At 46.9% G+C, this 287,617-nt stretch overlaps 3 protein-coding genes across 6 annotated transcripts in view; 2 read left to right on the top strand and 1 right to left on the bottom strand.

Annotated features, from left to right (window-relative positions):
• Positions 1 to 84,916, top strand: part of MYOCD (myocardin) — an 88,858-nt gene extending 3,942 nt beyond the window's left edge. Inside the window, exons 1-13 of one of the 2 annotated variants that reach the window (XM_057715453.1) lie at positions 34,529 to 34,539; positions 39,091 to 39,146; positions 40,590 to 40,665; positions 43,141 to 43,302; positions 55,125 to 55,300; positions 58,242 to 58,367; positions 63,276 to 63,520; positions 65,986 to 66,139; positions 73,039 to 73,974; positions 76,080 to 76,223; positions 77,240 to 77,368; positions 80,221 to 80,278; positions 82,561 to 84,916. In XM_057715453.1, coding sequence (XP_057571436.1) covers positions 40,650 to 40,665; positions 43,141 to 43,302; positions 55,125 to 55,300; positions 58,242 to 58,367; positions 63,276 to 63,520; positions 65,986 to 66,139; positions 73,039 to 73,974; positions 76,080 to 76,223; positions 77,240 to 77,368; positions 80,221 to 80,278; positions 82,561 to 83,132 — 2,718 coding nt within the window. In that variant the 5' untranslated portion in view covers positions 34,529 to 34,539; positions 39,091 to 39,146; positions 40,590 to 40,649 and the 3' untranslated portion in view covers positions 83,133 to 84,916. Of the gene's footprint in view, positions 1 to 29,625; positions 29,692 to 34,528; positions 34,540 to 39,090; positions 39,147 to 40,589; positions 40,666 to 43,140; positions 43,303 to 55,124; positions 55,301 to 58,241; positions 58,368 to 63,275; positions 63,521 to 65,985; positions 66,140 to 73,038; positions 73,975 to 76,079; positions 76,224 to 77,239; positions 77,369 to 80,220; positions 80,279 to 82,560 lie in introns of those variants that run through there. The other variant, XM_057715452.1, reaches the window with a different exon arrangement.
• A 16,761-nt stretch (positions 84,917 to 101,677) lies between these two features.
• On the top strand, positions 101,678 to 251,144 carry ARHGAP44 (Rho GTPase activating protein 44). Of its 2 annotated transcripts, XM_057717207.1 has the most exons (21): positions 101,678 to 101,944; positions 184,600 to 184,639; positions 185,009 to 185,113; positions 194,989 to 195,065; positions 201,662 to 201,773; positions 204,429 to 204,505; positions 211,112 to 211,229; positions 220,127 to 220,195; positions 222,096 to 222,177; positions 222,605 to 222,732; positions 227,262 to 227,373; positions 227,756 to 227,837; positions 228,118 to 228,198; positions 230,849 to 230,962; positions 231,589 to 231,680; positions 233,564 to 233,744; positions 240,939 to 241,160; positions 242,747 to 242,904; positions 245,673 to 246,056; positions 248,607 to 248,655; positions 250,749 to 251,144. In XM_057717207.1, the coding sequence occupies exons 1-20, from the start codon at positions 101,892 to 101,894 to the stop codon at positions 248,612 to 248,614; spliced, it is 2,295 nt and encodes a 764-aa protein (XP_057573190.1). In that variant the 5' UTR covers positions 101,678 to 101,891; the 3' UTR covers positions 248,615 to 248,655; positions 250,749 to 251,144. The 2 variants fall into 2 exon arrangements, with proteins under 2 accessions (XP_057573190.1, XP_057573191.1); XM_057717208.1 differs by lacking the exon at positions 248,607 to 248,655.
• Positions 251,145 to 251,694: 550 nt separating this feature from the next.
• Positions 251,695 to 276,016, bottom strand: ELAC2 (elaC ribonuclease Z 2). Of its 2 annotated transcripts, XM_057716037.1 has the most exons (24): positions 275,601 to 276,014; positions 275,010 to 275,060; positions 274,191 to 274,261; positions 273,360 to 273,424; positions 272,387 to 272,444; positions 271,565 to 271,633; positions 270,034 to 270,171; positions 268,843 to 268,901; positions 260,250 to 260,308; positions 260,094 to 260,166; positions 259,474 to 259,586; positions 259,247 to 259,342; positions 258,349 to 258,487; positions 258,167 to 258,252; positions 257,079 to 257,194; positions 256,226 to 256,322; positions 255,008 to 255,146; positions 254,788 to 254,826; positions 254,573 to 254,682; positions 254,179 to 254,278; positions 253,956 to 254,076; positions 253,771 to 253,849; positions 253,192 to 253,336; positions 251,695 to 252,924 (listed from the first exon to the last, which is right to left on the bottom strand). In XM_057716037.1, the coding sequence occupies exons 1-24, from the start codon at positions 275,831 to 275,833 to the stop codon at positions 252,706 to 252,708; spliced, it is 2,475 nt and encodes an 824-aa protein (XP_057572020.1). In that variant the 5' UTR covers positions 275,834 to 276,014; the 3' UTR covers positions 251,695 to 252,705. The 2 variants fall into 2 exon arrangements, with proteins under 2 accessions (XP_057572020.1, XP_057572019.1); XM_057716036.1 differs by having other exon boundaries at positions 258,167 to 258,487; positions 275,601 to 276,016.
• Between the last annotated feature and the right edge of the window lie 11,601 nt (positions 276,017 to 287,617).

Here is a 287,617-nt window from a genome sequence, read left to right as displayed (position 1 = left end):
AGTAGAATATTTTAAACGTTTGGGAAACTTGTTCCAGCCCAGTCTTTCAGGAATTTCTACCAGGTGTAGTCAGAATAAGAGGATGCTGAGGGCTGGATCCCATTTTGGGCATCTGTGCCAACTGCTCGTGGCTGAACCTATTCTTCCTTCCTTTGCTGACAGCCACCCATCGCTTCCTCAGCAACAGTGTCAATTTCCTGTGGCTGCTCTAGCAAATGACCACAGACTTAGTGTGTTAAATAAAACAACGCTGATTTATTGTCTTAGGGTTATAGAGGTCAGAAGGCTGCAAGCGTTCCCACTGGGCTAAAACCAAGGTGTTGGCAGGACTGCGGTCCTTCTGGAGCCTCTGTAGGGGAATCTGTCCCTTTGTCCTTTCTAGATTCTAGAGGCTGCTGTCTTTCCTTGGCTTCTGGCCCCATCTTCAAAGGCAGCCGTGTAGCATCTTCCAGTCTCTCTCTGACTTCTGCTCTTCAGCGTCTGTCTTCCACGTTCAAGGAATCTTGTGATTCCACAGGGCTCATCCAGGATAATCCCCCTATTTTATTAAAAAAAAATTTTTTGTGGTTGTAAAAATTTTATTATCATTATAAAGTGAAAGTACTGGTTTATAGAGTATTGGATATATATATTCTAATGTTAAAACAAAGATGAATGTTGAAGTAAAATTATTTCAGTGATATAAAAATTTACTACCTGTTTACTAAATATGCTATCAAAAGATCTCTCATGTGCCCATGGTGACAACATTTTTCTGTAACCACAAAGGTAGAGCCTACTATATGCCAGGTACTAGATAGATACTGGGAATTAAAAAATAAATGAGATTTTACCCCTGTACTCAAAGCTAACTATAAGCTAATAAACATAAAATATAGGGGACAATCCCCCTATTTTAAAAAGTCAGTTGATTGGCAACCTTAATTCCCCTGTGCCATGCATCTTTAGTCAGCATGGACTGCTACAACAAAATACCATAGACTGGGTAGCAGAACAACAGAAATTTACCTTCTCACAGCTCTGGGGGTGGAAGTCCAAGTTCAGGGTGCCACCATGGGAAGGCTCTGATGACAGCTCTCTTCCTGGCTTGCAGACGGCCGCCTTCTTGCTGTGTCCTCACGTGGCACAGCGAGCTCTCTGATCTCTTCTCACAAGGACACTAATCTCATTGTGAAGGCCCCACCCTCACGATCTCATCTGAACCTAATTATTTCCAAAGACCCCATCTCCAGATGCTATCACATTGGGGGTTAGGGCTTCAACATGTGAATTTGGTGTGTGGGGGACACAGGACATAGGACCACGTAAGGTGGATGCTGGCTCCCCCTTTCACTGCTCAGACCTCTATTACTTATTGGCACCAGTGCCCCACCCCAGAAATATCCATCAGAAGAGTGTAATGCCTGTCCTCAGGGACTCACAGGCAACCTGAAAGGTGCTGAAAAAGTGCTATATGAGAGTTACGTATTTATTCATTCAACAAACATGCATGAATATTTCTTCCATGTTTCCCTCGTAATGGAGACTGTGTTAGGAGTTGGGGGTCTGATCGGGGAGCAGAAAAGACCCACCCCATGTCCTCACGTGGAATATTAGAGCTGACCCTCTACTACCCTGTGTGTGGTTCCTGCAAGCCTTCTAGAAGTCCACATGAGAACACAGTTAGCGGGGTCTTAAAAGATGAGTGTGTTTTAAGTCCTAAAAGGGAATTAAAATTTTTTTTTAAAGCTAGGGGAGCATTCAGGGTCAGGCCACCTGCTTGAGACCGTTGCCTTCACCTCACATGCCAGGTGGGCTTTCCTAACATCGTAATTACTATGGCCACACCCCCCAGACTCCCCCCAGCCCCACACCTAACCTGCCTTATTATTTTCCATAGCTCTTGCCACTATGGGAAACACTGAACATTTTCCTTGGTTTACTTGTTTATTCGCCCATGAAGGCAGGAGTTTTTGTCTGCTTGTTCATTTTCACGGCTTTATTCCCCAGCACCTAGCACAGTGCTGGCATAGATCAGGCACCATGAGCAATGCCTTGAATAAATACATTTTATTTTCCCCCCAAAGACTATTCAGAAACAAAGATAGACAGTGTATGTTTTTATATATATTTTAGTGTATGTTTTTATATATTTTATTTTAAATATATAAATATATTTATATATTTTATATATTGGCGGGGCGGTGCTTAAGACTAGAACAAAAAAGAATGAGTGAATATAAATACAAAATTCAGAAAAGTAGTTACCTCTGGAGTGGGGGAGGCAAAGGGAGGAGTTAGGGATGCAACCCGAGTAGGAGAGAGGTTAGTGGCGGTGGTCTTAGGTTGGGCAGTGGTGACGTGCATGTTGATTATTAAGCAGATTAGCGAAATAATGTTCATTCATGGGCCGGTGAAGACACTGTGACCTGGACCAGAATCCAGTTTTGTGTATCTGGGGTCTTTGAAAAAATGAAAACATAAGCTTTTTTTTTTTTAAGACTAGAAAGAGTGGCATTTATCTTTTATCTACTGCAGTGCATGACAGACACGGTAAGATTTTGTCAAATTGGACTGAACCAAATTGGATGGATTCTGATCTAATTGGGTTGAATTGGAGAATAAGAGAAGCCGAAGTCTTAACCCCAGAGGCACGACTTTACATACCTCAGAAAAGCCGACCTGAATAGGAGATGCTGGAGTGTGAAGTGGTCTCTCGTCTCCTCTATTTCCATCTTACTAGCACGAACTCACTGGTCCTTTTGCAGATGGTGACCAGCTATCTTGCATCTCTGCCCAGATCAGGAAGGAAAAGCTGGCAGGTATATTTCCCAGGTATCAGTCTTTCTAGTCTTGTGCCCAATCTCCCATGGGCAGAACTGTGCCGGGAGCCCGTCATACCCACTTTCTGACTCCATGACCTTGGGAAAGTCAGTGAAGCTCACTGGGCATCCCTTTCCATACTGATAAAATGATCCCTACCATTTGTGAGGGAAAGACCTTTATGGAATTATTGAGGCTTTCTTCTGCAGAAAGATGTCCCCATTCCCCATGTGGGAAGGGATTACTTGACCTGGTGGCCTGTGAACTACACAAGAGAGAAGCATGCAGTAGTGGTTTTGACAGACACAAATAGGATTTAAAAAAAAAAAAAAACAATAACAAGGCTGTTTTTTGCAGCCTTATGATGTTAGTATTTGTTTTTTCAACTTTGTTAAGCAGACAGTGTTTAAGTCAGTAATTTGCACTAATTTCTATTCTGATATCACCCAGAATAGCTAAGTCAAGCTTTACTTTACTATATTTGAATTATCATTCTTAGATAAAAATACAAGGGTCTCTAGATTTTTTTAGTAATAAGACATGTCATTCATTCCCAGAAATTTAGAATAAATAAGCCTGATTCTTGACTTTTATTTTTACAGAGCACAGCAAAGTGCCCTCTGGAACCATTGAAGGAAAAATAATTTCTTTCTTTTCTTCTGTCGGTAGAAGGAAGATAAATTCTTCTGTTTCCCTAGAGATACTACTAGAGTGCTTCTCTTACATTTCAGTCATTCCAGTTGATGTTTGCAGTATTCGGCCACCTTAGATCATTAGAGAAAGTAGGCGAGTTCTAGCAGTAGAAGCAGTGGATTAAGCCACTGTAATATTGTAAACTGTATTTATTGGGTTCGCCGTATAGGATCTTAGCCATCATTTGGTATAAGTAGCAACTATCAGTAAATACACAGCCTCGCAATTTCCTAGTATGTCTTGCCTAACATCTCAATTTGAACTACTGCTTAAGTAAGTTATCCACCCTTCAATCTGTATCTCTTTCCCCTTGAACTCTTAAGTGGTGCAAAGTCATCAGTTCTTTCTCATAAAATGTAGTCCAGTAGCCCCCAGGAATATCCCTATTTCACAGATAATGACTGGAAAATACCCCTTAAGCTGTTTTGACTTTCCCATTTCCAGGGAACACTCTCCTTTCTTGAAGTCATTCAATTTTGTTGTCCCAACACTGGTTGGGCTGGTTTCTTGGTCTGAGGTCCGCATGGAACTTTTTGATACTCAAGCTCCACACAGGGCATTGAGGCTCCAAAACAGGCTAAATCTAAGAAAATGGTATTTAGTATTCATTGAAGAATAGTTTCCTCAATACTTTAAATGTCTTTACTAGTTTGTGTTCCCTTCCTGCCCTTGTTCAGACGTGTAAAGAGCTTTACAAAGCTATCAGAGCACGTGCCTAAGTTAAGCTCAGCCTTTTTATCAGTCAGCACGACATCATAAGTAGTTTTTTAAGCTGCTCCATAGCCGCATAAATTCTTGTTGTAAAGACAGTGTCCTATTCCACCAAGTGAGTACATAATAATTTACTAAACTCTTCCCACTTGTATTGGAAAATTAAGCCAGTTATAATTTTCTATATTATAGATAACACTACTGTGAAAATCTTCATGCACATAGATTTTTTCTTTCTCTGGATTGTTGTATAGGATAGTCATCCCTTAGAATAAATATTGAAGTGTGAGTATTGTGGTTAGGAATCTTTATGATCCATTATGGTAGCTTGTATTTCTGGACTGAGCTTAACCTTAGTCCTTTTTCCACGTGGCAGTGAATACTTGCCCCTGTGATAGAACTAACTCAGAGTCATCTTGGATGCTTATCCAGTGGGGACTGGCATTCAGTGAGCTTTTCATACCTTTTCAGTCAAGAATGAAAAGGAAAAGGAGCCACAGGTGCCTGATACCTTTGGAAACCTTTGGCTACCTCTGTATGATCTGCTGTTTGGGGACCAAATGTGACCATGTTACCAAATATGATCGATGCCTCATTGAAAGAGATGAGGAGAGGACTAGAAGTTACTGAGAACCTGTGATCTGTGACATTTTCAGTATCTCATTTAATCCTTACAAAAATGCTGAGACAGGTATGATTATTCCCATTTTATAGATGAGGAAACTGAGGCTCAAGATGTTAAACAACTTGAAGTAACATAAATGGCGGAGACCAGGTCTGATCCCGTCTGGCCATGATGACTGTCTCTGTCACAACCTAACCCTTGCTCCTCCCACCCCCTCCCCCCATCCCACACACACACACCTGGCCCAGTGGATTTAATTCTGAATTCCATTGGGGTTCTGGACTGCAACTCCAGGCGTATACCCAATTGCCATTATTGTCCTTGATTTCCTAAATAGTGATTTACTAAGCTACTTGTTTCTAATACTAATTAACATATAAATTACACCTGCCATCTCTCCCAAATCCCAGGACTTTTAATGAAACTGTTTCATAAATTTAAATCTCAGTTTATCTGATAAAAAAATTTCAAGAGATTTTTGAAAACCAACAACAAGAATAGACTTGCCGTAAGACACTAAATGTATAAGAAATATCTAGTAACAGAGAGTAGAGCGCTGGTTGCCAGGGGCTGGCTGGTGGGGAAATAGGGACAGGTTGGTAAAAGGGCACAAACTTTCAGTTATACAATGAATAAGTGACAAGGCATAAAATATTAGAAGACAGCTTTAAATTTAGCATCCTCCCCAAACACACACACACACACACACACACACACACACACACGTGCAGAAATGTCAATAAATTCTAGGTATTATCTCATTTTTTGATCAAATGGCAGTAAAAAAAGAGAAAATACTTTTTTTGATATTTTTAAAATTTTTATGCAATTTTTAAAAGCTACTTTCCATTTACAGTTATTACAAAATATTGGCTGTATTCCTCATGTTGCACAATACATCCTTGGGCCTATTTTATACCCAGTAGTTTGTACCTCTTCCGCCCCTATTCCTATAGTGCTCCTCCCCTCCTTTCCACTGGTAACCACTAGTTTGTTCTCTATATTTGTGTCTGTTTTTTTTTCTTATAGTCACTAGTTTGTTGTATTTTTTCAATCCCACATACAAGTGATATCATACAGTATTTGTCTTTCTCTGTCTGACTTATTTCACTTAGCTTAATGCCCTCCAAGTCCATCCATGTTGCTGCAAATGGCAAGATTTCATTCTTTTTTATGGCTAATATTCCACCATGTGTATACACCACATCTTCTTTATCTATTTGTCTTTATTCATTTGTTGATGGACACTTTGGTTGCTTCCATATCTTGGCAATTGTAAGTAATGTTGCTGTGAACATTGGGGTGCATGCATCTTTTCAAATTAGCATTTTTGTTTTTTTCAGATATATGCCCAGGAGTGGAATTGTTGGATCATATGATAGTTCTATTTTTAGTTGCTTGAGGAACCTCCATACTGTTTTCCATAGGGCCTGCAGCAATTTACATTCTCACCAACAGTGCATGAGGGTTCCCTTTAAAAAGAAAATACTTTGAAAGTTGAAATATTTGAAGCTCAAGAAGTTAGGGATCAAAACACACCACAAACATACCAGAAGCATTCAAGCATAGACAAAACCCTAGAAAGACCTGTTCTCAGGGATGACCTCTGGGTGACGAGAGAATGAGTACTTTTTCATTTTTCTTACATTCTTATTTCCTATATTTCTTACTTTGATGATCTATTCAGTGTATCCTGTATCTTCTCTAATAAACAGGAATAACTTTGGCATTACATGAATCAGCAGTGGGCATTGCTTGCGTGTTTACTTTCAAGCCATGGAGTCATGGGAGGTTACAGAGTCCTGATCGGAGGAGCAGCTGAATCTGGTTGGCCGAACACCTAGGAGGTTTAAGTTGTTATAACTTCCCACCAATCCAGAGCACACTCACATCCAGACTACAACTGAGGAGCTTGGTACCCAGCTGAGACTGAACACTGGCCACCCCTCCGATGAATTTCTGTTGGAGAATTCTAATGTGCTATTGTGACACAGGCCCGGCGATCTCGCTGACCTGGGCTCAAATTCTGGCTTCCCTTTACTGGTCGTATGAACTTGAGCATGTCCTTCAAGCTCTCCACTTCTGCATCTGTGAACGTAGGAACAAAAATGCCTGCCCCATGGAAATTTTGTGAGGCTTTAGTGAAGGCACATAAAAAGTCCTTGGCCTTGTACAAAGATGGGCTTCTGTACTCCATCAATGGTAGCAGTTTTATTCACAGACTAATGTTCATTATTATATCATCATTTATATCCACATGCTATAGGGTGTTATTTTACAATATTTTAAAATAACTTCATTATTAGTGTAAAATATCAATTGTTTTTAAATTTACAACCACCAGCCTCATGATTGTCTCACAGGATTTGCTGCTAGCTGTTCTCGTTTCTCTTACCCCAGGCGGTGTTTGAGAGCAGGGAGGACAGTCATTACAGAAGTCACCCTGCGTCCTGAAGGTGGTTTATATACATGTTATCAGTGATTTTCTCCCCTTTTTGAGGGAGATATTGTTATCACTTTCATTCTGCAGGCCGGGGTGGCTGTTGTGCAGCTCAGGTCTTCACGTGTTTCCAGCCGGAGCCTTGGGCCTCTTCTGGAACCTTGCAGGGGTACCATGGATGAGCGTGGCTCACAGCTGGTCTTTAGGCTCCATCCACCAGAGCCCAAATCCTATACCCTTAGAATAGAAAATACTGCTCCATCTAAAACTAAAACCAAGGCGAAGAGCTCTCTCCAGAGGGAACAATGTTTGAGGATCAGACAGCAGCCTGCTGAATTATTATACAGTACCTTTTATTTTTATGGTACGTTAAACTCTCAAGTTGATATGCTTATATTTTCATAACAGCTCTGTGAGATTACACAGTTGGTCGTGCAGGTGAGGAGACGGAGAGTCGGGGACATTCAGAAATTTGCCCAAGGTCACTCACTAGATTTAGAACCACAGCTCTGGGCTTTGGGCTCCCGGAACCAAGTTCTCCATGTGGTCCTCTGAGGAACATGCAGCCAGGGAGACACCGATGGTGCAAAGATGGGCAGACGCCTGGCTTTTTCAAGGCCAGTGGCTCTCAGCAAAATAAATGGTCCCTCTGCTTAGAGCGTTATTCACACACAGCAGCTGTCTGCACTGGCTTCAGCCTGAAACTGACACAACATTGTAAATCAGCTCTGCTTCAATAAAAAATAAATTTCAAAAGACGATTGGAAGAACTAGATTAGAAGGAGAGGTGAAATTCAGCATGTTTTACATGGTACTTTCCGCAGAGTATCAGCAGATATTGGTCATTCTTACAGACTTGAATTACTGTCTGTTTCACTTCCATCCTGAAATTTTGTACCTTTTTTCCAAATTTTCTATAGTGACCATGCATTTGTTTTATAATCAGAAGAGGCAATATGTGCCTTAAATGCTAGCACAGTAGATAGACCACAGGCTTCCCTTAGGATCTCAAAAGAACTTCAGTCTCTATTCCAGAACAACAACAATGTAGAATGAAAAATGTCCCCTTAATTTGGAGAGAACTCCTTTTCCTTGCCCTTGTAAAGCACACCCTTGGTTCCAAGTTCTAATTCACCTTTCTCACCAATTCTCCTCCAGGTGTTTGCTGGGTACCCACATTAACCTCTTGAATGTTTGTGTAGTAATTTATCCCGGTTCGCAGAGTCGTAGTTTGATCACTGCAGTGACCCTGTAAAATGGGTCTAATGATACCTTCCTTAGAGGGATGGGAAAGTGAGGTTCAGAAAGGGTTTGTGACCCACTGCAATTCACATGCAGAAACATGGTGGAGCAGGACTGAACCTGGATCTCATGACCCCTCCCAGTGAACAGTGGACACTTGGAGGCAGAAATCACAGTCCCTTTCCTCCAGGACCCCCCCCCACCCCACCACCAAGTACCAGCTTTCAAGGAAAGCAGGTCTAATAGCAGGTTCTGGTCCTGCAGGCCCCTCCTGCCTCCCCGGCGTGAGCGCGCTGTCTGCCTAATTCACTCGTGGCCCTAGGCCACGGAACACATAAACAAGCAGGGAAAGCCTCTGGGAAGAATCTTGATGCCCAAGTGGAGCCATTTGTCTTCTGAAATGATTGTTTGAAATTGTTTATGTCAGTTGCTGAGTTTCTGTTCTGCGCTTCAGCAACCTGTTTGTGATGGAAGAAAAAGTTTCCCTGCAGCCAAGCAGGCAGAGCTCAGCGGGCAGGGCTCAGCGGGCAGTTCTGGTGACAGCGTGGCCTGAGGCCGGCTGGTCCTCCCGACATGGATGGTTCTGGGGCGAAGCACAGTAGTCGCAGTGGAGCACCCCAAAGAATGGTCTGGTGCTCACTGTTTGCTGAGCACTGCTCTTAGTGCGTCACAGGTGCCAACTGAATCCTCACAGCAGTCCTGTGAGGGTGGTACTTTGGGTCCCCCTCCATCCCCCCACATTCACACATGGAGAAATTGGAGAACACAGCCCCAAAGGACACTTCATAAGACTCCACGACTAGTAAATGGAAAAGCTGGGACTTGAACCCGTGCACCCCTGGCTTCAATCCCTGTCTTCAGCTCCCACCCTGTACTGGCCGGAGCTGGCTCTCTCATGCTGTCCTCCCAGAGAGCAGGTGAATTGTGCCTTCTGTCCCCTTAGGGACATCACCAGCCCAGGGCACGTCCACTCGAGGACTGCATTCCTCCGGCCTCCAGTGTCTTGAGATGTTGTAACATAAAAGCCTTTAGCTCACAAACCTGGCAGCTGGCTTCGTGAGAGAGAATTCCTTTTGAGGCATGAATTAGTCTTCTTCAAATGTTTTGACAAACTGAGAGCATGGTGCTTAGGAAAAGGATCGCTTCGCAGTGTTTGTGTGAACAGATATCTTTCTCAAACAACTTGAGGCTGTGCGTGAAGCTGGATCATTGAAATAAGCACATGGTCATTCTGAGCTGGGGCTCCTGGGATGTGAATATTCCCCTGGTTTTTACCCAGCACGTGCCCAGCACTGGAAGCTGGCCTGAATCCATATGTCTCCATCTCCTCGAAGGAAGCAAGAGTCAGGACATCTCGTGAGATCAAGAGAGAGCAGTGGTGCCTGGCCCCAGCCTCTTCCCTGGGTGTCTGCTCGTTTGTGAGGACCACTAAGGCCAGTCCAGCAGCCCCCCGGCTCCCCTTCTGCATCCAACCACAGAGCTACACCAGTCACCTGATTCTCATCGTCTCTGCCTCTTCTCTGGATGCCCCCAGCGGTGGATGGGGAGACAGTCAGCTTCTGTCCTTCTTTGTGACCACTTGGCTGCACACAGGGCAACGCTTGGCCAAGGGAACAGTTATTGGTACCTGGGCTCCAAAGGCGAGGAGCAGGGTGTGCTCACATGTCAACATGACACACAAAAATGACCCCTGGCTTTCAGCCTTGTTTGGGAAACATGGCCAGGATTGGGGCAGGAACAGTGTAGACAACCTGGCCTAAAAGGCCACGTTCTCTCAGCTCTCATCACCCTGTCTCCTCTGTACCCGGCGGGTTGATGTCCGTGTACTCCAAGGAAGGAAACATCAGACCCATGAGTGATGCAGGCTGTTGCCGGGAAGGGGGTTTGTCCCGGAGTCAGAAAATGCCAGGGAAAGGAAAGAATTCTGTGAGTGGGCCACCCGTTGGGCAAGAAGAGGGCAGTTGTATCTACAGCCTGTGTCCAACAACGTCGACCTCCAGCTCTGAGCATCCCTGAAACCTCCAATGGTGGTCCTGCTGGTTGCTTTCCAGGAACTCCTCCACTGCTCTGTGCCTGACAGTATCCTTGAAGGGGGTCGTACGTGAAGGTTGATCCAGCTAAACTCAGGGTAGAGATCAACAAAAAGAAGTTCAAGGCCAAAATTATGGCCAGATACGACTGCCCCATCTGAGGGGAGAGCTCTCAGATGGCTGTTGCTCTGTCGTGTCCAGGGCTGGTGGTCTTTACCTGGCATTGGCTAGAGGACACACCATTAACAACCATCCGAGATGCTTCCCATGACATACTTAGCTCGGCTTCCTGGGTCTGCCAGTGTCATGCTCTGGGGTGTATGTTTTGGCCACCTTTACACACCCTAGGTCTGCCCCACTAAGAGTTTTGACTAGTGGACCAGGGTTTAAAGTTAGATCTCAAACCTTTGCTTGCCTGTGCTGGTAGCTTCCCACCACCACCAGCTGCCCCTCTTCAACACGAATCAGTAGGGAGTCGCTTGGTTTGCAAACAGTGGAGAATTAAATCTTTTTAGAACACTTATTGTAAGCATCCTGGGGTGTCTCATGGAACTCGGCAGCAGGAATGTGGCTGATCCTTGAAGAAGAATGAGCTGCAACTGGGGACTGGAAACACCTTCAGGCCACACTCTCTATGGCTCCCCCATCCCTATCGGCCAGCTTCACCATTGTCCCAGTTCACATGGCTGAAAGCGGCCACTCCCGACAGGCCCCAAGTAGACAGCTCTCTCCCAGTCCAATTTCCAAAATTCCTAGGGAAAAGCCCCATCCGTCTGGCAGGGTGGGTAGCTGTCCTTGGGGGAAGACTGAGATCAGGAGGAGAGGCCATCCGGTGGGAACATCTTAGCTACACAGAAACCACCGCCAGAGCAGATCAAAAAGGCATCTCCTTGTAAGCGCCGTGGAAAACCATCGAGAACTGAATAAAAGGCAAATATCACTTGCTTCTCATTTCCTCTCTTATTCCTCACTCTGCCAGGAACTTTGTCAACATCTCCCCCTTTCTCATCAGGGAAGCCACGTCTTTCGGGAATGGAAACTACCCCTGCACACGCGCAGACACACACACACGAAAACGGCTGTAGTTCAGCGGAACTGAAAGGAAGCAAATTAAGTATCAAGGGCTTAGCAACTCCATTTATTTATTTGCTTCAGTTTCCTGGGAGAAAAGGCCAGAAAAGCCTCTCTAATTCCCCAACGACGTGCAGCTCCCTTTTACAGCGTACCCACAGCTGTGATTATTTGTTAATGTCTTTTCCCTTCTAGCCTGTAAAATTCTCGTAGGCAGAGCCCGTGACCACTTTCTTTGCAGCTGGACCTTTAATGTCTGAAACGGTATCTAGACGTCTAGGAGGAGATCAGTAAATGTTGAATGAGTGAAACGAAGGATGGATGATGTTGACACACTCACCTTACTGCCAGGTTCCCAGATGAAAGCGTGGCCTCAGAGGCTCAGACGGCCCTGCCAGTGTTGCTACCAGTAATTATAGTGACAGTGCTTTAGTTTTGTGATTTTCTTTTTTTCACAAAAGTCTGATGAAAAACATTGTCCTGTAAATTTGACTCACCTGTCTCTGACTCTCTCTTTCTCTCTCTCTCTCCGTCTTTAATTTATCGTCAAGACATAGTGATTCTTCTTTTCCACTGGTTTCTCAAATCCTCCCTCTCCTCTCCATTCTCACCACGTCCAAGTGACCTCTCTTACTTTACCCATGGAGCCTGATAACAGTCTTCACACCAGTGCTGTCTCCCCCATTCGTGTTAGCCCAAGATTGGTTATCCTGAAATCTCAATGTTACCATATAACTCTGCTCAAAAAGTGCGAGTGCTGCCCTCTTTCTGCAGGATAAAGTCTGAAGACTTCAGCATAGCATTCAAGGCCCTCTGTCCATGAATACGCCCTTCCTTTTCCAGGATTCTCTCTTACCGCCCCACGATAGGATCCCTCTCCTTGAAAAGTTGGTATTCTGGGGTATGCTGCATATTTGGTGGGGCCCAATGCAAAATTGTAATGTGGGGCCGTTTGCTCAAAATGATTACAGTTTCAGGTGGTGACAGCACAGCATTAAACTACGCGCCGGGAGGGCCCTTCTGAGCGTAGGATGCTGATGGCACAGGTCATACGCTCATGAGGCTGGCTCTGGCCAGGAGGTAGCGTGTTGATCCACATTCCAGCTTTTATGTCTGCTCTGCCCATGATCAAGAATGTCCTTCCTCAGCCATCTGTCCTATAAGATGCTCCCTTGTAGGTGCAGAGGTTCTGTTCTTTTATTCCCGGCAGCCTTCTGTGAATGTGTTGCCTGACACTTTATTTCTCTGACTCATGTGTGGGCATCTTCTCTTCTTCATTAGATTTCTCCTGCCTTAAATTACTGTGTATCATGTTGGGTGTCTGGAGAGACCTCAGCCAATAGCACGGGACAGATAAATACTTCTTGAGAGACTGAATTGGTAGATTCATGTATGAGTGCATCATCACCACATTGGCCTGGGGGGTCCTAAAGATTTCTGGGGCCTTTGTAAAAACCATAGCTATTGGGGGTCACATTGCCCTCTAAATGGTCACTTTAAGACCCTGCATTTCACACCTGACTCCTTGGAACCCTTGGTGGGGAGGTAATGGTCTGCTATCTTGCAGCCTTTCTCCTGAGCTTCGAACATCATGCTAAGAACTATTACAAGACGTGTCATCCTCTCATGGGGAAAACTCTTGAGACGAAGAAATATCTCAGAGGCTTGAATTTGGAGACGTGCAAGGAAAGACAGAAAGACTCTGGTCAAAGGTGAAACCAAGGGTCATGAAATGTTAACACTCCAAGGGACCTCCGGGGTCACCCGCTCATCCTTCTTGTTTTAGTCAGAGGAAGCCAAGGCCTGGAGAGGCGATGGATCTTTGACCAAGGTCACACAGCTATTTCGTGGGAGGAGCAGGGCCCGGTCCCCTGCACTCTCGTGTGATTTGCAGGGGACGTCCGCTTATGTATTTCAGCAGACGGAGCTCCGGGTCATCCAACCACTACTCATAAGTATTTTGCCTGTTTGTGAAGCAGACATTCAGTCTAGATACAGGTTTGTGTTTTTTGTTGTTGTTTTTTTAATACAATTCGCTTGGGTTTTCTGTGAGATTCTGGACTTTGGCCATCTCTCATCCAATAGTCAAACGATAGAAAGGTTTCGCGTTTAGACAGAGGGCATATTGTATGTGCAGGACATGAGAAAAGTATAGAGTAATGAGAGCACAAACAGTGTTAGGGGTCTGATGCAGTGAGTGCTCTTGTGGTTGCCAAGGGATGCTGGTTGCTAGGCAGGGCACAGAGGATTCTACCAGGAGCCAAGAGGGTCTGTTCATTGTAAGAAGGTGCTGCAGAAGCTGTGAGAACCCACCACCAGCTGCTGACGGGAGAGGCTTCCCTCTGCCGCGGTTGCTAAGGTACCTGGGCGGATCCTCTGAATGGGAAGCTTTCCCGCATCTTGTGAGGCTTTACTCCTCCGAAGGGCGAGCTCAAAGGACCGAGATGGACTGCAGGAACTGGGTTCTGCTGGTGCAACAGTGGCGCTGTAATCCACCCCTCAGCCCTCGTTCCTGGATATAATCACTCTTTGTGTTCCTAAGCAATGTCTCCTTGGAGGTTTGAGGTTTTTTAGATCGAAATCACAAAAATAACGTATTTACGTTGGAAGGGACTTAGAGACGATCCAACACAATAATTGTTCAAACTCCGTTCCACGGAGCCCTGACATTTCACGAGAGGTTCTGCGTTTATTGTGCTGTTTTTTGAGTGTTTGTTTGTTTGTTTCCCCTTCCGTGTAGGATTTGAGCTGGAAAAAAATATTTCCAGTGGTTTGTTTTGTTGTTGTTGTTTTGTTTTATTTTTTTTGTTTGTTTGTTTTTAAGTTTGAAAGCACCCAATTCTAACTTAGTCTACCCTGTCCTTCATGGGTAAGGAGGCTGGAGCGCAGAGAGATGACCTTTTTGTGTTATTTTGAAATGTTGTTGGAAGAAGACCTTTGGGTTTGCTCAGCAAAATTGGGGGAGTTATTTTCACCTCCCCTCGTAGTCAAAGCTGAGCCAGTGTTGGACTGGAATTTGTGGAACGTTAGAGGAAAGAGGATGCTCTAGATGATGAATATGTCGTTAGTTTAGTGAGTACACGTCTTCTATTTATCAGTCACCTTCTTTGAGGTGTTTTTTCATTTATGCCCCCACACAAAAGATGACTTACTAAATGTAAAACAAACACAAATTAGGTTATGACTTTGGTTACGTTTAAATACAAATTAATTTATAATTCAGAGACAGTATCTTGTTAGACCACACATTCTGAGGCTCCTCTGGAAAATATGACCACTCTTAGAGGCTGTCGTGGTGATGGCAGCTGAGCTATACAGGGACCACAGGCAAAGTGAAGCTGAGAGAACTTTAAGAAAAATGGAGGACTTGGTAGGAAAAAAAACAGTTGAGTGGAGGGAGGGTAGAACAGAAAACCAATCAAATATGAATAATATGATGGTCTTAGGAAGGCAGTGTCTCCATGGCAACATGGGAGGAGTGATGGGTAAGGATGATGCTCTTCGCAATGATGATTTATGTAGATGGACCAAATAGAAGCTTAACACACAGATCCCAGCAACGTCTTTGTGGTTCTTTGTATGATACGACTTCATGGGCCCATGTCATAGTCTAGATGGAAAGTAATAAACAAGAATTCAAAATCGCCAGAGTTGGGAAACACTAAGACACCTGGTGTCCTCGTTCAGGGGCAATCATACTGCGGGAAGCGTTGAAAAGTCTCCTGTACCCAGTGGAGGAAAAGGCAGCTGTTCCCCAGCACCGGTGGTAGGAGGAGAGACACCTGGGTTGCAGCTGGACCTGCCGGCTTTGTCAGGATAGCCCAGGCTCAAGTGTGAATGGGTGGTAATCCAGCTTATTGGATCAGGATAGATGGCTCCCACGGAGAATTCTGGCCCCCATTTTGCTGCTTCCAAATTCCCTGAGACATTGAGGAAAGAGCCACATTCATTCTGTAATTTTTACAGTATTTAAGTGTAAAGGTAGGTTTCTCTTCTTTTCTCTTTTTTCTTTCTTTCCCCTTCATCTTTCCTTCCTCCTGGCTGTCCTCCGCTCTCCCTCCCCCTCATTCAGAGTTAGAATCATCTCCATGTTGGGAGACAGCTCATGATCCGGGCGGAAGCATAGCCTCACAGATCCATAATGGTGCCAAGACACTTGGCGCATCTCTTTTTCCCTTCCTGGAGCACAACCTCACATGCCCTTGATTTAACCTGTCTTTTATTTTCTAGTCAATACATATGAACTAATAGCCATCACTGGAATATTCATACACACACAAATATTCTTCTTACAATGAAAAAAAACCTTTTTCCTACTCTCTTTCTTCCTTTTTTTAACTTCCTCTTTCTCCCTTTATCCCATCCTTGCTTTCTCTTCTTTTGTCTGCTCCCTTTTCCCCTAAAATTCTCAGTACATTCAGAACTGATTCAGACTCAGATGTTATCAGAGTAAACTTTCCCTACCTGTCATGTGTAAACGTTTCCATGAATACATGGCACTGTCTTAACCTGATATGTCACCTCTGTTGCTGGTGTGAATAGAAGCTACTTTCTACTGTTTGGTCCCTTGAAACCTTGTAATTACTTGGAAATCATTCTGAGGGCTTGGTTTTGAAAATGTAAACAAGGATCATGTAACTAGAGGGCTGAGGGTATTTCAAATTAGACTCCCACACCATACGAAATGTTGAAGGATAAACTCAGTCTGCCAACAAACAAAGCAAAATACCGAGGACAGAATATAAAGAAAGAGTATAAATGGAGTCAAGGGTATATAAGCTTATATCTAAGTGTTGTATGACAAATCTATATCTAAAATCCATTTAATTAGAAATTATGTTAGAATAATTAGTTGACATTTGAAAAATTAATGAAAACCTTTTTAATACTGTATGCTAAAATTAATTCCAAGTGCATTGCAAAGTCAGATATAAAAACTAAAACCATAAAAATATAAGAATATTTGAGTGAATGTATAATCTGGAGATGAAGAAGATTTTTCTGAGTATACCCCAAAGATACAAGTCACAGAAGAGTTTTTAAAAGGATTGCGTATAGAAATGTTAAATGCCAAAAATCATTGCAAACAAAATTGAATGGAAACTAAAAACCAGGGGAAATTTACATGTACGACTATGTTTAATGTGCTTCAGATATAAATAGCTCTCCCAATCCTATAAGAAAATATAATCCCAATGGAAAACTTTGCAAAGAATATTATCAGGCCGTTCCCAAAAGAAAAGATACTAATAATCAACAAATCTATGAAAATCTGTGTGACTAATTAGAAAGAATAATGGATACCATCATCACATCAAGTTAGCAAAGCTTTTTTCTTCTGTAATAACATTGTTGATAAGGGTGTAGTGAAATGGGAACCCTCCAAAAGTCCCAGTAGAAGTACAAAGTGATACATCATTTCTGGAAAAAAAAAAATTACCTGTACAATAAAAGGGGATTTGTTAGACAGATAGTGAAACATGACAAAATACTATGTGGTCATTAAAAGTGAGAGTCTACATATATACACCCACACAGAAAGTGACAATGTATTACCAGTGAAAAAGCAAGGCACAAAGCAGTATAGAACCATGGTCTCATTTTTTCACGTAGTATATTTGCTTATTGCTATTTCTCAAACCTACTTTTTTCCTCATAATTTCCTGGAATGTTTGTTAAAATACATTTCTAATATACACGAAAACTATTGGACTGTTGTCTCCAGGAAAGATCCCAAAGAAATGTTGCTTTTTTCCAGGTCCCAGGTGACTCTTGATATAAGATAAATTGGGGAAATCCTGATCTAAGCTAATGTAATCTCTTCTGTTGCTTTATATTAAACTGAGATCCAGAGATATTCTGGGACCAGTCTAAAGTAACAGCTACGTAGGAACAGAACGGGGCGGTGGGTGGGGAGTCTGGAATTACATGTGCTGTATTCCAGATAAATGATCTGTTTTTAGAGCACCAGGCTTATTCAGACCAATATTATTAAATCAAACTCCCATCAGCCTCCTTCTATTTTGGTCAGACAGGTAACAGAACTTCTCTTCAACTCCTCTGTTTCACATTCAGTAACGATCTTTCTTTGTTGATGGCAAACGGAAAGTTTTCCATTTCCACCGTTCCCTAGCAATGTGACATTTTCAAACAGTAGCACAAAACTCTTTAAATAGAATAGATCCATTTCTACTCTATCGTGACTCAGTAACAGCCCCAGGATTCTTCTCAAACTTTCCTAAAAATGTCATCTTTGGGCTGGACTCAAGAGGAACATTTCAGCCAAGGAGACGCATTTTCCACTCTGTCAGGAATGAGCAAGCATGGGGTTGGAACATGAAGTGTTTTGCAATCCTCAGAAAAGCAATACTTCTCACCAAAACCATGGCAACAGCTCTGTGTGATGCTGTCAGAGCCTGGGATCATTTAGGAGCCTCATCTGAACCAGAGACTCGACTGAGCCCATCACCTGTGTCGGTGAGAACGGTAGGCTACGTGACTGTTGCTATGGAGACACTATGGCCAGTGATGCGGAGCTGAGGATCCCTTAGGCTGAATTACTGAGGAGGCAGGGAGCATGCAACATGCCTCATGTTCTAGTGGCTCCTGAGTCTTCATTTGGAAGGAACGCTTCCAGTGGAAGAAATACATTAAAACATAAGGTTTAACATGGCAGAAGTTACCGATTCATCCTCCAAATGGTTCCATTTGGAATTTGCACCCATGAGGCAAACCTTTAAAGTCCAAAGTTACGGTTTGAAGCTTGCTGTCCTCACTCCATGAGTCTGTGGCCTTGGATGAGCTCTTTACCCTCTCTGGGCCTTAAGAGCTGTAACATAGGGATGAGAATTCATACAACTCCAGGATGAAGGGGAGGTTTCAATGGGATGATTTATATAAAAACTTCTGTCCCAGAGCCTGGCACTTTTTGGTTCTACCAATGCCAGAGAGACAGGGAGACATAGGAAGTGACCAGGAAGCTGGAAGAATTGATCTGTGGTGAGTTACTGGCTCAACTTCTTCTATTCACTCCATTTTCTGTCCTCTGCCTTTCCCATGTCACTCTGTGTCGTGTATAACCTCTGTGTCCCCAGTCCCCTCTTGTACAAGAGTCCTACAAATCCCTCCTTCCCGATTTGCATCACCTCCCCCTAGTAACCGCTAGCCCCGAACTCGGCCAATATGTAAAGGCAGTGATGACTTTTTAAAATTTATATATTAATGCTCCTGCTCCCAGTTAAAGTTTGTTTTCTTCAAATTCTGTAACCAGAACCCAGCAGGTGGGCTTTCTCCTGAAGCAGCTGTTAGCAATATAAAACAGAAAGGTGTTTGACAGCCTTGTATAGTTTAGAAAGTGGTTAACTCATCAACCCCATCCCAATAATCCTGTGAGATGGGTTATTGACATGGTTGCTATGCACAGAGGAGAAGGCTAGGACTCACAGGCAGAGTGGCTTACTCAAGGTCACACGGCTTGGTGGAATCAAAGTTGAGTCTCTGTTTTTCCATTATCACCCTTGCTTCTTCCTGCTGCCTCCCTTCTGCATCAAAGTTCTGTCTGGGCATGTGGCAGAGGTGGTCATCTGTGTGACAAGAGAAATGTCACAATGTTTCCCTCTTTAACCTGAAACTCTGAAGGGACGTGCACAGTTGCACCTGGTCCTTCATCCTGGCTGGCTCTGCTTCCTCTGCTGGGCACAGGCAACTGACATGCTCTGGTTGCAACCCAGTTGTGTGAGAGATATTCTAGCTCCCATTCTTTTTTTTTTTTTTTTTGAATTTATTTTATTGAAGTTCCGTTCCTTTACAAGGTGCTGATTTCTGCTGTACAGGCAAGTGATTCAGTTATACATATATATACACACATTCTTTTTCAGATTCTTTTCCATTATGGTGTATCACAGGATATTGAATATAGTTCCCTGTGCACAGTAGGGCCATCCTATATATAATAGTTTGCATCTGCTAATCCCAAACTCCCCATCCTTCTCTCCCCTACCACCCCTCCCTCTTGGCAACCACAAGTCTGTTCTCTATGTCTGGAAGTCTGTCTCTGTTTTGTAGATATGTTCATTTGTGTCATATTTTACTTTTTTTTTTTTTTTTTTTTTGGCCACCCTGCATGGCTTGTGAGATCTTAGTTCCCTGACCAGGGATTGAACCTGGGCCCCAGCAGTGAAAGCACCAAGTCCTAACCCCTGGACCACCAGGCAATTCCCTGGATTCCATATATAAGTGATATCACGTGGTGTTTGTCTTTCTCTTTCTAACTTACTTCACTCAGTATCATCATCTCCAGGTCCATCCATGTGGCTGCTAATGGCGTTATTTCATTCTTTTTATGGTTGAGTAGTATTCCATGGTATACACGTACCACATCTTCTTTATCCATTCATCCGTCAGTGGACCTTTAGGTCATTTCCATGTCTTGGCTATTGTGCGTAGTGCTTCTAGATCCTATTCTTGAGCTGGGTACCCAGTGTCAGCCCCAGCTGCATGCAGGGAACCTGTTCTTGGTCCTACACGGTACTTGATCCAGAGGTTTCTATATATTCTTTTTTTTTTTTTTTTGGCCGCTCCACGCATCGTGCGGGATCTTAGTTCCCCAGCCAGGGACCGAACCCATGCCCCCCTGAAGTGGAAGCACAGAGTCTTAACCACTGGACCACCAGGGAAGTCCCTATATTCTTTACTAATCATTGAACAGGGTGATGCTTCCCTGGCTGGATAGGGTTCACACTTGTGATCATAGACTATTAAAGGAACATAGCCCCTCTGCTTCTGGGGAGGTAGGTTCTCGGGGTGGTGGCGGAACTTACTACTCACATCCTGAGATTCATTTTGCGGGAAAAGCAGCCTACAGTAGTCAAGACACATTTATTTAAAAAAAAAAAAAAAAAAGGGTGATAGAAGATCCTCCCTCCCAGGCATGAAAATCTATCATAAGTCTAGAATAATTCAAATAGTGTAGCACTGGGAGAAGAAAAGCCAGAGAGATGAGAAAATCAGAGTTGAGAGCCCAGAACTTCTGAATTAAGAAGCAGCTTGATTCGTATAAATATCTCTGTTTGTACCAAGAAAACCAAACTGGGCTAATTGTCAGTCTTGAAGAGAATTTAATAGAGTAGAGCTGGTGTTTTTATGATTAGATAAAAATCACTAACGTAAATATTGTACAGTAAAGAACAGCACATACTGATGACTCCTTTTTGTTTTAACCTTAATATTTTCTCAAATCTTCTTATTGGTTCCTAAGCAAATTATGGAAATTTCTAGAATGATATACATATTGCCTAACTCAAATTTGTCAGAATAGTTGCTGTGTGTTATTTTAACGTTAGGGGGAAATATCACATTTTTGTTTTGTTTTGTTTTGGGGGGACAGTTTCTGGCCACACCACGCAGCATGTGGGATCATAGTTCCTCAACCAGGGATGGAACCTCCACCCCTGCATTGGAAGCACGGGGTCTTAACCACTGGACCTCCAAGGAAGTCCCTATCACATTTTTTGGTCTCTTTTTGTCCTTAAATATCACACTGTAATGATTTTGATTTTTTCAATAAGGAGACAATTTTTTTAAAAAAAGAAGCAACTTGAGCACAAACATGAGTCTCAATTCTGATGACAATGGCCAAAAGAATACAAAAATAGAGAAAAAAAATTGCTTTGTTTCCGAAAGCTAAGACAGACTGACACTCAAATGCCAGAACCATAGGGAACGTATTGGGATAACGTGGCAAAGACACCAGGAACTCACGCCCTCTCACCTTCCAGAGGTAACCACGTGGCCTCAAAGGATGCGAAGAGAAAGCTCCATGGATACCTGTAATTTGTAGGTGGTTGGAACTGGGAGTGGGGGAAAGGCTTGGGCTGAAAAGCCACCCTCTGCTCAGAGTATTTTTAGCTACAGTGGAGTGGTGGAGGTTTGCCAGGAGCTCTGGGGACTCAAACGGCCACAGCAGGCTGAAAGCAGGGAGGGCAGTGCTGGTTAGTAAAGCACAGAGAGGTAGTCAGGGATGGAGGCCAGGCAATAGCTGAGGACAGCTGTGCCCAGAGGGAAAGGCCGGTAGTAGTTCGCTTTCTGCGCCGGTGTCAGGGCTCTCCCACATGCAGCAGGAAGCAGGCACGGAAAGGGATGTGGTCATTCAGTCTCTACCTCTAGCATCAGAGCTTTGCCAAACCTGGAGAAGAAGCCTCCCAGGGACAGATGTCACTGCCAAGATCATCCTGCCCTTGACTGTCTGGCCTCTTCCTGTAGGCTGGGAGTGCTGAACTGGCAGCCAGGCTACCAGTTTCATTGGAGAGAAGGATAGCAGCAGCTTCCGAGTGATAAAAGCAGCAAAGCCAAGGGCACCGGGAAACCCAGCCACACTTTGCTTAGCTAGTGAGAACAGCAGAACAGCCTCTCAGGAGGGTTCTTTTTGCTTTATGGACCAGAAGCCTTCAAACAATTCCACTTCTAAGAGTGTATCCTAAAGTAATATCCTGAGGACATGGCCCCAAATTAACTACGAAGATAATGTCTGCTTCTGTTTTACATGGTAAAATATGGGGAACAAACTAATTGTTCAGCAATAGGGATTTGGTTCAGTCACTTGTGGAGTAACCAAAAAATGAAACACTATGCAGCTTCTAAAACAGTCTCTTTTGAAGGGTATTCAATGGCATCAGAATTTATCTGTGATACATTATTAAAAAGAGCAGCTAATGAAGGAAAACTTACAATGTGATTCCACATAAACATATAGGAAAAAGGACCTCAAGTACATGAATCAAGTATTAATAATAGTTGTCTCTAGTTCAGGGATGAGTTTTTTTTCCTGGAAGCTTTTCTGTGTCCTGCAGTGTTTCCACATTAAGTTCATATTGCTTTTCCTCTCCACCCTTTATCCCTCTAGGTTACATTCTAAGAGAATGGCTCAATCTTGCAGTTTACTGATTTATTTTTAAACTATATTCATTCAGCCACCCCCTTGAGTGTGTTTCTTTTAATGAACTGTTTTACTTTGACCTTTGGTTTATTTTTTACTTTTTGATTGTAGTAAAACAGATAAAATTTACATTTTAATCATTTGTAAGTGTACAGTTGGTGGTATTAAACATACGTATGGATGTACAACCACCACCACCATCCATCTTCAGATCTTTTTCATTTTGCAAAACTGACAGTCATACTCATTAAAACAGTAACTTCCCATGCCCTGGTCCCCTTATCCCCTGGAAATCACCGCTGTTTTCTGTCTCTGTGAACTCAACTACTCTGAGTCCTCAACCTCGTGTAAGTGGCATCGGGCAGCGTTTGTCCCTTAGTGACTAGTTTATTTCACTCAGCATAGTGTCTCCAAGGGTCATCGATGTGGTAGCAGGTGTCAGAACCTCTCTCCTTGTTAAGGCTGAATGATATCCTACTGTGTGTCTCTACAACCTTTTGTTTGTCCATGCATTCATTGATGGACACATGGGTTATTGCCACCTTTTGTTTACGGTGAATAATGCTGCTGTGAATGTGGGTGTATCAGTGTCTCTTCTCGTCTCTGCTTTCACTTCTTTTGGACATATACTCAGAAGTGGGATTGCTGGATCATAGAGTAGTTCTATTTTAATTTTTTGAGGAGCCACCATGCTGGTTTCCATAGCAGCTAAACAATTCTACATTCTCAGTAGCAGTGCACAGGGTTCCAGTTTCTTCACATCCTCATCAACACTTGTTATTTCCCATTTTTTTAACAATAGCCATCCTAATAGGTATGATTGGTTATTATGACTGGTTATTTTATTTTTAACTAATGAAAATTATCTTGCCTGTCTCCGAAAAAGATCTGCTCCATTTGTTCACACTGTTCTGTTGAAGCTTAGAGTCTTCCTTTCATGGTGCTAACCGTCCTCCCAGGTTAGGTGATTCTGGAGTGTGCCCTCACATATGCCCTGTGGATACCTGTTAGACTGTCTGATGTACAGGTGAGCACCATCTATGAGGAGAAGACACACTGCTCCACAGTCTGAAGCCTACCACTGTGTCTCCCAAGATGACGTGTTTACTGCTCCGACCTGGAGACAGTTTCATCCCACATAATCAGTGCCTGGTCCAATGTGTGGAGGGGTACAGGACATAGTAGGGGCAGACCTCTTGCTTTGGTACCCCAATTAACAATCCTGTTACATTGAGCCTCAGACCCCCTTCTGATCCAAGGCTAGGAGGATTCTTGGCATGGCTTTCAGTCACTCACTTATATATGTCTTGGGATGAGTTTTCCAATCCAGTCAATTCCATATTCATTTCCATATTCAGTTCCAGTCCACTGAGGAATCCCCCTTTTCTTTCCCTGTGCAGGTATAGATTTTTTAAACTATAACTTCTCTTATTTATAGGAATCAGTTGTGTACTCCATCTGCCATCTTGCAGCAGGAAACATTTACTACTTTTGCTGCTAAGAAGAGAGAAGAGGATAAGAAGTGTAAATTAGTATAAATTAGAACTTAGCACCTAGAAACAAATCATAGCGTATATTAGAACTTTAATAAATGACGAAGGTGACGTTACAAATCAGTGAGCAAAGGAAAATTCTTTAATAAATGGCAGAGATATATGTAGTTTGCCAACTATTTGGAATAAATTAAAGTTATAGTCTAGCCTCAAACCATATATCAAATTCCACATGTGGGGATATGTATATATATACTTCTCTCTTCCTTCATATCACCAAATTCTTCCAATTTTTTTTTTTGTTCAAAAGTGTTTTCATATTTTTCTCTTTCATTTTCAGTTCTATTACTTTAATCCACTCAATCTAAGTCAAAATAGCTTCATATCTAGAGAACTGAAGCAGACTTCACAGTGGTTGACACTAATAATGGGATATATCTATAAACATTTTCCTTTATTGGATTAAGATCTATGATATTAAAATACAAAAAAATTGAGGATTCTTACTTTTGGCATAGTATGTAGAATATGGAAGTTATTTGATGGAAAACTTGGAAACTAACTTATTCCAATCACAATATTTTGATAGAATTTACTAGTAAAACAATTTTTTGGTAATCAGTGTAACTTATTTATTAAGTATCGCACATTCAGATATATGTTTCTTCTGTATCAATTTTGGTAAGTTGTAGTTTTCAAGAAATTTTATCTAAGTTGTCAAATTTATTGGCACAGATTTGTTAATGATATTTTTCTATTATCCTTTTTAATGTCCAGGGTCTGTAGTAATAACTCATTTTTTAATTCCTGATATTGGTAAAATTTATCTTTTTCTTTTTTTTTTTTTTTCTTGATCAGTCTAGTGAAGGGTTTATCAATTTTGTTGGTCTTTGCAAAGAGCCAGCCTTTGGCTCTGTTAATTTTCTCGGGTACTTGTCTGCTTTCGTTTTGAAATTTGATTTCAGCTTTGATCTTTATCATTCCCTTCTACTTACTTTGGGTATACTTCTTTTTTAGCTCACTAAGGTAGAAACTTAGGTCATTGATTATTTAAATCTTTCTCCTAATCTAACAGAAGCACTTAAGACTCTTAAGTTACCCTCTAACATTGCTTTAGCTGTATCCCATAAATTGAAATAGGTTGTATATTTATCATTCAGTTCAAAATATCTGTAATTTCCCTTGTGATTTCTTTTTTGACCTATGAATTAATTTAGAAGTTATCACATAGTATTTTCCGAAATAGCGTATTGCTTCCAATTTCTAATTAATTCCAATGTGATCAGAGAAATACTTCATATGAGTTCAGGGTTTTTTTCTAGTTTATTGTAACTTGTTTTGTGGTCTAGTATATCTTGGTGGACGCACTACGCACACTTGAGAAGACTGTTTATTATGTAGTTATTTGGTGTAGAGCTCTGTAAGTATAAATTAAATCAAGATAGTTGATATTGTGTTTCAAATCTTCTACGTCATTAGTAGTTTTTTTATCTAGTTCTACCAGATGTTGAGAGGGATCTACGATGATTTTGAAAATGTCTCTCCCTTTAATTCTGTCAATTTTTGCTTCATGTATTTTGTGGCCCTTATTAGATGCCTGCCCATTTATAATTGCGAGGTCTTCCTGATGAATTGTCTTTTTTTAAAAAATTTATTTTATTGGTTGTGTTGGGTCTTTTTTTGCTGTGCGCGGGCTTTCTTTAGTTGCGGCAAGTGGGGGCTACCCTTTGTTGTGGTGCGTGGGCTCCTCATTGCCATGGCTTCTCTTGTTGTGGAGCACGGGCTCTAGGCGCATGGGCTTCAGTAGTTGCAGCACATGGGCTCAGTAGTTGTGGTTCACAGGCTCTAAAGCGCAGGCTCAATAGTTGTGGCGCATGGGCTTAGTTGCTCCACAGCATGTGGGATCTTCCTGGAGCAGGGATCGAACCCGTGTCCCCTGCATTGGAAGGTGGATTCTTAACCACTGTGCCACCTAGGAAGCCCTGAATTGTCTTTTTTATAATTATGAAATGTCCCTTCTTTATCTCTTTGACTTAAAGTTTATTTTAACTGATATAGATATGGCCATTCCACTTTACGATTACCATTTGTATGGTGTATCTTTTTTCCATCTATTTGTTTTTAACCAGCCTGAGTCTCTATGTATAAAGTGTGTCTCTTGTAGACACCTTTCACTGAACATTACTTTTTTTTTAATCCCTTCTGATAATCTGTCTTTTGAGTGCTTAAACCATTAATATTTAATGTAATTATTGATTCTTTGAATTTAGATCTACCACTTTATTACCTTTTGTCTGTCTGTCCCTCTACTTTTTGTTTCCAATTTCCTCATTTCTTGTCTTTTTTTGGATTATTTGAATATTTTTTAACATTCCACTTTAACCTATTGATTTTTTAAAATTATACCTTTTTGCATTTTTATTTATTAGTTGCTCTGGGGATGACAATATACATAATTAATCTTTCACAGTCTACCTGTAGTTACTGTTACACCACTGCATGTAAAGTGTAGAAACCTTGCTGTCACAAAGGGCCCTTTATGTTAAGTTGTTATCTGTATTCCGTCTACGTGCCTTACAAACATCACAAGACAATGATGTGACTTTTCTCTAAACAGTTATATATATACATATGTGTACATGCATATATATTTCTTAAACTTAAGAAGAGGAAAATCTTTAAAATTTGCCCAGCTAGTTACCATTTCTGATATACTTTAGTCATTCTTGAGTATCCGGGTTTCTTTCTGATATCATTTCCCTTCAGCCTGAAGAGTTTTCTTAAGCATTTATTGTAGTAAAGTCTGCTGGCAACAAATTATCTCATTTCCCCTTTACCTGAACATATCTTTATTTTGCCTTCATTCCTAGAGGATATTTTCTATTCTGGGTTGACTGTTTTTTGTTTTGTTTTCATTTCATTTTATTTTCTGGACTCCATGATTTCTGCTGAGAAGTCTGTGGTTATTTAAATCAATGTTTCCCTTTGTGTAATGTGCTGTTTTTCCTGGCTACTTTCAAGATTTTCTCCTTCTCTTTGGTTTTCAGCCATTGGATTATGATGTATCTAAGTGTGGTTTTCTGTAACTATATCTGGTTTAGGGCTTGTTGAACTTTCTGAATCTGTAAGTTTCTGGTTTTCACCAAATTTGGGGAGTTTTGGCAATTATTTATTTTTCTGCTCTCTTTCTGGGACTGTAATTAGCTGATGTTAGACTTTTTAATATTGTGGTACAGGTACGTGAGGCTCTGTCCACTTTTCCCGTCATTTTTCTCTCTTCTTCAGTTTGCTCCATGTTCAAGTGTACTGATTCATTCCTCTGATACTCATTCTTTTTTTTAGGCCTTTCAGTGAATTTTTCATTTCAGATATTCTACTGTTAAGTTTCTTATTTCCGTTTGATTTTATGTGTTCTGTTTTCTTGGTGAGATTTCCTATCTTTACATTCATTTCAAGTATGTTTTCCTTTACTTCATTGAAAATAACTATAGTCCTTGTCTGATAATTCCAACCATCTGGGTCATCTCAAGGTTAACATCTCATTATTGTCTTTTCCATTTAGAATGGGTTACATTTCCCTAATTCTTTGTGTGTAGAGTAATTGTGGATTGCATCCTGGACATTGTGAGTGTTACACATAGACTCCTGTGGTCCTCAAGAGAATGCAGATGCTTTTCTTTTAGCACACAATTAACCCAGTTAGAGTCCCACTCTAAGCTCCCCCTTGCCTGTGTGCACAGAAGTTCAAATTCCAGTTTAATTTTAAGCCTTTGCTGTGCTGCTTTGAATCTGTCCCATGGAAACATCATTAAGGGATCAAGCTGAAACTTGCAGAGACTCACACATGGAGTCAGGGAACCCCAGCTCCTTCTCCAGCTCACTCCCTTGCTGATTTCCCCCTCACTCTCTGCTGGTCGGCCTTGGTTGTCTGGGCACCTTTCCCTGATTCCTCTGGCCAGAAAGGTGAGCAGGTTTTCTATTGGAGTTTTAACTGCCTATGACTTGCCACTTCATAACGATAGGCCACCCTCAAGGCAAAGCCCCCTCCACCCCCCAAGTGGGAAACTCACCCCCACATAAGTCACTTCTCCAAGTTTCAACTCCTCCCTACAATCTGCCTGATGTTGTTACTCTTCAGAATCCGCAGGTAATTATCTTTAACATTTTGTTGAGAGTCTACAGGTTTTATTCGTGAGAGGGTTGGTCTGAAGGAGGGCTTGAATAATAAACTCTCACGTCGTTTTCATTTATCCACAAAGTACAATAACGTAGTCTGCTTTGTTGTCCAGGCCTAAGATGGAGTCCTGCGAGGCTATTCAGTGAACATAGTCTAGCCATCAAGTATAATGAAAAGTGATCCAGCAACATTGGCCTTTCCCAAAGGAGGCTGCTGAGAAGCCAATTCAAAGCCCATAGCAACACTTTTTACACTTGCCTCTCTCTGTTCCTCTCTCAGGATATCTGATGGTGCATTTGCTCTGGAGCATCCCTCTGAAACACTAAATAAACTCGAACACCCGCCGTATATCCTTTTTATTTTCCTTCTCTTCTCCCCATTCTAATTTTATCTTCATAAAAGCAATGCTTGTTCTCTCTTTTCATTACAAGGTGATTGAACCAGTCCCTCTCTTTGAAAATTTCTGCTCTTTCTGTTCTTATCCTGAGCGGCTTAAACCCAGGAACCAAGATGGCAAACTCAGGACCTCCCTGAGAAAATGTAAATGTCAAAAGATGGATTTTTTTAGGGGGAAGGGAGTGAAGAGAAGGAGAAAATCATAAATATTACACTCATAATCTATGTATATATCATATATGTATAACTACGTATGCATATAAATATATATATGTGATGCATATAACCTGTGCTGCAGGTAGCAACATAAAGTCTTATCATTTATAATTTGGACGATTTTCAGCGTTTTAATTTTTCTAATCCAAGTATGACTCAACTAGCCCTTCTCTGAATTTCCAAGTGAATTCTAGACACTTATAATACTACCATTTATTGATGACTTGTGGTGTCAGGCACCCTGCTAAGAAACCTGAATACGCTGTTTAATCAAACTATGTAGCAATCCTGCGAGGTAGGCATTGTTCCCATTTACAGATGAAAAACCTGAGGGTCAGAGAGGTTGAACAAGTTGCCCAGAGTTACCCACCCAGGAAGGGGCTAGAGATGGGATTTGAACCCAGGTGAGGCTCGAAAGACCAAGCTTTCTTTACTCTGTCTCCTCTTTGGAAATCACGGCCAGATTTCCAGCAGCGTTTGATGGTATCCCGCTCCCAGGTGGTGTAGCAGGGGGAGGCAGAGCATGGTGCTGTGAAAGTCACGTTCACTTCACAGAGCAGACGCATCTTCTCGTCTCTGGTTGTTACCCACTTGCTGCAAAACCCTGCAACCCCCTCAGCTTCTCGCATCCTTCCTTCTCCACGTCTACAACGAACACACAAGTGTCCTTCACACAGGCTTTCAGAACTGTTCTAGAAATAACGTGAGACGAGTGGTGCAAAAAAGGTATGAGGCAACTAGAAATGATTGCAATCAGTCTTAGCCCAACTCACAAGATAACACTTCCTTTTCTAAGTTTTACAGTTACGGCTTCAACAGAGAAGGACCCAAGAGCAGCTGGCTAACCAAGGCATCATACCACGTGAGTAGCTTGTGTCTCTTATTGACTGATCTCTACCGTGGGACCGTGCAATTTGGGAGCTGGAAAGCACCTCAGAGGTCATAGTCTAATTCCATGCATCCATCTCCCCAGATCCTCACAGACTCTGTGTCAGCAGGAATCCCTGCTGGTGGCTTTGCCCCAAATACTGCTCGCCCGCAAGGACTTCCCTTTAATCATAGAGGTTGTACCTAAAATTCCAATGTGGTGGGTTTGCTTACAGGACAAACACAATTCCATGGGCATCCCTCACCCTCTCCAACTTTTAGAGTTGGATATAATCACTGTTTTCAATGGAAGCATCAATCACATCACCTTTTTCTCACCTCCTGGGTTTCACTTCTGTTTGGGGACTTGAGTCCACAATTAATTGAATATTGTCAAGTGCTTCCTTTCTGGAACAATGAGCGGCAATACCATCCTAGTGTAAATGGTATAACGGTGAATTACTGGCCATCATTTGCGTCAAAGAAAAAGGATTATCATATCTTTTAGCAGTTATGTTTGAAATTCCCTGCCAGTTTAGCAGTTGAAACTAACTTTTGGTTAGCTCTAGAAACAGGAAAAATTCTGGATAAATGGAATTACTGTGTAAGCTCCTTTAGGTGACACTTTCTAACTTCTTCCCCCAGCAAAACTTGAAAATCAAGACCCATAATGACTCTTGCAGAAATCCAGGTCCTTGACATGACTGTGACTTCAGAGCTGAACATGCAACAAGTAAACATTTGCCCTTGATAGAATGTCCTGCAGGTAGTAACCTTGATGCCCTGTGATCCAAGGCCTAAACATTTTAAATGTAGTCTGTGCCCCAGAACCAGAACCGAGAATATTTCAAGCCCTTTCCTTTGGTAATTCAAATGCAGTTCTTTGTTCACAGATAAGCCCTACAAAGAATAACCAGCAGGCGACCTTATGGCAGAACAACTCTTTTAGAGGTTTGCTAAGCACAAAAGAAAGATCTCACCCTGCATTTGAAAGGCTGCTGCAATAAAATGCACAGTTAGGATGAGAAACCAAAGGTGCAAGTCTGTGTGGCCTGTTTCATCTTAGCCCAGCAGGGCAGGTGCTAAAACACATGAGAGACCATGAGTCTGCAGACTTCACATCAGATAAACATGTTTGCACTCCAAGCTGAGCAGGCCAGTCTTTTTCTGAATCCTGTTGCAGACGTGAAGAAACGAATTTGTTTAATCACTGTCTAGAAGAACAATTCACTAAGTATGGAGTGGAGACAGTGTAGATCCACCAGGATCCTCTCAGCAGACCACAGTCTCTACCCCGTGCCCTCGAAACTAAGATGAGCATGTCAGTTTCAGTGGGATTAAAATAATCTCTTCCTTCATGGGTGTTTCTTTCCCTTAATTCTGGAAAGGCAGTCAGAGTATAGAGACCTGGTACCTTTGCATCCCCTCAAGCCATTCACAGCTGATTTAAAGCTTAACCCACGTGCTTAAATAATCCAAGCCTGGGTGTTGCAGCTGGTGTTTGGATGAGAATAAACTTTTTTTTTTTTTTGAGGTTTCTGGGGTTAAGTTTGAGGAAATCAGTAAAACACCTAATAAAAATAGGAATGAACCCGATGGTACATTTTTACATAACACCCTTATGTAAGTTGTGCAAGCTAAATGTCCATTTGCGGAGTAGAGTCCAATGAAGATACAATATTTTGTTCTCCAGGATTTCCAGAATCAAATAGTGTACATGTTAACCAAATACTGCATGACAGAAATTTTGCATCCATAGCCCATTGTATCATTAAGATAATTGCTAGGAGAAAGTCCTAAGAGTAATGCAATGATAGTTTCTTTTTAATTCAGCAAAATGAGAAAGGTTGATTAAACGTCCTCAACTTTCCATAGTCTTTTTCCATAGTCCTCCATAGTCTTCTCTCCAGACTTCCCAAGGGTGTCATCGATTCTGCTGTGGAAAAAAGTCAAAGCCACAGCAGGTGCACCCTGCAGGCCCAGCCCATAGACCTTGATGAGCTAGTACTTCTGAGGAAGCCAGACCCAGATGAGCCTCTGCACCTGCTGAGAGATTAGGGGCTGAGATGATACCCTCATCAACCCAGAGATGAAGCATGCAGTCTGTTCACTCAGCCCCCCAGGGGTACGTGTGTAAAGGCAGCCACTCCAGAGAAGGAAACAGGAGCCCAAAGTCTCAGGGTCCTTTCAACCCAATCAAATTCAGCATGTTTCACGATGAACCGGCCTCACTGCAGGGTGTTGTGCCGGGGGCTGTGGGGACCACAGTGATGAGCAAGCCCGTCCTTTGGAGAGACTCGAGATTTTAGGGGAAAAGGTGACAAGAAACACACAAAGTATGATTCAAGGTGAAACTAGTTATGTTTTACAAGAGGGCTTTTTATGTCTTCATTCTATCATTTGGATTTCTTGAAGCAGAAGGAAAGAGGAAAGGAGGAAGGAAGGAGATAGAATGGAGGAAAGCAAAGCCAGTAGTCACTGGAGATCATCGAATTGCACGATTTTCAGTGTTTTTCATAGGTTAAAGACACTGTATATGTACAGGCCGGAACAGGGTCGGGGCCTCTTCACCATTCACTCGGCCCCCCTCATCCCTCCTAGACAGCCCTGATTATCCTTGCCAGAGGAATGGTCTTCTTCAAAGAGTCTGAAAATCCCTGCTCTAGTCCAAATCTCACTGTCTTTAACCTTCATGAAACCGAGATTGGAGAGGCCTAAAAGACTTGATTTCAACTACCCAAAGCCAGGGCTCAAAGTGGCCCTATTTACAAACCTGAACTTCAAGAATTTAAATGCATGTGTGATAAAATTATTAACACAGCCTCACGTTATCCATAACATTGGAAATAATTACAGTGCTCCCCCGAATTTTCAAAGTGCTCATAAATTGTGTAAATGGAAAGCTGATGGCCAAGTGAATCTCTATTATGTTCTTATCGGACAGCTCAGCTGTTTTTAGCCGGTGGATGGAAACACCTGCTCTCCTTGGGCAGAACTAGTCTTAAGTTGTACATTAGGTTAAATCCCAAGGGCACTGTCCATTGCAAGAAATGCAGTCCACTCCTAGTGCGGCAGAGCTGAGGCCAGAACCCGTGTCTTCTGATCCTGGTGTAGGGCTCTTGGCTCAAATATTCAAAAGGAATCACTCGGACTTTAAAATCACTTCCTTAAGTTTCTATCATCAAGCACGTTGTGGCCAAAAAAATTCCGTTGGAATTTGGGAAAATAAAAACACGTATATGTGAAAATGCCAAGGAAAAGCCCATGGTTTTAATGAGACAGCTTTGGGTTCTACATCGTAATCTACATCTCACCATGACCAAGAATGAATGGAAAATTCCGCTGAGATTGCTCTATGAGCTGATCTCACTTCAACTGCACCATCAACTGGTGATTAAGTAGGTTTCTCCTCCACTGACTCCAGTGGGACCATGTGTGATTTTCAGTTGACTAGTGAAACTGGTCCGCATGGATTGAGTTTAATTTCTTCCTCCTTCATGGGCTTACATCCTGCAGGTTTTAGAGCTGCTGATGAGTAGCAAACAGGCCACCGCAGTCAGAGAACCAGATTCTCTTTCCTAATCCCCCTTCATCCCCTTTCTTAAGCAGGTGCTCATGTCTTGCTTGTATATATGATAGGTGTAGGATTTTCCCCTTCTGGTGCTTTGAATGCACTTAAAGGCATCGCTCCTTGAAGTCAGTCAAGGAAGGCAGGGTTCTGAGGTAGCACAGAGCCCCTAGAACAACTTCAAACAGTGGGAAAGGGTTCTCAGGCCAGAAGCATGGGCCCAGGCTGGCTTCTAAAATTGCTTTCATATTTATAGTATCAGTGGTGGAATTTGCATTTTCAAAAGGCATGAAATCTGAGTGAAATAGCCTCTCGACACTAACGTAGAGATAGTACTTTAAGATTTTATTATTTGAACTCCCCTCAGAAATGCTGCCTCTGAATCTTAAAATGGAAATTTCGAATTGCCTACTTGTCACCGTCAACTGGAATTCAGAGGGGTGGCTTTACTGTTCTTCCCTGCCAGGCTCAGGGCTGCAAGAGGATAGCAAGCTTCTCTTGTTTTCTCTCGCCTTTGGGACAGAGCCCAGCCTCCTCCCCTGCAGACCTGTGGGCGGGGCTTGGATCTGGTCATCACTTCTCATGCAGATTTTCTCCACTGTCTTCTTTTCTTTGGTCATCACTCTCCAGGGTAAAATCTTAAATATTAACCATTTTATTCCAACCACTTCAGAAGCCTTAGTGCAGAAAGACAATCAGCTTTGAGTTTTTGATTAAAAAAAAAAAAAGATCATAGAGCAATTCATTAAATATTTCGACCATCTGCTGGGAGAACGTCCCTATGGAACCCAGAGGAGTCAGTCATGAATTCTGTTTCAAAGCGCTTAGAGTCTAGATGGTTCCCCAAGTCGCCCCTATTTAGCTACTAACCCCATCAACAATACTGGACAGTGTCTCACCACTACACGGGGTGCGTTTCTGGGAGAATTGAAGGAAAGAAATGACTTTCTCTCCCTAGTACAGTGGGGCTGATCTATATGAACCCAGGGGAGAGAGGCGGGAACATTGAGTTTGTTCTCCTGGAGTACAGAAAACGAGATTAGAGAACTGAAGTGGATTACAGAGGCCCAGGGGCCCAGAGAGGCTGCAGCTTCTCCGCAGAGACCCAGAGAAAGCACCGCTGGCCAGAAAGAAATGTCTGTGCAGCCTGGTTCCATGGTCTGATCGATGTCAGTGATGGAAAGATACAATGAGCTGTCTGTGAATGGTGCTGCCTTTATTTGTTTTGCAGACTAATCCAAGCCTCAGCAACCACATACTTACTGCAGAGCCTTGGTAAATCCCTGAATTCTGTGGTCCTCCTCCTGAATAGCAAGAAGAATGATGGGGCAATTCCTGTACCCACAGCACATGCAGCTTCCTGATAGTTTTGAGAAGTTGACGGGGCAGACTCTTCCTTCCTCTCCTCAGTGCCTTCATCTGACTTGGCTTCTCCCCACAGCACCCTGCCTACCACACACTGTTGGCTGTTTGAGCAGAACACGGCACGAGGGTTTCCTCTGTCCCTCCTCCCTTCCTTCTAACATCTCACATTCAGAGACAGGAAAAGGCACCCCGGATTTTCACGCCAAGCCCATTGGCATCCAAAATCCTCACTTCTTTCTCCCCCCGCCCCTTTGATTTTCTAGTTCCTTGCCCCTCAGAAACCAGTAAACCAGTAAACCAGTGATGAAAGGCACCCTTTGAATTTGTCTTTGGACCCGTCTGAGAAATTCCAAAGTATTCATGTGTGATGCGTTAAGTTCTCCAAGTGTGCACGCCAGGCCTTAAATATTACAGAGCTCCACTGGGAAAATGCACTCTTTTCAGACCCCTAGGACTATCGTTTGGGTGCTGGATAGGCAATCTGTTGCCAGCCTAAAGAGATAAGACAATTTCCAAAACATTATCACACACCCAGAGCTTGGATCCCGTTTGTTTGGAAGAAAAATGCTCACGGTCCAATTTGTCTTTAAAAGCAAAGCCAAGAGGACAAGCATTACTAAACCCATTGTATAAGTGGGAAACTGAGAACACAGGAGAACTATCAGGCTTGTTCAAGGCTGTACCAGAAACAGACGGCAAAGCAAGAACAAAGCCCAGAGGGGTGCCTCCCAAAATTTTAGCCTCCCAAGACTCGCTTAATCATACCCATCACTGCCATGGGTCTCGTGTTTGAATTCGCTTCATCTTCCTCCCAAAGAACCCTACGTATAGGAATTATTAACCCATATATCTCTTTAATTAGTGGTGTATAAACTTACCAGCCAGTGCTTTTTGAGAAGAACAACCAGCTCTAAACCAAGTCGTTCTGATTCTAGGCAGCAAGTAGGAAAAGCGGCAGTTTCATTAAACTAAGCAGCCTTTCTCTGGGCAAACACACCCTTTTTCTTCAGCTTTTTGAAATACTGAGAAATCAGTCCTAGACCTCATTCCCCCGTTTTGAACTCTCAGGTTCCACGGACTCTAGGTCAGGACCCACTGGCCTCGGAAATGCCAGAGCACCAGGATCACCCGGAGGGCTTGTTCAAACGCAGACTCCTCCGTCCCTCTACCTCCCACCCGAGCTTTGGATTCTGTAGGTCTGGGGGGAGCCTTGAGAATTGGTATTGCTGACAAGTTTCCAGCTGGTGCTTGAAGATGCTAGTCCGGGGGCCACACGTGGAGAACCATTGCTCCATCTGCTGCCCAAGACACTGGCTCTTCGACGCTGCCTCTTGGTCCTTGTCCGTATCCCCGGGGAGCTGGGTTCTCCCCGCTCCAAGCCTGGCAGTGAGCGGCCCCAGGAGAGGAGTCAGGCCCTGCCTCTGCCACCAGAGCTGCCAGCAGCCCCAGGACCCCTACCCTGTGAGAGTCCCTCTCCCTAGCAGGTTGTCAGCGGACCTGCAGCCAGTTTTCTCCTTTTTCTGGGCTTCTGTTGGAGGCAAGAGGTTAGAAGCAGGGGACCACAGGAGGCCCGTTCTTATCTTGGGATCTTTTCCCGAGCTCTAAGTAAGCAACTGTTTATACACACAGCTGACCCAAATTAGCTGGAGTTGCGGGGACAGAAATAGGAATAGCCCATAACTAAACTCCGCCGCGAGGACATGAATTCCCCTGTGAGAAGCGATTCATCTTCCTCTGGGCGGAACGAGTTAGATGTGTGGCTGACTGAATTTACAACTGTATTTTAATTTGAAATCACACTGACTTATTTTTTTTTTAATTTAGAAATCCAAATTCGTTTTCAATCCTAAATGTCAACGTCCCTTAAATACAAAATTTTGCCATTGGATACTCGCAGGGTTGGCAGCAAAGGAGGTCCTTTTTTCCAAAGAAGTTAACTGGGGTGGGGGAGGGCATTGTGGCTTTTGCTGGCCCTCAGGGCAGGTGGCTAAAACTCGCATTCTCTGCAGGCACAGAAAAGGCAAATGTCAATCACAGGGCCCATGGCAGGCCAAGTGGTGCCCCTCGTAACTCCCCTTGAGCCCTGAAAAGAAGAGCCTGGGGGGAAATCCAGTAGATGGATTTTTTTTAGCTTCCTTCCCAAGTCCTTGCTAAATGGCCATAGCCTCTCCCACCCTGTGGCAGAAGGTTCCAGAAAACCCTTTTGCTCCTGGCATCAGAGAACTGGACTGTACAGTCCCTTCACAGGGGAGTAGTTAACACCAAGAAGCGATGAATTACAGCTCTGCAAGCTAAGATACAGGAAATGCAGCGTTTCATAGAAGAATCAAAAAGCTCCGCAAATAAGAATTGAAAAGCCTCAGGGATAAGAGAACCAGATAAATTCCCCCTAAATCCTAAACCCAATTAAAACCAATTGAGATTGGAATGTAGGCGCAATCTCAAGACAGACTCATGCTCTTCCCGTAGGGTTGCTTCTCAAGGAAAAGGATGTGTTCCTCTTTTTAACCACTTAATAAGACCACACTAAAATCAACTCCTTTTCTGGATTATGTAAGAGATTAAGCCACACCAATATATAACACCTACTTAGCTGACCACCAGACTGTTAGACAGAGGTCTGAACCTATGGGTTCAGATTGTACAGACTCACCAGGGCCCACTGGACCTCCAGCAGAATCATAGGATCTCATTGCCTGCGGGGAATGAGAGATGGCTTCAGAATTCTATCAAGATACATTGCAGCTGTAGTCAAATGCAAATAAAGGCCAGCCTCCTGACTCAGGATGAGGGCCAGACCCAAATCAGAGAACATGCACGAGCAAGCAGTGCGGCAGGCCTGCTCATTTTCCTGGGTGATTCCTCAGAGCCACTGAGTGGGGAGACGGGGAGTGGGGAAGAGCCCATTGAAAAGGGCAGGGTTGGCAGAGAGGCTTATTTCAAGAGTGAAAGGCAGCAGAGAGAAACCGGGGGCGTTAGATCAATGGGAAATATGATAGTCCAGCAACAATCAATTCTTTTTTTCTTATAAGCAAGGAAGCCTCTTAGTCTCTGGTCAGATTGCGGAGAATAGTGCTTGTCTACTTTCCTTGGCACAAGGCCGCCAGCTGGGACGAATCTGCGTGTTCCTCTGGTCAACATTGCAGATGTCGGGGTGAGACAGAAAGACTTGGAGAGAGATGCCTTAGTAGCTTCCCGAGTGGAGTCTGCCTGGTGTCCAACCAGCCCATCTGACAGCCGAGCTCCAATCTGGCATGGTCTTGAGGCTGCGTGAGGCACAAACAGACTCGCACACACAGCCCCAAGTGCCCATCTGGCTAGAAATCCAATTTTTTTTCTGCCAGCCGAAGTTTGGAAGAATATTTCCTAACCTGTAGCTTGCGAGTTGACATCTGTTGGAGTAATATTAGCATTCTGGGTCACGTGATTCGCCCACTTGTCCAGACCTACAATCCCGGAAAATACTGATGCACTTCTCCAACCTCTCACCCACCTCATCCCTTCTGTTGAAAAGTGCTCCTTTATGGCCCCTGGTTGGGACTGTTCCAGGGGACCAGAAAAACCAAGGAAAAGGTAGAAGTTTTGTGGAATGACACTGTCCTGCTTTGTGAAGTCAGAAGTTTAGTCCCTCGGTCATGAGGAGTTGCTGGGACCTTGGAGGAGGAAGAGCAGTGGGTCATGGAGAGAAGGGCGTCTGGCGTGCGGTCCCGGTTGTGTCCGGCTGCTGTGGGCCGTGAAGGGCCAGGGCCCGTGTCTACTGGTTGTTAGTGCTTTGAGCATCACACCCTGAGAGAAGTTAGGTTGTCAGACGACCTAGGCTCCTAGCCCTACCTGTGTGACCCTGGGCGAGTCAGTCCCGTGCCGTGGGCCTCAGTTTCCCCGTTCCGCTCAGGGTTGGAGCTGTATTTCACCATCTCCAAGGTCCCTTCCAGCCCTCAAAGTCTGATTCTGTGCTTCTCACTCAATGCCCTTTGGTTGCATGTTCCTGCCCGACCAGCCACCCACCTGACCCAGAGAAGAAGTCCCCTCCTGCAACATGGGACTCGGTTCCTGCACAGACTGCAGCCTCCACCCAGACTTTTGCGCTCAAGGGCAGAGCAAAGTCAAAGAGGGTGGTCGTCGCCCCACCCCCCCTAAAACCAGAGCATTGCCTGGTCCCCTCCCCAGGCCTGTCCTTCCTCAGGATCTTGGAATGCCCTGTCTCTGCCACTTCTCTTCCTGTTGCCTATTCTGCCTCTGCTGCTCCTCGCGTTTGAGGCCTGATGCCCACCTTCCTCTGGATCCTCCGGCTTCAGGGAAGCTGGGGGCCTCCGGGCCTTCCCCCCCCCCCCATTGCTTGTGGCCTGACGCAGGCCAGCACGTCTCCACTGTGCACCGCTCGGGCAAGCGCACCGGCAAACACCGCGACGCTGCTGCGGGACCCGAGCCCCCTCTGTTCACGTCTGTGCCTTTCTGTTTCAGCCCTGAAAAGCCCCCCTGAATTCCATGAGCAGAGAAAACATCTGGATAGTGACAAGGTAACTGTTTGCCAAGTTCCCATCTTCCTGAACTCAGACTGCAGGCTGTGGATCTCCGAATGCTAAGCTTGGGCGAAAACAGGTGGAATTTCTCCTACAGACTCAACTGATTTGCTGGTCCCTCCTCCCACACCTCGTGGAATCTTCCTCCTAGAAACTGAAAACTGTGGAAATGGGATCGATGATGTTGGCTTTGAAACTGTTATGTATGAGCTTTAAAGAAAATGTCCCCAATCTTTCTGATGGGGGGGGGGGTGGAATCCCTGGAAGGACGCGCTGGGGGTCAGAGAAACGAGAAACACAGGAGGTAAGGTGGGTTGGCAAGCTGCCCGGTCTTTCCTGACAGGCGATTCTCAGCAACAATCAGATTATTTTAAATCCAGCTCAGTGGCAGGGTAGGGCCTGTGGTTACGGAGCTTATTCACGGGTATTTAAAGGCAAAAGGAATTCTGTTTATTTCTCTTTCTTTTAGCATTTGAGGGGGGAAATTGGCATATAGCCTGTACCTTCCGAGTAAGTCTCTAGAACTTGAATTTATCAATACTCTGAGTGCTAGTGAGCAAGCATCTGCAGTGTATACAGAAGGAAAGGCTAGGGGGAGTCTTTCTCCTGGGATGTCATTGCCAGAGAATTCTAGCCTGGCAGCTGGTGAGGGGAGGGGCTGGAAAAAGGAGCAGAGCTCTGGGACTCTTCAGAGTCACTCCTGAGAGGCTGTGGTTCCTACTGTCTGGAGAAAAACTGTCTTCCATCAGAACTGGAGTGATCCCCAGGTCCCTCTCGGGGGCCAGTTAAGAAATTCAATGTAGTGGGATAAAAACCCAGAACTAGAGATCAGGGCCCTGAGGTCCCTGCCACAGCCACACCGTCCCTACAGTAGGCAACTCCATCATCCAGAAGATGATGAGACTCCGTAAACAACGCATCTCTAAGTGTCCTTCCAGCTTCAGCCTGGGTCTCAGTCTGCAGGATTTACATTTTCATGTCCTGAGAGAGAAATCAAGGGAAAGACAGAAGGAGGGCATGTGTCGTCATGTTACACTGGATGGATTGAAGTTACATTTCCTCTCTGACTGTAGTTAATTTGTGACTCTTTTAAGAGGCAATGGAATAGGATTGGCTCTAGTATCATCACAGTTTTATTAGTATTTTATGAATAGGTACCTGCTTGGCCTTTAAGTTTGGAGCACTGAGGTGGACCCACGCTTTTGACCTCTTTATCTTATTTTTCCATCCCCAAATTATTAGAGGTTTTTGTGAGCCCTCCTTCATCAAAACACAGGAGAACAGAGATATTTGCATGTTGCATTTGTCAAAAAAACAAAACAAAAACAACAAAAAAAGTTTTTTCCTTTGAGAGAAAAAGGGTTTCTTTTCAAGTTAAAACGAGGTGACTCAACTGTATGAGGCTGGTAGTGGAATTCATTCTGTGTTTGTGTCCGACAGGCTGAAGACACCCTGAAGCACAAGGTCAGAAACAGGTCCGACCGTGCAGATGTGGTGAAAATGCACATACTCCAAGGTAAGGCTGCCCCAAGTCGTAAACCCATGCCCATCGGTGGGAACAGAACGTGGGCCATTTCCCAGGGTCCTTGGTCTCTGCACAGCTGTGAACTCCTCCTGGAGAGGGTCCCCTGCCATTCCCAAGCGGTGGTTTTGAGCTGTCATCTGGTCATTCCAGGCCACGTAAACGGCCAAATTGGGAAGCCATAGCGTGGCCAAGAAGGTACCAGACGTGGGGTTCGTTCTGAGCTGTGCCACTTGCCAGCTTTCTCTGAGCACATAGGGAATGTCCAGCATATATCAACATCCTTTAACGTGTCCATCCTTCATACCAGCAATAAATATCTAATGTTGTATCAAAAAGTAGTAATCAGACATACAAAGATTTATGAACAATGACGTTTATCATGGAATTACTTTAGTGTCACACTGAAATCAGTGGAACGTCCAAAAATAGGAGCCAGGCTGAATAAATTGTGCACCATCCGTGTGATTGAATATCTTGCAGCCACCACAAATAAGGCTTTAAAAGTATCATGTTTTAACGAGGAAAAGCTTACAAAATGATGTTTAGTGAGGAGCCCAGAAAACAAAATTATATTTACAGTCAAATTCTAGGAAGCAAAAATATAAATAAATACATGAATATATGTATAAACATAAATTGTATTTACAGTCAGATTCTATGGTGAAAAAATATAGACCTAAAAATAAATACTGGGTAAGTAGTTAAGAAAGACGCCCAATTATTAAAACAGTTGACTCTAAGTGGGGGGTTTCCCAGTGCTTTCATTTTCCTTTGTATACTTTCTTAGCATTTTCCATACTTATAACAACGCACATGTAGAAATGCTATAATCGAAAAAGCTTAAGAAGTGTTATCTGTTGCATCACTATTGTCTTGAATTAGAATATCAGGTTATGAACTACAGCAGCCCCGAGTTCAGTCTCGGGCGGTTCCCATGAAACCCTCCCTTCTCCCCAACGGAAACTGGGAATCCTGGAGCACCAAGGATCTGCTCGACACAAAATGACCCCTGTCCCCCAAGGGTTCATATTCTGCTTTTAGAAGCAGCAATGTGAGATTAAGGACCAATACTTGTAACTGCTGGGGGTAGTCGAAGCAGAAGTAATCTGTAAGAACAGGAGTTAGGAAGACTTTATTAGGGCAGGGAAACAAAGTAAGCAAAGGTACAAAGGTGAACTCAGGAAGATGGGGGCAGGTGGGGGTTGGGGCAGAAGACAAAGGACCAGGCTCGCTGGAGTGGTAGTTTGGGGATCAGCCATCTCAGGTCATGTAGGGGGTGGATTCAATTTGTGGCGAGCTTGCAAAACCGAACCGAGAGGCGGATGGAGAGGACCACCTTGCAGGGGATGCACGAAAGGAGTGTTTTCTGAGAATGAATCCTGTGTGGGTGTGCAGGACGGGTCGGAAAGATCCTTGAGTCAGGGGTTGCAGCAGAAGCCATTGCACTGGCCTGAGGGGTGGTTGGGAGAGGATTTGAGCTTGGGAACTTCCAGTTTTCAGTTTGGAATATTGATGTTTTCTCCATCCCACATCAAGTGCTTTACAGATACAGCTTCCATGAAAGTCTGACCTGTTGCAACAGTGAGACATCCCTATCCCTCTCTTGTGTGGAGATTTCTAGAGCAGCGGCCAGACACTAAGTCTGGGTTAGTAGGTGGATATTAATAGAACAGTGGGGTAGGATGTCGGTAAATATCTCACCTTCTAATGTTGCGGAGTTGAGCGGAAAGCTGCAGACTTGCATGGAACCCAGACTTCCAGTTCCGCATTATAGCGACAACTGGCTCGTGAGGTTCTCTTCCACGTTCTTGCACAGAAATAAGTCAGGGCCTCGCCCAGAGAGGAAGAGCGGTGATTTCGGGCTTGTCAGTGCCCTTTGTCAGCCTTCCAATGGTGAGAAACTGCCTGTTGGATACATTCTGTTCTTTAAATCCCTGTTTAATTAAATAACTGTTTCCCCCAAAAATTGTTTTTCTTTTACAACTGGACCTGGACATTTGAATCAGTTAGTATCACAAATCTCAACAGGTCTAAAACCCTTAAGAAGTCGAGCTACTACAAATTAATTATACGCCTAGATAATATTTACTGCCGGCTCAGCCTGGGCTGGGCAGTGTATAGACAGGATTCGCTTGTAGATGCTGTGGTTTAGGGTCAGCAAGCAGTACAGGCCCCGTGGACTGCTTCCTTAAAGAATCGCCAAACTGCACATTTTTTCCCCCCAGAATCCTCACAAAGCAAGTTTCTCTAACTTCTGTGCTTCTCTATTTGCCTTTATTTGGAAGTGTCTGGTCTTCGCTGCTAATCCATGTGAAATGAGGATGATTGCATTGAAAAGTTATTAGGATGGTGGAGTACAATGTGTCAGTGTTTGGGTTGCAAAAGCAAAAAAAAAAAAAAAAGAAAAAACACCCACAGAAATGACATCAAATTCTAGAGCCGATCCTTTTGATTTTAACCCCTTAGCCTCCACTGCAGAGAGATCCGTTCCAACTGCTCAGATGAAGCTGAAAAGAGCCCGACTCGCAGATGACCTCAATGAAAAGATCGCTCTCCGCCCGGGGCCCCTGGAGCTGGTGGAGAAGAACATACTCCCTGTGGATTCTGCTGTGAAAGAGGCCATAAAAGGTAGTTAGCACAGATGGGATGCTTCCCTCTGTGATGAGGTCTGAGGGCAGCCATGGCTCTGAAACGCTGGGGCCCTGGGGGTGAGGGCCTCTCACTAGACAAGAGTCAACCCATGAGTTGCTGTTCCAGAATGTTCCCCATAACCAGAGGTCCAGGGAATGAGGAAGAAACTCCCAGCCACCCACCCTCCAAGGTCAGGTTAACATAGACCCATTTGGTTCTAGTCAAGCAGGCTGGGAAGCTAACTTGATTGTCAACCTCGAAACATCTCCCCTGCACGGTGCCATCACTTTGGAGTCGTGGCGCTCTTCCGCCTTCCTCTTTTAAAGGGGCGTAGACTGGCAGGGTGGAAAGAGCACTGGATCTGAATGGGAAGAACTGGGCGCTAAGCCCAGTTCGGGTGCTGTGGGTTAGGGCTGCCCCAAGCCCCGTCACTTCTCAAAGATGGATTTAATACCCACCTAGCCCAACTCATCTGCTCTTGGGAGTGAGGTTCAGTTCTCCAAGCATGTGTAAACTCCTTGACGGTACACATGTGTGCTACAGGGTTGACGTGCAGATACTTAAGGAGGAGACACAAACGTTAATTCTCTCATCGACTGTGTGAAATCATTTTGTAGACCTTTGGAACAGTTGAGGCTGCATGCATCCAAACAGCCTTAGGGTCCTGTGAAATCATTTACAGAGGTGTTGAGGTGGAATCTGGGAAAACATGGTAGAAGGAAGGAAGGGGACGCTGACGTTCCCACAGGCAAATTACATCCTTCCAATGAAACCTACAGAAGCTCTAAGAATTATTGATATATAATAAGCAATGCACATTGAAATGTTTTGACACAGTGTCCGAACTATGCCCAAAGATGTTTTATTGAACACTAAGTTCAGTATGAAACTTATCTGCGTTCTAAAATCTTGCTTTCACCCATCCAGTCAGAGGCTGCATGCATTTTGTATTTGGAACCTGTACATATGGAAATATCCACCCCAAGGGAGACAGTATCCTCACCAGTGCCTATTAAATACCATGTCATGGTCGTCCATCTCCTTTACTGTCTCCCTCCACACTGAACATCCTGTGCCTTTGAACCTGGGCTCGCCCACGTTCAGCAATGCACCATCCCGTCTTCAGGACAGGAAAGATCTGTACCGGGCATCTCTGATCATGTATTTTAAAACATATTTATTCCATGCATGCAAATTTATTTTTTATTTGTGTCTGATAGGCAAAAGATCTCATTTTAATTTGCCTTTGGTTTATAGCGAGATTATGTTTTCCCATGTGATTTTGTGTCATTGACAATTTGTGGCTATTCCTCTTTTTTCTACTGGGCATTTTCTTCCCTTACTGTAAAAGATATATATATATATAAAGCTAATCCTCCGTCGGTCACAGGTATTACACATCCCTTTATCAGCACGTCCTTTGACTTTTTTGTTGTTTTTGTGTGTTTGTTTTTGTCCTTTGCCTTTCGATTATGTATGTAGTGTGTTTTACCTATAGCAGTTTTTAATTTCTGTATACTTCAGTCTCTTAATCTTTTTTTTGTGGTTTCTGAACTTATTGTTTATTGAAAACATTTCTTACCTCAAAAATAGAGCTGTTCACCTATACTGTCTTATAACGTGTATATACTTCATTTTTATATTTCAGTCTTTATTGCATATGAAATTATTTCAGGGCAGGGTTTAAGAGACAGGTTTAATTTTATTTTTTCCACAATTTTAGTGGTGTATTTTATATGTGTCTTAATATCTGTTTTCACAAGTTTCTTTACATTGGTCTGATTTTTCTAATGTTTCTTGGCTACTCTGACAAGTATATGGCAGGTGAAATTTAGAATCAGCTTATTACATGCCACCTTCAATCCTCCTAGAATTCTGTTTGGGATTGCAGTGAATTTATAGGTTAATCTACGGTGAATTCATATGTTTAAAATATATTAATTCTTCCGAGGCAGAAAGATAGTATCTTTTTACCTACACAAGTATTTTTTTATTTCCCTTGGTAAGGTTTTTTAAAATAAATTCACATTTCGCTTACATATGCGAAACCTATTAATTTTGCATGTTTATTTTGTAACTGGGCATCTTTGAAGATTTTCTTAGTAGTTTCAGTGGTTTTTCATTTTATCTTAACCTGTTTGGATATGCAGTCACATCGTCTACAACTAGTGAAAATGTGCCTCCTGCTTTTGTTTTTCCTCCCTGCCCTGGAGCACTGTCTGGTTGTTGAAAAGCAACATCATGAAATTATTAATAAACTACACGATGAATAGCATTTTAAAAGTTATATGCAGTATATTCATAACATAAATTATATGTAATTTTACGTGTTTTATTTATGTTACATACTTGTATTTGTAAATGATAAATAAATTAAAATATAGTATATTATACAAATCTAATAATATATATTTTATTACATATAAATTAATTAATAGGATATTTGTATCATACAGATGTATAGCTTACATGTAAAAGTATATGTTTGAGTTATATACTCATATTATGCAGTATTTTAATATATAATTTAATAATTATTGGTATATTACATAGTACAAAATTATTGTTGTTGATACATCACTAGTGCTTCAAAAGCAGTGTTATATAATGTTATATTTATTATGCTGGTGAAAACATTTTCGTTTGTACCTTTAATGGGAATTTCTCTAGTCACTCACCTCTAAATATGACACTAACTCCTGCTATAGGTAGATATTCTAAGGAAGTGTTTCTCGATTCTCCTCCACGAAGAGTAGCTCGCAGGATGGACGCTGAGTGTTTAAAATGCTTTCAGCATGCGTGAAAAGGTGGTCACATGGCTTGCTTTGATCCAGTAATGTGGTATTGCTGTCTTTCCTAATCATCCTTGCGTTTCTGGAAATAAATCCTACATGGATTTTTCCCCTAGAAACGGCTAGCATTTTATTTGAGATCTTACATCTTTTGTTATTAGTTGGGATAACAGGAGTTGCTAAACAAACCACAGTGTTTCAGCTGCGTGACTGGACATTTATTTCCTGTTCATAAACAGTACCGAGAGGGTTTTCCTCAATGCAGACCTTTCAGGCACACAAGCTCCTTTGGTCTTGCTATTCTGCCGTCCTCCAGAGCAGGGGCGGCAAACTTATTCTTAAAGAGCCAGACAGTAAGTAAGCTGAGCTCTCTAACCTGTCACAACGACTCAGCTCAGCCGTTGTTGTGGGAAAGGAGCCACAGGCAGTACGTTGACAAGTGGTCATGGCTGTGTTCCAATCAAACTTTATTGACAAAAACAGACAGCAGGCTCACAGGTTATAATTTGCCAGCCTGTGCCCTGTAGCCTCATCATGCTCTGAATCTAGCCAGTGAAGAGGAAAGAAAGAATGAAAAAGTCCACCCAGATATGTAAAAAGCCTTAACTTGGAAATGAACACATCATTTCCACTCACATCCCATTGTGAAAACCGTACACGTGGCTGGCAGGAGTGGTATTCCCCGGCTGAACAGCGATTTCACAGCAACATCTCTATGCTATGAGAGGGGGGACGTACGTTTTGATGCATAACCTAAACGAGAGTCGTGCATGTGAGAGGGAAGTGATGTTGCAGTATTAGGTGACCAGTACAGTGTATCACTGTGGATAAGAGGAAGAGTCAGAGGTGACACCTAGGTTCCCTCTTGGTCAGCTGAGTACATGGCAGCCGTGTATCCAGATTGGGACCCCGAGAGGAGGAGTAGATCTGGGGAGAGGTCTACAGGAGCTCCAAGGGCAGGGATTCAATAAGCCAAGGGTTCCGTCCAACTAGAATTCAGAAGAGAGTATCGGTCTAGCGCTGTAGACTCAGGAGACTTTAGTGTCTCTGGTAATTTAAACGGATGGACTGGATCAGGTTGCCCTTTCATTTATTCAGTTCTTCGCTTCATACTTTTTTTCTTCATTTAATAATTATGGAGCATCTTCTATGTGTCAGACGCCAGAGAAACCTACAAAAATTTCTGCTCTAACAGATACACAAAACCCATACATAATTATATACCCTAATAGAAGGTGATACATGCTGTAAAAATAGGAGTCGTGCAGGGTACAGAGTCAGGAGTGCCCAGTGGAGGGTGGCTGGGGGTGTGAAGGATGTATAAGAAGCGAAGAGGGCTAGGAGGCTCCCGGTCAGGGATGTGTAAGGTAGGGGCAGGGACCTGCGAAGGCTAAAGAGGAGGAATAGCTATCGGAAGAGGTGGAGGATACAGGCTGACCTCATCCAAGGAACGTCCGTGCCTCGGCCTCGTTAGCAGTAATCTTTCAATGTGCGTGAGTTTCTGCTGGCGGTGCGATGGCGCCCTGTGAAGTGTTGTAAAGACAGAGGGAGTTGCTCTGAGTCCAGCTGCAGAGATGGCGCTCTGAGTGGCCCTCCCGGTGGTGGCAGTGATGATGGCCCTCTCCTGCCTGTCCCTCCGTGGGCTCACATCATGTCCCCGTGCTGAGCAGGGACTCGGGCTGAGGGTTCCTGTGTATCCCTCTCCCGCACCTGTGTGTTTTCCCTTCTCTGCCCACGTGCCTTTCCAGCTGTGTTTACATTTCCAGCTCCCTCTGCAGCTGTGCGTCTGTGTTTCTGCCAAGCCCTGAGCAAAATCCCCACTGTCTTCCTCCCTCCAGGTTTTATTCACGACCAACTCTTCTCCAACCCAAAGACAAAATAATCTAGAGCCTGTCTCAACACAGGGAAGGACGCTGTTGACAGGGAACCAGCCCCCACTCTGGGATTTTTCTTCTCCTTCCCAGATGTCCCCCCTCTTGCACTCAGCTGAATGGCTGTAGCCGACCTTTTCCCCCTAAACTTCCTTCTCTGGGGTGCCAGCTAGCCATCCCTCTTCCAGCCTGCAAGTTTATTTTCCGAGTCGGGTAGAATTTTACCGATTCCAGCTGGAGGAAACATAAGCTTGTGTGACCACAGTGACGCAACGTGGAGGAAGAGGGGGCCTTCTGATTTCACTGACACAAAAGGGGGCTTGGGGCGCCTCATCACATCTCAGAACATACACCTGTTTGTCGTTTCTTCTCCTTAAAAAACCACTAACAGCCACTCTCTCTCAGGCCAGAACTCCTAATACAGCAAATCTGGCATCACATGGGAGCGATTATTTACAGAAATTATACACTGGAGTTGAGCCTGGCTTTGTTCTGCTTACACATGGTCGTTGTCACTTAGCATCCCTCAGTTTTGAAATCCCTGCTCCGAGCTTGTTAATTCGCTCTCTGGTCATCCGGGTATCTTCTTCACTTGCAAGGAGCATGTCCAGAGACCTGGCTTCTGCTTGAGTAAAAGAGAACCCCGGCTGGCCTTCCCGACTCTTCAGACAGTGGAAGGGTGTCCTGCTCCAGTGCACCAGCTCCTCCCCCAGAAGGGTCCTCATCTTTTCCTTGAACTGAGCCAGGCTTCCCACCTGAATGCCTGAATCCACTTTTCAGCTCCTTTTTTTCAAAAAGTTGAGCTTGTGATTCAGAGTATACAGGCCCTTTGTCAAAGATAAAGCAGTTCTTTTTATCACCATAACCCTTCAACACAGGAAAGCTACATTTCTGTCCAGCAGGGATGGCCTGGAAGTTATCCATTTACAAGTGTCATGTACATTTTTCTAAAAGATCCTACACTAGTCTTTGCTCACCTGTAACCCCAAGGCTCAGGCTTTATAACAAAAGAAAACAAAAATTCTTGTTTACTAGGAATCCAGTCATCCTTCAGAGACTCTGGAGGTCTCAACCCTCTCCAATCATCCATTTTTAAGGCAAATAGACAGTCACCATGGCCCTAAGCCAGGTGGTAGGGTCGTTTGCTTTGGCATAACTTTCTGGTGGACAACATCTTCCATCCCATAATGAGGAATGATTTTCCAAAGTGTGAATGACCCCTGGGAAAGAAACACACGAAGGCTTACGTGAGAAATACTTTTCTGAGGGAGGTTCTGGAAAGCAGGTGGGAAAAGAGAACGAGGAAGCCGGTAGCTTTAGGGGCAGGGGTGTCAGGATGCTACTGTATCTTCACCCACCTGACAATCTTCTTTGTCCTGGAGAATTAGCCTCGAGAGCTGATACAGGACACGTGTTCATACAGCTTGATTGTTTCCCCAGCTCAGGTGGTCCTAGCATCAGGGTCTCTCTAGAGACTTCAAGGCAATTTCTAAAGTGCCCAGGATCTGAGGAAAAGGAATGCTTGTTCCTCCAAAATGCCACTTCCATCTGTTTCCATCCTAAAGGCATCTGATCTCCTTCAAGAGCAGTGGGCTCAGGCTTTGTGGGACACCATACTCCACCTCCTCCAGACCACGGCGCCTTCAGTGTATTGAAATCTTTTTAGGCAAGAGCCACCTTTAAACTATAGCTACTGTCACCTGACCGCCTCCTCCCTTAGGCTTCAGTCTCTTCCAGGAGGACGTTAAGAGAAGGTCTGACCAGGAATTAAAATAGCTGTCACACGTGCACCGCTCAGGCTTGCAAACAGATAAGCGAGCGAGGTTGGTTCTCACGTCCCACCCCGTGCTTTCCAGCCCCTGGTGTGGCTGCAGGTGGAAAGGTAACCAGGGCTTGAGCTATCTCACTTTAACCTTGGAATTTTAAATGTTTACGCAAAGTCCGACGGACTCCTTCATCTAATCACTTCCAAGAGATGGGGGGAAAGCACCGAGCTGCCAGGCTGAGATCCCCAAGGGGCCAGTGCCCAGAGACAGCCCCGCGGGCATAGCCGGGGGGTGATGTCAGGGCTTCCCGAAGCAGGTCCTTGTCATCACACCGTCCAACGTGTCTCCAGGGACAATAGCCAGCGCCCTGCACTCCAGCAGCTACCAGGCGGGCCCGCACCGTGGGAGACTGGAGCAGGGGCCCAGGGTCACAGCGCGGAGCCGATAGCCTTTGCTGGTTCCGGGGACAGCCAGATAAGGTGACCTTTTCCCTCTGCACCGAGCCCGGCTTGAACCAGGCGGGAGAGGGGGCTGCGTGCAGCCTCTCCTGTGACGCCCCTTCTGCTCTGGGGAAGGCCTGTCTTTGCTTTCCCCGAATGAACTTCTTAGTGCTTCTGGCTCCAGAGTTATGCTGACCTTTGCAAAGCTGACCACAGGATAAGCTGCCTCTTGGGTGGTCCTTTTTTATTTTTGATCATGGTGAACTTGAGACAAGCAGACACTCCTACCAAAAACAATAATAGCAACAGCAGCTAGAGACACTTGTGTATCAGGGACCATGTGAATAACATATAACATGTAAAGCTCAGTGCTTTTACATATTATCTTAATCCTCAAAACCCCGAGACATGACTGTGATGATAATTCCCATTTGATAGATGGGAAAATTGAGGCTCTAGGAAGTTGAGTCATTCATCAGCAGTCACTCCACCACCGAAGTGGTAGAACCAAGAAACAAACCAACCTGTCTGACCCACACGGACCACAGGGAACACCAGGGACCTCGGCTCCAAGGGAAGCCACTGCCATGCTCTCGGGCGCCTCTTGCTGTCACTGTTCTCCTCACCAGCAGGGACTGAGCCTAGTGTGGGCTCCTTTACCCTGTCACTCATCTTCTGGCCTCGCAGTCAGAAATCCAAGCCCCTTGTGGTGCTGGGGGCCCGGCAGGGGCCCCCACGGCCGGCTCTTTGGGCCTGCACAGCCCCTGAGTGATCCTCAATGTATCTGTTGGCTCATTCTGACCTGGTACAACATGCTTTTTATTTTGTTTGTTTGTTTGTTTTTGGCTGCACCGTGTGGCATTTGGGATCTTAGTTTCCCGACCAGGGATCAAACCCGTGCAACCTTGCAGTGAAAGCACCGAGACTTCACCACTGGACTGCCAGGGAAGTCCCCACAACGCGCTTTTTAGATACCAAACAGGAGTCATATCCGGGACCTTGGCCTTCACCCTGTTTATTGATTCAGGTGTGAACAGCTGCCCTGTATGCGGTTAGGTGTACTCACGGCTTCTTCATTGACTTAAGCAGAGGAACCTCTGTAAATGATTGATGTCACTTGATAAAGTAGACTCCTCAAAGCTGTGTCTCTCCAGGGACTGGATCCTAAAATAATCCACTTGCCTGGCTGAGAGTTTCTTTTTCATCCTTCCCACCCCAAATCTGTTCATGACTACTCTGTAACTTCCCTTCTGCGCCACCCCCAACTCTAGCCAGCTGCCCCCCGCTTTCTGTCGTCCCGTCCAAAGCTATCTGTCATTTCAGGCTCTGCCCTGTCCCACCTCATCCAGGAGTGAGTCTGCTGGGACAGCCCACGTCGCCACCACCTTGGTCCAGCCACCACCAAGACTCACCAAGCCGCGTAGTCCTTGACACGTTCTCTGGTGGCGTGCTGTGCAGATAGGCAGATAACCTCCTTCTTGTGGTTTCCATATCTTCACCGCATTGTATCTAATTACACTTCTGCTTCTCTCTACTCCTCTCTAAGTGGGAAGGCTAGAAGGGAACAAAGTAGTTGAGAAATGTTCCATCCAATAGTGGGGGAAATGGGACTGCTTACCAATTCCTTTATTCCAAACACTCTACTTTTAGACTTTTCCACATCATTCCAGTCCCTCAGACTAAGGTCAGCAAATGCCAGGTGTCAGAGCGAAAAGGACACAGTGATTTATGGCCACAACAGGGCTTCGCAATCCTCTCAACCCCTTTTCTGAGACACAGGCAGTGAGATCAAAGTGATCACCTGCCTTCTTTGTCCTCTCAATCAAGACATCAAATCTCAAACACTCAAGAGAAAGAGGTCGTGGAGGGTGGCACTTGGTACGTGTGCAGAAAAAGGGGAAATGGCCGATGTCTGCGCTACCCGTCCCTCCCCCCCCACCAACCCATCAGGTCTGACGATGTTCCCTAAACAACATACATCTGATGACCTCCAGGAGGGAAACTGATTTTGCCTCCACCTCTGCTGGTGAGTCTGAGCTCCCAAGGCTGGGCCTGTGGTCTTAGCTCCGTCTCTGAAGAACTGGGGGCCTGGACCTTGCGGTGTCCTTGTCTACAAAACAGAGATGAGAGAATGTGGTCCCTAGTCTGACTGCCTGGACCCTTCTAAGGCAGTTGATCTTAGATCAGCTTAACTCAAGTCGATCGTTCCTGTTCTTGCTGCCACTGCTAAGTGAACTGCTGATGCAAACTACTGTTTTCATCATTTGTTATCGTTCCACTTGAAACCATCGAAGGCGGTGGGTAAGAGAAACCATTTTCTCTCTCCCCCGCACCCCTGCCCTTCTTATGACGTTCCTACACGTGCTAGAACACTGGGACAGCTTTGCAGTTTGGTTAGTTCCCTCTCATTTTGTATGCATTTGGGATGTGATACTCCGTGTGGGTGTGGGCGGAGGTGGTGGGTGACAGGGGCTGGGAGGGTGTGTTCTTTGTCACGTGAAGGGTCAGGTCACGCAGAGAAGATTCATATTCACTTAAACTGAGAGACGTCGGGGGGACTGTAAGATGCTGCAGCTCTCCCATGGGGGGTCCTGTCGGCAGAGGAGGCTGGCTGCCCCGGGGCTGGCACAGTCGCACGCAGGGCTCTCTGAGTTGGTGTTGCCTCAGGATGATGTTGTCCCAGGGTCTGTGCCAAGTAAATCCCAATGAAACCCTGTGATTTCTGGGGTGGGGAAGGCTTAACACCCACCCACCTCCAGCTCCCATGCCCACCTGGCCCTGAATACTACATGTCATCTTTTAAACAGGGACAAAGCCTTTAATTCCGCAAATAGAAGTAGGACTCAAAATTGCAATGAAAACGTGGTTTCTAATGTAAAGAAATTAACAGGTTGAGTTCATAAAGGAAGTGTATTCATGGAGGCTCCTGGAAGGACCTTCCTGGGAAGATGGCAGGCACATGATCCCCTGGAGGAAGGGAAAATGGTCTATAAATGCTTTCACATTGCGTGAAAATGACAGAGTCTTTGCAGAGCCCAGGGTTTGCCGTAAGAAAGGAAGGGAAAGGTGTGAGCTAGCTCTGGACCTTAAAATAGAGAGGGAGGGAGGTGGGAGAGAAGAGTGACCCCTGACTGCAAGAAAAAGTTGACATTTGTCAAATGCCCAATGAAACCCCTCTGTTAGAGAATGAATAGGTTTCTGATGCAAATATAAGAAAATACTGGCATGTATTTATTTCAGGTGATATGTAAACAGATGTTTTCTATTATTCTCTGTACTTTTCTGTTATTTCATAATTTTTATAGTTAAAAATAAGGGCTCCTTGGGAAATAAAAGTTGAAAAACGGAAGTTCCCATTCATACAATGAAATATTTAGCTGTTACCAAAAAAAAAAATGAGGAGGATCTCTCTGTGTTCACATGTAAAGATCTCCAAGATACACTGTAGGCTGAAAAACGCAAATTTCAAGACCGTATCTTCTATCCAGTCCTGTCTGCATGAAATGCTTTTTAAATATGTGTGTGTCTTGCTATATGGATAGAATTAAATCTAGAAGCGGAAATAAGTCATTAACAGAAGTGGGATTATTGTGTGCCTTATTGCGTAGATTTCATATGGTATGAATCTTTGTAAGTAAAAATTACTTTTATAACCACAGGAAAGTAATAATGACGTTTATACATAATCCTTGAAGCCAAGGAGCAGCAGTGCTGGCCCCCAAGCCTTTCCAGGTTAGCAGCGGGCCAGCAACTGGAGCTCCCACCTGCCCTGTCCTCGTCCGGCCTCACTCTCGATTTGACACTTGTGTGTCTGAGTGAGGGTCGTGACAGATGCCAGCAGTGGTGGCGATGACAAGCCCCAAACCCCATTTGTTCCATTACTTCCAGCTCCTCGTTGCCTTTCCAATCTCCACGGTGAGAGCGTCTCTCTCTTATCTGCCCGAAGCCCGAGTCAAAACTTCTTGTCAGTGCGATTGCAGAATACCGGGCTGGAAACCTTGCTGATAATACCTAAATTCCTTTACAAGAGCTGTGCCTGCAAGAGGGTCAGAACAGCTATGTGGCCTCAGCACATTTTGTACTGTGCATTTGGATAAATAAGCCAGAGGAGATTTGGCAATTAAAAAGCATAAGGGACACATAAGGCTGTCACAAAAGTGCCACCTGATCTGGAGCCCCACTCCCCAAGCCAGCATCTGAGCTTCCTTCCCAAGACCGCGCAGGCTGCTGGGGAAGAATCTGAGCACATGCGAGTCTCTGGGGATTTCCAAAATAGACACAAAGATAAGAGGGATAACAACAAAACCCAAATAATAAAAAAATAAAGATCGCGCTCCAGTTTCTGAAACACGTTTATGGCTTTTATAAACAGATAATACAGTCGTTGAGTGGGGCTTTGGGACACTCTGGTGACATTAGCTCTTCTGGCATTTAGGAATTTAAACTCAGGAGCTCCCCTGGCTTCTCCTTAATAGCAAAGTTTGTGAAACGTTTTGTGCCGGGTGCCCTGCTTCATATTTGAACACGATGTAAATGGCATGCTGTCATGTCAATTTCACCTCTCATCATAAAGCCCGAGGGAGACGGGGGGCCTTCTCCTCCTGCACCCGCTGGCCCCCATTCTTTCCTTCACCTTCCCTGATTTAGCTTCAGAAAGATAGGGGCTCATATACAAAATGTGCAGGAATGGATCAACCTGAAAATAAAGTTTAATAAATGATGCTAGACCTTTAGTATGTCACCCATCCGTCCCGGCCACACATGTCACTTTTATAAATGCAAGTCCCCTCTGTGGAGTAGATAGAAGAGAAACCAAATCATTTTAAATATGTCTTTACTCTGACCTTGAACCGGAAGCATCTAAGGAGGCAGGGGGCAGGTAAGGGCTCCTAATGGGGATAACACACTGAAGCGTTTCACTGACCCGGCTCTTGGCTTTCACTCCCTCAGGTAACCAGGTGAGTTTCTCCAAATCAGCGGATGCATTTGCCTTTGAGGAGGACAGCAGCAGCGATGGGCTTTCTCCGGATCAGACTCGAGGTGAAGACCTCCAGGGCTCAGCGGGATCCCCCCCAGACACAAAAGCTACGGAGACCCCTTTGGTGGGTCCTCGGGGGACAATACAGGTAAGCCAGCCACATCTCAGCCGGTCACCTCTTCGGTCTTGAAATCAGCACCGTGGCTGGTTTTGCTTAGAGACGCCAGAGACGTCTCTTCACGGCACGTCGTCTTGATGCTTCTTCTCACCATTTGGTCCAGGGTTCTGTGTGTAAGGGCAAAAGTTTCCAGAAAACACCGAAAGAGAGTCCCCAGAAATATGCCCTTGGACCTACATTTTCAGAATCTACTCTGCTGAGTAGATCTCTTTGATCTCCATTTTTACAGACAAGGTAGGAATGAGGCTCCCCAAGATGAGAGGAGCAAGCAGCAGTCTCCTGGAGAAAAAGGAGGACTGGTTTGAAACCACAGCAGGACTGGTTTGAAACCACAGCAGGACTGGTTTCAAAGCCCACGGTCTTTCCAGGCACTGAATTACCACTGTAGGATCCCAGGGAGCAGGCATCAGGAGGCACTGACTGGCTGCAAAGCAGGAGCCCCGAGCTCATCCTACCCTTAGCAGGCATCTACCTGCCGAACCCCAGCCCAAACACAGCACTCCCCTCTTTCTGGACAAATCCACAGAGCGTCAAGATGGGAGAAATGTATATTGCAAATGCTGTTAAAAGCACATTTATAAAGAGCAGTAATGATGGCTAACAACAGCTACTGCCATTAAGGGCTTACTGTGTACCAGGGCCAGTGCTAGGCACCTTGCAAGCATTTTCTACTAGATGTTACAGAGAAGGAAGTGAGGCTAAGTAGCTGTGTGGCCCCAGGAACCTGCAGACACCCCCCCAACCTCTGGAGCACCCCCTCTAGAAGCCCCACCCAGGCTTGATGGGAACTTTGCTCAACCTGGCAGGATGGCATTCCTGGAGCCCCCAGGGGAGATGAGTGTGGGCGTCCACACAGGAGGGAGAGGGGTCGCAGTCGCGTGACAGCAGATGTGTGAACCTCCCGCCTCATCCCGGCTCTGGAGAGAACCCTCCAGCCTCAGCCCCTTCCCCTCAGGAAGAGTTTACTCCTCTTGGCCTCACAGGAATTATTCGATGACTTGAACTCAGATATTTTATATATATGATGTATATTTTACTAAGATATGTTATTTTATATATTGTAATTATATATAGATATCTTATATCTTATTTTTATTGCATATAGATACCTTATATCTTAGTTTATCTTATTTTTATTATAGACAGATATTTTATATCTGTGTATTCTTTTAATTTCTTTATTGAGGCATAATTGACATAACATTATTTCAGGTGTACAGTATAATTGATATTATATACATTGTGAAATACACGATGTATACAATGTATACAATATCAGATATACAACATAATTGATATTGTATCTATGGTATATATTGTGACAAAATGTGTATGTCACAGTATATACCATAGATACAATGTATCATTGTACATATTGGACGTGATCCCCAGGGTAAGTCTAGCTAACACGTGTCTCCACACATAGTTACAAATTTTCTTTCTTGTGATGAGAGTCTTTGAGATCTACTCTCTCTGCAACTTTCAAAACGACAGTCCAGTACTGTTAACTACCATTGCCGTGCTGTACAGAACACCCCCAGGACTTATGTATTGTATAGCCGGATGTTTGTGCTTTTTAAACCCGTATTAGATAGTGTATTTGAAAACATTTTTAAACTGCAAAGCATGCAGGGATCAGGGACAGTTTCAGAAATTATTTACTACGACCCTGTTTGCTGAAACGACTGTTACTGGCCATTGTCAGGCCCTTCTTCACTCCATCAGAGCAAAGCCAAGGCGGCCTTGGAGGAAATGTGGAACAGGAGGGAGATGGGAGACAGAAAAAGCAGAGCCGAAAGAGCCGTATGTTTATTGTGCAAGAGTTTATAACAAAGCATTTTTCCTTCCCCGGCATCACGCAGCTGGTCTTTGCAGCCCAACTTCTTTGATAACATCAAACAGTACCTCAGACTGTTTGTATCTTATTACTCTGACAGTAAATTCCTCAGCTTCTGATTTAAAGATGGTTTGAGAAGAAACAATCTTTTCTTTTTAACACGTAGAGCAGGGAAGATGGGACAGAGCACTGTGCAATGCCAGGCAAAATGCAAAAATCATTCTATGTCAGTTCATCCAGCAACCTCACGAGACAGATGAGGGCACAGGCTCCGAGGAAAGGATGCTACAGACCTCTGACAGGTGCCGGGGCTCAGGGAAGGACTAAGCAGCTCAGGGGGAGATCGTGAGCAGCCCCTGACCCTTCCTTCCAAAGTCACAGCATAGGGACCTAGGAGAGGAAGGGAGGCTGCTCGGTCCTTTTTCAGAGTCCTCTGCATATGGGAACGTGCCTCTCATAAAGGTTTCTCCTGATGCCACACACACACCCCTACATATACATACATGCACATACATGTACACAGACACACACAGACTCACAGACCATAGACACAAGTGTACACATACACACGTGTACACAGGGACACACATACGTAGACACACATACATTTACCTACACACTTTCCCTCCATCTCCTTACCCCCTTTTCATCTAATTTTTTGTTGTCATACTTTCCCCCAATGTTCCTACACCCACTCCTCCCGCTTCCTCTCTTTTTCAATCCCACTGTCAAGTCCAACAGGTAGACCTCGCCGCAGGAAGGTGGAACCCTCACACCGGGTGACCAGATGTCCCAGTTTGCCCAAAACAAGCCAGTTCTACACCGGTCTGCTGGAGTAATTATTAATCATGCCTGCTTTCTCTCTTGAACATGTCCTCAATTGGTTGACAAGTTGTATATGACTCCTCCCCCTGGGGGACAGAGTCAGGTGTTCCTTGGATGAGAAGCCAGGATTCACACAGCAGACCTGGGGGTGGGAGCAGGGGCCGGGGTGGGGGTGGGGGGCTCGACTGCAGCTCTTCTACAGCACAGAGTTTTTACTCCTGAGCCCTAATCTAAAATTTGGATTCTCAGGATCTTACTTCTGGCTCTGAAAATGAGAGGAACGACTTGGCCCCACAGCCCGGCAACCAGTCCGACCTGGGGAAGCAGGGCCTCGGCCCCCTGGGCACCACCGTCCCTGTGCACGCTGCTGTCAAGGTACAAGGGTCCAGCCTCCATACCCGCCTGAGCTCTCGGCTCACAGGGCCAACTCAGGGCAGGGTGTGCTAGGTTAGGTCTGGCCACACGGGCAGAGTCACACGGGCCCCTGGGTGGTTCAGTGCACTGGGAGCATCACCAGGCAGGAGGTGAGAAATGGGCCACCAGTGCATATGGACCGAGGTTCCCTTGCCCGGCGGGGGTCTTCCCCACAGGGGAGAAGCACCTGTGTTGGCCTTTCTTTGGGATGACAGCTCAGCCAGCATGTTCCTGACTTAAAAGGCTTCATTAGCTCAGCTTAGAGATAGACACAGCTGATTGCAGTGCACGCAGGGTTTGTATGTGCCGTAAAACAGGTGTAGCGCAGCGGGCTTTTATGCAAGGGAAGCGAACCTGAAGGCCCTGCCTAAAGGAAAATCTACATCATTCAAGCCAGTCTCCTTATGGAAATAAAAATGAAGCGAGGGGTTACACTCACAGGAGACACACAGCTACAAGCATGATCGCGGTGGTTTTTGTGTAACTTTCTCAGCATTATATCTAATAGTTCTCAGAGTGCTTTCTTTCTCCTCCATCAACTGCCTGGGAGTCATTCGACTTTCTTTGTAACATTTTATCTCACATAACTTCTAATTGATTGGGGGGCATGTTTTCTCAGCTCTAAAGCCACCACTTAATGCTGAGGTGATTCTTAAGAAATATTTTTTTAAAAGGTTGTAAATCGAGTAGAATCAATGTTAAAGTTACGGCTCCACCCCACTCCCCCACCCCCGCCGCCACTGTATATACACAAAAGTGGTTTTCATGTTTTAAATGGGTAGCAGGTATTTCTGATTCCCAGTAAAGCTCCCCAAACTGCAGTGGCTTAAACCCAGCCTGTAATCCACTCAGCTCAACAGTGTGGAAATTATGTGACTATTGGTGAATTTTTTTCATTACAGATAGAGGGAGGAGGGGATGATGCAGTAATTTCTAACGTTGCATGCAAAGAGGCATTGTGTCAGTATTTCTACCAGAGTGTTTCAATTTTGCCTAACGCAAATGAGCAAAGCCTTCAGCCTCTTCGTACTAAGGGAGTATAATAGTTGCCCCAGGCAAGGACAGTGAACTTCAATGAGGAGCAGGGTTGATACTGATACCGGGCTGGTACAGCAGGACTGGTTGTTTATGTGAAAGCCAGCAGCTCTTCTGATTGGCCGATGCCTGTGGGTTCTCCGAGCTAGGGAGAAACATCCCTGCCCTGTCGACTGTATAAGATTCACATGAGGCCATTGAGAGAATGCACAAGAATACTCTTTGAAAACTGTAAAATCCTCTGTAAAAGAACGGTGCTCGCATTGCAGCCTCCAAGGAGGTGCATATCAGGTGGAATAAAACATTATTCCTGCCCTCTGGGCTTCCCTGGTGGTGTAGTGGTTAAGAGTCCACCTGTCAATGCAAGGGACACAGGTCCGAGCCCTGGTCTGGGAAGATCCCACATGCCGCAAAGGAACTAAGCCTGTGTGCCACAACTATTGAGCCTGTGCTCTAGAGCCTGCGAGCCACAACTACTGAGCCCACGTACCACAACTACTGCAGCCCGCACACCTAGAGCCCGTGCTCCACAACAAGAGAAGCCATTGCAATGAGAAGCCTGTGCACCACGATGAAGAGTAGCCCCCGCTCTCCGCAACTAGAGAGAGCCCGTGCGCAGCAACGAAGACCCAACACAGCCAATAAATAAATAATAAAATAAATCTAAAAAACAACATGATTCGTGCCCTCAAGGAGCCTAGAGTCTAATTCGGTGTCACAGCCACCACTAGTCCATATAGTGCTTTGAGCAAATAAGAAAAATGTGCCCCAAAGGACCTGAGTAGACATTCCTCCAAAGATAAACAAACTGCCCAACAAGCACATGAGGAGGGGTTCCGTGTCATTAGTCATCAGGGAAATGCACCTCCAAACCAGGACAAAATGCTGCTTCACACTCACTAGAATGACAGTTTTTTTAAATGGGAAATAACAGGTGCTGATGAGCGTGTGGAGAGACTGGCACCTCGTGCTTTGCTGATGGAGGTGTCAAACGGTGCATCTGTGCGGAATGCAGTTTGGTGATTCCTCAATAAATTAAACATAGAATGATTACATAACCCGGCAATTCCACTCCTAGATACATACCCAGAAGAATTGAAAACAGGTGTTTGAACAAAAACACACGTGGGAGTATCCCCTATGGCTTTATTCTCAAGAGTTGAAAGCTGGAACTATGCCAAATACCCATCACGTGAAGAATGGGTAAACACAGCATGTCCGTACAGTGGAAGATTATGTAGCCAGAAAAGGGAATGAAGCACTGATTCTTGCTACATCATGAATGAACCTTGAGAACATGCTGAGTGAAAGAAGCCAGACACAAAGGGCCGCATGTTGTCTGAGTCCATTTTTATGACGTGTCCAGAATGGGCACACGCAGAGCCGCAGAAAGCACAGTGGTGGTTTCCAGGGGCCGAGGGAGGGGGAAGGATGGGAAGTGACTGCTCAGTGGGGATGGCGTTATCTTTCGAGGTGATGAAAGTGTTCGGGAACATTGGTTGCTCCACACTGTACATGTGCTAAATGCCACTGAATTGTAGACTTGAAAATGGTGACTGCAGGGATTTTTATGTTCCTTGTATTTCACCCGCAGTACAGAAAGAGGGTCCCCTTCCCCAGGCGACCGCAGCCCCCCATCAGGGCCAGTAGACTTGGAAGTAGGATGGGGGCTGGACGTCAGTGTCCCTACCCCCCTCAGCAGGGTCTGCAGCGTTGTGACGTTACAGGGCAGCCTCAAGTGCCATGTGAGACATGCAGATAAGAGACCCCACTGCGTGTTACCAAAGCCTTTGCAGGGGAGCCAGGGTTTGAGCAGCCTCAAAGAATGCACCAGAGTCAGACAGCGGGGGGGGTGGGGGTCACAGATGGCAGGAAGTGACAAGGAAAAGAGGCAGGAGGGGTTAGCCATTGGAGAGGAGCATGTTTAGGCAGCTTGGTGGTGGTCTCCTTTGCAGACTGGAGTTTGGCCTTCAGCGTGCAGGGCAGGATGGACAAACTGAGTGTAGGCTGCTGGGGGTAGGGGGTGTGCTGCGTGGCCAGCCCGGTGTGTGTGCGAATTCGAATCAGAATGCCTTCAGGAAGTCGTGTTCTCTCTAGCCGCAGGCCCCACCTTTCCCTCTTGCCTTACACTACCTTGCTTTACACATCCATGCCCGAGTCTTAAACCACAGGATTTGGGATCCAGGTCTGCTTTAGAAAGATGACCGTGTTCCCCTTCTATTGCCATGCAGTTAGAGATAGAAAACCAAAAAACCCCGCAACCTTAGGATCCCCTGGTGCCAAAAATAGGAAACTCTGCCGTTCCAGGGATTCAGAATTCCATGGGTTCCGCGATCTTTGCCCCTCACTATCCAGAGAAAATGGCCTGATTTCAGTACCTTCTGAAGTGCTCAGGGTGCGTGTATTAAGGCAACAGGTAGAGAAAATGCCTTAGCCCCTGACTTCACGGCTAGGCCCAGGGCCGCAGCCCCCCAGACCAGCGAGTCCTAGGAGGAGGGGGAGCAGGCAGGGCAGAGCTGCTGCAGGAGCCCTGTGGGGACTTTCCCAGACACAGGAGGCTGATTCATCGCCCCGAGTACCAACCCGTGAATGGTGAGCGAGCGCCCCCGGCCCGTGGGAGGACTTGAGCTAAGTGTCCAAGAAGAAGCCTCCCTGGGAAAACACAGAAAAGGCTTCGGTGGAGGGGTGCGCTGAGTCAGAGAAAAGCAAGTCCAGTGGGTCCCATTCAGATGCGTCTTGTGGTTGAAGTGGGGAAGCTGCCTGCCAGCTATTCAGGAGCCCCCTCTTCTGGACACTGCTGGTATCACACCTTCCCTCGGACTTGTCCCCAGATCCTCAAGACTCTTCCATCGTCATTTCCGTATTCGTCTCAATCTTCTGTAATAAAGTCAGGGTTTGGAAATGTGTGTGTGTTTTTTTTTTTAACTGATTACCGTGTGGACCCATTGCTTCCCAGTCTCTGAAGGCCTTTTGATTAGGAGCAGATTATAAATATAGTTACACTGTCCTCTGAAATCTGTTATTATTTCAGCAGTATATTTTATCATCCTTCCACTGATTATTGAGATAAAAAGTAGACACTGTTTTCCCCCACTTGCACGCAAGGTCATTGAGATGTGGTAAAGTTGGACAATTGTACCACGTTCAAAAATGTGTCTTCTCTTCCGAGCCTGTGTCCTTAACTTTTTTCAAGGCTCCAAATCATGCTCCGTGATGGGCAGCTTCTGGAAAGGCCCCGGTGGGTGACTGACCCTTCCCGTAGTCACTAAAGAATCTTCAGTTCAGAGGATGCTACTTCCTGATCTTGTAAGAGTATTTGGTGGGAAGGGGAAGTGATCTTACTTTTGAGGCAACAAAAATCCCCATTCTGGATTTCCAGAGACAAGCTTAATTTCATCTGAGTTCATGTCCTTAATAAGTCAGCTTCCCAAGGGCTTCACTAAAGGTGACTGTGTACAGACGAGAGAACTTTCTTATGAATCCATCCCAAGAGCAGAATGTCTCTTTCGTTAGGCCATCAGTTGGTGCTGCGTTAGGAAGGTGTCCCAGGAAACAGGCTTACCTCTCCCTCTCCTCCGGGAAGGAGGTTCTCCTGGAGCCACTTCTGAGACTCAGGACCCCCTGCCTGAGGATGTGCTTCCTCTGTGAAGCCTTGGCAGTGGGTTCGCTGTGAGGTGCCTAACATCCTGGGTCTCCTCTGCATCCTGCCTCTGCTGTATCGTGTGTCGGGGGTTCGGGAACATCTATCAGGTAAAACCCAGAGATACACCCGCGATGCCCAGACATCGCCACCCAGCCCCTAAAGCACATGCCGTTTCTCCATCCGCTTTGCAGTCCAAGTCCTTGAGCGACAGTAAGAACCGCCACAAAAAGCCCAAGGACCCCAAGCCAAAGGTCAAGAAGCTCAAGTATCACCAGTACATCCCCCCAGACCAGAAGGCAGAGAAGTCCCCTCCGCCCATGGACTCGGCCTACGCCCGGTTGCTCCAGCAGCAGCAGCTGTTCCTGCAGCTGCAGATCCTCAGCCAGCAGCAGCAGCACCGCTTCAGCTACCCCGGGCTCCACCACGCGCAGCTCAAGTAAGTCAGGCAAGCCCAGGGTGGCGGCCCCGGGTAGAGGCTGTGGTGTCTTCCCCGTCTGAGGCCCCCGGGGACCTACAGGGCACCACATCCTCAGCTGATGTGTTTAGAATATGAATGTTTAGATGAACTGATTTGCAGGGCAGAAATAGAGACACGGATGTAGAGCACAAACGTATGGACACCAAGTGGGGGATAGCGACGGGTGGGAGGGGTTGAATTGGGAGATTGGGGTTGACATGTATACGCTAGTACATCTAACATAGATCACTAATAAAAAAAGTAAACGTTAAAATGGGCAAAGAAAAAAAAAAAGAATATGACTGTTTAGAAACCATGCCCACTTTTTCAGAAACAGAAGGCCAGGAGGAAGCAGGTACATCCGTGGCCCTGATAAGAGGTCTCTTTGGGGAAAGTATTAGCATTTCCAGATTTCCAGATTTCATTGTGGAACAAAGGTTGGAATTATGAGCCACTCCAGTCCCAGTTACGTTCAGGAATTGGCTCAGGGCTGAGTAACTGAGTGACGGCCTCCGAGATGACTCCCGAGCCCAGTGTGTGACCTCACATCAGATCACCTTATAAAGGGTCTTTCTCCTCAGCCGTAAAGTTGGGATATGGGCTCCCCCACCTGCCTCGGGTCGTGCCGGCAGTTACGCCACGTGCTGTACACGGTCCTGCTCCTTCCTCCCAGGACAGCGCACCTGCAGAATCACCGCGGACGGGCCTCTCCCGTAGCCGCAGTCTCCACCACTCCCTCTTGTCTCCCCAAAACTAGCTTGAGGGGTGCTCGCCACTTGCCTTCTGGCCCACACGGTGGCGCTTCCTCACCCTGCCACGTCTATTGATTTATGCTATTTATTGTGTCGCATTGATTATTATTATTGCCGCTGTGTTTATTATTACACGCCTGATCCTTCTAGGCAATTGGCTTGTGACCCGATCTAAATGCAGGCCCCCCTCTAAGGGTTCTGGTCACCCAGCTTTCCCCACACTGCCAAGCCCCTCTGGGACGCCAGCCGGGTGTCCTACAATTCAACTCAGTTCTGCTGCTCTCTACCTGGAGATCATGTCCGATCCTGCAGGTTGAGGGCTCAGTCCCACAAGACGGCCCCCTTCACCTTCAGACACCAGTCACAAGTCCAAGTTTTCACCTGTGCTTCTGACCAACTGGCTATAGATGGGAGGTTCCAAAGACCCCCCTCCTTGGGTTCGATTAATTTGCTGAAGTGGGTCACAGAACTCAGAGAAACATTTTACTTACTAGATTGCCAGTTTATTATAAAAGCACATAACTCCCCATGGGGACAGCCAGGTGGGAGAGATGCTTAGGGCAGGGTACGTGGCGGGGCAGGCAGGGCATCTGTTTCCCGCAGGGACACCACTCTCCCCAGATCTCCGCGTGCTGCCCGCCCCGGAAGCTCTCCAGACCCCATCCTTTTGGGTCTTTGTAAAGGCGTCATCGCATAGGCAGGAATGATTAGGTCATTGCCATTGCGGATCCATTCGGCCTCCAGCCCTTTCTCCTCCCCGGAGGTCAGGGCTGGGCTGAAAGTTCCAACCTCTGATCACACGCTAGGCCTTTCTAGCAGCAAAAGTCTCTGGACACCTGCTTTACTATAGTCTCTTGTGGTCCAGGAAAATATTCCCTCTTCTTGCTTCTTCCCATATCTAGAGTTGCACTGTTACAGTCATGGATCGCATATGGAACTACGTATCATCGTTTTATCAGAGGCGCAGTCACACGTTTGGTAATGCAAGAAACAATTTTGTAAAACAGGCAAAATAAAAATAGCATAGCAGTATTAGTTGTTGTGATGTGTAACGTAACTAGACTTATGACTGGTAACACTTTACTAGGACATATTAGATTCTTAGGAATCCCATGTAACTCCTGGAATATCTATATGCGGAACATTTACCACAGAGTATCACCTGAGAAGATTTATTGCTCGTTTGACAACGCATCCCATGTAATTTGACGTGCCAGGTGAGGCTGATTAGCTCACTGTTTCCCTCTGGGATGTTTGAGGCGCTCTTTGAAGCATCCCAAAGTTACTTAGAGGTCAAAAGAACTTCATTAGAATTTGATTTAGGAAGTTCTATCAAAAAAAGAAAAAATCAAAAAGAGTTTAGAACACTCAGTCCGATAGGATGACGGGTCACTGTGAAACAATGGTTATTCACTTAGCCAAAGTAACAATAAAGATTTCAAAGGCGAATATAGAACAGATAACTTGAAAGGTAAGGGCACCAGCCTCCATCCTTAGGTGGCTTCCACCAGTCACCTCATTAGGATAACAAAAGACAGGTCTGTGCTCTCATGACTTGGGAAATCCCAATGGTTTTCCAGGATGAAGACCAAATATATATTTCTTACTCTAAATCGCAGTATCACACCCCCATATGTGTATCTGACAGTATTTGATTGTATTTTAAGTGCCTCTTTTTTGTTTGTTTTTCAGGGAACCAAATGAGCAGATGGTCAGAAATCCAAACCCTTCTTCAGCACCGCTGAGCAATACCCCTTTGTCTCCTGCCAAAAACAGCTTTTCTGGACAAACTGGTGTCTCTTCTCTCAAGCCAGGCCCACTCCCATCCAACCTAGATGATCTGAAGGTATAGGCTTTGGCATGGTTTTCTTTTTCTTTTTCTAACAAATACATTTTTTTTAAACCACTGTGGTTGGACAACCAATAGAATTGAAGACCGTGGGCTCCCAGCTCAGCTCTTCCACTGGCTGTGCAACCTTAAGCTAGTTTCTTAATGTTTCTGCATCTCAGATTCCTCCTTTGTGTGAATGAATTATTGTAAGAATCAAAAAAAAATCGTATACATGATAGCACTTAGCACAGTGAGTGGCTTTGAGATAGATACAAGCTTCCAGTGGCCAATTCCAGGTGCACTTTTACCAGTCTCTTGAAATAAGAAAAATAAGAACCACGTCAAGAGCTTTTCATGAATCTGAGTGTGTTCAACATATCTGACTAATCTTTAGTCAAAGTATTTATTCTCCCCACACACACTGTTTTGAATGTTGAAAGGTCCTTTCCATCAGGAAATGATGACAGCAGTGGACGGAAGTTGAGTGTTTCTGGTGGAGTTTTGTTTCTTTTTCTTCCATCAGGATATTATTAAATAAGGAGAATAGTCCTTACTTATAAAATGTTGGTAACCCTATGTCAGTAATATAATTTAAGACAAGGTACTGTTCTATTATGAAATCCCCACGTCTGAGAACTTCTGCCTGGAAATGTAGCAGCAACTTGTTACATGATATATATGTGCTAGCAATTGTCTCTGGATCACAGACCACATGGATCTCAATTCACTGAAAGGACGCTGGCTTTTGAGTTGAACCTGGCATGTTTCAGAGCAATCCTCAGGATTGGCAGATTCGTCCATCCAGTATTTACAAAAGGACAGAAAAGGATGGAGGTGGGGCCCTTCCATGTCTCCAGTGTGTGGGCACACCTGCCTCCAATACCTGCTCCATCCTCGGGGATGACACCCGCTTGCCTGGTTTCCATCCCACCAAGTACTCTTCTTCCCAAGAGGATCTGATCATTTTTCCCCCAGAAACTAAATTCCTGAAAGCGCCCGTGGTCCTCACTGGGCCAGCCTCATAGCCCTTCCCCAGCCCTCAGTCCTCCTTGGTCACCCTCCTTGCCACGCTCAGCCCTCGGTCATCATCCTCTTTGGGGGAGAGTAGGATTGGGACTCTTTCAAATAAGAGGAAATTCTATGGTTGCTAGGTGCCAACACCAGTAAATAAAATGTATCTTGGGCCCTGATATCAAAGGTTTCTCTATTCCTTACACTTGGAATAAAAATGCTTAGGCTTTGTTGAGTTTGTTTCAGTTTGGCAGCTATAAACCTAGAAGAGGATGCCAGGCCTACGATGATGCTCTCCAGAGCAGTGGTCACTCACCCTCCACCCTGCAGATCATCAATCCACAGAGATAAAAGTAGACTCTCTCACCTTGAAAACTTTGAAATAAACCAGACACAAAGGGACAAATATTGTGTTCATCCACTTGTGTGATGTCCCTGGAGTCCTCAAATTCACAGAGGCGGAAAGTGCAGTGTGGGTTCCTAGGGGAGGGGGACATAAAGGGTGAGTGCTTCCTAAGTACAGAGGTGCAATGTGAGATGATGTAAAAGTTCTGGAGATGGATGGCGGTGATATTTGCACAACATTGTGAATGCGCTTAATACCACTGAATTGTGCACTTAAAAATTATTCAGTGGTAAATTGTATATCATATGTCATATTTTTTTTAAGTACCCTCTGGGTGAGAGCCTGGGTCACACAGGATAGGATATGTCTTGGCCCCAGAGAGAACGTGATCCAGCTGTGGTGTGCCTCCTGGCAGAGCCCCCGGAGGTGGTTTCCTTGACACGCACCTGCTCAGGACCATTGGCTGGAAATAGTGACAGTGATTCCAGCAGAGGTGTGTGGAGATGGTAGTGGTGACAGTGCAACTACCATTTTTTTGAGTATAAACCATCAGTCAGCCATCTTTCAGAGGTTTACTTTAGAATGAGTTCGGGAGTGTTCCTTCCTCTGCTGTTTTGCAGAATAGTTTCAGACAGATAGGTGTTAACTCTTCTCTAAATGTTTGAGGGAATTCGCCTGTGAAGCCACCTGGTCCTGGACTTTTGGTTTGTTGGGAGTTTTTTAATCACAGTTTCAGTACTCATGATTGGTCCATTCATATTTTCTATTTCTTCCTGGTTCAGTCTTGGGAGATTGTACCTTCCTAAGATTTTGTCCATTTCTTCTAGGTTGTCCATTTTATTAGCATATAGCTGCTTATAGTAGTCTCTTACGATCCTTTGTATTTCTGTGGCGTCCACTGTAACTTCTGCTTTTTCATTTCTAATATTGATTTGTGCCCTCTCCCTTTTTGTTTTTCTTGATGAGTCTGGCTAAAGGTTTATCAATTTTGTTTAGCTTGCGATTTGCTTTAATTTTCACTCTGCAAGATACGTTTTAAATGCCAACATAAAAAATCAGGATCTTAAAGAGGTTAAATGATATACAAGTTAACCATCTTCTAAATAACTAACCTGGGGTTTGAACTGAAGTGGCTGATGTCAAAGGTTTTGCTGTTGTTGTTCTTGAGATGAGACTGTAAAGCGGGGTGGGGGTGGAGGGATAGATGGGATAAACCTTAACTGGGTTTGACCACTGGGTATAGGGGGAGAAGTGTCACCTGGGAGAATTATAGCAGTAGCAGAAGTTGGGAGGGTAGAATGTGGAGCTGGTTTAAAGGGATGGCAAGTTCATTCAGTTTTAGGAAAGTCGAGTGCAGGTACCAGCAGAACAACTAAGAGAAAAAAGTCTAGCCAGTTTGCATCAGTTAGAAATATACCAGCCTAGCTCAGCTCACCTGTGCTGTCAGGGATAGAAACAGAAATCTTGGAATCGTTTGCATAGTGGGGAGGGTTGGAACTAGAGGAACAGATGAGACAGAAGGAGAACAAAATGGACAGAGTGGGAGGGAGAGATAGAGGGGGAGGAAAGGAAGGGGAGAGGAGGAATAAAGAAGGTGGATGATGGAACCACGTTTGGGGAAAGGAAGAAATAAGAGGAATTAATGAAGGTGACCTGCAAAATAAGTCATCACAAATGTAAGGTAATGAAGGTGATGTTTTCCAGAAAAATGCTCATGTTTTGCTACATAGAAGGGAAAGGGGGAAAGCACTGAGAAAAAAGTCTGATTTCTCATTAAAAAGTTATAAGTGGTAATTTCACAGTGTATGGATTTTTTTATATCCTGCTTCTAACAAAGTGGAGAGTCAAAGAGCTGGGGGTGGGCAGGGGGAACAAATGGGAAGTTTAAAAATTGGGAAAATGTTTAATGGATATCAGGAAACAATTATTCATGTTTTAGGTATGATAGTGATCTTGTATCTATGTTTTTTTTAAGTAGTTACTTTTTAGAGAAAGAGACCGAAATATTTAGAGATTAAAATATATAATTTGCTTCAACGTAATTCGGGAAATGTAGCGGAAAAAGTAGTTTGAGGTATAAATCAAACAAGATTGGGGTATAAATGAAACAAACCCCAGTTGGTACTTATCCAGACTGGTTAATGGGTTTGTGCTTTCACTGCACTTTTCTATTTACTTTTGTGTATGTTTGAAATTTTTCGTAATGAATGATTTAAAAATTTATCAATGTATCAAATTAAAACACCAGGGAATGTAGGGAAAGGGTGTATACAAATTTTTGTCTCAAGCAAGACTGCACAGCATAATATTCTGAGATTTAAAGTAAACTGGACTGAACAAGTATTCGTTCTATTTTAGAATATGAGCTGCATTATTTAATAATGTAGCTTAAATTATTCAGTACCAGAGCAGATTCTAAAAATAAGTGTAGAACTCATTAATTTTAAGTAACGCTAAATTAAAACAATAGTGAGTTGCCATTTTGCACTTCTTCAAACCAGCAAACCTAAAAGAAAGTGGTGCAGCAATGCTAGCCGGGCAAGGGGGCTGAGAGCATATTTTATTGCTTGTGGTATGGTAGTAATTGCAATCCTTTTTGAGATAACTTTTTAAATAACTTTTAAGGCAATATATATTCACTATTGAAATGTGATAGTGTATAAAAAAGAGGATTTTAAAAGACAGTAGACTCACAGATGCTATCATATTTTCTTCTAGACTTCAAATACGTATGGACCTGTTTGGTTTTAAAATTATTTTAAAATAGTCATGTGAGCATACACTTCAGGCACGCTTTTTTATTTTATTTCTCATGGACTTTTTCGTAACTGAATATTCAATAAGATTTTTCTTTTTAAGACTGCATATCATTTGTCCACCTCCTTGACATCCCTCTATCGAACTTTTAACTTGCTTCCACATTTTTGCTATTAAAAATATAATTCAGGGACTTCCCTGGTGGCGCAATGGTTAAGGATCCACCTGCCAATGCAGGGGATACAGGTTCAAGCCCAGTCTGGGAAGATCCTACATGCTGCAGCAACTAAGCCCGTGCGCCACAACTGCTGAGCCCGAGTGCTGCAACTACTGAAGCCCGCACGCCTAGGGCCTGTGCCCCACAACAAGAGAAGCCACGGCAATAAGAAGCCCGCGCACCACAACAAAGAGCAGCCCCTGCTCGCCGCAACTAGAGAAAGCCCATGAGCAGCAATGAAGACCCAACGCAGCCAATAAATAAATTAATTAAAATTAAAAATATATATATATATAATTCATACACACATTTATTAATTTCTCTAATTATCTCCGTAGGCTGAATACATAGGACTGGAACTCCTGAATCAAAACACATGAATCTTTTTTAATTTATCTTATTTTTTGGCTGCATTGGGTCCACCAGGGGAGTCCCACACGTAAATATTTTTTAAAACTCCGGGTCCATATTGCCACATGCCTGTCCTGAATATCGGTGCCAGTCTATTCCCAGGAGCCGTGTGTTAGGGCAACACTCCTCAAGCCCCGCGAACCAGCTGCGGCTTGCGGTGACACGCAGATTCTAATGTGATAGGTGTGGGAGGGGCCTGGGACTGTGCATTTCTAACATAAGCTCCCAGATGCTATCCATGCTGCTGGTCCAAAGACCACACTTGGAAGAGCAAGGCAGTAGAGAACCGCTCTTTTAAAAACATTTTTATTCACTTATTTTTGCTTCTACTTAACTAGCACAGTGTCATTATTCATTTCTTTGTCGAGTTGATGAATACAAAGCTATATACATATTTATTTTATTTGCATTTCTTGGAATACTAATGATGGTACATGTGTGTTATTGGTCATCTTTCTTTTATCTTTTGTTTGTAAAGTGTTGGATCACGTCCATTACCCAGATTTATATTGGGTATTGATCTTTGTCTTTTGTTACGTTGAACTTACTAACACTTTATTATTTGCCCTGCAATTATTTTTTTAATGAGATGGCTATTTACATTTGCTTTTTCTTCCAGTATTTTTGACTTACAGTTTTCAGTTTTTGTGGTCAGTATTTTTATTATTACTCTCTTTGCTTTGAGACGCAAAGATCTTTCCCTACAAAATATCAGAAGAATATTTCCCTTTAGATTTCTGGCTGTTTAATGGAATTATTGACATTTAGGTATTTAATGTGTTTCACATTTTAATTACAAAAGTAATATGCTGATGTGGGCTCTTTTGGAAATACAGATAAGGAGAACCTTTGTTAATATTTCAGCATATTTTTATTCAGACATTTTTATCTTGCAAGCACAGGTTTAAATATATACACACACACACACACACACACACATGTGTATAATTCTTAAAGGACTAGAATCAAGCAATTCAAACTTTTTTCACTTAATCATAGACCGTAAATAATTACTCATTAATCTATATCAACAAATAGCATCAGTTTTAATGGATCTAAAGTGTTGCATCACGTCTGTCGTATTTTTTTTTTTATTTTATTTTATTTTATTTTATTTTTTTGGGGGGTACACCAGGTTCAATCAACTGTTTTTATACACATATCCCCATATTCCCTCCCTTCCTTGACGCCCCCCCCCCCGATTCCCCCCCACCCTCCCTGCCCCAGTCCTCTAAGGCATCTTCCATGTCGTATTTTTGCACAGCTGTCATTTATAAACACATGTAATCATTATATCTATATATAAAGTGCAGGGTTGAAATAATTACGTGTGAATCAACATAATAATAATAGCAAACACACTGCACTAACAGTTTGTGAGGCACTACTCCAAGCCCTTTGCAAATTTTAAGCCGTTTTAATCCTCACAAAAATGTAGAAGGGAGGTACCGTCATCCCCATTTTACAGAGAGATCACTGAGCCAGGAGGAGGTGGGGCCAGGATTTGAGTTGATGGTCTCATCGCCGCACATACCGTCTCTCGGTGTACGACTTGTTGCCCAGCCAGTCCCTAAAATCGGGACGTCAATAGCAGTGTAGGACTGTGATGCTCAAAACCTGGCACTGGGACCAGCAGCATCTGCATGCTCTGGGAACTCGCTAGAAACCCAGATTCTCAGGCCCCAGCTCAGTCCTGCTGAATCAGGAGCCCCAGGCTGGGGCCCAGCTGTGCTGTAATGCGCTTGCCAGTGGTGGCAAAGAAGCGGGGGGCAGGGCACTCACCTAGTGAGTGAGGTCCTGGGGTGTCAGCCCGCTTCGGTGCTGCTGGTTGAGGTGATGTCTAAACCCAGACGGGTATCAGTTTTCTCACCTGTAACGTGGGGACGAAGACCAGGATGGGGTTGGAAGGCAGGAGACCAGATAACCCCCCGTGGTTGAGTTGAGCTGGACATTCCTGTGATCTGGGACCATGAATACGTGGTGTGTGCCGATTTTTTCAAATGATTAAAATTGTGCAAAACTGGTGGATAGTGGGTGTAGGGGAGGAAATTGGAAATAAGTAAGGGGACATTATAAAATCCTATTTGTGATGTCTTGAAGCTACTGTAACAATAAATATGTTTTTTAAAAGATGGTCATTACACAGCTCTAACGACAGCCTGGTTCCTTCAGGTCTCTGAGTTAAGACAACAGCTTCGAATACGAGGTTTGCCCGTGTCCGGCACCAAGACGGCCCTCATGGACCGGCTCCGGCCCTTCCAGGACTGCTCTGGGAACCCTGTGCCCAACTTCGGTGACATAACGACGGTCACTTTTCCGGTGACGCCCAGCAGCGCGCTGCCCAACTACCAGTCCTCCCCGTCCACTGGCGCCTTGTCCAACGGCTTCTACCACTTCGGCAGCACCAGCTCCAGCCCCCCAATCTCGCCCGCCTCGTCCGACCTGTCGGTGGCGGGGTCCCTGCCGGACACCTTCAACGATGCCTCCCCATCCTTCGGCCTGCATCCGTCCCCGGTCCACGTGTGCCCCGAGGAAAGCCTCATGAGCAGTCTGAACGGGGGCTCCATCCCTCCTGAGCTGGACGGGCTGGACTCTGAGAAGGACAAGATGCTGGTGGAGAAGCAGAAGGTGATCAACGAGCTCACCTGGAAACTCCAGCAAGAACAGAGGCAGGTGGAGGAGCTGAGGCTGCAGCTGCAGAAACAGAAGAGGAGCACCTGTCCCGAGAAGAAGCCGCTGCCCCTCCCAGCTGCTCCCATCAAGCAGGAAGACGCCGTCTCCAGCTGTCCATTTGCATCCCCGCAAATAGCTGTGGAGAGACAGAGCACCGGCCCGGAGGGCCAGCCACCGGCTCGTGAAGATGCCCAGCTCCTGCCCCTCGGGAACACGCACTGCGCGGAGCCCTCAGGTCAAAGCAACGTACTTTCCTCCACATTCCTCAGCCCGCAGTGCTCCCCGCAGCATTCGCCCCTCGGGGCTGTGAAAAGCCCGCAGCACATCAGTTTGCCCCCCTCGCCAAACAACCATTACTTCCTATCCGCATCTTCAGGCGCCCAAGAAGAGCACAGGGTCTCCTCACCTGTCAGCAGCCAGGTGTGCATGGCACAGGTAAGAGCTCCTGGCCCCATGCCCGGGTCACCCCTCCTCCTGGAAGTGGGATACGGATTTGCTCCTGCTAAAGGACGGCCATTGGAACTTTTCATGGGGAGGGTTTGCCACAAGTCCAATAGCGACTCCCAGACACCACGATCCACAAGCCTTTACAGTAGAACAACTTCGCTTCCAAGACTAGGGTGGCAGGCTTGTTCTGTGAAGGGCTAGATCGTAAACGTTTTTGGCTTTGTGGGACCTACAGTCTTTGTCACAACTACTCAACTCCACCCCTGTGTCACAAAAGCAGCCATAGACAACTGGTAAATGAATGGACATGGCTGTGTTCCAATCAAACTTTATTTACAAAAAAAAGCAGGGGGCCGGATTTGGCTCGTGTGACTGTTCCCAGGACCCCTAGGTATCAGGCCTTACCATAGGCCAAACCAGTTCAGCAAGAGGGCCGGAGGGGAAGTTACCAGACCTTACTGTCCCCTCCTCATAATCACCTGCATACCGCAGACGTGTACCTGCGGGGTTCTAGTCTCTGGGGAGTAGTGCTGAGCTGGCCACACAGAAATCCCTATTCTCATGGGGAGACAGCCAGTAAACAAAAGATATGTGAAGTATTTAATATGTTCGAAACTGATTCAACTCACAGAAAAAAAGCAGAGGAGGGAGGTGAAGAGTTGGGAAGTTTAAATAGAAGGGCCAGGGATGTTTGAAGGAGGTGAAGGAGAAAAGCCTTGTGAAGATTTGGGGTGAAGGCACTACAGGCAAAGGAGGAACAGCAAGTGCAAGGGCCCTGTGGTGGGAGCATGCATGGAATGTTCAAGGACCAGAAAGAAGCCAGTGTGGCTGGAGCAGAATGAGAGGAGTCATAGCGGTGGCTTTGAAGAGGAACCAGTTCAAAGACTAGACCAAGGTGATCATCCAAGACTTTCCTCTTGTCCATGAAACTAAAGAATCATGAAGAAAGTCTATTTCAGTCTCTTTGAGAAAGAAAATTACAAACGGTTCTGAAATCTATGTTATTAGAAAGGGAATAGGAAGAAAACGTAAGTTAATTGGATCCCTGCCGTGTGCCAGGTAGTAAGAGGCGCGTACATGAGTCATCTCGTTAATTGTCACGACAGCCTCACGAGGTCCAATTTATCACTCTTCACTGTTGAGGAAAAGAAGGCCCAGGGAGGTGAAGCCAGTTGCCCAGGGTCACAGGAACCTAGGATTGTCTGATTCTGAAGTGTATGCCCTTTGCACACTGAGTAGTCTCTACCCTGGGAGTGTGAGGTGTGGCCACAGGGAATGAGAATACAGTTTTAGGAACCACCAGAACAAGACATGCACGTGAATAATGGTCACTCCCGAGTCAGCGCCTGGGAGGAGCTGAAACTTACGTGGATTGCCATCCTTGTTGACAACAGGTGTCCAGTGCATCGTGTCCTAGGTGACAAAGATAAAAATAGCTCTTGAAACATACAGCTCTGGACCAGAAGATGCTCAATTGAAGGATGTCGATACTATCAAGAAGAACTGCCATTTGTACAGTAACTGATGGCTTACAAAGCACTCTTTGAAGACATGAATGATTCCATGATAAAGAAAATAAAAATGTAAAGAGCAAGAGAGGAGAACGTCGCTGATGGGCACTTTTGACAGTAAATGCTGCACAGAGCACTGGGGCGGGGGAGGGGGCAGGGGGTATTGATCATAAGGGCTGGAAAAGTCCGGAAGGCTTTGCCGAGGGGTTGGACTTGAGAAACAGAGTTGGAAAAGGAAAGTCAGGAAAAGGTCATTTCATGTGAAAAAACACAGAGAACATGTACAAGGCATGGAGGGATTAGTAGAACTTAAGCTCGAAGAGAGAAGCAATCTTGATGGTGGAACATCTTGAAGACGTGCCCTGGTTAGATGTGGAGACCCTACGCTGCGGATGTGTGGAAACCTTGGAAAGTTTGTGAGCAGGAGGTGATACGTCCAAAGCCGGATCTGAGACTTCTGTGATGGGATTTAGGGAGGTTTGGAAAGATAAGACACCAGGGCAAGGACTAGTTGTCTCAGCAAAGGCCTCCCTCAGGTATGCTGCTGGTGGCCGTTTAATCTCTCCTTCTTCCTTTCTACAGAACTCAGGGGCACACGAGGGCCATCCTCCAAGCTTCTCTCCCCAGTCTTCCAGCCTTCACCCCTCTTTCTCTGGAGCCCAGGCAGACAGCAGTCATGGTGCAGGGGGCAACCCTTGTCCCAAAAGCCCAGGTGTACAGCAGAAGGTAGGCACCTGGGAAAAGGTTTAAACTGGGAGTTGACTTTGCTTCTCCTCTCTCTGTGGTCCCTGTCCTCTAAATGTTGAGGTTCAAAGGCAGAAAGAAGTGACGTTCTGGATAGAAAGAAGCCCACTTGAACAGGACAGAAATGGATGTACAGATATAAGTGAGGGTATTCCAAGGCATTGTTTCCTGGGTTCATCCCAGAAATTATGATGACTAAAACGGCCTTGGTGTGTTTGTGAAACATCATGGCAAACAGACCAGGTTCAGTGAAGCTGAAGATTGGGGTCAGGGCGCGTGGGAAAAAAATGTGGAGAAAAAGAGTAGTGGGTCCTCAGAAAGGAGTGGGGAGGTGCAGAAAGTTGGAGTCACAGCACAAAGGGGAAGAGATGACACATGTCAGCAGGTGGGAGAATGGGGACTGTAAAAGATGCAGGATACGGGGAGCTCAGTGGAGAGGTGGCGAGGAGAAGGCAAACGTGAGATGACCAGGACACAGAAGTGCTGCGTGCCACTGGGCAGAGCATCCTGGGGGGTCAGAGACCCTGAAATGTCCCAGGCACCCCACAGAGCTCACAGGGGTGGCTCATGAAGAGGTGCCCCAGCAGCAGCTGCCTCCAACTCTCAGCATATATGCCCCTCCGGAAAGAAGCAAGCTGCGAGATAAATAATCACTCTGGAAATTCCTGGGTTGATGGAGCTGTTTGTGCTGGATTGGACGGACCCTTTGCTTTCTTTTCTTTTCTCATCTCGCTTTCTCCCAACAGACAGGGTGTACCTTAGAGGGGAAGTGAATTTTCGAGGTTCCCGTGCTGAGATGCGCCCCCCGTTGCATCGATAGCGACGTGTACTGTTGTCAGTGTGTATCTGTGATACACATGTAATAGATATTTAAGCCCCAGCTTTTGATTTTCTGTAAATCAATTTTTCCAAGATTTAGCCTGTAGCCCCCTAAAACAGAAGCTGTACCATTTCTGACACAGGAATTGACTATCTTTCTCTGCATTTTACTCACACAGATGGCCGGTTTACACTCTTCTGATAAGGCAGGGCCAAAGTTTTCAATTCCATCCCCAACTTTTTCCAAGTCAACGTCAGCAGTTTCAGAGATAACCCAGCCTCCATCCTATGAAGATGCAGTAAAGCAGGTAAGCACATGATCTCGTCTTTACGGAAGACGAGTCTGACTCGGTGGACGTCATTTTACACGATGCAGCTTCACGCATGTAGATTCTGTTGTCGAGTGTGTCTGTCGCCTCCCTGCTGGAATGAGCAAAATGTCTAGATGCTCATTGTAGAAAGGTGTCGTGTGTGTAGAGATGCTGTTGAGACAGAGAGAAACGTCCAGGTGCCTGGATGTAGTGCCCACTGCCCCTGCCACTAACGCTGGGCAAGTATTCAACTGGTCTTATATAAGATGGGACGATATCTACTGTGTAAGGATTCTGGACGATGTAGCATTTATCACGTTGTCCAGACATAGCATAGGTACTCAAGTATATGAGAGTAATCGCTGGGGTGAGCGTTTCTAAGGTTCCTTGTGGCTTCATAACTCAGTGACCCTAGTAAAATCCGAACGGCTACGGAAGCTGGGTGATCACGGAGGTTCGTTGTAGCCCCGCTTCCATTTATATTTGGAAGTTTTTCAAATAAAAAGTGAAAAAAAAAGCAATGAATGATCTTATATTTCAAATCGTCTGAACTTGGATAAAGGATCAGGTGGTGCTCCAAGTGTGCTCAACCCAGAGAAGACCATCTCCATCCGTCACTGCAGCCTGGCATCCTGCAGAGCAAAACCGCAGTTAGGTTTCATTTGGCTGAGAGAGTGTTTTCAATATCAGGAGATTTTATGCAAAAAGTAGGCTTTCTCATTTCTGGAAAACCGCAGAGAACTGACAACCCTTGAGGCACATGTGTGCCGGACAACCACTGCCTGAAACAAAGTATCCGCCACCTCCTCCAACCAGAGCATGTGTTCTACCCTCTATGCCTCTCTCTGTGGGTCTATGTTTGGCTCATTTACATTACCTGCCAGACCTTGTAGCCATTTAATGTAAACGATTCATTCTCTAAGCAGTGTTCTCACCCACATTGATCGCTGATGCCTGTGTTTATTGGGACCGGGCTCTCAGACGCGTGAGATCAATATATGCCTTTGTTCTCCCCATTCCTGTGCCCTGGTGTCTGTAAATATCAACACATCCTTCTTGGGTTCAAAAGAAAAGACAAGGGCCAGGCAGACTGGACTTCCATAAACGGACTCTACTTTACAGCTCAGCTGAGCCGGACAGGAAGACATTCCCTGCAGATGTCTACAGGTTCCACGAGCTGTTGTGATGAGCAACCAGAGAAACGTGAGCCACGTTCTTGGGCCACATCCTTAGCTCCCAAACAGGCGGCAGATCCAAGTCACCTCATTTCTGATTTTGTTTATTGGGGTCCTCTCTCTCTCTTCTTCTTGGTGAGCCTGGCCAGACGTTTGTCAATGTTGTTTACCCTTTCAAAGAACCAGCCTTTGGTTTTATTGATTTTTTTTTTCTGTTGTTCTTTAATCTCTATTTTATTTATTTCCTCTCTGATCTTTATTATTTCCTCCCTTCTGCTGACTTCAGGTTTTGTTTGTTCTTTTTCCAGTTCTTTTAGGTGGTAGGTTAGGTTGTTGATTTGAGAATTTTCTTGTTTTTCGAGGAAGGCATGTATCGCTTTGAATGACCCTCTAAGAACTGCTTTTGCTGCACCCACGGATTTTGTGTGGCTGTGCTTTCATTGTCATTTGTCTCTAGGTATTTTTTTTTGTTTGTTTGTTTGTGGCACACGGGCTTAGTTGCTCCGCGGCATGTGGGATCTTCCTGGAGCTAGGATCAAACCCGTGACCTCCGCATTGGCAGGTGGATTCTTAACCATTGCGCCACCTAGGAAGCCCCTGTCTCTAGGTATTTTTAAATATCCTCTTTGATTTTATCGTTGACCCATTGGTTTTTAGTAATATGTTGTTTAGTCTCCGTGTAAGCATTTTTTTCTCATTTCTTTTTCTGGGGTTGATGTCTAGTTTCATGCCATTGTGATGGGAAAAGATGCTTGAAATAACTTCTTAAATTTGTTGAGGCTTGTTCTGTGTCGTAGCCACGTCCCTTCAGAGTGATAAAAAGTGACTGTTCTGTGCCCCGTGTGCCCAGCTCCTGGGATGGAAACGTCTCAAACAGCTGAATTCACTCGGAAGAACGCTGGGCTGGGGAGTATTCTGCCTCCTTCTCACCTTTTCTTGTTGTAGCAGATCGCTTTATTCCGTAGTTTTCCTGTCCAAAATGCATACTGTGCTTTGGTCACACGTGGTTCAACAGCCTTTAGCCAGTTGCACCCACGTTCACGGCAGCTTTATTCACGAAGGCCACAAGGTGGAAGCCACCCAAGCTGGTTGGATGGATGAATGGATAAAGCATTGATGGATGTATGGATAAGCCAAATACACACTCTGTCCATATCGATACAGTGACTGTTATTCAGCATTGACAAGGAAGGAGGTTCTGACACAGGCTACCACATGGATGAACCTTGAAGACATTGTGCTCAGTGAAGTCAGCCAGGCGCAAAGGGAAAAATCCTGTAAGAGTCCACTTACGTAACGTACCTAGAGTCATCAGATTCACAGGGACAGAAAATAGAATGGTGGTTGTCAGGGGCTGGGAGGAGGAGGTGATGGGGAGTTGTTGTTTAACGGGGGCCGAGTTTCAGTTCTGCAAGATGGAAAAAGTTCTGGAGCTGGACAGTGGTGACGGTTGTGCAACAACATGGATTCACGTAATGCCCTTGAACTGTACACTCTGAAATGGTTAAGATGGTAAATTTTATGTTGTGTATATTTTACCACAATTTAAAAACAAAACGAAACAACCTTAACCACACCTAGTTCAAAAACTTGTCGTGCTGCTTCTAATGCTTTCCTACAGAAGCGGTCGCCACGTTTTAACTTCTCTGTTCTCCTTTGGTTAATCTGCGACAGCAAATGACCCGGAGTCAGCAGATGGACGAACTCCTGGCTGTACTCATTGAAAGCGGAGGTAAGACATCAGGACGCCCTGCCCCTGCGTGTACTCTGAGGCAGGAACCCTCAGGGCCAAGGTCAGATGCTCGTTGTGAGGTGGACCAGAAAGCCGTCTTGGGGTAGTGTGTCACTCCCTCTGAGCCCGCTGTCCACATTTGGGGCAGGTGAAAGAAGGCATACGTAAGAGGAGCGGTGCTATGAGAGTGATAATAATATATGTTTTTAATAAATCGAATTTTTGAATTGTTAAAAAAAAAAGAAGAAGGCATAGATGATGATTCCTCACTGCCTTTGTCTCGTTGTCCTCGGAAATTTTTTCGCCAAACATTTTAACAGTTTTCATCTTTCAACTCAGTCCCTGTTTCCCTAAATGTTTTCTCTTGCTACACCATTTCTCCCTCCTGTCCTAACCCCAGTGTCCACCTCTTCTTAATTATAAGGAGAAGAAAGCAGAGAAAGCCAGTTTTGTGCTACCTTTTCAAAATGAACTCTAATTAGTCACCTCCCACTGATGGTCCATTCATGTTCACATGGCATTCAAGTGAAAATGATCAATGTGTTCTTTTTGCCTCCTTTTAAGTCATTGACTCATTTCTTTTTAAAAAATTACATAGTATGTGCCTGTAATTTGCAACCACACAAATGAGTAAGATCATGTAAGGAGACTGTGTAGAGAGAAAGAAAAGACTCCAGATCTGAGCCCTTAAGTAACAGCATTTAAAGTTTCGGAGAGAAACTGGCCAAGCGTCACACCAGGTTCAGTGCGGTGCCAGGCAAGGGCCCCACCTTGCTGGGGTTTGCGGCCTGATGAGGCAGACGGACAACATGCAGGTGAACAGGCAATTCCTCCATGGTAACAAGAGGGAAGAAGGAAATGATGGGCACTGGTGTATGTATCATCGTCAGTTTCGTGATGGAAGGATGAGCGAGGTCCTCTAAGACACCCTTATGTTTCAGTGAAGTGTGGGGCAAGGTCTGCAAAGAGAGAGGGCGCAGGAGGGGAGCGTGGGAGATTCCAGGAGCTAAGAACAGTGACAAATCAACCACAAGTGAATTGAGTTTCCTGGAGAAACACAGCAGGATCACTCGGCAGTATTAAGTGCCGATTGCAGGCCTATGTCACGAAGTTAAAAAGAAACCGGGCAGCTTCATTGTGTAATTTTTCTCTTGAAAGCCCAGCTGATGGAGGGCAGGCTCCGAGAAAACAGACGGCAAGACTCGTCCAGGTGGGGGTTTTGCCAAGGGAGTGTGGTGATGGGAGGGAAGGACAAGGGGATTGAGGATATTTATGAGAGAGTAGTTGTAATGGTGGGTCAAGAGTATAGCTGCACAAGGAAAGATGTAAAAACCAGGGACTTTGCTGGCAGTCCAGTGGTTAGACACTGCGCTTCCACTGCAGGGGGGCGTGGGCTCAATCCCTGGTCAGGGAACTAAAATCCCACATGCCACGTGGCACAGCCATTAAAATAAAAAAGTAAAAACCAAACGGGGCTGATGGATGTGATAAAATAGTAGAGTCAGTAGACTGGGGTGAGACGTTGTCGTCATGGGGTCCTTACCAGGTGAGCTAGAGGAATGGAGGGAGATGGACAGAGAGTTGGAAATGTTTGAAATTGAGCTTTCAGGGGGATGCAGTGTTTGGGGACAACAAGGTCCAGGGTGTGTCCAGCAGAGTGGGATGGAGGAATCACTTGGGTTGCGGGGGATGGGGTGTCAAGGAGAGGAGACGCCAGCTGGACAGCGGGTCACTTCTGGGGCTGCTGAAGTCACGGAGGATGGCAAGAGCTGAAGCGGGGGAAAAGCAGTGCACCGGGGAAAAGAGTTTTCAGTGCATGAGGAGGGGGGACCAGGTGACCGGGGGGCACGAGGAGAACAACATGACCCTCAAAACCCCTGAGGAGTTCTAAGAATGAGGGGGAGTGCCCGTCAGAGAGTGGCAGCGGGTAAGGGCCTGACGACCGTCTCCTGGCTCTGCAGCACAGGAGCCCCAGGGAGGGGGTGATGAGGACGCAGTGAGACAGCCAGGTGTCGGCGAAGAAGCAGGTAAAGGACCTGCTCTGAGCGTTCAGGAATCACAGCATAGAATTTCCAGCAGGAGAGGGTTTGGGGAGAGACCCGAGGGAAGAAGAACTGAGAATATACAGAGCCCTTTAGGGAGGAGGCCGGGTGAGGAGCAGTGAGCCTGAGAAGCGCGGCCATCTCCTGTGTCTGCATGTAAGTCATTCATTCCAAAGAGTCATACGCACGCCACGCCCCATCGGAAGTGATTGACCAGTTCCTCTTGTGTTTTCCCAACAGAAATGCCAGCTGACGCCAGAGAGGACCATTCATGTCTTCAGAAAGTCCCGAAGGTCCCCGGGTCCTCTCGCAGCCCCACTGCTGCCCTCCCCAAGCCCCCGGCTTCCTTTGAACCAATGTCTGCAGGAGGCCAGCTCGCCTTCGATCACTACAGCACCGACGGTGACGGGCACCTTGAAGTCTTATTAAATTCCCAGAGCCCCTTGGGGAAGGTGGGCGACGTCGCCCTTCTGAAAATCGGGAGCGAGGAGCCTCCTTTCGATGGGATGATGGATGGATTCTCCGGGAAGGCCTCGGAAGACCTCTTCAACACGCACGAGATCCTGCCGGGCCCCCTCTCCCCCATGCAGACTCAGTTTTCACCCTCGTCCGTGGACAGCAGTGGGCTGCCCTTAAGCTTCACGGAATCTCCTTGGGAGAGCATGGAGTGGCTGGACCTCACGCCGCCCAGCTCCACCCCGAGCTTCAGTGCCCTCTCCACCGGCGGCCCCAGCATCTTCAACATCGATTTCCTGGATGTCACGGATCTCAATTTGAATTCCCCCATGGACCTCCACTTACAGCAGTGGTAGATGCCTGACGCAACGTGCTAAGGAAGACCAGTAGGAATCCCACGGGGGAAAGCACACAACCTTAAAAAAGTACATTATTCAAAAGAAGGAGGAGGAGGAGTAGCTGGAGGAGGAGGAGTAGCTGGAGGAGGAGGAGGGGGAGGAGGAGCTGAAGAGAATTAAAAAGAAGCAATGGAGACTTCTGTGACAACCAACAGAACAAATAGGAGTCTTTTCTATACAGATAGATAATGTAATTTACCAACCTGCAGTGACTGTTGATGATTTCAGCAATGCATTCAAAAATGTGCTTTTTCAAATCAAGAATGCCAAAAAAAACAAAAATTATTCTACTGCCTTTTCAAACACCAGTCTTTTTTTCTAGCCTGTTCTTTTTCTCAGATGTTGTTGGGGCATAATCTCACTTTGTAAGCTTTTCTCATGAATTTATTACACATACTGTGGAAAGAGGTTGTAAGCTGTCTTGGGAGCACCAGGAAGCCAGTCCATCGGAGGGGATGGAAGACGTACCGTGATGCAGGCTGCTTCCTGTCTCTCCATCACCTGGCTTGCAAAATAGAAGTCAGGCCCCGTGTCAGGTTCTTAAGGCAGAACAGAGGGACAAGACCCATCCATTCCCAGGGAAGTGAAACACAGCATCCCTCAGCCCCAAAGCTGCCCCGTTGCAGTGGCCCCAGTCCTGTACCCAGGACTCCGTGTGGTCGTTGATAACAACCGACCCAACTTTGGTCCAAAGAACTCCGCCTAGAATTTCCCTCTTTCTCAGCCAGTAGCTGAATCACTCCCACTGTCTCCGTGGTGATAAGTGTTGTGAAACAGGTGAGAACCCCAAAGCAAGAAGAAAAACAAAACCTCCTGCCAGAAAGTTCTCCAGCACAACCCTCGTAAGTGTCAAAAACTGGAGATGACCAGGTAAGCAGGTCAGAAGGACCTCTCTAGCCTCAGGAAGTCGTATCAGGGGTAATTCAGACAGGACTAGAGAACATCGATTCACGTATCATGGGAATAAATACCGTGCGTTACTGTAACAGGACGTTTATTTATAGGAGTCAGACTTCTTTTTTTGTTTTCTTATTGGTGGGAGGTGGTCTACCTCTGTTTTATCTTTTTCCCACTCTACTTTTCTTTCAAGATATCCATTCTTTCTTGCTCCTCTTTTGGAGATCTTTCTTTTTCTGCCCCACAATTGGGAGAAGAGGACTTAGCTGTCAAATTCCTAATAAAGCCATATGTTCAAAAGCTGAAAATCGAGGTTCTCCTGGAGAACTCATTCTCCATATGCATGATTTGCTGCGAAAGGAAGTCAAAAGAATGTCCTTGGGAAGAAGCCAGTGACTCTGCCCATCAGTCACAAAGCTCTTTCGACCCTCATTTGGTTGACAGCAATCACTGATTTGGGTAGCTCTGGGGAAATCAGAAATCATTATATTGTGAAGATAAATATGCATTACAGTTACAAGGAGAGAGAATTTTAGGTCTGGGTTTCTGAAAGAAAACACAATGGCACGTTGCGAAGAATGGAAGGAGAGAAGATGGTGGGCTCGTGTGCATTCCTCCTCGCCTCTCGTGCTTTTGCTGGGAGGTGAGAACTTACATTGCAGGGTCGTGTCTCTAAGGCTCACTGTGGTTCCAACTCACCGTTTCATAGTGTTGCATGCTGTAGGAAGTAGCTATTGCTGTTTGTATTTTTTATTTAAATCACTAAAGCACTGTTTTCTTCTTTTGTAAAAAAAAAAACAACAAAAAAAAAAACAAAAAAAAACATTGTTCACTGCTCACTTATGGAGAAAATAACCAATCATGTTGTGATTTTAGAAGTTCTCTTTTTGAAAAAAACCAAAGATTTAAAAGTCATTCCGTTGTTAACTTGTAAACGTGTGTGAACACAGAGTGTTTTTGGTGACTGCTGCTCTGAAAGCTGCCAGATCTTATTGTGGGGTGGAGAGGGGGAGGAGGGGTATATAAATATATACACGAACACACACGTGTGCATGTGTCTGTAGACATGTACATATGTATGTGTGTGTCTATAGGTGGGTGTGTATATGTGTGTCCGTATAGACACATGCATATGTACGTACACATACACACGTGTGTGTGTGTGTATCTTCAAGGCAGTGTCACAGAGTGCTACACCAAAAGCCTTAAAGCCTCCTTCTGCTGTGAAATGATCTTGGGCTTTCTCACTACGAGTTCCTGATTAATCACCCAGACTACACGTTGCCTCTCTGTGGATGACTCATGGCTCCAACCCAGTGACTCACAGCCACCTGCCTACCGTGAACAAGCTCGTCTTGACGATACAAGCTCGTCTTGACGATGACTGTGATGGGAAAAGACAGAAGCACGTCACCCGTGGTCGCTGGAAGGGCACACCCGCCTCTCACGGGAGAGCACCCCTGGAAGAGGACAGTCGTTTTACATTCCTTCGCCTGCACTGTGCTTGAACAGAGCCACGCGGTGCATTTTCCACTTTGCTTTGATGTCTGTCATGAGAACCAAAAATCTAGAGGGGAAAACTGCCTGTCTCTTCTCTGACGATGGAGCTATGGGGAAGAAAACCTTCGTGACACATTCCTCACATTTGTGTATTCCTTAGACGTTGACGTGTTGTGTGGATCTTGACAAAGCTCGCTGGTCCGTCCATTTCTCATGTGCCACCTTGTGTGATTTTTTAATGTTATTTTTGTCCCCCTTCCTTTGGAAAACAATCGCACAGGAATCTCTGAGACTCTGGTCTGAGTGTCAGTTATTTTTTCCTTTGGGTATTTCTATCTGACGGGCTAGGCTCTGTTAGGAGGCCTCTGTTTGTAAGACTATGCATTCTCGTTGGGATATTTTTCGGATATTTTCTGGCACTGACATACACGTCTCACAGTTAACAAAAGATATTTGCTACTAGAAACCGACACACAGCCCAGAGCAGACTCCTGGATCATTGGTTTCAACCTACTCCCACAGTCCCCACCCACCACGTTCACTCTGTCTCCTCATAGATCAGATGCGAGATTGGCAAAATAAAACCAAGGATAATTGGGAGGAGGTTGATGACGTTGTTTGTTCCCAGATCAGCTGTGTTAATTCATCCGTCTCCTAGAGGGAGTTTTTATCAACGTTCTTTTAAACTCTTAGTTGTGCCTTCTTTTCTGATGACAAATTGGGCGTGACTAAAAGATGCAAAGAGACTTAGGAAGATGGCCATGGTCAAGGTTAGCCTGAAACTAACCACACGTAGTTCTCTTAAGACCCCTGGGACATCCCTGTGGAAAAAAGCAGACCTGCAGACATTTGCAGCTTTTCTCACTGCTGGTGCAGTACATTCACACTTATCCAACTGAGTCAGGAAATGCCTTTGTGCAAATGCTTTCATTAAGCCACTGCTCACTAGACGCTCAGCTTTTAACAATGTTATTGAGATGGCACACACTCTACTATAAAGGAGAGGGAGAGAGCGGGGGAAAGGAAAAAAGGAAGGAAGGAAGGAGAGGAAGGTCCTCGCCTCTCAGTTCAGCTAAGACACAGCATTATGAAAAGCAAATCACAAAATTTTGAATAAGAAACCATTCTCTCCAATGAAATGATTGCACTGGTAAGTGAGGAAAGCAAGAGGGACTTCATCTGAATAGTCAAGGGTCTGTGAACTGGTGGCCTTTGCCATTCAGAAACATTTATTTCCAATATGAAAGAATCAAAAACCTACCCCAAGCATTCAAGACAGTCCTTTTCCAAAAATATTTAAACTCCATCAGCTCTTCTAGAAACCAATGCTGGCCTGGCCGAAAACTACCACATCCAACTTACTCATCCAGTGGCTGAGTACTTGCTGTCCCACCTGTGCAAAGCACACAAACCCGCAGATGTCCAATACCATGTGAACTCTGCACAGATGGTTCAGATTTTGAGTGATTGGGGACTTGCAAGAACACTGGGAATCTCCCGACCCTCCAACCAGAAACCCTTTACCTATGATGACAAAGGGGTCTTCATTTTCCCTAAAGGGGACAGCCCCTTTTTAGCTAAAAGCTACACCCCTGCTAACATTTTTTTCTCTTCTGTGACCAAACAGCAGCAACATATCACTTAGAGATCTTTCCATACTTCCACCGCTTAAAACATCTGTGAGAGCTTTAGTGTTTGTTTTCATTGGCAGATACAGAAGCCTCTTGAAAATCAGGGAAGGATAAAGGAAACACTTTTTTTTTGCTCCACCTCATAATCTTGATCTTCAGAACAAGCTCTCCAGACCAAAGTGACACGTACAGGGGTAGGGGGTGTCCATGGGGAGCCTCCATCTTGTAGGAGAAAAGCTGCAGGGTTGTGAGGGCAGCTTGGCCGCCTTCAGGGCTTGGCTGTGGTCCCCACAGGGGAGGTCCACAGATGCACACAGTTTGCTATCAGCTATGAGAGAACTCGGAGTAAAAGAGTCTGGAGTCTTTGTTTTCCTGTAAATCCAGTAGAAACCAGCAGGGTGGTTCAGATGCTGAAACTGCTGAGGCTTTGTAAGATGACCTTACTAGACACACAGAGTCCAGGTCCTGGAACAAGACAGTCCTGTAAGTCTGAGAGCTGCTCTGTGGGGTAAGGAGCTGGGTTTGATTCTGGAACCCACATTTTCAGAGGAGCCCTGTCTAGGTTGAGACTACGCATTAAGGGATGATTTTAAGACTGGATAAGATCTGAGAAAAAGTCCTCTATCATCTTCCAGGGAGGTTGTAGTTGGACTCAATTGAGTTTGATAACATGTGAATCATTTCCCTCCTGAGAGTAAGAGTTGGTGGACTCTAGGCTTCTAGAATCCTACGGATTAAGACCAACTCCTGATTGTCTCTTGCGCTTATTTTAATCCCCTTTGGCCTCATGGACACTGGTCATGTGAGTGTCCTGTACGTGCTTGAACAGCTACTGAGGGTTTATGGGAAAAGGGAGTATACCATTGGGGGTCCTGGAGGCTGTTCTAATGTTTTCCAAAGGAAGGGAACCCACACCGCTCCCCAAAGTTCTCTCCAACGTGCCCGCAGTGAGGAAAGAGGGCAGTGTGTGGCTGGGTGCTTGAAATCCTCCCTTGATGAAACACAAAGAGGCACTTTGCCAAGAAATCAAAAGAGCCAACGCATGTCCTCTGCAAGGACACTACGTGGTGGAGTTTTCACGTCGGCCTCCTTTGCTAGATGATACATAACTAGAGAGAAATGTGAGTGACCAGGAAGAGAAAAGAAGCTATGGCTAAATACCAAAGTTGGCATGTGTTCTTTTTTAAAATATATATATATTTTTAAATAAAATGTTTATTTTAGAAAGAGATGGAAGCCTTCTTTCTTGACTATGTGATATCCCAGGCACTGTGCTGTTGTTCCATTGAATTCTCACAAGGGCACCACGAAGCCCTGCTATGATTATCCCCAGTTTACATGAAAGAAGCTGAGTTTGGAAAGGCTAAATTAATCCCTTACAGTTACACAGCTAAAAATTGGCAGTCATCGCACTGTACTTATCTCCAGTGTCCCTGATCTGAAACACTGCACATCTCACCCACATTTACCACTGAAATGCTAATAAAATGAGGACTTTGGTGAAAGGGAACAGTCTGCAGTTACATATGCTATTAAAACACGTGCACGGATAACTTAGCCAACCCAACGTTCTCATCAGTTTAGCAACTGAGCAAACTGAATGGTGATGTAGAGCAAATTGGGCATCAAGGTGATCTATAAAATCTGTAGAGACTCCCCAAGGAAGACTGAGTTTTTAATCTGCTTGCCTCCCCTAAATTGATTCCTGACCGTCATTTTCTCATCAGTGAATATATAAACCACATGGAGGAGCTGAGATTTTGTGAAAGAGCCCTGGAATGGGGGTCCTCAGCTCTCGTTCAGACTAGAGTCGATCTTGCCCCATGCCATGGCTCTGCGTTCCCTGCTCTGGCCTTACTTTCCGGTGGGTTCTCCCCACGTAGAAGCAAGAAGGTCACAGGTTGCCAGAAGCCCCAAGGTGTTCATCCTGCCAGATTAGTAATTCCAGCAAAAAGAAAGTTTCTCATTCCTAAGAGTCGCAGCAGAAATCTGACAGCTGCCTCTCAGTGATCTCATCTGTGAACCCATCTCTGTGGCCATGGGCATGAGATACAGCTTCATCCACAGGGCCTGGACCCCCTGTTTAGCCCTGAGCTGCAGCGTGGGATCCTTTGAATCTTGTGCACTAACAGTAGAGAAGGTGAGATTTTCCAAAGGAAGGTGGAGGTGCTATTACCAAAAGGTGGAAAGGATGCACAAACTATAGATGAGTTTGTACGACCCCTGTTTATGAGAAGTTTGCCCCCTGGTGGAGGAGACAAACAAGGAATGACAACATGTCAAGTGCTTACATGGGAGTAAGTGTATTCTGCTCCCATGTGGTGTGTGCTAGAGAAAGGGCATTGAGGAAAGCCTGGGGTGGAGAGGATAGTCAAGAAGGACTCTCCAGAGGAGAACACCAAGCCAAGATGGTTATGACAGTGGAGTTAGCCAGGCCAAGGCCAAGGCACAAAACATTCCAAGCAGAAGGAACAGCCTGTGTAAAGGCCTGGAGATAAATGAGAATTTGCCGTAAGTGTGAACTTATCTTTAAAACATGAGGGCATCATTGAAGCATTTTCAGCAAGTAAGTGCTACAATAATCTTTATACTTTATTTTTTTTTAATTTTTATTTTTTATTGACGTGTGCTTGATTTACAATGTTTCCGGTGTACAGCAAAGTGATTCAGTTATATATATCTCTATTCTTTTTCAGATGCTTTTCCATTATAGGTTATAACAAGATATTGAATAAAGTTCCCTGTGCCATACAGTAGGTCCTTGTTTATTTTTATATCTAGTAGTCTGTATCTGTTAATCCCAAATTCCAAATTTATCCATCCCCTAAATATTTAAATTTACATTTTAGAAACAGAACTCTGGCTACAGTGTGGAAATGGATTAGAGTAACAAGGGTAAGGGAAGGGCAGCCCAGGAAATTGTGAATTCATTTGAGAAATCATTGGTGCTCTCCTTAGTCTACAGACATGAAAACGTCAAAGGAAACTCAACGTATTGAATTTAGCACACGAGGAATGACGGAGTAAGGGCAGGGGTTAGAGTGAAGGTAGAACCTACGATCCCACAGTAAACCAGCCAACAAGCAGGTGGTGACTCGGCTACGAAAACAGTGGAAGGAACAGAGAGATGAAGGTGGGTTTGAAACGTGATTGGAGTGGAAAGTATGGGACGTGATCATTGGGTGTGGATGGCAAAGGAGAGAGAGGATTCAGATCTGGGAGGGGTAGGTGGATGTCCAGTGTTACCTTAGTTCCGTTCACAGAGGCAAAAGGCCAAAATGAGTGACTTAACAAGAAAAATTGCGAATTTGAGTTTTGAGTGTCTAGTGTCTGTAGGACACCCACGTCAGAAGCATTAATGAGAGAGGTCTGGAACTCAGAGTCCTTTAAGTCGAGATTTAGAGATGAGAGGAGTCAGCACATGGACGATAACTGAAATCCTGGGAATGCCTGCGACCTACACAACGTGTGGAGTGAGGAGAAAAGAGGATGCTGAGGGCCACCCACGTGGTAAGAGATTGGTGGAGAGGAAAGGGTGTGGCTAGAAAAACAGGAAGAAGACCAGAAGGAGGTGGTATCCCAGGCTTGGAGGCAGGAGAAAATGTCAAGAAAAGAGAGTCTTCAATCCTGTCTAGTGCTACTGTTTCAGTAAGGTAAGGAATGAAAAGGGTTGCTTGATTTAATAATGAGGTGGTGGGTAACCAAGGTGAAAGCATTTTGGGTGCAGTGGTAAAGCCAGGCGGGTGTGGACCGAGGAACTGAAAGGCGTTGAGGAAAGAGAGGCAGTGAATTCAGCATAGCCTTTCAAGAAGCATGCCCATGGAGGAAGAAGACACACAGGACCAAAGCAGAGTCAGACATGTAAAGGATTGCTTTCCAAGAGGAGAGATATCTGAGCTAACTTAAACGCGCATGGGGATTAGGTGGTACACACAGGAGAGAAGGCGGTAGAGCTACGCAGCTGTATCACCTTTTATTTCTCCAGTCTGGTGTGGATGGACGTTTCCATTTTTGACGACCGAAAATGTTGCTGATACAAACAGCCTAGCGCATGCCTTTTGGTACTGATATGTACACATTTTTGTTGCACATGTGAAATCGTTGGGTCATGGGGTTTGCATACTTCTAAGCCTTAGCTGATCATGTAAAACAGCTTTCCTGAGGGGCTTGTCCTGATGCACCGCCCATCAAAATATACGAGCTTCAGCTGAGCTACATCCTCGCCAGTGCCTGGTTTTGCCAGTCTTTTTCAGCTTAAGCCATGCCATGGGTGTGTTTTGGTATTCCACTGTAAACTCGATTGGCATGTATTGGGTGACGAATGAGATTCAGCCACTTTTGGATTCGTCTCTGCAGTAAGGTGACCGTTCATGTCCCCCGTCCATTTCTCGTGTAGGTTTTCTGCCTTTTTCCTGTTGTAGAATTCTTTTTCTATTCTGGAGTTGAATCCTTTGACTATTATATGGTTTGCAAGTAACTGCTCCCAATCCGAGGATTTTTTTTTTATTCTTTTAATGGTATTAACTGATAAAGTCTTTTGGTGTTAAGTAATCCCATTTATCAATATTTCCTTTAAGGTGAGAATTTTTGGCATCATGTTTAAGAAATCATTCCCTACCCCAAGGTCCTATAGAAAATGTTCTTTATTTTGATTTTTATTTCTTTTGGGAAGAATAATTTTTTCAGAGAATGGGTGGCTGATAAACCTTTCCAGTCATTGCATGTTTTAAAATGACTTTGTTTTGCCCTTGTTTGTGAATGTCAGACCAGATGTAGAATTTTTGAGTCGCACTTGAGTTACGACCTATTTCCATTGGAGCTCTGTAAACATGGCTCCAAGTTTTATTGCACTGAGTGTTGCCAGTAAGAAGCATGAAGGAATCAGCTTTGCTTTTCTTTGGGGACAAACTTTTCTCTGAACAGTACTTGTATACGTTTGTATCTATCTTTGTTTTTTTGTTGTGGTGGTGATGGTTGTTTTATTTTTTGAAGTATAGTGGATTTACAATGTTGTGTTAATTTCTGCTGTACAGCAAAGTGATTCAGTTATATATATGTGTGTGTGTGTATATATATACACTTTTTTATATTCTTTCCCATTATGGTTTATCCTAGGATACAGAGTATAGTTCCCTGTGCTATACAATAGGACCTTGTTTATCCACTTCATATATAAAAGCTTACCTCTGCTAACCCCAGCCTCCCACTCCATCCATCCCCCAGCCCCCTCCCCATCTTGGCAGAGGTTGTTGTTTTAGATTGAGGTATAATTGACATATAACGTTATGTGAGTTTCAGGTGTACAACATAATGATTCGATATTTGTATATATTGTGAAGTGATTACCATAATAAGTCTAGTTAATATCCACGCCGCATAAATTACAATTATTTTTCTTATGATGAGAACTTTTAAGATCTACTCTCTTAGCAACTTTCAAATATGCAATACAGTATGTGTCTACCTTTGGAATTCAGAAGTTTTACCAAGATACATCTGGGCTCCCACCTCTACCCCGTGCAGTAATGGTTTCTGGCACATTATGAATGATTTCCGTTTTGATTTGGGCCCTTCTCCAGCTGTGCAAAATATCTTTTTAAGAATTTTGATGCTATTTTCTTCGTCTGCCCTGGAAATTCTATTACATATATATATATTTTTAATGTTCTGAAAAAGATTCCGTGTCTCTCTTCCTTTTGCCTTCATTTCATTGAATTACCTACTTTTTTCCTCCGAATTTTGGGAGCTTTATCCCAGCCCATCTTGGAATGCACCAATTCCACTTTGGGCTGTGCCAAATCTGCTGTTTCCTGGCTCTATTGAGTTTCATTAGTTTAGAAGTCATGTGTTTCTTATCCAAGAGCTATTTCTTGTTTAATATGGCTCTTTTTCATGGCAACCAGCTCCTGTCATATTAAAGCAATGTTCTCTCTGTTCTCACCAAGAATACAAATTAGCCTTTAAAAATATATTTCCCTTACTTCCTGCTTAACTTTCTCACTGGAGGACATTTCTCTGAGCTCTCAGATTCGCCTCTCTGTTTTGTGGAGGTAACGACCTGTAATAAAAGCACAGGCACCAGAACTAGCAAAACCTGGGTTTTCACTCCAGTCGTGGCGCGTGAATGACTGTTCACAGAAACTCTCTGAGCTTTGATTTATTCGATGGCTGTAATAAACCCTGGTCCCAGAGTTCTTTTAAGGACTAAATGAGATGATGCCTGTTGAGATGCTTGTGATGGTGCCTAGCTACCTGGTTTATCCACATCTTAGCATCACTAGCCAACATCCCTGTCGTCATCACCATCTTTACTATTAGACTGAGCTGCTGAGTCCTTTTTTTTTCTCTTTGTTCGTTCTCAGGTGGAGAGGTCTGGTTAGTCAGGATCTGGTGGCTGAGATGGTGGGGGAGGTGGTCTGTTAGAGATGGTGTTGGTCTCCATTTAATTTCCCGCCAAAGGTTACCATACATAGTAACATCTTCCTGGCCAGCTTCCCTGACTCAGAATCACTGGTACCATTTTCTGCCAAGATATCAAGTGGGACCTTTCCCGAATTTCCACGAGTGAAATAGAATTTCTCTAATATGTATGTACATATGTATGTATATTTGAATTATTTCAAAATGATATTGGAGGAAGAAATGAGTCAAATCTACTGGCTGTAGTTAACTTTTTGGTCCGCAGAGTTGAAATTTTTTTCAATTAATTAATTTATTGGCTGCGTTGGGTCTTCGTTGCTGTTCGTGGGCTTTCACTAGTTGAGGCAAGCGGGGGCTACTCTTCCTTGCAGTGAGCAGGCTTCTCATTGCAGTGGCTTCTCTTGTTGCGGGGCATGGGCTCTAGGCTCTCAGGCTTCAGTAGTTGTGGCTGGCAGACTCTAGAGCACAGGCTCAGTAGTTGTGGTGCACGGGCTTAGTTGCTTCGAGGCATGTGGGATCCTCCTGGACCAGGATTGAACGCATGTCCCCTGCATTGGCAGGCAGATTCTTAACCACTGCGCCACCAGGGAAGTCCCCCCAGAGTTGAACTTAAACTTTACTCCAAATAAAGAGAATTAACACATGAAAGAGCTTAGATGAAAATACAGTTGACTATTTCTACCCTTTGGGGATAGGGAAGCCTTGCTCAGCATTAAACTAAAGGCATAAAACATAAAGGAAAAGATTGATGGATTTGACCGCATTAAAAATGTAAAATTCCTGGAAGACAAAAATCAACATTAGAGATTTTAAAAAGGGAAGGCCGAGCTAGAGGGAACATTTGCCGTAAGATGCAATAGCATTAGTAAAGTTAATATAACTAAAGAGCTTTTTAAAATCAATGAGAAAATATGCAACCCCCTATGAGAAAACCAGGCTGAGGACATGACGAAGTGAGCGATTAACTGAAGAAGGAATACTCACAGCCATGGAACGTGTGAGAAAAATGTTTAATGTGAAAGAAAAGAAAAACCCTGCAAATTAAAAGAGCACTGAAATACGGTTTCTCGGCTATTCATCTGGCAGGATTATTAAAGGTGGTAATATCCCATGTAGGTCAGGGTGTGGGAAGATAGGACATTTATGCATGGTAGGTGGACCTGCAAAATGTCTCCATTTTTTCATCTAGAGGATAATTTGGCAATATAAGAATAAACTTGAAAACGTGACACTCTGATACAGAAATACTTTTTTTAAATTGAACTATAGTTGATTTACGATGTTGTGTTGGTTTCAGGTGTACAGCAAAGTGATTCAGTTTTTTATATATATATATTTATATATATATACATATATGTATATTTCAGTTTCTTTTCCATTATAGGTTATTACAAGATATTGAATATAGTTCCCTGTGCTATATAGTAGGTCCTTCTTGTTTATCTCTTTTTATACATAGTGGTATGTATCTTGATGCAGAAATTCTACTTCTTTAATTTTGATGTTAAGAAAGTATATGTGCAAAGTTTCAGCCACCAGCATGCTAACCACAGAGCTATTTAGAATAACAGAAGATGGGAACGAACACATTGACCTAACAAGTGTGATCCCACTTGTGAAATATATTTATAAATTCATAATGTTATCTTGGTTGGTAAGAACAGGCACGGCTTTTAGTTTTAAATTTATCTGAGCTATTCATTCCTCAATAAGTACCATGAAAATGTGTGTGCATTTATAGGAAACACCTATACTGTTAGATTTTGTTCGTTAACGTTCTATGAGTGGATTAATTTTATTCATAATTTTTGTATCTGTTCTTGAGATACTGGCTTGTTGTTTTTGTGTTTATTTCATGTGTGGTATCTTCATCAGGTTTGGTTACAGGGTGAGGCCAGTTTCATAAAATGGACTGGGTTGTTTTCAGTTTATTTCTGTGTGCTGGAACACTTCAAATAGCAGAGGAAGGATCTGTTTCTTGAATCTTTGAAATACATTTATAGGTTAAATGAAATAAGTATATTTTAAATAAGTGAAATTATCTGAGCCTGACTACTTTGGGGAGTGTTGTTTTGTAACAACTTCTCCAATTTCTTCAGTGTTCTTGGTCTACTCCTTCTTGCTACCTATTTTATTTTTATTTTTTTTAATTTATGTTATTGAGGTATAGTTGATTTACACTGTCATGTTAGTTTCTGGTGTACAGCAAAGCGATTTAGTTATACATATATATACACATCCTTTTTAATGTTCTTTTCCATTATGTTTTTATCGCAGGATATTGAATGTAGTTCCCTGTGCTACACAGTAGGACCTTGTTGTCCATCCATTCTGTATATAATAGTTTGCATCTGCTAACCCCAAACTCCCAATCCACTCCCCGCCCCCCGCCCTTGGCAACCACACGTCTGTTCCCTGTGTCTGTGAGTCTTTCTCTTTTGTAGGTAAGTTCATTTGGGTCATATTTTAGATCCCACATATGAGTGATATCATATGGTATTTGTCTGTCTGACTTACATCAGTTAGGAAGGTAATTTCTAGGTCCATTCATGTTGCTGCTAATGGCATTACTTCATTCTCTTTAGTGGCGGAGTAACATTCCGTTGTCTGTACACCACAGCTTCTTTATCCATTCCTCTGCCGATGAACATTTAGATTGTTTCCACGTCTTACCATTGTGAATAGTGCTGCTATGAACATAGGGGTCTTGCTACCTATTTTTTTTTTTTGGCTGCGCCACGCGGCATGTGAAATCTTAGTTCCCTGACCAAGGATTGAACCTGTGCCCCCTGCATTGGGAGTGAGGAGTCTTAACCAGTGGACTGCCAGGGAGGTCTCCATTGCTACCTATTTTAAAAACATCTGTAGCAATATATTTTTTCCTAGTGAAAAAAGAGCTTACTTTAAAAGAAGTAGACATAAAATTGCAAAAGTACTCTCACAATTTTTTTTGGCATCCATGATTAAATCCTTTTTCTCATTCTTAAAGTTATGTTTCAGTTTTTCTTTTTTCCCTTTCCTTAGCTCTATTCATTTTATCTATCTTTTAAAGTAGGGAGCCCTAAAATGAATTCATCAGTTACTCCCTTAATTTCAGCTGTGGTCTGTATCCACATGTGCTTGGGAGCCAGGGTGACGGACAGGCAGTCCCCTGGGGGAAGTTTACCTTATGGCACTGACAGATGAAGATGACAAGGGGAAAAGGTACAAAGCCTCTTAATGCATTGGGTGGAGGTGGCACCTGTCACTTCCACCCACATGCCATTGGTCAAAGCAGTCACATAGCCAAGTCCAAAGTTACTAGGTAGGGAAATACACTCTGCCCATCACAGGCTCTGGCAAAGATATAGATCCAAGGAGAGCTGAAAAATTGGAGTTGATCTCCCCAAAGACGGGAACATCTGTCATCCTGCTTAAAAGATACTTTGGACCAACAGATACGTTTTCATGGTGTAAGTTTTATACTTGCTGGTATAAAGGTGATTGGAATCTGAAAAGGTAATAATATCCTTCAGTTATAGCATAGCAGTGAATATAAACTTGGACATATTAAACCTGGAAGGCTTAGGCATATCCAGGCCAACAGCAATTTACTGAGCAAGTAGATTGGTCAATTGGTTGATTTCCCAAAACTTAAGACTTAGAGATCTTGGACTATAAACGCCCATATCATAGATGAGGGAAGAATAGCCTGGAAGGTCAAGTAAAATGACCGGCCATAATTATACTGAATTTGTCACTTTCTGTTTTGTTGTTCTCTCTTCTGGTGGACTGTGTATTCTTTTTTAAGTTTTAAAATTGAACTAGAGTGGATTTACAATGTTGTTGTGTTAGTTTCTGGCATACAGCAAAGTGATTGTGTATATATATATATATATATATACACACACACACACATATATATATATACACACACACTTTTTCATATTTTTCCATTATGGTTTATTATAGAACATTGACTATAGTTCCCTGTGCTATATAGTAGGACCTTGCTGTGACTCTATTTTATATATAGTAGTGTGTATCTGCTAATCCCCAACTCCTAATTTATCCCTCCCCCCACCCCCTTTCCCCTTTGGTAACCATAAATTTGTTTTCTGTGTGTGTCTGTTTCGGTTTTACAAATAAGTTCATTTGTCTCATATTTTAGATTCCACATATAAGTGATATCATATGGTATTGGGACCTTGTATTTTGAATTCTGTTCTAAAGACCAGTGCTGTCGAATATAACTTTCGGTGATGATGTAGATGTTCCATTTTACACTTTCTAATATGGCAGACACTAGCTATGTGTGGTTTTGGGGGATTTGAAATGTAGTTAGTGTCGTTGAGGAACTAAATTTCTAATTTTATTGAACTTAATTTAAACTTAAATTTAAAGAGACCATGTGTCTCTAGTGACCCCTGAGTTGGACAGGGCAGCTCCAGCCAATGCTGAGACTCAGAATGAAGATGTTAAAACCCGCTCTAAGTCAGGGGCTCCCACGTGGAATATCAGATTTCAAAGGAAATGGGTCTCAGATAAATAGTACTACAACATCGTTGAAGCATGTCAGAAGCCCCTATTGTGTTGCTCAAAGCAAGTCATGTGGCCACATTTAAGGTCCAAAGTAGGAAGTGTAACCCTTCCATAGATCAGAGTCAGGTATAAAATAGAATTTTCTTTCTTCTTTCTCTTCCCCCTCCTTCTCCTCCTCCTCCTTGTCTTCCTTTCTTCCCTTCTCCCTCCACCTCCCCCTCCTTTCCTCTCCCCACTCCTCTCTCTTCCTCCTTCTCCTGCTTTTCATCTTCTTCTTTAAATGCACTTCATTGAAACATTCAGTCCCTTCTTCTGGTGGTAGGAATTAAATGTCAGGTACTTTGGGGCTTCTTGATGCCACACCTCAGCCATTGCTGCCTTCTCAGCATCTCTGATGCCAGCAGCATCACATCCAGCTCTTTCTGGTACCTTTGTAAGCCCTCCGGACACACACGGCGCGTGGCTTGGTGCGGGGAAGTCTGGAGCCACCACAGGACTGTGTTTTGGGCACTCCAGGCCCTCTACATGGAGGGTCTCTGTGGCCTTTGCTTATGACCCAAAGCTGTTTGATCTGTCTGCCTCCAACCTGCCTGTACCCAACTCAAATTTTGACCCTGAGAAGGGCAAGGGGCAAGTCGCTGTCTCAGAGATGCCCGCTGTAGTAGTCAGCTTAGCCTCAGCGATGCTGCAGTAACAAGCAATCCCACACCTCGGACTCACAACAACAAAGGTACTGGTTTTCACAGGTGGCGCAACGTGACTCTGATCCACAGCAGCCCCTAACTGGCTCACTGCTGGCCTCACAGCAGAGTGAACAAAGAAGGCCGTAGGATCACAGAATGACTCTCAAAACTTCTGCTCTGAAGTGGCAAGAATCACTTGTGTGCATATTCTATGTCCAAGGAAAATTGCACGATCCATCTTGACCTCAATGAGAAGAGGAAGTTTAATCCCTTCCTATAGGGATAGGCAGTGAAATTTCTGAACAGTAATAAAATCTGCACATTCATCATCTACTTTTCCTCTCCCTCTCTCCCCTCCCGCTCCCCTATCATACTCTTCAACACGCCACAGCCTATGGGTTCTTTATCTAGAATAGGCAGGATAGGATGTTCTTCAAACTCTGCTATTTATGGCATAGACTATTAACATTCCAAAGCCCACAGTCTTGAAACTCAAAACCCCTTTCTTTAAAAACTCTATTCTCTCACATGTGTTTCTGAAGCCCTGCTTTGAAAGATCAGTAGGGTAGGCTTGACACTCCTTGCTCTTTTTTCTGCACTGTCATCCCTTCCCTGGGGTAGGAGGCAGAAAAAGCCCTGGCTGAATGGAGGGAAAGCTCATAGGAGAGCAGAAATTTGTGAAGAAACCATCAGTTAATAAACTATTATTGGGCCACACTCTAGCAGGGTAGGCTGTCTTTTGTGGAGAAGCAGAACTGAACTGAAATATCTCAGGATCGAAGGCAGAGGCTGGCATGATATTGGAGTGGTCTACCAGAGTTCTGGAGGACTAACGCTGCCCAGTAGAACCTTCTGAGATAATAGGAATGGTCTAATTCAGTGCTGTCCAATATGGCAGCCCCTAACTACATGGAGCTATGAAGCCCTTAAAATGTAGCTAGGGTGATTGAGGAACTACATTTTAAATTTTAAATAATTTTAATTTCAATAGCCACGTGTGGTTGGTGGCTACTGTACTGAACAGTGCAGTTCTAGATGTTACCAAAAACAGTGCTACTAAAAGTCCTCCAGTGCCCTTAATGCCTCACTACTATGTATACATATAAAATCATAATATGCCTTGGTTTTTTTTAAAAAATCCCCAAGTGGAAATAACTTCAGTTTGTATAAAAATTAATTGATATTATAGACATAACACAGTTGGTTAAAACCAAATAATGCCTTCACTTATTAATTGGCTAGAGCTTCTGACCTAATAAGCTGAGGCTAAATTCACAATTAATTAAAGATTGCATGTTCATTCAGCCAAGACATGCCTCAAACCATCTTTTGTTCATCTGGCCAGCAAGATACTTAGACCCATATTTAGGACATCATGCAACTATAATCAACGTATGCAAAATATCCCATTTCAAAAATGTTCTTTCATTTATCAGATTAGTGATTCTGTTGTAGGAATAGCATTCTTCTCTTGCACTCACTATAATCATATTTGTAGTAAATGAAGATGATACAATGTACTACGTAGAAATTTAGATGTTATTTGTTGGTAATTTAGCAAATAGTTCTCTAACTTTCTGTCTCTCAGGCAGTATTATTTCTCTATTAGAGATGAGAAAACAGAGGCTTAGAGAGGGTATGCACTTTTCCCCTAAGGTTATATAATTGGTATTTGTAATTCTAATGTAAAGTCCTATGGGTTTGATTCAAAACCGCACTGAACAACACTCTTACTTGGTAGATAATGATAAAACCTAACTGCAGTCACCTTTGTTTTCCTAAGGATAGAGGCTGCAGAAGGTCAGACCCCTTTACAAGAGCCAGCTGATGCCAGTGGGCTGCTGCTGTGTAGGACGCTGCAGGCGGGTCACAGCTGATGGCCCTTCATCTTCAGCGGTGGAAGGAAAATGAGGTTGGCCTCTGAGCCAGACGAGAAGTTGTCCTGGTCAGTTTGGTGACCACGATGCCACTATCATTATATTGGCTTCTGGTTACCTACTAGATTTGGGGAAAATCGAGGATCATGCTTCTGGGATGCAAACGATGCCTGGTCCAAAATCTGCCCACCCACCCGTGCGCCCCAAGCTTAGCCCCGCCCCTCAGTGTTAATCACGTGCAACTTTGGAATGAATCCTCCTCTTGGGAATTCAAAACAGCGGTGCCTCACGTTCACTTAGAATACAAACGGGTGGTGGCCAGAAGGGAGGAGGGTGGGGGGGATTAAGAGGCTGAAACCTACAGTTGCGTAGTAAGTCACGGGGATGTAATATACAGCGTAAGGGATATGGTCAGTAATACCGTGATCCCTCTGTGTGGGGACGTGGGGTTACTAGACTTACGGCGTTCATCACTTCATGACGTATGCAAATGTCATCATTCTGTAGTACACCTGAAACTAACAGGATCCTGTAAGTCACCCTCACCTGTATTTCATTAAAAAAAAAAAAAAAAAAAGAGGCAACGGAAGACCGATGCTCTTTAGGTGCCGTGGTATTCTTGGTCCCACTGTGTGACTAAAGCAGGAACCCCCTTCCCTCCCCAGCACGCGAAGCGCAAAGCCGCCGGCCACGCCGCCCGCGCGCACCTCGGCGCCCCGCGGCACGTGGAGGCCCCGGCCGCAGGCCAGGTGGGCGCCGGGCGCGGAACTACAAGTCCCAGGGTGCGCGGCGCCCTGCGCACAGGCGCAGCGGGGACCCCCGGCCGGCCGGCCCGCCCGCCCGCCAGCTTGCGGAGCCCCGGGTCCCGCGCGGGAGCCGGGCTGGGGGCAGGCAGCCGGGGCGGGCCCGGCGGCGCCCAGGGCGGCCCGGGCGTGGCGATGGAGGCGCCGCGGCGCGCGTGAGGAGGCGGCGGCGGCGGCGGCGGCGGCGGCGGAGGATGCGGCAGCCGGCGCCGCGGCGGCAGCGGGAGTAGGCGGGGGAGCGCCGGGGAGGCAGCCGCGCGCGCGGGCCCGACGGCTCCGGAGGCTCCGCAGTGCCGGCTCCGCGCGGGGGGCCATGTAAGCCGGCGGCGGGCTCCTGGCTGCCCCGTCCTCCCAGCTGCCGGGCCAGCGCGCCAGCGGGGCCACGATGAAGAAGCAGTTCAACCGCATGCGCCAGCTGGCCAACCAGACGGTGGGCAGGTAGGGCACCCGCCGGGCGCGCAGGGCATGGAGCGCGCGCAGGGCATGGAGCGCGCGTGCCTGCGGGCCCGCGCCCCCCTCGGGGCGCCGCTCCCCGGGCGCGACCCCTCCGCCCCGAACTCTCCGGACCCCGGAACCCCTTCTCACGCGCCGCCCGCGCGGCTCGGGGGCTGCGGCGGCCGAGCGCAGAGTGTGACGCATCCTCCACCTGCGTCCCCAGCTGCCCCCTCGTCCCCCGCCTTTCCCCGGGACTCCCTTCGCCCTCTGGCCCCAGAGCTTCCTGGAAACAGGTGTTTGCTCTGATGGTGCCCGAGGCCGCCGAGCCGCGGCCGCTCTGCGAAGATGCTTTCCCCTCCCGCGCCGGGCTCGGGGCTCCTCGGGGCTCCGGGGGGGAAGCGTGGGGCCTGGTCGGCTTGGCAGAGCGGAGCCCGCTCCTCCTGCCGTGTTTGTTTTCTGGGGCTCCGACTGTACGAGATGCTGGAGCGCTTTCCCGGGGCCGGGCTTGGCGAGGCGATAGGTGTTGGAGAGAGGATCTGTAGGGGTGGGGGGAGCGGGGGCAGGGCAGGTGCTGGTGGAATGGCGCTGCTGTTGGCTCGGTCCTGAGACTGATTTCAGCCCAGGGGAGGGAGAGAGGGAGGCCCGGCTCCTCTGGAAGATGAGATAAGCGGAAGGTCACAGCCAGGTAGGGGAGGGGGACCGAGGCCCCCCAGTCAGGAAGAGCCAGGCCCTAGGACGCTGCAAGCCCCAGCCGGCTGTCCTCACCGTGAAAATGGGCTGCATCTGGGCTGGTGCCTGCAGGAGACGCGCCGCGGGGTGCCAGCATCTCTTCATGTTACATAAGGGTTATGGTGGGCCTCTTCCAGAGCTCCACAGGCTCTGCACACAGGGTGGTTAGGTAGAGGGTTTTTTTTGTGGAACTTCTGTCCCTGGGGAGGGATTTCTGTTGCCGCCGTGGCCAAGGAATTCAGGTGTGCCTTACTAAGGCCGATGTTGGAAAAGCAGGGAACCCAGCCTTGGATGCAGGTCAAGTGCGAGCTCAATACGTCGAGGGCCCTCCGCTAGGTTTATCAAGAGACCACATACCTTTCTTGGGTGGGAAGTGGAGCCTGAACTGGCATCTGGTAGGGCGGGGGTGGGGACCTCCCCGGGGGCACTGCACTGCCGGGTAAGCATACTGCCCTAATTGTGGTGGGCATCTGAGGGCAGGAGATGCGGCGGCTTCTTCTGCTTCCAGGGACGCCAGATGGTTTCCAAGTAACCATGTCTAAAATTGACTTGGATGCATTTTCCTTTCGCAAACACATGTGCTTTCATATGGGGGAGACTTTATGAATAGCAGAGTGAGATTAGCCCAGGTTTCTGGCGTGGTATTGCCACGGATAGAGCCTCACGGGGGCTGCCTTTGGATGTGTTGGACGCGGAAACAGTGTTTTCCTGTCTGGGTTGTTTAGCAGATGACTGTCGCGTTGACCTGTCTTTAGTGTCTTCTGCATCCCCCTGTGGGCCGGCATCAGTCATCACATGTGACCAGAAGGCCCCTGACCTTACACTTGGATTTGCCCTTCTCACTTGGTCTTGGGGTGCCACTTTGGTGCTGGGGGCAAAATGTGAGCAAGGTGTTCACGCTTCCTCCCTGGTGCCCCTGAAACACAGCTCTGTCTCTTTTCAGGATTCGTTTTGAAGTGGTAAGTTCTAGCGGCCTTGGGCATAAAACCTCATCCGTGAATGGAATGACCAAGGGAGAAGGGGAGTTGGGTTTAAGACTAGGTACCAGGTGGTCTTACTAATTTGAAAGCACATTCTTGGAAGTCCAAGCAGCTGGTCTCCAAGAGGTGCTTTCCATTTTGTGGAGACGGGTGGATGCTGGCATGCGGATGAATTCTGGCTCTTTATCAAATGGCATCTGTTGTGTCCTGCACCAGGTAGCGTGCGGGCTGGCCCACGGTTGTGCTTCACTAGTTTGTATCCATTTTGGTGACATTCCAGGTGAACCTTTTAGAGCAAAAACCCGTTCGTGTTACTTTGCTGCTTCAAAGCCTGCAGCGGCGTCTCGTTGCACTGAGCACTCCAAGCCCTTCCAGGGTTCTGCAAGACACTGTCTGACTTCATCCCCTCTTGTCTTCCCATTCGCATTCTGTTCCGCCCACCCGCCCCTCCTCCAGTGTGCTCCAACCACAATGGCTTTCCTTGCCCCCAACACACCAAGCTCATTTCCATTCGAGGGCTTTGCTCCGGCTGTTTCCCACTTTCCCTGCCCCCGCTGAGGTTCTGCTCTCCCCATACTGCCTCCTCCTCCCCATCCAGGTCTTAGTTCAAAGGCCCTCGAGAGGCCCCCCTCCCCCCTTCACTCTCCAGCCCATTATCCTGATCGTTTCTGTCTCAGCACTCATCACTCTTTGAAATGCTTATGTTTTTCATTTTTTTTTTTTGACTTTTTACGAGTACAGTACCATAGAATGTACAGCTTGCTACTATATGTTCAGGGTATGTAGCACAGTGCCTTGTAGGCAGTTGGTGCTCAGTTCATGCTTATTGACAAGATAAGAGTTCACTGTAGGGTCCATGCAGGTGAATGAAAGGGGCAGCCTTTACTTTCTCTTACTGAGAATGTTGTGAGACATGACCCTAACTTTGCTTCTTAATGTCTTGAATCAGTAGAAGCAATAGGCCTGGACGCTTGGAATGGAGATGTGGGCGTGGTGGACCACCTAATGGAGTGGCTTTAACATGCCGTGGGATTCCTGTCCTTGCGTGTCTTTGAAGTGATGACATTCCTGTCTTTGAGAGAAGGCTGAGAGGGTTGCCCTCCCTCACAGGCTCCTCACCCAGCTTGCCTTCTGTAAGTTGCAGGTTCTGGAGGTCTTCCGAATATAAAACTTGTCAGGGGTCAGATCCAGCCTCTTTAACAACGTAGGAATTGCCGTGCTTGCACGTACCCTGTGGAGTTAGTAGCATGCTCTCCTGAAGTGCTCACCTCTCCACAGACAGCGTGCCAGCCACTGGGAAAAGAGTTTCAAACCCACTGCACTTAATTGGGAAAAGTGTCATCTCCTCCTTGGTCTGCTTCTCCCATCTTTGCACACATTCCTTCTGCTTTGGACTCCCTCCTCTCTGTCCTTTCAGTTCAGTCCATCCTCTGGGAAGCATCCGTGGCCCTTCAGGACTGGACCACTCTGTGCTTAATGGTTCCAGATAGCACCGGCTTTCGAGTGGGACGGATCTGGTTGGTTGGTTACTGACTATGGGATCTTGAGCTGAGCTCTGCACCTTAGTTTCCTCCTCTCCAAAATGGGCATAACAAGGGTGGCAGGTGCTAATGTAATAGGGAAGAACGTTCCTGTTCTGTAACAAGTTAATCCCTGAAGGGATGTTGCCTAGAAGCTTAAATTACACATAATGGCCTATCTCTGGAAACCCTGCCTCCCAGGTGTTGAGCATTAAGCTAAAATACCCTTGTTTAGCTCCTGGAAAACATCCTGACCAGGCCCACCTGTGAATGCCTGCAGGGAGGAAGAAATCAACACATGCCCTCTGGAGGCTGATGGGAACCAGGAGATGTTTGACTTTACTCCCTCCCCTTTTAGTGTAAAATAAGCCTGAATTCTGACTCAGGCAAGATGGTTCTTTGGGGGCATGAGTCCACCATCTTCTTGGTCTGCTGGCTTTTGGAATAAAGTCGCTTTTCCTTGCCCCAACAACTTGTCTCTCAATTTATTGGCCTGTCGTGCAGTGAGCAGCACAAGTTTGGACTCAGTAATGTGGTAATTGTGGCAAAGAGGACGTGAGAGTCCCCCTGAAAAGCACCCAGCACCGTGCTCCGCACTAGGGCATGCTTCCTAAATAGTAGCGGCAGGTATCTCTTGGCAAATGCTGTTTGCTGGGTTGTATGCACGCAGCGCTCATTCATTGTTTCATTTACTCAGTAGATGCTTATCGATGCCTGCCATCTGCCAGGCTCTGCGCTCATTCAGGGGCTAGTGCCCTGCAGAGTAAACAGACATCCCTGTTTTTCTCTTGGAAGCTGTGTTTGAAAGGCATGCTAGGTTATATAGCGTGTTGTAATTTTTGTCTTGTCTCATTTATCTTTCCCACTAGACTTTAAGCTCCTTGCAGGCAGGGACAACTTTCGTAATGCCTGGTGTACAGCCGGTTCTCTGAAATTCTTTGACAACTGGATGCGTGAGTGAGTGAGAGATCCCTATCCCTGCGTGGTCGTGAACAGACGTGCAGGAGGCGCCTGACGCCACTCCTCTTTCATTTTGTGGTGGAGACGGGTGTACAGAGGCGTGTGCACAGCTGCACTGTGGGCTTTGGAAGGACAGAGCAAGATTTAAGGGAGGAACTAGTTCATGCCTGATGTAGCATGCCCTTTTTTTTTTTTTTTTTTTTTTTAAAACCTTCAGGAGAGTCTGTTGGTTGCTGCGGTGAGAGGCACCCTGAAAGGCGTAGAGAGTGTTTTCCATTGCAGGTGGCATTTGCTTTGTGTTGGGTGGAATACAGCCCTGAGCTGAGATTTAGAGACCTACTACGTGACCCGAGAAAATGGAAGGAAAACTGGCACCTTGACCTGGTGAGGAGGATGTTTTTTCAGTCTGCATAGTGAGGGTCACAGCAGCTCCTGCCTCAGAAGATTGCTAAGAGTTGAAGGGAGCCTGGCTTACACCAAGTGCCACAGAAATGGTTGGGGATGTTCCTTGTCGCTTTCTGCTTCTTGCCCACTCAGTCCTCTGAAAACGCGGCTCTCCCAAGTGTAAAGGGCTTCTTAGATTCCCCCCCACCCCCCTGGCTGCTGCCCAGTGATGGCTGTCAGTGGGCTCTGTGCGCGTGCAAAACAGGTGATGTTCAAGGGGCCAAAGAGGAGGCAAGGAGCTCTGGAAGTGGGGGGGGGGGAGGTGTGGAAGGGCGGGAGCAAGGCCGGTTGGGTTGGATTCTTTGGTTTTCGAGGCTGTGCACTGCAGAGCGGAAGGTCAAGTTTGGTGTGCACAGCCCTGTTTTCCATTCCTACGCTGCTCAGCCTGCCCCCGTGATTGGGTTTGGTTTCTGGTGCAGAGCCGGGCTGAGCATCACTGCTGCTATGCAGCTCTCAGGATGTCACTGCAGCCGCCAGTGGTACCCAGATAGCTGCTGAGGATGCACTGGTGCTGCAGGCACTTTTGCTCAGGCCAAAGCGGCCGAAGCCGGCAAGGATCTTTTCCTTGAGGGTGTCTCTGAGATGCTGCCTTGCCCATCAGCAAGCTTCCTAAGACCCGCGACCCAGTCCATCGGGCGTCACGGAAAAGTCAGAACCAATTCCAAATTAGTCATCGGACTGCTTTGCTCCCCGCTGTATTTTCCTGTGAGTTGGACCACATCTTCCTGTTAGCCCAGCAGGGCTGAGCAGACCCAATCCCGTCCCCCAAGGAGTACTGTGCATGTCTGTGAGGTCTCAGAGCAAAGTTTTTCATTAGTTTTATGGAAGCCCATGTCTGGCCACCTGCAGGGGTGTACCTATGACAGAGAACAGAATGTACTCATGAACTGATGAATGGGCTAGCAAATCTGGAGAGAATATTCCCTGCTCACGTCTCCTAAGCTCCTTACTGTGCAGACCTGCCCGCGTGCAGCCTCAGGCTGGGCTGCTCCCAGCCGTCAGGATTCCTGCAGAATTCTGTTCTCCCAGACCTGCAAGTCATTGCGAGGGAGCCATTCGTTTCAATAGCAGTTAATGACTTCCCTCCCATTGTCTGTCCAGCAGAGACACATATCAATAGTCATTAGTATTTTTCATGATGGGTGATGAGGACTAAATGTTTTTGCTCTAGAAAAGGTGAATCAGTAGCCACGTGAGCAAAACAGTCGTTTAATTTACAGTTGTTCCTTTTAGAGGGGATAAGTAAGGAGCTCTTTCGTTACAAATCAAGAGATTCAAATGCTGTACTGGTAACAGCAGCATATATTTCAAATGCTGTGTTGATAACAGCGGCAGGTGGTACGATCAGGCTTCAGCTCTGCATGAAGTTAGTTGCAGGGTGGAGAGGAGCCTGGACGGGGCAGCTCAGGAGGGTTAGGGCTTGCCCACTGGGTGCAGGGTGTCCCAGCAAGCTGGCACCTGGCACCCCGCTGTCTCTGGGAAGTGTGTGGCTGTCTAGCAATTTAAAACTGTCCTTTCTGTCCAGGAAGCAGATGTTTTTGCTTTCATTTTCCAACTTCAGAGTTTATTTTTAGGATAAATGTTTATTTTCCCACAGAATTCAATTTACTTTTTTTAACTTTCTTTTTGGTTGCATAAGTGATACTTGTTTATCGTAGAAAAGTTATAAACTCATGGGTGGGCAAAAAAGCAAAACAAAAAAGAGTCACCAATAATCTGAATACCTGGAGACCACAGTGAATATTTCGGATGTGGTCTTCCAAGTTGGTTAATAGGTGTGTCTGTTCTTAAAGAGATAGAGACCGGTGTGTACTATTTTGCAACCTGGCTTTTCCCCCTTCATAGTATATCTTGACTATCATCCCACGTCAATAACTGTGTATTCAGCATAATTTTTCAAAGCTGTGTAATATTCCACTGGAGTCCGCTGATTTCCTTTGGTAATCACGTAGCAAATATTTCCTGTGGGTTTACGTTCCTAGGATGAAGTCTTAGAAATGGATTTGCTGGGCCAAAGACTATGTGAGTTTTTAAGACTGTGTGAGTGTATATTTTATACTTATGAACACAACACACATTCTACTTTCATCCTCAGAAGAATTAATTTCTTCTCCCCAACTCTACCAGCAACTAATATAACTTTGTTAATTACCTGAATAAAACCAAAACCTTCTCTTTTCTCCTCTCAAATTTCTAATGAGGTTGAGCATTTTTTATGTCTGTTGGACATTTGTCACCTTTTCTGAGTTGCCTGCAGTGGCCTTTGCCCCGTTTCTTTACAGTCATGTTCCTAACTGTTTTCTTATTGATTTTTACGTAGTTTTTCATATGTTAAGCATATACATGCTTTGTCTTACGCCATGCACGTCTCCCTATAGCTTTTTCTGCCTTTTATACTTTGTTGTATGTCGTTTATAATATTTTGTGATCTCAAGTCCATCAATTTATGGTTTGTGCTTTAAATGTTATGCTGTGGAACACTTTTCCCAGCCTAACACAATATAAATACTTATACATTTTCATCGCTATTTATATAATTTTATTTTGCCATCAAATCTTTAACTCATCAGATTTTCATTTAGGTGTGGGACATCACATAGGTGTCACATTTAGTGTTTTTTTTTTTTTAAATAGTTACTGTGATATCAAATTGAATGATGTAACTCATACCCACTGTATTGAAATGTCCTCATTATTATGTGCTAAAAGATTTCACCTACTTGTACCTGTTTCTAGGATTCTGGTTTGTTCTCTTGACCTGCCAGTTGGCAGGGGTTTGAGGTGGGTTCTGCTGCCCAGGTGAGCAGGGGTGGAGTGGTGCACATGAGGCTGTGGGCAGGAGGTGCAGTGGCGTTGGTTTGGGCCCCTCATCCCAGCTTAACCCGGGGCAGCTCCTTGGCTTGGCAGTTAGGACTCAACAGCTTTGTCTAAAACTCCTGTTGTGCCTTAATCACAGCTAACTTACAAATTGCTTCCTTATTAAAAAAAAAAAATAGTCGATTGTATTCTTTTGGCTTTACTTATTGGTTTATTCTTCCTCGGTATTTTTTAAAATGTATGCATTAAATTGGGGAAAATCGGCAGTGTTGCAATATTTAGTATGATAATTCTTCCCATCCGGGAATAGGGTATATTTATTCAAGTCTGTTTATGATCCTGTATACTAGTTTTTGTCCCCTTGGGTCCTGCATAATTTTGCTTTTGTGTTTAGGTAATTTGGCATTGTCATTAATGTAGACTTAATGATTGGAATCTTCTGTTATGTTTTCTTACTCTTTATTGCTGGAGTGTAGGAAGGTTATCGATTTTTGTATAATTACTGTAAATAATCACCTTCATAAACTTTCTCATTATTTTTAAGTGCTTAAAAAAAATATTGAGTCTATTGAACTTTCCAGGTGGCAATCATATTTTCTACAAATAGTAATTTTGCTTCTTCCTCTTCAGTATTATGCTTATTTTATTTTCTGGTCTAAATACATTGTCTAGCACTTGTAGAACAGTATTAAAATATTGGCGAATATATGGTAGAATGTGAGCTTCCCTGTCTTCTTATCCTCCATGGAAATGTGTGATAATTGGTTTGGGAGATTTTGTTTTTTAATCATGTTACATGTTGCATAAATTTATTTTGAGTTTTTCTTTGGCACTAAAGTTAAATTTGATTATATTATCGTGGTCTTAAGAGATAGTCATATGTTTTTCTCCCTTCATTTATTAATATGTTCACTCAGTAATTCATGCCATAGATATTTACTGAACACTTACTGTGTTGCAGGCATTGTTTTCTGTGGTGGGGATACACCAATGAGAGTTCCCACAGTTCCCAGACATGAAGACCTTGTGTTTTACAGTCTTGAACACCAGTAGATTTTCTCATATTGAGCTCTCCTTGCCTTCCTGCAGTTGATCTTATTTGACTATGGTTTGCTAATTATTCTTATACAATGCTAGAGTTAGTTGTTCTGTTTAGGATTTTGCAATTCGGTATTAACGTACGAGAGCATCTGAATTTTCTTCTTCTGCTAAACTTGTCAAATTTTGATAGCGTCGTAAAGCGAACTGTCCATTTTCTCTGTGCAATGGTGAGGTAAGGAATTACTTGGTTTTTGGAGGTTCGAAACAAATTTTCCAGGACATTTTTTGGAGGTAGTTCTTTGACAGCTTTCCCAATTTCTTCAGTGATCATTGGACTATTTATGTTTTCGATCTTTTCCTGAGTCATTTTTAGTAACCTGTTATATGGAAAAGCATTCATTTTGTGATGATTTTAAAATTTAATGGGGAGATCAACTCGATGATGGGTGATGACATAGAGGGCTGGGATAGGGAAGGTGGGAAGGAGTCGCAGGAGGGAGGGGACATGGGGATATATATATAAATACAACTGATTCACTTTGGTGTGCCTCAAAAACTGGCACAATAGTGTGAAGCAATTATATACCAACAAAGAGCTTAAAAAAATTTAATAGAATCTTTTTCGAGTGTGTACTTGTATTTCCTTTGTCAGCCTAATTTGCATTTCTCTCTTCACACCTGGACTAGCTTTGCCAGAAGATTTCCTTCTCCCCACGCCCTATAGAATCAGCTTTTAGGTGTAATCTGTTCTCTTTTTTTTTTTTTAATTTCTTTCTTGTTAGCTCGTGATTGGTGCATTTCTTTCTATTTGTAGTAAATTCTGCTTCTTTAATATTTAGATTCCTTCCTCCCGATTGCCTTGGGTTTATTTTGTTCTTCTCCTAGTCTGGAGTCTTCATGTTGTATTAGGATGTTAGGCCCTGCCATAGTAACACCTGAGCTTTGGAACCTCGGTGGCTTAACCTAGCAATAGTTTAAGATCATGTGAAATGTGATGGGAGTCAGGAGATTTTCCAGGACAGTCCTCCAGGCATGATTCAGTGATCCAGTCTCTACCCGCCCCCACCCCCCCAAAACCCTGATCTCAGTATGTGGCTTTCAGTCTCCACTAAAGGTGAAAAGATGGCATCCTGGCTCTTGCATACCTTGACCTGGAATTGACAGATGTCACCTTTGTTCACATCTCATTGTTTCAAACTAGTCACAAAGCTCCCCTGCATATGACTGGACACAGGGAGCTTCTGCCACCATTGAGTAGCCAGGAGTATATCCCTGGCCTCTCCCACTGCCTGTCTTTGAAATCCTTCTCTGACCCCTGCTCACTCCGGTCGCCTCTGGCTGCCGTCCTCTCCAGTGTGAAGCTGTGAGAAAGGTCATATTTTGTCTCCATCCTAAGAGGGTGGCTGTAGATTCTCACCATGTCCAGGAATCGGTCAGATCCTTCAGAGAGAAGCATTTGTAGGATAACAAACTTCTCTCTTGCTGATATATACCATCTCTCATGTCAACATTTGTGTGTGTGTGTGTATAAATTTTAAGCCCTTTCTACAGTGGGGAGAGGAATCATGAGAACATAAATTCTCATCCCATCACACTGGAGTGACACCTACTGTATGGGCGGATTGCCAGGATTGAATAAGGTGATAAATAGAATATCCTTAGCCCAACCCCTGGGAAGTAGTAAGTACTCAATACCTTAGAGTTGTTACCACAATCCCCTGCAGTGCTGTAAGTCTCTTTGACATGAGACACTGGTTTGGGCCTTATTTCTGTTCTTAAGTACCTGAAAATTACAAGTTGAAATTGATACCCGTTAGTCTTATTTTCCCAAATCAAACCCAGTTCTTCTGTGTTTTGTGGCAAACATGAAACATCTTGAGATATTAATACTGATGGCCTCACTCATTTAAACTCACTATAACTAATAGTTACTGTATTCCTTGGGATGGTCCAGGTTATGCTGCTGTAGCAGAAACCCTCAAGATCTCAGTGGCTTAGGCTCTGGCCGGTGGGGGCTGGGAGTAGCCCCTCAAGGACCCAGGCTCTGTTCCACGTGCACCTCTGTGATGGTGGAGGATGCGTGAATGAGGATGTGGTGAGTCACACGTGGGCTCCTAAGGTTCCTCCTGGAAGTGACGCATGTCTCTTCTGCTCACATCCATCGGCCAGGGCAAATCACCCACCTCACCCGCCTTGAGCTGGGGCTGAGGAAGGCAGTCCCTCATGGATCCGGAAGAGCAGAACCACGAAAGCCGCAGTCTTGTCCCCTGTCCCAAGGACTGGGCTGTGTCCTTCACAGGCTTTATTTTTATTGGCTCATGGCAGCACGGATAGGAATTGGGTGCTTTTTGTAGCTCCGCTCTGCAGAGGGGGCCGGCTGAGAAAGGGGCAGACCACATCGGAGCTGCGTCCTAAGTAGGTCAAGTCCAGGCAGATGCTTCCCCTGGGCTGCTGTCCTCTGAGGGTGGAGCTCAGCAGTCTCAGGGTCCCTCCAGCGACTGCCGTTTAGGTGGCTCTGCAAATGCTCATGAACCACTCTTGACATGAGTAAAAATAAAACTGTCACATTCATTTCAGGTAATCGAGTGTCTTGTAGGTAGCCAACCACAAAAGAGCACACAGTGAAAATCTGCCAGTAGAAAATTCTTCACTGTTTCCTGACTGCAGTTTCGGCAGGAAGGGTAAGAAGAGTGACCTTTGAAAGTACTTTTTGTTTGTTTGTTTTGTTTAAAGCTCTCTGTTGAAAGAAAAGCAGTTTCTGTATCTGCAAAAGCCCCTACAGACGCCGACCTAACGAATAAACCGAACAGGGACCTTCACAAAATAAGAAATATAGAAAGTGGACAGAGCTTTTAGCTCTTGCCTCCTGTGCACTGCTGGGATTGCGGACACAAGCTCCGTTATCATAGCTGCTCTGGGTGGAGTGTGTCCTGCGACAGACACTTCCACGTACTTTACAGATGTTCCTGTTTCATCCTCACACCGACACGTCAGAGTAGGTTCTGACCCGTCCTCAGTTGCCTGCACAAATCTCTGAGCAGGTGAGTACGTGCTGCTGCTGGGTGCACAGTTGGCAAGGGAAGGACAGCTGTTGAGATTTGCTCCCAGATCCGCTGGCTCTGACACTGGTGTTCTTTATCGCTGTAGTTGAACGGGTCTGCAGGAGGGGAGAAAGTGGAAAACTGTAAATGCCTAACCTTTGCGGAATGATTAAGTGAATTCTGGCACTTCTGTGCAGTTGTAACAATCTTAGTATTTTCCTAACATTCAAAAAAATGTAAGGGCTTGGGAGAAATGTTTAAGATAAGGAAACAGGATACAGAATTGTGCACATAGTTGAGATTGTACAGTATTTTTTTTTTTTTTTAAGTGCATAGAACAGACTGGAGAGAAATCAGGAAGAACCAGACAGTTTAGCATGTAGTGTTTATCTTTGGGTAGGATTAGGAGTGATTTGGTTTCTTGCTGCTGGTACTTTCTAAAAATGTCCAAATTCTTTAAAATGAATGTTAAAAAAAAATAAAACCAAACCAAACCCTGCCAGCACTCAAAACAAAGTGGGCAGATGTACAATGTAGCGGGCAGTCCTCATAACGATGTTTTAAGTTTGGGGCCCAGAAAGGTCTGATTTGAAATATGTTTGAAGTTCTCCTGAACCTTGTTCTCAAACACAGAAAACTTCTTATCTTCACGCTCTGGAGAGGACATGATGTCAGATCTCATATTACAGAATAAAATAGTCTGCTCTTGGGAAGTGATCAGCTAATAGCGTTTGAGGGTGGCTAATTTTAAAGACACATCACATTTTGAAACGTCATCTGCGTGACTTGGAGCTGAGGACTCGTGGTTCCCCGTGACCTGTTACGGTTCTCTGGTTGCAGCGGTAGAAGGAGCTAATTTAAGCCAAATGGAGATTTGGGGAGGAAGGGGGCGGCTTGGAAAATCAAAGGAGTGACCAGGTGCAGGGTGACAGGACAGCTCTTCAGAGGCCACCTTCGAAAGGGTTGCTTCCCTGCAAGTGAACTTATTTACGAAACAGAAACAGACATAGAAAACAAACTTACGGTTAACCAAAGGGAAGTGGGGAGATGGATATATCAGGGGTTTGGGAGTAACATATACACACTCCTATATATAAAACAGACAACCAACAAGGACCTACTGTACAGCACAGGGAACCATACTCAATATTTTGTGATAACCTATATGGGAAAAGAATCTGAAAAAGAATACATATATAGTTATATGTATATAACATATATATGTATAACTGAATCACTTTCCTGTATGCCTGAAACTAACACAACATGGTAAATCAACTATACTTCAATAAAGAAAGAAATTTTTTAAAAAATTAAAAAAAAGTTACTTCCCAGTTGTTTTCTGTCATTGGGCTACTCGGAGAATTTTGTTGCAGAAGAGAGCCTGGCTTAGTTTGGGTCGTGTGACCTGGCCAGCCCTTGGGGACAGTGGGAGGGTAGAGAGCTGACGGCATTGCGTGTCCATACAGACAAGTGGGAGAAAAGTAGTTCCCAAAAGGAAAATCAGAGGCTTCTGCCCAAAGGACCAAGAGGGGATGGTGGCCATTCGGTCCATCCAGGTGGTTGACCAGACTCTGATCCGTGACATCAAAGACTCTACCTTGGTCCCTTTGCCAGGGCCCTGTGACCTTAGCAGTGACCTAGAGAACATGTTTCCTGGTAATCCGAGGTCATTCCTCACGCCACCCCCTCACCCCCCATATCCAGTCAGTTCCTACTATAATTTATCTGTCAGTGTATCTGCCGTTTCATTCCTGGTTCTCCATCGTCCTCTGTGTCTCTACCCTTGACCGTTTCGGCATCCTCATTTGTATTCTTGCCTGGCACCTCTTCTCTCTGGCTTCCTGCAATACAGGGCAGATGTTTCTGAATACATGGGCAGAAGAATGTCCTTTTCCTTCTTTATCAAGTTTTGTTCTATGGGAAAAAAATCCTCGGACTGTGAGGAATGTGGCACAGTGTGGATTCTTGTTGGAACTGGCGATCTATATTTCTATTTAAGGCTCTCAAGCTCCACAGAAGGAAAACTTGATCATTTGTATCACCTAGAATGCTTTCAATGATAGTAACAGATGTCACTTCAGGGAGACTTAAACAGTAAGGAGACTTTGTTCCAGGTGACAGGGTGTCGCAAGGTAGGGAGAGTCCAGGTGCCCCGTGATCAGGGCCCCTGCTGTTCTTCTCGCCATTTCTCTTTGCTTTGCCTTCATCTGCGTCTTGGCCTTTTCCTCAGACTGGCTTTTTTCATGGTCAAAATATAGCTGCTAGCGGCAACTGAGGTAATTTGTTTTCATGCTCATAAACCCACGAGAGGACAAGGGAGAGAGGTGCTTTGGTCTGAGTGTTTGTGTCGTCTCCCCACCCCCAAGTTCATGTTGAAATCCTAACCCCCATGGTGGTGGTGGTGGGAGGTAGGGCCGTTGGGGTTAGTGCCCTTATAAAAGCATCCCTAGAAAGTGCCCTAGCCCCCTCCACCATATGAGGACCCAAGGAAAAGGTGTCATCATAAAGCAGATCAGCTGTCACCTTGACCTTGGATTTCCCAGTTTCTAGAACTGGGAGACATTTCTGTTGATTGTAAGCCACTTAAATACCTAAGGTATTCTCTTACAGCAGCCCCAAAATGACGACGACAAGAGGAGCAGCCCCAAGGGTCCTCATCGTGGGAAGAGAGCCCTTTCCTCTAGGCCAAGGCAGTTCATTTACATGTTTACCATTGACTGTTAGCGTGTGTCCGAGGAAGGAGGTGCAGTGGGCTGACTGGGCTCAAGCCTCGAGCATCTTTCACCCGGTCCCTGGCACGGGAGGCAGGGTTGTGATGACTAGTTCCATTGAGACCCCTCTGGAGTTGAGATGGGGAAAGCTGCTTCTAAGGCAGGAGACCTCCATGGGGGAGGGATGGATACCTGGACCAAATCAGAGTTCTGTTCAGAAGGGGGAGGAGAAGAGCGTCTGGGTGGACAGTCAAGGGTCCACTGTAGCTTAGTTGAACCCAGCATTTTGAGTGTGAAAACCGTTTTTCATGGGCCACCCACGCTTCAAACTAGAGTTTTTATTTAGACTCTTGTTGGGCGTGTCGGTCAGAGAAGCTCAAATCTTAACTTTGGCGATGTTTTCACCTTGAATCAAGCTGTTGCCTCTCCTTTCTGTTTGTCAGAACTGTTCTTCTGCATTCCAGAGCTCTGGTTCACACTGACCTATAAAACGTTGTGTTTTGTGTGATCATGACAGTTGGGCTTGTGGTGTGTGGATGCCCAGCAGTGTCTGGAGTATAGAAGGGGTTCAGAAACTGTCAAGTTCATCCTCAGAGCTCAGTTCAGATGCCACCCCTTCCTGTCTCTCCCCACGATTGCTCCCTGCTTGGTGCTTCCAAGCACACACTCTGCTTGTTCTCTGATACCACGTCTTTCATCCTGCTCTGATCTCCAGTCAGGTGCTGTTGGTCCTGTTTTCCTCGCTGGACTGGAAGCTGTGCGTGTTCGCTGGGATCAGGGCTCCCTTCTCTGTGTCCTGAGTGGTCCATGGTACCGTGCAGATAGCACAAAGAGGCAATGAGGCTGTATGTGCTGCTCCAACAGGTGTCAGAATGGACTTTTAAAATCACCACTCAGTTGAGGTTTCCCGTGCTGAATAGTCAGCAGTAGGCTTGTAATCATGTCTTCACGATCGCCAAGATTTTATTCTGCGAGCAAAAAATAGGACATGGTTTTAGAATTAGTCCCTAGTATATTGTCTTTAACTCGAAAGTATGGTTCTCCACCCACAAGCCAGACCCGTGCCGTTGCACTGTCCGATCAGCTAAGAGGAAGGTGTCAGGCGTGGGAATTCATTGAGTAAAGAAGTCGGTTGTTGCACAGATACCGAGTGAGCACCTGCTGTCACAGGTTGGGCTCCCAGGAAGCAGACACTGAGAGTACCATGCAGGAGTGCTCTCAGCATCAGCACGTGTGGAAGGAGGTGAACAGAAACAGGACTAGGCAGAAGGAGAAAGTGAGCTGCGATGCCGTCCCAAGAACGATCTCAGCTGCTTCCCTGTTGGGTTCCGGAGCTTGGGTGTCTCTTTAGTGTTGTCCTGAGTTTGGGAGAAGGGACGGAGCCCTTATACATCTGCACTGATCAGTCATGGAATTGTGCTTTCACTGGAACACAGTGGGACCTTCAGCCAAAGCAGTGCCAGGGGGTAGACAGCTGAAGGTGGTCCTATGGCTGCATTCCTAGTAGCTGGGGAGTACGTTTTTCGTTCCTGAAGGGGAGTCTGGTGTCCGCTGTACCTACCAGGTGCCAGGTCTTCTGCTGGAAACATGAGCAGGACTAGGAAAGCACTTACGCCCTTAACAGCGGGTGGTATCTTGGACGATAGGTGAGTTGTTCGTGGCACCATGAGAACATAGTGGTGTTTGGCTGGAGAGGGGTTTGGGAGGATGTCGTGGAAGCTGAGACCTGAAGGATGAGGCGTTTCTAGCAGGATAAGGAAAGTGGAAATGCCAAGGGATGTAGAGTGTGGCACCTCAGGGAAGTCAGCTACGTTCTCTGTGTTTGGAATATCGTTGGCAGGAGGAGTGGGGCTTACAGATAGGCTAACCATCTAATGTACTGTCCAAAGCAGGCCACTGCTGAGAGTGGTGACGTAGTTCAGTGCCAGGGACATCGGGTAAAAACCTGGGCAGATCATGTGGTCGCCCTGCTCATCACACATGACTCGGCAGGTCTGGATTCTATCCAAGGACCAGGGGTAAATCCCTGAGTGGCCCTTTGACCTCTTCCCATAGTTTTGGGGTTAGGACCACGGGTTTTGATGTCAGATTCCCGTAGGTTTATATCTTGCCTCCATCACTTACGATGTGCAAAATCTTGGACATGTCTTTTAGGCTTTGTCAGCTTCAGTTGTCTTATTTGCACAATAGGGATATTAATAATTCCTACCTGATGGTATTATTTTAAATGAGTTAATGCACAAAATACTTAAAATAGTTTCTGGGGCAGCCAAAGCCCTCAGTAAGTGTAAGATGCTGCTGTTATTATTTTAAACGGGGCAGTAGCTTTGGGTTTCAGAGTCATCACTCTGGCTGCAGCGTGGAAAACCAAGTGGAGGGGAGCAAGCCTAGTGCAGAGGGACTAGTTAGGAGATGACACTGCTGACTGGGAGACGAGGTAAGTCATGCACGTGAGGTGATGGGCACCTGGGTCAGGTTTGTGGCCGTGAAGAGGGGAGACGTAGCGAGGTTCCAGAGGCGTTTAAGCTGTTGAATCAGGGGACCTTGGTGGAACGTGAGGGAGCAGCAGGAGACAGAGCTGCCCTGAGGTTTGGGATTGGGCGAAAGGTGGACAGTCCTGTTGGTCACTGAGAAGTGCAGTGGGAGACATCCCGTGGCCATCTGGGTTGGGGGCTTGGGAGGAGGACTAGTTGGTGATGGAATTAGGATCCCTCAGCAGCTGGGTGGAATTGAAGCATTGAAGTGGGCGGTGGTGCTGAGCAGAGTAAGGGGGAGGGGGCTGAGGAATATCCTGGGGAGCCTTAGGGAAGCTAGATGGTGTGGAAGTGAGGGGGATGCACTGGGAGCCCCCACTTTAGCTCAGAGAGTTATCCACAGGGAAAGCCTTGCTCCACCACGTGTCAGTTTCTTATGGCTCCTGTAATCAGTTGCCACAAACGGGGGTCTTAAAATAACAGGACGTCATTCTCTTTCAGTTCTAAAGGCAAACAGGTCCAGATCTAGGGTGTCGGCAGGGCCAGTCCCTCTCTGAAGGCTCTGGGGGAGAATCGGTCCCTTGCTGTGATACAATGAAGAAAACTTCCTTTTGGCCCTCAGCTTCTGGCACAAAGCTTCAAGAATCCCTGGAATTTCTTGAGTAATAGTTGTGCTTTCTGATGTTCCTGAAGGGACTCTTGAGGGGCCCCTAGATGGCTTCAGGATGGGGGCTGGTCCCCAGAAAGACCAACCTTGTGATTAAAGGGTTGGAACTTTGGGCCCGCACCACCTCTGGGGAGGAGAGAGGAGCTGGATATTCAGTGCTGTGGCCAGTGACGTCGTCCATGCTGCCTACAGGGTGAAACCCATGTGAAATCTCTGGACACCGAAGCCCAGTAGAGCCTCCTGGGTGGGGAGCACGCTGATGTGCTGGGAGAGCACCTGTTTCCACGTGGAAGCTCGGCATCTCGCCCCGACCCCACCCCAGACCTTGCTCTATGTGTCCCTTCATCTGGTTCTTCCCGAGTTATATCCTTTTTTTTTTTTTTCAAAAATATTTTATTGAAGTATAGTTGATTTCCAGTGTGGTGCTTAATTTCTGCTGTAGAGCAGAGTGACTCAGTTGTACACACACACTCTTTTTCACATTCTTTTCCACTATGGTTTGTCACAGGATATTGAATATAGGTCCCTGTGCTACACAGTGGGACCTTGTTGTTTATCCATCCTGTATATGATGATGTGCCTCTGCTAATCCCAACTGAGTTGCGTCCTTCACGCATATACACAAAGCTATAAGCCTGAGTATAGTGCTTAAAGAGAGTTCTATGAGTTGTTCTAACAGGTGATCAAACCTCAGGGAGTTGGGGGAAGCCCTGAGTTTGCAGCCAGCTGGGCAGAATTACAGGTGGCCTGGGCATGAGCAGTAGGGGCAGTCTTGTGAAGTACTGTATCCTTGTGAGGTCTGCTGTAGCTTTGGATGGTTAGTGTCAGAATGGAATCGAATCGGAGGACATCTTGTTGGTACCAAGGAACAGTGTCAGAACTTAGCTTCCGCTGTTGCCAGCAGTCCTTGGTGTCACTCGGCTTGTAGACACACTTCTCCAATCTCTGCCTCTGTCCTCACATGGCTTTATCCCTGTGTGTGTCTGTGTCTCTTCTCACCTTATAAGGACACCAGTCATATTAGGTTAAGGGTCCACCTACCCCAGCACATCTTCATCTTAAATGAATTATATCTGCAACAGCCCTATATCCAACTAAGGTCACATTCTGAGGTTCCTGTGGTTAGGACTTGATTGTATCTTTCGGGAGGGACACAGGTCAGCCAGAAAAATCCCCATGAAGCACATATTTTTCCTTCTACAAAGTTATTTTTCTGCCTGTTTTATACCAAGCTCAGTGGTGAGGGGGCAATGAGGCCAGCAAAAATGAGAAGTCAGGTAATCTTGCCCTCAAGGGGCTTATATTCTAGTAGTGAACACACCGCAGATATTTGGGGCTGTTTTTCACTAACTCCCTAAGCCACTGTGAAATGTTGGAATGATGTGGAGGACAGAGCAATCACCCGTGGCTGTAGTCGTCATACAGGATTCAAGGAACAAAAGGTGATTTGAGTTGGGCCTTGGAGGGCAGTGGGGGATTCTATAGATGGAGATGAGGGAAAAATACAAGCGAAGTTTAAGATAACAGTGCACTACAGCCAAGGGGACATGCACATATAAGACATCAATCTGGATGCATACAGAATTTATTCTTCAAAAAATTACCAGCTCATTAAGTAGAGTAGGAGACATCTCGAGAGGGAACGCTGTCTGAATCGGATCTGAACGCACCAACAGGCGGCCTCTCCAAGATGCACTGACAAGTGAGAAGAGCAAGGTGCAGAGCGTCGTGGGTGGTATTTGACCTAATTTCTGTAGAAAGGTGTGTGGAGGGGAGGTCGGGGGGGAGGGTGCACAGGCGCCAACGCATGCACAGTCCGCATGCTCGGAAATGCACAGAACGTCTCCGCAAGGATGGAAGCCATTGCCGACACTGCCTCCTGGTGACTTCGGAGCAGGAGCCCGAGGGAGACTTCCTTTCTCGGTGCACGAGTGAGCTCGTCTCCGTTCTTTCTTAAAGAACAAGCTGCTGTTCTGAGCGCCCTTACCCCTGCACGTTGAAATCGCTTTTTTCCTCTAAACGAAAGCCGCAGACGTGGAGAAGCCGCCCCCATGCACTCTGTGCTGTGACAGCCGCCAGGGATCGGAGTGCCGCTTCCTCCCGCCCCCTGGCTTCACAGGGGCAGGTGCCCGCCAGCGTGCCGGGGCCTTGGCGGGCGCTCGGCCCTCTCGCTGTTGGCCCGGGCCGCCTCAGGCCCCGCAGCACCCTGCCCGCTCTGTGTCGTGAGCGGGGCTCTGCTCGGCAGGCTCTAGGGAGCTCCAGAAATCACCGATCGCAGGTCCGTGTGCACAGAGGCACAGTCCTAGGAAGGGGGTCGCCCCCCACCAGGGCCCTCCCCCGGGCGCGCTGGCCCCAGGATGCGCGGGGAGGATGCGCGGGGAGGCTGGCGCCCGTCCCCGCCCGCGTGCGCGTCTGCACCCCCGGGGCCGGGGTCTCGCCGGCTCAGCCTCGCTCCACCCTTGGCTGATCAGCCGCTTGGACCTCAGCTCGGTGGCGCCAGGCGTGGGGATGCCTTCTCCGTGTTCAGAAGCTCACTCACTGCTTTCTCCGGCCGGCTCGTCGGTGACGTTGTGTCTCTTGCTGCTGGCCGAGAGGTTAGTTGTCAGAGCAGTGCTTGTCAGGGTTTTGAATGCCGCCTTTGGATAAGCCTAATATTTGTCTCCTGTCCTCGGGGGGTCTTTCTGCTTCTGCTCCACCCTCCCTTGTGTGGTGGGGGGCTGCTGAGTCCCCCGCGCCCCCCGCCACCGAGTCCGGTCATTGGGCGTAAAGCTACCAAGCTTGTTTTTGTAACTTTTCCGTACCCCGAGCAGAGACAGGTGAATTCCTTACCTGCAGTAAGGCGAGAACGAAAGACAAGGACACTCGTACAAAGAACATGAGTATAAAATGTGCGTGCATATCTGTGCATGTGTGTATGCACACATGTGCGTGTGTGTGTGTGTAAATTCTTCTACCTGGTACGATCCTTCCCCTGCGCACCCGTCTTGTTTTTCTCTGTTCCTCTTTATCTCCTGATTTTCCCTTTTTTTTACTTTGGATTTGTTCTCTCTTTTAACCTTTTTTTTTTTTTAAACCTTTTTTCCCACAAATCTTAAAGTGGTAGGTATTCTGAATGACGGTGAACCATCAGGGTCAGATTATTGTGAAAAAACCACTCAACTTCCCTCCCCGCCACACCCACCCACACTGCACTGGAAACCCTGGTTTCGATTTCTGGTGCCGTGCCTCCCGCCTGCCCTGGCTTCACATCTCTCCTGGTTTTCCAGAGAAGGGAGGATAAAAGGAGTCTGGTGTTCTTTGATTTTTAAAAAGATCCTTGTCCCGCCTTAGCTGATTCTCCCTCGTCTCCTGGGATTCAGTAGAATATGGTGGGGGGGGGCGGGGGCGGGGCGGGAAGCAGTGACCCCCCAGCCGGGCTACATGAGGATGCGCACATGCCTGCAGGCGCCCGCTGTGCATCCTTGCAGATGTTCCCTCTTTGTACCTATTCTGGGAGAGAAAGAGGCAGTTTCCCCTCATAGTCAATAACCGTTTATTGTGTTCAATAGTGGGAAAAATCTAGAAACAGCCCTGGGTGGGGGTGGGAGTAGAAAAGGCTGGAGCAGTGAGCGAGAGGCTGGAGCACGTAACCACGAGGTCGTGACTAAAAGGTCAGAAGGACTTTGGGTGACAGAGTGGGAGGATGATGGAAGACTGACCGGTGTATAAACTCATCATACAGCGGGGCCCCCGTGACTCCATTTTATCAGAGAGTGAACTACTCGAGAGGGTAAGAGACTCGCAGACTAGAACCCAGTTGAATCCGGGCACCGCCCAGGTCCCAGATTGGCTGCTGGGCAGTGCGCACGTGGACCAGATACAAATAACACCCCAGACGCTTTGAAGATTCTTCTTTCCTCTCCTTCGGTTGCTTGAGAAGCTTCATGGAGGAGGTGGAACTTGAAAGTGAGCCTTTAAGAACCGTTCAGAGTTAGAAGAGCAGGCAGTCGGCAGGAAGGGACCCAAGTGCACAGAGGTGGGAATCGGCTGCAGCTTCACAGGCAGCGGGACTGTAGAAGGCCATGGGTATCGCAGAGTTTTGATGGAAGGTCGGGTGTAAGGGAGATCAGACTTCGGTGAGCTGTGAGTGCTAAGCTTGGGGTTGAGATGGGGTCTGTCGGGCAACGAGGAGTCACTGGAGGCAGCTGCTAAGGGGGAGTGAAGTTACAGGTGTTTGCTTTCAGCAGTGCTTCCACCGCTGTCTACAGGGTAGATTGAAAAAGGGGAGGGGGGCCTAGGAGGGAGGTTAACAAAGAGAAAGCCAAACAAGGCAGGTCTGGTTGAGCCTCTGGATTTTTAGGCGTATTTGGGTGGCCAGATAACGGTTTTCTTTGTTTTCTCACTGCTCCTCTTTAGTTCATCTTGAAGCTGTGAGCTTAAGAAAGCAAGACGACCTTCCCCAGTTGGGAAGGTATAAAAGTCACTGTGCACCCGTTTGCTAAAACTGCTGCATAAGCTTTTAGAGTAAAATAGAAGGAAGTGTTAAATTAATTTGAGTAGAATGTGATGAGGGGTTATATTAGGGTAGCAGTGACACGTGGCCCTCCATCCCTGCCATTCTAAGGAGAGTAAGTCATAGAAAGTTCTTGAATGTGATGAAAAAGGTATGAAAATTGGAAAACTCATTACTTTCAGATATGATTGTCTACGTAAGAAACCCCAAACCCTGCAAATAGTTAGAATTATTAAGAGTTTGTCAAGTTTGCTCCATTCAAAAGAAAGGGATGACCATATTCATATCAAATACAGTAAACTTCAGATCCAGGAAAATCACAGAGATAAAGAAAGATACCAATATTACACAATGATAAGAGGTTCAGGTAATCAAGAAGATGTAATAATCCTAAATGAAAACAGAAGTTCAAAATACATGCAGCAGAAAAAAAAAATACATGCAGCAGGAAGTGATACACTATTGGCACATACTAGGCACACAGTATTTGCTGAGTGAATTAACTTCGGCCATCTATGTACAAGACTTCTAGGTATTGTGGAGGACAAAGAGAAGTTTCACTGCTTACTCTAATGCAGGCTCCTTAAACATGGGGACTGTACCTTGTTTTCGTTTCTCTGGAACATAGTTATTTGTTGAGTAAAGGAGTTAAAATCGCATCACTTAAAAAAAAAAAAGTGATAGATTGAAGGGGAAGCAGGCAAATCCACAGTTATAGGTGGGGACTTAAGTGCTCTTCTCTGGGATTGATAGAATTAGTAGACAGAAAATCAGCAAGGATATAGAAGAACTAAATAACAGTGTAAACTAACTAAGTCTATTTGGCATTTACACTCGTAGAACACTTCCCCCAACAGCAGGATGACGCATATTCTTTTCAAGTGCCCCTGAAACATTTCCCAAGGTTGACCATATCTTGGGTCATAAAATAAACCTTAAATTTAAAAAGTTGAAATCACGCAAAGTATGTTCTCTGGCCACGTGGAATTCAACTAGAAACCAATAACAGAAAGATAACTAGGAGATCCCAGTGTTAAACAATATGCTTATAAGTTATCCATGGGCCAGAGAGGAAGTTTCATGGGAAATTGAAAAATATTTTGAATGAAAATGAAAATATAACATCAAAATTTGTAAGATACAACTAAAGCTTAGAGGGACATTAATAGCATGAAATGCTTACATTAAAAGAGTCTCAAATCAATCATCTAAGCTCTCATCTTAAGAAAATAGAAAAATAAAAAACCCAAACCAAACAGAAATAAGAAAGAGGTGAACGAGAATCAGTGAAGCAGACAATACCAAAACAGTAGAGAGGATAAGTGAAACCAAAAGCTGACGTTCTGAAAAGATTCATAGTTGATCTAGCCAAACTAAGGAAAAAAATAAGACACAGGTGCCTAATATCAGGAATAAAGGAGAAGATATCACTACAGCTCTGACAAGTTATTAAAAGGATTAAGAAATACTACAAACAACTGCATGTAAATTGGACAATGTAGAGAAAATGTACCAGTTCCTTGAAAGTCGCAAATTACCAAAACTCACCAAAGAAGGGTTAATATGACTGGAGTTGTCTCAAATCTATAAAGAAATTGAGTTCTTTCCAAAAACAAAATGCCAGGTCCAGATGGTTGCACTGGTGAATTCTGCAAAACATTTAAAGAAGTAACATCAATTCTACACAATTTCTTTCAGAAAAGGAAAGAGAAGAGGATGCTTCCCACCTAGTTTGTGAGGTCAGCCTTACCCTGTTAACAAAACCAGACATACACATTACAAGAAAAAGAAACTGTAGACCAATGGCCCGCGTGAATGTACATGCAAAAATCCTCAAAATATCAGCAAATCAAATATAGCAATAAATAAAAAGAATCACGCACTGTGACCAAGTGGAGTTTATCCCAGGAATGCTCAACATTCACAGATCAATCAATGTAACCTCATATATCAAGTGAAGAAGAAAAACTAAAAGCTCATAGTAACTGGTGCAGCAAAAGCATATGACAAAATTTAAAATCCACTCGTGATAAAATATCTTACCAAACTAGAAATATCAGGAATTTGAATCTGATAAAGGGTATCTAAGAAAACTCTAAAGCTAACATCTTATTTAATGGTGAAAGACTGAATGCTTTTCTCTTAACACTGGAAGGGGTGTTCTCTTTCGCTTCTATTCATCCTTGCACTGGAAAGTCTCACCAGTGCAAACAGGCAAGAAAAATAAGTAAAAGATATACAGATCGGAGAGGAGTAAATAAAAACAGCCCTGTTTCTAGCTGACCTGATTACCTGTGGATAAAATACTAAAGAGTCTATGAAAAAGCTCCTAGAACTAATAAGTGAACTTATCAAAGGCTCAGGATACAAAATGAACACACAAAAGTCAATGGTATTTGTAATAACTTGCAGTGAACAGCTGGAAATAAAATTTAGAAAATGAATAAATCTAGAAAGTTATGTGCAGGGTCGTTTTGGTGAGAACTTGGAAACGATGAAATAAAGAAGACCTAAATAAATACGGAGACAGATCACATTCAAGATTGCAAGACTCAATCTAGTTACCGTGTCAGTTCTCCTTATGTTAATCTATAGGTTTAATGCAATTCCAATCAAAATTTCAGCAAGATATTTTTGTAGATCCAGACAAGCTGACACTAAACTTTGCGTGGAAAGGCAAAGGAACTAGCATATCAGAAACACTTTAGAAAAAGAGGAATACTGTTGGAGAGAGACTACCCAATTTTAATAATTACTGTAAAGCTACTGTGATCAAGACAGAGTGGTGATGACAAAGGCATACTCTTCGATCAGCTGAACAGAATAGAGTCCAGAAAAAGACATACAAATGTGGTCAGTTGATTTTGGACAAAGATGCAGAGACAATTCAATGAAGAAAGGATTGGCTTTTCAACAAATGGCGTTGAGATGACTGGATGTGCTCTTTTGTGTCTGGCTGGTTCTCTTAGGGTATTATTTGTGAGACCCATTCACGTTTTGTTCCTCCTGTTTAGTATTCCGTTGCTCGGATATACCCATATTTTGTTTATCCATTCACCTGCTGGGCATTTGGGCTTTTTCCAGTTTTTAGGTTGATTTTTTTTTTTAATTTTCTTTTTTTTAATTTTTATTTATTTGGTTACAACAGGTCTTCATTGCTGCAGGTGGTCTCCTCAGTTGCGGCATGCGTGTGGGATCTAGTTCCCTGACCAGGGATTGAACCCTGGCCCCCTGCATTGGGAGCACAGAGTCTTAACCACTGCGCAACCAGAGAAGTTCCAGTTTTTAGTTTTTTTCTGGGGGGAGAAAAAAAAGTGCTCTGGACATTCTTGTACAGGTCTTTTTGTGAACATAGGCTTTTGTTTCTTTGGGTACATACCCAGGAGTATAATTGTTGGTCAATTTTATAAGAAACTATCAGTTTTCCAAAGTGCTTGTGTCATTTTCACTCCCACCAGTTCTGTGTAAGAGTCTGTTCGCTCCATACTGATGACAGTACGTGGCATTGTCCTGTTGATTTTTGTCACTCCACTTTTGCATTTCCCTTTTGATTTTGGCACTCCGTTTTTGCATTTCCCTAACAACTAAAGATGTTGAACACCTTTTCATGAGTTAATTGGGTATTCAGATCTCTTCTTTTGTGAAAGGTATATACAGTCTTTTGCTTATCTTAAATTATATTTTGTGTATTTTCATTACTAATTTGTAGGGGTTCTTTATATATATTGGGTTGACTAGAAAGTTCATTTGGGTTTTTTTTTTATAATACCATACGGAAAAACCTGAACGAACTTTCTAGCCAGCCCAATGTGTTGGAGAGAAGGCCTTTGTTATTTATATTATTACCAGTACTTTCTGTCGGTTGTTGTCGGTCATTTCACTTTCTTGATGTCTTTTGAGGAACAGAAGTTTTTCATCTTGACAAAGTCCATGTTATTTTTTCCTCCTGATTGGTAGTTTTTGTATCTTGTTGAGGAAATCATTGCCCACCCCATAGAAGAAAATATTCTTCTAAATTTTCTTCTAGAGGTTTATTATTTTACCTTTTACATTTAGGTCTGTAATTCACCTTAAATAGGTACTTGAGTGTGTTGTAACATAGAGGTCAATTTTATCTTTTTTCTAGATGAAGAGCCCATCTCTCCAGCACCATTTATTAAAAAGCCCATTTTCCCCCATTATATTGCAGTGTGCTCCTCGTCATAAATCAGTTGATAGTACGTGTGGGTCTGTCTCTGGACTATATTTCTGTTGCATTTTACCCTTTTTTTTTTAATGTTTTAAATATTCGTTTGTAACTATTCAATATTTAATAACATTTTAAAACCACAACCAAAAGAGAAAAAAGTTACTGGTTATAATAGGTGGAGACTATTAGGATTTACACAACATTGTAAATCAACTATACTTCAATAAAAAAAAATCGATTTAAAACTTAAAAATCATTCTTAAATTGTGGGCCATACAAAAACAGGCGAGGAGCTGGATTTGCCTGCTGGCCATAGTCTGCTGACCCTGTGGTAGGTTGTCCTTGACTTCCCTTGGCTTGGGAGGGAGCGTGGTGGCACCCTTTCAGGTACCTGGGTTCAAACTTCTGTGCCTCAGGGAGTCCCATGCCAGGAGGTCGGTGGCGCTGCAGGAAAGCCATCCTCTGTTTAATAAAGCATTCCTGTTAATTATTCATGGAAGGAAACCAAAGTCTAGAATGCAAGCCATTTGCAAAGCAGGATAGAACTGTCTCATCACCTCAGGCCTTGAGTGGAAGTGATGAGAGCTGAACAAAGACAATTGGGAAGAGCAGTAGAGCCAGAAAGAAGATACCTTGGATAATGACTTATTGGTCCCCCTGGCCACCCTCCTTGCCTGGGGACTCTACCAGACTCCTCTTCCCGAGGCACATATCTGACTTTGGGGCTGGATTTAGGTAATTAAATGTTAAGTTTGCGCAAGAGGCAATTGTTCCACTGTATAGGTTGATCGCAGAGCTAACAAGAAGTGTTGGATCCATGGTGTTTTCTTGAAGTATCAAGATGGCGATGGTGCTGCGCAGGTTCTCTTTCCTCATCTGCTGTGCTGCACAGATAGGTGTTGCTTTTCCAGCATCTTTCATCCGCGTGGTCTCGTAACTCAGAAATCTGCTGTGGTTAAATATGCAGCTTGGTGTAGACACTCTAATTATAGGGGAGTGTTCTGTCTGGCACGCTTGACATTGGAAGTAAGCAACAGCTAGTTTCTTGGGAAGGCATGAGAATCCCAGGTTCCTTTAATACTTCGAGTCCACTTGCAAACCACTGAGCCCTCTCGAAGTATTTCCCCGTGAGCTTTGTGGCTGTATCTGAGGCGATAAGCCCTGCGGGCGGAAGTGACTCAACGAGGCAGGTTGGTACCCTCATGAGTTCTTTCCCATCCAGCTCGAACGGGCCCCCGTGGCCGCCTCTGAATCCCGCTCTTTGTCACATCAGCTCCTTCTTTCCTTTTCCGAAAGAGGAGTGCCTTTCCTTTCCTACTTTCCTCAGACTTCCTCCTCCCCAGCCCTTTTCCTCACCCACGACTAACCTCACCTCTACTTCCTGTAGAGAACTGAAGCTCTCCCAGACGGATGGGATGGCCTTAACTTTCCCGTGCGACGTCAGGAGACCACCTCTGTCTGTATCCTCTCTTCCCTTCCACCTTTTCCAAAAGAGGAGGAACCCTTCTTCTCTTCTTGCTATCATTCCATCTGTGCTGTGGGGCTCATCTCCTCCGGAACCATGTGATGTTATCAGGTCTCCCTTCTTTCTCCTTTGTATTCAACTACTCTTTCAAATACTTTGTTCCAGCAAGAAGGTGATTCAGCCCCTTCCATCTCGACGACAAGACCTCCCTTGACACCCCTCCCCTGACGTGCCTCTCCTCTTTTATAGCCAGACTTTTTGGAAAGATGTCTGTATTCACAGTCTCCATTTCTTTACCTCCTCCTCTTTTTTTTTTTTTTTTTTTTGTAAATATTTCTTTTTTACTGAAGTATAGCTGATTTACAGTGTTGTGCCAATCTCTGCTGTACAGCAAAGTGACTCAGTTATACACATATTTACATTATTTTTTATGTTCTTTTCCATTACGGTGTATCACAGGATATTGAATGTAGTTCCCTGTGCTACACAGTAGGACCTTGTTAATTATCCATTCTACATGTAATAGTTTGCATCTACCAACCCTAAACTCCCAGTCCATCCCTCTCCTTCCCCCCCCCCCCCCCCCCCCCGCTCCCCCTTGGCAACCACAAGTCTTTTCTCTATGTCTGTGAGTCTGTTTCTGTTTTGTAGATAAGTTCATTTTTGCCATATTTTAGATTCCACACATAAGTGATATCATATGATATTTGTCTTTCTCTTCCTGACTTACTTCATTTAGTATCATCATCTCTAGGTCTGTCCATGTTACTGCACGTGTCTGTGTCTCCTCTTCCCTCTGTATCCCCACTTGCCTGGCTTCTGGTCCTCTTCCTTACCCACATCACTCTGCCTGAACTCAGTAAGGTACCAGAAAGGCTCCAGACTCCACACTGCTAATCCGGTGAACAGCTCTGAGTCTTTCCTGATGAACGTTTCAGCAGCCTTGGTTGATCACCTTTTCTTGAAGTGCTTTTTTGCTCTCCTTTGGCTTCAGTGATTCTATCTCCTGCTGGGATTCTTCCTGTTTTTCTAGCCGTTCCTTATCTGTCTCCATTGCAGGAAGTAATGGATTTCCTCAGGGTTCATTCTGCAGTCTCTCCCTATGCAATTTCCTTCACGCCCTTGGCTTCAGTGACCATTCTGTGCAGATGACTGAATTGGCGTAAGCCCTCTGGGAGCTGCCTTTGGTAGAGCCCCAGGTCCTTGACACACCATGCAAAAGAGTTGGAATTTTCTGTGAAGAAGTAATACGGTTTTACTGACATTTTTAAAAGATTACTCTTCCTGCTGTGTGCAGAATACACAGTAGAGAAGCAAGAGTGGAAGCAGGGAAACCTTCTCGGAGGCTAATATCCAGAAAAGAAGTCACGGGGGCCTCCTGTTAGATCTTCAAATGTGCCTTAAACTCAACATTTCCAAGGCCTAATTCGAGATCTTCTACCCAGGCTTCCTTTTCATTGTGTCTGCCATCAGCATCCATCCATTTGGATGAGAAGAAACACTGACCCCACCCGTCTTAGTCTGTTCCTGTTACTGTAACAAAATAGCATAGACTGGAGATCTTGTAAACAATAGAAATTTATTTCTCGCAGGTATGGAGGCTGGAAGTCCGAGATCAAGGTAGCAGCGTGGTCTGGTTCTGGGGGAAGCCCTCTTCCTGGTTCAGAGCTGGCACCTTCTTGCTGTGTCCTCAGTGGGAGGAGCTAGGGGCTCTCTTGGAGGTCTTTTATGACAACACTTATGTCATGCCTGAAGGCTCCACTTTCATGATGGAATCAACTTCCGAAGGCCCCACCTCCTAATACCATCATCTTTGAGAATTAGGATTTCCGCATATGAATTTTAGGGGACACAGACATTCAAGCATTGCATCACCTTTCCCTTCCAATTCAGTTATGCACTCTGGCCCTCCTCCGCTCTGTTTCTTATGCAGTAGCCTGAGTAATCCTCACGATGCAAATCTGATGCTATCCCCAAGCTGCTTCCTTTCTTGCTTTCCCACTGCTCTGTGGATAAGGACCGAAAACTTTAATTTGTCCCTATGTAAGGGCCTTCTCAACCTCCCTTCCTACCTGCCTGCTTTTGCTTCTGCACTGCTCTGCCTTCTGCCTGTGTCACTATCTGCCATCCTGACCACCATTGCCTAAGTATCTCCTGTATTTTTTTTAAATATTTATTTATTTATTTAAGACTGCACCGGGTCTTAGTTGTGGCACACAGGATCTCTGTTGTGGCATGCAGGCTCTTAGTTGCAGCATGCATGCGGGATCTAGTTCCCCAACCAGGAATCGAACCTGGCCCCCTGCTTTGGGAGCACAGAGTCTTACCCACTGGACCACCAGGGAAGTCCCTGAAGTATCACTTTTGGTGAAGATTTCCCAGAACGCTTGACACCAGCATAGGTCAGATTCTCGTATTTTTTGTTCCTGTAGAGTCCGATTTCTTCTTTTTTTTTTTTTGTAGTTTAATCTTAGTTTTTAAATATATGTTTATTTATAGTCACTTGATTACTATTCTTTAATGACATGAGGGACCGTGTTCATTGAAGTTCTCCAGAGAAACAAAACCAATAGGAAGTACACATGTTGACAAGAGAGAGATTTATTTAACTGGCTCAGGCGATTGTGGGATCTGTGAAGTCTGCAACCTGTGGGGCATGTGAGCAGGCTGGAGACCCGGGGAAGAGTTGCCGTTGCCATCTTGAGTCTGAAGACAGTCTGGGGGCAGAAGTCCTTCGTCCGCAGAGGAGCTCCATCTTTTCTGTAAAGACCCTCAACTGATTTAGAGTGGCCCACTCACGTTATGGAGGGTGCTGGGGACTGATGTTTGTGTCCTCCCAAGGTTCTTTTGTTGAAACCTAGTTTCCAGTATGGTGGTCTTTGAAATTGGGGCCTTTGGGAGGTGATGAGGTCATGAGGGTGGGGCCCTCACGAATGGGATAAGTGCCCTCATAAAAGAGACCCCAGTGAGATCTTTCTCCCCTTCGGCCATGTGAGGACACAGCAAAAAGACTGCAGAACCAGGAAGTGGACCCTCCCCAGACATGGACTGTGGCAACACCTTGATCTTGGACTTTCCAGCCTCTAGAACTTTAAGAGCTAAGTTTCTGTTGTTTATATGCCACCTAGTTTATGCTGTTCTGTTAGAGCTGCCCAGATGGACTTAGAGGGTAATCTGTTTTGCTTCAAGTCTAGCCATTTTAAATGTTATTCACATCTAAAAAAATAACCTTCACAGTGACATCTAGACTAATGTTTGACCTAAAACTGGATATGGTAGTCAAGCCAGGTTGACACATAAAATTAACCATCACAGGACCGTGTCTGTTTGAGCCCATCACTGCATCCTCGTTGCCTATCACAGTGCATGATATGTGGAAGACACTCAATAAATATTGATGAAGTGGCTTTGGGAGTGTTTGATTTCTAGATTTTCTACCTGCAGCCAGTGCCGGTGGGAGTGATGTGTCTCGTGGCTGCATGCACTGTTCTTTAGAGACACTCTTTCTGTTCAGTCTAAGGTATGTTATTGGTAAACACTTCTCTAGTTCAACAGATCTCTCTTATTTTTGACAAATTTGCTTCTTTATAATCCCTCTTAGCTTGTTTCTTTACCAGCTCTTTTAAGGAGTCTGATAAGAAAGCCATCTCAGCCATCTGATTTAATCAGTTGATTTCCTCTTCACTGGTCTTCCTCTTTGTCTTCTTCCTGTTTCCCTGGGTACAGTAACCAGAGCCAACTTTGTTCCCAGTGTCATTGGACCATGACTTGACTGAAGGAGGTAATTGCAGTTAAATTTCCCAATGGGCTGACATTTTATTGGCCATTTTGGCTACAGCAGCACATTGTGCTGAATTTTCTGTTTCTAAAATCCAACTTACATCCTGGCCCCATCTCCAGAGTTTTCTGTTTCCGTCCTTGGTGCCAGACGCCAAGACGATAAAGCTTGGAGACATCCTTGCCTTTTCCACCCCCACCATCTCCGTTCAGTTCCAAGATTCTCTTGATTCTTTCTTGATATGGTCCCTCAAAATTGATTCTTTTATTTTTCCGTTTCTTCCAACGAGGACTCATGGGCCCCGGCCATGGGAATAAATTTGTGACTGGTGTTCCTACCACTCTTCTCTCCCAGTTTCAACCCATTGTAACCACCAGTGTCAGATGAGCCTTTCTAAGTGTTATCTTGAGTACATTCTCTTCTCCCCCAGCTGTCAACACCCAGTCACTACCTTGAAACTTGTTTGCTAGTTCTCCTTACATACCACATAGTCCAAACTTTGTTCCTTTTCTATGTTGGCCCTTTGGCACAGAGGGTTAAGTTAAGCTGGCTTCTCAGATCACGGCACACATCCTCTGGTCTGTGTGAGCCTGTTGTCTTTTTCTCTTTCCCCATAAAAACTGTTTGAAAGTATTGTCTTGCGTCTGTGTCCGTTAACATAAAATATGTATTGTAATTTTGGATGCTTTAATTTACGTGAATTGTCCTCTAGATTTCATTTTGTTCTGTATACAGCATAGCTTTTCAGATCGATGCATGATGCAATGTGAACATAGAGGCTAGTGTTTCTCATTACTTTTTTCTTTCAATCACATCATAATCTGTATTAGAGTTTAAGTTTTCACTTTTGAGAATGTATTTTAATTTCTCTGTATTTCATGGTTCACAGTGCTCTTGTGATTGATACATTATTATGCTCCATTTTATAGTTGGATTTTGCTGCTGTAAAGTGATGAGATTGATGGGGGGGGGGGGCAAGTCATCCTGTATCCGCAGCCTTGATGAAGTCTCTTATTAATCCTCATAGTTGGTTACCTGCTAACCTTACTGCGAAGCAAGTTGCTAAACTTGCATTGACCCGTGTGACATTGCTGATGTTTGACCATTTTCCCCTATAAAAACTGTCGTTTCAAACAGCTGAACCTGACGGATGATCATATCATCTACAAATAAAGATAGCTTTTGTCTTTTTTTATACTTCTTCTTTTTTCTTTTCCTAGATGTTTCAGAAAGTTCAGACCATGTTAGACAGCACTGATGGGACCATACAGGTTTCCGTATTATTTTATTCTAGGTTTTTGTTTCATGTCTGGATACTTTATCAAGTTTGTCAGGTTCCTTCTTATCCTCGTTTGCAACGAGGAATTTTTATTTTCTGATTTTTTTTTTTTGAATCACAAATAGAAGTTGAGTAGTATTAAATGCTCTTTCTGCATCCATTGAAATAATCGTGTTTTCTCCTTTTACTGTATATAAATGTAGTACATGAAATCAGTAAGCAGTTTTTATGTTGAGTCATCTTGGCCTCGCTGGAATAAACACTACTTAATTATGTATTTTTAAAATATACGTTTGAATTGGGAGATTGGGATTGCCCTATATACCTTATTAATAAGAAAAAAAAACCAAATTGTACACTTTAAATATAAAAAATAAAAGCTGTAATCTCATAAAAAAAATATACAGTTGGACTCGTTTAGCCGGTATTTTATTTTGGATTTTTGTATCACATTCATAAGGAAATAGGCCAGTAACTCTTTTCTTATAGTTCTTGTGTGGCTTAGGAATTCAAATGGAAAGGTTAGTCTCATTAAATAAGTTGGGCGACTTTCATTTCCATTTTCTGAAACAGTTTGTATATGGCAGGTATTAACTGCTCCTTGGAAGGCAGAACTCACATGGAAACTAATTGGTTCTTGGGGCCCAAACGACCCTGTGCATCCTCACCTGTCACCCTGCTCAGCTAATCAAGCTGGCCCATCACTCCTGTTTCTGAGTGTGTTTCCTCTCATTCTTCTTGATGGACCAACTTTCTTTTCCTCTGCTTACCTAAACTTTATCCTCCAAAACCCACAGCACACCCCAAATCACTCCTGAAATCCTCTCTGATGCTCCCAGCCTTCCGGCAGCCTCCTAGTTTTGACGGCCTATAGCATTTATTGTCTGCTTCATTCTTCTGACCCTTAGCACAACCTACATTGCATAGTGATGTATCTCCATGTATATATGTGTCTAGCACCTCCTTTCGGTCACCTGTAACATAGTTGGCACTTGATACATGTTAGAATAAATGAGTAAAATCAAAGATGCCGGCCTTCGATTAAGAACTTGCCCTGCAATTTAGGCCTCCTACCACTCTGTGGCAGCAAAGAAGTACTGGTTGTATGAGCTCTGGGGGTTTGGGGTTTCAGGGAGATTGAAGTCTTTTCATAAGTCTGTATGTGAATGCTTTCCTTCTTTGCCAAAAAGAGCGGTGAGTCTTTTTGCTCTGGTTGCTAAATTCTCTTCGGCCAAGGAACTTATTTTCTGACTTGATGCTCTGCTGAGATCACCTTATATGCTGTCTGGTGCTAGTGACCAGGGAGGTGTTCCGCTTTCCCCGGTTCTCTGATTGCTCTGGGCTCACGCTCGGCTGTCTCCCTCTTGGATTCATTTGGAGGGGGGTGGGGGGCGAGGATTGATTTCTCAGATTCTTAGACCTTTACGTTTCAGATCCTCTTGAACCTAGTGTCTTGAAACTCAGATTTCTTGTCCTTATTGGGGATATTTCCTGGGTTGATGTTACACTTTCCTTCATACTGTTACTGTGAGAAATCGACAAGGTGTGATTAGGTTACCTTCCAGGTCCAGTCTCATCGCTAATTGCCTTGGGACCTTGGGCAAGTCACTTTACCTCTGGAGGCTTCAGACTTCCCTCCTGTATGATGCAGGAATCAGATTAAGTGCCCTGTGAATTCTTTTTTTCCAGCAGCTAAACAAGAAAAAAAAAAAATCTATGAAATTTGTTATATTTTTTTCCCTTGGATAGGGAGCTATTCCAGACAGCTCTCGTCCGGTGTTTTGCTTCATTTACACATAATGATTAATTTACACACACGCTTAGCCTGTATCCCTTGGCAACACTTAGCAACCACCTCCTGTAGGAAAGAGGCTCAGTCAGGTTGTTTAAAGGGACGCTATCCCTGGTATCCGAGCAGAGAAGTGACAGTAAAGTTGATTTTGTTTGGGGACACATCTTTTGACTTTGCAGTTATTTTTCTTTCAGTGTATTCCATTCCCCTGGCTTCGGTGTTCTGCCCCTTTGTCCAGTTTTAATGAATCCTTCCAGAGGTTTATTTCTGTTGGCTTTCCTCCGCATTATTTGCTCAGCCCTTCTGGTATTCCAGACATGGCCTGCGTTCATGCCATATCTTACTTCATTCTTCAGCAGCTCTCGTGAGGTGATGTTACCGAGTCCAAGCTCGCTCTGCTCACCGCACGACAGGCCAGTGAGTCGGAGACGAGGTGCTGAGGCAAGGAACACCACTTTATTTGGAAAGCCATCAGACCAAGAAGATGGCAGACTAATATCTGTCAAAAAACCATCTTATCGGGGTCTGGATGCCAGTTTCTTTTATAGAATCGGAGAAGGAGAGGTGGGGGAAGTAAAGTAAAAAGGGTTCTCAGTCTTGCGAAACTTCTCCTGGAATGACTAGCCTTGGGGAAGGAATGTGTTAGTTTGACAGGTGCGTAGGGTTCCCTAAGGCAGGCCATTGTGTAGGATTAAAGCAAGGAAAAGCCAAGGTTAGAGCCAAAGAAACAGATCCAACACGGAGTCCAATTTAGCTCTTCCCTGTTACAGTGAGGGCTGGTATCTCCTTTTACAGATTCAGGAAAGCATCTTGGTCAGAGCCGGGGCTGCCTGTTTACTTCCTGCTGTCATTTATTCCTTAATTTCACCAAAGTAAAGTGATGAGGACAGATTTTAATCAGTAAAGTTGAACAGTAATGAGTATCAACACTACAGAGAAGAGCTTTATCTGGGGTCTTAAGAGTTGCAATTCAGGGGACACAGATTTGGATAAAAAAGAATACTCTGGGGAAGAGAAAGAATCCAGGACTTATAAAGACAAAAGCTACAGTTGCTCAAGAGCTATGATTTTTTTTTAATAACTATAGATATTTTTAAACATTTATTTTATTGGCTGTGTTGTGTCTTCGTGGCTGTACACGGGCTTTCTCATTGTGGCGAGCGGGGGCTACTCCTCATTGTGGTGCGCGGGCTTCTCATTGCGGTGGCCTCTCTTGTTGCAGAGCACAGGCTCTAGGCGTGTGGGCTTCAGTAGTTGCGGCACATGGGCTCAATAGTTGTGGCTCATGGGCTCTAGAGCGCGGGCTCAATAGTTGTGGCTCACGGGCTCTAGAGCGCGGGCTCAATAGTTGTGGCGCATGGGCTTAGTTGCTCCGCGGCATGTGGTATCTTACTGGGGCAGGGATGGAACCCGTGTCCCCTGCATTGGCAGGCGGATTCTTACCCACTGCGCCACCTAGGAAGTCCAAGAGCTATGATTGATGCTCGCAGAAGAAAGGGAGTATTTGTCCTTAAGGGCTAGGCTGTCAAGAGTTCCTTTAGGGTAAGGGCCTAATATGTATCTTGAGTTTCTGGGGCAGATGTTCTAGATGCTTGAATTAAGAAAGAAGTAGTCGGTCACAGCTCAGATTCCATCTGGGCTGAGATATGCGTTAAGGTACACTTTCTCAGTGGCCTCCTGGACCTTTGAATCATCACCTGGTCCTGTGCATCCTCTGAAATCTCAGCCTCCCCACCTCCCTTTTAAAATTGGAAGCACTGGGGACTTCCTAGGTGGCGCAGTGGTTAAGAATTCACCTGCTAATGCAGGGGACATGGGTTTGATCCTTGCTCCAGGAAGATCCCACCAAAAAAAAATTGGAAGCACTTACTGAACCCCGGGGGCTGTTCCAACCCCTCCCTACCGCTCGTCCTTGTTCCTGCCTCTCAGCCACTCACTTCCTCACCTGTTCTTCCAAATGTGTCACAGACAGTACGCTCCTTACAAACTATACCAAACGGAGAGGTGAGGTTCACGTTCTCTGCTTGAAGAGTAGAGCTGCTGTGAAGTTCTGCAGCATTGGATAGCTAGCCACATGAACTGAAAATTCTGCACCAGATTGTGAATCTCACTTATTCATCCAACTAGAGAAATGTCTGCCATCCCCAGCGCTGGGTTGGAGTTAAGGATACAATGTAGTCTTTTCCCTCATGGAATTTATTTTCTAGTAGAAGTGATTTTCTCAGAAGAGGTGTAACATTTGGGTGTTGGAGAACCAGATGAAATCAGTGGGAAATAGACAATTTGGGGAAACTTCAAATACATCCTTTTTTAAAACGTTTCTTTTATAATGCTATAGTGTCCCTTGTTTAATAATCATATAAATAACGTGATATATAATTTTGTTTTTCCCTATCATAATATTTAGTGTATTAGGTTTGATAAGTATAGTTTACTCTGACCGTTGAAGGTTTAATTGCTTTTAATAATTTCAGGGTTTTGGTTACTAAGGAGACTGAAAGGCAAGTTTGCTAAGAGGGTTGGAAAGGTCTAAAAAATTAAATGCATTTTTCTTCAACCCAGATAATCTTGGGGGGGTGGAGGGCAGAGGGAGAGGGAGGGAGGGAGATTGATATAGTGTAATCCAGAGAAAAGACAATGTCCCACAGAAACCCTTGTGGCTTCAGGCTCTAGTCTTTTGACAAGTTTAATTTAGAAAGGACTTATCAAACCGGGGAAAGGTTTTTAGCTAACCCGTAAATGATCAAAAGGTGCCAATTGGTATGAAAAAATTGGAAAAGCCCAAATGAGTGGTTAATCATTTTCTAATGTATAGAAATGTCGAATCACTACATTGCGCACCAGGAACTAACAGTGTTGTAGGTCATTTAACTTCAAAAACAAACAAACTTACAGAAAAAGAGATCAGATTTGTGATTTCCAGAGGCAGGGGTGGGGGGTGGGGGAATTAAATGAAGATGGTCAAAAGGTACAAACTTCCATTTATAAGATAAATAAGTACTAGGAATGTAATGTACAACATGAGAAAGACCATTAACACTGCTGTATGTTTTATATGAAAGTTAAGAGTAAATCCTAAGAGCTCTCAGCACAAGGAAAAATTGTTTTCTTTTGTATCTAGGAGATAATAGATGTTCACTAAACTTATTGTAGCCACTTCGTGATGCATGTAAGTCAGATGAGGATGCTGCTTACTTACGCCTGTGCAGTGATGTGTGGCAAGTACACCTCAGTAAAGCTGGAAGGGGAAAAAAAGTCTCATTTGAGAGGCTTACCAAAACTCTTTAAGAACAGGAAAGGGGGGGGGGGGGTGCGATATTTTCACTCATGTTCAAACATGATGAAGAAAAAGAAATATCAGTTTCTGGGCTTCATAATAAAGTGTAGAAAAGATAAGCCAACTCCTTGGGCTTGATGATATAAATTGGTGAATAAAAAGGAGAAAACTAGACTTCTCAATGACTTTTTGTCTTCTATCCACTGAGAAGAGTGATCTGATTTAAAAGGGTAAAGTGAGCTTTAGTGATTCAGATGTTGTAAGAAAACATGATCTCTCTCTTTTTATCATTGCCACCTGGCCTGGTCCAATTGCCAAACAATGACTGGTAAATTTATTTTTAAAATAACTAAAAAAAAATTTTTAATTGCAAGAAAACACAACATAAAATTTACCATGTTAACCATTTTTAAGTATATAGTTCAATAGCGTTAAGTATATTTTACTGTGCAAGAGATCTGCAGATTTTTTTTTCATTTTGCAGAACTGAAACTTTGTTCCCATTAAACACCTCCCATTTTCCTCTCCCCTCAACCCTTAGTAACCACCATTCTGCTTTCTGTCTCTGTGAATTTAACTACTTTAGTTACCTCATATAAATGGAATCATACACTATTTGTCTTCTGGTGTCAGGCCTAGCGATTCACTTACTGTAATGCCTTCAAAGTTCGTCCATGTTGTGGCATGTGACAGAATTCCCTTTTTAAGGCTGAAGAATGTTTTATGTGTAGATCACATTTTGTTTTATCTGTTGATCCCTGGATGGGCACTTGGGTTGCTTCCACCTCTTGGCTATTGTGGGTAATGCTGCTATGAACGTGGGTGTACAAATCTCTCTTCAAGATCCTGGTTTCAGTTCTTTTGAGTGTATAACCAGAAGTGGGAATGGCTGGTATCTTTTAGGAACTTATAGATAAGGACGGAAATGCTTGAAGAGCAGAGCTAAACAAAATCATGCTCAGATTTTTTTTTTTTTTTAAAGGAAAGAGGGTTGATTTTTTTTTTTTTTTTTTTTTTTTCCCCGGCACACGGGCTTAGTTGCTCCGCGGCATGTGGGATCTTCCTGGAGCTGGGATTGAACCCGTGACCTCTGCATTGGCAGGCGGACTCTCACCACTGCGCCACCTAGGAAGCCCGAGGGTTGATTTTTAAGCGTAGTTGATGGGTGTGTCTGACTCAAATCCCAAGCAAGATGCTAGGATGACTGATGAATATGTTGACTTGTAGAAATTTAGAAAAGGAAGCTGTGGTCACTAGGAGCTAGCCTAGGAAGAGTCAGGACAAGTTATGGGAGTCTGATCGCTCTCATTTGTTTGATCAGGTCACTGGACCTATAGATGTGGGCAGGTGGCAGAGCTGATGGATGTAAATGGCTTTGGCAAGGCTGCCAGTGATTGGGTAATACCAGGAGATGTGTGGGGTGCTGGCACCAGTAGGATGAGTGGCACCTGGATGAATCACTTATTGTATATTGAGGGCACCTGGGGAGGTGAGGGGTGGAGCCTGCTTTTTGGAACTGTGCTCTGTGGGCCCTGCCCTGTTTATGGCTGGTGTGCATGAGTAATCGGTGTATAATCTCGTATTGGAAGATAATGAATGGGTTCTGGATTTGCTCCATCCAGAACCCATCCTTTGACTTCCCCAGCGTCCTTCTCCCACTCAGACTTTTCCACTTCTCCATCGCTTCATGGCCGCTCCTCTTGGTTAGTTTTCCTCCCTTTCCATCTCTCGTTGGTAATAGGTAACTGTGAGTTCATTTCCTCATCGTAATAAATATTTAACATCTTATAAAAAACAAAGGATCCTTTTGTATGCCTTAGTTAAGAGTAATTCCTAGAGGTATCATTGTCTTTAAAAGTGATGCGTTTACAGAATTTCTCAAGACCTGGAAAGATGTGCTTCCCTGGAAAATGTTACGTGAGCGAAAAAGTAGGAAACCCATTTATGTTTGTATGTTCACAGTCTTGTTAAAAATATGTATCAAAAGTCTGAAAGAAAATACATCTAAAAGTTAGGGAAAGTTCTGAATATTTCAGATATTTTTTTCTTTAGCAATTTCCTGTATTTTCCAAGTGGCTAGCTTCCTTTTGCATATATCAGTGGTTGACTGTTGTGTCCTTCCTGTGCTAGAAATCAGTGGTCCCCAACTTTAAAAGTACTCACGCTCTCCTAATTTTATTTATTTTTCAATTTGCATTTCTTTATTAGTGAAGTTGAATTTTTTGTTATTAATCATTTACATTTATTCTCCTGTAAATAGTCTTGCTCTCCTTATTTTAAAAATGAATTAGTCCTATATTCGGGTGAGGCAGCCTTATTGGGAAAATTCCTTCTGAGTTTGTGGTTTGGCTGCAGGAGGCAATAGGAAGCACATCCATCTCCTCCTTCCCAACTCCAATTTTTTTAATGTTAATTTTTAAATTTTTTCTGTTGAAGTATAGTTGGTTTACAGTATTGTAGTTCAGGTGTACAGCCAAGTGACCCAGTTATACATATATATGCATTCTTTCTCAAGTTCTTTTCCATTATGCTTTATTACAGGATATTGAATACAGTTCCCTGTGCCACGCAGTAGGACCTTGTCGTTTATCTGTTTTAACTAGTTTTATATGCACCAGGTTACTTATTTCACCTCCACCAAACCTTTCTGATTGTGTTCTATGAGAATTTTACCAGTGGAGAGATAGCGGCAAAAAAATCCCCTGCTAGGCTGTTTATTCAGCGGTTGAAAAGTTGGTGTGTTAGCTGAAGCTTCTCCACGCGTCATGGTCTGGTCCCAGAGTATCTTATTTCTTCCCAGGGGCTTACCTTTGTAAAGGTGCGAGCTTCCCATCTCGAAATTGATGACTGTTGTCTCGTGTCTTTGCCGCACCTGCTTCTTGAGTGTTCCTGCCTCTCCGAGCCAGGTCTGGTTCATTTCCTCTTCATCACCTTTTGAGTCCTTTTTTACCATGTCCTGTAAGCTTTATTGGTAGCAATGGAAAACAATTTGTTTAAAGTTCTCTCTCCTTAAATGACTACAAACAACATTCATACTTAACCAAATGAAGTGCAGTGGTTTACCAAGTTCTTTTACTTAAACTGATGAAATATGGTCCCAGATACCTCTTCTTATTTCCATGTTTGAACTTGCTGGCAGTGATTTGTAGATTCTCAGCTGGATTATATTCCATTGTAGGGTTTTTCAAACCCGACAAATGGAAACCTGCAAAGATTTCGTAGAGGTATTTTACCAGTGACCCTTGGCTTAAAGTGTTTTTTGTTCAAGAAGGAAGAATTCAGTACTTTAAATTGAGGGGGCATTGTTTTTTTATTTTCCTCCTGGCTCCTCTTCTGTTTTCAAATTATAGCTCATCTTCACACAGGTCACATTTATTTCCAAATACAGTTAAGAGGTTAACCCCAAAACGAATCAGAGGTCAAGCACTCACACTTACAGATAAATAATGTTAGTTTTGTTCTGTGTCCCAGATCGAAGCTAACTTAAAAAGGGCAAGAAATAACCAGCATTCACCCTCAATCCCAGATTTTTCTCAGTTGTAAAATTTCAGGTATACCCAACTCTAGCTCCCAGTGTATCTCCCCTGTGTTTACTGTTCTTGAGTGAAAGACCAGTGTACATTTTGCCGCCTTCTCGCCTGCTGTGGGTGTATTCATTAAAACTTGATTTCTTAATTGTTCTTTTGTGATTTAGATTTTCAGTATTGAGATTTTTCTGTCATTAGGAAGTTCAATAAAAATAAACATTTTTTTCTATATTCCAATCTAAGAAAATGGATCCATTCTAGTAACTACCTCTTTGTTTTGTGCTCCTCGATACAAACACCCCTCACTTTTTCAGCCCAGAAGCATGCCTGTGGTTATACTAGGCAGGCAGTTTATGGACAAAATGTCCTCAGACTGTGTTCTTAGCTTTGTCAGAATGGCTCTGCCATGTCTTGGTTTTACGTTCATCTTAGATTTCAAAGGGATGGCAAGTCAGGTACACAGCCAATGACCTTCTGAATCTCTTAGGGCTGACCTGGGGAGCCAAGGTCAAAGAAGGTGCTTTTATTGGTCACTAGTTGGCTGCGCTTTCATCTCAACAGTCCTTTAGTTGCTTTATTTGACCTCCAGTTTCTTGGGGTACCAACTTGTGTCCTAGGCCATCTCTCCCCCTTCTATGAAGATAGGGACAAGCAGTGTCTGGCCTGGGAGAGCACAGCGAGGTGCGTGACAGGTGGTGCCAGTGGCTCATTTGGCTTGAGGAGGTAGAAAAGTTGTGCTGTTTCCCTGGGGAGTAATTAGGGATCCTTCAGGGCCACCATGAAGGCAGCTAGTGTCACCTGCCCAAGGCGCCTCAGGTAAGGGGATCTGGTCCCCATCACAGACGTAAGTTAACCTGAGAGGGCACAGGTGGACCAATCTAGCCTGGATTTCCTAGCTGAGCCTCAGAGCTGCAGGAGAAAGCTCATTCACATAAACCTACAGTGTGGACAATCCTCACCTTGGTGCGCGGTGGTACTCAGACCTGGCCGGACCCCTAGAGTCCCCTGAGCAGGACTCTGACCCTGGAGAAATCCCCTCCAAGTGTGTGTGTGTGGTGGGTGGTGGTTGCTGTCCTGCAGCTGCATGTTCAGCTGAGTCCCCAAGGTCCTCCAGGCAGAATTCTTCACACTGTGCAGATACAGAGTAGTAGCCTTGGGTAGTTTTCCGTGAGGAAGGGGTGCCCTCTCCAGTTTGCACAAAGGCACGTCCTGAGCCAGCAGCAGTCTGGCTTATGGGTAGGAAAACACAGCTTGGAAGAAATTCACCTCGGGAGTCTAAGCCCAGAACCAGGGAATGGGATTGCCAGCGACTTTAGATTCTTCAAAACGGTCTTTGCAGGGACACCGTGGGCTCTGTTTTCACTGCCACGTCCAAGCTCATGTGATCTTGGGCATGCTAATTGCCCCCTCTGAGCTGCAATATTTTCATTTTTAATATGGAGACCATTGAGGCAGGTCTAACCCTAACCCTATTCGCTATCTATGAAGCTTACATAATTTAAGGTGGGGGGCTTTTTTAAATAAAGTTTCCAGTTTTCTTTTGCGAATTTTACAAGCACGTACAGCTACGTGAACACCTTGGAGAAAGATGATCCCAGGGATGCAGGATACAGCCAGTCTTCCACATCAGCTGTTCCGCATCTGCAGATTCAACCAATTGCAGTTCCATCCGCGGATGAGGAGGGCGGACTCTGATGGGCCATTTTATATAAGGGACTTGAACGTCTGCGGATTTTGGTACACACGGGGGTCCTGGGACCATTCCCCATGGATACCGAGGGTTGTAGTGTGAACAGAACAGGGAAGTTTGAAGCAGCATAACCACTCCAGGAAAATACAAGGGTGAGTCAAAAATTATACATACTCTGGCTGTAGAATTTATTTTAATTAACTTTTAGAAAAGACAAATACATCAGATTTCAACATCATCTCTTTGCTTTTCAGTGCACTTTGTCCATCTGTCAACAAGCTTTCGTATTCCCTCATTAAAAACTGTCTTTGGCTGAGCTGCGAGTCATGCATGCACTGCTGTCTTTACTTCATTAGAAGTGAATCTTTGTCTTGGTAGGGCTGCTTTCAGGGGACCAAACAGGTGAAAGTCCCATGGAGCAAGATCAGGACTATAGGGAGGGTGCTTTAACACCTCAAAATGAAGTTTTTGCAGTGTCTGTGGGCTGAAGTGTGCGGACGTGCATTGTCATGCAAGATCACAGCACCCTTGGAAAGCAGTCCTCTGCATTTAATCCAAAGTTTAGACTTCAGCTTTTCAGGAAGCATCTCTATCCATTCATACACATTTCTTCACAACAAAACACTTTCTCCATACTGCGCACAAAGTCTTTGATAAATAACGACACCAGGTACACCCTCAGACCACAAAAAAACAAATCACTGCACGCTGCTTTTCTTTCGTGCAAATCACAAGTGGGGCATCCATTTCTGCTCGCACCGCTGTTACACATGAACTGATATAACACGTTCACACCTGCACGGCAGTGACTGGGGAGACGGTAGCCTTGAACAGAGAGCGCTAATGAGACAGTGCGGCCAGCAGAAGTTTTAATATAACCGGAGTGTGGATGATTTCTGACTCCTCCTTGTGAACGTGATGCTGCCGGGTCTTGAGAGAACAGTGCTCAGCTTTGGCTGCACGTGGGAAATCGTATGCGGAGCTGCAGACAGTGATGCCCACATCCCACCCCAAAGGCCTGATGTCCTGGGTGTGTGGTGCAGCCTGGCCCCTGGGTTTTTAAGAACTTTTATTGAGATACAGTTAACAGACAATAAACAGCATATATTTAGCGTGTACAATTTGGTGTCCCAATCTCCCAATTCATTCCCCCCCCCCCAACCCTCCCCGCTTTCCCCACTTGGTGTCCATGTGTTTGTTCTCTGCACCTGTGTCTCTATTTCTGCCTTGCATTTCCTCTTTCATAGTTGTTAGCATTTGCCTTATGTATTGAGGTGCTCCTATATTGGGTGCATATATATTTATAATTGTTATCTCCTCTTCTTGGATGGATCCCTTGATCTTTATGTAATGTCCTTGTCTCTTGTAATATTGTTTATTTTCAAGTCTATTTGATCTGCTATGAGTATTGCTACTCCAGCTTTCTTTTGATTTTCATTTGCATGGAATATCTTTTTCCATCCCCTCACTTTCAGTCTGTATGTGTCCCTAGGTCTGAAGTGGGTCTCTTGTAGACAGCAGATATATGGGTCTTATTTTTGTATCCATTCAGCCAGTCTGTGTCTTTTGGTTGGTGCATTTAGTCCATTTACATTCAGGGTAATTACTGATATGTATGTTCCTATTACCATTTTCTTAATTGTTTTGTTTTTGTTTCTGTAGGTCCTTAAGCTTCCCGCTTAGAGATGTTCCTTTAGCATTTGTTGTAGGGCTGGTTTGGTGGTGCTGAATTCTCTTAGGTGTTGCTTGTTTGTAAAGCTTTTGATTTCTCCCTCGAATCTGAATGAGATCCTTGCTGGGTAGAGTATTCTTGGTTGTAGGTTCTTCCCTTTCATCACTTGAAATATATCATGCCACTCCCTTCTGGCTTGCAGAGTTTTTGCTGAGAAATCAGCTGTTAACCTTATGGGGGTTCCCTTGTGTGTTATTTGTCATTTTTCCCTTGTTGCTTTTAATAACTTTGTCTTTAATTTTTGTCAGTTTGACTACTATATGTCTTGGCGTGTTTCTCCTTGGGTTTATCCTGCCTGGGACTCTCTGTGCTTCCTGGACTTGGGGAGCTATTTCCTTTCCCATGTTAGGGAAGTTTTCAACTATAATCTCTTCCAGTATTTTCTCAGGTCCTTTCTCTCTCTCGTCTCCTTCTGGGCCCCCTATAATGCGAATATTGGTGTGTTTAACATTGTCCCAGAGGTCTCTTAGGCTGTCTTCAGTTCTTTTCATTCTTTTTTCTTTATTCTTTTCCGCATCAGTGATGATCACCATTCTGTCTTCCAGCTCACTTATTCGTTCTTCTGCCTCCGTTAATCTGCTATTGGTTCCTTCTAGTGTATTTTTCATTTCCGTTATTGTGTTGCATATCTCTGTTTGTTTGCTCTTTAATTCTTCTAGGTCTTTGGTAAACTTTTTGATCTTTGCATCCAGTCTTTGTTCAAAGTCCTGGATCATCTTCACCATCATTATTCTGAATTCTTTTTCTAGAAGGGTGCCTATGTCCTCTACATTTAGTTGTTTTTCTGGGGTTTTATCCTGTCCCTTCATCTGGTACAAAGTCCTCTGCTTTTTCATTTTCTCTGTCTTTCTGTGGCTGTGGTTTTCAGTTCCACAAGACGAAATACTGCTGATACTGCTGTCTGCCCCCTTGCGGAGGAAGCTATCTAGGAGGCTCCTGGGTGCTTCCTGATGGGAGGGACTCATGGTGGGTTGGGCTGGGTGGGTGGAGCTCAGTAAGACTAATCCAGTTTGGTGGGCGGAGCTCAGTGACACTTTAATCTGCTTGTCTGCCAGTGGGTGGGGCTGTGTTCCCACCTTGTTGGTTGTTTGGCCTGAGGCCACCTAGCACTGAAGCTTACAGGCTCTTTGATGGGGCTAATGGTGGACTCTGGGAGGACTCACACCGATGAGCACTTCACAGAACCCCTGCTGCCAGCGCCCCTGCCTCCTCAGTGAGCCACAGCGGCCCCCCCACCTCTGCAGGCAACCCTCCAGCACCAGCAGGTAGGTCTGGTTCAGTCTCCTGTGGGGTCCCTGCTCCTTCCCCTGGGTCCTGGTGAGCACACTTTTTTGTGTGCCCTCCAAGAATGGAGTCTCTGTTTCCCCCAGTCCTGTGGAGGTCCTGCAATCAAATCCCACTGGCTTTCAAAGTCTGATTCTCTGGGGATTCCTCCTCCTGTTGCTGGACTCCCAGGTTGGGAAGCCTGACGTGGGGCTCAGAACCCTCACTTTAGTGGGTGGACTTCTGCAGTATAACTGTTCTCCAGTTTGTGAGTCACCCACCCAGCATTTATGGGATTTGATTTTAACACAATTGCGCCCCTCCTACCATCTCATTGTGGCTTCTCCTTTGTCTCTGGATGTGGGGTGTCTTTTTTGGTGAGTTCCAGTGTCTTTCTGTGGATGATTGTTCAGCAGTTAGTTGTAATTCCGGTGCTCTTGCAAGAGGAAGTGAGCACACATCCTCCTACTCCACCATCTTGATCCTCAATGGCCACTGGGTTTTTAAATCTCCCCAAGTGACTCATATATACTGCTGAGGTTGAGAACAGTGATGGGTTCCTGGTTCATTGGTTCACGAACTTCCGTGTGCCTCAGAATCACCTAGAGGGCTTGTTAAAACTGGCCTCCACCTCCAGAGTTTCTGATTCAAGAGGTCTAAAGTGGGACTCAATAAACTGCATCCAGTAAGTCTCCAGGTGCTACTGATGCTGCAGGGCTGGACCATACTTTGAGAAGCACAGGTGTAGCCAATATGGGTGGCATGTGACGTTGATGAAACCCTGAATATCCATCCCTGAGGACAGGAAAACAGAGCAAGGCCTTAGAGTAGGTTTAGAACAATATGAAAAAAAATTTTTTTTGCAGTGAATCTGGTTACCTTGACAACTGGAGACACCTTCAAATGCCATGGCATCTCTCCTAATGCCATGCTTGGAGGTACGTATGAGTAAAAGAGACAGAATGAGTGAAAGGGCTAGATGGTAGTCTACTTAAAATGATTTCAAGGGGGGCACACGTCTACGTGTTTCCTTAGTGCCTTTAACTAGGCAAGTGAAATTCATCGTGGTGTTGCTCCTGCCACAAAGTAGTTTCACATCATCTTCTCTTGGTCTGGGGAGAATTTGTATGGTGCTAGAGTGGAGCTGAGAATTCTCTCTCATGGTCTTTTTAGGTTGTTTCAGGGTTACCCACTAAGTAACACAGAGTTGACGAAGTCAGCATTGAAGTAACCTGCTGTGTTACCCCGGCTTTACTCCATTATGAACTACATCTTTCTTATCTGGCTTTCTACATCTTTCTTCCCACAGCACAATTTGATTTATCCCATTGGATACACACAGTTCTTTAAAATTATACTTAGGAAAGCAGTACAGACTGATTTGCCACAAAGTATGGTTTGGACACACTAGGAAAAAAATTGAATTAGACAAGGATTGGTGAGTGGAGGGATGCTGTCCGAAGAATGTGGAAGTTGCATGATTCCGAAGACAGTGTTCCCAGCATGTTAATATTTTGTTGTTGTTGTTTTTTATTTTTTTATTGAAGTATAGTTGGTTTACAATATCATGTTAGTTTCAGGGGGTACAGCACAGCGATTTAGATATATTTTATATATATATATATTTTTTTCAGATTCTTTTCCCTTATAGGTTATTACAAAATATGGAGTCTAGTTCCCTGTGCTATCAGCAAGTCCTTGTTGTTTACCTCTTTTATATATAGTAGTGTGTATTTATGTTAATCCCAAAATCCTAATTTATCTCCCCGTGCTATCGCCTTTGGTAACCGTAAGTTTGTTTTCTGTCTGTGAGTATATTTCTGTTTTGTAAATATGTTCATTTGTATCACGTTTTTGAGTTTTGCATATGAGTGACGTCATATACTATTTGCCCTTCTCTGTCTGGCTTAGTTCACTTAATATGATCATCTATCTCTACACCCATCCATGTTGCTGCCAGTGGCATGATGTCATTCTTTTTTATGGCGGAAGGTGATCTTGAATGAACTCAGATATCAGCCTGCTCCTTGTTCCCTGCTATTTGCAATATGAATAGAATGGAAGATGGGAAAATTCATATTCGTGTTCTTTGATGAAGTATACCCTAGAAATCTTTCTGTTAAATGTTATATTAATGGTAACTTCGCATCAAAGGGCAGAAGTGCTGCTTTTCAACTGGCCATCTTCCCAGGGACTTCCTGTACGGCCTTTTTTTGGTGTCGACTTCTAGCCTTTGAAATGATCTGTCATCTCTGCATGGAAACCCTCTGTGCTGCCTCAGTCACCTTGTCAGCACCAACCCACTCACTTCTCACTTTTTATTAAATTTGTTGATTGGGTATGAAGCAGGAATATCTTTCAAGTATTCTTGCTAATACATTTTTTTCCTGTAATTCATGCCAGAGCTTGCCTTTCTTTCTTTCTTTCTTTTTTTTACGTCAGAAGTGACTTCTGGAAATTGATTACCTAGTTCTCTGGGAATGTTCATCAAACCTGTATCCGGGCACTTAGATGCCTCTGACATCTAGATTTGCTTTTACCATCTCCATTAGATTCCAAGATTCATGATGGCAGGGACAGTTCTTAGTGGGCAGTATCCTTTGTTCCTAGAAGGAACACAGAATGCATGTTTGTTGATCAAAATAAATGCTGACTACTTTCTACATTCAGATTCTAGCCCATAAAAGAACATTCAGAGTCTAGGTGCAGAGAGCATTAAAAATCGAGCTTTTATGTTGTCATGAGGATGAGTTGTTTCTAGGGTTTGCAGGTCAGAGGACTTTTCCTGAGGTGTCTGTGTGTGGACTTCCCACAGCCTGCCTCGTGCACTTTTCTGAGTCCAGTCAAAAGCATCTGGGTGAACACAGCTGTGTGACCCGGCAGTTCCCCTGCCCCTTCCTCTCTGTTCTGTTCATCACCTGCCTGCCCAGCCTGACCCCTTACCAGTCTGTGCCTGTGCTTGGCGCCGGAAATGCTTGACACGCTCTGCACGGTTTCTAAGCCTGGCTTGGCTTGTTCACCTGAATCTGATTTTCTGTTTCTGCTTTGAATCCTGGTTGCTGCCGGAAACCTGATCTCTCTGGCTTCTGATGTTAAGTGACTTAATCTTCTGATTTTTTGTTCTTTTAAATTTTTATTTATTTTTAACTTTTTATCTTATGTTGGAGTATAGCCGATGAACAACGTTGTGATAGTTTCAGGTTCACAGCAAAGCGACTCAGCCACGCATATACGTGTATCCATTCGCCCTCAAACTCCCCTCCCATCCAGGCTGCCTCGTAACACTGAGCAGGGTTCCCTGTGCTGTACAGTAGGTCCTTGTTGGTTATCCATTTTAAATACAGCAGTGTGTACATGTCTGTGCACAAACATGTACAGACAAACTCCCTAACTATCCCCCCCCCACCCCCTGTAACCATAAGACCATAAGTTTGTTCTCTAAGCCTGTGAGTCTGTTTCTGTTTTGTAAATAAGTTCATTTGCATCCTTTCTTTTTAGATTCTTCATATAAGTGATATGATTCTCTTTCTCTGACTTCACTCAGTATGACAATCTCTAGGCCCACCTAGAGCCTGATCTCTCTGGCTTCTGATGTTAGTTAAGTAACTTAGTTTTTCCTTCTGATTTTTGTTCTTTTTTGTTTTTAGGCCCTTGTGTTTTCACCGTGTCTGACTCCACTGAACCCTGTGTTTGCTAATCATTAAGGACCAAACTCACAGACATAGAGAATAGACTTGTGGTTGCCAAGGAGCAGGAGGGGAGGCGGAGGGTTGGATTGGGAGTTTGGGATTAGCAGATACAAAGTGTTATATAAGGGATAGACAAACAACAAGGTCCTACTGTGTAGCACAGGGAACTATATTCAATATCCTCTGGTAAACCATAATGGAAAAGAATATGAAAAACAATATGTGTATAACTGAGTCACTTTGCTGTACAGCAGAAATTAAATACAACATTGTAAATCAACTATATTTCAATTAAAAAAAAATTTCCCAAACCTAGGCTCTAAAAGATTCTCGTAATAACATTTAACAGTATCTGCTAATTATTGACTTTTGAAAATATTAATTCCTTCCATGTCCAAAAATATGATGGCCCTTATCATAAACGATATGTAGCATTTCCTTGTGCATACCTTTGCTTCCTTTTCTCCAGGCAGCGTTTGATGCTGCGTGATCGAGGGTGACAAGCTTGTCCACAGTGTGTTGGAGTGAGCGTATGACTCTCTGATGATTCAGTTTGTCACTGAAATGTTCGTGTTATCCAAGACCGAAAAAAATTGCCCGTAAAAGAGCATTCAGATCGTCCTTATGCTTCACTCAAGGCACCAGATTCACTTTTGCCTGCTGGGGGGTCGTTGGTAAGCATTGCCAAAGCGGAATGTCACGGACATGTAATGACTTGCCAAGGGATAAATCAAATATAAATATAAAAGGATCCAGTTTTGGAGTCAAGAAGGCTTAAGACAGCATGTTCCAGATCAGCTCCGTTTTAAAGTCAAGGACATGAAGGCTTAGGTGGTTGACGTGAGTTGCCCAAAACCCAACCCAGAGCTGCTGGATAGGGAACCTGGCCCGAGTCGGGCTTTCATACCTGCAAGATTACACGGAGCCAGTTGCTTTTCACTGCGCCTGTTTCGTACTGATGGGCTCTAACTTTCGGATAAGCCAGAGGTAAGGGGTAGAGCGCCGTGGTTTAGAAATCACAGTTGCCTTACTCAGGTTCACTGACCTGCTCAGGATCCTTTGACTTCTCATGTGTGGTGGGTAAGACTACCTTTCCCAGAGAACCCTCCTGCACCATGGGTGGGAATGTAAGCTGGTACAGCCACTATGGAAAACAGTATGGAGGTTCCTTAAAATACTAAAATCAGAACTACCACATGACCCAGCAACCCCACTCCTGGGCATATACCCTGAGAAAACCATAATCCAAAAAGAAACATGTACCACAATGTTCATTGCAGCACTATTCACAATAGTCAGGACATGGAAGCCACCTAAATGCCCATCAGCAGATGAATGGATAAAGAAGATGTGGCACATGTATACAATGGAATATTACTCAGCCATAAAAAGGAATGAAGCTGAGTTATTTCTAGTGAGGTGGATGGACCTAGAGTCTGTCACACAGAGTAGAGTAAGCCAGAAAGAGAGAAACAAATACCATATGCTAATGCATATATATGGAATCTAGAAAAATGGTGCTGGTGAAACTAGTGACAGGGCAAGAATAGCGATGCAGTTGTAGAGAACGGACTTGAGGACATGGGGCAGAGGGCGAAGGGGAAGCTGGGACCAAGTAAGAGAGTAGCAATGACATATATACACTACCAAATGTAAAATAGATAGCTCGTGGGAAGCTGCTGCATAACACAGGGAGATCAACTCGATGATGGGTGGATGACTTAGTAGGCTGGGCTAGGGTGGGTTGGAAGGAGTTGTAGGAGGGAGGGGATATGGGGATATATGTATACATACAGCTGATTCACTTTGTTGTAGAGCAGAAACTGGCACAACAGTGTAAAGCAATTATACTCCAATAAAGAGCTTAAAAACAAAAAAAAGGCTACCTTTCTCTGAGCCCACATGTCCATGGACAGGAGTCCAAGAACGCGAGGGGCTTTCTCGTGCCCTGAAGATCACCTCTCTGCTGCCACCACATCACCATGGGTAGGAGTGGAGGGAGGGCCCCGGGGCTCCGGAATGTCTCACCTCAGTTACCTGCCTTAATCCCATCAGCCTCACCTCCAGCTGCCATCTGCCTGGAGACATCAGGACTTGTCCTTGTGTTCCTAGGGCCCTGGCCAGTTCTTGGTCCGTAGCATTTGCTCAAGCATTTGGTGAATGAGTGAAGATTTGGCTAAAGTTAGAAGCGTCTTCTAACCATTGGGAATCACGCATGTAACGGCGGACAGCTTGGGGCCTGGGTGGAAATCAGAACAGCTGCATGTTACTTCCCACTTTGGCTTTGAACACTTGTGATATTTTGATTTGTAATAGGAAATAGATATTTAGTCTTTGTCCCTAGAGCTCCTAAATATATATTTAGAACTCCTAAAACCCTTGGACTTTCCCAAGTGATGGGAGCGGTAAAGGTGCCCTGATACTCAGAACAAGCCCCTTTCAACCACACCTGAGCTTACGTAAACGAGAAGACTTTGGAAAGCACCAAAGCATGGGGCTGGTTGGCAGGGCAACCACTCATGTGATTGGAGGGTTAGAACTTGCAATCCCACTCCCCTTGACCTCCAGGTGGGAGAGAGGAACTGGAGGTTGAACTGATTGCCTTTGGTCAGTGATTTAATCAGTGGTGACTATGTAATAAAGCCCCAGAAGGTCTGGGTCTGGAGAGCCTCTGGGCGGGTGAACACTGGAAGGTGCTGGAAAGATGGCGCCCTTGGGGAGATCACGGAAGGAGCTCTGAGCCCTTTCCCCATCCCTTGCCCTGTGCATCGCTTTGACTCTTCTGTTCCCGAATTATATACTTTAAACCAGTAAGTACAGTTGACCCTTGAACAACACAAGTTTGAACTGTGTGGGTCCACTTATATGTGGACATTTTTCAATGAATACTCTAGCGCTACATGATCTGTATCTGTGATTGGTTGAAGCCGTGGGTGCAGAGCTGCAGGTAGGAAGGTCACCATGGGACTTGAGCATCCTCACATTTTGGCCTCAAGGTGGATGCTGGACCCAATACCCTGCATTGTTCAAGGGTCAGCTGTACGTTGTTTCTCTGAGTTCTGTGATCCCCCCTCCCCCCCCAGTTGAGCCTTGAACCTGTGATACCTGATGCCATCTCCAGGTAGTGTCAGAGTTGAGTTGAATTGTAGGAAGCCCAGCTGGTGTTGTGGAAAGACCCCCCCCACACACGTGGGAATTGGAGTCAGAATTGTACCAGGGCATCAGCTTTGCAGTCATTTCCACTCCGCTTGCAGGTAAAATGAGAGGGTTGGGTGTGTCCATCTGTAGGGTCCCTCCCAGCTGTCTTGTTTCTGTGTCCAGACATCCACACAGGGTGACCCTGAACAGCTTCCCCAGCATCACAGGAAGCAAAGCCCTTGAGTCCTCAGGTCCCTTCTGTCAGGGGTTTTCTCAGCTACAGGGGCAAGGCTGGTAGCTTCCCCTGGGTCTCTCCTGCTCAACTGGCTGTTGGAATCAGCTTGGGTTGCATATAACAGAAAAGTCCTAAATGGTAGAGCTTTAAACAAAATGGAAGCCTCGAAAAAGGCAGAAGCTTATTTAGCTCTTAGAGGTCTAGAAGGTAGGGAGGACCTAAAATTTCACCCCAGAGCTCTCTTCTTCACAGCTCTCCCACCCACCCAGGTGGTCATTCTTACATTCGAAACAGAGGAAGGAAATTACTTTCTAAATAGATGAAGTCTATGGGAGAAAACTTTCCAGAAACTAGATTGTGCGTGCTTTTGTCTGCATCTTGTTGGCCCCAAATAGGGTCCATCTAAGTCAGAGGGAGGTGGGGGAGTGTCGTCTTCCAGGAGGAGTGGACTAAGCCCTGCTGCAAATCGGGGGTTATAAAGGTGAGCCTGTCTCATTACTTTCCTCTTGCTATATTATTTGATTCTGGTTTCAAGGGTGTAGAAGGCATTGACCCTGCTTCCCCTCTTCTTTGGAGTAGTTTGAGGAGACAGGATGGAAATAACCTGTTCCCTAGCTGGGCGTTCAGCTCGCCTGTAAGATCATCTGAAGCACATGAATCGTTTGCTTTATCTTAGCAGGTGATGGTCATGTGGAGGATAGGGTTTAAATTCTGGTTAAATTTATTTCACCAGTAAGTCCTTACTTTTAAAGACTTTTTTGGTTAGTTTGCGTAGTTTATATGTTTCTGGAAATATTTTAAAACCTCTCCTTTGTCATTCACAATGTTTGTCACTTATGCCTTTGTTTTCCCAGGGGCTTGTCTGTTTCACGTCTTTTTAAAGAACTCATATTAGCGTTGGTTAATTTCCTCTATTGCTTATGTTATCCTTTTTCCTTTATATTTATGTACATATATATTTATAAATAATACATTTATATATGTTTATATTTGTATATAATACATTTTTATGTATATTTTGCTCTATGCTGTTTGGTCTCATTCTGCTGTGTTTTTATAAAATTATTTTAAGAGAGATGGTTATTCATTGCATATGGTCAGATGCGGTTTTTTGGTTCATTTCTCAGGCAGTTTTGGTGATTTAATGTCTCATTACATTGATGTTAATTTTAACATTCTAAAGAGTTAAAAATCTCTACAGTATATGTAGTCATATGACCTCTTCGTTTGCTGTAAATATTTTGAATTTGCTAAATCTACTTTTTAACTGTCTTGGAAGATGCTTGAATATTCCATTCTTTTTTGTTTTATTGATCAATTCTCTTGTTTTTTATTCTTATGTTACTCATTTCTGTCCTTAACATTTTCCTTTTTCCCTTTTTTTTTTCCTTTGGGTTTACACTCTTAACCTCAAGTTAAACATGTATCTCTTTTCTTCTAATGACATTTTGCTTGTAATAAATATAGTCAAAACTAAATATTTCTCTCTAAGGAATATTTATCTCCACCCCACAACATTGATAAGTTATGTTTTAATTATCATTTCTAAATATATAATAATTTTCATTGTGATTTCCTTTATTTTTTTATTGAGGTGTAATAATCATATAACATTGAGTTTCAGGTATACAGTGTAATGATTTGATATTTGTATATATTGTGAAATTATCACCACAATAAGTATAGTTAACATCTGTCACTGTTTATAATTACAAAAATTGGGGTCCTTTTTTGTGGCCACGTGGCATGCTGGATCTTAGTTCCCCGACCCTGGATGGAATCCGAGCCCCCTGCAGTGGAAGTGTAAAGCCCTACTGACTGGACGGCCAGGGAAGTCCCTTGGGATCCCTTTTAAGGGAAAAATGTGTAGCACGCAGGGAAGGACATTCTAGGTGCGGGGGACGTCATTTCATTCAGTGAGTTTCGAGGCAGCACCTGTGTTCATAGCAATGTATTAAGCGTCAAAGGGCCTAAAATAAGATGATGGATCTGCCCAGGGGAGGGGGAGGAGGTAAATCACAGGCTGCTGGAGGGGAGGAAAGGAAAGGAAAGAATGAGTGTTGGGAGGATGGAGGCGAGCCATGCGTGAGAGACATTTGGCGGTTACAGAGGACAGAGGTGTGGGCGTGAGGGTGCTGGGCAAGGAAGCTGGAGGCAGCAGGGCAAGAGCAGGTTGCCCCGCCGGGAGATGCCTTACTCAGCCCGGACCCCACAGTCCCTCCTGTTCCAGTTCCCCAAACCCACTGCATAGAAGATCCCCGGAGATGAGAAGAGCATCACCTGGGTTTCCCGTTATCAGGCGGCTGTTGGGTACCCTCACAGCCTGCACGTTTCCTGCTTCCAGACTCAACTGCCTGAGCATCCTGCCACCTGCTCTTCTCTCCTGGTGGACTTGTCCTCTGTCCCTGCCTGGCTTCTCACCCTCCTCTTAGCACAATGACCCCAGCGCATGCCATCCCCCGACTCTGACTTCTGGCTCCTTTTACCCTGATTCCCTCTGGTCTGTACTGATCGGGCGTCCCTCTCCCTTTGGGGCTTCTCGGGGCTGCCCTCTGACTTGGCTGGTTAAGGGACAGGGTGGGGGCAGCAAAGGTGAGAGACTGCGTTTAGAAACAAATGCTGTGTGTCACATCGGTGGTGAGCACAGAAGGCAGGTGCCGGTACCATGTGGCCTCCACCCAGAGGCAGAGGTTGTAAACGGTTTCCGCAGCCTCAGCAAGCAAGGGAATGAGCCGGGTTAGCTCCTTGTGAGCAGGAATCAGGGGTGAAGTCCGTGTGTGTTGATAGTGGTCCTGTCTGCAGTGTGCTCTCCCCAGAGCACGTGGTATCTCTGATGGGAATTGAGGGAGCTAATGGCTGAGGGGCTGGAGAGGAGCTACAGACCTGGCAGGTGGCGAGGCAGGCTCGGTGGGAGGGAGTTAGAGGTAATGGAACCCTCCCTGGGATGGTATATAGAGGGATGTCGGGTGAACCTTGCATCTCAGGACTTCTGGGTCCTCCTTTTCCTTGTTCAAGCAGGGCCCAGCCTGCTTGCAGAAGCCCCAAGGGGGGTTCCCAACCTCTCAGACTCCAACCACGTTTCACTCCAGCAAAATGGCCTGTACAAACACTGTTACTGACAAGCTGTATCTCCTGAACCTACTGTTGAGATGCTAGGTGCACTGTCTTACCGTGCCACGACCACCATCTTGCTTTATTGACCGCAAGTCCACCGATGACTGGTCATCATCACACACGTGCAGTCACACTGCAGTCACTGCTCTCCCAGCGTGTGAGGACATTTTGTCATCAGCAAAGCCTGGGAGGGGCCGGGGAGGCTAGACGTTTCTAGAGGAACTTGGGTGAGGGGGTGGAAGTTGAGTTTGGAAGTGAAGGACCCGTGTTGGAGAGCAGCTCTGGTTGCTCACTCTTGAGGTTGGTATATTTGTTCAATCAGTTGCCCGTTTAATTATGTCCATGTGACTCACGTAGTAGCCCTTAAGGACGCCACCGTCTTACCCAATACAGCTACTTCCTGATAGTCTCATTTTCCTTTGGGGTGAGGGACGCGGTTCCTAGGACACCAATTCTGAGAATGCTTGTAGTGCCCTCTCCAGGGATTGCAGGCTAACTCGAGGACCTCCGTGGATCCTCGGCTGCAATCACTGACTTTGCCCCCAAACTACAGCCTCCTTATCCCCACTTGTAGGAAGCATGACTGCTTTTACATGTTGACTTCCTGTAATAATCGTTGCACTAATACCAGGTGACCCATCAGAACTCTTCTAGCCTTCACGTTGATGGAATGTGTACACAAGAATCTTGTTCTCACCCAGAGACCGTTCTTTAGAGCACCCACCCTTTAGAACACAGCTGAAAACCACAAGTTAAGTGGGGAAGGTATCTGGGTGGCCGAAAATCATTGTCAGAAACTGAGAGCGATGCCTTTCTGTCTCCATTCCGAATTACTAACTCATCCCGAAACTTACTTTCTCTGAAGATTAAAATATAATGTTCACTGTAGAAAAATGATCAACTACAGAAGAGTCTGAACGAACTATGTCTCTCAGTCCAGTTGTATCCACTAGTTGTACTTGTGGTATGTCTGTTCTAATTTCCTTTCTCTGTACATATGTGTGTAGTTGTTTTTAAAACCAAGTTAGGGTGCTGTCGTATATAGCTTTGTAAACTTTTTCCCATTAGACAGTATTATGACACAAATACGCAAAGCTGAATGCACAAGATGTTGATGGGCACATCATTTATGACAGTCACTGGAAACAAAATCTCTCAGTTGGAGAAGGGTTAAGTGGATGATGATACACTCTGGGGCATCTAACAGCTGATAAAGTTGGGTAGACCTATATGTAGATACTTAGAAAGATCTCTGTGTTATGTGGAAAACGTCAAATCACATACAGTGCAGACAGCATGAAGCCAATTATGTAAGAAAGAAAAAGGGCATCTGTGAACTTACGTGTGTGTGTGTGTGTGTGTGTGTGTGTGTGTGTGTGTGTGTGTGTGTGTGTGTGTGTGTAGTTCTTCCTTGATTTCCTTGGGGGAGTGGTCCCAGGACACCTCATGTACCAAAATCTGTGGTTGCTCAAGTCCCCTTTATAAAATGGCATAGTATTTGCTTATAACCTACATGCATCCTCCCACATACTTTTTTTTTTTGTCTTTATTGAATTTTTGTTACAATATTGCTTCTGTTTTATGTTTCATTTGCAAGGCATGTGGGATCTTAGCTCCCTGACCAGGAAGGTGAAGTCTTAACCACTGGACCACCAGAGAAGTCCCCTCCCACATACTTTAAATCATCCATAGATTATAATACCAAATACAATATAAAAGCTATGTAAGTAGTTATAAACACAATGTAGATACTATGTAAATAGTTTCCGTGTGTGGTCAATTCAAGTTTACTTTCTAGAACTTTCTGGAATTTATTTTTCCCAATTATTTTGAATCCACAGTGTGGAATGCTGAGTGTATAGAACAAGGATAGAAAGGGTATGTTTCAGGGGTTCCTCTGGGGGGAAAGGTTCAGGCTACAGGTAGATAGAGGAAAGGTTTCATGTTTCCCCCTACGCTTTGTAAATACCCTGGAAACCTTTGCAAAAGGCAGTTGGTCCTTTGTTACGTACATTGCAGATATTTTCTTCTAGGCTGTCATTTGTCATTTCTTATTATGTCTTGTCTTTGGTAGCTGTTTAAGAAATTTGTGTCACAGAATCTTTTGACGTGATTTCTGACTTTAGAATCCTGCCTGGGGAGGCCTTTCTCACCTTAAGATTATACACTGTCTTGATTTTTTTCCATCTTATTTTTATTTTTATTTTTTTACAACGAACGATGCCATCCCCTTCATGTGTATTTTTCTGTGTGGTCCAAGGAATGGAGCCCTTGCAAACCGAGAGCCAGTTGCCCCCACACCACTGATTGGACAGACGGCCGATCAGATTTCGTGTCTTCTAAATTCCCACACGTACTGGGATTGCTTGTTAAAATTTGTCTAAAATTGGGGGTCTCTTTGTCTTCAGCAGCGAAGTGGTCCATTGGTGTGGAAGACCTGAGGGACCCTGTGGGGTGGCGTATGCAGCAGGGCCCTGGCACGAAGTGAAAGCTGCTCTTAAAGAAACGTCATAACAGAGTCGTGGGATGCCTGGGGTGGGGGTGTGGATGAAGAGGCCCTGCTTGTTTGTATTAGAGCTCTGGCAGAGCCCTAGATTGCAAAATGCAAAACTCAAGGAGACAGAAACCCTCCAGCTGCACTAAGGAACGGGCAGTTGATTAGAAGCGCCCAGCAGTGGGCACCCTTGGGATGCTGACCTCTTAAGGATAACTGGGTGTCATGGCAGTGAGAGATGCGCTGCCATGGGGAGCCAGTGGGCCGCGTCCCGTCTGTCTCTGCTCTCACCACTTCTGTTCCTGCAAGTTTCCCTGTAGACAGCCCGTCCGAGCCGCTCGCCCTGAAGGTCCAGCCCCAGCTGACGGTCCTCGCGTATCATTAAATCCCAAGGGAATCTTGGTTTATTAGCCGATAATTAGATAATGAACTGTCTTCACCACCGTCCTCCTCACCCCAGTCACTTCCGGCTGCAGGGATGGGAGTTGTCACATGGTCTGTGGGGTGTTAGGGCAGATGAAACCAGAAGTCTGTTGGGCTGGTGGGGAAATGTCCTTCCTCTCTGCTTCCCTATAGGTAGCCTGAGAGCGATGATTTTCTGCTGTTTTTTGAAAAGCAGTGAGACTATATATAGAACTCTATCGAAAGCTAGCCCTAAGCAATTGTAAAGTAGGCAGTTTATTTTTGCCTTCCCTTCCTCACTGTCTTCCACAATTGGGAGTTTTTATTTGGAAGATACTTTAGGGATCGCCAGGATCTCTAAACTTTTTAAAAAGCTGTGACAACTAGAGGCTACACAAGTGGGCTCTGAGCTCAGGCTGGATTCAGCATCTGCCTCTCCCAGCTTGGTGACCTTGGGCCAGTTATGTACACACGCTAAACCTCCACTTCCCCATCAATAAAATGATGTTGTTAATAGTGCTGACCTCGGGTTGTTGGGGAAAGTTAAACGAATGTCAAGTTTTAACACACTGTAGGATTCTTAGTGGGGCCTCAATAAATGTTTGTTTCGGTGGTTTTTAATGAATAAGGACACTGCCTGTGATTATATTTTCTGCGTATCCCTGTGCCTTCCCCAGGCTTTGAGATTTACTTTCTATTATTTGTATTCTGAAAATAATATATCACTAGAAGTATAATGATACTTTTCTCAAGCAAAATTGCCTTCCCTCACCTCCTGCCAGACTTAAAAGAAAAAAAGTCGCCTCACTTCTCTGAACCTCATTGCTCTGCTGCCAATTAGTGGCAAAGCCATTTCCGAGCCCCAGAGCAGACAGACCTCTTTTCCCCCTACGTGTCCCTTCCCCTGGAAACTTGTTCTTATGCAAGGACCTGGTTAAATCCTCCCTGAGGAGGCCTGCAGTGACGAATGCCATGATAGAGGATAGCGTCTTAAGCCACCAAAGGACTGGATACTTCATTGTGGTATTTTAGACATCGCTCCCCCAGCATTTTGAAGGGATAAGAAATGAACTACCTTGAAAATACCAAAGTCACCTCACATGGGACTCAGGAGCTTACTTAAGTGTGAATCTAGTCCCCATCCGAAAAGGAAAGTTTATCCTTTTACTAGGTTCTGCATTGATCACACCCTAAATAGACCACTTGGGTTCATGAGCTGCTAATGATTTGAGAAGGATTTGGAGAATTTATTATATGATTCAGGACAGATTAAATATTAATATTCAGATTGGAGAGTTAAAAAGGAATATTTTGTCAAAAAGCCAGACACTTGCCGTGGAGTGCATGCCCCAGCTCACGGTGTTCCTTCCAAGCAGGGTTCAAGGCCGTCTGTAATTCAGCCCAGATCTGGCTGGATATACTTTTGGAGGAAGGAAAAAAGGCTTTCCAATGCAACTGTCCTAGAGGATAGTCCACGATGGTGGAATGGCTTGGAGCTAGCTGAGTTTTCTAGGAAATGATTCCTGACCATGGTTCCTGTAACAGGATACTCTCTGCTAACGAGCTTTACTTGCATTGGCTGTTCGTGTTGTTTGTTTATATCCTGCCCCATGCCAAAAGGGATTTGCAAATTTATTCATCAGGTATCATCAGAGGTTGCTAAAGATTATGTCTGATTTGGGGCAGATCTGCTTTTTGGGCCAGGCTCGCTGATAAACGATGCGTTTAGCCACTGGTAGTGGGCTGGGAGGTTGCTGTCACTTGTCCTCTGTGTCCTTGTGCCACTGGTATTACCTGTGCTCAGGGCCCTGTAGGTTCTCCCTTCTATATATTTGAGAAGCCTGCATTTGCTCGAGCTTGGAAGGAGGAACAGGAGTAAGTCTTAGGCCAAGTCCGTAGTAAGCCTTAGGCTGTGTATTAGCCCACAGTGTGTGGGCACAGGAATCTTATGAATGGAAAGTTCTGACCACGTCTGCTATTCTTAAAATGCCCAGGTCGGGCAGAGGAGCTGTGTGTACAGCGGCCACATCTCATCCCCTTCCTTTACGTGCCCTGCCCTCTGTTTGTTGTGATGAGGCTGTGAAATCCCCCAGCGAGAGCCCCCTCACTCATCACCACTTCGGTGCCACGGAGGTGGGACTAGGGTGGTCAGCGGGTGGCTGGCAGGGGTGTGACTATTCCAGCGGGGATCCTGCAGGTGCACAGGGATTCCTTTCGTGGCTCTAGCGCCAGGCCTGGTAAAGCAGTTGAAGCTCTCAGCCTGTGATGTTGTGTTTATAGTAAGAAATATATACTTGGTCTTGGTCCTGTTTCTGGCGCAGAACTTTTAAAACCCTTGAAATTTCCAAAGTGATGAGAGCTATAAAGGTGTCTTTTTTAGCTTTTTTGTTATGTGAATGAGGTGACTTTTGGGTGGCACCTGAGGATGGGGGTGGGTTGCCAAGGGAACCAACCCTGTGATTAGAGGTTGGACCTTTCAGCCCCACCCCTGACCTCTGGGGAAGAGAAAGGGCTGGAGGTTGAGTTGATCATCAACAGCCAATGAGCAAATCAGTCATTCCTATGCAGTGAAGTGTCCATAAAAGCCCAAAAGGATGGGGTTTGGAGAACTCCTGGGTTGGTGAACACGTGGAACTGCTGGGAGGGTAGCGTGCTCAGAGAGGGCATGGAAGCTCTGAGCCCTTTCCCCACACCTCATCCTGTACACCTCTTCCATCTGGCTGTTCCTCAGTTATAGCCTTTCATAGTAAACTGGTGATCTAGTGAGTAAAATGTTTCTTTGAGTTCCGTGAGCCGCTCTAGCTAATTAGTTGAACCCATTAATCTGTAGCCAATCAGAAGTCCAGGTGATAGCTGGAACTTGAGACTGGCATCTGAAGAGTGTGTGTGTGTGTGTTGAGGGGAGGAGCAGGGGGACAGTCTTGTGAGACTGGTCCCCAAATACCAAAGCATCAAGAATACAGAAAGTAAGAAAATAGAGTTAACACAGCTACGTGATCCAGGTACACAGTTTTATCTGGCTGTTTCCAGCTGCCCCTCCGATTTACACTTTAGAGAATTGCTGACAGGTTAACAAGGCCCCTGACAAATGTATTCTCTCTACTGTCACTTAACAAAAGACTGTCTCAAAATCCAGTGTTCTCATTTCACATCATCCATCCATAGACTCTGCTGTTTAATTTGTATTTCTTCTTTCTTTGAAAGCTGTGACCTTCAGAGAAAAGCAAAGTTGAAATGCCACCTGTAGCCTCCATTTTCCTGCCAGCACTTCCAGAATCCCCAGCATCCCTTCAGGGTTTCCTCTGCCCTCCTGTTTGTCGCCATGGGGACCCTTTTTCTCCCTCCCGTTTATCTTCCATCCTCTGTTCTTCTGGTAATAGCCCCTGATTTTCTTCGGGAGACCACGCCTTTCCTCACTCTCCGTCCATGTGGTATGAGTGGGATTGGTCTCGTCCTCTGATTTAGGATGTGACTAGGTCTGGCTGAAACCATTGGTTCAGGACCACTCAGTGTGTTCGTTTCCTACGGCTGCTGTAACAAATGACCACACACATAGAAACTTGAAAGCAATACAAATTACCTTATAGACCTGGAATTAAAAGCCTGACCCAGGTCTCCCTGGGCTAAAATCAAGATGCTGTCAGCAGGGCAGTGCTCCTTTCTGGAGGCTCCAGGAGAGAATGAGTGTCCTTGACTTTTCAGGCTTCTAGGTGTCCCCATGTTTCTTTCTCATGGTCCCTTTTCTTCATCTTCAAAGCCGGCAGCAGCGGGTCATGTGCTTCTCCCACCGCATCACTCTGACCCTTCTCATGATCACATCTCCCTCTGAATCTGTCTTCTGCCTCCTCTTCCACGTTTAAGGACCTTTGGCTTATGTTGGACCCGCCTGGATAATCGCAGACAGTCTCCCTATCTCAGGCCCGTCATCCCACCTGTGAAGTCTGTTTGCCGTGTCAGGCAGTATGTTCACGGGTCCTGGGGATTAGGGTGTGAACATCTTCCGAGGGGTGTGATGCTGCCTACCACCGTCCGTGAGATTCCTTTCTGCGAGTTCTGCTGAGTCTTGTTGGGAGGAGAATGTGTTTTGGCTGGAATTCCTGAGAAGAGAGGCTGTCTTCTTGGAACGACGCGGGGCGGGGGTGGAGAGGGGAGTCTGCCGAAGGAAGGAGCTCAGACTGAGCAAAGCGGACCTGGGTGATGGGGGGAGCAGCCGTGCCCTGGTGCTGCCTCTAGGACCACTGCAGCCCGTGTGCAAGTGTTGGTCATTAAGTCCAACAGTTCTCTGCCACATCATTGCGGGGCTGTTCCTTGTCAGGTTGGTCACAAGGATCCCACCGGCAGGGCGTGAACGCATCCTTCTCTGATTGCTTTTTGGAGCGTAGGGTGCAGTGGTATACCGAGAACACCTGGGTCGGTCTCCACAAGCAGAGTCTCATGGGAGCATATTGTTCCGATGGTGGGCATTCTAATTTTTCCTCTCCACTGGCTCCTAATCTCTCAATTGCCTGCTAAGCTCTCTTCAGTTCTCCCATCTGTGAAATGATGGGGCTGGGTGGACAGCATGTTCTTGGTATCGACATACGAACATTCATGAAAGGTCCGCAGAACGGCCAGGCTGGCAGGATCTTCTTAAAGGTCATTGACCCCAACTTCCTCACTTAACAGATGAGGGAACTTGGAGAGGCTAAGAAGCTTCCCTAGAGAATCAACAGCCCAGAGAGGAGTGAGGACCTCTGTTACACCACGTTTCTAAAACTCCTTGACCTAGTTAAGTGAGTTCACTTTTATCACGTACAGGTATTTTCCCCTAAACTTTGTAAAATCTCATGTCATTCACGGAGCCAACTCAAAATATTTGCATCTCAACCTGGGAACTGACATAACATTTACATGTCTTCCTCTGCTAAGTGTATTTGCATAAAATAGAATTATTATATTGTGCCAGTTTCCTCCCATTTTACCTCTCACAGACAGTCATTTTAGTACCAAGGAAGTGGATGGTTCTAGAATCTTCTCAAAGCCATCCCTAAAATCAAGAAAGACCAAGAAAGCTGGAGACAATGTGAATCCTTGAGAACTATGGAAATTGTGCATCAAAATATAAATCCTGGAGGATTCTAGGGAGAAGCTGGTCTGAGTCCAGGATCTCTTGTGTGGAAGAGCGTGATGAACCGTGGTGACCATTCTGGTTATCTGGTAATGTGGTAAAACAAACCACCCCCAAAACTAGCGGCATAAGGTGACCATGACGTTTTCCTCTGAATCTGCTATTGGGCAGGGCTCAGAGGGGACAGGTCATTTCTCTTGCGCTCGATGTTGGCTGTGATGGTTCAGAGCCTGAGGCTGGTGCCGTCTGAAGGCTTGCTCACCTGTCTGGAAGTCTTTGCTGACCATCAGCTGGGACCTTAGCTGGAGCTGCTGGCCAAATGCCCACATGTGGCTACTCCGTGTGGCTTGGGCTTCTTCGCGACGTGGTGGCTGGGTTTTAGGACTGAGCCTCTTTATGATTTAGCCTGGGAGGAAGAGGCAGCCACAGGGGCCCTCCCAGATTCAAGAGGATGGAAGTAAACTTCACCTCCTGGTGGAGCAGTAGAAAGGCCGTGGCAGGGCACATAGGACTGGAAATCCTGCCGTTCTGAAAGCTACTTTCTGCTGTAATGGCAAAGCTTCAGAGGTTGAGTCTGAAGCCAAGAATTTACCTAGGATATCCAGAGATAAGAGACAGTGCTGGGCTCAGTTTTTTGTTTATGTATCTGGGGTTTTTTTTGCGGGGATGGGGTGGGGGAACTGCTGTGAATTGAGAGGCCAGAGCGGTGTAGGCTGATCCCTCTGCCGTCCTTAGTGTAAGCACTAAGTTTGTCTTGCAGGAGTTATTTGACACTTAAAAAAAGTTTTTTTTAAATTGAGGTCTTTACAATGTTGTGTTAATTACTGCTGTACAACAAAGTGATTCAGTTACTCACATACATACATTCTTTTATTTACATTCTTTTCCATCATGGTTTATCATAGGATATTGAATATATATAGTAGGACCTTGTTGTTTATCCATTCTATACGTAAAAGCTTACATCTGCTAACCCCAACCTCTCACTCCATCCCTCTCCCCACCCTCTCCACCTTGGCAATCACCAGTCTGTTCTCTGTGTCCGTGAATCTGTTTCATAGATAGGTCCATTTGTGTCATATTTCAGGTTGCACGTATAAGATATCACATGGCATTTGTCTTTCTCTTTCTGACCTCACTTAGTATGATGATCTCTAGTTGCATCCATGTTGCTGCAAATGGCATGATTTCATTCTTTTTTATGGCTGAGTAGTATTCTATTGTATATGTGTACCACGTCTTCTTTATCCATTCATCGATGGACATTTAGGTTGTTTCCGTGTCTTGGCTGTTGTGAATAGTGGTGCTATGAACATAAGGGTGCATGTATCTTTTTGAATTATAGTTTTGTCCAGATATATGCCCAGAAGTGGGATTGCTAGATTGTATGGTAGCTCTATTTTTAGTCTTTTGAGGAACCTCCATGCTGATCTCCATAGTAACTGCACCAATTTACATTCCCACCAACAGTGTAGGAGGGTTCTCTTTTCTCCACACCCTCTCCAGCATTTGTTATTTGTAGACTTTTTAATGATGGCCATTCTGACTGATGTGAGGTGGTACCTCATTGTAGTTTTGATTTGCGTTTCCGATTTTGCGTGACCACCAGAGTTCAAAGAGGACAGACGTGGGAGGCTAAATTACTCCTTGACTTGTGATTCGGAAGTGATGAGCATTGGCATCTGGTACCCTTGTGGTACCTTACCTAACTCCTTCAACACCAGCCTGCAGGGAGCTGCATCTTCCCTCATCTGCTTTTGTTCTACCGACTCAACACCAATAGCCTAACCTGTACAGGTGCTGAGGGGCATGTCACTGGGAGCAGGCAGGAAAACACCACAGCTCACTTCCAGGGTCACGGGAACAGAAAGTTAGGAGCACAAACTTGAAACTAGAAGAAATAGCTCCTGTTGAAGTAGAGTTGAATAAAGAAGTGGAAGAGGACTTCGACAAAATGTAGTCAACTCTCAAGGAAAAACCAGTGTAGTAAATAAAATAAATAAGAAGACATCATGGAACTGAAAACATTGTTTACATGAGGAACTTTTTTTCCAGTTGTATATAAAAAATAGTCACCCCTAAGAATATAAAGATCAAACAGATTTCTCAGGCCACAGAGCAAAGGCACTAAGAGGTGAAAAACGTGAGGGGAAAAGATAAACTTAGAGGTCAGATTCAAGAGACTTAACACGATCCCAGAGGAGGAAAAGAACCTGACAGAAGAGGAGCAGTTGTTAAGTAAAAGTAGAAGCAACGTTCTCGGAGTTGACAAGTCAGGCAAGGTGAATGAATATTTTAAGCTACGTGTATAGATATTTCCTGGTGAAATTCTAGAATTTTACGGATAAAGGGAAAATTTGCACATCCGGACAGACCAGAAGAATTAGACTAATATCAGACTTCTTATCAGCAGCTCCAGAAGGTAAAAACCAGCCATTAAACAACATCTACAGACTAATAGGACAAAAAGATTCTGATCAAAAATCCTGTATCAAATCCAGTTGCCCAATTTGTAAGGTTAACACATAAAGGCTTTGGAGTTATACTCATGTAACATCTGTTTCTTACTTATGTGGCATCACTTATTAAGGACGTACAGGCCTTAGTGTTTATTTTTTGTGTAATTTAGCTGAAGAAAACTGGTAAAATGGCCAATCCGATGGAGAGCTCCAGAAACTAGAAGAGGACAGAAAATAGTAGTGAGCAGTGAGTCTTGTGACCAATAGGTAGTTTAGCCTAAACAGATGAGATTATTTTTGCCGGGAATCTATTGTGTATGTGAAGTAATGATTATTGTAACAAAATAGGCAAACTCGGAAGGAAAAAGCTAATAATCGGCTGAAGTCCAGTTGCGACCAAACTCAGGAGTCGGGGTGGGAGTTGGGGGTGGGCGAGGGTCATTGGAAAAATAAGCGTGCCCTAAATGTTTCCTTTCATGGACCAGGGGAGAAACAGCTTGGCGGGGGACATAGTTACCTTCTACAGATGTGTTAATAGAGGAGATTTGGTTCAGTTATGATTTCAGGGGAAGGAAATTCCTTTATGAGTTGAATTGGGCTTCTCCTCTCCTCTTCTGGGTAATTGCCCTACAACTGGGAGAAACCTGATTTTTTTTTAGCATCTCCATTTCATTGTCTGCCTTGACAATTTTGATGCCAGACCAACTGAGGCTTGGATTATTTTGCTTGGAAAGTTTTCCCCCCAAACCCTAACCTTGAGAGCATCATGAGAAGCCTTGCAGCCCATAGCATCAGCCCAGACCACGGGTCACCTGGCTCCATTTGTAGGCTGCACCGCTACCTGGGAGCCTTCACAGTACAGCCTGGAGATGAACTGAGTCGCGCTTGAAAAAGAGTGTGGGGGACGTGGTCTAAAATATGCTCCTCTTGCCCACTAGGGAGTATGACAGGTAACAGTTCTAAGACCTGAGAGAGCAGTCGTCAGGGGGTGTCTGGGGGGTAGGAAAGGACACCAAAAGGGAGGCCGTGAGCCCTGACATCGGTGTTCTGTCTGGATGGGGACACTTCTGGAATAACACCTGTCTTAGCAAAATAGCATTTTGTTGGTCTCTCTGAGCGCTGCCCTTCCAGAACTGCCAAGGGCAGGAGGCCAGTGAAGAGTAAGCCCATGTTTGTGGTCCTGGTCCTCTCGCCATAGTGAACTGTGTCCCAAATCCTGCCTGCTAGACCCTGGGGCCGGCGTCCCCGTGTAAAATCTGCAAGTCACACCGGAGCTGGGCACCAGGGGATTCTGTCTTTGTCAGTGTCAGAGGCTTGCCCCTCAGGGGCCTGTACTTCCAAGCCACTTTCCGTTGGACTGGATCACAGGTTTATTTTTAAAATTGCTCCCAAACCATAGACCAGAAAAAAGACCTTGGCAAGTCATTGAGTCCAGGCTTTCCCTTCAGAGAGAATCACACTTAAACTCCATGCCAGAGAACCTTTCTACAATGACAGATATGACGATGGCTCCAAGGATGGCTTTGGCACCTGTTCATCCTCAGCCATTTAATCCCTTCACTTTCAGGAAACACATCAGGTCCTGTTCTGTCGGTCACCAGACCCTGGTCTCTGACAAACATGGACCCCAAACCGTGGGCAGAGGAGAGTGTGAGAGTCGTGCAATGCTTTTTACTCTGTTCTACGGCCCCGAGACCATGTTATAATCCATCCTAAAACCACACAGGTCCGAAGCATTCAGAATTCAGTGACCATGGGGGGGGTGGAGGTGGAAGATGCAGAATGAGCTTCCGTGTAGGTCTGCTGCGGGGGGCGAGGGGGTGGGGTGGCGTTAACAGTGGAAATTTATTCTCTCATAACTTCAGAGGCTAGAAGCCTGAGATCAAGGTGTCGGTAGGGCTGGTTCCTTCGGAGGCCTCTCTCCTTGGCCTGCAGGTGGCCGTCTTCTCCCTGTGTCCTCACACGGTCGTCCCTGTGTGTGCCTGTGTCCTAATCTTCTTTTCTTACGAGGACACCTGTCATGCTGGATAAGGGCCCACCCTAATGACCTCCTTTTAACTTCATCACCTCTGTAAAGGCCCTGTCTCTAAATACAGTCACATTCAGGGGTGAGGGAGGTTAGGACTTCAACACAGGAATTTTGGGGGGAGTGTAATTTAGCCCATAACAACTCCAGAGATTAGATATCACCAAGACCACTGTGTTTGCATCCTAAGATCACTTCCAAAATCATGGGGAAAGCCCATTCTTCAAAACGTTAGTTCATATTTGATAAATTGTGAGAAAGTTAAAAAAAAAAAAAGGCATCTAAAATAATACATGAACATGCATAAGAATACATTACATAATTAATATTGCTAATTTAAATATTGTGAATAATTTTATATTAATCATATTAATATATTATGTATAGCCATGCATGATATATTAATTATTATAATATATTAATAATTATTTAAATTTATTTATTGGCTGTGTTGGGTCTTTGTTGCTGTGCATGGGCTTTCTCTAGTTGTGGCGAGTGGGGGCTACTTTTTGTTGCAGTGCACAGGCTTCTTATTGCGGTGGCTTCTCTTGTTACAGAGCATGGGCTCTAGGTGCACAGGCTTCAGTAATTGTGGCTCACGGGCTCAGTAGTTGTGGCTCTTGGGCTCTAGAGCACAGGCTCAGAAGCTGTGGCTCATGGGCTTAGTTGCTCCACAGCATGTGGGATCTTCCTGGACCAGGGCTTGAACCCGTGTCCCCTGCATTAGCAGGCGGGTTCTTAACCACTGTGCCACCAGGGAAGTCCCTACATGTGTTATTTTTAAATTATATATTCTTACACTAAACCATAACATTATTTGGAGGGCACAAGAAATACTTATTTAAAGATCTAGTACAATAAGTATCAAGACATTTGAGATTTAAACATCTTATTTTTGAGAAGGATGTATTAATTAACCGTGGGGCTCAAAACGTCCTTGGAAAAGATTGATATTGTTGGAAAGACTCAAGGGAAGCAATGAGGAATTGGTAGGGTTTGAATTAGAGATGAAAAAAATAATGCCTGGATATTTTGGAACCAGCAGGGAAATTCCTGTTTTGGGACTAGGGAAAAAGTAACACTTGGAGAGAACCTAAATTTTTGCAATACCTTTAAAACTCCTCTTACAAATGTATTCACTTGGTTAACCTTAGCAATATTAAAATACGGTGTTTATAACTTGCTGTGTTCATCAGTTTATCACATGTGACCTATAAAATATTCCAGTTTACATTATTTTATAATATAATTATTTTGTTATTTTTTTAGAGCAGTTTCGTGTTTTCAACCAAATGGAGAGGAAGGGATAGAAGTTTCCCACATGCCCCTCCCCCAACGTGGGTATCCTCCTTCTTTACCAGCATCCTCACCAGATGGTATGTTTGTTCCCAAGGATGAAGCTGCACTGACACATTGTCATCACCCAAAGTTCATAGTGTACCTCGGGTTCCCTCTGGGGGCTGTCCAGTCTATGGACTTGGACAAGTGGATACATAAGCATATCCGTCATTATAATATCCCACAACATATTTTCGCTGCCTTATATATGTTTTTTTTATTTTTTAAATTCACGCACATTAAATTTACCATCTTAAGCATTTTTACATATGCAATTCTGTGGCATTAATCACATTCACATTTTTGTGCTATCATCACCACCACCCATCCACAAAATTCCTTATCTTGCAAAACTGAAACTCCGTACCCAAGAAGCAGTAACGCCCCACCCCAGCCCCTGGTAAACCACCTTTGCAGTACATTTTACAATCCTGTCCGTTATAGAAGAGTTAGAACATTTAGCACAAGGGAAGAACAGAGGGCTGACCACACTTTTTGACATATACCTTAGCATATGTTTTTGCCTCTGAGTATCTATATATGTATGCTTTTTACTGTGTGTACTGGTTTATAGCTTGGTCCTTCTTGCTTAATTTATCAACACCTTTACATGTCAGAGACATGTCATAATTTTTAATACTTACATGAAAGACCATCCATTTAAACATTCCCCTTTGGATTTTAGGGAAAATCTTTGGATTTTTTTCCAACATATCCATATACTGAAGGGCTGGAAAGAAAAGATTAAGTAGAAACATAGACCTCCACAGGTCAATTCTCTGATGACTTTCCTTCAGTTAAACCTTTGCCTGCATCCGTAGTTATTTCTTCACGATGAGTGCCTCCACGTAAGTTACTTTGAGAAAGGTCTTCTGTATTTTCAGGCTTTTAAAATATGTTGCCAAATTGCCTTCAAGAAATATCGTACCATTTCATGCTTCCAACAGCTGCGGGGCGGCACACCTATTTTCCATGTCTTCAGCGACCTTGTCCACTTAAAAATCAAAATAATAGGTGGATGTGGTTTTTTTAAAAAATCAAGTTGTAGAGAAGGACTTATAAAGAAAAGGTATCAGCCTCTTACCCTGATCCCTCCCAGCCCTGCTCTCTGGAGACAATTACGTTGAATGGCTTCTGTATTCAGTTCCTCTCTAGTTTACCTCCGTGTCTTTAAATGATATGCTTGTCCTGTTGGTTCTGTCTCATGAACACACCATTTACTCCCTTTTGGGGAGATGGGGTTTTGATTCTGTTATACCACCTGCCTTCCCCTCCATACCAATGTTTTAAATTGTTGTAACAAATAGCATTTTACTCCTTCCGTTTAAACCTCTCTGCCATTGCCACAGATGGTACAGTTTCTCTTGGATGGCTTTAGTGAACATTAGTCACCTCTCTCTCTCAACTGCTTTCATCTCCCTCTTTCTTTCCTTTCTTTCCCTTTCCTTCCTCTTTACTTTCTCCTTCTTTTTCACATCTTGAAGACTGATAAAAATTTACATTCATTCTCTCCTATAATCATCATAATTACGTCTTCTATGTTTTGCTGAACTTTTAGAATCAACCCATGAACAGTCAACTAAGTACTTCTTTTACAGCTGCTTAAATGTTGTTCATTGCAGAGCCAAGTAACATGTCAATAATATTTCACGCCCTGTGGTTCCAACGTAAAGATATCTACCCAGACAAAGGAGACTTTGCCTAGTGCCAAGGTTAAATGAACACTCTTTTCTTACATTCTACAGATTATTCAGTCATGCATCACTTTTTACTTTGATTCATATTTGTTTGTCTTTTGATTCATGTTTGAATCCGGTCTTTCTTGGCACTTCTTCTGGAATTTCTTTGAGATTATCTTATTTTTTCCTCATGGGAGAATCATATGCCGTCACACCTCCCAACTTACTCATTTCATCTATTATTTTGTTTGCTCTCTTCACCTTACAGGTCACTGAATTCTGATTTGAAGTTACTGCTCTCTGAGCCTCCTGCGGGTCTGACATCCTGGAATTTCCTCTTGCTGGTCTCAGGTTTATTTCTGTCATTTCTTACTGGATTCAGGTTTTATCCTTATTTTTTCTGGAGTGCATCCTCAAGGGGTTTTCTCAGGAGAGGTAACCTCCTTTTCTATCTCTAAAAATGATTTTATTTTGCCTCTGTACTCGACTGATAAGTTACCATAACTTTTTAATTTCAGATTGAAATGAATTTTCACTCAGAACTTTGGAGTCCCTCGTTATAGTCTAGCACCAATTATTGCTGATAAATTCTGCTGCTGGTCTGATTGTTGCAGCTGGGCAGTTTCCTGCTCTTTGACAGCGTTTAACAATCTCTTCTCTGTTTTTGCTGTGTTCCCCCCAGCCCAGGCCCTAGTAGTTTGAAGACTTGTGTGTCTTTTCAGCTCTAGGAAAATTTCCATCTCCCTCTCCCAATAATTTCCCATTAGGTTTTCTCCATCTTTTTTCTCTTAGGGACGTCTCTTAGCATTAACTTCCAGAACTCTTTCCCGTGTTCTAATTGTTTTTATTTTCATAGCTTTCTACTTTTTTTACAGGTGTCTTTTTCTTCTTGAAGGTCTCAGAAGAAACTAGTTCATGAAGTTTTTGTTTCGTAATGTAATGATCGTCCGTGCCTTGTTTTGAAAATACAGCTTTGTCCCAGCATTAGAATAACGTGGCTACTTGTTTCTCCCTCCTTTTTTCTTGTCCCTTAATTCCCAAGAGGTAATTTTGCTCTCATTAACCTACTTTATCTACCAGCCTTTTCTTGGTGCTAAGCGAAAGCCTTTGGTAGTGGCTGTGCCACTTTGGACTGTCTCCCATGTTTCTGTCTGGCAAATCCTACCCAGCCCTCAGTACCTGCAGATGCCACCTTCTCATGAAGCCTTTCTCAGTGATTCTCAGATTCCCCGCTCTGGTGTGTATTTGTTTACAGATTGGTACTTTATGAAGAGCTTTAGGGAAACGTTAATAACTGCTGTGCTGATTTTAAGATGAGGGGACTGTGGGCATTTTCAGGAATATCAAATAATTGTACTTTTACTCAGAATACAATTAGTTGTAGGATGAGACCCTCTGCTGCCGGTATGTTGAGCTAGGACTGGACTGAGCTTAGTAATAGAAAATCCACTTAAAAATAAGTCCAAGTGTAAATGGCTGTTGGAGTTGTATCAGTGATTCAGTAATGTTAGGTCCAACATCTCTACAATTCTCTTTGACAATTCTCCGTGGTTACTACCACTCCTGCCATTGGGTCTGCATTCAAATGAGGAAGAAGAGAAAGAGCTTGACAGCTGTGTCCTGTTCATTTTTATCAGGAAAATAAAGCTTTTCCAGATGACCCCACAGCTAATGTACTTCTGCTCTTGTAGCCTAGGGCCAGGACACATGGGTACTCGTAATTTCAGGGGAAACTGGAACAGTATTAGCCTCTCACCGTCCGCTGGGGGAGGTAGCATAGAAGCAGAGGTGGGGATGGGCTTTAGGAGAGCCAGGTAGCAGAGTCTGCCGCAGTGAGCGAGGCTGAGTAGGGAAAGCAGTTGTACCTGATTGTTTGAAGGATGGCACTCCACTTTAATGAGCACTTGTAGAGTACTTGCCTCAGTGGGCTTGCGTGGTGAACAGGAGAAGGTTAGATGTGCCTGGAGCGTACAGTGTGTCAGGCGGGCAGGGTTGCAGAGGGACAGAAGGGAGAGCAGGAGATGCCTGGGCGTGGAAGAATGGGGACCATTCGGAGGACCTTGAAGAGAGAAATTTGTTGACGCTGTAGGATTTTCAAGAGCAGAGATTTTAGATTTTATTCCATACACCAGTGTTTTTAACATTGAAGTTACCCAGAGGGCTTCTTAAAACAGGTTGCTGGAGCTCACTCCCAGAATTTCTGACTCAGTAGGTCTGGTTGGCGCTGGAGAATTTACATTTCTAGCAAGTTCAAAAGCGATGCTGATGATGTGGGTCTAGGACTATACTTGGGTATATTTTACTAAGGTAATGACTTCATTTAGAGTAACCTCATTTTCTTGTTGGGAGAAAAATGCAGGTAATAACACCTTCCAGGTTTTTTGTTTTTTGGGGTTTTTGTTGTTGTTTTGTTTTTAAAAGGAATAAGTTGATTGTATTCACTATATTTTCTGTATTCCTGATGCATTATTGACTTGGGAGAGACTGCCCCTCCCAGGTCTGGCTAATTCCTGGAGAGAGCAGACAATGTGCCTGAAAACACATCTTTGATATGCAAACAACCAGTTCTGAATCCATACCTCCAGCCACCTCTTTTCAGGCTCCTGTATTCTGGACACTATCCTGCCCCTAAATCCCTCCAGGGCCAAGTACTGGACTATTAGGGACCCCCCACTCCCCCACATAGCCCAGAGCTCACCAGAGTTACTCAAATTATCCCATTTTAAACCTGCTCATCTTGAGGACATGGGTGGTGGGGCGGGGGGGGGGGGGGGTGCTGTGTGGAGCTGGGACAAAGTGAGAGAGTAGCATTGACATATATACACTATCAAATGTAAAATAGCTCATGGGAAGCTGCTGCAGAGCACAGGGAGATCAACTCGATGCTTGGTGATGACCTAGAGGGGTGGGAGAGGGAGGGTGGAAGGGAGGCTCAAGAGGAAGAGGATATGGGGATATATGTGTAAATACAGCTGATTCACTTTGTTGTACAATGGAAACTGCACATCATTGTAAAACAATTAATGCTCCAATAAAGATCTGAGGGGAAGAAAAAAAAAAACCTGCTCAGCTTGCTTACCTTGCCAAACTCATTCTTCTTGTGCAAACCACAGTAAAGGCCGTTACCTTCACTTTCCCCTTGCTTTCTTTGCCTCCTGACCTGCCTTGGTGCATCCCCGTGTGGCCCTGCATGGTGTGCCAGGCCTCCTGTTTCCAGGCATCTGTCAGTTTCTTCATGACAATTCCACGTCTGCATGTCTTACCTACTTGATGAAAACAAATCTCAGGTACATTTTTAAACAGTGATATAAAGCTTGTAAAGCACTTAGCAGAACACCTCTTCAGCATTAGGTAAAAGGGACATTTTAGGAAGAATATCTAAAGGCAGCGTGAATGATGAATGGAAGGTGAAGATGATGGAGATGGGGACATCCCTTAGAAGCATCTTATGGCTGTTCCATGGGGCCCAGCCTGAGACTCTGCAAATAGAAAGAGAGCATCAGGTGCTGAAAATATTAGTGATAGAAAAATTGAGAGGATTTGGCAACTTCTTGGGTGTTGTAACTTGGTGAGTTATCATCTGAAATGGTTTGTAATGAGCCTATCTCTGCATTAAAGGCAGCCTCACTGTGTCCTTCACCGACTTCTCTAACGACAGCTGAGAGTCCTCATTGCTAGGCTCTCAATCCAACTAAGTGTCTTTCTGTGATGAGGCCGGAACTGCAATGTAGCAAGGAAGATCTCCAAGGTGTCCCGTAGTGAATGTTACCTCCATCTTCATGTTTCCTAAACTAGACTCAGCACTCAGGGTGTAGTTGTTAACTGGTGTTTTGTGAAATATATTTTTATGGATTTGGGAAGTGATGAGTTAGCTAAAATTAAGCCATTTAATTTCCTGCAGGACTTCTCAGAGCCTTTAATATTTTAATGAGACTGTTAATGGAGAATAGAGCCTTCAGTGTTTTTTAACTTGTTTGTCACAGAACCTTTTTCTTCAGAGTATCTAATGAGTCTATTTTTTCATGGAATGCATTCTGGGAAATGCCACTGTGACCGAATGAGCTAATGTATGACACTGGTGACAATCAGAATTTTTGTGGGTGGCAGTGATTGTTCTAAAGCCCATCAGGAGAACACTGCACAATTTTTAGATCCATTTGCCAAGGCTCTGTTTTGCTTTATTGATGTAAAAAATAAAAAGAAGTGACTTGTACCCAGATGTCACCTACACAGTGCCTATCATCCTGTAGAGTGACTCATCCTCTGAAAATGGTAGTGTTCATTGTCTTGATAGTGAACGATGCTCTTTAACTGACAAAGATGAGGCCCAAAATACCAGGCTTCCTAAAATTAGCATCACCTGTTAGCCCGCCTCCTTCCTCCAGTCAGCCTTTAGTGCCCTGTTGAAGTGCTTCGAGAGTAATGGAGGGAAGCCTGTGGTGAGTGGACAGTTGTTGGGCTAGGCGACCTCCAGCTCAACATCGATGACTCTTTTCCCAGGTCAGCAAAACATTCTAGAATTTTCTTAAGTCCTTTTGACCTTCAAGTAAGTGTGTGACCCCACGTGTTTAAGAATGAACTTTAAGAGCAGAATTTGTTTCCAGAAGCACAAGAGCCTTTTCTTTTATAGGAGAGAGCTTGTTGCCTTCTTATCAGCTGTGTAGTTACATTGTTTTGATTGCTTAGTTTAGTTGATGCCTATTTGAATTGTGAGTAATTATTCTAGCCTAGCTGTCAGGATGCTCTAAAACTCAGCTCTTACTTTTAAGCAAAAAAGTAGTAAAAACTTCAAAGGAAGTGTTACAGTTTATATATATTATATTATTATATATTACATATGTATATTATGTGGGTGTCTGTGTATGTGTGTATTTATACACATTTAAGCCAGAATAGAGCATCTAATGGACATATTTATTTTTGTTTATTTTTAGTCTTGTGCGATTGTAGGAATCATTTATGCATGTTTATGCTTAATACTTGGTGCTTGGCTTTTGTTAATTTTTAATATTTTCTGTTGATACGTCAGTTACCTGTATTCTTATGCATATATTTGAAACATGCTTAAAAAAAGCCATGAAGCTACTACACAAATTCAGAACCAGACCATTATCAACTATGTGAGAGCCACCTGGATATCCTTTTCAAATTCAATCCCCCTTCTTTTTCCAGGTACCACCACTATTTGAAATGCTTTCTTTTCATTTTATTACTTGTGTATTCATTCCATAACAATATGTTGTTTATGTGTTTGGTTTTGAACCTTATGAAAATAATGTCATAATTTAAGTAGTCTTCCCCTCCCCCCCCCCAATTCAACACTGTACTTCTAAGATTCATCCACGTTGTTTTGGGTAAACTTTATTTAAGTACTTTTTATTACTGTATGATATGCTATTACATGAATATATCTCAATTTCTTTATTCTCTTCTTGATGACCTTTTTTTCCCCCTAATTTTTTTGTTTAACCAAAAAAAAAAAAAAAAAAAATATCAAGCTGCTATGAATGTTTTGAAAATGTCACCTGGTAAATGTGCCATGGGGGTTTCTCTAGGACTGCGTTTTCTAAATGCAAGGTCCTGGCCCATTAGTGATAGTGAAATTAATGTAGTGAACACAGTGGAAAATATTAGTGTGCATCAAACCTAGTAAGCATTGTTCTGTTAAAAGATCTTTCAGTCGGGTACCAAGTTTCAATGCCAGATGAACCAGGTAAGAACACTTGGCCTTTTTCACTGGATGTGCTGTCTTGAAACCACCTATGTCGTCATGTGTGTCTGTAGAACCTTCCTGTTTATTGCAGAGTGTATTCTGCTGTTAATCCGCTCACCTGATGAAGGACATTCAGGTTGTTTCCTTATGACACATAAAGCTTCTATGAACATGTATAAGGGTTTTTTGGGGGGTACATAAACTTCATTTCTATAGGGTGGGATTGCTGGGTCATATATATGGCAAGTGTATGTTCAAGTTTATAAGAAACTGCCAAGCTGTTTTCCACAGTAACTGTTCCATTTTGCATTGTCCGCACTCTCAGCCGTGTGTAAGAATTCCAGTTGCTGTACATCCTCTCCAGAACTTGATATCCTCAGGGTTTTGCTTTTTTGTTATTGTTATTTTGTTGTATTAATAGTGTTATCTCATTTGGGTATTAATTTGCATTTTCCTAATAGATACTGCTGATGAACAATGTGTCTTGTGCTTATTTGCCATCTGTTCATTTTCTTTGATAAAGTTTCTTATCAAAGTTTCTGTTCAGATTTTTTTGCCCATTTTGTAACAAGATTTTCTTATTGATGAATGTGAGAGTTCTGGATGCGTCTATTCTGGATACAGTTCTTTTATGTGATCTACGAATATTTTCTTTTTCTGTGGGTTTTTTCATTTTTTTTAACAGTGCCTTTCACGGAGCAGAAGCTTTTAATTTAGATTAAGTCTAATGTATCTTTTTTTTTTTTTTCCTTTTACGGATCATTCTTTTGATGTTATTTCTAAGAACTCATCACCTCACCCAAGGTCAAAGATATTTTCTCATGTTTTCTTCAAAAGTTTTATAGTCTCATGTTTTGTATTTAGGTCTGTGAACCATTATAAGTGTATTTTTATACATGATGTGAAGTATGGGTCAAAGTTCATATTTTTTGCATGTGAATATCCAATTGTACCAGCACAGAAAGAATCTTCCTTCTTTGCATCTTTGTCAGCAGTTGGTTCCTTATACCTGTCTAGGTCCATTTTCCTTACTCTGTCCCACTGATCTGTTTTTCTGTCCTTTCACTACCATATTCTTTTGATTACTTAGTTTTATAGTAAGTCTTAAAATTGAGTAGTGAGTACTACAGATTTATTCTTTTTAAAAATTTGGACCTTATACTTTTGCAGTTTCCTATCAGTTTTAGAATCAGTTTGTATCTACAACAGATCCTGTTGAAATTTTGATTGGGGTTGCCTTTATTCATGACTGATTTTCTAAGTATTGACATCTTTATTATGTCGATTCTTCCAATCCACAGACACAGTATTTCTCCCTTTATTTAGATCTTTGGTTTCTTTCATTATTTTGTAGTTTTCAACATACACATTCTGTGCATATATTTATAAATTCATGCTTAAGAATTTTATTTTTTAAAGCAGTTGTTAATAGTGTTTTCTTTTTAGTCTCAGTATTCATGTATTCATTGCTAGTGTATAGAAATAAAATTTATTTTTGTATGTTTGCCTTATGTCCTGCAACCTTGCTGAACTCATTTATTAGCTCTAGGAGGGTTTTTTTACTTTTTTGGTAGATTCCTTGGCATGTTCTACATAGACAGGCATGTCATCTGCAAATAAGGACTTTTTATCTGTTCCTTTCATAGCTATGTTTTTATATTTTGTGTCATTCTATGTTAGTATAATTGCTTTACAATGTTGTTAGTTTCTACTGTGCAGTGACGTGAATCGGCTACGTGTGTACATATATCCCCTCTCTCTGGGACCGCCCTCCCACCCCACCCCCATCTAACCCATGGGACCACCCTCCCCCCCCACCCCCATCTCACCCATCTAGGTCGTCGCGGAGCACTGAGCTGAGCTCCCCGTGCTGTGCTGCTGGTTCCCACTAGATAACTGTTATGTCTCAGACCTGATCTACCAGTTCATCCCACCTCCCCTTCCCTCCCCACACCATGTCCACACGTCCTCTACGTCTGTGTGTCTGTTTCGTTTCCTGTTGTTGCCTTATTGCACTGATTCAAACTTCCAGCACTGTGTTGAGTGAATGTTGAGTATAGACATACTTGCCTTGATCCCAGTCTTAGGAGGGAAGCATCTAGTCTTTCACTATTAAGTGTAATGTTAATTATAGGGTTTTTTTTTTTGTTTTGTGTTTTTTTTTTTGCAGATGTTATTTATCAGTTTGAGGAAGTTCTATCTTGTCTGTGTGTTCTGAGAGTTTTTACCAAGAATGGATATTAAATTTTGTCAAACACTGTTTCTACATCGATTAATATGATCATGTAGTTTTTCTTCTTTGATCTGTTAATATGGTAAATTACACTGGTTAAAAAACCCCTGGACTAAACCTAAGTTGGTGATAAATTCTTTTTTTTTTTTTTTTTTTTGAAAAAAATCTTTATATGTTGCTGAATTGTATTTGGTAATATTTTGTTAAGGATTTTTGCATCCATATCATGAGGAATATTGGTCTGTGATTAGCTTTCTTTTTTTTACTATTCTTTGTCTGGTTTTGGTATCAAAGGAATACTAGCTTCATAAAATGAATTGGCAGGTGTTTCCGCCTCTTCTATATTCTGGAAGAGATTATGTAGAATTGGAGCTAATTCTTCTCTAAACATTTGATAAAATTTTCTTGTGAAGCCTTCTGGGTCTGAACATATTGAGACTTAACAGTACAAGTTCAATTTCTTAACAGTTACAGGGCTATTCAAATTACTTGTTTCATATTGAGTGTACTGTAATTTATGTTTTTTAAATACATTAGTCCATTTCATGTAAGTTGTCAAATGTACAAATGTTTACTAGTTGCTCAAAGACCTTCCTTTGAAACTGCATGATTGTGTAGTAGTATTTCCTGTTTTACTCCTAGTCTTGGTAGTTTGTGTCTTTTCTTTTTCCTTCTTTTCAGTTGTGTTAGAGGTTTTTTCAACTGTATTTATCTTCTCAAAGAACCCGCCCTGTGTGTTGTTCGTTTTCTCTGTTATTATTTTTGTTTTAAATTTATTTATTTATGCCCTTTATGATTGCTTTCCTTCTGCTTGTGTCCAGCTCATTCTTGGTCTTTTTACGGGTGGCTGCAGTAGGAGCTAAGATTTTCATTTGAAAATATTTCTCTTTTCTAATATGTGATTTTAGTGCTATAAAATTTCCTCCCAGCGCTGCTTTGGCTGTGTCCACCATTTTGATATACTGTATTTTCATTTTTATTCAGTTCATTATTTTTTTTCTCCCTTGAGACTTTCTCTGTTCCATGGATTATTTAGAAGCATTCTGTGTAGTGCCGAGTGTTTGGATATTTTCTTCTTATCTTTCTGTTAGGGATAAGAGAATACACGGTACATGATTTCAGCCTTTTCAAATTAGTTATTTTAGGGACTTCTGTGGCGATCTAGCAGTTAGGACTTTACACTTTCACTGCAGGGAGCACAGGGTTGATCCCTGGTCGGGGAGCTGATTCCACAAGCCGTGCAGCATGGCAAAAAAACAACGACAACGACATTAAATTAGTTATTTTATGGACCCAGATGTTGTCCATCTTGGTATATGCAGCGGAAGAGAATGTGTATTCTGCTGATGTTGGTTGGCGTGTTCTATAAATGTCAATTAAATTCTGTTGGTTAATGGAATTACTGTTTTCTTAGTTATTCTTGCTGATTTGTTTTTTATCTAGCTGGTCTGTCAGTTGATGAGAGGGGATATTGAAGTCTTTATGTGGATTTGTCTGTTTTTACTTTCAGTTCTATCAGTTTTTGCTTCACATATTTTGCAGCTTTGTTGTTTAGTGCATACACATTTGCACTGCTATGTCTTCTTGGTGGATTGACCCTTTTATCATTGTATTATGCTGCTCTGTTTCTGGTCACTTTATTCTGAATCGACTTTGACATTAATACAGCCACTTTTGCTTTCTTTTGATTAATGTTTGTGTGATATCTTTTCCTATCCTTTTACCTTCAGCCTGCCTGTATCATATTTGAAGTGAGATTCTTATGGACGGCATGTTTTCAATTCACTGTATGTTTTAATTGGCATATTTAGGCCATTGACATTTAATATAGTTATGAATATGTTAAGGCTTAAGTCTGCTGTTTAACTTTTTGTTTTATGTTTGTTCTTTGTTTTTGTTTTTTTTTTTTTTTCATTGCTTTGTTGTCTTTTTCTTTCCTTTCTGTGGGTTAGTTTATGTTTTGATTTATCTGTTGTGTTTGGGTTTTTTAAAATAAATTTGTTTATTTATTTATTGGCTGTATTGGGTCTTTGTTGCTGTGCATGGGCTTTCTCTAGTTGCAGAGAGTGGGGGCTACTCTTTGTTGCGGTGTGCAGGCTTCTCATTGCAGTGGCTTCTCGTTGCAGAGCACAGGCTCTAGAGCTCAGGCTCAGTAGTTTGTGGCACACGGGCTTAGTTGCTCCATGGCATGTTGGATCTTCCTGGACCAGGTCTCGAACCTGTGTCCTCTGCAATGGCAGGCAGATTCTTAACCACTGTGCCACCAGGGAAGCCCTCTGTTGTGTTTTTGAGTGTATCTCTTTGTGCTTTGCTCCAAGTTGATTTTCATTCTCCTCTGATGTGAGACAAGGGTTGCCAACAGGTTGGGACACTCCAGCCAGCCTCCAGATTCTTTCCCTGAATGCGTAAACCACAGGTTCCAGCCCCCCACTTTCTGGGGGGCAGGGAGGGCTCACACTGGTGGCCAGATCTCAGTGGCGGCATTCGCATTTGTCACCAGGACTCAGTGCTGTCTCCGTGTTTGCTGTTTATCAATCCCTGCTCAGATTTCTGTCACTTTTGCTTGTTTGTTTGAGGGGGAGACCGTGGGGGATGGGTGGGGGAACCTACTTAATTCTATTACTTGAAAAAAGTGTATATCTGGAGACAGAAGTGTGTTTGTTGTGCTTCACCCAGGTTCCATGCTGTAGCAGGAGACGCCTCAGATCATCTTGTTTACCATGTTTTTGCTGGAATGCTGGTTACTTGAGGTTCTTAGTAAATTTCAGTACTGTCTATATTTCCTCTTGTTAAAAATAGCTGCTGTTGATGCAAACTAGTATATATAGGATGGAATAACAACAGGGTCCTACTGTACAGCACAGGGAACTATATTCAATATCCTGGGATAAACCATTGTGGAAAAGAAGATGAAAAAGAATATGTTGAATATATATATATATAACTGAGTCACGTTCCTGCACAGCAGAAATTAACGCAGCACTGTAAATCAATCATACTTCAATAAAATTTTTTAAAAAGAAATAGCTACTATTAATGTCTCTGTTTTTCTAAGCTCTCTATAAGGGGAGAGGGAGGGGAATAAGTATGAAACTATATTCCTAGGGGTTTTTTGTTGTTGTTGTTTTTTAACCGATATGTCTCTCCATTTTCTCTTTAGGGCAGAGAAGACTGAAGTTCTGAGCGAAGACCTTCTTCAGGTAAGATTGTCACTGGGCCGTAGCTCATAGATGCCGAAGACATCTTCCCTTTTACAACCAAGCCCTTCCCGGTGCTGTTCAGGCTGCTCCCTGCTCCTCACCCAGTCTATTTAGAGATGCAACTTATCCTTTACGATAGCACCTTGCACTGTGAACACCGGTTTGGGTGAGATTTTTCAGGAGATACTTGAAGGCGTTTCGTTGCACAGTTCGCAGAGAGTCCCCGAGTCTGTGGTCCCCTCCTTTTCTCCCGCACTGGATGTTGTCTCTGCAGAAACATGGGTCAGTCTTGTCCCTTGACTGTCCAGACCTGCGACCCCACACGTGACCTCGCCTCACCCAGGGGCCCGCCCACTGCTCTGTCTGCAGGTGGAGAAGCGGCTGGAGCTGGTGAAGCAGGTGTCCCACAGCACACACAAGAAGCTCACAGCATGTCTGCAGGGCCAGCAAGGGGCCGAGGCCGACAAGCGCTCTGTAAGTGCCCTCCCAGCTCCTGCGCCAGGGGTGGGTGTGAAACCTGCTTGTGTGGCAGCCCCTCCTACCTCTCCCTGCCCTTTAACCCTGCCTGAAGCATCCCACACCCTCACCAACAAGATGCGGTCCCCATCCTTGTTCTCCCCAGACTGGGGCACCCCTGGAGGGAGGACAGGGGTGGACTGAGATCCCACCGTTAGGGAGGCTGTCACCTTTTTCTTACCCCTGCTGTTCCTTCCCAAATTCCACTTGCCTCCATCGTATCTTAAGGTCGCATGGAGAAAAGTTACACTATGGTTTTGGAGGTTACAGGTGACCTATAAAGGCTCTTATGAAACTTGTTTTTGCTATAATGAAGCAATAAAGAGAACCTGCTATGGGAAAGTGCTCCAGGGTCTTTGTCTAGAAACCTGCATTAGTACTAAAGGCATTGCATCGTGTGACTCCACTGAACGAACAGTCCTTGGGGGTAAACAATCGGGAAGGTTCGCTTCTCTCTTGACCCCCACCCCCTCAAGTCCACCAAAGATGAGAAGCTGTTCTTCGGCGTTCACTTGGCTTTATTACAGGGGAGGTGCAGTCTAGGAGGTTTCTTTCCTCCTTGAGTTTGTGATCGATGTGTTTGGTGTCTGTTTGATTTTCTCTGACCTGGAGTTCTGGTTGACTTCTCTCCCTAGTGGTCGCTGCGAGCCCCCCAGGTTCTGTTGGCTTCTCTTGTATTGGTTATCATGGTGTTTGCCCTGGAACTTCCCCCATCTCGCGCTGCAGGACCAGAACTGCTCTGCTGGCTCGATCAGTCATTCCACTTTCTCTTCCCAGCCCTGGTTTCTTCTCTCTTAATATTCCCAGCAGGAATCACTCATGGGTGGTAGAAATAAAATGTTTACTGCTTTGGAAAGTGTCCGTGGAGATAATTCTGTGAATACCAGGTATTTCAGCAAGGGGAGCCTGACGGTTTAAAGACAGAGTTTGTAATACTGCTTTTGACATGAAACCCTTTTATCAAACAGACATGTATGTGGGACTCCAGAAGCTGGTCCAGGTGTGGAGCCTGCAGCCGGGCCTGCCTGTGACCCACTTCCTTTCTTTAATTCCAGAAAGCACTGTTTTTAAAATGGCCAGTCAAGGGACTTCCCTGGTGGTCCAGTGGTTAAGACTCCGTGCTTCTGCTGCAGGGGGCACAGGTTCGATCCCTGGTCGAGGAGCTAAGATCCCACTTGCTGCTCTGCCAAAAATAAAATAAAATGAAATGAAATGAAATAAAACAACCGGTCAGCAGGAATGTATATTTTGGTGTCAAGAGTAGCATCTGACTTGGCTCCAGAGTGTTGAAACTGACCTTTGCTGTTGGTAGGTGGATTACTACTGGAGTTATTTCTCGAGTATAAGGTCAAGTTACCTAGATTTATAGGCTTTTAGTTGAATCAAGGGTCTTGCAAATTACATAGGAGCCTTTTGGCCCCCCAAGTGTTCTGAAATACCATGAATCAAAAGAAGATTTGAGCTACGGCAAGGCCAACAGGTCAGGGGATGATTGGCATTGAAAAGGCAGTTGGTTACTCACGCTTTCCCAGGGAAGGGGGCACGTGGGGACACACAGGGCCACATGGGGAGCCCCAGGGTGTCAGGAGGCAGAGCCACACGGGTGCAGTGACGAATGTGTACTGGAGAGCTGTTTAGTGGACCTGAAAGAAGTCTGCAGTGGAAGAAAGCTCAGGCATGTACAGATCAGTGATTTCACTGCACAGATGACTGGCGCTTGATTGTGTCCATGGTTTTTTTTTTTTTTAAAGATTTATTTGATATGGACCATTTTTAAAGTCTTCATTGAATTTGTTACATTGTTGCTTCTGTTTTATGTTTTGGTGTTTTTGGCCATGAGGCATGTGGGATCCTAGCTCCCCGACCAGGGATCGAACCCCCTGCATTGGAAGGTGAAGTCTTAGCCACTGGACCACTGGGGAAGTCCCTGTCCATGATTTCTTGCGCTGAGCAGTCTTTCTTTATTCTCATCTGACTAAATAAATGATCTAATACAAAGAAGTTCACAGTGACTTAAGGACGAGCTAAAGGTGGCAGCACTGACCCCAGTAAAAGTGCTTCTAGGATGGGGTATATGACGCGCCCAGAGACAGGAAGGCGTTTGGCATTTTTGAGCACCACGAAGGTGACCGGAGTGACTAGAGGACAGAGAGTGACGAGGAGAGGGCGTGAGATGGGGTGGCAGGGGACCTGTTCTCACCCTGATAGCCATGGTCAGCATCTGGACTTCTTCCCTGAGAGCAGTGGGAGGCCAGGGTGTGAATCAGAAGCAACATGATGGGATTTGTTGGTGACTGTGCGAAGGATGGATGGCTGGGGCGGGGCTGTGGTGGAAGTCAGGGGCCAGTTAGACAGGTAGGGACGTAGTCACGGTGGGAGAGATGTCGGGGTGTGATGGATGTTGGATATAGGGTACCAGGACTTGGCAACTGGATGGAAATGGGGGTATGAGGGAGGAAGAGGGGTTTCCAGGTCCCTGGCTCGAGGAATTGTTGAAGCCATGGAGTTGGTGAGATCACCCAGGGAGAAAATGCAGGTGAGAAGACAAAGGGGCCTTGAATCAAGACCCCCAGGAACTGCAGCATTTTAAGCTCTAACAGGAGGAGGACCTAGCAGAGAAGTCAGGGATGGTACTGTTAATCCACCCACTTGCTCAGATCTGCATTCCAGGCATCATCCTTTATCCTGACTTCATTCTTTCCCCGCGTGCACTTCAGTAAGTCCTGCTGGCTCTTCCTCCAAAGAATCTCCATTTGCTTTAACGTTAACCAGCCCCGTCCATGCAACGGTCGTCTGTGTCCTGAACACAGCAGTGTTCCCATCGGGGTCTCTGTTCTGCACTCCCACCCCCCAGCCCCCTCAGCATCTGGACTCTACAACGGCCGGAGTGAGTGTTTAAAATGGAATCAGGTGCTTCAGTCCCACCAAAGGATTCCCACTGTAGCACAGAATCCAAGCTTCTTACCGTGGCCCTTGGTCCCTAATGATACATCTTCCATCTGCATCTCTGAGCTCAGCTCTTCCCCCCACCCCCACACGTCCTCCTCTGCCCCATCTTCATTCTCCAGCTGCGCTGACCTGTGATTGAACTTGCCTTGTTCACATCCATTCAGAATTCAGAGCCTTTGTGCTGGGTCTACTGTCCATGTGGAATATTCTTACCCAGCATTTCAGACCAGCAACTTTATTTTATTTTACTTTAGTGTAGTTGATTTACAGTGTTGTGTTAGTTTCTGGTGTACAGCAAAGTGACTTAGCTATACATATATATATGTACATTCTTTTTTATATTCTTTTCCATTATGGTTTATTACAGGATATTTAATATAGTTCCCTGTGCTCTACAGTAGGACCTTGTTGTCTGTCCATTCTGTATATAATAGTTTGCATCTGCTAATCCCAGCCTCCCACTCCATCCCTCCCCCACCCCCTCCCCCTTGGCAACCACAAGTCTCTTCCCTATGTCTGTGAGTCTGTTTCTGTTTCATAGATAAGTTTATTTGTGTCATTTTAGATCCCACATATAAGTGGTATCATATGGTATTTGTCTTTCTCTGTCTGACTTACTTCACTTAGTATGATCACCTCTAGGTCCATCCGTGTTGCTGTAAATGGCATGCTTTCATTTTTTTGTGGCTGAGGAGTCTTCCGTTGTATGTATGTAACCATGTCTTCATCCATTCATGTGTGGAGGGACACTTCGGTTGTGTCCATGTCTTGGCTGTTGTGAACAGTCAGGCCAGCAACTTATTGTTTGATTCTCAGCTCAGACGCCACCTTCTTGGTGCAGCTTCTCTTACCACCTGCTGTGTTTGCGCCCCATCCCCCCGACCCTGCAATCTCATCCCCCGTTTCATGTTCTTCGTAGCACGTGTTATTCTTGAAACTCATCGTGTGCGTTCATTTGCTCCCGTGTCTGTTCTCATCACTGATACATGAGCTCCGTGGGAGCAGGGATTTTGTCTTCCCATCATGGCTGCATTCTTAATGCCTAGAGTGGGGCCTGCCGCATGGAGGCAGCGCTAAAAATAGACGTGTCACGACTGGATGGCCCGTGAGTATTTTAGGCACAGAACCTGCCCAACGCATCGAGCCGATGTGAATCTTTCCTGTTCTTTACAGAAGCTATGTAGTGGGATGCTTCTCAGTTTAAGTGCTGGGGCCTGACTCGCCGAGGTTGAAGCCCAACTCTACTGCCTCCTAATTTTGCCTGACGGTGGGCAAGTCACTTACCTCTGTAAGCCTTGGTTTCTTCACTTGGAAAATGGTGATAACAGTGAGTCCCTACCCAGCAGGCTGTTTGAGAGTTAAGTGAGGTAGTGCATGTAAATGCCTAGCCCAGTGCACGACGTAAGTGCACAGTAAAGAGGTAGAAGCTTCTGCCGTTATTAGGGCCCCGCCATTAGTCCAAATCACCGCTGAAAACTGCTGAGCCCCGAGGAACAAGTCTGCCTGGATTAGAGGACAGCAGACAGCCGTTTTCAGAGATGGACGTGTGTGTGTGTCTGTGTGCATGTGTGTATGTTTGGGAAACAGAGTGGATATTAGAAGAAGACTTTCCGTCTCTGAGTCATCCTACAAACTGTGCTCCTTATGCCTGAGATAATTTTAGAGAGAACGCTCATCTCAGACAAGCCAGATCGGCTGCTTCCAAGCCCTGGAACATTCTGTCTCTCCTGCCCTTAATTCTTACGGCTCTGTTGGCTCTCTGGAATCAGGGAAGGGTGGATTGTAATAGCTTCTCTTTGACCTGGGAAACCACGGGTCAGGGGGAAGCTTGCTAGGTAAGGTCTCTTTACCTGGTCACTAATGGCCCCCGGAATATTAGGTGATTCTCTCAGCGTAGATCCTTGTCAGGGAGAGAAACGCATCTTGGCAGCTTTTCTGGACGTGTGGGCAGTGGAATCCTTCTCTGTGACGTGGGGGGTGAGCAGAGTGAGGGGGTGAGAGAGCAGATAATACCTCGGTTACAGGTGGGCATTAGGTTAAGCAGATCACACAGTGCCCTGCGTCTGCTGAACCCTCAGCTTTTCCTTTGTCTCAGAGCATTGCTTTAGAAATAGAAATAATTTGTAGTCTGTTGTGAGTTGCAGTCCATTATCTTTTTCTATTCACCTGCCTTTGATTATAGATTTTCACTATCCCCTTTGTGACTGAAGGTGTCTCATCTTAATCCATTTCTTCCTTTTTTTCTTTTGGTAACTTCTTTTTAATTTCTTGAGTCTTGTCTTCTCTTTTCTTCTCTTGTCTTCTCTTGTCTTCTCTTCTCTTCTCTTCTCTTCTCTTCTCTTCTCTTCTCTTCTCTTCGACTCTTAAAGCATCTACACAAGCAAAAACTCACCACTAACTGAGGTGTTCCCACATCAACACCTGTGCCCTTGGAATCCAAGCCCTCACATCAACCCTCAATGTCTCCCCTACAGTGAACCCTTTCTTAGCAGCACCACCTGGGCCGCAGTACAGGCCCTGGCTTGTGACAATTACACCGTCAGTACAGGACTTGTTTAAATACATGCCGTCACCTTCATTCAATGATCTGAAGCCATTTAAAAAAAAAAAAAAAGGATGAGGCAGCTCTCCGTGTCTTGATAGGAAATGGCGTGAATGATGTCTCTACGTGAAAAGGAAAACAAAGTGTAGAGGAGTGTATATCATCTGCTAACAGTCGTGAGGGAAAATACATCCATTAAAAGCGGACACACACATGTATAATTGGGTCTTAGAATATCTATGGACGAATACCTAGAAAACCGATCACTGTCATGGCTTCTGGAGAAGGGGAACGTGGTGGCTGAGGGTGAAGGATGGGAGGAGACGTTCTGCTCTTAACCCTGCAGCACCTTTTGAGTTCTGTACCATCCGCTTCTCAAAAATGAATTCATTTGAGATACTGAATGAGAGAGAGAAAGCTTATTCTCCATGTTAACATCTTAAGAATTGCTGGGCAGCTGAAACAGGAATAGCTTTCTTATTCTGTAGTCTTCCGTCACATATAAAGCGGCTCTCTCTTCCACCTAAATGCGTCTCAGAATCATCAGCGAGGGTGTTGAGTGAATGGAAATGACTAGAAAGTAAAGCTCCCCCCCCTGCTCGGGAGCAGGGCCCCCCCAGTCATACCATTTCCAGCTGCTTTTTCCTGTGAATCCGGAGAACAGAAACCTGGCTGTTCCCTCCCCGCCTCCCTCCAAGACTGATGGCTTTGTGGTCCTCAGTGCTGTTCTCGTTCTGTCCATCTTGACCTTCCGTCTGCTAGGCACCCCGGGCGTGGTTTTCTGCTTGACTCACTGACAGGACTAATTGGACTGATCTTTTCCATTTGAAAAAACTCCACTCACCGGTAGACATATTTCTCCCAAGGATGCCACCTTCCAGGCTATTAGACGTTGCCTGTCATCTGCTATAGGCAAGATCCTCCCTTGCTTGTTTCCTTGTCAGATTCTGAAAAGGGACTCAAAAAGGCTTCAGTCCTGCCGTCTAGGGGGTGGGGCATGGACCCCTGAATCCTCAGCACAGGCAAAAAGGTCTTCTTGGGCGGCTGTACTGTCTGACATTCGGGTAGAGCATCTTCACTGGTTGGTTGTTCAGATATTTTAGGAACTTGCAGATTGAAGACCTTTCTTTAAACCTCAGCACTCTTGGTGTTTTGGGGCCGGTTATTCTTTATTTCAGGGCACTGTCTTATACATTGTAGGATGTGTGGCCGCATCCCTGGCTTCTACCCACTAGATGCCAGGGATGTTCTGCACGTGGTTACAGTCATATACACCTCCAGACGTTGCCAAACATCCTGGGCTGACAAACGTGACCCCTGGTCAAGAACTCTTAACACCTTAATCCTTGCTTTCTCCCCGAGGATAGCAAATATTACACCTGTTCAACTCCTTTTCTTTCTTTTCTTTTTAAACCATTTTAGACATTTTTCTAAAATGTGCTTTAAGGAACTTTTTTTTGAAAGGTAAGGGTGGGAGCAGATGCTCTCTGAAGATGCTATTCCTGTGCCTTTAATTAAATCTCTGGAAACTTGGACCTGATAGCTTTTGGAGGACAACTAGAAAGTGGTGTTAAAATGTGGATATATTAGTACTTAGTTGCCTGGTCTAGTTTTTACCAAGAAGAATGTCCCATTTTATGTGAAGTGATGGGGTAGCAAGATTATTCCTCGAGTGAAAGGGATCTGACCTCTGTGAAGTGGGTGTGTCTAAGGGCAGGGAGGGAGGTATATTTTAGACCTATTGAGGGTCTCCTTACCCAACAGATATCCTGGGCTACCCTCCATCTGGACTTACCGGAGGAATCCTAGGAACTTCCATACCACTCCTGGGGGTTGATCTACCTCCTGTGATCTTCCCCGGAGATATCTAGAGCCCACTGGTCTCCTGGGGATGTTCCTAGATTCCTAAAAATCCATTTCCAGCTTGGTTCCTCTCTGAAGTCATCCAGTTGCCTGTCTAGGGATTGAGTTATTGTAATCCGATCATGCTGTTCTTAAGCCCTCAGTGGTCCCCCAGTGCCCCTAGAATGAAGCCCCAGTGCCTGCCTCTGGCTGACGAGACCTCCTCTGCAATCTTGCCTCCACCCCCACCTCTCCCCCCATCACTCACTGTGCTCCAGCCACTCTGGTCTCCTGGGGATGCTGAGCTGGCCAGGTAGCCCACCTCCGGGACTTTGCACCTGCTGTCCCTCTGCCTGGAATGTTCTTTCCCAGGTTGTCTGGAGGCTTGGCTGACTTTTTCTCCCTTCAGGTTGCTTCGTAAACGTCCTCCTTCTGGGCGGGGGGGGGTGGTGTCTTTTCTTATCACTGCCCCTCCCCACAGCTTCCACTCTGCCCATCGTCTTTCCAGTGTCCCCATGGCACTTCCAGCTCTCGAAACAGTCTCCTTCCTAGCGTCTGTGTTTAGTATTTGTCTTCCTGCCCTGGGATGTAAGTTCTGTTAGAGCGGTGTCTGGCCTCAGTCATCATGGGTGTGGTACCTGGATAGGCACCCCGTTCGCACTGGGGAGTAAGAGACTGACAGCTGAGGGTCTCTGGGTCCTCAGGCCGGAGGCTCTGGGCTGGGAGGGGTTCCATCGCTTTCCATTTGAAGAGCTGTCTGTGTGGCAGTGTGGATCGGAAGACCTCAGCATATCTAGTTGGTTTTTTGTTTCTTTGTTTTGCTGTGATGTGCGGCGTGTGGGATCTTAGTTCACTGACCAGGGATTGAACCCGTGCCCCCTGCAGTGGAAGTGTGGAGTCTTAACCCCTGGACCACCAGATACCTAGCTGTTCTTACCTTGCTATTCTCAGTGTGTGCTGGGTGGTTTTGGCTCAGGAAGGAGAGGGCTTGTCGACACTTAAGAAGGGAAGATAGATCATGCTATGGTCCTTCTGCCTCTCTCCCTCCCTCGCCTTCCCTCCCTTCCCACATAAAGCTTACCATTTTAACTGTTTTAAAGAGCACAATTCAGTGATGTTTACTACAGTCACAATATTGTGCAGCTGCCACCACAGTCTACTTCCAGAACATTTCCATCTCCCCAAAGGAGACCCGGTACTCATTCATCAGGCATTTCCCTTACCCCCTCCCCCCGGCTCTTGGCAACTAGGAATCTGCCTTCTGTCCCTATGGGGTTGTTTCTTCCGGAGATCTTACAGAAATAGAATCGTACATCATGTGCCCATCTGTGCCTGGCTCATCTCACTTGATGTGACGGCTTCAGGGTTCATCCGCGTTGTAACCTGTGTCAAGACTTCATTCTGTTTTTACAGCTGCATAGTATTCCGTTGGGTGGCTTGCCCATGTTGGGTTTATTCACTCATCTGTTGATGGACGTCTGAGCTGTTTCCACCTTTTGGCTATTGTGAATCGGGCTGCTCTTCACATCATGTACATGTTTTAGTTTGACCATCTGTTTTAAATTATTCTGAGTACATACCCAAGAGTGGAGTTGCCGGGCCATGTGGTCATTTTGTTTAACTTATTGAAATACTGCCAAACGTTTCCACAGTGCTGGACCGTTTTACATCTCTACTGGCAAAGCATGAAGGCTCCAATTTCTCCACATGCTTACCAATATTTATTTTATGTATTTAAAAAATATTAATATTATGATAGCCATTCTAGTGGGTGTGAGGTGGTATCGCATTGCAGCTTTGATTTGGGTTTCCTTAATGACTAAAGATGTTGGGCATCTTTTCATGTGCTTATTGGCCATTTTATATCTTTGGAGTCTGCCTTATTTTGATGATTACTTTGTTTGCAGTGTAATTCTGTGTGAACATTTTTCTCTCTCTTTCTTGCCCATAAGCTGCTTTGTTTATAAAATTGGGGATGATATACTTCTTAAGAGAGAGATGGATTTTTAGAAGTTAAAGCAAGGCTCAAATCTTTAGCATAATTTTGAAATCTTCTCTTTCTTCCCCGCTGCTCTTCTACTTTATTTTAAAATGCAGCCTGTGGGGCTTCCTAGGTGGCACAGTGGTTAAGAATCCGCCTGACAATGCAGAGGTCACGGGTTCGATCCCAGCTCCAGGAAGATCCCACATGCCACGGAGCAACTAAGCCCGTGTGCCGAAATAAAAAAAAAAAAAAAAAAAAATGCAGCCTGTGAACCTTAGCCTTATTTTCCGAATTCACAAATTTAATTATTTTAATTTTCTGCATTTTGATATCGCTGAGTCTAACCCACCATGTATCCTCTGAATTTTTAGGTTTCATACATATTTTAAAGTCAGTTTGTTTCTTAGCTAATATAGCATCTAAGCTAGCATTTGACTTCTTGCTGTTTTAGTGTAGGTGGGTGACTGTTGAAGTCGTTTTCATTACCACGTTGTTTTGGGTTTTTTTCCTTTTCAGAAAAAGTTGCCTCTGACCACACTGGCTCAGTGTCTGATGGAAGGATCAGCTGTCCTGGGAGATGACACGCTTCTTGGGTAAGGCGATTCCATGCGTGGGTTTGTGCCAAATCTCTGTGAGTCCCCACCCTACAGAGGGGACTAGCCGTCCTCCGGGAGGCGGGGGGGACACCTGCAGTCTGGCTGGAGACTGGACGGGAAGGAAGGCAAGGTGGCCCATGAGAAACTGAGCCCCCAGGTCCCAGAGTCACAGCCAGCTCCCAAGGGGAGAGATGAACATGAAGCAGGGGGCTCGAGTTAGATCCCTGGTTGGGGAGCTAAGACCCCACATGCCTCAAGGTGCGGCCCAAAACAAAAAACCAAAAAAACGAAAAAAACAAACCAAAAAAAACTGTTGAAGGACACTTGAAGTCCCTCGGGCTCCAGCAGAAGCAAATATGAAATCTCTCCGCGTCAGATGTCAGCACTTATAGGATTCCCAGAAGAACTACCCTTGCTGATTTTGAGCTCACAATAAAAACAAACTAAATATAGAATCATCATGAGAGAGGATCCAGAGGCACAGTCGGTGGGAGAGTCGGACGCTAAGAACTAAAAATAATAGGACAACTTGAAAGGAAATGGACAGTAATTATATTTAAAATGAAACTTGAATATTTAATACAAAAAAATTTTTGGCAAAAGAATCAGGCAGTGGGGGGGGGGGGGGGGGGAAGAAGAGGAATCAAAGAAAAACCAAATGGAACTTTTAAGAATTCAAATTATATTTATTATAATTTAAAAACTTACTTGAGAGAAACTGGAAATTGCACAGAGATACAGAAATTGGTGCGCTGGAAAACAGATCTGGAGTCGCCACGAGAATTTACAGAATAAAGTACAAGAGATAAGGATACAGGCAGCGTTAAATGGGCAGACTCAGATGCTAGGATGTAAAGATACAGCATTATGTGTGGTAGCTGCTTCTGAAGAAGAAAATAGAAGGGGAAGTCAATGGTTGAATTTTCCTTTTCTAGATTTGAAGAGAAGCACGAGTCTTTAGATTTAAGAAGCACCATAAGTCCTGATTGAGATCAACCAAGAGAAACTCATCCCTGGACATATCATTGTAAAACTACACCCTGTTAACAAAAAAGAGAGAAATTTGTGTATAAAAGAGGAATTAGACTGGTAACAAACTATTCATGAGCCACAATAAATGCCAGGAAATAATGGAGGAATATCTTCAAGTAGTGAGTGAAAATATAAGAAATCTAGATTCAGTGATAGACTAAATCATTGTTCAAGAATAAGGGGAAAATAAACATATTTTCAGGCACAGATTTAGAGAAGTTACTATCTCATGTTCTCACTGAAAGACTAGTTAATGTTGTGTGAAGTAGATTATGTCCAGAAGAAAAGAATGAAATGCAGGTAACAAGATAGCACTTAAAAAAAAAAAAAGTAGTGGGACCTCCCTGGCAGTCCAGTGGTTATGACTTTGCCTTCCAGTGCAAGGGATGTGGGTTGGATCCCTGGTCAGGGAGCTGAGATCCCACATGCCTCCCAGCCAAGAGGCCAAAACATAAAACAGAAACAATACTGTAAGAAATTCAATAAAGGCTTTAAAAATGGGTCCACTTTAGAAAAAAAAAAATCTTGATAAAAGTAGTGTGGGAAAAAAAGTAGTGTGGGAATTCCCTGGCGATCCAGTGGTTAAGACTCGGCACTTTTACTACCGAGGGCCCGGGTTCAATCCCTGGTTGGGGAACCAAGATCCTGTAAGCCATGCGGCGCAGCCAAAACAAACAAACAAACAAACAAAACCCCAAAAGACAAAAAAACCTTTAAAAAAAAATAGTGAATGTGACGTAGGGGATGAAAAAGTTCTTTTTGCCTCTTCACATGTTAGGTTCCTTCACCGGGCCCCGCAAATTAAATTGACAAAAGACAGGTTAACAAGAGAAAAGCACGCACATTTGATGAACGTGCAGCGCGTGCAGGTGAACTCGGTGAGGAGTAACTCAAAGGGGTGGCTGGAACTTGGGCTTATATAGCATTTTTAGCAAAAGGACAGTGATTTTTTTTTTAGAGAAGTGACAAGACAAAGGAGAAGGAATGTTAGTTTCTAGGGCAACAAATTGTGGGAAGGTAAATATATAAGGGGACTAGCAGGAGATAAGGGTTAGTTAGTAAGGTTTGTAGTGTGGAGCCTACTGGGGCCGTCTCTGGGCTGATAAGGGTCTCGAATTCTCTCTGGTGATTAGCATCTACCTCTCCTGGTAGAGAGGGGAGGGGGACACCTTTACAAATTTATGTCCTGCTTTTAAGCAACTGCAGGGAGGGTAGAGAGCTTTTTCGTATCTGCTTCTTCTCAGTTTCCTTCAGCTCAAAATAACCCTTGTGCCAAATTGGCATATTTTGGGGTGGTGTGTTCTGCTCCTCTTCAGTGTAAAGAAATATAAGTAAACACTGAATTGAGAAATAGCAATAGGACTTCCCTGGTGGCACAGTGATTAGGAATCCGCCTGCCAGTGCAGGGGACACGGGTTCCATCCCTGGTCTGGGAAGATCCCACATACCTTGGAGCAACTGAGCCCATGCGCCACAACTACTGAGTCTGCGTTCTGGATCCTGCAGGCCACAACTACTGAGCCCACGTGCCACAACTCCTGAGCACGCACCTAAAGCCTGTGTTCCGCAACAAGAGAAGTCACCGCAACAAGAGAAGTCACCGCAATAAGAAGCCCGTGCACTGCAATGAAGAGTAGCCCCCGCTCTCTGCAACTAGAGAAAGCCCGTGTGCAGCAACAAAGACCCAATGCAGCTGAAAATAAATAAAAAATAAAATATAAATAAATCAAAATAAAATAAAAATCACTGATGGAGTCAGAAAAAGCAAGCTTTTTTAAAAAAAATAGCAATATAGTAATAATTAATTTGGGGGGTTAAAGCAAAGTGAAACTAAAACAGTGGAAAATAATAATAGGAAGCTTTGGAAAGGGTATCAGTGTTTGAAGCTCTTGTATGAAAGGAGGATAAAGATGTTACATTTAAATTGGAAGTGTGCATGGTGGAAAAGTAAGAGTAACCACAAAAAGAATAGAAATAGAATGTGTAACTTCAAAATTAGGTAAAAGATGGAACAGGGAATAAATACAATAGAAGAAAATCCCATAGAAGGGACTAAAAGAGAAAAAATCAGCAAAGAAAAGCATAATAAATAGAAAACAGGAAAATGAAGGTAGTAGCAATTACTGTATGTATACCTGTAATCATAAGACAGGAAATGGAACAAACTCAACTGTTTGTAATATACAGACTCGCAAGTGGGTAAACGTGGAATCCCATTGTCTGTTCCTTCTGAGATAACATGCCTGAAACTTGATGACATAGCAAGGTAAAGGAGGGAGGACACCAGGTAAAGATGACAGAGTGAACAGATACATCTAATTTTGTTCCCTTCCACCAAACTACAGTCGGGGTTATTTTGTGTGTGTGTGTGTGTGTCTGTGTGTGTGTGTGTGTGTGTGTGTGTGTGTGTGTGTCTGTGTGTGTGTGTGTGTGTGTGTGTGTGTGTGTGTGTCTGTCTGTGTGTGTGTGTGTGTGTGTGTGTGTGTGTGTGTGTGTGTGTGTGTGTGTGTGTTTTCTCCCTGAAAGGACATAAACTCACAAAGGCAGGAAAACAGGAGAGAAGACAAGAGGATTTTGTGAGCTGTGAACTGTAAAGATAAGATTGGCTGGGACCTGACTTAGCAAGTCCCAGAAAGCTGACTCCCGAGCCAGAAGCAGGATGTGCAGAGAGCTGAGATGTTTATACCAGGAAGTGCTGACAAGGCTCAGCAATTATCAGCCCCAGGGATCTCAGGGACGGTGGGTCTTCGGAGGGGGCGGTGATGGAAATCACAAATGGGGGTTGAAAGCTAGTCAGGTGCCACTTGGGTCACTCAGACCCAGCCCTTATCCACATCCCTGGGGGACTCTCATCCCCTTGCCCCCAGCCCCAGCAGAAGTCTGGAGCTTTATCCTCTGGGGAGGGTAAAACAGAGCATCTGAAGACTGGGGGCACCGAGCACAGCGGAGTGTAGGGGCAGCAGTCAGTAAGGTACTTATATTTTCAAGAGATAAGAGAAAATAGTGTTTCCATGAAATAAAAAACAGGATGTTAATTAAGAAATATTTACAGGAAAGAAATATTCAGAGATCAAAAGCAAATTCATAGAAATGAAAAATATGATCTTCTCAGTAGAAGGTTTGGACGATAACGTTGAAATCATCCAGAAAAGAGACCAAAAGACAAGGACACAGAAAATAGAGAAGTTAGAAAATGAGATCATTCCAGGACGTCTTAGGCCTGAGTGACAGGAATTCCAAGAAGAGGAGGAGATCATAAACATAGTTTAAAAGATAATCCAAAAGTGTTTTCCAGAAGTGAAGGATGTGAGTTTCTGTATTGAAGGGGCCCATTGCGCTCCTAATACAATGGCAAAAATTAAACCTCTGTCAGAGCTCACCACTGGTGAGTACTAGTGATAGAAGATTCTGCACCTTCTAGAGAAAACATTGTCACATACAAGGGATCAGAAATCTGAATTCTTCCAGCTTTACCAAAAGCGATAATGGAAGCCAGAAAGTTATTGAACAATGCCTTCCAAATTCTGGAGGACTAGGAAGCACAGAGTATAATCTCCTGTCTAGCTTTCAGTCAACGTGAGGGTAGAGAAGTTGTGACACGCAGGGTCTCAAAAAATGGACGTCCACACACTCTTTCTCGAAAGCTAAAGCATGGTGGGCCCACAGTGAGGCAGTGACCGGGGCAGGTTGGGATGCGGGTGTGGGGAACAGGATCTCCAGCCCAGGACGGAGAGAGAGAGTCCTGCACGTGGCGAAGGGAGATTTCAGGAAGATAGCCCTGCCTGGGAGAGAAGGAAAACTCAGTCCAGGTGGGCACGGGTCTGGGAGAGACTGATGCCAGAAGATGGAATTCATCCACATCAGGGCGGTTCAGTAGCTTACGAGACATATCAGAAAAGTGGCGGAGGATTTGGGGTTCAGGCAGGTGTACAGAAAACTGAACAAGCAAACTGAAATAAGGCAATTGTTAACTCCCAAGAGAACGAACAAATGTGCAGGAAGGACCAGGAGTCATAGTACACTCCCCAGCTTTCCCCCAGACAGCAGATGGAGTCAGAGGTAGTGTAAATGCTGCACACCTACTGATAGAAATAAACGGAGGGGGACTTCCCTGGTGGCACAGTGGTTGAGACTCCGCGCTCCCAATTCAGGGGCCCCGGGTTCAATCCTTGGTCATGGAACTGGATCCCACATACATGCTGCAACTAAGAGTTCACATGCCACAACCAAGGAGCCCGCCTGCTGCAACTAAGACCCAGTACAACCAAATAAATAAATATTAAAAGAAAGAAAGAAATGGGGGGGCGAATGTAAATAGAGCTAATTCTCACTTCCCATAGTTAGAGTCGGTTGTGAATGCTTACAGTGCTCGAAACAAGCACAGCAGAAACTAACACAACATTGTAAAGCAGCTATACTCTAATTAAAAAAAAAAAAAAGAAAGAAAAACAGTTGAAATGGGGAGCTAAGAACCAGAAGAATCAGATGAAAGATACCATTAAAAAGGTACAGAGGTAAACCCACAACCTGAGAGTTAATTTTGCAGCAGACCTGAAAAAGAATGTAAACCTACTCTACATCCACACACATACCTATAAGCATATAAAGAACTCCTAACACAAAAATTGCCAAAAAATATGAATAGGCACTTCATGGAAGAGGGACCCTAAATGACCCAGTTAAAAAAGTTTACATCCCTAGTGTGACACTGAACCTGTCCTCGTATTGGTTGCTTTTTACATTCTTCGTTATATTTGGGGCTTCTCCATCTCGATACATGCAGAATTAGCTCAAACCTAATGATAAATGTAAAATGCAAGCAGTGTAGCTGGGTGAAGCAGCCATATTTTATACTGTATGTGAACACATACATATGTAATAGAAGTATAGAAATATGGGCAGGAAAAGTACATGCTAACTTTAGAATAGCGATTACCTCTCCCCATACTTTTGTTGATTCATAAAAACTCTTTACATGCATTTCAGGCAACGTGGTACTGTGAAAAGGAAACCCTTGTGTACCCCTTCAGGGAAAATGAACATCTTTGAAATACTGTATTCTCCCGTCTAGGAACATGGCATTACTTTCTACTCACTCAGGTCTTCTGTAATTTGTTCATCATTAATAAACTTTTACTTGGTTTTCCACTTTCTTTCTGTTAGAGCCTGCTGAAATTGAGGTTGCGGTGTGTGTTTGAAGACGCTGGTTGGTGCATTGGCTTTAGCTATTTTCTCCAGTGGTCTCGGGGGGAGGTAGAAGGCTCTCTTTAGGCCTGTGGATTTGGTGTGTGTGAATCTGTTCTCTCTACAATCTTCATTTCCCCACAAATCCCCTTTTAGCCCAGGCACATAGTAGATACCCAGCATCCTTTAGAAAGTAGACAGTTTCAGAAATGGGACCACATGGAGCCAGTTGGTGTGGGACGGAATGGGAATCAACCACTTTATTAACACCGTCTCTTGAATGTTTCCCCGGCCAGCAGGTGATGACATTGGGACGTGGGTTACATCTTTCTCCACAGGGCACGTACTCAGGAAGGTGTTCTTCCCTTCTGTTGCAGGAAGATGCTGAAACTCTGTGGCGAGACAGAGGACAAGCTGGCCCAGGAGCTGATTCACTTTGAATTGCAAGTCGAGAGAGATGTGATCGAGCCCCTGTTCTTGCTGGCTGAGGTCAGAAGTGGGAGTGAGGCTGGGCTGAGCAGGGAGGGCAGAACAGTGGGGGTCCCTCTGCTCCGGCCTTATGGCTGTTTCCACCCCTCACCCACCCCGTGGCACAGTGTTTCACTGGGGATCACTTCTACCCGACTGCCTGGGGTCCCGCAGCATGGGAGCCCTTTGAGCTGCGGGGCGCCCCCTTCTCCCACCCACCATCTCCTCTGCTGGCGTCCCTGTGGGTGAAGCTGCAAGTCTGGTGGCATCACCGCATCCCCCGCAGGGTCTCTGCCCGTCCCCACCCCGGCCCTCCACCCATCTCAAATCTTCATTGGAACAAATAGTGGAATCTAAAATATGACACAGATGAACCTATCTATGAAACAGAAACAGACTCACAGACATAGAGAACAGATTTGTGGTTGGCAAAGGGGAGGGGATTGGGGGAGGGAAGGATTGGGAGTTTGGGATTAGCCGATAATAGCAAACTATTATACATAGAATGGATGAACAACAAGGTCCTACTGTATAGCACAGGGAGCTATATTCAATCTCCTATGATAAACCAGAATGGAAAAGAATATGAAATATATATATGTATAAGTGAATCACTTTGCTGTACAGCAGTAATTAACACAACATTGTAAATCAACTATACTTAATTAAAAAATTAAAAAAAAAAAAACCAAAACAGCGGCCCCCTACTCACAAAGGCTGGGGACGTGTTCAAGAGACTCTGTGAGGCCCCCTTGCTGTTTCTGTTTACATAGGGCCCTTCTCTTTCTTCTTTTAAGGACACTAACAAAAACCGTTTTCTTAAAAAGAAACCTTAATGTCCAGGTGACAGTTTTGCCAGCTTCAGCCAGGTGAAATTTCATCAAGTAACAGAGAAAATCATTGGGGGACGTTGTCTGTCCTGAAGCCTGAACCTCCTTTCCCAGTTGCCTTTAATTGGTCCTGCAAGCCTGCCTGGTGCTGTAGTGATGGAGATGCTCTGTGTCTGCACTGCGTGGCGGCCACCACCCACCTGTGACCTCTGAGCTCTTGAAATGTGTTTAGTGTGACGAAGGAACTAAACCTTTAGTTCTGTTGAATTTTTACTTCCTTGAATTTATTTATTTTTGGCCACGTGCGGGATCTTCGTTCCCCTACCAGGGATCGAACCTGCACCCCCTGCAGTGGAGGTGTGGAGTCTTAACCACTGGACCGCCGGGGAACTCCATGCTCCCTTGTGTTTAAAATGGCACAGCCACAAGTGGCTCCAGGCTCCCGCGTCAGGCAGCCTCTCCCTGGACCATGTCTGGGTTCCTTTTTAGACCACCCCCAGCACCTCCCCATCCCCAGGTACAATTTCTGGGACACATGAATGGGTAAATAATGACCAGAGTGCTTAGAAGGATTCAAGGAGAACATTCTAGGTGTGGTGCAATGATATGGACCAGCTCTTGACTTCTCAGATGCCATCCTGGTACAGCCTACAACATTCCTGTGAGGCCCTCTGCTCTTTATGAAGGTGCTCTGGGGTCCCAGCCAGAGCTGCAAGCAAACGCAAGGGGGCAGGTCTGAGCTGGGTGCCGGGACTCCTACGTTTCAAGCTTTGCCTCTTTGCCTCTGGGCCCTGCGATGACCCAGGTGCCCAGAGACAGTGATGCATCTTCCTGTTGGAGGTCAGTGCACTTAGTACCTTACTCTTCCCTGCCTGGAAGAGAGAGTACATAGCAGCTCATACAACACTAGAGCATCCTAACATTGTTTCCTTTTAAATTCTCACATCCTTCCCCACTTTGGCTGGGCCTGCAAACAACATCCCGGCCTAGAATGTTCAGTTAAGTCATTTTTTAGAAATAAAAGAGCATCCACACACAACCACCATGGGAGAACTTATCACTCAGCGAAGCCACGGCCGTGTTTATTCATTATTTACTTTAGAAAGGAATCTCACTTGATTTCTCTAAGAATCTATCCTAATTGCATTCCACATAGCATCTCAGGCCTCCTGGGGCCCCTTCTCCTCCCCCTGCCGTCTGTATTGTATTAGGGCTGTGTGTCAGATCTGCCTGCCCTTCTCCGCACGTCTGGCCCTTATGCAAGCAGAGAGATGTTTTTGCTGCTGTTTTTAGTCCGCTGGGTGAGAGCAGGAATGAGCTGGGCAGAAGCGAGCAGGGACACTGGGTCTCTGAGATGGTCTGGGTTGACGTAGGGCCTGACAGATGCCGGTGAAGAAAGAGCAGAGTTTAGCTCGGGAAAGGGAATTGAGAATTTCCTCTGAAGATGAGGACTGGGAGACTTCTAGCAAACCCGTTGGGTAGCTGTCATTAATTCTTTAAGAAACTGTCTTGTCTCATAGACATGGAAAGCAAATGGTTTTCTTATGGTTACCAAAGGGGAAAGGGGAGGGTGGGATAAATTAGGAGTCGGGGATTAGCAGGTACACACTACTATATATAAAATAGAGAACCAACAAGGACAGGGAGCTACATTCACTGTCTTGTGACAACCTATAATGGAAAAGAACCAGAAGAAGAGTAGATGTGTATGTATAACTGAGTCACTTTGCTGTATGCCTGAAACATTGTTAATCAACTATACTTCAATTTAAAGACATTAAAAAAAAAAAAAAGAATCTTTCTTGGGCTTCAGATCAGCTGTGTCTTTTTTCTCCTGTACCCACAGGTGGAAATCCCAAATATCCAAAAACAGAGAAAACATTTAGCAAAGCTGGTGCTGGACATGGACTCTTCACGAACGAGGTACGGTGCAATTTCTTTGCTTTTGTTTCTGCTTCTTTGAAGGAACTATAATCATACTTGGGGGGTAGGGGTTGTGTGTGTGTGTTTTCGTTCACCGTATTTTTTTTTTTAAATTAATTAACTTGTTGGCTGCACTGGGTCGTTGTTGCGGCACACGGGCTTTCTCTAGTTGCGGCAAGCAGGGGCTACTCTTCGTTGTGGTGCGTGGGCTTCTCATTGCCGTGGCTACTCTTGTTGTGGAGCACCGGCTCTAGGCGCGTGGGCTTCAGTAGTTGCAGCACATGGGTTCAGTAGTTGTGTCTCATGGGCTTAATTGCTCTGCAGCACGTGGATTCTTCCCAGACCAGGGCTCGAACCTGTGTCCCCAGATTCTCAACCATTGCACCACCAGGGAAGTCCCATCGAGTGTTCCTTATGCCTGCTGTGTGCCAGGCGCTGGAGGTCCTGGGGCCCCCGCTCTCATGGAGGCTGCAGCCTGGTTTGGGGGTTAGATATAGGCAAGAGAACACATACACGAGGCCATTTCAGCAGCTGTAAGTCCCATCAAGAAGACAACGCAGTGTAATTTTGGAAGATGTGGAGAAGCAGGCTACAGCATTAGATAGGGTGAATCAGAGAAGGCTATTTTGAGGAGACAGCACTTGATCTGATAAGAAGGAGGCAGCCATGTGAAGATCTGGTGCAAAACTGCCTGTGACTGTAGGAACAGCAGGTGCAAAGGCCCTGTGGTGGGAATAAGGTTGATGTATTCAGGATAAAGAATGAAGGCCAGCGTGGCTGAGGTGGAAGGGACAAAGCGGGGGTAGTAGGAGCAGAGAAGAGAGAGGCAGGTAGGATGATATGTCCTGTTTATAATGAGAGGAGAATTTCTGACTCTGGGGACCTGGTCTCCTTTTCCTGAGGCTGATGGTGTAGATATCTCTTCCGTAGCCATTCTCTGAACCTGAGACTGTTATGGGAGAAGTAAAATTCCAACAGTGCTGCTCTTCCCCTGCTCCCGTCTCCCAGAATCTACCAGGACATTCCTGTTCCCGCAGGGGAGTGCCGTGGCCCTGCAGTGGCTCTGACTGTGGCTGTCCTAAGTCCTGGTTGGGCGTAATTGCCTGTTTATTTCTTGTGTGCCTACGTGTACACGTTGAAACACGCAGGCTCGTGAATGTGAAAGGAACCTTTTGGTTCTACCTTCGGTCCTTTGTAGGTCAATTTTAATAATCTCCCCATCTTGTTTTAATTTTCTTGAGAAAAATAAAAACTAGGACAAAACTGGAACTACTTGGGCTGTGAGCTGTAGGATGATGAGTCCTGAACCAGGAGTTAGAGATTAGGTCCCAAGATCCAGGTTGCCTGTCCTCTAGACCTGAGACCTTGGTCAAGCCACTGAACCTTCCAGAATAGTAGTTTCCTCACCTGGACACAGTAGCAACATTTGCAATATTTGTGGGCTGACCTGGGAGGTTGTTTTGAGTGTCAAATGAAATCCTGTTTGCCACAGCGCTTCCCAAGAGCTTTCCCAAAGGAAGCTGCTGCTGTAACCAGTTGGGGCGCCACAGTTCTGCATTTGGACCAACAGAAAAGTATAGCTTAGTCCCCCAAGACCAGATACAGATCAGGCTTGACCAGCAGAGAAACAAAGTTTCTTCGTTTCTTTCTCCCCTTCTCCTCTCCCCTTGTTTTTTTATTGATGTATAGTTGATTTACTGTGTTTCAGATGTACAGCAAAGTAATTCAACTATACATATATATATATTCTTTTTCAGGTTCTTTCCCATTATAGGTTATAATATACTGAATACAGTTCCCTGTGCTAAGCAGTAGGTCCAGGTTGCTTATCTACTTTATATATAGTAGTGTGTATCCGTCAGAGTGTCTTTAATTCACTTAGTGTTTCCCAAACTTCAGTCCGCCTCCATGATCTTTGACATCTGTGCCAACACCGCTCATGAAACATTGATTCGCTATTTCAAAATCAGTCAGTTTGAAAAAGAAACCTTATAGCACTACCATAAATTGAAGAGCAGTGCCCTTAGCTACAGATATCAGGTAAACATAACAGTGAACGGGATGAAAGCAGTGCCTGTGTTATTAAATTTTCGATCCTGCTGCCTGTGGAAGGCTGTGATCCTGAAGCTTGTCTCCTTTTGTTGGAAAGGGACGAGGAGGAGGAGTTAGAAAGTTGTTGAAGTTATTCTGACCCAGATCTGAGGCTTGTGTCTTAGTGCACTTGGAGGAACAGAGAGCAGGTTACGTCAGGCCTGTTGGCGTGGCGTGACTTACTGCTGTGTCCTGGCACCATGGGAAGTTGCCTCCTGCAACACCAGCGTTCAGGTCCCACATCTGGGGAGTCACGTAAGATGACTGCGGAAATGCTGTGCGTCCCTCTGTCCGGTTGATGGTGGACACCATCTTCCTGGGTTTGCAGAGTGATTTCCTTCTGTGAGGACCTGGATTCTGGCTCTGAGGTCTTTTCTCTGCTTCTGTAAGGAAAACCTGCATTCCCAGCCCAGAGCTTCTGCTCAGAGGGCTGGATAGTAGCATCAGAGCTTGTCGTTGCCTTGTCCGCTTATGTACTTCCATTCAGCCTCCCTGAGACAGTTTCTCCTGGGTGACAGCCGTGGTCCGTCTAGTTTTGTCTTATGTTTTTAATAGTGACACCAAGCGATGTGTAGATTCTGAAACCACAGAGAAGTGTCATCGGGGACCTCTCTTCCATGATTTAACAAACTTTTTCATGTCTTCAGCTCATCCTCTCTTGTGTTTGGGATTTGGTAAGGAAATAGCTACTACCCCCAACCAAATTTTTACGCTTCTAACCTCTAACTCAGACCGTTTACAACCTTGGTTGTTTCCGAAGCCAACTCTCCCTGACTTCCTGCATTTTCCTCTAACCCTGAGTCAGCATGAGGACTGCATGCCAAGATAGAGCAGTGCGCGTAAGGCCAAATGCTCTGCTGCTGAACTGCAGGCATCACCGGGTACTCTTGGGGAGCAGCTGGGTTCTCACCGCCCCCACCTCTTCCCCACCCTACCTCCCCATTTGGTCAGTCTGCACACACGAGGTTCTGTGCCTTGCAGCATCCTCCTTCCGTGCCAGGACCTCAGAAAGTGGAGGATGCCAGTGGCAGAGGAGTGGAAAAGACTGGGCAGACGCAACAATGAATGTCCCACGAAAGCAACGTTCCTGTTTCCTTCCGAAACTTCTGGACTTCCTGTCACCCTGATCTTGAGTTTGCCTGCGGTGCCCTCCTCCTGGTCTCTGAAATGTCTTACCCTGGTTTCTGGCCTTTTTCTATTAGCCTTTCCTTAAAGCTTGGATTCTGTCTTTGTCATCCCCAAATCATAGACTGATGGCATCTCTCTCAGAGGATGCTGGGTCACCTCAGTTATTTTAGCGGGAAGAAATGAACTTTCTCCTCTTCAAACTTCAAAACTCAAACTCTTCTTGGACAAGAATCCTTATTTCTTCTCTTAACCGAGCAGGACCGTTGTAGAGTTTACTTTTAGAGCCACTGACTGAGAAGATCAGCAGTCCTAGAAATTCATGATTTTTTTCTAGTATTTTAATTTTATTGGAGTATAGTTGGTTTACAATGTTGTGTTAGTTTCAGGTGTACGGCAAAGTGATTTAGTTATACACATACATATATTCATTCTTTTTTAGATTCTTTTCTCGTATAGGTCATTACAGAGTGTTGAGTGGAGTTCCCTGTGCTGTAGGCTGTCTATCTTATGTACAGTAACGTGCATGTGTTCATCCCAAGCTCCTGATTTATCCCTCAGCCCCGCTCCGTGTTTCCCCTTTGGCAGTGCTAATAAGTTTATTTTTGATATCTGTAAGTCTGTTTCTGTGTTATAAATAAGTTCATTTGTATCTTTTTTAAAAATGAGATCCCACATATGAATGATATCGTATGATGTTTTTCTCTGACTTATTTCACTTAGTATGGTAATCTCCTGGTCCATCCATGTTGTTGCAAGTGGCATTATTTCATTCTTTTTTATGGCGGCTATTACATCATATATATATATGCCACATCTTCTTTATCTGTTCCTCTGTCTGTGGATGGTTAGGTGGCTTCCGTGTCTTGGCTGTTGTAAATAGGGGTGCTGTGAACATTGGGAGGCATGTATCCTTTCGGATTACGGTTTTCTTATGTGCGGATATGTGCCCAGGGTTGGGATTGCTGGGTTATATGGTAATTCTGTTTTGAGTTTTGTGAGGAACCTCCACACTCTTCTCCATGGTGGCTGTACCCGTTGACATTCCCACCGGTAGTACAGGAGGGCTCCTTTTCTCCACGTCCTCTCCAGCGTTTGTCGAAATTCATGATTAATGGAGCTTTTCCTAACAAATTACTATACAAATGTTTCTGAGGGTCCCTTGATATTTTGCTATTCAGTCTCCACAAAGGGACCATTCGGGGCGGGGGTGGGGGGCGCTTTTATCACTTTTTTATAATGTCAAAATAGAGTACTTATCCATTACAAGTAAAAGTACCTGTAAAGGGAGGGGAAAGATGTATGTTCTTAAACTACCAGGACAGAATTGAGGGGGAAAATAAAGGGGAACAGGGAAGAAAAGAAAGAGATAACTTTGGAAGGTGTCTTCATTTTAATACACATGTATTAAGTGTAATTCAGATTTTTTCTAAAAAATCTAATCCAGATCTATACAACCCTAAAAACCAGCTTAGTGTTTGTGGCCACTTTGTTTATTTTTTACACTTCTGTATTGGTTCATTTTTTTTCTCCTTCAGATAGCGTGGATGGGATGGTGATTGTAGGTCTGTAATCTACCGTGGAAGTGTATTCATTATCTGAGATCTAAATTACAGCCATGATGTTTCATATTTTATTTGAGGAAGCCTGGGAATTTAATATTAATTTAACATATTTAATTAATATTAATTTAATTTAATACTAATTAAATATATATCATTTCTGTAGGGCAAACCGTTATAAGAAAGACTTGCCCCGGAATTATTACTAATCTTTATCTGTTAGCTTAGATTTTATTTTTAAACACTTTGGAGTAGAACATATTTATAATTTATAATATTTTGCCATGAATTCTTATCTTGGATAAGAAATCTTTCTCAGAATGCATGTGTCCATCTGTGGAGCTTCAAGCCAGCTTGATGTCCTAAAGCCTTTTTAAGTAATTTTCCTGTGGGTACACTTTTTAAGTGACAGAGAATCCTTCATTGTGCTACTTTTTGCTAATAGCAAAGAGAACTAATGTCCTCCTTTTTGGTATTATAATGCCCTACTCTCTCATTTTTTCCTGCACATAACACAAGAGGAAAGAAGAATTGTGCAGAGAAAACGCTTAGTGATTTGATTCTAGATTCTCAGATGAGGATAACTTTGCACTTTTGCCTCTATGTTGGATGGATGGTCCAGGAGCCAGACGGAGCCCTGGAGCCTCCGGTTTGGTCCATACCCCATGGGCCTGCACGGTGTTTAGAGGACAGTATTTAATCTCTGTTGCCACGTTTCATCTGATGAGGTCACTTGACAGTTCCCAGCTTGTCAGTTGAAACATCCAGCAACCCATGGGCCGTGCGTCTCCTGCCTGGGCCCCATATGCCCTGACCACCCTCTGTGAACCCCTGCCCGGTCCCCATCCCCTCCCCGCCCGGTCCCCATCCCCTCCCCGCCCGGTCCCATCCCCTCTCCGCCCCTCCTGACTTCCCAGGACGGCAGCCAGGCACCAGCTGCCTTTGTCATCCTGATTACACGATTTTCTCAGAGCGGAGAAATGCTTGTATATCTCATGTCCCTGTTACAAGTAGGAAATAAAGGATTGGGTGGATGAGTTTTTAAGATAATGACCCATTTGACATATTTTTCCTACTTGCTGGGCTCTATAGGCTGTTGAGTTTACAGCCTCAGTGGGAGAGGCCCACGGCTGTTCCCTGCCTCAGCTGCTAGCATCTTAGCGTAATTAGAACCTTCTTTCTGAGTGTGCTTTTGGTAATTCCTTGATAATGATTTAGCAACCAGAAATATTTGTGCTTCCCTATAAAAGTTTCCCAAGGGGCTTCCTCGGAGAGCCAGTTTTCTCTGCAGAGAGATAAATGTTTAAGAAAATGTAAATGAGGTATCAAAGTGCTGATCCAAGGTTGCTTAGTGCTTACCAGTGGGGATTTTTGCTTTCACGTTTGTTTTAATCTTACCCATTTATCCTCTCACTTAGCATCCATGATTGGCTTCAGCCAAGTAGGTGAATGTTTCCAAACTCAGTGCCCACAGGATAGGCAGGAGACTAAAAGGAATGGCGTGGACCATGGTTCAGAGGAAGCAACAGTGATGTCATTTGGCCTTAGTGTTCAGAAGACAGTAGGGAAGGTGGTGGCAGATTGGGGTATCCTCGCTCTGTCTGAAGGGGCCACCATCCTCAGCCTTCTTCCATCCTGCCACGTGTCCCTTGCAGCCCCCTTTCTCCTGGTCTGGTATTGGGTACCTTTCCATTATCTCTCCTTTGGAGTGAGGCTGTGTCGTTCCCTGGGTGGTACCCGTAACCAGCTATTTCTCTGCTTCCCTGTGTCTCCAGGGCTTTCTCTACCTGTCTCATACCTCTCCTCTTTTTCTCCTGTTTCCCATCAGGTGGCAGCAGACTTCCAAGTCTTCGGGTTTGTCCAGCAGCTTACAGCCTGCGGGTGCCAAAGCGGATGCCCTCAGGGAGGAGATGGAGGAGGCTGCCAACAGAGTGGAGATTTGCAGGGTACCCCCTCTTTCCTTCTCTCCACCGAGAAAGATGGGGAAGGCCTAAGGGAGTCCCTTTTTGTTCGCTGGAGTTCTGTGAAAACCCTAATAGTGAGCCCCTGGTTAAATCAGTGTCCCCAAGCTTGCCTGCTGGCACCTCCAAAGAGTGCTGCATGAGCCCTACGAGCTGGGCTTTCATGGTGACCTGGATGGAGGGACAGCGGTGGGTTATCATTGATACTCCTATATGGTAGGCAAAGAAGAAATGGCCTTGGTTTCTCTATGAGGCTTTTGTAAGTCATCTGAGCCCCGAATCATAGATTCTAGGCTGCCCAGAACAGTTGAGAGTTTAGACAATAAATGAGCCTCGACTCCCTGTTGATATTACATTATTTTCTTATTTGCCTTTTACTGTTTTCTGAGTCACTTTGTCAATCCTTTGCTTCCTGGGAGACACATTATCTATGAAGTTGAAATGCTAGCCAATGAGATAGTTGCAGCAAAGAAAACCTCCCACTTGTCAGGAAAGGAGGGCCTCATTCTCCAAAGTGTGCCTCTGCCCTCAGGCGTGACAGATGCCTCTCGTCACCCTTGTTCAAATGTTTCTCATCTACTTTCCCCACAAACGTGTTATGGGGCTTCGTTATCAGTACACCGTTCTTGATGCTTTGTGTATATGTACATTTGTATACGTGCAGATAGGCCAGTTTGGTTTGGATCCAAGGAACAAAAATATCATGCTTCTGGAATTATGCTGGTGTCTGTTGTCTTCCTAATGTACAGTTTTACAGGAGAGCACCCACTTTGCTTGTAGACATCTCTCTCTGTGGCTTTGTCGAGTCTTACCTTGTCCATCAGCTTCTGCTTTTATGACCATCCTGTACAGGTGATTCTGACCTTGCATTCAGGTGACATTGAGAGTCAGATAGAATTTCTCTCTGGAGTTAGAAACATCAAAATATCTTGAAAGGATTCATTATCTCTCAGCCTGCAGTTTTGTGGAGCCAAGCAAAGTTAGACCAACATTTCAGACCCAGGACTCGTGAGTAAAGCTGATTTATCATTTGAATTCCTGTGTCTACGGCAAAGGTCTAGCTGTGCTATTTGTGAAGAATCACTCTCCTCTCGTGTTGATTTCCCTCTAACTCTGTGTCTTATCTGCCCATCTACCATGGGTTTATGTCCTTCCATCAAAGACCTAAATGTAAGGCCAGACACTGTAAACCTCTTAGAGGAAAATATAGGCAGGATACTCTGTGACATAAATTACAGCAAGATCCTTTTTGACCCACCTCCTAGAGTAATGGAAATAAAAACAAAAATAAACAAATGGGACCTAATGAAACTTAAAAGTTTTTGCACAGCAAAGGAAACCATAAATAAGATGAAAAGTTAAATCTTTCTTACAAAATTCCTTCTTCACTGGACACAGGAGGGTGGTATTAAGAGGGGCTGCTACATGTGAATCTCCAAATGCATCTGAATAAAAGTTTAATAGCTTCGTCCAATCTTGGGTAGCTACTTAACATTGGCTGTTTTTATTAAAAAATATATTACATTCCTTTTAAGAGATGACGAAGTATTACATGTTCGTCATAACCAGTAAAAAAAAAAATGCATATATATTAAGAAAACACCAATTATTCTTCCCCTTCCTGCCCAGCAACCAGCCAACCCCTCTGCAAAGGAGGTGACCAGTTTGCCTTTCTCAACAGTATTTATGAAGATTTATCATGAACAAAGCACTCTGATACATACTAAGTGGCCGGAAAAGTTATAAGGATCAGAAAGTCAGTGTTCGGATCTGTTACCCACTCTTTTTTTCACAGTCGTACAAACTTGCGCTCATATATAGCGTTTTTCTAGGTATTCATTTTGTATTTGAGTGTATGTGTGTGTGTTCATAGAATGGTCATGTTGTTTCTATTGATCTATCACTTTTCTCAGTTAAAAGTGCATCCTGGGCATTTCTCCAGGGTGGTAGCTGTAGATCTAACTTAGTCTTCCTAATGATGTGTACAATATTCCATCGTAGGGCTGTACCTACCATCATTTATTTAGTTGTTTTCCTAGCGATAGATATTCAAACTAATGTGTTTTCTTTCTTTGTTTGCCAGCAACAAAAATGATATAATCAACATCATTATATGTAAATTCTTACACACTGGTACCTTTTTTTCCCTGTAGAGTAGATTCCCAAAAGTGATATTTTTAGGTAGAAGATTACGTATACTTTCTAAGCTCTCATACGTATTGACAGTTTACTTCTCTTAAAAGGAAACTACAGTTTGCATTCCCACCAGTAATATACAGAATTGAACATTTCACCTTATCTTTTTCTGTAGTTTTTCCTGTTTTCAGTTTTTGGCCGTCTGGTGAGGGAAAAAAAGCTATCCCCATGTTATTATCATTTTAATTTCCCCAGATGTTAGTGGTCCTGAGTATATCTTTGTGTATTTATTGTACATTCTTCATATATTTCTAGGCATTCTTAGTTTGTCAAATGGTCTGTCTGTATTGGCAGTTGGACCAGTATTTCTATCATTTTTAATATCAGTTTGTGTAAGTCTCTGTGTAATTAGAGATATTGAACTGTCTTCTATCTGTTGTGCTGCAGGTACTTTTTCCAGTCTGCCGTTGTCTTTTGATTTTTGCTTGTGTTGATGTCTGCCGTTCACAACCTGATCATGTACCTGTATTTCCTTTGTATGGGAGGAGGCCCCAGGTGGTCCATCAGGCATCTTCCATCTCAACGTTAAGAATGTTTTCTTCTTTAATTTTCTTTTAATGTCTCTAATGCATCTTATACACCTATTTTGTGCATTGTAATATACCTGAAATGTATTTTTGTACATGGTGTGTGGTAGAGATTTGGAATTTTTTTCCCCACATGAATAGCTAATTATGCCAACGTCATTTCTTAGATCAGCCACCTCCTCCTGAAGTGAAATCCTATCATCTGATTCCCCACATTTATTTCTAGGCTCTGTATTGCATTCATCTGCTTGTCTGTTCCTGGGGTAATACGGTACAATGTCTATTCTAATGACTTTGTAGCAATCGTAATATTCAGTGAAATAACTCCCACTCTCTTTCGTAGTTCTCTGGGCTGGTTGGTGGCCTCTGTTTCATTATATCAACTGTAGAATGATCATATCCAGTCACTAAAAGCTCGCATTGTGCTCTAAGCATCTTTCTTTGTGTGCTGAGCGGATCCCCTTGGGAGCAGGCACTGATGTTTTTGTTAAAATTCTCTTCTGACTCCGCTTTTATTTCTGCTTCATCGGTTGCCGCTGTTCTAAACATCCACCGTGGTCCTCCTCCCTCCCCTTTCTGAGTGACCCTAAATGGGTCATTTCCCCTTACATCTTCATGCTTTTGTATTTTCCTACCAGGATCTCCTACACTGGGGCAGCCCAGCACAAGGAAAGCTTGTGGGCTGAAGGTGAGCGAGGTGGCCGTCTGGTTCCCCTGTGTGTGGGCACAGAGAGGCCCAAGCTGGGCTCCCCAGATTTTTAGACCCAGAGAACTTTAGCTCCAGGAAAACCAAGGCAAGGTGGGTTCTGTAAGACGGAACCTGCTGGGACCTGGGGCAGGTGGGGTAGCATTTCTTTTTTATTCCTTCTTAGAACGTCCATGTCTCTACTTACATGATCCATCTGTCCTTGCATGCTGTCTACTTTTTCCATTAAAGCCCTTAGCATATTAATCGTATTTTAAAAAATTCCCAGCCCGACAACGCCAACCTTCTTGGCACATCTGACTCTGGTTCTGATGCTTGTTTAGTTTCTTCAAACTGTGTTTTTGCCTTTTAGTGTGCCTTGCAGTTTTTATCGTAAGGTGGACGCAATGTACTGGGTAAAGCAGGCCTTCAGTGATGCAGTGGTCAGGTGTGGGGCCAGGGGAAGCATTCTGTAGCCCTGCAGTTAGGTGTCAGTCTTCCGGGTGAGCCTGTGGCCCTGGACTGTGGATTTCAGTGCATCTCTGTTGTCATTGTCTTTTGTTCTGTTCTGTTTCCAGCTTCTCAGTTTTTGGTGGGACAGGATGGCTAGAGGATGCTGGAGTTGATTAAGTCCCTTTCCCACTGTGAGGAAGGCTTGAGTCTGCTAGAAGCAAGTATTTCACTTCCCCCAGATTAGTAAGGCTCTGATACGACCCCAGCAGGTTAGGCTCAGATAAACTGATTTCTCCTGGGAGTACCCTGGAGGTCCGGTGGTTAGGACTCAGCACTTTCGCTGCCATGGCTCCAGGTTCGATCCCTGGTCGAGGAACTAAGATCCCACAAGCTGTGCGGCAAGGCCAAAAAAAAAAAAGAGAAGTATTTCTCCTAAGGGTAGGTCTTGTTAAGAGTAGAATGCTCTAGTGCATTTCAGAATGGTACCTTTCCTCTTCCCCTTGGCAAAAGCCGGAGAGGATTTTTCTCTGACGTTCACTGTGAGAACTTGGTAGAACTCTGGAGGTAAAACTCAGCAAAAGTGTGCCCCCCCCCCCCCGCCCCAGGGAATGGGTGCCCGTGGAGTTTGTCATTCTCAGACTTGTCCACACTGAGCCTCCTGCAGTTTGTCGATTACAGTTCAGGTTTTCTGAAACTACAGAGGTTTCTGCTTCTGGATTTCACATTTCTCCAGTATGTGGTGATTCTCGTGTTGATCTGTGTGTCTTTCTGGTTTGGGGGCAGTGGTTTGCCCTGTGCCCTCACTTCTCTGATGGATCTAAAAAGAGTTGTTGATTTTTTTTAGTTTTTTTTCAGCTTTTTACATTTGTTAGGACTGAGCTCCTACATGCCAAATAGGAAACCAGAAGTCACCAATAAAGTCAAGGTTTCACTTTTTACCAAGAAAAAGGACTGAAGAGGACAGTATTTATAAATATCTTGGGAATTTTTTTTTAACAACAAATATCTAAAAGCCTACCATAACATTATGTAACCTAGGATAATTATAAAATATTACTAAGGAAATCAAAGAAGACTTTATAAAATTGAGAGGTGAGATGAGAAGAGTTAATACTATAAAAATTTGAATCTCCCAAAATTATTTTGATTACAACTATAGTATTTTGATTGTGATGAATTGCAATAAATGTTTCAAAAGGTGGTAAAAGGTTTCTAAAGTTATTGTGGGAGAATTATTGGAGCTTTGAGTTATTATCTCCTAACGTGTTACAGAATTACATAGTTAAAATTTAGATACTTTTTCAAAAATGAACACATCAGTGGGGGAAAAAAAGGGGGGGGGGGGGACCTCCCAGCCAGAAGAAAATCCCAAATCCAGGTATGTGAGAAGTTTCACCTGTGACATTTCTAATCTCTAGGGACAATCTATTCATGAATAATTCTCAGGCCTTTGGTTAGTTCTATGGAAAAAGAAATCTGTATCTGATACAAGCACCAAAATAAATTCCAGATTTATTAAAGATGTAAATGTCATATTCTCTACTGAGCATCTATATGGATATTTATATATTGTTGAGAAGCACCAAGCAGATTACCAAAGAAGGAAATTGTAAAGAGAAAAATTTCATGCGTACTACTCTTTGCAGAAGCCCTAAAAAAATGCAGAACCCCCCCAAAAAAGTTAGTTTCAAACAGGAAATTGGGGAAGATAAAAATATTAGTAGTATGTTATAAAACTGATGGTCTCATCAATCTGAAAACCTCTTAGCAATCTTACAAATAAGAAACAGATGACTCTCATAGGAAAATAGTTACTCAAGGTCACCAGGAATTGACCATGGGTGGCACAAATAGGTAATAAAGGGTAGAAGAACGTTAAGCTCTTGATGAAAAAGTACAAATTAAAAACACGTTATTTAAATTTCCTCCATAAATTTGATTGTGATTAAACGGAATTAAATGGGTATTACAGAAAACAGACCAAACCCATGGATTACTCCTCGTGGTATAAATGGTGATCTTTCTGATGGTTCTTCAGCAGTATGATGCACAAGCTCTGATGTCCCGACTCAGTTATCTTCCTGATATTTTTACAGGTAACTCTAAGGATAAAGTATACAATCGGGATTAATTTTAACTGCAGAATTTATCCGAAGAAATAATGAAGAGATGGGTTGGAAAACTGTATAAACAGATGCTTTTTCAAGTGTTGTCATAATAGTGATAAATTAGAAAACACAGTATCCAACAACAGAAACAGAGTCCATGGGACACTAAATGTCATGTGACCAATAGGAAGCATGTTTCTCTGGGGGGCGGGGCGGGGGGTGGGTGAGCTGCAAAGCCCTCTGATCCCATTTCTTGTAAACCAGGCAATCACACAGAACATACGACCGACTGAAACAGACACACAGTGAGCAGAGGCCAGCATTTATAGCAGTTATCTGCCTGTAGTGGGATGACAGGTGAATTCGTTTTTTTTTTTACTTTGTATCTCTCTGAGTATGGGTGTGTTGCAAAATCAGAAAAGAAACATAAAATTCTGGTGATTATTGATGAAAGGTTTTTCCCCCTCTTCATAAAGAAAATTCACTAATGATTTATATTAAGTTTATTTAGATATTTTTATTGATAATATTTATGAAAATAATATTAATAATAAATTATAAATAATTTAGATGTATTTTATTAATTTTTGTTGCAGCATAATTGCTTTACCATGTTGTGTTAGTTTCTGCTGCACAGCAAAGTGGATCAGTTATACGTATACATACATCCCCTCTTTTTGAGGTCTCCTTCCCATTTAGGTCACCACAGAGCACTGAGTAGAGTTGGTGTAGAGTTTCCACTTTTATTTCTCACTTGTGTAGCTTACTTGGAGTCTATATTGTTAACTTCATAAGACGGTAACGTGATTGTACCTTTAGAAGATCCTTCCGTGTTCCTGAGGGCGCACACCCTCAGCCTGACTTTCCCAAGACCACCTGCTGAGTCGTTGACGGTGACGTGATATGGCACTTAGTCCCTTCTGAGGCTCCCTTCCTTTCCCATCTGCCGAGCCGTTTTTCTCACTCCACCCTTTGTTCTTCCCTGACTTGAACTATCTCCCTTGCGCCTGTCAGGCTGGTGATGGATGTTTCCAGACCAAGGCTGCTGTGAGGATGGCAGACGAGGTTGAGTTCTGACAAAACCACTTTCTCTTGCACCTTTGACAGATGGGGCAGCCTTACAAAGGCGTTCGTGGTAGGGAGGCTCTGGTGGAAGGAGGCTGAGGTGGGTGATCCTAGAGCCCCTTTTATTCTTTGGGAAAGTTCCCTTGAACTCTTAGTCGCTACACACCTGAAATCGGGATCTTGGTTCTGTTGTTTTGTATACAAGAACGCTCTCAGGATGTTTGCCTGTCAGGGGTACCGGAAAGGGAAACAGAGTACTCCTCCCATCCCTGCGCTCACTGAGAACAGCTTAATTGGCCTCTGGAGGGGCTGCTGAGGTTACTGGAGTCAGTGCAGAGTGCTCTTCCTGAATCATGTAGCTGCCTGCTTTAATTCCTTCCGCGTCTGTCTGGGTCAGCTTTCTTGTGCTGTTTGTTTTTTTTTCCTTTTTATTAATATATGTTGACATACAACATCATGTTCGTTTCAGGTGTGCTGCATGATGACTTGACATTTGCATACTTTATCAGGTGATCACCACGCGAAGTCTAGTAACCATCTGTCCCCATAAAAAGTTATTACAATATTATTGACCATCTGTGTATTACATCCCGTGGCTTATTTATTATGTAACTAGAGGTTTGTACTTCTTAATCCCCCTCATCTGTTTCACCCATCCACTTCCTTTCTGGCAACTATTGTTTGTTCTCTGTATCTATACGTCTGTTTTTGTTTGGTTTTATTTTTTAGATTCCATGTATGAGATCATGCTGTATTTGTCTTTGTCTGACTTATTTCACTTGGCATAATACTCTCTAGGTCTAACCATTGTTACGAATGGCAAGATTTCATTCTTTCCTACGGCTGAGCAGTGTTCTGTTGCATATACACCACATCTCCTTTGTCTATTGATCTATCAGTGGACACTCAGGTTGCTTCCGTGTCTTGACAGAAATAATGACGCAGTGGGCATCAGGGTGCTGTTTTCATGTTTCCCTCCACCCGAACATTATAGTCTCTTTTCTCCTTAACTAACCATCTCTTCTGAAGGTCTCCCTCAAGGCTACTGAACAGGGAGGGATAACAGAGATCACATGGCTTGCACAAACACGTTTAGAGATGTGACGTGCTCAAAGATACGGTTATTGACAGAGTCTACATCTGCTCGAAATGCACTCCTGTTGTACTGTGCTAGGGGTGTTTCTGTGAAACTGACAGCTGTCCCCCTTGGAAGGAGTACTTTCCAGATCCAGACGCAACATTCAGCCGTTGTTCTCCGGCCCCGGGGAGCTGAATGGTGGAGGACTGTTCACATTATGAGATTCGTGGGTGATGTTGGAGGAGTCCAGGTTTTGCCAAGTTTGGAATCCGCGGTCCTTCCCCTGCCCACCTGTCTTATGCAGCTTCCCACTGCTTGGTGTGTTTCCATCTCTTTTCCTATGTGCTGGTGGTCAACCAATCAGAATCGAGAAAGAAGGAGCGCAAAGCGATAGCATCATCCAAGGGAAGAAATGGCAAGGCGAGGAGAGTGAAAGCACAGTTTGTACCTGGCGGGGCTGCCTCAGACGGTGGCGCCCGCTGCAGAGACGTAGGGAAGTGACTTCTTCATTGCTCCCCCACACCAGCTTTCCTGAGTCTCAGCGTGGCCCACGTGTTAAAAGCCCTTGGAAAACACTGGCATAGATGTTCTTTTCCTGCTTATTCATCCTCTAGAGCCGTGGTTGGGAAACGTGGGCATGTCCACGGACAAAGTTTGTAATCTGCCGTGTATTATGAAAAATGAGATCAAACCATGGTTAAGGCTCTTTCTTCTGTGATGTATAGACTCCTACCTGAGCCCCTCTCTACCCTGTGTTTTACCCCCCACAGGACCAGCTGTCGGCTGACATGTACAGTTTTGTGGCCAAAGAAATTGACTATGCAAACTACTTTCAGACGGTAAGGGTCCAGAAAGGTGAGGCTGCTTGAAGTCTGTCTGCAGGTGTCACGATCACGGACAGGAAGGAGCGTGGGCCTCGAACTGAGGACCCACAGGCTGAGCACATCCTGAGAACAGGTGGGGCTTTGACTGTTCTCCCTGTGAGTGAATCCTGCCTTCTGGTTCTCCGTGTATGGATTTCTCCAAAAACCCAAGAATAAAATTCAACCTCGTCCATGAAAATGATTGCAACTCCGTGATCTGTGGCAGTGGTTCTCACCCAGGGATGATTCTGTCCCTTCTTCCAGCAGACGTTTGGCCATGTCTGGAGACGTTTTTGGCTGCCACCATTGGGGGGAGGTGCCACAGGCATCCAGGGGGTGGAGGTCAAGTGTGTTGGTAGATGTCCTACAGGGCGCAGGACGGCTCTCACAACAGGGGCTAATGCAGCCCCCCGCCCCCGTGTCAGCAGGGCCGAGGTTGAGAAACCTGAATCTGTCATCCGTAGGGAACGTGGGAAGAAGAAGAGGGTAGCTCCACCCTGGCTCGTATGTGTTTTTTTCATCAAGATTTTTGCCCAAGACCGCGGCTAGTAGGTGAACGAGGATTGATGTGGCCTGTGTCCCTGTCCTTCATCTACGGGAGCAGGTTTACAGAGTAGAGGAACAGGATCTGAGTCATCTCTACTTGAATAATCTGGTCCAAATAATTAGGGCCCTGGCTGTTTACTGGGGAAAATACAAAGTAAGGGGCGGTGGAGGGCTGAGGGCGTGGGGGGCGGCGGGGGAGACTCGAAAATAAAAAATACAAATGAAAAATCCAGTTAAGCTCACCCGCTTTTAAAGTCGGGACTGAAACTCAAATCTCAGAGCATCTCTTTATGGTCAAGGAAGTGACAGGAAAGGAAGGCAGGTAAAGGGAGGAAAGAGGAGGAGGAATTCCGAGAAGTTTACATGTGTGGATAGCGTGCGGGGCAGAGCCGCGGGCGTCAGTGGCCGAGAAGCCCAGAGTTTCTTCCACCCTGAGAGAGAGCTGATAGACGTTCCTTCCAACTCGGAAAGTTCATTTTGAAAAAGTGGGATTTTTTTTTCGAGTATATTCCATTGGTTTTATTTGTGAAGATAATATTTCATCTTAGAGGTTCTAAAACGAATGATGATGTTGACATTTCAAGTGTGATTAGACTACTTAATTGCCATTTGGGTACCATTTATTTCAACATTCTGATTTTTTTTTTAAGCTTCCCTTTCAATTTTCCTTGGGGATAATAGCAGTTACTCTTCACACCAGACTTTTAGGCAGTGACTCTCTTCCTTTTCCGTCAAGCATGCAGAATTTTTTTTTGGAGGAGGACGTAGAGATTCAGAAAATAAATGAAGTGACTTGTTCACTGGTTTTCCTCTCCTCTTATCACCGTTTCAGCAGCTTTTTCGGTAGTGGGATGGGCGGAGTCGAACATCGTGAAGGACTGTGTTCTTTGGACTGCATTCTTTGGACTGCATCACAACAACCATAGCAATTTTGCCTCCCCAGGTGTTTGAAGAGGATTGTGGGTCAAGTGTGTGTTTCCTGACCAATTATATCTTGAACCCCTTTTGCAGGAATCAAGATATTAAGTTGGCCAAAACGTTCATTCGGGTTCTTGGTTAGATGTTGTAGGAAAACCCCAAGGAACGTTTTGGCCAACCCAATATATAGAGGCTCACGGCACTTCGCTACCTCTCATGGGCATGTGGGTTTCTGAATGTCCACATGTGGTCACTCCTGGGCTACAGAGGTTAAGGGGACACGTGCCCGTCGTTGCGGGTGGATGGAGGAGGGAGCGGGGGCCCCGCCTCCACGCAGGGCACCCCCACGGCGAGGAAGCCGGTGCTCCCCACCCTCCGGCAAAGGGTAATGCTCGCTCCTGTGTTTCCTCAGCTCATAGAAGTGCAGGCCGAGTACCACAGGAAGTCACTGACGCTCCTGCAGGCTGTGTTGCCCCAGATAAAAGCACAACAGGGTGAGTGTCAAGCTTATCTGGGCCGGGGCGGGCGGGGAGCCTGCCTCCCAGAGGGGTCCGGGGCCTGTGCTTGGTTCAGCTGCTGCTCTGCCGGCAGGGCCACGGGCAGATGAGCCCCTGGACCTTCCCCAGCGGGTGCCGTGAAGCAAAGCGCACGCGCACACACCGCCCCGCGGGGGTGAGTCGAGTGCGCGTGGGCATGCGTGGAGGTGCCTGGGTACCAAGCAGCCCAGCAGCTCTGCTCACACGGGCTGGCCGTCCACCCCGCCCCCTCCTCCCCATCATCCCCTCAAAACGCAGGAAGATACGCTCAGCTGGGCTCCGTGTCTCTGGTAGACTTCGGTGAATCCGTGTGACCAGAGCAAACGAAGGTTGATGCCCCCGTGGGTGACGTTCACGGACCCCTTTCTTCTTCCGCACCCCCCAGAGGCCTGGGTGGAGAAGCCTTCCTTCGGGAAGCCCCTGGAGGAGCACCTCCTGATCAGCGGCCGGGAGATCGCCTTCCCCATCGAGGCGTGTGTGACGATGCTGCTGGAGTGTGGGATGCAGGAGGAGGTGGGTCAGGGCGCAGCCGAGCTCCGCCTCAAGCGCGTCTCCTCGCCCTGCGATGGAGCCGCTGGGGGCTCCGTCTCTGTTACCATCCCCGCCTGGCCCCACAAACCCAAACGTCTGAAGACACGGTACAGGTCCCCTCTCCTCGAATGGGTCCTGCTTCCTCTCAGGAGCCTTCACTGTCTGGGACAGTGGAGGGTTGCGGGACGTGATAGTGCTGGCCCTGAGGACCTCACAGCCCCGCTCTGGCCCTCCTCTCTGCGCATTTAAGGTGATCGCAGCATTCTCCTCCCCCCTACCTTCGCTCCGCCCCCTCTTCTCCCTCCTCCTCCCCCTCCCGTCCCATCCCCTCTGATCCTCTACCTCCTCTTTCCCTAATTTAAAAAAATAAACTTTTTAACCTTTCTGATCATAACTTTTTAGTAGAGATCCTAAAAATGTGGTTGATACAGACATTAGAGAGCTCTTCTTGTGAGCCACGTGTGAAAAAGACTACGAGACATTGACCTGTTTTTATTGCTGTGCAGATCATTTCCTGCGAGATAGATCTCATCTTTGGTTTCTTATATGGGCAATTTAAAAATCCTTAGGCCCTCTTCCTTTGATCTGATCAGCCAATCAGTGTTTATTTAGGGCATGTATTCCTGAGCACAGTATGAAAGCGTGAGGTGGGGGCTTACAGACTTATGGGGCAGAGGAGTCTAGCATCCGTCAGATAAATCTCACTCATTCAGAACAGTCTGTAGGCACTGGGAGTGGCCCTAGGTCCAGGGGGGCAGAGAGGGAAGGGGGCAGGAGGGGAGGAAGCCGGTGAACCATGAGGCTGTGCGTTGGCTGCCCCGGTAAGTCAGGCCTGTTTTAGATTCGGCTGTTCGGAAGGGATGAGAATAAATGGTTTTCTGACCCCGTTTTAAGTACCGGGCATTTTCATGTATATTATCAATGAAAAGATGAGAAGGTCTTTTCAGTCTCTGAGGGATGGCTTCATGGGGCCTTTTCTTTCCCCATCATTTGTTTCTAATTATGGAAAAACCGAAAGACAGCAAGAGACGCCCGCCTGGCTTGCTGTCGGGGGTTGGGGGGGGTGGGGGGTGGGGGGGGTCCGTCTCTGCCTCCACCTCCCGCCCCAGCCCCTGCCTGGGATGTTTTGAAGCTGATCCCAGACATTCTGTCATTGCATCTGCAGGACTTCAGTGCATGTCTGTGAAAGAGAAGGAATGTTTCTAATGTAACTGCACAGTATTATCACATAAAAAAGTGGAAAGAATTTATTGCTGTCTTCACATCTACTCGCTGTGACCTGATCTTGGAGATCAGATCCGCCGACGTCTCCCGTCTTGTCGCCTGACTCTCCCACCTGCCCTTTCTGGACCTTTCCGCCTCTCACCAGACCTCGTGCTCACTTGCGTTGTCCCGCCCCCGCCCCACCGCTTTGCTAACAAGACGAAGGCACAGGTTGCTACCAGCCTAGAAAAATTTCTTGTCTCCACCCAACCGCAGCCTAATATTCCTTCCTTTGCTCTTTGGTTTTGTCTTCTGTGCTACCTGATTTCTTTTTCTTATGTTTTTATTTTATTTTTAAAATTTTTTACTGAAGTATGGTTGGTTTACAATGTCGTGTTACTTTCTGGTGTACAGCAAAGTGACTCCGTTGTACATATACATCTATTCTTTTTCTATTCTTTTCCATTATGATTTATTACAGGATATTGAATATAATTCCCTGTGCTACAGGGTCCTTGTGGTTTTCCTGTTTTATATATAGCGGTGTATATCTGCCAACCCCAAACTTCTAATTTATCCCTCCCCCCCCCCCCCCGTTCCCCTTTGGTAAGCATAAGTTTGTTTTCTAGGTCTGTGAGTCTGTTTCTGTTTTATAAGTAAGTTCATCTGTATTTTTTTTTTTTTAGATTCCACGTGTACATGACATCATCTGATGTTTGTCTTTCTCTGTCTGACTTCACTCAGTATGACCATCTCTAGGTCCATCCATCCATGTTGCTGCAAATGGCATTATTTCATTCTTTTTTTGTGACTGGATAATATTCTATTGTATATATAGACCACTTCTTTATCCATTCCTCTGTTGATGGACACTTAGGTTGCTTCCGTGTCTTGACTATTGTAAATAGTGCTGCTATGAACATAGGGGTGCGTGTATTTTTTCTAGTTAGCGTTTTCTTAGGATATACGCCCAGGAGTGGGGTTGCTGGATCATATGGGAACTCTATTTTGAGTTTTTTTAAGGAGCCTCCATCCTGTTCTCCACGGTGGCTTGTGCCACCCAGTTTTTAAAAGTAGCTCTCGTCATCCAGAGCTCCTGCATCCTCACCATCCCTCACTCCTTTTCTGGTCCCTTCTCCCCCCCACCACTGGGCCGAAGCTGCCCTCAGTGGTCCCCAGGGGCCCCTGCTGCCACCCCCATGACTTCGTACAGAGCCGCCTTGGCCGTTGACACCTGTGAAGTCGCTAATGTGGTCGTCCTTGAAACCAGCTCTTCCCTGGACTCCCGGGCCCCCCCGTCCCTGCGGCAGCATCGGGGCGGCACTGGGGGGATCTGTTCGACAGCACTGCCCGGCCCCCCACTCCACCCCCGCTCTGATCTTTGCTGCGGTTCCATCGCCTTCTCTGAGAGCTTCAGCAACCTCAGGGAGGACTGGGCTTCTCATCCTCCTCTGGGCTCCACTCCTGAGTTTGCTCAACATTTCCGCGCAGGGTTTCCTCTTATGCTCCGAAAACTGGACTCACAAGCTGTTTTCACAGTCCCCCTCCTCCTCTGGGTGTTTGTACGTCACTGGGTGGAGCAGCCTTCTTGGTGACATGGTCAGAAACCTAAAAGCTTATCTGCCCTCTTCTCTTTGACTCTGTCCATCCCTGGGTGCTGTTACTGTCCACCCACACACCCCAGGGCCGTGGTGGGCTTGACGGGGGTCTCGCCCGCTCCTTCAGCGCGTGTGCAGCCTGCTGTCTGGGCCGTAGCAGCCTTACTGATGCACTGGTCCCAACGTGCCCATGAGGCTTCCTCACAGGGGTGCCGTGGAGCCTTGGACGTCGATTTATCGGACGTCCCCTATCCTGAGGAGGGGGTTAGCGGTCTTAGCAGGCAGACAACTCAGTGTTCCGGATAAGGAGAGTGTTCTCCTGAAGGAGCTTGGAAATCTGAGTGGCCATAAACAATTACAGAAGCAGGGGGATCCTGCCGGCATCTCAGGGTCTGGGTTGCATCTCAGAATTCAAGGAGCTGAGCAGGGAAAACAGACCAGCGGGCCCTTAGCCCACGTCTACCTTCCCTGTGCCCTGGGGGCTCCCCTCCAGCTCTGACCTGGGCTTCTCGCCTCTTGCACACACCCCTGGCTTCCTCCCCCTTTCTCGTCGAAGCTCACTTTTGCAGTGGTTCACATGGAAGAGGTGACAGTGACTCGGAAGTAACTTTAAGAATGAAACACAAAGGGGCTGCGGGAGGCATCGCTCCCTCACACACCACCCCAATCTGTGCATCCCCTAAGGGCTTGGACTTGACGTGTCCTTCAAAGTGTAGCCCTGTGCCTCCTGACACACGCAGACACAAAGACACAGACGCACACACACACTGTACACTTTTTTGCATGCAGCTACCTCCTAGATCTCTAACTCTGACCAGGTCTCAGTCAAAGTCTTCTCCAAAATATATCTTTGTTTTTAATTGAAGTATAGCTGCTGTACGATATTATGTAAGTTACAGGTGTACCATATAGTGATTCACAATTTTTAAAGGTTATACTCTATCTGTAGTGGCTACAAAATATTGGTTATATGCCCCGTGTTGTACAGTATATCCTTGTAGCTTATTTTATGCCTAATAGTTTGTACCTCTCCATCCCCTCTCCCACTGCCTTCCCTCTCCCTACTGGTAACCAGTAGTTTGTCTTCTATATCTGTGAGTCCGCTTCTTTCTTGTTATCTTCACTAGTATGTTATATTTTTTAGATTCCACATATAAGTGATATCATACAGTATCTGTCTTTCTCTGTCTGACTTATTTCACTTAGCATAATACCCCCCAAGTCCATCCATGTTGCTGCAAATGACACAAGTTCGTTCCTTTTTATGGCTGAGCAGTATTCCATTGTATATACGCACGGCATCTTCTTTACCCATTTATCTGTTGATGGACACTCAGTTTGCTTCCATATCTTGGCAAGTGTAAATAATGCTGCTATGAACATGGGGGTGCATGTATCTTTTCAAATTAGTGTTTTTGTTTTTCCAACATATATCTTAAATACACAAGAACAGGGAGTCAAAGTGCCCAGGATTTATTTATCCAACAGATACGTACTGAACCAGAGCACTGGGTCACCCAGTAGTAGGCGCTGGGGACACAGCGGTGGGTGAGGCCTGGGTCCTGCTGCTCCAATATTGACAAATCGGTGATGGGAAGGCTGCACCTAGGAGATCATGGAGGAAAGGGGTGGGTGCGCTGTCTGCCTGTCGGTTTTGCTTTTGTGCCGTGGAGGTGCAGGCTGTCCTGTGACCCTCTGTCCTGTCGGCAGGGCCTCTTCCGAGTAGCCCCGTCCGCCTCCAAGCTGAAGAAGCTCAAGGCCGCCCTGGACTGCTGCGTGGTGGACGTGCAGGAGTGCTCCGCCGACCCCCACGCCATCGCAGGTGGGCCCCGCACCTGGAGGGGCTCGGGGAGGGGTGGGCGTGGCGGGTGTGCGGCCACGTGTCGGGGACCCTCGAGCCACGGGCTTCGCATTGTGCTCCGGGCGTGTCCGCTCAGGGCCCCGCTCGAGGCCTGGCCCCATCCCCCACCTGCCGGGGAAGGGGTGAGGGTGGGAAACACGAGGGGGGAGGCCCGTATGCTCATCAGCCCAGGGCCCCCAGCCGCGCCCGAGCCGCGGATCCCATCACGTGGCAGCCACCGTGTGACCTCGACATGTGGCTCAGGGAACCGTCCCCAGACGTGGCCCCCGTGGTGCCGCTGGCTGGTGGCACGTGTCTCTGCCGTGTCCCAGTGGCTCACAGACCATATGGTGTTCGTGTCCAGGAGCTCTGAAGTCTTACCTGCGGGAGCTGCCAGAACCTCTGATGACCTTTGAGCTCTATGACGCGTGGATTCAGGCTTCCAAGTGAGTACAGCTCGTTTCTGAGTGTCCTGTGGGTTGTGGTTTATTTGGAAGTCTCTATTGAGATGACGAAAGCGTGCTGCCTGGGGTCCACACGTCCCTTTCTCGGTACACGTCATGAGGAAAGGCTTGTACGTGTGCCCAGAGGGGCGTGTACCAGGGATATGGTCACTACAATGGCTGGTTCCTTCATCTCCAATATTTCGATGGCTGGTGAATGTGAATGCCGGTGGGACTTCATTGATTCAAGCTCAACCAGTGGCTTTTCCTGTTAACTTCCCAGCATCCAGGAGCAGGACAAGAGGCTGCAGGCCCTGTGGAATGCTTGTGAAAAACTGCCCAAGGCCAATTACAACAACATCCGGTGAGTGGACCCTGCAGACGCTGGGTCAGGGTTATTTAAGCCTCAGACACGTGTTTCAGGGCCAGAAGGCACGGCCACTGGCAGGGGTGGCATTATACGGTGTCCAGAGCGTGGTTAACACGCAAGGTCTCTTTTCAACCTCAAGCAGCCCTGGGAGGTTGTGAGTTACTGTTTTGCAGATGGGGAAACAGACTGAAAGGGGCTGTGAGACTTGGCAGGCTACCTGCCCTGCCCTTGGTAATGCAGTTACATTCTTTGATTTGCACGGAGCAAAGGTGAATGCAGGCTGTTTTCAGATACCCGGGGTTTATAGTAAAGATAGGTGCCTGTGGGCACCGGGGAGAAGCTGACCGGCCCCTGAAGTGGACTTGGCAGGTGTGTCCTGGAGCTAGGCTGCAGGAGGAAGAGGCCTGGAGAATATTCTGTGCTTTGCACCTTGCACCGGCAGTTTTCCATGTGCCTGTCTCTTACTTGTCTCGCCAGCACCAGGATTCCATGTCCCGCGGCTCTGCAGATCCCTTCCCTCCCGGGCTTCTGCTCCTTCCCACATTCTGCTTCCTCATCGCTTTGTGGCAGCATTGCCCTGGCCCTCCCCTCCTCCTCAGTGCTTACTCAGATGCAGATGTTCAGCTTCAGCTCCTGCTGCCATCTGCCTGATTAGTTCTGTTTCCCCGTTGAAAATCCCAGGAGTGACTTCTCGTGGTGGGTCCTCAAGTACGTCAGCGTAGAATTACTGTGTGACCCAGCAGTTCCACTTCCGGGTGTATCCCCAAAAGATTTGAAAGTAGGGACTTGAGTTTGTACACCTGTGTTCGTGGCGGCATTACTCACAATCGCCAGGAGGTGAAAACAGCCCGGGTGTCCAGGGAAGGAAAAGTGGGTAAACAAAATACACGTACAGTGCAATAATCAGCTTTCGAAAGGGAGGACGTTCTGATTCTTGCTACAGCATGGATGAACTTGAAGGCGTTATGCTAAGTGAAAGAAGCCAAACACAAAAGGACAAGGACTGACCAGCCGCACTCATAAGAGGTACATAGAGCCACCCGTTCATAGAGAGAGAAAGAATGGTGGTGGCCAGTGGCTGGGCGGGGGGAGTGGAGCAGCAGGTGGTCTGTCTTTCAGTGGGTGCAGAGTTTTAAATTGGGGTGAGGAAGAAATTCTAGAGATGGATAGTGGTGATGGTTGCATCACAGTGTTCAAGTATTTAATGCTGCTGAACCACACACTTAAAAATGCTGAAAATGGTCAATTTGTACAGACAAAATGGAAAAAAAAATCCCAAGAGAAAGAATCAGATGGGGGTGACTCTTCGGGCGTTGCTAGGCTGCTTGGCAGCCTGTGGGTTGACTGTGCTCAGCTCGGGTCCCACATTCTGGTCCAGGCGTGTGTGGCCTCTTGGAGGGTGTGACATGGCAGGTGAGGCTGTGGGGTGGAGGTGGCCCAGTGGCAGCTTAGGGCCTACGTGGTCTCTCTGCTCCGTGGGAAGAAGGTGAAGCAGCCGTTCCTGAAGGAGCCCCCTCACCGTGGTCCGGGCAGAGTGGGGCAGGACCCGCCGCCTGTGTAACCGAGAGCTCGGGAACAGACAGGCCCTGGGGTCCGGGGCCTCCGCGGAGCCTGGCAGGTTTTGGTGGGGTTTGCGAGAGCTCTTTTTGTGCTTCGTTTGTGTGTAGCTCACTCACTGATTTTTTTTAAAATAATAGCTTTATTGAAATACAATTCCTCTACCATTGTACCCTTTTAAAGTGTACAGTTGACTGGGTTTTTGTAAATGTATAGAGTAGAGCAGCTGTCACCACTGTCTAATTCTAGAACATTTTCATCACCCCAGAAAGAAACCCTGTTCCCATCAGCAATCACTCCCCATTTCTGCCCACACACTCATCTACATTCTGTCTCTGTCGGTTTGCCTGTGCTGGGCATTTCGTACAGATGGAATCATTCAACGTGGGGTCTCTGTGTCTGGCTTCTTTCACTTGGCATCGTGCTTCAGAGGTCCATCCGTGGGGTAGCATGTGTCAGCAGTTCATTCCTTTTTAGGGCTGAATAGTACTCCCTTGTCTGGATGGACCACTTTTTATTCATCTGTTCATCCCTTAGTGGACGATCAGGTGGTCTCCCCTTTCCGGCTGTGATGAAAATACTGCTGGGAACATTTGTGTCCACATTTGCGTGTTGACATATTTCTCCAGGGCTGGAATTGCTGGGTCATGTGCTAAGTCTAGGTTTAACCTTCTCTTCATTGGCTCTCAGAGCCCCACTGAGGTTAATGCCAGGGGATGCCACCCCTAGCATGTACATGTCCCCACCACTGACACCCACACACTGCCTCTCACCTCTGCACACACGGAAGATGGCAGGTGACAGAGGTTGGAGAAGATGGAGGGAATTTTGGTCATTATGTACTGAGTCAAAAGGAAAGATGGAGAATTTCTCTGGCCAGGGTTAATTGAAGCAAATGTTGACAACTAGCCACTTGAGAGCGGAGTCTGTTTTTGGAGCGTCCTTGTGTCCTGACATGTGACACGTCTTGATTATATTGTAGGATATGTGAGTCTTATTATCCATAAGAGAGGTTTCCAGCTGGTGCTGGGAGACCACGGCTGGTATTGACCGCTCGTTAAACCTGGCTCTTCTGCCTTCCTTTCAGGTACTTGATCAAGTTTTTATCCAAGCTCTCGGAATATCAAGATGTCAACAAGATGACTCCCGGTAACATGGCAATTGTGTTAGGACCCAACTTGCTGTGGCCACAAGCTGAAGGGTGAGTCTGGGGAGGAAAGGGCGTGTGGGTCACGGGTGGGGGGCTGTGGGGGGCTGTTGGGGCCTGGGCAGGATGGCCTGGGTCCCGGATAACCGCCAGCCTCGTGTGTGTATCAGGTCACGTGTCCGTCCTGGCCTGCTCCCTTTCTAGCCACAGGAGGCATTCTTCAGACCTTTCCCGTCGATAGTCTCAGAGGCAGGCCTGCAGCGAGGGTCTTCTCTGAGCTCAGCTGAGTCAGCACTGGGCACTGCCAGCTCTTCCAGGCCTCCCTGGCCCTCTGGGAACGGCACGCATCCCAGCATCTGGATGCAGAGAGACAGCAGGCTGTCAGGGAGGATGGAGCTGGGCAAAGGAAGAGTCTGCCAGTTCTGAGAGTCACACCTCACGCTGAAAGCGGCCTCAGACTTGGCGCTTTTGTGTGTGTGACTCACTTCCTCGTCTCCTATAGGGAGGGCTTCTGGGGTAGCTCCGTTCCGTAGAGAGGGAGAGAGCTTCAGAAAGGTGAGGTGTCCCTCCCAAGAGGACGAGTGCCCACAGACCCAGGCGTGCAGGCTTCTGGTCCCAGGCCCCTTCCCTGCCCCGGCCGCTCACCCCACCCTGCCTCTCCCCCGGCCCTGTGCTCGCAGGAACATCACGGAGATGATGACCACGGTCTCGCTGCAGATCGTCGGAATCATCGAGCCCATCATCCAGCACGCGGACTGGTTCTTCCCCGGGGGTACGTGGCGGCATGCGGGCGTGGGAACGGGTTTACGGGGAGAATGGGCGTGTCGCTGTGAGTCCTGACCCTTCGAAACCTTTGAGTATTGCTGGCCAGAGGTGTATGTGTGTTTGGTTTGTTTTTGTCATTTTCTTTCTTAAGATTTATTTTATTATTTATTTATCTATTTATTGGCTGCATTGGGTCTTCATTGCTGCACGTGGGCTTTCTCTGGTGGTGAGCTGGGGGGGCTACTCTTCGTTGCAGAGCATGGGCTCTAGACGCGCGGGCTTCAGTAGTTGTGGCACATGGGCTCAGTAGTTGCAGCACATGGGCTTAGTTCGATCCGTGGCATGTGGGATCTTCCTGGCCCCGGGATCGAACCCATGTCCCCTGCATTGGCAGGTGGATTCTTAACCACTGCACCACCAGGGAAGCCTTGTTTGGTTTGTTTTTAATCCTCCTACACACACACGCCACTCAGGAATGGGGTCACGTCATGGCCACTTCTTACTCTCTTCCCTGGTCAAGGGAAGCTCTGGCCTGAAGGTGCTGTACCAACTAACCATGCCCTCGGGTTTTATTGGTCTAACATCTACACCAAAGTTTCTTTAAATCTGTGAATCGTGAGATGCTGAAGCAGAAAAAAAAAAGAGATAGGTTCTGCTCTATAGATGCAGAGGGTGAACCTGGACTTGGGGTGAACATGAACGTTTATTCCAGGCTTAGGGATCACCTGGGTGCCATCCTTCCGTTATGCTAGGATGTATCCTTGGAGTTGCCCTCAGCATGTAAGACTGGGGCTCAGAGGCAACGAGATTCTTTTTTGCACCTGGTTCAAAATGAAGCTCTCAAGGCTGCTCCCCGAGATGAGTTTCATAAATAGTCTTATCCGTGGAAGCACCATTGGATAAGGGGATGAGTTGCAGGGGTGACAGCTTTGAAGAGGCAGCAGTTGTTACACAAAATTCAGCGTTTGCGTTTTAAAAAAGTGGTACTGTGCCTTATGTTTAGTAAATATTAAGGGTATGCTTTCGGCTGTGCAACAGCAAACTATTAGCTCATGTGGAGATGGAATATTAATAATTCTCTGCTCTATCCATCAGAGGTAATCAATTAGTGCTGATCTAACATGATGGAAGTTTGTCTTTTGGCTTTATGTGTTTTGCCTGTGACAGCTCTGAAATAGTTCAGTTGATGACACAGTCACGTGAGGGTAGGAAATCAGGATAAAGAAGGAAAGGAGGTAGGAGTTACAGGCGTGATTCTGGAAGTTCTGTGCTCCTGTGTTACCACCGCACATGAATAGGCTGTGACTAGGAAGGGAGGAGACTAGAATGCATTTGATAGCCCACAGCCGTAGTGAGATCTCTTTCTGTTTCTAATCCTTTAAATTTTTTTTTTTCTCTTTGGCTTTCCAGAAAGACATCCTCATCATCTGCAGATAATAACATGGCCTGTTGTTGTCTTTTCTTGGCTAGCTCCACTGCTGGCACTCCTTCAGCAGTGTCAGATCACTGTCGAGAGTGGGCACTGCTCTTTTTCCTGTTTTGATTCAGACCCCTCTGGTGCTTCACTCTTAAACATAAGGTTTGAGATAGATGCCTTTGCCTTTTTCAAAAGGAAATTACCCATCTGTTCCTGTTTGACTCAATTTGACTTGTGAATCACAAATGAAAAAATGCTTTATTAAGTGCCCATCTTTTACATACTGGGTGGGTACACGTGTTCACCTGGTAATAGGATGAATTATGATCCGTAGATGATCTAACGCTGAACCACGGGACAAGATTTTCAGGGGTGACCCATAAAGAAGTGGCCCTCTCCGCTTGTCTCCCTCCTGCCTGGGAAGGGCCCGGTCGACCGAAAGACCACATGCACCCGTTCTGTCTTCCCCGCAGACATAGAGTTCAACATCACGGGCAATTACGGCAGTCCAGTGCACGTGAACCACAACGCCAACTACAGCTCGATGCCCTCCCCAGACATGGACCCCGCCGACCGGCGCCAGCCCGAGCAGGCCCGCCGGCCCCTCAGCGTTGCCACGGACAACATGATGCTGGAGTTTTACAAAAAGGATGGGTATGAACTCACGTCCCTTTCTCAGCGCTGGGGGCCGGGGGAAGGAGGGGTTGATTGAGACGGGATGACAGGAAGGCTGCACTTAGCAGCAGTGGTTTAAGTGGCTTGTGGCTGTTAGTGTGTCAGCTCATCCTTGATGCTTCCGTCTGGGCTATTTGGGGGTGCTAGGCTTGCTTTCCACCTTGCAGGCTGGAAGTAAGCGCAGCCTCTGAGCTGACAGTTGTGATCTTATTGATTGATTAGTTCTCATCAAAAGAAAAAAAAACTTGGTCGAAAGGGGGAACTGGAAAAAAAAGATACTGAAGACTTTCTTTTGACTCCGCATTTACAAGTATCAATTCTCAAATCTTCAGTGGTTTTGTTCTGATGACGGGTCTGCTTGTCTGCACCCCTCAGCAACATCCTTACATCAGGAACACCTGCAGTGCGTAGTTTAACATTCCCAGTTCCAGTCTCTTTTAAACAGAGCGAAAACCTAAACCTTGAAGCAATCTGAGTGTAAAATCCTCGTAAGCTTCTAAGATTTGTTTTCCTGTCTTTTATGATTGACGCTATTTTGATGCCGTTGTTATGAGACTCATAGATGCACCCGGCTTAATTTGCACAGGAATGACCCTCTTGCAGCCATATGAAATCAGTTCACATAATACGTAATTGCATGATGTGATTCCCGTAAGTCAAGTGGGCACAGACAGGTTTCCTAAGGAGCACAGCTGATTCACGGGAGGCATCCGCTCAGCGCCGGCACCGCATACATGGGCTTGAGGCATTGGCTCGTGTGTCCTGCAGAGGAAAGGGTGAAAACCCCGAACTGCGGGGGGTATGGGTCTTACTTTCCACCCCTCTTCTCTTCTGGGTGGGAGTCGGACCTCCACCTGTGTCCTGTGATGATGGGGCGTATTCACGAGGACCAGTGCCCCTGCTCGTTCCCTTACTGCCAGGGACCCTTCCTGTGAGAGGCAGGTGGGGGGTGTTTCTCTGCTCTGTGCTGTTGTTTGTTGTTCTCTGTGTGATGGGGAAAGAAAAACTGGAAATTCTTAGAAGTTAAAGAATCTATAAAAAAAAAGAGCATACTTAGAATCTGATCTTTGCATCGTAGGAGAGAGAGACAGAGATAGAGCTAGCGAAGGCATTGGAATTTGTTTTTAAAACTCAGTTTAAGCGACTCAGTTCGTGTGTGACGTGTATCTAGCTGGGGGGATGCCCTGGAGGGTCAGTTCTGGTCCTTTGGTCCCCGGTGTTGGCGCATCAGACAGAGGTGGGCTCCCCGTCCTCCCTGCCAGACCTTTTCTGATTCCCAGCCGCCTCCGAAAAGCCACGCAGGTGACGTCTATGAGGACATTATCACCGTGGAATCTTGGGGGACTCAGCACTCAGTGTCCTCTGGCCCTGCAGTATGGTCTTCCGCGTGTAAAGAGCCAAGGTTATTGGGACATCTGTGGATAGACAGCCGTCCCACAGGGCCTCAGGGTCTGCGGGCAGCTTCACGTGCTGCCGGGGCCTTACCACCAGAGGGTTTAGGGGTACAGAGGCTGGAACCATGCACGTCAGACCACGTCAGCAAGTGCTGTGTAGACACGTCAAGCTGTCCCTGCCACACTGCCAAAATTGTGAATTTGTGGCCTCAATCAATAAGCTACTAAATTTCTAGGGTGTTCTGTTATGCGACTAAAGATAATCAGAACAAGCTTTAAAAAAAAAAGATACGGATGTCCTGCCCCCTGCAGCTCCACGCAGCTGCTTTTTCCAGGCCTGAAACCTGATGTACCTGCAGCCATTGCACTTGCATTCTGACCCTCAGGGGGCCTCCGCCAGGGCCCACTGACAGCAGCCCCCGAATCCACGAGGTTATGTACACCAGGGCTCGCGGCCTCCCTTGGAGTGCAGTTTAGCATGTGACTCATCCTGAGCCTGTGCGTGAAGCCGCTCGGCAGGGGGTTGTGTCTCACCACCCCACCTTGGGCCTTCACCAGGATGCTCTATCATGTGGAATACGTGTGTGTGATTGAGAAGTTCGGGAGCAATCGTGGAACACGTGTTCCACTGATGCTTGGTTATTTTGGGGCAGGAGGCGAGGAGACGGACATTTGGGGTCTCTTGAGCTCCTGAAACACGGGATTCAACACGTTGAAACTGTTTTCATGAGTGTGTGATTTCTTAGGGTCTTTTACACCCTGTGAGCTGCCCTGCACCTTCGCAAGGGGCAGTGGCATCATTTCCCAGATTTATTAGATCCTAAAGCCTGTTGGCATGAGACGGGCAGAACTCCTGTTCCAAGGGACTTTTTTCTTTCTTATTTTTAATTTTATTTACTTATTTATTTAAGGCTTATCAAGTCTTAGTGGCAGCCCGCGGGCTCTTCGTTGCGGCGCGTGGGCTTCTCTCTAGCTGTGTCATGCAGGCTCAGTAGTTGTGGCATGCACGGGCTTAGTTGCCCTGCAGCACATGGGATCTTAGTTTCCTGACCAGGGACCGAACCAGCGTCCCCTGCATGAGAAGGCGGATTCTTAGCCACTGGGCCCCCAGGGAGGTCCCGGGCTTGTTTTTTCAGTTGTGCATATTGAGGTCCTTTGCAGACCTAGTGGGAGGACAGAGAGCCCCCAAATACAGTCGCCCTGAAAGGGGTTACATCGTGGATAGAGGGTGTAGGAATTTTACTTCAGATGGAGCCTCAACGTGGCATAAGACAAGCTTACCTAGAAAGCCATTCTGGGTACCAGTGGAAACTTTGACTCGGATTTGGGGGTTGGATTGGTTGGCGGAGCCTTCGGGAGGTGTGTTCTTGGCCCAAGCCCTGCCTGCACGTCCACATTTCCAGGATTTACACATTCGTGGATGCCGAGACCGGGTCTGTGAAGTGTTGCCAGCTGACTCCAGCCTTTATTTGCACTGGGGAGGTGAAGAAACTGTTGTTTTTGCACTTTGGAGAGGAATTATCCCGAGAGGAGCTGGAAATACTGGATTCTGGCCTTCCTGGGGGAGTGCAGACAAGGCTAAGCCAGGATTTTTAGGGTCCGTCTTATCCATCGTTCACCTTGGTCTCTGCGGGCCCCTGCCACACTGCCCGGCCTCCAAGTTCATCTTAGACGGTCAGGGAACTCCCAAAGCTTCCGTGGATTTTTGGGAGATACCAGGTTTTTTTGCCTTCTTTCTCTTGGTGGGTCTTTGTCAAGTGTAACTGATCTCTAGAACAAAAATCAAAACCTGTCCGATCTCTGTAGACTTGAATACCCCAAAGCCATTCGTTGGCTGACATCTCTGCCTAGGACTGTTCCTGATGAAGATTGAAAAACACCGTGACAGGGGACTTCCCTGGCGGTCCAGTGGGGAGGACTCCGTGCTTCTGCTGCAGGGTACACGGGTTCAGTCCCTGGTCAGGGTACTAAGATCCCACGTGCCACGCAGCGTGGCCAAAAGTTAAAAAAATAAAATAAAAAATAAAAACAGCATGACAGATGTCTACCCTACAGAGGCCAAAAGAAAAACAAAAAATAACTGCTAACCCCTGACAGCTCATCACCTGGAATGGTCCACAGCAGATTTCTGTTCTCAGTGATATGTGTGTTCTCGCTGTAGACACATGTTCTTATGCTGGAGTCTCCAACTTTCAGATTTTTTTCTTCCTGGGGCATGCCTTTGTCTCCTAATTTTTAGGGTCCTGGATCTTTTCCTTTTGTTGGCTGCCAGGTTACAGACTTAAAAACAGGAATGCTAGTCCATTTTCTGCATCAAGAAGAACTGTTCCGGACTTCCTAGGTGGCGCAGTGGTTAAGAATCTGCTTGTCAATGCAGGGACACAGGTTCGAGCCCTGCTCTGGGAAGATTCCACATGCCGCGGAGCAACTAGTAAGTCCGTGCGCCACAACTATTGAAGCTCACGCGCCTAGAGCCCGTGCTCCACAATAAGAGAAGCCACTACAATGAGGAGCCCGTGCACCACAACGAAGAGTAGCCCCTGCTCACATCAACTAGAGAAAGCCTGTGTGCAGCAATGAAAACCAATAAATAAATTTATTCATTAACAAAAAAAAGAACTGTTCCATGATACAGTCTCTCATGAAAAATACAAAGTGTAGCTTAGGATACGTTCCCTGCAAATACGAGGTCCTGGTGGCCTGGGAGGAGTGGAGCAGGGCACAGTAGACTTCAGCGGGGCTCCCTTGCCAACGTGCGGATTTGCCAGCCAGCCTGCCCCGCGTAAATCCCGAGGGTGAGCAGGTGTGGGAACCCTGAGTTCCCTGCCCGTCGTCACCTCACCCTAAGGGAGGAGTGGGAGGCGCGTGTCTCAGGTCAGCTCCCCAGACTCTGCAGGCCCTCACCTCCCACCACCTTGCTCCCTCCTTAGATGACATAGAAAGTCCAGAAGGGCGCCTCTGCCTGGGTCCCCTCCTGGACTCAGCCGCGTGCTCCTGCCTCCTGCTTTTTGATTTCCAATCCCTTTGCTTCTTGGAGGTTCTTCTGGCTTCTTGCTTCAGCTTTGACTCAGCCATAAAGGGATCCACAATCCAAATTGCTCTTGTTTTCACCAGAAGCAGCGGCTGTGGGAGATGGCATGTCTTGTGTGACATCCGTATGAGATGTGGGTATCTGTGCAGTGACTTCTGGGGGGGTTTGTTGTTTTCGATGAATTGAGCTTGGTCGTTTTTAAATAACACCCAGTTCTTTGATTCTGGTGACTGTTGCTTCTTTATGTGATGAAACAATGAGCAGAAACTTGTGACCTGCTTACACAACCTCCTGGTTGGGCCCTCCCACCTCTGAATAGCCCCCCGCTCTCGGCAGCGTGCCAGGCAATTGTATAATTTTTGTCTTTGGGCGGAGTCCTAGCTAGACCTTCGGACACTTAGATCTTCCAATCTTCCCAGCAAATCTTCATGTGCTTCTCAAGGTAAATATGCTTTGAGGCCTCCGAGAGTGTTGCTGTTGCCACTGTGATTGATTTGCTCTGTAAAGATTTTTACTGCCTTTTGGAAATGTCAGTGAACCCGTGATGCGTGTTCCCTGGACACGGGATGCCGCCTCCCGTACGAAAGTCACCTCAGCTGAGAGAGCGGTGATTCCAGTCGGCACAGCTGTCTGTTGATAAATGCAGGAGTGTACGTTCACCTCTCCTTTCTTGGTAGCTGCTGCTTTGCTGTTGCGATTTAGCGGGTCTCATTGGTCCTCCCCCCGTGCCCTCCGCTTTGTAAACCAGGAGAAGATCCCCAGGTAGCCTGGTACGTGGGGTCAATGGTGCTGAAAGATGAGGCTGGAAATAGAAGGTGTCCCCTACCCGCCCTGATCCCAAAGCCCATGCCTGCCATGTCATACGGGGAAGGTCTTTCTAGATGAGAGAGAATAGGGTAAGGAAGAGAACACCGCGTGAGACCTCGGTCCTTTCGGGCTTCTGTTCATCACCGCGGGAAACATCCTGCCGTCCTCACCAACACTGCAGCTAAGTGGTGTCCGTTCGCTTCCCCAAGTCAGGTGTTAAGCTTTCTGCTTTTTCATCCTGATAAACTTGGAAGCCCAGAGAGCATAGTTTGCTACCCGCTGCAGCCCAACTAAATACTGGGGGACACGATTGGACCCTGTCCCAGGATTTTGAGTGCCCTCCGGGGGTGATCGGATCTCCTGTAGGAGGTGCTTGTTTGTTGGTGGAGGGTCCTCAGAGCCAAGATGACTTGCGAGCTAGTGGGTCCTGCAGAGAGACCCACTGCCCCCAAGATGCCTTGGAGGTGAGAAGTTAACAGTGACACTGGACAAGAAGGGGTCTCTGGGTGCCCCCTCCGCCCTGCCCCAGGAAAGCGTGTCGGAAGCTGTCTGTCCTGTATGTGCGGGGCTGTAGCATCGTCCTCCTCCGTGCCCCTCACTGAGGCTCCCTCCCTGCGCATTTCCTTAAAGGACCCCATCCCCCCCCCCCCCCCGCTGCCGCCAATCCCCAGACTTGGACCTTTGGTTTGAATCTTGCTGCACCTCTGCGAATGGGCAGAAGGTCATGGTGTAATCGCTCTGAGCTCCTGAGCAGCGTGGGTGAGAGTAAGCACAGGTCGACCCTCTGCACACGTACGTGGTGGAGACCAGTGCTGGCCGCTATTCTCCTGGCACGAATGGCCGTGTCTCCCTTAATCCTGGAAGTATTAGCTCTTGCCTTAGTCAGTGAAGGCCTTGACTACATACCACGGAACCAGTTACCTCCTAGACCAGAGGAAAGGGATCAACTACCTTCTCATTAACGTAGATGAGAGTTGACGGCTGCCTCCACGGGTTTTTTTTTCCCCTATGAGGTGCCCCCACCTCCACCTGGGACACCAGTGTCAACTCTTCAGCTTCTCTCTTTAGTCGCCTCTGAGCTTGGTGGGTTGATTTTCCCCCCTGCAATCAGAAAAGGCACTTTAACTAGAGAGACCAACTAAACCGGAACAACTTCCTGGCACAACGAAAGCCCCAGGCTGAGCCGCTGACCTTGACAGAGACAAGCTGTGTCCAAGGGAAGGCACAGTTTTTTCGACACTAATATCTGTATGTTTCTGTCCCTGCAGCCTTAGGAAAATCCAAAGGTACGGTATCCTCGGGTAGCGACGAGGCCACGTTCAGTCTCTGACCACTAAGTGAGCTGTGCCTTAGCGAGCTCTGCAAGGGGGTGAATGTGCGTGTCTGGTTGCTTTGGCCGATTTACTCAAAGCTGACTGTGTTCCCCTCGTTAAAATGGAATCGGGGCAGGGACCGACCAGAGGCGCGATCCGCCCTTCCCCGCTGCATAGGCCCTGCAGAGGGGGTAGCGCAGCCAGCATCCCGGGGCTGACGCGGACTCCTCGGTGGGTCCCGTGCTCTCGACCCCCAGTGACAAAAAGAAGGATGGCTGTGCAGATGTCCCCTGCTGGCCGGTGCCGTGTTCTGGTCCGAAGCTGCCCCCCGCTGTCCTGCCCGCCTCCGCCCCCCAGTGAGACCGCTCTCTGCTCTGAGGGAAGCTTGGATTCTGGGGAGCTGGTCAGGCGGGCGGTGGTCCGAAAGCCAGCGGTGCCCGGGCCGCAGGTGGGAGCCCTGCGCGGAGCTGCCGGGATGCTCGAGCGCCTCGGTCCGCGGAGCACGGCCCGCCGCTGCCTGGCTTCCCGGGTCTGGGAGGTGCTGCGGCTGCGCTGCGGGGCGCTTGGCGGGGGAGGGAGCGCGGCGCCCAGCACGCGGCTGAGCCTGGGCGTCTCTGTCCCCGGCCAGCATGGGCGTGAGGGTCATGGACACGTCGTGGGTGGCTCGAAGAGGCTCCTCGGCCGGCCGGAAGGCGTCCTGCGCCCCACCCGCCGTGCAGCCCCCCGCCCCGCCCGCCGAGCTCGCCGCGACCCTGCCGTCGCCCCTCCCGGAGCAGCCCCCCGAGGGCCCCGCGTTGCCGGCGCTGTCTCCATCCGGCCTTGGCCTCCCGCCCGGGGCGGAGCGGACCAGGTAAGCAGGTGCTGTGCCCGCCCCGGGGTGGGCTGGCCTGCAGTGCACCTGGGGGGGGGGGGTTTGCTGCACCCACGGAAAGCTTCTTGGAGTTGGTCATCCCACCCGCCCCCATTTCTAAGCACCCTGGTTTGGTGTCTGCGTCGTGCTGGCAGCCAGCAGCCACGCACAGCCGCTGGATCTTCAGGTGGAGCCCGGGCTTTCGGAGAGCGGCATGCCGCGCACACGTGTAAGGCGGCCGCTGGCTCAGGCCAGGCGAGGCAGCCGAGTCCCGGCTCCCCTTGTCCCCGCCCCGGTACAGCTTCCCTATTTTGCAATTTAGAATTTCAGTGTTTCTGTGGTCCTCTCCTCCACGTGGAGATTCGTAGGGACCATTTTACTGCTCAGATGGGTGCACGTCAGGTAAAGAACGGGGGTGCCGTGGTTGTGCTGGGCCTGGTGACCTTTGCCGCCTGCGGCAGGACCGCATGTCATTCTCGTGGAGGAAGAAAGCAGATGGGTTTTCTCAATCCAGTGCTAGTTCCGTGAACTCTTGTGGAAGGTGGCCGTTGTGTCCCCAGAGGTGAAAACTGTGATCTGAGCTGTGACGGCACACGCACGGCGTGTGGTCGTTCTTACCCAGGGGCACAGGGGGAGGAGGCCATCCCTGGCCCTTCCTTGGAAGGGACGTGGTCGGAGGAGAGTCTGGAAGTGGGGGTCGCACGAGGAGACTGCTTTGCCGTTTGTTTCTGTCTGTCCTAAAACAGCAACTCGGAGAAGCAGGAGAGCTCCTTCCCTGGAGCGGCTGTGCGTTCCAGTGTGCCCTGTGACCCCCAGGCCGCCGCTGGAGAGATTTTTGTGACTTTGGGAAGCCGAACCTCTCAACTCAGGCTTTGCATGTGCGGGTGCACACAGACACACACACACAGACACGCACACACAGACACACACACAGACACACAGAGACACATACACGCACACAGGCACACACACAGGTGCACACACAGGCACACACAGAGAGACACACGCACACACACAGAGACACAGGCACACAAATACCAACCCCCTGAGTGAAGGGATTGCAAGGTGTTTTTTTTTCTTTAATGAGTAGAAGACATTTTTGCCGAGAAATGGGGAAATGACAGTCAGAGCTGGGGAGGGCACGGGCAGTGACCGTGGATGGGGTGGTGGCCGGTGGCTCCTCCGGAGGAAGAAGGCTCGCCCGCTCTGGCCGTGGACTCGTGGGCTTCGGTCCCGTTTGAGGGGTGCAGGAAGGGGACGGGGAGTTCGGCAGAAGCAGGGGCTGTTGGCCGTGGGCCAGAGGAGGAAACGGATGAATAGGAGACTTGCTGGGATGGTCTTCTGCTGGAGAGACGGCAGAGGCCAGGAGAGGGAGCTGGCCGTGGGCGCCACACGGAGATGGGAGTGGAACCCAGGCCCTCAGTGCCCCAGGAGGGGACGGTCGCCTCCGCGGGCATCTTTGAAGGCTTTAAGAAGGGCTGAGAGAACCACACCCGCCCAGGGGAACATGTGTTCGGTTCCCGGTGCCGATGCAAAAGTGGCCTGAGTTCAGGGGCTCTCTTTTGTCCTGTGTGCTTGCGTTTCAGCACTTCTAAAAGCAAGGAACTTTCTCCAGGATCTGGGCAGAAAGGAAGTCCAGGTTCCAGCCAGGGGACATCCAGTGTGGGGACGCAGCCCGGGACACAGCCGGGTGCCAGCCTCAGCCAGCCGCCCGCGGACCAGAGCCCTCACACCCTCCGGAAAGGTACATCACCACCACCTGCCTCCGGGGCTCGGGCCAGAGAGCTGTCACAGCGCCTGGAAGCGTTTCCCTCCATTAGCACGGAGATTTAGAAACTGGTTTCCTGAAGAATTCCTGGTCTGCGCGTGAGAGCTTTAGGAAATTAGCCGACCCCCAAGAGGGCTTGTTCCTTCCTTATTCCTCGGGTTACTCATTTGAACAGTGGGCCCGGGTGGTGCTTGGGGGTGGGGGAGGGGGCAGATACAGGGCACGGCTCCCTGTCCACCAGGACCTCTGTGCAGCAGAATCATCGCCCAGGATCACGTGCCTTCAACCCTGCCAGGCTTCCCGCCACCGTTTAAAACACAGTGTGGAGTCTTTGGCAGGAGCACCCTGCCTGCGCCAGGGCCCGGCCCAGCTGCCCACCCCGGGAGGGTCTGTAGAAGGGCACACGGGCAGAATCGAGACTGTTTCTGCAGGAGGCCTGCCCTTTGATATTGCTCTAACGGAGGCCTGAGAATGTGTCCACGGGCCCGGGAGCTGCCCACGCCAGGTGTCTGCCACTGAAACCCACTGCTGGGGCCCCGTTACTCTCCCTGAAATGATTCCCAGAGCTGAGACGCACTCCGTGGTGATGCTTCATCAGTGGGGGCTGTGTGGATCATATGTCCATCAGAACCACCTTTATTGATTTTCAGCTTCTGTTGTCACGAAGTCTGTAAGGTGCCTAAATTAGCGCATTGTCTCATTTGGTCTCAGTTCAGGCCTGTCCAGCCTCTAGGGGTGGCTTTAGCTCCGGGACGTGGGACCGGGCTGTTTCTCCTTATCCTCGCACGGGGCCCCTCCCGGCCACCCTGGCTGCGGGCTCCCCTGCGAGCCCATCCTCCGAGCCCGCCCTCGCCCAGCCCTTCCGTCCTGCTCATCCCCGTTCATCCGTTTACGTCCTGCACGTGTTTGTTGAGCCTGTGACGTGTAGAGCTCCGGGGCTGTAACCGAGCAGCAGACGTGGCCTCTGCAGACAGGTAAACACGGAACTGCAGTGCAAAGGTGTTGCCCCTGGACCACCTGTGTGAGCTCAGGACACCGAGGGTCACATGGGGACTCCCTCCCAGCACAGGAGGTTGGCCAAAGTGGTGGTGGAGGGCTTTTAGCACGCCAGGGCTCTCTCCAGCACCAGCACGTTTCCCTGATAGAATGCTTTGGCCATCTCTGTTTACGCGGCTTTTAACTCTGCCTCAGCCGCGCGAGGCAGGGTGATGGGCAAGCCGCTCTTCTGTCCCGGGGGGTCGGGGCTCCTGTTCCAGGCCAGGTGGCTTCCCAAAGCCAGTGGGGCACTGGCCCTCTCGTCCTTCAGAGCACCTTGGACCCAGGCAGGGGTTTCCCAGGTGACGTTCAGCATCTCAGAGCCATCGTTTGAAAGGCACGCCGCTGCCCATGAATGACACACTGAGTTTTTGACCCCCTCAGTCTTTGGACGACGTGCCTACAGTCTTACATCATGACCTGTCCACCACGCCGAGCGTTAAATGTTGCCACAGACATCATGGCGATGTCCCTGGGGAAGACGTGTTCCAGCACTGACACCTGGAGTCTTCCCCGGGAGGAGACGCACAGAATGCCTGTGTCAGCCAGCAGGGCTGAAAAGTGGTTTTAAGTCATGATTATACGGTGTTTGACATACATGAGCCTGTGTAATTATTACAGTGCTGTGGAGGAAGTATGATTCTCCCCAGTGCATACAAGAGGTTTGAATAAAATCCCCCGGCTTGCAGCAGGTGAGACGGGATAGGAATTTGAACCCAAGTTAGCGGGACTCAGGAAAGCAGGAGCCTTACTTGTCCACCCCACGCACCATGGAGCCAGGGAGGTGCACGCGGCATCGTCGGGGTTGATGGTGTTCCGTGGGGGGGTGGGGAGGAGGGAGGAGAGTGAGGCCTCTTTGAGGGCTTGAAAGACAATTTCTTTGAGAATTGGTGCTACCCACAATCTCATAGATCAGTGATTGCTTTCTTGAGACATTTGTCTACCAAGGGATCTTCTAAATGTCAGAATTTGTCATCCTTGCCAGTTCCTTCCTGATTAAAGGCATAATGTGGTTGTCATCCTTTAGCTGAGTAAGTAAATAAAAAAGGGGGAATGAAGGCAGTGTGGAGGGGTGGGGGCAACGGTGCCCTTCGAACAAAGAATGCAGTAGGTCTGTACACATCTACACCCAGGGTTCTTGAAGGGAAAACACCTCCGGGGCAAGTCCAGAGGACTGAGGGGAGGACAGGGAAAGACAGGCAGAGCGACGGAGGCTCTGGGCCTCTGTGGCCGGGGCACTTGGTCATAGGTCACTGTTAGGGGATCCCAGAGTCATTGGGCAGGTTCAGCCCAAGGACGGTCGCTCTGTCCAGGGTCCGCTGTCCCAAGCCGATCTCTACCCGTCCGCTCCTGGACTCTGCCTCCCCGACGTCCCCCTCCTCAGAGCCACCCGTGATGCGCGCACCACTTTGAGGCGATGGGAGGACACTGCCTGGAGATGGGACGTGTGTTCCCGCGTTTGGGTGGGGTGTCTGTGTGTGGATCACAGCTGGAATCCAAAGGAGAGGAGGAGAAATTAGTGAACAGATGGGTGGATATGAAAACTTGCAGTTCTAGGTGAATTTTAAAAAATGGTGTTGGCTGCTCTCAGGGTGGCCGGAGCTGGGGGTGGGGGCGGCGAGGGGTGGGCGGCTGGGAAGGGCGTGCCAACCGCCACACGCGTGGTGAGTGTCACTTAACCACCCTGTGTGCTGTGTTTCCTCTTTCAGTTTCCAAGAAGCTGGCCCCCATCCCGCCCAAGGTCCCCTTCGGCCAGCCGGGGTCCCTGCCTGAGCCGCCTGCCGCCGGCCAGCCGTCCCCGCTCAGCCTCTCCCCGACGCCCCCCAGCACGCCGTCACCCTACGGACTGAGCTACCCGCCGGGGTGCTCCCTGGCCTCGGGCCAGCTCTCCCCGGCGGCCGCCGTGCCCCCGCTGGCCTCCCCCTCCGGCTTCACGGGCGCCCTGAGCAAGTCTCGGCCCACCCCGAAGCCCCGGCAGAGGCCCACCCTGCCGCCGCCCCAGCCGCCCACCGTCAGCCTCGCGGCCTCCAGCCCACTGTCCGCTGAGCATCCCGTGCTGGACGGCATGTCCCCCGGCGAGAGCATGTCCACAGGTAACCGCCGCGCGCGCCGCATCTCCGGGAGCCCTGGGGGCCTCCGCAGGGGGATGGACGCTGTTGGCCAGCGAGGGCCGTGCCGGCACCACGCGTGGCATCCGGGGTGGTCTCCTTGAAAGCCCCCGTGAGGCTGTGGGAAGCCCTGGCCAGTTGTCCTGCGGGGAGGGGCTTCCCTAGGGGATTTCTCCCAACTGAACACCCGCCAGCCCTGGGGTTCTGACGCTGCCCTTCCTTCGGGGGCTGAGCACCCTGCGTCCGTGGGGGCAGGGGACTGGCTGTGACAGCGGCACAGCTGGCACCCGGGCACCGCTGAGGCCGGAGGCTTTCCTGGGTGCAGCCCCGCACCCACACGGCTGCCAGTCCTCACCGTGAGAACAGAGGCTGAGAACCAAAGACATCTTTTCCCTAGTCACTAAGCCTTGTTAGAAAAATGGTTTTTTAGCACAATGTGTTTAGAGAGGGGTCCCTTTCAGAGAAGATGTGTGGCCCCTGGTTCTGGAGCTGCTGATTGGAGACGCCCACGGCAACTAAATTTGGTTTTGCTTTAAAGTCAAAGACAGAGCTGTTTTCCTCCAGGAAAACGTATGGGCATAACACACACACATCACACAGATACATGCACGCAGGCACATGCACGCCACGTATGCACACACCACGTACACACATACCACACATACACACACCACGTATATACACACCACGTACACACACACCATGTATATACACCACACGTACACACGCCACATACACACACCACATACGCACACACCACGTACACACACACCACGTATATACCACACATACATGCACCACGTATACACACACCACATACACACACCATGTATATACACACCACGTATACACACGCACCACGTACACACAGATCACACATACACCACACATACACATACCACATATACACACACCACACACACACCCCACATATATACATGTACACGCACCACGTATACACACACCATGTATATACACACCACACATACACCACGTATACACACACACCACACACACCCACCACATATATACATGTACACACACCGCGTATACACACGCACCACGTACACACAGACCACACATACACCACACATACACATACCACATATACACACACCACACACACACCCCACATATATACATGTACACGCACCACGTATACACACACCATGTATATACACACCACACATACACCACGTATACACACACACCACACACACCCACCACATATATACATGTACACACACCACGTATACACACACCATATACATACACCACACACACACACACACAGGTACATGCACGCAAGCACCCTCGCACCACGTATACACACACCACACACACACACCACATATACATACCATATACACACAAACTGTATACAAGCACAGCTGCCTCCACACACAGACACACTTGAGAGAACACCTTGGCCCCGGGTCCCACGTGCACTGGCACTGCTCACAGGTTGTGCTTTCGTCCCCACGCCCTCCTGGAGCGATGTTTGCCACGATCAGGTGGAAGGTGAGCCTGTGCGCTCAGCGCCTAGCTGCCTGGGAAGGGGCACCCCTGGCGTGCGTGTTCGTGGTAGGGCAGACGTGAGTGTTGTGGGGAGCAGCCGTCTGGGGCCTCGGCTGCTTTATCTTCTCTGTGATTACTGGTGAAGGTCCAGCTGCTCTGTCCACCCCGAGGCTTATAAAACATGAAGGAAGGTCCTCCCTGCAGAACCAGAGTGGGCTTCGCTTCCTGCCAGGGGTTCTAGAAGAGCCCTTGATGGATGGGAGGGGGCCCAGACCTCTGCCCTGGGGAGGGATCTGGATGAGGGGTGAGGTCCGCTTCCCTTTTGTCTGGTTCAGAGCTGCGGCCCTTTAGTGGTCCTCCTGTGCCCCATCTGACCTGTCCCGATGTCCTCTGGCGGTGGTAGGCTGGCCCACCATCCTGCGGGGTGGGGGTCTGGGCGGCATGGCCAGTGGTCTGCTGTGGCCCGTCTGACTGTGATGCTGTGCGTGGCCGGTGGTCTGCTGCGGGCCGTCTGACTGTGATGCTGTGTGTGGCCGGTGGTCTGCTGTGGCCCGTCTGACTGTGATGCCGTGCGTGGCCGGTGGTCTGCTGTGGCCCGTCTGTGATGCTGGGTGTGGCCGGTGGTCTGCTGTGGCCTGTCCGACTGTGATGCTGGGCGTGGCCGGTGGTCTGCAGTGGCCCATCTGTGATGCTGTGCGTGGCCGGTGGTCTGCTGTGGCCCGTCTGACTGTGATGCTGTGCGTGGCCGGTGGTCTGCTGTGGCCCGTCTGACTGTGATGCTGGGCGTGGCCGGTGGTCTGCTGTGGCCCATCTGTGATGCTGGGCGTGGCCGGTGGTCTGCTGTGTCCCATCTGACTGATGCTGGGTGTGCTTGGTGGTCTGCTGTGGCCTGACTGAGCGGCGTGGCCTGTGGTCTGCTGTGGCCCGTCTGACTGTGATACTGGGTGTGGTCTGTGTCCCGTTCCCGTCTCATTGTATTTATTCCTTTCTCCGAATCCTGTCGCTGTGTTCTCGCAGCCGTGTGACACGGGGGACGCGGTTGTGGATACGTGAGGGGGATTTCAGGGTAAGCGGCCCCGGCCTCGCCCCTCCGCTCGCAGCCAGGCCGCAGCCCCGTGCTCTGCATGCGCCCCGACCCGCACGGCAGCCTCCCGCAGGCTTGGGGTCACTGGCCTCCTCCTTTCTCTTCTCAGGAGGAGGTGGGGGAGAAGCCGGCCTCGCTCACCTCCCCCGCCTTCTCCCTCCGGAGTCACCTCATCCCAGCTGCTCCCCCCGGCCACTTGGGTTTCCAGTGAGGGGGTGACAACCCTGTCCTTCATCCCATGTGCCTTTGTGTCACTGGATGGCCTGCTGAAGACATGTGCCCAGTGTCGGGGAGATGCACATGCACCCCTGGTTCCGGGCAGGGCCTCGGAGAGGACCCGCCGGGTGCGGCGGGCACACCCTCCAGCGCAGGGCCCAGAGCCTGTGCTCCGGCCGTGATGCTTGGCAGGTCCTGAAGAATCCATAGTGCTCGTTCTGGAATTTATCCTGAGCTCATTTTTACCCCAGTGTATGGGGCCAGCCAGGGCCTTTCTGTCCACCTCAATGACATACTTTGAGAGCCTTTATACCAGTTTCTGCTTGGTCTCCTCCTCCTGTAGAGAGCAGATGCTCAAGAGGAAAACCGAGGCAAGAGCAGGGAGGAAGCCGGAGGAAGCAGGTATCTTGGCTGCAGTCAGAAAGGGGCGACCAGAAGTAAAGCAGAGGGGTCCCCCCCAGTGCCCCCAGGAGAGCTGCTGAGCTGTGGTCCTGCAGACTTCTGACAGCACAGCTCCAGGGCATCCAGCGCCCACTCGGGCCCCACGACCGGCCCTCCTGGCGTCTCTGACGCAGGGACAGGCCTCCCCTTTCCCGGTGGTCGGTGGCGGGGGGGGGCTTCTTTCCCCCCACGCCCCGCCATCCACTCAGGCATCTGAGGGGACAGGCAGGTGGCGGCTGGGCAGCTCTCCTTGGGGCTGCACATCCTTTACCTGCAGGCAGGTTCCCGCCTGTATTAGCCAGGGACTGCTCGGGCCCAGGCAGGGCAGGAAACACCCAGGGTTACGCTCCCCCTGGCTACAGAGATGGCACTTCGACCTCAAGCCGTAGGGCTTGTGGCTCCCCGCACGGGCCAGGCCCGCAGTGGGGCCCCGGCAGGCGGGCCGGGGCGCGAGGAGGAGCAAGGCCAGGCCGCAGCCCCCAGGCCCCGCCGGGTCGGGCAGGGGGTCTGTGTGGGGGTCGGGGAGAGAGAGGGACCTTTGTCCCAGAGCTTCCATGTTTGTGTTGTCTTTGAGGACAGTGTGCAAACGTCTGTCTGTCCACTTGCCGTGGTCTTCCTTTGGCGGCACGTTTGTTTTACAAAAGCACGCGGCGCCCCCCGTGCGCGGCGCAGGGCCGCCCCCCGGTCCAGGTGCGCGTTCTCCGCCCTCCGGCCCGGCACGGCGAGGCCGAGTGAGGCCACAGGTCGAGCAGTCCTGGAGGGGGAGCAGGCCGAGCAGGGCCTGCCAGGGTCCCCTTAGCCCCCTGCGGCCCCCGGGCGGGCGGGACCGGCTGTCTGGCGGCCGCCCCTCCGGGCCCCGCAGCCCAGCCGGCACTGAGCCACCGTCCCTCAGGGACCCTGTCTCTCACGTCTCCCAGCAGGTGACCTTTCAGCGCCCCCAGTGGGGGTGTAACTGGAGGGGAGCGGCTTCCCTAGGGCTGGGGTGGGGGGCGGGGGGCGCCCCGTACTGCTGGCGCCCCGAGGGGGACCGTCCTGCCTGCCCCAGCCGCCCCAGAGGTACCCGTTGTGGTCTTGAGCGAGGCCGTCTCAGGACCCCCCCACTTGCTCACGGACCTGGGAGAAGGCTGTTTCCCCAGCCTGTAACCCGATCCCCGCAGACTTTAGGGACCTAATGCCGCCCTGAAATCCCCCAAAAGGTGTCACTGAGACCCGGCCAGAAGCCTCCTTTTTATGGAGGCTCAGGCTCGAGGGTGTAGGTGTCACGGGGCCGGGGGAGCCGGCCCGCGGGTCTGAGGCACAGGGCGGGGGTCTCTGGAGGGCGGCCCCGCCCCCGCGAGAGGATGCTTCCGCGGCCCCCGGACGCGCCGGCCCTCCCGTGCCGCAGCCCCGCTCAGGTCCCCTTCTCTGCCGCCTTCCAGATCTGGTCCACCTCGACGTCCCCTCCATCCACGTGGAGCTGGGCGCGGCGCTGCGCCTCGGGCCGCTGGAGCACGCGCGGCGGCCCTCGGTGGACGTGAAGCGGGAGGAGGAGGAGGAGTCGGAGAGCACGGCGCTCTGAGCGGCCGCGGCGGGATGCGCCCACCGCCCCCAGGGCCGCTGCGCCAGGGCCGCCGCGAGGCCGCAGCTCTGCAGCTCTGCGGACAGCCGCCCGGCGGGCGGCGGCGCGGGTTTGGTGCGTTCCTCCGGGTGGTGACTCTGGCCTTTTGTTTGATCTCTGCCTTTTGACTTTGTGCCTATTTGGATCCACGTTCGGCCTCCACGCCAAGCGACCGCCCTCCCCCCTCAAGGGCTTGTGTCTCAGAACCGTCCTCTGCAGGCTGGGGTGAGGAGGGCCCAGCGGCCGGTCGGCCCCGGGGCTGCCTGTCACCTGTGCCGGCAGCCACGGCGAGTCCTGCGCGGTCGGCCTGATGGTACAGAGCGGGGGCGGGGTGAGGGCGTCTCACTCCCAGGAGCCCTGGCCGGCCTGCTGCTTCCCAGGGGAGGGCCGGCCAGGGCGAACCTTCATCGGCGGGCGCTAAAGCAAATAGCTAAACACGAAATTCAAGTTTTACTGCTCCACGCTGGGGAATGAAGCTCCCTTTACTATCTCATGGTTTTTCTATTTCTGAATTTAAAGAATGACCTTGGGCATGTCTGGGGGGCCCGAGGGTCGCTCCCCAGGCCCCCCTCCCGGGGCACCCAGCGCACTCAGACGCGGGGTCGCCTCTTCCTGGTGGTCACACGTGAGTAGCAATAATCCTGTTACCCAGAGCGCAAGGGGAAGCTGGCCCGCGGAGATCCCCTCCCCCCTCGGGGAGGAGACCGGGGCAGCCTGGCCACAGCTGGGACGGAAGGCGTGAGAAACAAGATCCGGGTCATGCATGCAAAGCCCAACCTTACAGTTTTATCCTTTTAAAATAGACATACCTATACAGGATATAATATTTGTATATATGAAATCTATATTTGTTTAATTTGAGCCATTCAATCTAAACCCGTGTACAGGTGTACAATGAGAAATTTAAATGCTTTAGTTATTTTTCCCAACAAAGTGTAAAATAGCCCTCCGACGGGCGGGATTTGCAAACTTTTGACGTTAACGGCTTTGCTCGCATCCTGGCAGGGCAGCTCAGTACCCAATTTGTACCGGAGCCCGGGGGTTGAAAGTTACCTTTAAATACATGTACAAATAGTTGTCAAAAGTAATGTTATTAAAATAGATTTATTATCCCTGAGCGTGGCCTGTCTTCTTGTTTTAATAACAAGCTCGTGGGGACACGGGAGTTGACGCAGGGCACTGCCACAGGGAGGACCCTGAGGGCACGGCGAGTCCTCGGTCTCTCAGCTGCTGCTCTGTTCTGCGAGGGAAGCGTGTGCCAATCCGAGAGGCTTCTGTGAAACTCGCGCACTTTTCAAACACTAACCTCAGCCGTGCTCATCCCCAAACAGAGGGCACCGGAGCGGCCCCACGCGGTGTTTCTCAGCCCTGTAGGACGGTGACTCTCGCTTTCATTACGGGGCAAGAGCCAGCGGCCTGCCTCCGCCTTCCCCGGAGCCGCTGCACAGGCCGGCCCAGCTGCCACGGCTCAGTGTGCACGGCTTGACGTCTGCCACAAACCAGGACGCGGAGGGGTGGGGGCTCCCGGGGACGGGCTCCACAGGTCCCCGCTGCGATCAAGCTCCTCCTGGGTACCCGGCAGCGCGGAGACGGCACCGGGACGAAGCACCGGGGTTCGGAACGCGCCCTTCGCCGTGCCTGGAGCTTGGCCCCCGTCCACAGCCCAGCGCTCCCGGGACCCGGCTGCCTGGGCACAGAGGGGGCGGCGTGGCCGCAGCAAGGTGGAGCGCCGCCGGCAGCCGCTCTGCAGCCCCCGCGTGCCCCCGGGCACCGCGCAGCTACTGAGCCCTGACCTTCTTGCTCTGCGGGCTCGGGGGCTGCTCGGCGGGGGCCCGTTTCCGCAGGGGCTCGGCCTCCTCCCCGGCGAGCAGGGCCGCCCGCACCTGCCGCAGCTCCCGCCGCTCCCGCCGCTCCTCCATCTCCTCCAGGTCCCCGGCGAACAGGGCCTTCAGCGGCGCCATGAGCTTGGGCACCGTCGGGAGGTCCCCCAGGCTGACCTGCAACAAGGACGAGGCCAGGGTGAGGCCGCCCCGGCTCCCGGGCACCGGCCACACCCTCCTCGGCAGACGCAGCCAGACAGGCCCCGCCTGAGCGCTCGCAGGGAGAACACCGCCTCCCAGGCCTGTGCGGAGGCTCACGTGATGTCACTGTGGGGACCGACTGGGCCTCCGAAAGGCTCTCAGTGCCTCGTGGCCAGAGGCCGGCCATCGCACGGGGAGGGGGGCGTCTCTGCCTGGCCCCGCCCGCCCAGGAAGGCCACGCACCTTCATGTGGTCGAAGGCGATGCCGACTTTCTCGTTGAAGTCGGGGCTGAAGAGCGGGACCTTGGCGTAGCGCTGGCTGAAGTGGTTCAGCATCACGAAGTGCGCGTTCATCCGCATCCCTACGCCGATGGCCTGGGAGGTGGTGCTGCGGCGACAGGTGCGCGAGGCTGAAGGCGGAGCCGCGCAGACCCCGCCCAGGTCCAGGGCCACAAGCCCTCCCAGAGCCCGTCTTCCCACCTCCCCCAAGCAGCGCGGGCTCTGTGCTGTCAGACCTCCCGCCAGCGAGGGCCTCTGAGGAAAGCAGGGGCTTCCTACTTGGGGCAACACAGCGCCCCCTTAAACAGCCCTAGATCTGCCCCCTCCCCGGCTTCAGCTTTTCCACGCATTTCCAGTTCTTTCCTGAGCCGCGCCTCCCCCCCAACCTTGCCTACTCGGCTCTGCAGAAGTAAAGGTGGAGGCGCAGGAGACAACTGCCCGGGGTCAGGGGCCCCCAGGGCCCTTGGCGGGAAGCAGGCTGGCCCAGCACCACCCGGGGGGAGCGGGAGGGCCCGGGGGACGTGGGCGCAGGGGCTCCGCTACCTGTGTGTCTTCTCCAAGGCTTCCTCTTCCAGACCATCCTCCAAAGTGGCCTCGTGGATCAGGAGAGTGGCATCCTTCCCTAGAGAAGCAGCACTCGGCCTGGGGTCGCCACAGCACGCGCCCCCCGGACCTGGGATGGCCACCAGAGGTCGTCGGGGGGACCAGAGGTGACTGCCCCTACTCACCCATCTGGACCAGAGCCTCGCAGGGCATGGTGTCCCCCGAATAGACCACTTTCCAGCCGGACGTGTGGACCAGCGCACAGCCGAAGGCGTGCTTGCAGTGCCGGACCAGGCAGGTCTGAAACTGCGGGAGCAGGTGATGGGCTCGCGGCCAGGCTACCGCCTCGCCCCCGCGGCACACGCTCCTGTCCCCCAGCTGCCCTCCCACGCCCGGGCCCTTGCCTACCTCCTCCAAGCCACAGGTTTCCAGCAGCAAACTAATCAGCCTTCCCACTTCGGGGCTGGAGACCTCAGCTCCCTTCTGAAGGCATTTAGCAGGAATGATACTGTGAGAAGATAAATCATTTACAAAACAAACGTTTAACTGAAAGTGCAAGTCGCTGACTGGAAAGGTCCCCAAAGTCACTTATAAACAAACACAATGTAATTCCATCCCTAAGACCGGGAGCGAGGGCGCTCAGCCCGGGAACTGTTTCTCGGAGAAGTGCTCGCAAAGATCTAGCAAAGGGGACAGAAGTGACGTCGGCCGAGGACAAACGCGTCACAGCCAAGGAACGCGTGCAGGTGGGGCCCCCCGCCTCCGGCCTCCGCCCGCGATCTACGCCGCCGCGCCCGCTCACCTGACGTGGTGCAGCAGCGCCTGGCACTGGGTGTGGTACTGCTGCAGCCAGGCCCGGAGCTGGGTGGGGGCCACCACGAGCAGGGGGTGGCACGGCTTCCCCAGCGACGCCTGGAGGGGGGAGAGGAGAGCGCCGAGCACACGGCGGACGTGTCAGGGAGAACGGGCCGGGGCGGCAGGAGGCGTGCGTAGGTGTGCGTGCGCGCGCCGACTCACCAGAGCGCGCGCTCTCTGCAGCAAGATGTTCAACAAGCCCTGGGAAAGAGAAGGGGACAGATCAGCCACGTCCAAACCCCAGGGTCCCCTGCCCTCCGTCAGCCGCGTGGCGAGGGGACCACCTGCGGCCACGGGCTACACGTGCCACCGGGCTTTCGCACGCGCCCAGGGCCCGGTGGGAGTGCGAGGCCGGAGGAGGAAAAGGAAGTGGTCCGCTCACCGTGTGGTGGTCCGCGTGCAAGTGGGACACGAACACGGCGGCCAGGGTGCCCAGGACCCGGTCCACATCGTCCCCGTAGTGGCGGCACAGCTGCCCGAAGGTGCCCTCCCCGCAGTCCAGCAGCAGGGACGTGTCGGAGCTGTGGGAGGAGGCGACGGGTTTATTCGGGGAGGAGAGCAGGGCGCACCCGGGTGCCCGTCTCCCAGGACCGCTCAGCTCCTCCCAGAGGAGCTACGGTCAAGGTGAAGGTGGTCTCGCACATCCATCCTGGTGACACACGACACTGTCCCGATGCTCGGTGATGTGCACAGAGCAAACCTGGGGCTGCACAGATGCCGGACACCTGAGAGGGTGTCTGCGGCAGGCAAGAGTGAGGACGCCCAGTCCTTAGGAGACCCGACTGAGCTGGAAGGAACGTGGCCGCAGCCGCAGCGGCTCCAGGGCGCCGTGCTCACTCCTAAGAGCCCTGAATGCTCTGGGTGACCAGACACTGTAGACGTGCATCCGGGCCCAAGTGGACGTGTCCACCCTTACAGCCCATCTCAGAAGCTCTGCTCCCAGGACAGAAAGCCGGTCTCCTTCACACCTTCGAATTCCTCCTCCAGGAGCAGCCCTGACATGGGGAGGGCTGCCCCTGCTTCCAGAGAGGCGCCTCTGAGATGTTCCTTTGGGGACCTCGGGTGGGGACGTGGCCCGGGGACAATGGCTGCACCAGCATCCTCAGCAAAAAGCCAGGGCTGCTTTATAGAAGCTTCTCTGTCACCAGAGAAACACACCCAGATCTGTGCGCTTCTACGTCAGGGCGCATCTCACAACCGCCGTGTACATTTAACACGCTATTCTGTTGTCTGCCCTCCGCCACGAGTGCCAGGTGACAAAGCACAACTTAAAAACGAGCCTGGCTTCCTGCAGACGCCCAGGCACGAGCTCCAGTTCACGGCGGCCCTGGGCGCTGTCCCTGCGGATACTACCAGGGAAACCCCGGAGGTGCCACTGAAAGCATCCTACCGAGGGCTGCACACAAAACACACGCGGAGGCCCGGAGCCACTCGGCCGCCCAGCGGCACCAGGGAGGGGCATGGGACGGAAAGGCAGACGCCAGTCCCGGCCCAGGGCGCGTTCACAGGAGGCACGTGCAAGTCACCGAGGCCATAAAAGCCCCCCCCGGGGCCCCCTGCCAGCCAGCCTGGGGGAAGCCCTGCGCGCCCGGGCTCGCACCTGACGTTGAGCAGCGCGGCACTGACGTTCCGGAGCTTCATGGGGATAGCGGACCCCGTCCCGAGGAAGACCACCTCCGGGTACCGGCTGCTTGCGTCTGTACGACACACGTCCGAGGTCACCGCTTTGCGCCGGAGGGGAGCCCCACGTCCCGGGAGGGCCGGGTCTGACCTCCTGACACACGGGCCTGGCGGGGGGCTGCCCGGGGAGGGCACAGGGTCCACAGCCCTTCCTCCCCGGGGCCGCTCTGAGCCTCAGGGAACACGGGGCACCTTGCGTGCTGCGAAGCAGCGTCCACCTCCCGGCCGGGGCCCACCCGGCCCAGGTGCTGCCGCGCTGGGGGCGCTCGGAGGGCCGGCCCCCGCAAGGACGAGGCAGGGCCCTGCACGGCCTCCAGCCCCGGGGGCACGTCCGCCAGCGCGACCTACACGGGCCTCGCATGACGTGCCAGCCAGAAGCCCGCTCTCAGCCCGCGGCACGTGCGCCCGGGAGGTCGTCCTCCCGCACCCGCGCCAGCCTTGCTTCTCGCCCGCATCCGCGAGTTGCAACCGCCCTGGGAGAAGCGGCTACAGGCAAGAGCTCACAGGGTTCCCCGATCAGCTCCTCCCGTCGGGGCGGGGAGAGCCCCAGAGCCGCCACCACCGCCGCTCGGCGTGGCCTCGTCAGGACAGCCTGGGCGCCTGGGCGCCGTCGCCTGACCTCCGACCTGACGGGTCGGGGTGGGGCTGGCACTGGTGGTTTTAAACAGAGGCCAGGGCAGCACTGGCTTAAACGCGGGGGCTGCGTGGCGCCACGCTGCCCCTCTGGTCGGTGCTGTGCGAGCAGCTGCAGGAGGGCACCCGGTCTAGCTCACCCGGGGCAGGGCCGCCCTGTGCCGTCCTCCTGTACTCCTGCACGCTCTCCTGGAAATGGGGGAGCTCCAGGGCCTCTGCAATAAATTCCTCAGGGTCACAGGTCACGATGGCATCCCTGCAAGAAGGCGGCGTCTCAGGGGACCAGAGGGGGCGTGTGGCCCTGAGCGAACACCCTGACGTCCAGGACCAATCCCTGGGGACCCTCTGCAGAAAGTGCTTTCAAACCTAAGTGCCTGGGGCAGCTCCGCCCTCCCGCCGGGTAGACCCTTCCCCAGCTCGGTGGGTCTCACAGCTGCGGCTCCTCAGAAGCTCTCCGCTCAAAGCCTGGCGGGACACCCCCAACCCTGCTGACATCCGGGGCAGGGATGGTGGGCGTGCCCTGCGCAGCCTCCCCAACCTCTACTCACTAGACCCACTAGCATCGGGCATGCCCTGGGGGCCGGGGCGGGGGGCTCTGAACGTGCCCCAACTCTTCACTGTCCAGCAGTGGTCCAGAAGGTGGGCTGCCCTGACACAGCAGCGTGGCCTGCCAGGACACTTCACACCACGGGAGACTCAGATTTCATAAACTAAAGACGCAGGGCAGTAAGCACCTCTCACGTGCCTGGCTGGAGTGTCAGCCGGCAGCGTCTTTCTGGATGGCACCTTCCGTTCACCAGGTGCCCAGGCAGTGCCCCCCCCCCCCCGATCCAGGAACACCCCCACCCTCTGAGACAGGGCTCTCCCCAAGGACTTTTACATAAAGCACTTGTTTCATTAGCACAGAAGCCTGGAAATGCCTCTGATGAACAAGCACTGTATCTGGATATGGTGACAGCCTCGTTACCAAGACGCTACCGTGATTCGGGAAGAGACCGGCATCGCGTAGGGCCCTAAACCCACGGTGTACACCTGTATTTTAACATCCCACATATTCAAAGTTAGGAAAACACAAAACGTTCAGTTGTTATTTCAGGGGGACGGGAGCACAGGTGACTGGCTTTCCTGCTCTGATGCAGAGGCCTCGCGGCCGCAGAGCCTGAGACACTGAGCACCCGGCCCTTCCCAGAGACAGCCTGACCCCGCCCCCACCCGGGACCACACCGACCTCTGCCACTCTCGCCGGGGCCGGAGCTGGTACTTGAGGAGACACTGGCCACGGACGATGGGCACGTGGGAGGTGGCGCCTCCATCCTGCAAGAGGCAGAGAGAGACGGAGCACAGTCTGTGGGGGACAGCGGGGGGGGGGGGGGGGGGGGAGGGCCACCAGGGACTGGGCTGCACCACTACCTGTGGGCGGAGGCTGGCGAGCGGGGGGAAGATGCCGGGGTGGATGAGGCCCAGCTGCGTCTGAGTCTTGTGGCTGCGGAGGTTGTGGACCGACTCGCAATTCTCGTTCAGGACCAGGTGCTGGGTGTCGGGCCCAAACCTAAGACGGACGGACGGACGGACAGCTGTCACGGTGGCCTTCTAGGAACACTCTGGCCCACGGGCGGCACTGGGGACAGGGAGGTCATGTACGGCCGAGTGTTCGAGTGTGAGTGACCCATCCACAGCGGTCACCCTAAGAGGCCAGACACAGCCCCGCTCCTGCTCTCAGAGCCCAGCATCTCTGCAAAGTCAGGGCCTCTGGCCATGTGGGAAGGAACACCGGGGCATCCAGAGACAGGGCTGGGGGCCTGAGAGCATAAGGGAGCACGGCGGCGGGGAGAAGAAAACAGTGCTGGACGTCAGCCCCCAGACCCCGAGGAGCAGAGGACCAGGGCGCCCAGGAGGAGGGCGGCGTCACCACACGCCCAGTCCAACCCCAGCAAGCGCTTCTGCCCAGAGCCTGGGCCCCACCCTGCCGGTCACTGCATGTGGGTGTCGGCAGGATCAGGGAAAGGGAAGCGTGCTTACACGAAACAGAAGCTGCGACTCTGTCCTCCCAAGTCCCTTCTTTAGGAAACACGCAGGGGATCAGCAGCAGAGACGGGATGTGTCCCGTGCTCAGGGCAGGGAGGGCGCAGACGGGGAGGAAACCAGCCCCAGGCAGGCGGACACGTGCAGACACGCGCACCCACGGCGCCCCTTGCAGGCACGGTCTTCCCAGCGTGGACGCCCCTGGAATCCAGGGAGGGTGGGAACCCCAGGGAGTGATCAGGCGGGGAGCAGGTGGAAACGCGGCTGGCGCGCGCGGGGCTCCTACCTCTCCATCCACTGCTGGTACCTGCCGTCCAGGAGCACGTGCTCCGGGGCCACGTGGACCACCAGGGCCACAGGGGCTTCGGCCTTTTCTTGGAAACTGGGAGGAAGGAAGCACAGGGGGGCTCCGCTGGGTCAAGTGATCAAAGTCGGGACACACGGATCCAGGGCCGAGCTGGCTGTCCCGAGCCGTGTCGGCTCTCCCCTCTCCGCCCGGACACCCCTCCGTACCTCCGGAAGGCGGCGTTCTCACAGAGGGGCTGAATGAATCCTTCGTCTGGACATTCCACCACGACGAAAGCCATCCCGGGGTCCGGGGGGGTGCAGATCTCTTCAGGCAGAATCTGTGAAGTCACTGAGGTCAAGGTGTGCTCCCAGGACAGGCGCTCAAGTCGCCTGCTAACACCGCATCACCCCCAGAGCAGCGCCGATGGACATGAGATCACCACCTGCGCCCTTCCCGCCCGCTCTGCTGACGCCAGCCCGGCGGCCACCGGCGGGCAGAGGGCACCTCACACCTGGAGTGGGCAGCCCGGGGGGCGCGCACGGTTCTCTCAGGTCGTGTGCTCCCAACGTCCTTACATAATTCCCTGGGGCCACGCACCCGCATTCCACCCTTACAGGGTCCGCCCCGAGCTCAAGTACGAGGGAGAGCATCCGTCCTATTAGGAGCACCCCCATCCTAGAGACAACCTCCAGGAACGCCCGCGCTGATGCACAGGACGAGCCTAGATGGCAGACCCCATCTGACTGCTTAGCCGAGTGACGAAGCCCAGGCCGTCCTCTCCCCTCACAGGCGGCATCCGGGCCCTGCCTGTCACTGCTGAGACGGCGGCAACGGGGCACCTCACCTCTCTTCCTTCGAAAGTGATGCTTTTCCCGTCCTTGACGGCGGCGATGATGGGAGCAATGGCGGCTGTTCCGCTGAAACGAGAGGCGCGGCCTGGGTGAGGCGGGGCTGGGGGAGTACCGTGCGCCCGGGGGGCCCCGGCCGTCCCGCCACTCACACTGGGAGGCCCAGCTCCTTCGCTTTGAGTACCAAGAAGTTCCCCTTCTTCACGTGGAGCTGTAAGGAAGAGAACTCCGTGTAATTCCAGAGACCGATGAAGCAGCTTGGTTCTCATGATGCGTTTTGAAGTCACTTAGTTCAGCACTAAAAGCTGAAGGGTTTAAACCTGAGGTGCTTTACTTCCCACCACTCACTCCATGCACACGTAATAAAACGAGTCCATTTCCATGTCGAATAAGACATGTCCTGCAAGTACCTGGAGGAGAAAAGGCTGTTGCTTTAGCATCCTGTGCTGGTCAAGTAACGGCCAAAGGAGCGTTACCAGAACACGTTACACAGACACGACCACGTACCCACCGTGTGACACGGCATTCCAGGGACAGGGACAGGGTAACAGACTGTGGATGGTTTTTCTCCTCTACTTTTCATGTATTTGGCAAAACTGTGCTGTTGCTTTTATAGCAGAGAAAAGTTACAATAAAAAATTCCTAGTGTTCTTGTACTATGTTGAATGAGAAAAAAATCCCAGCACAAAACCTCATAATCAATCTGTACTTAAAAACTCATGTCCTGACGTTTTAGAGATCCACATTTCACACCTAATAACAGGAAAACGTTAGAAATGGCATAAATGTTAAGTCTTTCAGGGTTGACTTACATTTGCATTTCAATTTCTTCCTGTAGGTCTTTGTAAACTACCTGCCTTTGCTTTTAGCTTCCTGAGTTAGGGAGCTACTCTTAGGGACACGTCTCCAGTTTGGATCCAAAAGCCTTATTAGGATTCTAGGAGTTTCTACCTTGGAACCTGCAGGAATGAAGGCAGCTCAACGTGTGCATGTAGGACAGAGATGACAGAACTTGGAGGACACCTTCAGGTGACGAGGTTAACAAGCGCCATGGTGCCCACAGGCCCAGGTGAAACTGGATGGAACATTTCTAGTGTTGAACAGGGAGGTCCGGCCTCAGGCAGGCAAAACCCGTGCTTCCACTACAAGCTGAGCTCAACCCATGCAGACAGCTGTTCCCATCTGAGAACAGGGCCCACGGCAGCAGACGGCTGTCCAAAGCCCAGGCTCCTATCAGACGAGAGCTTCTCAGACCCTCACGCCCCGGAGCCTGTTCTCTCCCACCTCCCAGAGCTTGAACTGGCTTTGCTTTACCGCCTTCTGAACCCTCCGCCTACAGGCAGCAAACTGTCAGAAGAGCAAAGGGGCTGCAGACGACCCGTGAGAGCAGCGCGCAGCAGCAGCAACACGAGGGAGGAGAGAGGCTTGGCGGGGCTCCCAGGACAGCGGCCCCCAGACAGCACCCCGAGCACGCAGCGCACCCTCTGCTCGACACCACCTGTTCAGGAAGCCTCAGTGCAGCGCCACTCGCGAGATCACTGTGTAACCGCTCTAAAACATGACGCTGCTGCCTAGAAATTCAGGCACACAGAATTAAATTTAAAGAAAAGAAAAAGAAAAAAGCAACCAAAAGAGTGTGGGGCAGGAGGAAGTGCTGCCGCCTGGGGCCGTTTCCCGAAACAACACCTGTGAGCCCGCCGTGATGGGCACTGAATAGTCACGGGCCTGCGGGGCTGTGAAGACAACACCCCTGCCCTCAAGACGTGTTCAAAAGAGGGCGGACCTTCTAGAAACCAATCTCCAGAGGCACCTCCTCCTCCCCGTTTACAAAAACCCCACGTATCGGCATCCTGAAGTACCAGACAAATGCCGATCAAACCTACAAGGAGGGATCACCTCACAGGGCCAGGAGGGCCACTGTGAAAAAGGCGACCAAGCCAGAAAGGCTGGAGAGGGTGTGGAGAAAAGGCAGCCCCCTACACCGGGGGTGGGCATGTAGACGGGTAACAGCCACCGTGGAGAACGGTGTGGAGGCTCCTTAAACCATGAAAACGAGAATGAAGTCAGGACACTCTCAAGCACCAGAATTATTCGCAGAAATAAACTCCGAATCGATGAAAGAGCTCAACGTAGGGACGGACACCCTGAACTCCTGAGGGACATATGGGCAGGACACGCTTTGATACACATCACAGCAAGTGCCTATCGGAGCCACCGCTGTGAAGAATGAAAAAGAAATGACAAGACCAAGGGGACCCATGCACCTTAGAAGCCTTGGCACAGCAAAGGAAAACCCGACACGCAACAAGACCACCAGCCTCAGAGTGGGGAGAAATACCTGCAAACAAACAGGCCCACAAGGAAGTCACCTCTAGAACCAACAGCTCCTGCAGTTCGATAGCAAAAGTGCAAACAACTCAACAGAAAATGGGCCGAGGGTCTCGATAGACCTCTCTCCACAGGAGACACACAGATGCCATCCAGCCCGGGACAGATGCTCAGCTTCACGACTGATGAGAGACATGCCAATGGAAACCACAGCGAGGCATCGCCTCACGCCGGTCAGGAGGGCCACTGTCAAAATGTCCACAAGCAACACAGGCTGGAGGGGGTGTGGTGAAACGGGGACCCCTACACAGTGGGTGGGAATGGAAACCGCTGCATCCACTACGGGAACAGTATGGAGGTTCCTTCAAACACGAAACACAGAAGTCCCGTGGGACCCAGCGATCCCACTCCTGGGCAGAGACCCCCAGAAAACCAACAATTTCAAAGACACCCCAGCGATCACGGCAGCACTGTGTACAAGAGGGAAGACCTGGGTGCGACCTCAGCGTGTAAGGACAGGTGGATGCATACAGCAGCAGGGGGTCCGCAGACAGTGGGATAGTACTCGGCCAATAAAAAAAAGCCAAATCCATTCCCCTGAGGCCTGGTGACCCGGGCTGGTGTCATGTCCCTGGAGCCCGAGCAGGCCTGGGTCCCAGGCTGGCCTGCCGTGGGATGAGGGAGCTGGGGAGCATATGCCAGCCAAGGGGGCCCCCCTCCCCTGAACCTGGAGTGCATGCTGCCCTCTGCAGGGACCCACCACGTGCAGATCCAGCCAGGCCCTCTTGCGCGGAACCAAGCCAGGTGCCCCCGGAAGACGGTGGAGCCTCTGGGCTGCAAGGGCTGGGAAAAGCCCCCCGACCCCGCGCCTCCTGCCGGTGGGGTTTCTGCTGCAGCCTCCTTCCTGAGGGCCCCCCCACAATGGCAGCTCCCTCGGCGGAGGCCTGTTGCAGGAGTTGGGACTGGGTGGGGGTGAGTGTGGGGTGGGCGGGAGAGTGTGAGGGGGAAGAAGCCAGGAGACGCAAGCCCTGGGTGTCCCTTCGGGCCCCTTCTGCTCTGACCACGCGGGAACAGGACTTGCCCTCGGGCTCTGGTTGCCGGGGTAACCAGCATCCGGCATGAGGAAATGCCGCCGCCTGGTGGCCGTTTCTCATAACTACAACTTGAAAACTGGTGCTCAGTGGCCCTTCATCTTCACAAGGCCCCTGGGGCTGTAAATGACATCTGCCCTCAAGACATACCCTGGGGTCAATCCTGGCAGAGAATTCAAAACAGGGCGCCCACGTTCAAGAAGCCAATTTCAAGAGCTCAATTATATACACACTGTACTTATTTAAAAAAAAAAAAAAGTACAAGGTAAGATACTCAACATCAGTCAGTATTCAAGAAATGCAAATCAAAGTTACAAGGAGGTGTCACCTCCCAAGGGTCAGAGTGGCCATCATCAAAAAAGAAAATCTACAAGGAATGAAGGCTGGAGAGGGCGGGCGGCAAGGGGAGCCCTCCTGCCCTGCTGGTGGGGAGGTAAACTGCTGCAGCCACTACGGAGAACACCATGGAGGTTCCTTAAAAAAATAGAGATGGGGTTACCGTATGAGCTGGTAGTCCCACTCCTGGACTCAGATCCGGAGAACATCCTAATTGGAAAGGACACGTGCACCCCTATTTTCAGGGCCGCACTACTTACAACAGCCGAGACCTAGAATCACCCGAAATGTCCAGAGACAGGTGAGTGAAGCACACGTGATACACATATACAATGGAAGACCACTCGGCCACAAAAGAAAAAAGAACCAACTAATGCCATCTGCAGCAACAGGGAGGGCCGAGAGCTGATTCTACTCAGCGAAGTAAGGCAGAGAGAGACAAACATCATAAGCCATCACTTATGGGGGCATCTATACATTCATACAATGCAACTCATTGACAAAAGAGAAACAGACTCACAGACGGAGAAAGCACACGTGTGATCCAAAAGGAAAGGGGGGTGTGGTGAGTTAGGAGGTGGGGATGCGCACACACACACTAAAGCAGGCCCCAAGATAATCAAAGAGGCCCTGCTGAACAGCACAGGGAGCTCTACCGAACTCAATGGGAACGTCTCTGGGAAAAGAACCCAAAAAAGAATACATGTCTGTCTGTGTCTAATGGAATCCAGTTCCCGTATGCCGGAAACAAACACAAACATGGAAAGCAGCCTACTCCAACATACAATAAAAATTAAATTAAAAGAAAAGAAAAAAAAGCCACCAACAAAAAGAATGGAAATGATGCCGCCTGGGGCCATTTCCCGTAACACCTGTGACTCCGGTGTGATGGGCACTGAATACTCACAAACCTGCGGGGCTGTGAAGACAACACATCTGCCCTCAAGACACGTCCTGGGGTCGGGTGTCGAGAAAGGAATTCAAAAGAGGGCGGACGTTCAAGAAGCCAATCTCAAGAGGCACCTTTGACTCCCCGTTTACAAAAAACCACACAAAAAGATGCTTCACATCGCAGACTAGTAGAGACGTGCCAATCAAATCTACAGGCAGGTGTCGCCTCACACCTGTCGGGGGGGCCACTGTCAAGAATTCGATCAACAGTAACCCTGCAGAGGGTGTGGAGAACAGTAAACCCTCCTACACTGCTGGCTGTCATGCAACCTGGTAACGGCCACTATGGAGAGCAATGTGGAGGTTCCTTAAAAAACTAACAACAGAACTAAACAGGACCCAGAGTTCCCACTACTGGGCATACAGACCAAGAATGTGCCATAAGCCACATAAAACCATAATCCAAAGAGACACCTGCACCCCCGTGTTCCCGGCAGCGCTGTCCACAGCAGCCAGCACGGGGAAGCAGCCTAAACGCCCGTCAGCAGAGGAGTGGATGAGGAAGAGGGGGCACGTGTATTCAATGGAATATTGCTCAGCCGTAAAAAGGAAGGAAATTGGGTCATCGGTAGAGACATGGATGTCTGCAGAGACTGTTATACAGAATGAATGGAGAGAGAATAAAACAAATATCACATATTAAAGCATATATGTGGAATCTGAAAAAAAATTGGTAGACAATCTTATTCACAAAGCAGAAATAGAGACACAGATGTAGAGAACAAAGGCATGGATACCAAGGGGTAAAGGAGGGGGTGGGTGGGATGAATTGGGAGGTTGGGATTGACATACATACAGTATTGATACTGTGTATAAAATAGGTAAGTAATGGGAACCTACTCTATAGCACAGGGAACTCTACTCAATGCTGTGGTGACCTAAATGAGAAGGAAATCCAAAAAGAAGGGATATGTGTGTATGTATAGCTGATTCACTTTGCTGTACAGAATAAACTAACACAAAATTGTAAAGCAACTATAGTCCAATAAAAAAAAAGATTAAAAAAAATCAGTCCAATGTGAGCAGCTTAATGACCACAGTAAAAGGATAGAAATTTAAACGGAGTTGAAGGAGTCTCAGTATAGGCTTGATTCATTTCAAGGGAAACAAAGCTTTTTGTGAAAAGTAGTCTCTTGATCCTTCTCAAACTCTTCCAAAAAACTGCAGAGAAGGGAACGCCCCCAAAGATATTCTATGAAGCCATAATCACCCTGATACCAAAACCAGACAAAGACAACGACTAAAAAGAAAATTATAGGCCGGTATCTTTGATGAACACAGATTCAAAAATTCTCAACAGAATATTAGCAAACTGAATCCAACAACACACAAAAAAGATCACACACCACAACCAAGTGGGATTCATCCCAAGTTCCCAAGGATGGTTCAACACATAAATCCACGTGATACACCATTTCAACAAAAGACAAAAACCACACCATCATCTCAACAGATGCAGAAAAAGCATTTGACAAAATTCAACATCCATTCTTGAGAAAAACTCTTACCAAAGTAGTTATAGAGGGAACGTGTCTCAAGATAATAAAAGTTATTTATGACAAACCCACAGCCAACATAATACTCAATGGGAAAAGCCGAAAGCCTCCCTGCTAAAATCTGGAACAAGGATGCCCACTCTCACGTCTTCTATCCAACATAGCACTGGAAGAGCTCGCCACAGCAATCAGACAAGAGAAAGAAACTAAAGGTATCCCGATTGGAAGAGAAGAGGTAAAATTTTCATTATCTGCAGATGATATGATACTATATATAGAAAACCCTAAAGACGCCACACAAAAACTACCAGTGCCGATAAACGAATTCACCCAGGTGGCAGAATACAAGATTAACATACAGAAATCAGTTGCGTTTCTTTACATCAACAATGACATATCAGAAAAGGAATGTAAAAAAAAAATACCTTTTAAAATCTCATCCAAAAGTTAAAATACTTATGAATAAACCTCACCAAGGAGATGAAAGACATATGCTGAGAACTATAAAACATTAATAAAAGAAGCTGAAGATGATTCAAAGGAATGGAAAGATATCCCATGCCCTTGGATTGGAAGAATATTGTTAAAATGGCCATACTTCCCAAAGCAGTCTACAGATTAAACGTAATCCCTATCAAATTACCCATGACATTTTTCACAGGACTAGAACAATCCTAAAGTTCATATGGAACCACAAAAGACCCAGAATTGCAAAGCAATCTTGAAGAACAACAATAAAGCTGGAGGCATAACCCTCCCAGACTTCAGACAATACTACAAAGGTACAGCAATCAAAACAACATGATACTGGCACAAAAACAGACATAGGGATCAATGGAACAGAACAGAGAGCCCGGAAATAAACCCACACCTATGGCCAATTAATCTTCAACAAAGGAGACAAGAATATACATTGGGAAAAACACAGTCTTTTCAGCAAGTGGTGTTGGGAAATCTGGAGAGCTGCATGTAAGTCAATGAAGTTAGAATACCCCCTCACACTACACACAAAAATAAACTCAAATGGCTTAAAGACTGAAACGTAAGACATGACACCATAAAACTCCTAGACGAGAGCATAGGCAAAACACTCCTACATAAACCATACCAATGTTTTCTTAGGTGAGTGTCTCAAGGCAATAGAAATAAAAACAAAAATAAACACATGGGACCTAATCAAGCTTAGAAGCTTTTGCACAGCAAAGGAAATCAACAACAAAATGAAAAGACAACCTATAGAATGGGAGAAAATACCTGCAAACCATGCAACCGACAGGAGCTAATTTCCAAACATACAAACAGCTCATACAACTCAACAACAAAAAGCCAAACAAGCCAATCCAGAAATGGGCGGAGGACCTAAACAGATATTTTCCCAAAGACGACAGATGGATGGCCAACAGGCACATGAAAAGATGCTCAACACTGCTAATTATTAGAGAAATGCAAATCAAAACTACAATGAGGAACCACCTCACACCAGTTAGAATGGCCATCATTAAAAAGTCTACAAATAAATGCTGGAGAGGGTGTGGAGAAAAGGACACCCTCCCACACTGTTGGTGGGAATGTAAGTTGGTGCAGCCACTATGGAAAACAGTATGGAGGTTCCTCAGAAAACTAAAAATAGAATTACCATACAATCCAGCATTCCCACTCCTGGGCATATATCTGAACTATAATTCAAGAAGATCCGTGCACCCCTATGTTCACAACAGCACTATTCACAACAGCCAAGACATGGAAACAACCTAAATGTCCATCAACAGATGAACAGATGAAGATGTGGTACATATATACAACGGAATATTACTCAGCCCTAAAAAAGAATGAAATAATGCCATTTGCAGCAACATGGATGGACCTAGAGATTATCACACTAAGTAAAAAGTCAGACAGAGAAAGACAAACACCATGTGGTAACACTTATATGTGGAACCTAAAATGTGATACAAGTGAACACATCTACGAAACAGAAACAGACTCAGAGACACAGAGAACAGACCAGTGGTTGCCAAGTCGGGGGAGGAGGGGGTGCAGGAAGGAATTGGGAGTCTGGGATTAGCAGATGCAAACTATTACACACAGGATGGATAAACAAGGTCCTACTGTGTAGCACAGGGAACTATATTCAATACCCTGTGATACACCATAATGGGAAAGAATATGAAAAAGAATGTGTGTATGTGTATAACTGAGTCGCTTTGCTGTACAGCAGTAATTAACACAACATTGTAGATCAACTATACTTCAAATTAAAAAAAAAAAATTCCTAAAAAAAATAGTCTTTAACTTCAGAAACTTATCAACTATTTCTGAAGTTCAAGAGGGAAGCTCACAGCCAAATATGAAACGTGTCTCTAAACCGACCCTGGCTGGAAGAGAACGTGAAAGTGCACACAAGCGTGAGTGGTTTACTGGGAACCAGGGCATCTATCTCCTCTGAACACGGGTGACTTGGTAGGAGCTGCCACCTTCAATTTACCGGAAAACCTCAGGTCACCAGACACGTGTTCGCGTAGAGCCGCCGGCAAGGTGCTTACCTTACAGACAAAAGCTACGACCAAGGAGGGGTCCCTGCTAGGCGTTTTCTGGCCGACACCTGAGGAGAAACAAATCCGACCACACAAGGTCAATGGCAGTGTTTCCAGCTGTCACAGCTCAGTGATTGTCTGATACCGAGTCCGACTTCACACAAACTTAAATGGACGGAACTGTTCAGATACAGAGGTGGAAGAAACACGGGTATCTTTTCTCAAGCAGAAGTTTTCTTCTTCCTATTTGTGTTAAAATCAGAGTAAATGAAAATGCAAAATGCCAACCAGAGAATGGCAAGTGAGATGTGTAAAAAACGGCACATTTTACCTGGAAGTGGAGATGAGTGGGAAAAATAAGCTATAACGTGCTTTACAAACAAGTGTAAGAATATGGGAAATAATGCAAAAGCTACAAGGTCCGCATAAACAACGTGGCTGTCAGCCCTCACCGAGACACCCAGAAAGCACGGCTCAGAGGGCCGGCCCCTTCTCGCCCTCAGACAGACACGGCCTCGGGGCAGAGACAGGAACTTATCAACCTGGCCCATCCCTGGACAACAGTGTCCTCAAGCAGCCCAATTCCTCTCCTCTTGGAGTTTTAATCCAGTTTCCCAGTGGGCTGTGATTCTAGGAGAAAAGGTGCAAACCCACTCGCTGATACGACTGTCTTGCCTGCTTAGCTGTTAGCTTCTGCACTCAGGAAAAGTTAACTAACTTGCAATACTGTTGCCGCTGGCACTGTGTTGGAACACCTCTGTGTGGGGTCCTGCACATACATGGGTGCACATGCAAAGAAGTGATTTTGATTTGGGGATGATGTGCTACACATGAAAAGGGAATTCAAGAGAAATCCAAAGACTGTGTAATGAATTGTGAAGACTTAATGACCTGTACTGTAAAATGAAATAAACACTAATTTTGTACCAAAAAAAAAGAGGAACACAAAAGCCTGTGAATCAGTCGTTTGCCAGGCCCGGCTCTTCCTCTGGGTAAAGTGAACCCAAAGCTTGGGGCCCCCCGAGGGCTGTGGACTGGCCCTCACAGTTCCGTGTGGCCACCGTTACAACCTCTCACCTGCCCCACAGATGCCCTGATGTGACAAGAAAAGGGGTCTGTTCTGTACACACACAGATTCGAACGTAGAGCAGAAGGAGGCAGCGGATTAAGACAGGCCCCGCCCCGACCGGACACCATTACCGTCCGCCCGGCGCTGGACCGCTTCCACCGGTGCCGCGTCTGCAGGCTGCCCTGGACTCAGCCTCTCCGGACTCAGCCTCTCCGGACTCAGCCTCTCCGGACTCTGCGGCGGCTGCCGCTGCCCACACGTCTGCTCACCTGGTCGGGAGGGAAACGAGCCAATGACACGCCCGGCGGGCCGCCTCCCGCCCGGCTGTGGGCCGCACGCCCGTCCTCCTCATCCTGTTTCCGCCCAGCTCCCAGCCCGACTGCAGGGGGACTGGAGCCTGTGCTGAGTGGGAAGCTGGTTTACCCGCTGCCATCACTCTCCGCACAGACCTGGGCCCCAGGCTCCCCGTCTCCACAAGGAGCAGCATACTTGGGCAGTCAGGTCAGTCTCAAGGTCAAAGAAAAAAAAAAAAAAGCCGGGGGTGGCGGTGGGCAGCGGACGCTTCCCTGGTGGTCCAGTGGTTAGGACTCCAAGCGTCCACTGCAGGGGACCTGGGTTCGATTCCTAGTGGGGGAGCTAGGATTGAGAAAGCCAAAAAAAAAAAGAAAATTCCCTGCCCTAAGAGGCGGGCGCACAGCGGCTGGGCTCAGGAGTCCCCCTGCCGGCCCCTGCGAGCTTCCCTGTCCTGCGTGCGGGCTCCGCACTGATCACACACACGTGGCTAAGGGTGAGCAGCCGCGCGCCGGAGAGAGGAGCGGGGCAGGGGCGCACCAGGCTGGGGGGCGGGGAGGATGCGTGACGAGAGCGGGCCCGCCGGCCACGTGGATCTGGGCCCGGGCCCCGCCCCGGCCGCACCCCTGCCTCCCTGTCCCGGCTCCTCCCCCCGCGCTGGGGGCGCATCCGCACCTGGCAGGTGTCAGACTCGTTAACGGCGGAGGAAACGTCGCGCCGGCCCTGCGTCCCACTCGGTAGGGAGAACCGGACACGGAGCGTTCGCCAGACCCAAGGGCAACAGGGACACGTGCAGACTGCGTGTCTCCACGCCAAGCCCACACCATTAGGCCCCGGGGCCCGGAGAAGGTTCTCGAGCCCTTCTGACCCCAGCCACACTCCCACCGGCTGCCGTTCGTGTTTACAAACAAGGCTCAGCTGCGCCAAGCTCTCCACGTGCTCGCGCCGCAGGAGGGAGCTCAGACCTGTGGCAAATGACCCCGGGCAGTAAACAGGCTGCTCTGCACCTCTGCGGACACAGCCTGACTACCCCACACCCCGAAGTGCAGTCACTCTCACTACACACGAGTGTCTGTCCTTAAGGGCAGGAACCAAGGTTTAACTCCTCGGCTCAATTTCCTAGTCATGCTCAGAACACAAAGCCAGGTATGCAGCCCAGGGATCAGGCAGTTTCTACTGCCAGCTGCCCTCCTCGCCTAGAACCTACCTCCTCCTGCTCCTAAAAAATGTGGCTTTTTTCCTCCAAGCTGCGCAGCTTGCGGGATCTTAGTTCCCTGACCAGGGATTGAACCTGTGGCCCCGGCGGTGAAATCGCTGAGTCCTAACCACTTGGCCGCCAGGGAACTCACAAAAACGTGGCTTCCTACTCACTGTGGATGGGGATCTGGAAGACCGTCATGGTCTCGTCCTTGTACTCTGGTGCAGAGTGGGGCCGCACGGCTACGGGGAAAGACACAGGAAAGTGACTACAGGGCAAACACAGGCGTGAACATCAGCTCCAGATCACCGCCCACCAGCAACTGAACGGCTGTGGACTTCTGGCAGCAATCTGCACTAAACCCAGAATTTCTGAGTAAATGAAACCAGAATTTCTAAGTGAAAATGTTAAGGAAAGCAGCAAAAAACATATTTTCACCAGCCACTAATACTGAAGTCAGTGATCACGGGTGATGACCCGCTAAAACAAACACGAAACCCAGACACATGCAAACAGGCAGCACTGCGAGGCCATAACCGATCCTCTCAACTCTGAGAGCTGGGACATCTTTTTGAAATAGAATCCTAGTGTTTCTACAGAAGAACGAGCTGGAGATGCACGGGGCCACGCCGGCACCCTGGCCAGACCTCCTCCAATCAGGCGGCCACACGCCTCCCCGCACAGCCAGAGGTGCTCACAGCCCCACTCCCCGCAGGGAACCCAAGGCCACTCACTCGCAGGTGCCAACCGCCTGCAGGGCGCCAGGCACGGGGCACACCGCAGCTTTTATCCCACGCCTGCCCTCCCTGCCCGCGTCTGGGGGAGTGAGGCGAGGGCACAGAAAGCACAACAGGCAGTATTTTAAAAATTCATCTCACGTGGATGAAGCAATGGATCTTTAAGGTTTAATTGTCAGGTTTTACGGATTCTGATTTGAGAAACGGGGACATATGAGAAAGAAAATGGCAGACGGTGAGTCACACTCGAGGACATACCCAGGTCTATGCCTTTCAATGGACCAGAAAATATCTTGATAGCTTCCAGGTACTTTTCCTAAGAAAGAAAAAAAGGGAGCAGTTACGACCGCACAGATGGAGGACACAGCACAGGTTCAAGTATGTGAGAGGCTCAAAGGTACCGCCATAAAACAGGTCAGAGAGTGTCGTGAACCTTCCTTCATAGAAGTATTTACTGAGTGTCCGGCATGTGTTAGATGCCAAGGGGTCAGCAGTGAGAAGACGGGGTCCCCGCCCTCACAGAACTTAGAATCCAGGGGAGGAGACAGACACCACGCGAACGGCAGCCGGCAGCGGCGGTGCTGAGTGCCCTGCACACGTGGCCACCACGGCGGGTGGAATCCAGCCCCTCTGGGGGGTCAGCGAGGTTCGTGAGTAAACACCCTCTGAGCTGAGCCCTGGGGTTCAGAAGGACACAGGCGGGGCGAGGGGGGACCTGGCGCGTGGACAGAGGCCCGAGACGGGAAGGGGTTTCCGTGCGGAGCTAGGAGCCGGCCCTGCAGTCCCGCCTGGTGACCGGGGCAGAGGGGACGTGGGAAGCATCATTCTGGAGGCAGACTTTACAGGCAGGGCTGGGCGACGAGCACCTGGGAAGCGAGCCCTCACGCTAACAACGTGTACGCGGCCTCTCACCAGTGTCGTAAGCTGGCCTGGAAGGGGCGAAACATCTACCGAAGTGACTGAGGGCTTCGCACGTGCGACCTCGTTTAACGCTCGACAGCCGCAAACCACCTCACAGATGCGGACACCGAGGCTCCGAGAGGGACGGGAATTGGATCGGGGTCATGCAGCCAGTGAGGTTTTGGACTCAGGTGTCTTTCCCTTGAAAGGGGATGTGTGTACGCCACTATCAATTGTCTGGGGGGGCAGAGGGCTGATGTGTGAAACTGGAAACCCTTCTCACACGGAAACGGAGCGCGCAGCTCTGACAGCTGAGTCGGGAGAGACTCACCAGCTGTGGAGGTCCAGAAAGCACACACTTGGGAACCCCCGTTTCCTTTAAAGTAAGAATCATTCCTAAAAAGGACAAATGATAACATCAGATCTCTCATCACCCTGACCCACAGCGGCTGCCGGGAGGGGCACTCCTTGCTTAACTCGCTGTTTTTCTCCTTGCTCTCATTCCGACTTCTAGTTAACAGGGAACACGTGCAGAGCAGCAGGCACGCTGGCCAGGCTTACGGAGGACACCAAACACCACGCAGATGCCTCTAGAATGCGTAGGACTTGACACCAGGGTGAGGCACCTTGGGTGCAAAGTTACACGAGTCCAAGGCAGGCCACAGATTCTGCACCCTGGGTGCCTCCTCGCCTCGCCTGAGTCTCAGCTCTGGGAATGAGACTGGCTCAGCCTTCACTCCCTCCTGCCCACTCCACAAACCTTACAGAATTTGACGGCAGAACAATCTCCACCTTTCTAGTTGACAGACATAAACAAGGGGGTAATCTGGATACCGGGTATCGGTGTGTAGCTGATGGTCTCGTGGTAAACACTGATATAGTTCCTGTAATCACCATCACCACACTCTCCCGTCTGTCCCGCACCTCCGGTCCAGCAACTCAGTAAACGAGGTGGGCAATTAACACCTGAAGGCAGCGTCCTCGTTAAAAGCTACTCCTCTGAGTCAGCTTTTGATTCTCCCTGCTGCAGCTGATGGGGCTGGTGTAAAAGGAATTCCAGCTCCCCCAGATTCCCAAGTCGGCAAAAAAAAAAAAAGGGCAAGGCAGGTTAAAATCCCAGAGACCTCCCCCCAGCCTCTGACCTGGGAAAAAATATACTCACCACACAGCCCACCAACGTTAGACCAGTGCATTCGGGTCAGGAATATGTTGTCCAAACGAGACACCTTCAGCCTAAGAAAGAGAAAACGTTGGAGCAGCACAAAACAGACTGACCAGGGACCCTTCCTCCTGCGGTAAAAATGATACTGCGCAGGGCCCTGTGGGGCTCCTGGGCACAGAGCCTTTCTGTGTCCCCTAGTTCTTTGATGATAGGAAAACAGCCTTCATTCAGCCTCCATGACCTTCCCTGAGTTCCAGTGGGCAGAGTCAAGCAATTGTTAATTAGTGAAGGGAGGGGATGCACCTGGGAGAAAGGGCAAGAGCAGCCTCGGGGCAGGTCCTGTTTCCCCAGCAACAAGACACACAACAAGATCTTTGAGCCATTTTGCAGAACTTGAAACCCCCTCCAGGTGCGAGAAGTGAATGATTAACGATTAACCCACAGGCATGTAGACCCCAGACCAGCTGGACCTGAAGGTTGGTGATGCTGACTCCTACTTAGCTCACCACCCGCCCATCAGAAGAAGGCAGGACCCTTCCTGCCTAGATCCTCACCCCTGACCGCGAGCCCCGCCTATAAGACCTCTCCCTATTCCCCGGGGCGGGGGGCCCAGTTCCTGAGGCACTAGCCACCGTGTTCCCCCTCTGCCTGGCAAAGTAATAAAGCTGCTCCTTTCTCCTCCTCCAAAGCTCTGTCTGCGTATTTCTATTTGGCATCCGAGATCGGAGGCCAGGTTTTCCTCAGCAACAACACTCCCGCCTCAAAAGCCGCACCGTCATCCACACCCCACGCCACCCCGCAGGGAAACGGGTGGCTCACTTGTGCTCCTGCATGAGTCGCTGGACGCCTTCCCCGCAGTTGAAGAGATACCTAGAGGACGAACATTCCACCAGAGAGTCACAAGATTCGGTTCTGTGAAACCTCGGCCATCGTTTAGATGCTGTGCTGGGAAACTAACTAAAAACCCACGCTGTGCTACCAACCGCGTGTGTGCCCTCGGCACGCTGGGTTTTGAACCCTCCTCGGGAAAGGCGGAAAGGGGGCTGGCGCTGGGTGGGCTCGTGCTGGGGCGAGATGGGGTCCTCTCCCCATCACCTCCCTCCGCACACCTGCCCACCCCACACACCGACGAGGCGGCCCCGGTCCTCGGCTGAATCCCGGGGCGGGGGGGGGGGGGGGGGGCCGGGGCCGGGGCTTGGTAAGGCAACGCTTGTACCCAAGTCGAAAGGTCGGCGGGGCCCCCCAGAGCCACGCGGGCGGGGAGGTGAGGGAGGCAGGCTCTCGCCTCCACACTGTGAAGGAGCGGGGGTGGGTACCAAGCCCCGGGGAGGGACCGCGATGCTGCGGGCGCTCGGCACCGAGGCCGGCGGGCCGGGGCTCGGCCAGGGGACCCCGGCGCGGGGGACCGACCGGTTGAACTCGGAGAAGACGTAGAGCGCGGCGCCTGCATCCCGGCCGCCGGCCGCCACCACCTGCAGGTACACGGTGTTCGGGCCCCCGGGCCCCCACGACGGGCCGCGCTTCTCCCGCGCGCGCAGGTGCCGCAGCGGGTCCTTCGGCGGCCGCGGCCGGCGGGCTGCGCCCTGCGACATGGCGCGCCCGGCCGCGCCGAGCAGCCCCCGCAGCGAGCGCAGCGCCCACATGCGCCGCTGCTTCCCGGACCGCGGTGCGCCCGGCAGCCTGGGTCCGCGAGCCCCCTCGCGCCGCCGGCCCCTCCCGGTCCGCGCGGAGTCCCAGCCAATCAGCGCGCCGCCGGCCGAGCCGCCCACCCACGCAGGGCCGCGAGCCCAATGGGGAGGCGTCTCGCCGCTCCGGAAGTGCCCATTGGAGGTGGCCATAGAGAGGAGCGATGCTAGAGCGCCCTGGACGGCCCCCGCAGCTGATCTCTTTCCGGCTTTCTCTTGGCAATGCTTTCCGGAAGTCATCCCTCGCTGGGGCGGGACTTCCGGGAGCGCAGGCCCGGGAAAGGCCGTGCCGGCCAGCAAGCGGGTCCTTGGAGCGGAGGGCGGGGCGGCAGTTGCAGAGTCGTCCCCACCGGTTCCAAGCTGTCCCCTTGGACAGGGCACCCCTTGGTGGAGGTTGCTAGGATTACCTGGGAGGAGAGAAGCTATTCAGAGCTTTGCCGTGGGCGTTCTGCTCATTTTATTTCCATCGTAATCCGTGTGAATACACGTTTCGGATGTTTTCACTGGCTGATGGAAAGAAAGGCGAGGACAGGGGCTGAGAGAACAAGCTCCGGAACAAGAGCGTCCTGGGGCTGTTATCAGTCGAGGGATGGTGACCACTCTGAGCCTGTTTCCTTATCTGTTGAGTGAGGATAGTCACAGCAGTTACTTCATAACGTTTTTTAGAATTAAATCCCCGAATAGTGTTTTTTGTTATCAAAATTATTTTAATGATTTATAAGCTGAACGTCGTCCTTTAATTTTTTTTTAATTGGGGTATGCTTGTTATACAGTGTTGTGTTAGTTTCTACTGTACAGCAGAGTGGAGTTCCCTGTGCTATACAGCGTGTTCTCATTCCTTATCTGTTTTATACCTGTGAGTGTATATATGTCCCAGTCTCCCCATTCATTCCTCACCCTCCCCCACTGCTGTCCATAGGTTTGTTCTCTACATTGGTGTCTCTTTCTGCCTTGCAAACCAGTTCATCTGTATCGTTTTTCTATATTCCACACATATGGGTTCATATACGATATTTTTTCTCTTCCTGACTCACTTCACTCTATGACAGTCTCTAGGTCCATCCACGTCTCTACAAATGTCCCAATTTTGTTCCTTTTTATGGCTAATATTCCATTGTATATATATACACCACATCTTTATCCATTCATCTGTTGATGGGCATTTAGGTTGCTTCCATGTCCTGGCTATTGTAAACAGTGCTGCAATGAACATTGGGGTGCATGTGTCTTTTTGAATTATGGTGTTCTGTGGGTATATGCCCAGGAGTGGGATTGCTGGGTCACATGGTAACTGTATTTTTAGTTTTTTAAGGAACCTCTGTATTGTTCTCTATAGTGGCTGTATCAATTTACATTCCCACCAACAGTGCGAGAGGGGTCTCTTTTCACCACACCTTCTCCAGCATTTATTGCTTGTAGATTTTTCTGATGATGCCCATTCTAACCAGGGTGAGGTGATACCTCACTGTAGTTTTGATTTGCATTTCTCTAATAATTAGTAATGTTGAGCATCTTTCCATGTGCCTCTTGGCCATCTGTATGTCTTCTTTGGAGAAATGCCTGTTTAGGTCTTCTGCCCATTTTTTGTAAATCACCTAATAATATATTGACCGCTGTTCGAGTGGCATCGCCATGGAACAGCCACTCAATAACTGGTAGTAAAATTGAAAAGGAAATAAAATGTTTCAACCCGCATAAAATGTATTTAAACAAGCTACGGTGATTAAAGAAATGTTGACCAGGGACATCATCAGGTAGATGGCCCAATACAGGCCTTTTGAAAACCAGAAAAAGGTCTACTGTGGGACGACATTCTGAAACCTTTTTGAAACATTGAAAATGTTGAAGTATGTGGGCCGAGCGATGGGATTCAGAATGTCCTGCTTGAGCAGTGGAGGAGCTGAGGGTGCGGGGCGTGGAGACTAATATCACCCTGTTTGGTCCTGAAGGATGGATGGTTAGCCAAAGACGGGTAAGATTCCTCAGAGGAGGAACAACCTAAGACAGGCACAGCCGCAGAGGGGCCAACAGGGGTGGTGCATAGAGCCTTCCTTATATCACCGTGTTTGGCCCTGGAGGATGACTGGTTAGCCAGAGACGGGTAAGATTCCTCAAGGGAGGAACAACCTAAGACAGGCACAGTCGCAGAGGGGCCAACACGGGTGGGGCACAGACCCCCAATATCTGAGAGAGGTCTCCTGCCCCCAGGGCTGTTTTGCTCTCCACACCCAGCTCAAATCCACACCTGCTCAGCTCGGACCCAGGAGGCAAACAAGGATCATTGCCCCCAGTCATGTGAGGCCTTTGATTGTTTATGGGATTAACCTGAGAATGTTAGCCCACGAACTCAATAAAAGCAACCTGGGATGAGTCAGCAGGGCTCTTGATCCTAGAGGTCTTGAGTCCCCCGGTCCCATCTTTCTCTTCAGTCTGTGTCTGTGTGTTCTTCAAGCTTGCGGCACCCGTCACTCACCTCGAGTCGCCGAGTTGATCCCGGCAGTCTACTATCCCCTTACAAAGCGAATGAGCATTTGTCCCCAAGAGGTCTCAAACCACTAGAAATACAGGGAGCTTCCTTAAGTGGGGACAATCCTTTACCTGGAAGTTTCACTCAAACACGAAACTGGCTCTGTGGATCACATATTTTGTATTTGAAGTAACCTTCCCTGAAAGGATCAGGAAAACTGCATTTCTGTGACTTTACACCTTCCAGGGCTTAAACCCTGAAATGAGGATGAGACTACCATTCCCATAAGTATTCAAAATAAATATTTGATCCACAAAATGAAAAGGCAGCCTATGGAATGAAGGAAAATATGTGCAAACCATCTGATAAGGAGTTAATATCCAATAAATATAAGGAACTCATACAACTTAATAGCAAAAAGCCAAATAATATGATTTAAAAATGAGTGACCTGAATAAACATCTTTCCAAAGAAGATACACAAATGCCCATCAGGTACATGAACAGGTGCTCAGCATCACTAATCATCAGGGAAATGCAAATCAAAACTGAAATGGGATATCACCTCACATCTGTCAGAATGGCTATTATCAAAAAGACAAGTGATAAGTGTTGGCCAGGATGTAGAGAAAAGGGAACCCTGGTGCACTGTTGGTGGGAATGTAAATTGGTGCAGCCACTATGGAAAACACCATGGAGTTTCTTCAAAAAAAATTTTTTTTAGAATAGAACTACCATATGATCCAGAAATCCCACTTCTGGGTATATATCTGAAGGAAATGAAATTACTATCCCAAAGAGATATCTGCACCCCATGTTAATTACAGCATTATTTACAATAGCCAAGACTGGGAAAAAATCCAAGTGTCTATTAATGGATGAATGGATGAGAAAATGTGCTATAGGTATACAATGCAATATTAGCCATATCAAATAAAGATATGCAGCATCATGAATGAACTTGAGGGCATTATGCTAAGTGAAATGTCAGAGAAAAACAAATGCTATATCATCTCACTTATACAGAAAATCTAAAACAAACAAACTCATAGAAACAGAGAGTAAGTTAGTGATTACCGGGGGCTGGGAGCATGGAGAAAATAGGTAAAGGTGGTCAAATTGTACAAACTTCTGGTTATAGGATGTGTAAGCTCTGGGGATGTAATGTACAACATAGAGACTATAGTTAGCAATACTGTATTGTATACTTGACAGTTACTAAGAGAGTAAATCTTAAAAGTTCTGACCACACACACAAAAATGTAACTATGTGTGGTGATGGGTATATTAACTAACCTTATGGTGGTAATCATTTTGCAATACGTACTTATATCAAATCATTACACTGTAAACCTTAATCTTAATGTTATATGTCGACCATAGCTCAATAAAGCTGGGTTAAAGACAGAAACAATACTAAACTTTTTTTTAAAAGTTCAGAAGTGCAAAAAAATATTGATTTTCTTCCCCTTGGTGAGTACTTTGATCCTTTTTAAAAGTTTTTCAATTCCACACAAAAAAATAAATTGGTTCTTCTGTTTCACTCGTTCCCTAGGCTCACATCTGTCAGGTAATCCCAGAATGTTTATACCTTTAAATGTAGGATGAATCACTTACATAAAATAATTGTGTAAAATTCTAAGAGCTGGATGAAGAAGTCAGGGAAGGCCTGAGTGCTTATCAGGTTGTTTTCAGGGCACATCTGCTTTTCTGCACTGATGCTCTGGGTCCCATTTTATGCCTGGTGTGTGAAGATGAAAGCTAGGACCTCTGCAGTCTGAGGTTATACTTGAATTAAATTCCTTGAGTACAGGGCTTTGTTGGTCTCGTTCTCTCCTGTATTATTAGCTCCTAGGACTGGGCCTGGCTTGTGGCAGGCAGTTAGTATTAGGACTTTAGGAAGAACCCAGTAACTTAAATGAGACTGTGGGCTTGCAATTAAACAGGGCCCAAAATTCAATCAGGACACCAAAGACGGTGTCATCAGAGGGAGGAGTCTGACTGGTACCTTCACAAGGTTAGGTCAGAGAATCACAGGCAGAAAAGGGCCCCCACACTTGTTGGAGTGGAGGCAACCTGGCAGCAGGGGGAGAGGCCATGGAGGCAACGGACTTTCGGAACTCAACGATACCAGCAATTGACAGGATCCAACCACTTCCTCTTGCTTTGAGTCTCTTAGTTGTCCGTAGCTATGGATACAAGCTACCTTCAAACCCAGTGGCTTCAGAACCACTGCGGTCATTTTCTTGCCTGCAGTTTTGGTCCCTGGGGATGGCTCATCCCTTCCTCGCCGGGGCTACTAAGGCAGCTCCATGGTGGGTGCAGGATCCACCGTGGCCCCACTTCCATGTTCCAGCAGTGCTGGGGTGCCTTGCTTCGCCTCCAAGAAGCCTCTCTCTCCCCATAGACTGTTCTCATTCAGTACTCAGGCTGAGCTTTTCGCATGGTGGTCTGTTTCCAAGTTTCACTGAAAGTGAGACTTCAGCGCTTCTGAAGGATTAGGCTTGGAAGTCAGAGCATGTCACAGCCAACACCTACCCAGGTGCCACAAGTTTTAAAAACTCTGGTGCATTTTTTTAATATACCAGGAGAGTTAAAAAAAAAAAAAGTGGCTTAGACTACATCAGACTCTGAGAGGCTGCAGCTCTGTTGCAATCAGTGCCTCCCAGGCTTCATTCATCTTTACATGCTCCGCACCAAGCACAGTCCCCAAGACTTGGTGGGCACCCAGGAAATGTTTGCTGAGGGCATAAGGATCTGCCTGGTATTAGTTTGCTTGGGCTGCCATAACAAAACACCACAGAATGGGGGTCTTTTTTTTTTTCTTTCGCTCTTTATTGGAGTATAATTGCTTTACACTGTTGTGCCAGTTTTTGCTCTACAACAAACTGAATCAGCTGTATTTACACGTATATCCCCAGATCCCCTCCCTCCCGTGCCTCCTTCCCACCCTCCCTATCCCACCCCTCTAAGTCATCACCCATCATCGATTTCAGACTGGGGGTCTTAAACAACAGAAATTAATTTCTCACAGTTCTGGTGGCTAGAAGTCCGGGACCAAGGTATCAGCAGCGCTGGTTTTTCCTGAAGCCTCTCTCCTTGGCTTGCAGGTGGCACCTTCTCCCTGTGTCCTGACTTGGCTTTTCCTCTGTGCATCCCTGGTGTTTCTCTGTGTGTCCAGACTTCTTGGCACCAGTCAGATTGGACTAGGGCCCATTGCCCTGGCCTCATTTTAACTTAATCATGTCTTTAAAGGCCCTGTCTTCAAGTTCACTCACATTCGGAGGTACCAAGGTTTAGGACTTCAGCACATGAATTCGGGGGAAGGCCACAATTCAACCCCGAATAGCTCACTCCAGCCTCTTCTCCCCCAGCTCCCTTCTACGCAGGATCCTCAGCTTTCCTGTGTCTGCTGCCCCTCGACCTTCAAAGGGAGAACTTTAAGGTCCCTCTTTCCCTATGATCCCAGCTGGTAGCTCTGAACCAGAGTCTGAAACTGGGGGGGGGGGGGGGGGGGGGGCGGCGGGGAGAGGGTGGTCCTGCACAGACTCTTGCCCAGAGGCACAGTGAGGCTGCAGGCAACTCCCTCTCCATCTGATTGGAAGATTCTTCCCAGTTGCAGGGGCGCTAGCCCCTCCCCCATTCAGCAGGTGCTCTCAGTTGGCACCAGGCTGGAGCACGTAAGCCATCTAGATCCTCAGCGCACGTTTATCTCTTTATTGTATGTATGTATGTATGTATGTATGTATGTATGTATTTAGCTGCACCAGGTCTTAGTTGCGGCAGGCGGCTTCTTCGTTGCCGCCTTTGGGATCTTAGTTGCAGCATGCGGGATCTAGTTCCCTGACCAGGGATGATGGAAGCCACGCCCCCTGCATTGGGATGCGGAATTTTAGCCACAGGACCACCAGGGAAGTCCCTCAGCGCACGTGTAGATCCATCCCACATCCTCCGTGGAGCATTTTCTGGGTGGCCCCCACCATCTGCCTGCCCTGCAGCCCTGCCTCCGGGTCCCTGGGTCAGAGCGGGGACGGGGGGGTGGGGGGGGTGGGGACGGGTCCCAGCCACAGTGGTCCCAGCGCAGGGTCGGGTCTCAGGGAAACGTCCCGAGGAGTGCCATGCGCGCCTCGCCTCTGCAGCTTCAGTGGTGCCTCTGCCGCTTCAGTGGTGCCTCTGCCGAGGGGAACGCCCAGCCTTCAAGGAGGTGGCTCCTTCCTTGAGTGTCAGCTCCCTTTAGAGCTTCTCTCCAGCGCTACAAGTGCTGAGCACGTTGTTGCCAATGAGGAAAAAAAAGAAAAAAAAAAGAAAGAAAACAACAACAAAAACAAAACAAAAAAACAAAAACAAAAAACACATATTTCGCCAACGAGCTTACAGACCGGCGGGAGGCTGGCAAATGTGAACTGTAATGTTTCCCCCCCACGCACACCAGTTTATACTGAAAAATGTCAAACGTCCTTTGACCATCCACTGCTTAGATCCCGCTGTTAACATTTGCTTTTTCACACATCCGTCCTCTGTCCATCCCTCCATCCATCCAACTGTCTGTGCTGTTTTTTATGCATGTCAAACAAAGTGAGGCATATTATCTTGAGGTACTTTCTTTTTGGCATCTGCCCTTCCCCACTTCAAGCAGCTGGCGAGTCCCCTTGCAAGTCTCAGGAGAGGGGTGTGGCCAGGATGCAGGCGAAAGTAGCCCTGGAGCACACCCCCCCCCCCCCACCTTGCTTTTGTTTCAAAAGTAAGCGCTTCTGGGAAGAGAGGATTTGTTGGACAGAGACCACTGTCTCTGGCAGAAACTAGGGAGATTCCCTTGGGTTGAAGGAAAGGCAAATGTAGGCTGAGGCACAGGAAGAGGTCTCCCTGTTCCCTGGGCAGAGCCCCTGAAGGCTGCAGGACCCCAGGCAGGACTGCCTGCCTGGGCATCTGGGGCCGAGGGTATTTCTGACCAAGATGAGCATCGTAGATCCCCGTGGCTTGATGACTGAGGACCAGATGCATCCCTCCCCCAATCTGCCTTGATAACGTGTGAGCTTTCTCTGTACCCCACGTAATGGACTGAATTGTGTCCCCCAAAATTCATGTGTTGAAGCCTAACTCCCAAAACTCAGAATGTGATCATATTGGCAGATGGGGCCTTTAAATAGGTGATAAAGTCAAAATGAGCTGTCGGGGTGGGCCCTAATCCAATCCGACTGGAGTCATTGTAGGAAAAGGAGATTAGGACACAAAAGAAACAGCAGGGATGCTCCAGGACAAGGGAGAAGCCAGGTGAGGACACTGGGAGAAGATGGTGGTCTGCAAGCCAAGGAGAGAGGCCTCACAAGAAACCAAACCTTGATCTCACTCTCCCAGCCTCCAGAACTATGAGAAAATAAGGTTCTGTTGTTTAAGCCGCCGTGTCTGTGGTATTTCGGTACAGCAGCCTGGCAGACTGATGCACCCCACCTCCAGGAAGCTGACGTGGCACCTGGGGACTCAGAAACCCTGAGGTCTAAATTTTCTGCCAACCCAGCATGGTGCTTAAAATAAAAATATGTGAAGGTGGAAGAAATATAGTTGTATGGGTTTTTGTTTGTTTCTGCACAGCTGACGTTTTTGCTGAGAGCATGAGAATGTGTGTGAGTGGTAGTTACAGAGGATAGCATCAGGGGAGCCTGCTCACAGAACATGTGGCATGCTCGGGATTTTGAAAAATTAATAGGAGATTTCTAGAATGGTAAGATGAGGAAAGTTATTCCAGCCAGAGGGAATAGCAGGGAGATGTGAAAGATGCGGGTGTATCCAGAGAACCACACACAGTAGTGCAGTGAGTGTGTGATGGGCACGCCTCTGTGAATTTAAATGTGTAAATCACCCAAGCCTCACCGCAGTCCTGACGTGTCTAGCCTGTTAGTGTCCCATTTCACAGATGAGAAAACTGAGGCAGAAAGGGATTAATTTGCCCAAGATCACAAAGGTCATATGTAATAGAGAGATTTACTTTCCTAATTTTTCACCAATAGACATCCTGTATTCTGCTTTTCTATCCACCAGGGTAGGGGTACGGCCCTGAGGAAAAACATATCTATGTGGATTCTAGATTCTATAATGTTTTTGTGGAACCATTGTCTATTCATAAGGGTTCTCCAGAGAACCAATAGGGTGTGTGTGTGTGCGCTGAAAGGATTTATTTTAAGAAATTGGCTCATGTGGTTGTAGCTCCATGCTTTCACTGCCAAGGGCATGGGTTCAATCCTTGGTCCCTGGTCGGGGAACTAAGATCCCACAAGCTGTGCTGTGTGCCCCCACCCAAAAAAAAAAAAAAGTTGAAAACAAAATCTGCAGGACGAGCCAGCAGTCGGGAGACCCATGAGAGTTGTAGTTGAGTCCAAAGATATCTGCTGGCAAAATTCCTCCTTCCTCTGGGATGGTCAGTCATCTGTGCCTTCAACTGATTAGACAAGGCCCGCCCACATTAAGGAGGGTAATCTACTTTACTCAAAGTCTACTGATTTAAATGTTAATCTCATGTAAAAAAAAACACACACACAGAAACATCTAGAGTAACATTTGACCAAATATCTGGGTACCATGGCCTAACCAAGTTGACATACAAAATTCACCATCACCGATAACTTTAGATTGGCTCATTTAGGAAACCGAGTTAAAAAGCAGTCTTGTCTGATGCGGGGAGGAAAGGTAGAGAGGGTGGGGGGGAACCTCTGCTGGCTGTCCCTTGCTGAGGAAGCATCCCACAGGGAGCCGGCTTTGGTGATTTTAAAGGCATCTGTAACGTGAGCATCCTCACAGCAGCAGTAGCAGCTGCAGGTCTCTGAGCACATGCTCTGTACCTGCTAAGTGCTCTTCGTGGCTTTTCTCATTTGGAAGTACTCTGGCCCCAACGGGCCAGATGTTACATGCAGCCACGCCCTGTCTGGGGTCTGCCACCTCCCCAGGACTGTAACCCAGGAAGTCAGCCACAGAAACTTTCCCTGATACCCACCTGATGTCCCGCTCCCCGATCCACAAATTGGGGGGTATTTTTCAAGAGGGACAGTGGGACAGGGATTCCTCCTCTCCTTCAGGAGCCCAAAAAACCACAGTCACCTTTGTTCTCTGCTCTCTACTTGGCCTAATTCCTCCCATCAGTGGGCTGGCTCTTTGGATCCCAGGCCAGAGGGGAATCCTGGGAAGAGAAGTCAATTACAATTTAAGGACATTATCCCACCCGATTCGTGATGGTCCGTGGCATCCCCTTCTCTTGGCCGTGTATTTTACTTCCTTTTCTCCTCCTTCCCCAGCACCTCACCGTCATGATGTTATAAAGACGAGGAGGATGTGTTCTGAGGGTTCGAAACACCTGACTGTTCCTGACCTAACACCACAAGCTCTTATTTTATAAGAGGAAAAAAAAATCATAAAAGGTCTTGAATGCTGCTTTATGTTCACATGCATTTTTATTCTCTCTCTCTCTTTTCCTCTCCTTATAACTGAAGGGAGCTGGTAGCAACCACTCTGCTTTGCAGCTCAGCTGGTAAAATGCCTGGAAAGCAGCCAGTGGCCTGGGTTCAATCTCCTGATAAGTCATCAATTTCTTTCTCACCCAAAACATCTGGTTTCGAATCCTGAGTTATGAGCTAATATTAAATATAAAAGTTTATAGCATCACATATATAATACTGTTGATTAGAAACATCAAGAAAAGTAATTGACTGGAGGGGACTTGGTGTGGCCAGCTGGTTGAACATCTGGATGGGATCCAAGGGCCTTGAACTGAATTCCCAATTCAACCATTCTTTCTTGGTCAAGCAATATCTGATCTGGGATCTTTAAAGAGTTTGACTCTCCTCCTTGGATACTACTTTCTCCCAATGTTCTCTATACAAAAATGGGAATGTGTGTTTCAGTTCACGGGAAAAGACTAAAGTAAATAATTATAGCTTTTATCCTCTCCTGCATTCATTCTTTAGACCTTTACTGGTTTTCATTATTTCCTTGGCCACGGCGTGTCACCAGCCACGACCACTTGGTGGCAGCCTACCCTCGTTTTTCCCCCACGGGCCGGGGTTGGGGAGGGAAAATGCCAGGTCCCACCCTCCTCCATCTGGTTTGCAGCTGAGCCACCCGGGAGGGGAAAGAGTTCCTGCCAGTCTGGGCTTTGTTCTCAGGGGGCTTCACTTGACATACGTGACTCAGTTCCCCACAAAATTCCTTTGCCAACTGCATCCCACTAACCAAGCACCTGAAGTTAACCAAGGCTTTTGGGGACACTGTTCTGTTTGCTTCCCCCTCCCCACCGAAATACCATTGATGTCTCCATCTCTCCAGATATATTTGGGTCCAGGATTTAAGAAGGGCAGTGGTTTCTGGAATCTCCTCTCAAGCAGTCTTTTTCCAGGATAGTCGGCAGAAAGCAGTCTATATCTCAGGTGCCAACTCAGATTGGCAGACGGAGTTTTAAGAAGGGCTCTGAGGCCTCACAGCCCAGGCTCAGACAGCAAGAATTCTCTGCTTCACTGGCCACACTTTCCTTCACCATGTATCTGGGGAGAGTGGTGGGAGATGCCTGATACCCGAGAGCATCCCAATCTGATCTGTATCACCGAAGAATGTTCTACTCCTTCCCTCCCTCATTTTTCATACCTTTTGTGTCCAGTTGCTGCTCGAGGCAGAAGAGTGGTGGGCTTTCTCACTACACACAGGAGCCCACTCCCCTGCTTGGGGGAAGGGAGGAGGAGTGCTCTTTTCCTCCAGGGCACTGCAGGTACCCGGACAAAAGCCATTCATGTCTGTGTCCCATAACCACTATGCACTGAGTACCTGCTAGATTCTAAAATAAAAAGACAGGGGGGAGAGAATGATTAAAAGCCTGTAAACTATTTCTAGAAGCTGGTCTTTTGAAAAACAGTCACCAAGAGAAGTTCTCAAAAATGTGGATCCGGGGCCAATAGTGTGAGCATCGCCCAAGAACTTGCTACAAAGGCAGATTCTCAAGCCCCACCCAGCTTTACAGAATCAGAAACTCTGGGGGTAGGGCCCAGCTGCCTGGGGCTGTAACCAGTCCTCCAGGGAGGGGAGTCTGATGCCCCTACCTGGGCTTGAGAACCACGGTGTTTCAGTATACCACCACCCCCCTTCTTTCTTTGCTTCTTTATTTATTGAATTCCTTTGAAGAGCCAGGTACACAGTCATCCTGGTGCCTGCCCCCAGAGAATTTACAAATGAATGGGACAGACGGTAAAAATCTGAGCCCGTGACAATATGGTAAGCCCTAAGGTAGGGAACCTTTCCTGT

This window comes from Hippopotamus amphibius, chromosome 17 (assembly GCF_030028045.1).
Source record: "Hippopotamus amphibius kiboko isolate mHipAmp2 chromosome 17, mHipAmp2.hap2, whole genome shotgun sequence".
NCBI lineage: Eukaryota > Metazoa > Chordata > Mammalia > Artiodactyla > Hippopotamidae > Hippopotamus > Hippopotamus amphibius.
This window is presented reverse-complemented; position numbering and strand designations above follow the sequence as displayed.

Bases quoted from the DNA above. Each gene is read 5' to 3' on its own strand.
- ARHGAP44 (XM_057717208.1), top strand. From the start codon at position 101,892: ATGAAGAAGCAGTTCAACCGCATGCGCCAGCTGGCCAACCAGACGGTG. The intron at 231,681-233,563 runs GTACGTGGCGGC...TCTTCCCCGCAG, and splicing joins GGACTGGTTCTTCCCCGGGG to ACATAGAGTTCAACATCACG. The intron at 241,161-242,746 runs GTAAGCAGGTGC...CTTGCGTTTCAG, and splicing joins CCCGGGGCGGAGCGGACCAG to CACTTCTAAAAGCAAGGAAC.
- ELAC2 (XM_057716036.1), bottom strand. From the start codon at position 275,833: ATGTGGGCGCTGCGCTCGCTGCGGGGGCTGCTCGGCGCGGCCGGGCGC. The intron at 273,425-274,190 runs GTGAGTATATTT...TGTCCTTTTTAG, and splicing joins TAACGTTGGTGGGCTGTGTG to GAATGATTCTTACTTTAAAG. The intron at 256,323-257,078 runs GTGAGCTAGACC...TGTGTCGTACAG, and splicing joins ACAGGGCGGCCCTGCCCCGG to ACGCAAGCAGCCGGTACCCG.